This window comes from Schistocerca americana, chromosome 2 (assembly GCF_021461395.2).
Source record: "Schistocerca americana isolate TAMUIC-IGC-003095 chromosome 2, iqSchAmer2.1, whole genome shotgun sequence".
Taxonomy (NCBI): Eukaryota; Metazoa; Arthropoda; class Insecta; order Orthoptera; family Acrididae; genus Schistocerca; species Schistocerca americana.
This window is the reverse complement of record NC_060120.1, coordinates 111,246,666-111,455,004: the sequence shown is the minus strand read 5'-3', so window position 1 is coordinate 111,455,004 and position 208,339 is coordinate 111,246,666. Positions and strand designations below refer to the sequence as shown.

The window sequence follows — 208,339 nt, the reverse complement described above, 5'->3', positions numbered from 1 at the left end:
TGGATCACTGCTTCGGATTCACGACTACGTTGCAGCTTGTGAAACTAGAGAACACAGCCTAGAAAAGCCAGTGGCCAAATGCAAACCGACAAAATAATACAGTTGTTTATGAAATGATGTTATAAAACATAAGCAGAAACATGAAGAACCTAAGAAAATGAGGAAAACAGAATCAAGAAAGAATAAATGCAAGTGGTACAGATAAACTAAAGATAATGGGGTACAAACCAGGAAACTGATGGTCAGTAGATGGCAAAACTGAACTATACACAAAGAAAGAAGGAAAGGAAGAGAAAGAAGTGGTGATAATACATAAAACACTATGTGCATTAGCTGAAGTAAAACAGTATGTTACCTGGAGGCAGGAAATGATATTAAATCAAACGAGAAAAAGAATAATAAAACAAGAATGTCAGGAAAAATAATAAAAGTACTAAATTAAAATGAAAGGCAATCATCATATTTACTTAGTTGTTTCATTTTAGAAAGTGTTTCTTTCTAACAGTTACACTTTTGATTCAAAGGAACATTACCACTTAAAAGAACAAGTATTTAAAATGAATTTTCCACTATTTGCCAAAATGTTTTCCAAAAGAATACAAATCATTCAGGTTATGTATCGAGGAGAAAAAGGCAAATAAAAGTATCTTACTGTACAGCGATTATATTTTATCAAACATAACATTACTGTGGTGACCATTGTATGTGGCAAAGTAGAGTACATAAAACAGTTTCAATCAGTATAATTTTACAGATCAAAATGTGTGATCATAAATAGAAGACTGAAGTCATTAACACATATATTCAAGTAATGGACTTTAATATTTACAACATAAAAAATCTGAGTTTTTAAAATGAAAATTCATCTTCACTGTGAAACACAAGCATGTTTTACAAAACTTCCGTATCATCTGTTTTCCTCCTTTTCCTTTAGTATTGTGCCAATGTCAAACCATGTAAACTTTGCATGTAGTCAAATGAGTTAGAAAACAAGTGGGGATGGGGGTGGGGGGAGAGAAGAACACTGAACTGGACTTTTAGTTATTAACATTACAGCCAAAAAACACTTTTCCCTATACACAAATTTGGTACAAAGTTGATACAATTTCAAAACTGCTAACTGCACTATTTTTCCTCTGTCACTTTAGCACTTTTAGCAAGCAACACAGTATGCTGTCCACCAGCTGACACTTTCAACACCACTTGTGACAGTAACTGCTTTCCTTTGATTTGTCGTGGCTCATACACATCACTCTCATCGTCTCCATCACCACTTTTTCCAAGCTGTCCATTTGTTGCCATTCCCCAACCGTAAACTTCTCCTATAAAGAAAAATTAAGAGATGTTGACAACAGATGCACTGTACACATTAAATTAGTGTGGTTCAGTTTGAGATATTAATTTCAAGCAGGACAATACATTATCTACATAGTGTAAAAAACATTAAAGAAGTAGCACACAACACACATTTTGGTTGAAGTTTACGGAACTCATTCCCTATAAAAGTAAGACCAAGATGAAATTTTGCAAACCAACTGTAAAAAGTCATTTCTGGAGAGGACTGCTTATCAAAAATGGAATGAAGTGATTTGATACATGTACACATAAGACAAGTATGCACACAAATAGATTTATCAATAAAAAATTCCTGAGATTTCAGCTCTTGCTTAAACTTCCAATTGGGTTACCATAAAAGTTTGATATGCAATCAAATCATGTGGTGGGAAATTTTCCAAACTAATAGCCAATCTACATGATGCAGAATCAGTACGGATGATAGCAACAGTATGCCAAGCATAACCAGCTTTTGCATTTAACATGAGTAAATGCAAAATCAATGCACCTATTGAGAAACACAGGAGGACCATCTAAGACATGAATAATCTTGGCTGCATTCATATTACAATCAGTTTCCACATCTAAAACAGTCTTGTAAATAGTTGAACACCAACAAGATACATGACAGTGAGGCATCTCAGTGAATGAGTAACAGTACCAGAGCAATTACTTATATACCAAATCTGGCAGTCACGTCATTCACACACACGTTAGTAAAGGGGACTCTAGTTAGCTAAGTACATCAGTAGCCAGAGTCAGCCATCCACAACAGCGCTTTGGAATACATTGCGTAATTACTGAGAAGTGAACCCAGAGGACAGGATACTGAGATGAGGCCCAGAGAGACTACAAAGGAAAGAAGAAATTGCATCTTGGCTTTTGACAAGATCAATGTGGTTTATTAAACAAAACTGTTACATCTTGAACATCTACAGGTTCTCGATGTATCCTTGTCAGATTACTGGCTGATGATGTGCATCCAGCTCTTATGGTAATCTAATCTGAAGTTTCAAGAAGCTTTTTTTAAATTGATAAACCTATGTGTGTGTGTGTGTGTGTGTGTGTGTGTGTGTGTGTGTGTGTGTACGCACGCGCGCGCATTCACCATATGTGCAAATTATCTAAAGACAACAGTGTATAACAGTATTTAGATGGCTACTGATCTGTAGCATCAGCCAGTAACAGGACTAGGTTACATCAAGAACCTGTAGAGGTCACATTTGTATCAATTTTGTTTAATAAATTACATTAATTTTAACAATTACCACATGAAATTTCACAACAATGTTTCGTTAAACATTCACCATCAGCAAGCTACAGTTACTTTCTGAGCTTCGTTTTAACACGAATGGTCATATCTCAAAAGCACTACATAGTGGTTGCATGTAAGTACTTAAAGGTGACTCCCATCAGTTGTGGATATGAGACATCAGCATTATTTTCTTCCACTTTTACTTATAATTTTGTACTGCAGAATCACAGTGGAAGCAGCACCAATCATTTAAAAAAATATGCATACTTAGTGCATTTGGAGAGCAGTAAGAACTGACGCACTTTTACTTATAATTTTGTACTGCAGAATCACAGTGGAAGCAGCACCAATCATTTAAAAAAATATGCATACTTAGTGCATTTGGAGAGCAGTAAGAACTGACTTATCGTATATTGAACAGTCACTTTACATAAATTTTAAGAGGGTTATAGTTTAGTTTACCACAAGGCCAAGTATTTTCATGTGCAAAAATGTGACAAAAGAGGTGTGAAGTTTTAGGCACAAAGGTGCCAATTCCAAATGTGAAATTATGGATTTCATACACAAGTTATTAAATCAGAAACCTCCCCAAAAACTTCGCCAAGCCATGAAAAGTCTACTGATTATGTCACTAATCACACTTATTAATTCAGGAAACTGTTGAAACAAATCTTCATTCAATATTTCAATGCTGTTTTAAAGAAAACAGTACCTGTCATTACTCAGCAAATATTTGCAAACAGAAAAGGAATGTTGTACACCAAAAGACAAGATATGCATATCCTGTTTTTAAAATAATGGTAATCAATATTTTTGTTCACTGCCATGTCCTCCACATCAGAGACATTGAATAAACGTTCCTTGAACTTTTAATTTCCAGTGTGGTACACTGTGCTTCCTTCTCAAAACAGATCACATTCAGTTTTATTGTGGCTATCGTCAGCAAGAAGTGTCCATATATAGCAAAGTTCATCTCGCAGTTCTTGTTCACCTGATAGTTCCTTAGCCTTTCTTAAAAGTTGTGGGATCATCTGACAAAACATCCAAGCTTCTGCATAAAGCCAGAAAACTACTACACAAACTACAAAACTTTCTACAATGTTCCTACCTATAATGATGGGAGAAGGTGATTAAGCAGTTCTGCAATTTGAAAGCGCTTTTTTTTTCTTGCAGGACCTTTTTCAAGAATTTGTTACTGCAAGATACAAACTCATTCATGTTTGAGTATACATCTTTTAATGACTGACTAAATGAATAACCTGCACAGCGCAGATCTTAATTTTTTAAGATACATGTGTTGTGTGTCGAGCCTGGGAAGGCAAAAAGAATATAAGAAGCTAGAACTGTAAGAACTAGCCATACTCAATCATATTTTACTTCAGTCCACAGCACAAAGTATGATTTAATAACATTTTACATCATGATAGTGTTGACTATTCTCAAGCAGGAAATATAACGGAAGCACAAGTTTCACTTCTCCATTCAAGTGTCACTGTAACATTGAATATATCTGCTCTGGCATCAATTACTACTCATCTGCTTTGTGATACTTTTCCTTCCTAGTTACAACTTTCTTGAAGTACTGTCACTTGGACAAAATCTCTGACAGGCAAACATCCACAGGTGAGAAAAATATTAATAGAACAAAAATTCACTTCAATTGCATCTTATTTTATAACATTATCTGTTTTGAAGCCTAAAGCTCCATATTCAGGTGTCACCAAGAAAACAAATGTGTGTGGCAGTCAGGCCAGTCAGTCGTGAGGGATTACACCCACGCCAAACGAATGCATGGGAGTGTAGGACCAACAACCAGGGCACCCTCCTCAACAGCCAATAAGGAAGTTTTTTTTCCTTGCTGGTTGTTGAGATAGGCACCCTGGTAGTTGATCCTTTTCTGTCAGGTGTTTGGCATGAGCGTGATCCCTCATGATAGGCTGGACTGCCACTCATTTATGTTTTCTTAATATTATGCTGGCACCAGATGATGGAGCTATAGACTTTCAAACTGATCACGTAATAAAATAAGAAACTTACTGGCACCTGAACTGGATTTTTACTCTATTAACACTCTCAGTGGGGACAGACTTTAAATGCTTCTCTTGATACAACCTCATAACGGGATTGTAGGACTTGGGAAAGAGAACAGCACGTGTAAAATGCAACTTCTGTCACAAAAGCGTATCATCCAATAAACTGCTTCTTATGTACCAGTTCATTATTCTTGGCATGCTTTTCACTTTCCATATGCTGCTGAATACTATTTCATTGGTACTTTTTATCAACTGTGACAATATGTAAAAACTCCACACCTTAACACAAAATTTCGAAATCTATGTACATAAATAACAGACAGGTATACCATAACAATGAAAATTCATGGAAGATATGTAAAATAAAGGAAAGGCAATCACTCATTTATAGCTCACCAATGTGTAGCACATAGAAACATGAACAAAAAACAGTATTTTCCTCACTTTTGAGCTCCTTCTCTAGTAGGAGGGTACACACACACACACACACACACACACACACACACACACACACAAATGGACACACCCATGGCCACTGCAACACTGACAGTCAATTATTAATGCAGTTGTCTTGGCAGATGGAGGCAGGCAGGAGAGATGGGACACAAGCTTGGAATTGGCAAAGGTGTGGAAGCAAACTGGCTGTAAGCTATTTTGCAGAAACCGTGGAGAACCTTGTAACGATGGGGATTTGAACCTCAGTCCTGAATGTGAGCCTTGGAATTGTATTTTCCCCAGTGTTAGTTGTATGTTAATACAAAGCAGTATGGATAGGTTTACTGATGAAGACAAAAACAGGGCAAATACAGAAAAAGTGTCAGGAAGAGTAGGAAATCAAAGATAGTCTTTTACTAAGCGCTGTGCCAGCTTCAATTCACAAGGAAGAAAAACTGGTGAAGGGTTGATTGACACACACTAAATGTATTGGCGGCTTGAATGCAGTGAAAGAGAGTCCCAACAACACTAAGCTGAGCTGTTCCCACAGTGATGGTAACCACATCACACAATCTTTGCACCTGTAGATAGATGCTTAAAAGAAACATTGTGTTTTGTGTTGTTGATTCTGACAATTTTATATTACAGGCTTTTTCACTGTCAATCTGTTGCAACAACAACATATTTTCCTAGCTTCTTAGAATTAGAAACATGCACTCTTGCACTTTATCATTTCCCTAAAATACAAAGTGACAAGTTGCTGTATTGGGTCAAATCATTCACGAGAATGAAAAGGCTGACAACTGTTTCACAACACATGGGACAAAATGAGTTGTGACTGGCTTCCTTTGGGATTCCCAATGTCAAAAATCAACATTACAAAAATAAAAATTTGAAACTTACTCTCCAGCATTTGCAGCTGAGGGTTAGTAATGGAATGCTAAGCAAACATAGTAAATAAACTTGGCAAACTATTTCGTTGTAGTTCTACTATGTGTCAAAGGTAAATGTTGGAAGTGATACTGTTAAACTAATTGATAAAAATAATAGGCATTTATCTTTCTAAAAAACATGAACCAACCTTTATCATTTACAGCAAATGACACTGCTGCACCACATGCAATATCAGTGCATTTCATCCCAATAAGTTTTGGTATAGCAGTAGGTGTAGTGATGTCTTCACAGTCTTTGCCTAATCCAAGGCGCCCATAATCTTTACGACCAATGACATAAACACCACCTAAAACATACAACATTTATGCCTTAATTAATCATGTCAGTATTCGAAACAAATTTCATCAGGCCATGAAGTAAACTAAAAAAGGTGTCACCTGTGTACAGCTTACTCACTGAAGAAAACTGCAGGCACCTATACACAAGTAAATTCATGGCAAATGTGTGTTACCCGTCTAAGAAAAGAACTGGTTGGTTCTGAGCAGTACAGATGACACCAACACTTAATTACAACTTCACAAATGAAATGGTTGTCTCAAGCAAGTAACAAACATATTAAAAATATGTTGGCTGAAAACAGTTTCCTGTAAGAACTGGCCATGAAAATCGCCAAAGCCCCTAAGGTTTGTATTGGGATAGCCCTTCAGTGAGTCTCACTTATCTTCACAACTGAGCAGTCACTGGTGAATGCTGGAAGTATGAATAAATAATTGAATTAACGGATTCTACTTGAGCACAACACTTTCAAAATGTTAACTGAGTAATGATAACTTCACTGACAAATTTTTGTGTTTGTACTTGTTCAAGACATAAGGGACATTACAGACTTTCCATCTCCAATTATGTTCACCCATATGTGATCCTAAGAATATCAATCTCCTAATGCAATATTACGAAAAGGATTGTTGCATCTCACTATATAGTGGAGATGCTGAGTCACAGATAGGCACAACAGAAAGACTGTCAGAAAGTGAGCTTTAGGCCAACAATGCCTTTCTTAAAAATACACACACACACGCACGCAAGCACATGCACACAGGCATGTGCGCACGACCAGTCTCTGGCTGCTGGGGCCAGATTGCCTGGTCTTATCAGCCGGGTTGTGTGTGTGTGTGTGTGTGTGTGTGTGTGTGTGTGTGTGTGATTTGTCTATTTTCAACAAAAGCCTTGTTGGCCTAAAGCTAACTTTCTGACGGTCTTTTTGTTGTGCCTATCTGTGACTTAGCATCTCCACAACATAGGGAGTAGCAACTACTCTTTCCATAATACTGTTACATTCCATTCTGGATTTTCCACTGCTTGATTCACTCTCGTAATTCAGTATGACAACTATCAAAAAGAAAAAAACATATTTGAAGATTAAAAAATTTCCTGTGCAATTTTAGGTAGAACACATTTTGGCTTATTAACATATTTGCCGGTAGGTTTGTAATCGTAAAGTTGATAGTTCGAATCTCATTAGCAGCATATTTATTAATTTCCATATTTGATAACATACGGAAATGTTTCTTGACAAATATTAATTAAGCTTTTCAATAAAAAATATTTTTTTTTAGTTTTAACTGCTATATATGCGAATGTTCACAATAAATTCTAAAGTTTAGTGTAAAAAACGAAAAATGACATAGAAAATAAAATACCTTTTCACTTCTAGGTAACACTGAAGTACATAATATTTTTTAAAGGCATTTTGCATGTCTGCATCAAATTCTAATCTATTTCACAAGACAAGTAATTAAAAATATTAATCATTTGTTGTAATACTGGAGCTGCAAATACGTTGCACAGGAAAACATACTGAGGAAACACACACACACACACACACACACACACACACACACACACAAAATCATATTAGTTATGGATAGCCTGTCAAGAGTGTATGAAGCATTTGATTCAACAAAATAATTAAAGCTGGTGGGGTATTACACCAAGCAACAAAAGCTGATGATTTGTAATATATGCAACTACTTACTATTATTACATACATAAATACTGAAAATAAAGCAACACATGCTGTGCCGCTACACATTCAACACAAACTGTGTGTAAAGTTGCTTTATACTGGAATACTGAAAGGAGAAAGAAAGAGCACAAACAGATTATAATACATGCCTCCAGAATACAGTCATGTCAGTTAGCAAATCTTATATAAATATTCAGTGAACATCAGTGAGATATGCTTCAAGAACAATGAGGAGATTAAAGTTTTGTAGTTTAGTAATTAAATGAAATATTCTGTGGATGTTAACTTCTTCAATCCATTCAGGGCTTGTGACATTTCAAGAAGATCACATTCCTCCCATATTGTGTTGTGCTGAAATGCCATTGCTCATTTCCTAATAAAGGTACTGGTGCCAGTGGGAATTTAAATGTTGTAATAGATACTCTAAAATAATTTACTTACCACTTGGGCCAGAGAGTTTACACCCTCATCAAAACAAAGACTTATGAGCTGAAGTATGAAATTACTCTTGCCTTATGGCTTCCAAAGTTAGCTGCAGTTTCCACAACAATTATTGACTGACACTACTGGTCCACCCCCAACAACTTCACCACACAGATATGCAAAAAAGCTCACAAACTCCGCCAGTCTGCAACAATGCCTCCTTTCATACAACAGCTGATTAGCATCACTTTTGAACCTCTGACAGGTCACCCATGATGTGACGGCAGTGAACTAAAGTATACAAACAGCCTGTCAGGTTCCTAGCATTCCTACTTTGCTGATGCACATAATGTGACATACACATGCAATTCCAGACATTAAATGTCAAATCTAGGGTGTGGTCATAATATACTGTAATTTAACTCAACTGCATACTCAATTAATTGGAAAAATACAAGAGAGGATTCAATCAACTAAAAGTACTTGTATCTGCTTACAAAATAAAAAAAAATCATTTATGTTTTTATAATCACCAGATAACTAAACCTGTCCTATTATGAAGAAATAAAAGACACAAAACTTAGTGGGGATGCTGCTGGTTTGAAAACTGACAAGGCAAAACAAAAAATCTGAGAAGGGGCGGCCCCATGGGTGGGACCAACTTTTTGTAGCCATGAATATGGCAGTGTATGTTACAAGGATGATGTTTGGTTTGTGGGGCACTCAACTGTGTAGTTATCAGTGCCCGTACAAATTCCCAATCTTTGCTCAGTCCAATCTTGCCACTTTCATGAATGATGATGAAATGATGAGGACAACACAAACACCCAGTTATCTCGAGGCAGGTGAAAATCCCTGACCCCGCCAAGAATTGAACCTGGGATCCTGTGCTCAGGAAGAGAGAGCGCTACCACGATACCATGAGTTGCGAACAGTGTACGTTACGGTCTCCAGTATTACAATCTGCAACCATTCACCAAAGTGGGTGCTCAATTGCGAGTATTCGATGGAAATGAATTTAACTTGTTTCTCTAGAGTCTAGACCTTGTAGTGTTCAGCAGAATGGTGGCATAGCACAGTAGTTAAGATACATTCCTAATGTGCAGCAGGCTTTGGGTTTGAATCCCACAGGTACACTGAAACTGTTTTTAAATCTTCATAAAGATGACTGACTGTTGTTTTTATTCAACCACTTGGTTTAGATGTTATTTTTAAAAATATCTAATCCTTTGCTGTGTCATTATTTCACCACACTGACTTTATTTACTCTCATTTTTCCTTCCAAATTATTTTTTTTCCTTAGAAATCTTTGTGTATGTTATTTCTTTTTATGTATCAAGTCCAATTTCATTTCTTCTATTTTATCATTTTACACAGGTCTTCATTATATTGAATCCATTATTTCCATTCCTCATTTTGCTTGAATTTTGTGTTATTTATAATCCTTTCTTCCGATTAAATCTTCATCTGCATTACTGTGTCCATAGTGCAATGTTTGCATGGTGGTTACAACCCAAATAATGTACAGTCAATGTTAAATAGATTATTTTATCTGTAGTTTTTTTAAATCAATAGATCAGCATTTTCAAACATTTAAATATCATGATGATAAATAAAAATAATTAAAATCACATGCACAAAGATTCCAAATAAAAAAGGAGGGGGGGGGGGGAAGAAGAAAAGAAAAGAGCAAAATAGAAGCCAGAACGATGATGAAAGTAACACATCAAAAGATTAGAAATTAAAAGAGTTACATTAAAACCAATTAACTGAATAAAAATAATGATAAAAATAATTTCGATAAACATTCAAAAATAAAATATTTCAAAGCACTTGATGGAAACCAAAGATACAACCTTCTGCACATCAGAAGTGTACCTGCACTGTGCCACACCAGCATTCTGCGTAACACTATTATTTTAAGGCTCTATATGATCAAATGAAATTATTTTTTATCAATTACTTGCAAATGAGGACCCACTTTGATAACTCGCTGCAGGATGTGATACCTGGGACCCTAACTTACACCATCAGACAGATGGCTTCAAAAAGTCAATACAACTCCTGAGGATCTCCCCTTGAGCGTAAAAATAATTCTTGCCACCTGCTAACAAATTAAGAAAAAACAGCAACAACAACAGTAGTAGTAGTTGTAATAGATGTTTTATTTATCTGTGGATCACTTAGACAAGGATGTTTGACATGTCATGGTATTACACATTAAGAATGTATAAGAATAAGCACCGTATTTACTCGGATCTAAGCCACACTTTTTTTCCGGTTTTTGTAATCCAAAAAACCGTCTGTGGCTTAGAATCGAGTGCAAAGTAAGTGGAAGTTCTAAAAAATGTTGGTAGGTGCCGCCACAGCTAACTTCTGCCGTCGAATATATGTAGCGTTATACAGGCATGCTTTGCAGGCACAAAGATAAATACTGGCACCAAAACCTCTGCATCAGTAAATAAATTAAAAGAAAAGGTAAAAGAATGTAAACATTATGCCATGTATTCTTTCGTGTTGGCTGCTATCTCATTTAAATCCTGTGTGCCTAATAAACTACGAAACTAGAGTGAGACAACAGCAAATGCGGAAGAATATAAATATCATGTCATGTTTATATTTGTATTATTCTTATGCTGAAGAGTGATACAGTCAGAAATGAAGCACGGCAACTGACTAGATTTTTAAATCTAAGATCACTAATTTCTGTGCAGAATGTAATGTACTAAAGAGGCATCTGCAAAGATTTTCAAACGGAGAAAATTTTTCGCTAAACTCTCTTTAAGAACATCTTCTATCATACGCAGTCTATTATTTGGTTCTTGTTGATCATTGTCCAAGAAAGCAGCAGTGTAAGTAACAACAAATAGCAGTCTCTTGCCATTGTTTCACTAACTAGACAATTCCTCTCTTTTTTTATTGTAAGCTGCGGTAGCGTGCACAAATGCAAGCCATGCCGCGAGCGGCGACAGATTATAAACACTCATTATCAGAGTGTGACAAACAATGCATGACACAGTACAATAATGCATTTTCAGCTTAGAGTGGCGTAAACACCTATAAAAAAGAAAACGGCACTTATCAGATCAAAGCAAAATAAGCAATCGATTCAAACCAGACGAAGCACGTGCAAAAGGAAGGGTACCCGTATAAATATGGACGGAGCACCTGACACATAGCAATGGCTACTTGGTAAAGCTTAACTGTTAAGCTTACGACTCGAACAAAACTACTGTAGCTGTATCTTCACCCATTCGACCTAAATTGTGTCTCATGTTACAATGGACCAACTTTGTTTCAATTTGGAGGTGTGGTCTAAAACTTTTCTCTCCCCTTGAATTTCGAGTCTCAAATTTCAGGTGCGGCTTAGATTTGGTCGTGTTCTCCTCCCCCCCCCCCCCCCCCCCCCCTTCCTCTCTCTCCTTGATTTCGAGTCCCATTTTTCAGGTGCCGCTTAGATTTGAGTAAATACAGCAGTCCATACATAAAAGCATTTACATACTTCCTAGTTCAACAAGAATGGGACATGGCTTTACAGTACAAATCATTTTGGCATTTACTATCAAATCAAATAATGTAAATGAACATGAACTTATCTATGTTATATGAAATGTTTTCAGGATTCTGACTGTATTTTGAATTTAACAGAATAATTTATGCTGCTTCAGAACATTTTTTACTAATATTTAAGTAGCACAATGTGTTTTGGGGGCATGGTGCCATCATTAGGCGCATTCCAGTTACATGTACATTATATTATCTGAAGTGTGATTAGATTCATTTGCCATAGATGCCACTGCGGTTGTTTGTCTAAATACAATCGTGTACAGAAAGATACATACATTTTAGTGAGCATCTTTCTCTACAGGATTCTACTTTGAAACAACCTCAGTGGCACACACAACAAATGAACCTAACCACACTTCAGATTGATATAATATACATTTAACTGGAATGCAAATGATGATGGCAGCATGCTGCTAAAACACACGATGCTAATTCAATGTCATAAAAAAGTTACTTAAGCAGTAGAAATTATATGATAAATTTCAGAATATAAATAAGCTGCTCCTACATGTTTCATGAATTAAAATAAACTCTGATTTACGAGTAGAACAACAGTGGCAACAATTATAAAAATTGTATCCACAAAAAAAGTAAAGAAAAAACTGTGATGCCAAAAGAATGAATAATAAAGATAAATACAGTTGAAGCTTGCAAATGCAAGTTATTTACCATACACTGAATCTGCAGAAGACTAACAATGCTCTACATATGGCATTTAAATATATGTTGATGGAAGACCACCTGAATATTGGGATTATAAGAACAAAATTATGGTTAAAATGTGGCAAAACATTTGTCACAGAATAACGTGAAAGCATCAGATAATTGAAAAAGAAGGTGTAGCAAACTTCTGCTGTCTGTTATGTCCCACTGAAACTAACACTGCAGTTGTTCTGTAATGAACACTGAAATTGATAAGAACTTTTCTTACCTTCATTATCACGAGCCAATGTGTGGTGTTGCCCTCCGCATATCTGTGACCATAATTTTTCCGAAAATGAGGGTGATATCACTGGATGAAAGTGGCACACTTGATTCTCTACACCTGTTGAAGGAAAATTTGAATCAAAAATAAATGTCAACGAACACAGCACATTACATGCCTTGCAAGACAGCTACAAAGGAGCAGCGGCTGTCAGCTGTGGTTTGAGCTCGGATTGTATGACTATGAAGGACCATTTTGGTGAGGCTGAGGAACTTTATAGAGTTGGGCAAGATGAAGCGATGAGAACAATAATGTCAACATGTATTAAATCTTTCGGTAATAGCATTTTGTTTAACAAATGTAATAACCTGAGTACGATGTCAGGCAAAGACGTATGCTTATCTCTTAACTGATGTTTAGTCAACATGTAATAAAGTTGAATTTTGGCTCTAAGTTGCCTGGAGACGGATTGGCATCTAATCAAGATTTAAGAAGGTTTCATCTAGTTGGGATTCTGACAAATAGTACAGGGCAGATGGTAATACACACATCAACTGAATTCCCACACGTGGTGACCCTGGAGTGAAATGAACCTGGAAGAAAAGATTAAACTGAGGCTCAAAATCAAGAATACTTCACAAACTCTGGAAATATTTGCCACAAGAAGAAGACTGGTATGAAAATAGACCACTTCAATTAAGAAAGGCAATACAAACCACATTCAAAGATGAGTTACATGTATTATTGGGCTTTTATAATTAATTTCAAAGTTTAATGTAAAATAACTCTTGCTTCACAAAGTGGTTTAACCAAAGATAAAGATTATCCAATCATAACCAAGAAAAACTAGTGTTATGTTTGCAAAGACGGGTACAAATAAATCATTCATATCAACAAAGCTTTGAAGCAGCAGAACCAGCCAGAGCAACGCAGGTTGGCAGTCTCCTGTGGAGTTACAGTTTGCCACATCACCACAAGACTTCACTAGCAGTGGCAGCAGTAGCAGTAGTAGCAGCAGCAGCATCAGCAGATGACAACGAAGCAGTGTGTTACAACCAAGACAAATCAACCCGTGAATGCAATAGCAACAATTTCTTTTAAAGTGAAGTATTGTGATTTTTTGTTGATGCATATTTCAGGAATATAATACACACAATACAATAAAAGACTTACCAGTAGCTTTTGCTGGTAGGATGCTTACGCATCATGAATGGAATTTTAATATAACATAAAAAGAAACTTATCTCTTTAGTATGAGTGTTCAAGAAATTTAAATAGCTTTTAGCAGGAAATGAAACAGTAATACACACTAATCATACTGCATTAACATTTCGACATAAGAGAATTATAATACAGTAGACTTACAAGATGAGCTCTCTTTCTACAGGAGTTTAGATTTTCTATTACACACACAAGAGGACAACATAACGTAGTACCAGATGCACTTTCTAGACTACCTGCAGACCTTACGCAAATCAAGATGTAAACGAAAGAGGACACTTTGCAATTTATTTTTTAAAGGCTAATACATATGAAAAAGAGAGAACTTGCTGTTACAGTTTAGAAAAATAACAAAGACAATATGTACATTTAAAAATTCAAATTGCTAACTTACAACAGGACAATGTAAATACCAGTAACTAGTGGAAACTGCACAAGAGAATCTTATTCCATAGGAAGAATAATGCTGCAAAATGGTTACTATGCATACCACAAGATAGCATAAAATTACGAACTTAGTGCATACTGATAGGTTATGTACACTTTGATCCTAAGAAACCTATCATGCATATGAATAAGTACTATTATTTTAGAAATATGAGTCAGCAAGTAAAGATGATATTAAAATCTTGCAAGACTTGTCAAAACTTAAAGTGCATACTGCTGGAGCACACTTGATACTGTAGCGAATTTTTTTTGGGCAGGCTATGGAAGTTATTGGCAGTGAATGTTTATGGTCTATTACCTCGAGGCTGGGAGGAATATGACATTTCTTTGATGTGTTAGAATGCCGGTCCAAGTTGGTTAAACTATATCGACTTAAAAGAGCAAAACAACCAATAGTATGTTAACTAAAATAACAGATCATTGCTTTAAAAATGTTGGTAAAGCTAACGAGGGAAACCTTTGATCTTGGATACTCTGAGCTGCATGAAACCATGCTTAGAGTAAAGTTCGATCATAAAAACAACAGTGGTCTGTGTCATTTCCATGCAAAACTTTGCCCTTGTCTGCTAGCACCACAAGACAGTGGTATGTTGTATCACAGATATATAATATAACATAGTAAATCAAAAATATAATAGGAATGACACAGAAATAAATGACATTATACTGGATAGATATACTGATTTTGAAGGACAGGAAGAACCTGAACCGAAGGTGGCTGTTCAGGCAGTACATGACTCATCTCCATAGCAACAGGAATAGTTCAGTCAAGGTGAGTATGGGCTATCTCCAACCAATCAGTCGAGGCCAGTGTATTAGAAGATGTTTATGAGAGCGTACTAGGGAACACTTATGAAGACTATTACAATCATGGCTTCAATTCCTATAGTAAACTAATGAGGCACTATAAGAGCGTCAAAAGTAAATCAGATTACAGATTAATTCTAAATTATGTATCTAACAAAAGGCAAGCAGGATCTCATTTCAAAAGAGACAGACTGCCGCAATTACACATTATACTGATCTACAGTTCACTATTGGCATCTGCAAATGAGAGCACTACAAGTGTCTACAGTAGTTGGCTTGGGCGATTTCAAAGCTTCGATTCCTTTTATCAATAAACTTAAGGTTGAATAAGTCATTTCATACAGACATATTATCACACTTGTCACACATAAGGGCATAGAAGATGGTAGTAGTACACGTCAGAAGGAGTAACAGATTGTGGATGAAGTGAACATGTTTATGACAAAGCAGGGTGTGGAGAAAGGAAATGTTTGAAGCAGTGACCAGAGCTGCCAGTGTGAAATATCTTCATTATTAGCACTGTCTCACAGAGGAGAGGAAACTACAGCTATACCCAGGTCAGAATAACAAAGTTACTGAGAATGAAGTACAGTTGAGTGTGGAAGGAGGCAATTATGTCGGCTTGCCAGCGCATGCGCGCTTATTTTGGCTGTAGTAGCAACAGCTGTGTAGATCCTTACTGGACTATCTCCTCACACCGCCTTTTAATGTGCGGTGTTGAGTTTACTTTATAGGTTCATTATATCCTTGTGGCTTAACAAATACACTGCCATGTGTAAAATGATTGTTCCTACTATTCGTATACCTCAACAAAAGCAACAGGAACTGCACCGTTTTTACAATAATCAAAATGAATCACATTCATTTGTCGTATTCGATTCGTAACGAGTATTAAAATGGATCTGAACTGTTAATATAAATACAATAACTAACGACATTAAAATAATATAAACTGCTTGACAACTTAACTAATCACTGTAGTATGCATGTAGTTTTACGCTCATGCACATGAGTATTCCTTCATAATGATGTGAGATTTGTTGTGCAGCTGCAGTACATGCCTGTCAGTCAAAAACACGAAATACAAGCACAAAAATAAAGACAAATTAAGGCAAAGGGCAAATGTCACTTATTTTAGAATCACTTTCTCCCTTGACACTGTCACTATCTGAGCTCTGGTCCGTGGACGAGTCACTTGAATAGCACAAGGATATAATCATATTTTCAATATGACTCTACACTCACTTCACTTTTCCAAGTTTCTTTAACAACCATTTCTGTGTGGCGCACAGCATTTCTCTACTTATATGGAATTATTTGTGCCCCTGCTTCCTATAACAGCCTTTGAATTTCTACCAAAATGAAGCTTTTGTTATTTGTTGCCACATAATTTTTAATCTGTCAGGGTGTATACGCGGACAAGGCAAAAAAAATTCCCAGATTTCCCGGTTAAAAATACTCTTTCTCCCGGGTGAAAAAACACTTTTTCCGTGTTAAGTGACAGTATATTTTCCCTCAGAACTGCAAAACTTATCAATTCTTTGAATGGTTATGGTTTCATACACAAGTGTAGAATTTCCCGCCACTTTAGAAAATGAAACTCAGGGAAAAAGACACGTTTTGGAAATATCTTTGTTCTGCAGCAACATGTACGCTCCGAATTTTTGTATTACGAAAGTATACATCGGAATTCCACCAGACACTGCATGTTACTTTCCAAATCATTGAAATCGAGACTGCGATGTGTTTTTGTAAGCCAGTCATAGCTCATGTCACATGATCTGGCCAGCAGATATTCAGAGCATAGGACACGTGATGTAGTCAGCCAACAGCAACATCTCTGAACAGGGAAAGTTAATAGTTTAAATTAATATACAAAGTGTTGCCGCAAGGAAAGAAAAGCTTTCACATATAATGTTGGTCTCTAATGTTAATAAGCTGCAAGAGAAGCTAAGCTTTCGCACATAATGTTGATCTTTTTTGCGCATGTTACATTTTAAGATATAGCACACAAATATGCCAGTAAATTTTTTAATAATGACATAAATGTCTGATCTTCAGGGTTCAAAATACTTCTAAATGGCTCATTATCAAAGAGTTGATTTTTAAATGAGAGTCAAACACTGTGATTTAAGAAATTCATGGTACATTCCTGCACATAGTTCAACTTACATAAAAGGATATTTACTTTGCAAGTAACGCTTCTCAAACCACCATTCGCAATATTTTCCCACGACCTGTTAGAAATAGGTTCGTTTCAGAAGTTGCCAGAGAGTGTAGATAACAGGTGACACCGCACTGGCGCAGCTACCATGACGTAGGAAGCCCGTATGTACGTACATGTAAGACATTGAGAGATCATACATTATATCATAAAAGTAACAAGACATCAGTGGATACTCCAAGGACATCGGAATTTCATGAACCATACTAAAATGTGCACATTTAAAATGCATACGTTAAGTGCACATTCGTATGTCCAGAATCCCCATGAAGTAGACCTCGATCAGATATTAAGCTTTTCAATGTGGTTTTCAGGATGTAAATTTAATTGGAGCACAAGTACTGTATCATATCAGGTTTGGTTCTTTGTTATGGTATAATGCCATACGTGCTAGAAGATGAAAACGTGCACTTCAAATGCAGCGAACAGTTGAAACTAGGTACTGTGGAATTAAACATTTCATCTCAAATACATTGACTGCTTCTGCGGAAAAGGTTAATAAAAGTCAAATTTCTTTAGCAAACAGACAAAAATAACTTAATTGTTCTGCAAGGCGATTAATGCTTGGCTGTCAGAAAGGTGGAAATAAAATAAAATCTGAAACTAATAACATATTTTAACCTTCCGTGATCATGTGACAGTATTTTAATTCACTTGATAGTTCCCGGCCACAGATATCCGTCTTGTTTTCATTTGACGTCAGAGTAAACGAAGGGGAAACAGCAAAATCACTAAATGTAAACACAGGTCATGTGGAGACCACCCACTATAACAGACTGCTCTGCGCATCAGCCCCAGATCTACAATATTCGCTAAACAGGTCAATACTTTAAAAAAAAAAAAAAAAAAATCGAATTTTCCAAAATATGATTGTCTTGTAGTGCACATCTTTCTGAAAAGTCTGAAACAAAAAACATATGTGTTCGAGGAAATGTAAGACATGTTATTTGGTCTTAAGTGTGCCAAAGTGCAGTGCCACGCCTCTTCATACAGCATTCTTCTATCGCACGTCACTGTATTTCGCTCTGTGGAACTGAAAGGTGTATATTTTGTAAAGGACACCATCAAACTATATTCAGGACAGTGGAAATTGAAATGCCCTGTACTGCCCCTCCTGCTCCAAGTTGGCCAGTTTGACAGCCTGCCCATCTTTAAAAAAAAGTCTCACAATTAATAGCGGATGGGATTATTTCTAATCGGGAGAACAAGAACTCTTCAGGAAATTTGCACTCTTTATTGCCTATTACTTAATAACTTGCTGTTTTGTGTGACAAAATTAAATATAGGATACATAAAACCAATAAAGAAAGAGGCAAGCAAGGAAGTACACATTTCTTCAATCCTTAGATCATAGCATTTGTTTTTTCTCTCTCTAATCTTGCTACAGCTTTATATGGCGTGCTTTCCTTTCTGCAAAAGAATCTATTACCTCATCAAAGTTCGTCAAACGTTTTGCTACATGAAAAATCTAAATGTCGTTATCTAAGAGTGAAAAAGCTGTTAATGCAAATAATACCCAAGACTGGTGTGGTTTCTCGAACTGATTACGACTATTTTGTCACTATCTGCTAGATAAAACAAAATAGGCCTTTCTAATATTGTAGCAATTTTGTAACATACACCAAATAAACGAGACTATTTTGGCACGAATGGTCATTTTTATAACACGACAAAATATAATTCACGAAGTACCAATATCAAATGCCTGTTAGGCCTGCTACAAGCAAAAACGCTGTATGTTAGGAAATAGTTTCACATTTCATTCATATGCACCAGTTCCTCAAGCATGAGATCAAAAAGTAGTAGTACGACATTTTTGTATAAATTTTGAATCGTCTTATTCTCCCATAATTTGTGTGATGTCCCTGTTTCTTCTCCTCCCTTGTTCTAACAAACAATCACCACCAACTCTGCAGCTGTTCCTGCCATTGACAAAATTTGTTCGCCGATTAACTTCACTAACCCTGCCGGAATCACGGATTTAGCTATCCCGCTATTATTTTCCGGTTAGGCGTTATTGTGTGTTCGTACAAAACATATTCCATGTTACTTCCAGAATAGAACTTAAGTGGCTGATAGCCGGAGACTGTAATACTGGTCCTTACTAGTGTAGCGATCTGGCCAAAAGTTTTGTCAAAATTTCATTTTCTTGGGTACACCGAGAAGATAATACATAATCTTTCTTGCCTGTTATTCCTGTTAGTCATTTATTTCCATTCTGGAAGTCTGAATCTATGGATTTTGCTAGGAATTATAACAATGCTCATCATTCGCAAACCCAATCAACCCCATAATCAGACAGCGATTGGCATTCATCTGTTCGGCTTTACTCCGCTCAGCTCGTATAGCCCCGTCCCCTTCTGTCTGTGTAAAGTTTATTTCTAGATGCGATGAGTATTCTCCTGACAGAGACATCACGTACACCATGCACGCATTCAAAAATCAACTTATGATTCATTCAGAAATGAACTTAAAATGTGCTTAAAAATGTTCAAAAACCAACAGGGATATGTTTCAAAATCATACGAATAATCGATAGACCACTGTGCGCTGGATGCTAGGCGCTTTGTGAAACAAGGTTTTTCCCCACTCAAGAATATGAATTTGACGCCCCCTTTTCCCGGTAGCATCTAGTTGCTTGCTGCGACTGCTTGCACAGCTAACAGCCACACTCCTGTAACCAGAAGCGGGAAAATCTACAACTCAAATGCGACTCAACTGCACATGTGCATGAGCCTGCTCGTAAATGCTAAAATGAATCTAATGTAAACAGTTGTGACTTCACACTCATCGGAGGCAATTTGTTGTTATGAAGCACTGCTTAGCATTCCTAAATCATTTGACACATTTTGCTGTTGGCAGACGCTTGCATGAGCACTGTGTCGTTGCTGTATATGGCGCATTTCCTTTGTAATTTATGTTTTATGGTTTAATATTATTCTGCAGTAGCGGGATACAGTAATATAGAGTATCGGTTCTTACGTCAAAATTACAAAAAATTATCAGAAAACTAAAACTATGAAAACTTCCCAGAATTCTAAAAAATTCCTGGGATTTTCCCGGTTTTCTCCTGGATGAAAAAATTCCCGGGTTTTTCCCGGATTTCCCGGGTCGTATATACCCTGTCTGTGCCCAAATCACTTCGATGGTGTTAAAGTGGCAGTGGTATGGTGGGATCCTAAGAACTTAGTGGCCATGTTCTTTAGATGCCTCGTTCACAACATACTGTTGGAACTGCGGCTTATTTTTCTTCAATATTTTCATGAACTTAACCTTACATAAATTGTCCTGAATTTTCATGCTGTGGCGTTTCAACCACTCAACAATACTGGTGTTTTTTTTCCCATTGCAGCTCTATTTTTAATAACTGAATGGTATGGAGAACTATCCTTTACAATGACAGATGGCCTATCGTGTTTATCTCCTCGTGGTAGTCATTTGTGATCTTGATTTGTAAATGAGAAGATTTATGTACAAAACCAGATGCAGTTCCAGAATGCAAGACAATAATTTGTGCGCCCTTTCCCACTGGAACAGCTTCTCTGTATTCTATCATCTATCCTGTCTTTTCTTATGGGATGACAGGCATTTGTGTGCATTTTGTTGACCCACACAATGTCTTCAAATGGGACTTTAATGCTAGATCTTAAAAATCGACAACACCACACTATACTGTCTCCTCTCTCCACCACAATTTTCTGTCCATTAATTTTTTTATAACAAAAACTGGGAGCTCTGATACCTGTTAAAGAAATTTTGCTGCCACTGAATAACTCTGCCCCACAAAGAGTAAAGCACAGCTTTTTTGTAGTTGGATTTTGTTCTCTTGCATAATATCCATAGATGTTGAAAGAAATCCATGTTTGTTATGCATGGTTCTGTCCTCTTCTTTCCGGGTGTCCAGAGTTTGGGTGAACCAGGTTCTTCCCCTACTGTACAATATTTCTTCTTACAAATTTTGATGACAGTACCTTCAAGGTGTCTGCAGTTCTTTTGACTACCTTTGTTGGAGGCAGTAGAGTTGTACCACTGTCTCTCCTCAAAATATTCATGCACTGAACACACAAACTCATGTGTCCGACTATGCAAAATGTAAGTAGAATGCTGAACTTTCTGTTTAGCAGTCACACTTTTTTGTGCACTTCCACTACAAGCTTCAGGCATTGATGATGATGTCGGTTTGTTGGGCACTCAATATCGTGGTCATCAGCACCTGTGCTTCAGACATTCTGTAGGGCAAAACAAATTCACCACAAAGAGAAACAAAGCAAACAACAAAACAGACCACAACTGTTTATTTTACCAGCTGCGAGCGTCATCAGCAACTGGCTACAGCAGCTGTTACCTGTTCCTAGATGTCAAATCACTTTTTTTATTCTGATCCGGGTATAATGTGTTGCAGTCTGCCCATAGCTCTACTCCACAGCTACCCAATTTGTGTGGCTTTATCAATGGCAGGCAAAATAGCAAACAAGTTGTACATCTATTTTCAAGAGTCACAAGGCACTTTTGGCCCAAATATTTCAAAGGAATTTTAAACAACCTGCCCATCCACATGAAGCCAACCAAACGAAGAAAAATGAATAAAGAAAACAGGAAATGTCTTCTAACTTTAGCCCTTTGCTAACAAGTAACACGGGAAAGGACCCTATATGCTGTTACACTGAAGATATTGTCACTGAACACAACAAAACATTGCCAACACCTTAATGTTTACTTCTTTTGGCAATAAAAGCTCTATATCAGAAGGATTACCGATTTTGTAAGACTTCAATCTGCCAAACCACAAATGAAGATATATGACTTATTTCATCATCAAACTTCACTCTATGATTTACAGTCAATTTTCTACACCAAAGTATAGATGTATGTTGGAATATCCTTGGCAAAAGGCAGGTCATGACACTGGCATATCCTTATTTGAAAATGCAATTAGTGTGGATTTTTATATTGTACTGCTTGAATGTCAAAGTGATTTCAAATTTAAAGATGTGGCTTTAGTGAGGTGTGCACATTGTTCTCTTCCACTTTGTTTTAACCACACCATCGAAATCTTGTACCTGCACTATGATTAATAAATTACTTTAAGCAGATGGTTTATGGTATTGTTGATTGAAAATGTAATGATTCACTGACATCACTGAATTCCGTATAATGTTCCTCCCATGGTATTGATATCTTGTTGTTTTATTTCTCTCTATTAAAATATCACTTTTGGAAGAACATAATGTTTTGCATGGAAACTGTGTGTCCCTTCTAAGAATCTATTGTCTGACAACAGAACACAGTTCATAGCCAAAAAGTTCGAAGAATTTCTAGCATGGGAAGAAGTACATTATGTTTTTATTTCTAGGTACACTCAGCAAAGTAATTCCTCTGAAAGTATCAAGCAAGTGCTAGGCAGCTTATGCCAAACCTTCTGTGTGAAAAGACATTGAATGACCTACCACACACTACCACAAAAGTCTTCCCAGTAGAAGTACTAGGAGGTCGAAAAGAATGCAAACCAATTCTATGGTGGGTTGAAGGCTAGAAGAGAACACCCATATTAATCCAGTGTCATATAATAATATTAATGGCAGAGGAAAGGAAGAAAAGGTGGAAGATACATACTCCAATGCAATGCTACAAAGGAGACAGTTTTTGTCAAAAATCATACAAAAAGTATTAAAAGTGAGTAAACCATAAGCAAATTCTATGCATTGTACAAGGGACCATTTCTAGTTGTGACGTGTCTGCTCGTTCTAAGTTTTACATTTTGGCTACTGGCACAATCTGCCTCTCTAGTCACCGGGTGGCGTTATGGTCGCATGTTAGTGGAGTCTTTGGTTGTAGTTCCTTGGAGTAGCTTGCTGACCACAGGGGCAGGCAGTTGATTGCAGTTGTGGCAGGGGAGGTGGGGTGAGAGAGAGAGAGAGAGAGAGAGAGAGAGAGAGAGAGAGAGAGACGCACATGGGACGTACGGTGAGCTGTTCGCAGAGCTTAAAGGCACATGATTGTCTAACGGGGCCAGTCAGTGAATTATGTATAATTTTCCTCCCATGGTGTTGATATCTTGTTGCTTTGTTTCTCTCTATTAAAATATCACTTTTGGAAGAATGAAATGTTTTGCATGGAAATTGTGTGTACCTTCTAAGAACCTATCGTCTGACAACAGAACACAGTTCATGGCCAAAAAGTTCGAAGAATTTCTAGCATGGGAAGAAGTACATCATATTTTTATTTCTAGGTACACTCAGCAAAGCAATTCCTCTGGAAGTATCAAGCAAGTGCTAGGCAGCTTATGCCAAACCTTCTGTGTGAACAGACATTCAAGGTGGATGGAACTAATAGTACAATTTGGAAAGACATTGAATGACCTACCACAAAAGTCTTCCCAGTAGAAGTACTAGGAGGTCGAAAAGAACGCAATACTTGGGCCTAATACCGACAAAGTCGCTTATTTTTTAGGGAGGGTAGTTGTCCTTAGTTAAGTAGAAATCATTCCCATTCTACAGATTCTCCGCATCCTTTGGTTAATTGGGTGTACAATCTTAGAACCATAGTTCTTTTTTCTCCTGTTCCTCTCCAGAAATCAAGCTAGGTAAATGTACTAGGAGTGCAGTTTGGGGTGGGGGACTGAAAGGTACCAGTCTTTGGGGTCTGTCTTTCTTAGGTCCCTAAGCTTCTATAGTCTGATTAAAATTACTTTATAGTACATGTCTGTCACTTGTCACTACACTGTTGTCACATCTACTGCTGGCTACTGCTGGGTTATTGGCAACGCACTAACACAGCAGATTACTTCACAAACGCTGTTAATGTGTAATGAAGAGCAATGTTGGAAGCGGCCACTGAGAGGTATTATGGAAATGCTTGATGGTCTGTCAACAGCTGGATTTAAGTGACGAATGACTGAACTCTAGTAGACAACTTGTTTTGTAGCCCTGTATTTGAACTCGTGCCCTAACCTAACCACAACCTCATGATGTGCAATGCATGTATCTGAGAAAACGGTCAACAACCCTCGGCACAACTGCAATAACGATCGCTTTGTTCATGGCCATTATAGCTAACCTCTACGAGCAAGCTCAAGACAGAAATATTTTAATTCCAGCACTCAAAGCAAAGTGTATTTTCTCACCATCATTGGTTACCTGAAACTATGTTCATGCTGCTACACAAGCTGCCACGTTACCAACCATTCAGCAGTATTTCATCACACATGACAATGATGGTGCGTTCGACGAGATTCAAACATACAACTTTCTATACATCAGGTTTATGTGATAACCACTATGCAACTGTAGCAATCTGGGTTAAGTTCTTACATTCACAATGTCGTGTGGAGCTTATCTAATGTAAGCCATTCTCTGTGACTACAATAACTGTATATCCAACACTGCTGTGTATAAAATGTGTTAATTTCCTTAGTATTGTGTGTGTGTGTGTGTGTGTGTGGGGGGGGGGGGGGGGGGGGAGATACTTAATTTGGGTTGAAATATGAAATAAAAGGGTCATACCTAACATTCAGGATCCAAACATATTAAGAAACAAAGCCAGACAAGGAATTGGAAGTGAACTGATTAGTAGTTGTGGCAGTATGGCAATGACGAACAGTTCAGGAGTGACAAACAGTTCAGGAGTGACGAACACACTGACTGGAAGAAACCAGCTCCAACGCATGACATGTCAACTATCAAGTAATTTTAATTGGACTATGGTTCTTTCTTTTCCTTTATTTCTTCTGCCAGGTGCTATCCTTCCTCTATCCACACGCAATAATTCCAGGACATGAACCCTTCCTGTTATCTAGGGACCAGAAAGTGTATCAAATATTTTCTACAAAATTCGTAGGCTATCTATTTTTGTCAAATTTCACATCTATTTTTTTTGTTCGTAAATGATTAGACAAACAAAGCCTTAGTTCTTCAGAACTGACGGTTAAATAGCCGAGTGGAAATTTTTTGACTTGAAGGTTAGATTTTGCAAGAACTTCGACACCATTTTCTTCTGAAATGGCCATTGTTTGTCTGTATTTAAGCTTTCAAAGATGACTGTTCTATTGAAAGGCAGCAGCACTTTCCAGCCGGTGAAGTGAATGTGTTGCCAATTTAAGGGGTGTCTAGACATTATTTGTCTTTTGCTGCCCAATTCGCTGGTCACAAATTCTGCAGACTTTTGATTTTACCTTTCGTAGGAATTCATAATCATCCAACCCATGCTTGGTAACGCTACAGACAGATCTGACAAAGCACCTACCGTAGAAGTATAACCGAATGTACGGTACTGTATCATAATGTTAGGGAAGGAATTTTGGAGCAGCCGAAAAATGTTACAAATTTTGTTTTGCAATCACTATAGTGCAGAGTGCAGGCACTTTAGGCTATAGTAGCTGATGGTTACAAGTGTAAACAAACTATAACTTTGACTGCAAGTGGGGGAGAGGAGCAGTGTGGCAAAACAAGCCCGCCACCCCCCTCCCCCCTCTTTCGCAGGGCAGCGGCCTACAGCAGAACGGACACTGTCACGGGAATCAGTGTCCACATTATACAGGGTGGCCCAAAAAGGATGGTCACATTTTAAATAACTATAACTCCATCAGTTTTACAAATTAATTTTATTCAATTACGTAACTAAATGCTCCCAGGCACCCAATTACAAGAACTAACCACAAAAAATCATGTACGGAAAATGACTTCCGGAAGATGGTGTCCTTCCTCGGTGATGCATTCCACAAGTCTTTCCTCGAAATTTTCCATCACTTTCACTACTGTTTCTTCTTGAATTGCCATAATTTCCGCACTGATTGCCTCCTTCAGATCAATTAAGTTTCGGGGCTTCTGTACGTAGACTTTTGACTTTAGGTATCCCCAAAGAAAAAAAAATCACAGGCTGAGAGGTCAGGTGATCTCGCGGGCCAGTGGACATCTCCAAAACGCGAGATGATGTGGTGGGGGAACATCCGCCTTAAAACACACATGGAGTCATTGGCTGTGTGGGCCGTGGCCCCGTCCTGTTGAAACCAAATTCGATCTCGATTTACACGTAACTCTCGCAGTTTCGGCACCAAAAAGCTACGTAGCATGTTAACGTAACGTTTCGAGTTCACTGTGACTGTAGCGTTGTTCTCCTCAAAAAAATAAGGACCAACAATCCCCAATCTTGAAATTCCACACCAGACTGTTACCTTAGCACTATGAAGAGGCTTTTGGTGTAATTCTCTGGGATTATCTGCTGCCCAATACCTGCAGTTTTGTTTATTGACATAGCCGTCTAAATGGAAATGGGCTTCATCTGACATAAGAAGCACAACATCATTATTAGAGTACTAAACGTCAAGCATTGATTCACAAAATAGTCTTCGCTGCTCAAAATCACGATCATACAGCTTTTGCGTGATCATAATTTTGTATGGGTGAAACTGTAACTCACGGCTTAAAATACGCTGCAACGAACTACGGCTGAGGCCTAAAGTTTGAGCACGACGCCTAGTGGAACGACGCGGGCTTTGCAGCACTGACGCTCTAACATCATCAATGTTCTGTGGAGTAACTGCCGTACGTGTACGCCCTGTAGATTTACCACTTTTGACAGACCCTGTTGTCCGGAATGCAGTCACCCAACGTGATATGGATCTGCGATCTGGAATGGGTCCATCACGCGCTACACCAAAACGTTGTCGAAACAATCGTTGCACAGTAATAAACGATTATTCATTTCTGAAAAACTGTTCCACAGCAAAAACACGATGCTCGACCGTCCACTGCGCCATCTCGTGGCAAACTGGGTGTAATGGCCGACTTGCAGACGGCCGGCAGTGGTCCCCCCTCCTCACCTTTCAATGGTACTACGCAGTTCAAATCCGACCATCCTTTATGGGCCACCCAGTACCATCTTTTGCTAACAAACAAGTGTAGGCATTTCTTCGTTATAAAATGCTAGGTGGCATTTGTTTTAGATAGACAATTCAACTGCCTGCAACTGCATAGCCTCAGATTATTGAGTGCACTGATACAATTTTGCATTCATACACTTTTTATTTTGCAAACAGGCTCTTATGCACTATCTTTCCAAACTGGGTTTCATCAGATAATGTACAATACCAATATCTGAAAAGTGGTTACATTTTCCAGATTTATATAGAAAATAAAGCGATTCTGAACTCTATCATAAAATAGTTCATCTGGATACAATTTGCTATGAAATAGCGTCTATTAATTAACTTCACATTTTGAGGCAGAATTTGCATTTATTTTGCATTTTCTGCAAAATGTGAATTTTTTTGGTCCCTACTTATATCAACATCTTGCAAGTGCAGCAAAGAGCGAAGTGCCATGTGCGGCTCCAAGGAATACCAACGACTAATGTAACATATAGCAGTAATGTCAACATATACTGAATCTTTTTGTAATAGCATTTTGTTTAATTGGTTGAATGTCGTAAGCTCAAATGGATATCAAACAAAGAAGCATGATAATCTCTAGTCTGATGTACAGTCAATGTGTAATAAAATAATGAAAATGATTAATTTTTGACAGTAAAATAATTACATTACAATGTGTAATAATGTCTGATTGTTAAGTACAAATAGTCGAACAGTGGTTTAGAAGATGTTGGTGTCTAATCAACATTTAAGAAGATTTCATCTAGTCAGGATTTCCACAAATACTACAGGGACAATGTGTAGTTTGTTGTTAACATATACATTGACCAAACTCTCTCAGACGGAGTAAAAAACTTCCATTTGGACTGCAAGATTTCAACTGCATCACTTAAGTACCTGTATATAAATTTGAAATAATTACGCTGGCTGTACCATTAAATTTAAAAAGTAATTTGAATCGCGTATTGGATTGAAGGTGGATAGTATTAGCAAGCTACACGGTGACAGTGGGGAAGGCATTCACAAGCACATACAATGACCTGCTGTTGCCATCAAATTTATTGACAATGAGGAAGGGATATGAGTAACACTTCTTATAGAACATGCAGCAATATGTAAGATGGTGTGCAAATTTACAGCAGGAGAGATACAATACAAAACAGGCTGGGACTGAAGTAGTTACTGCAAAGTAGAACAAGTGAAGTGTATACAACAACAGTCCAAATCATAATATGGATAATGCGTTATTAGATGGAAATTTCTCTGATGCCATAAATAATACAAAGAAATACTGCCTACTTGACCAGTGTCAACATGGAAACTGTTAAAGGAAAATGTTGCATAGATTAATCAAACAATGTAGTAGAATATTTGCGTGCAACACAAAAACACAGGAAGTGTACTGTGAAGACACTGTAGTACACTAAAGGTTACAGTCTCGAACCGCCACAGGACAGAAACCGCCACAGGAAAGAAACTTTAACTGCAGATGATTTTATAATACATATCCACTCCGAACACTTCGTGTCCTTCCCATAAGTAGAACTGTTACAAAATCTGCAGTTAAAGTTTCTTTCCTGTGACAGTAACCTTTAGTGTACTGCAGTGTCTTCACAGTAAAGTCCAAGACACACACCCACATTTACTTTTATGTTAAACACTAACAACAATGTGAATGCTAGTGATAAAAATAGTCTACTTACTACATGTCAAACCAAGGACAAACAGAGCGAGTGCAACAAACTCAAACATAAAAAAAACTGTTGGACCATTAGCTTTATGGAATTTTCAATTTCTTCATTAAGCAACAGTGAAAAATGGAAAAACCTGTAATTAGTTTAGGTGTTGAAAAGAAGGGCTTTTCAGGCCTCAAATCAAGGGAGAAAGAGGGTAAAAATATGATCCCAATGCAACAAAGAGGAATCACGAATCAGGTCAAGCCAGGTCCAGCTTAACCCCAATGCACTGTTAATTCCTTCAATACTTTCTCCTCTATAGATAGACAAATGAAGTGTGTGATTCCACAAGCTACCACTGCCAATTTTTAATCTGTATGTCTCCCACTGTCTGGTTAGCAGCAGCACTTTTTAATCTTGATTTGACTGAAGTTTAATCTTGATTGCTTTCTTATAAACATTTGAGTATTTCCACACCAAAACCACAATCTCTTCGAATAATCGTAATTTTGATTAATGGCCTGCTCGTGATACTGACCACAGGTTAAAATATGTTTTTCCTTTGCATTCAATAAGAAATAACAAAACAGATTTAACCTTGCATTTAAAACTTTAAAATCTAGGGCTAAATGTTACCATATTCTCTCATTAAAAATACTATTTGCAATATTAAAATAATCCTACAAAATTCTGTTTATAATTAAACTAGAAGTCATTTATCAGCAAAAAACACGCACATTCCTATGAGTTGAAATGCAACAATAATAGCTACTAACCTAACTGGCTGTAGTTATTCAGTCCAAATACATAAATATGGTTCTGAGCTTTGGCATATGTACACCAAGTTCCAGCCCAGATATCCTCAAAGCCAAGTTTCGACCTGGGATTAATAGGCACTGGCGCAGGTACCAATAAATGCCCTAAAATGAGAGACACAACAATAATCATAACAATGATACAACTCTGTAAGTAACATTTCACACAGGAGGAAAATCTAATCCATTCTTAACTTGATACACAACACAAAATAGAACAAAAAATAGGTTTCTCTAATTTTTACCAGTAAGAGTTGGGATTCCTAATTTTGCTAGACCAGTAATAATTGTCACAAAAGTTTGATAACCAGTGATGTTTCACAAGAGAAAACAATGAATCATCTTGGACTGGGATTTTGCCTCAATTATAGAGGGTGATTTCAATTCTCAGCTTTGAGTCATGACGTCATGAGTTTACAATACAAAGGAAATGTAACCTGTGTTTGTCTTATAACTGGTGTAAACTATTCTGAATATCTCACATTTTACGAGGGTGAGGTTAGGCAGGAACCTAAGAGTGCTGCCTACATGGCTGCAAAGGAAATGAACAGCAATCATATTTATCTCCCCCCCCCCCTCCCACCCACTCACACACCCCACCTTTAGCTACATAGCTCAATTCAAGTTGTCTATTCCACTTTTAGTTATTTTTCATTAGGTGTGTAGTGCAATTTCTATTAATTTTTTTTTCGTTTTGTTTCACTCTGTTTACTTAACTGTACAGCTCAATTCTATTTGCCAACTCCCCATTTTGATATTTTTAGCTAGTTCTGTCGTCTCTCGCATTTCCTGTATTTTACTATAATTGTGTTTCTGGGGTTCTTACAGTACACGTTAGTTTCTCCCCAACCAGAACTAGTTTCGTACAGCTGTCTTGTTAGTTCATAATTTATTGTTAAGAATTTCCATGATTGTATAATTCATGGTTACATTTCAGTGTCATGTAAGCATTTGAGAGTGTTAATCGCCATTTTGATGTTTTGAGAGTGTTGATCGCCATTTTGATGTCTTGGGTGTGTTGAATCTTTGTGACCGTATGATGTTACTGCTCAAAGCCACCAGTGGAATCTTACACTAGAATTAATACAGAATTTCTCGAGAATCGATGCTCTTCTATTTGGTCATCTAGCTGCACTGATATTTACAATTTCAAATTCAATCTACACTCTGGAAAAAATGTATCGTTTATCCAAAATGTGACACCCATTTTTAATTTTTGAAAATGTGCAGAATGTATAAGAATTATTTTTTGCCTTACATGAAACACTTTCATTATATAAATTGATACAGAAAAAGGGGCCATGATAGTACGTCTCAAGTTAAATCTTTATTCTCCAAAACATATTATTCTCTATAACATGTAATCAATAGTAATATTAGTTATGATAATACTATGAAAAGGATACATTGCTACTCACCATGTAGCAGAGATGCTGAGATGCAGATAGGCTCAACAAAAAGACTACTGAACATGTAAGCTTTCAGCCAGAAGGCCTTTTTATGAAATAGACAACATACACACACAAATTCATGCAAAAACAGAGCGCACACACGCATACACATGGCCAATGGTCATGTGTGCATGTGCGTGCGTGCGTGCACACGCGCAGGTGTGTGTGTGTGTGTGTGTGTGTGTGTGTGTGTGTGTGTGTGTGATGCATTTGCATGAATGTATGTGTATAGGTTGTCTATTTCAGAAGAAGGCTTTCTGGCCGAAAGCTTATGTGTTTCGTAGTCTTTTTGCTATGCTTGTCTGTGACTCAACATCTCCGCTATATGGTGGGTAGTAGTCTGTCCTCCTCATAACATTGTCATTTTTCCATTCTGGATTTCCCATTGCTTGCATTATCAAACCATTAGGCTGTAGACACTCAACTCATCAAAACTGTCTTCCTCATTAGATCATTAGATAAAAAACAAACAGTATTTCATACGTATAATAATTGTTCAACACAACGCTTACCTAATCCTTGTCTGCAACTACGATTTGCAGCACGTTCTGATACTCGACCTAACTGTCCTTGTTCACCACATCCACATGTGTAAATATGCCCGTCATTAGCAAGCATGACTAGATGATCAGCTCCAGATGCGATTTTCACAGTCATCAATCCAGGGAGAATTTCAACTGGTTTCTGCTCAGCAACACCTGCTTTCATGAGCCCCATTGAACCACTGGAATCCTAAATTTTGAAAACATTGTTTCCTTTAGCAAATATTACATATCTTACAAATAAAATAATACAAAAAAATCCCAAAATCACCTACACTCTCAGCACTTGGCCAACCATACCACACTTCACACTTACTGTCCAACTTTATGACTGCAATAGACATTCATGAACTTCAGTATAGTTGCTAGCACATGACAAACAACAGAGAGGACTGGACTATTTTTCTGCTGGTATTCAGAGTTTGAAATAGTGTTTACAATCTATTAAACACTGAAAAATAACTGTTCATGGTGTTGTGGTATGTGCTGACATAACAGCATCTGAATGTGTGACTGGGTTGGTTGGCAAAAAAGTGTGCGTAATATGGAAACAACAACTCGGCTGAAAACCCAGGAGTGCACAATTAACCAATTACAATAAGAAAACCATAGATATCACAATTTACAATGAGAAAACCAAAGATATCACAACAGTTCAACCTCACCAATGAATATTAAGAGACAAACTAATGAAAGGCTATCACCTCATCACTAGTGATGTGCTGGGCAAATGTCCAGTGGCCAGGACATTTATAAATGGGCATTTGTCCAAAGCAGTTTTAAATGGACACAATTTGGGCATTTATAAAAAAAGTACTTTTTAAAGTTTTTACTGCTAGAATGTAGAAGATACCAATTAAAATAACGGATGAGAAGATACTCCCGATATTAGACTTTAGCAAATGTTTACATTTAAACATACATATGTCAATCATTGCCTTTATTAACAAGAACAAAAGTAAAGAAGAGAGAAGCATGTTTTTTAAGTAGCATTCCAACTTGCTGTATCACAGAAGTGAGAGGTGTGTGTGTTACTGACAGCTGCTTGTCATTTACAATGCCCTTTTTATTTTTACCAGTTCTACTCTCTCTCTCTCTCTCTCTCTCTCTCTCTCTCTCTCTCTCCACACACACACACACACACACACACACACGTATGTGTATGTTTAACAGCAGTGTAATGATAAGCTAGTATTAAAAAACATTGTCCTTAGGTCACTGCTTAGTAATGTAACAATTTGTGATCCATTTCAAATCTCTGAATATTACTGAAGAATGATTATTGATAACAAAATTATTACTGAATGTATTAAACAGCTGACATGTGTTTCCTGGTAATAAATGGTTTCTTAAATATTAAACTGTTTTCAGAGGAGGGGGAAAAAAGAAAGAAGGAGAAGAGCTAGCTTTATTGTTAGATGGAGTGACATTTTGAGACTGACTACTTTTGTATGACTGCACTGCTGTGAAGATAAAATGAGATACTTGCTAGCAAAGAATCGATGCTGAAATCATTAGATTTTATTTTTTTACTCTAATATTTTTGCAGTAGTACAGTATAATTAAAAATACTACCTACAGGCTACCTACTTAATATGAACTACACTTTATTTCAAGAATTACTTTTAAACTTGAGGTCTGCTGCCTTTTCTTCTTTTAGTATGTACTATTCCAAGAACTGATCTCATTAAAATGTATAGTTACATTTACAGTCCAATAACTCTTCCATGACACTCAAACAGCTTTTTCAGCTTGGTTACTCAACACCTTTTCCAATACAAATTATCAGTTTAAAACTGTAAGTGCTTCTTATCAATTAATCTTTAAACTGCATAAATGCCCTGGCATTTATGGATTTTGGGCATTTTCCCAGACATTTATCCTGTGCATTTGCCCCAACTTGTAAACGCCCAGGCATTTAAATCACAACTCATCAGGTGTACTGATTCCATACAATTAGTCATGTTTGAGAGTTTAATGTATGATTTGTTGCTTGGACTACAACAGACTGAGCACCTCGCTACAGAACACATTGCCTATATGTAATAAGAAAAATATGTAAACAGTCTGACTATAGCATACTCTCATGATTTGGTTTAGTGGCACATCAATGGGTTGCAAATTATTCTTGTGTATCTGATGTAACAACTGCCTTCATGGCACTTACTTTGGTTTATTTATGCTTAATGTTTTACTTGTCTGTGTGTACATTATTTATAAATAAATACTGTGAAACTTTAAATTTACAACCTTTTGCTTTCATATATGGAGCTTTGAAGATGACGAATAAATTGAAGAAATGTATGATGAGATAAAAGAAATTATTCAGATAGTGAAGGGAGACGAAAATTTAATAGTCATGGGTGACTGGAATTCGACAGTAGGAAAAGGGAGAGAAGGAAACATAGTAGGTGAATATGGATTGGGGCTAAGAAATGAAAGAGGAAGCCGCCTGGTAGAATTTTGTGCGGAGCATAACTTTATCATAGCTAACACTTGGTTCACGAATCATGAAAGAAGGTTGTATACATGGAAGAACCCTGGAGATACTAAAAGGTATCATATAGATTATATAATGGTAAGACAGAGATTTAGGAACCAGGTTTTAAATTGTAAGACATTTCCAGTGGCAGATGTGGACTCTGATCACTATCAATTGGTTATGAGCTGTAGATTAAAACTGAAGAAATTGCAAAAATGTGGTAATTTAAGGAGATGGGACCTGGATAAACTGACTAAACCAGAGGTTGTACAGAGTTTCAGGGAGAGCATAAGGGAACAATTGACAGGAATGGGGGAAAGAAATACAGTAGAAGAAGAATGGGTAGCTTTGAGGGATGCAATAGTGAAGGCAGCAGAGGATCAAGTAGGTAAAAAGATGAGGGCTAGCAGAAATCCTTGGGTAACAGAAGAAATATTGAATTTAATTGATGAAAGGAGAAAATATAAAAATGCAGTAAATGAAGCAGTCAAAAAGGAATACAAACGTCTCAAAAATGAGATTGACAGGAAGTGCAAAATGGCTAAGCAGGCATGGCTAGAGGACAAATGTAAGGATGTATAGGCTTATCTCACTAGGGGTAAGATAGATACAGCCTACAGGAAAATTAAAGAGGCCTTTGGAGAAAAGAGAGCCACTTGTATGAATATCAAGAGCTCAGATGGAAACCCAGTTCTAAGCAAAGAGGGGAAAGCAGGAGGGTGGAAGGAGTAGATAGAGGGTCTATACAAGGGTGATGTACTTGAGGACCATATTATGGAAATGGAAGAGGATGTAGATGAAGATGAAATGGGAGATACAATACTGCGTGAAGAGTTTGACAGAGCACTGAAAGACCTAAACCGAAACAAGGCCCCGGGAGTAGACAACATTCCATTAGAACTGCTGACGGCCTTGGGAGAGCCAGTCCTGACAAAACTCTACCATTTGGTGAGCAAGATGTACAAGACAGGCAAAATACCCTCAGACTTCAAGAAGAATATAATAATTCCAATCCCAAAGAAAGCATGTGTTGACAGATGTGAAAATTACCGAACTATCAGTTTAATAAGTCACAGCTGCAAAATACTAACACGAATTATTTACAGACTAGTGGAAAAACTGGTAGAAGCCAACCTCGGGGAAGATCAGTTTGGATTCCGTAGAAATGTTGGAACACGTGAGGCAATACTAACCTTACGACTTATCTTAGAAGAAAGATTAAGAAACGGCAAACCTACGTTTCTAGCATTTGTAGACTTAGAGAAAGCTTTTGACAATGTTGACTGGAATACTCTCTTTCAAATTCTAAAGGTGGCAGGGGTAAAATACAGGGAGCGAAAGGCTATTTACAATTTGTACAGAAACCAGATGGCAGTAATAAGAGTCGAGGGGCGTGAAAGGGATGCAGTGGTTGGGAAGGGAGTGAGACAGGGTTGTAGCCTCTCCCCGATGTTATTCAATCTGTATATTGAGCAAGCAGTAAAGGAAACAAAAGAAAAGTTTGGAGTAGGTACTAAAATCCAGGGAGAAGAAATAAAAACTTTGAGGTTCACCGATGACATTGTAATTCTGTCAGAGACAGCAAAGGACTTGGAAGAGCAGTTGAACGGAATGGACAGTGTCTTGAAAGGAGGATATAAGATGAACATCAACAAAAGCAAGCTGAGGGTAATGGAATGTAGTTGAATTAAATAGGGTGATGCTGAGGGAATTAGATTAGGAAATGAGACACTTAAAGTAGTAAAGGAGTTTTGCTATTTGGGGAGCAAAATAACTGATTACAGTTGAAGTAGAGAGGATATAAAATGTAGACTGGCAATGGCAAGGAAAGCATTTCTGAAGAAGAGAAATTTGTTAACATCGAATATTGATTTAAGTGTCAGGAAGTCATTTCTGAAAGTATTTGTGTGGAGTGTAGCCATGTATGGAAGTGAAACATGGACGATAACTAGTCTGGACAAGAAGATAATAGAAGCTTTCGAAACGTGATGCTACAGAAGAATGTTGAAGATTAGGTGGGTAGATCACGTAATTAATGAGGAGGTACTGAATAGATTGGGGAGAAGAGAATTTTGTGGCACAACTTGACTAGAAGAAGGGATTGGTTGGTAGGACATGTCCTGAGGCATCAAGGGATCACAAATTTAGCATTGGAGGGCAGCGTGGAGGGTAAAAATCGTAGAGGGAGACCAAGAGATGATTACACTAAGCAGATTCAGAAGGATGTAGGTTGCAGTAGGTACTGGGAGATGAAGGAGCTTGCACAGGATAGATTAGCATGGAGAGCTGCATCAAACCAGTCTCAGGACTGAAGACCACAACAACAACAACAACGACAACACGGAGGTTCACAAATTGTGTTAGCAAAGCAGCAAAGTCTGTGCGTAGGAATACCTTAAAAGTGAAGAGGTACATTTCTGTCACATAAGCCCGACATAATGTCCCTATACAACCTGTCACCATCCAAGCATTTAAATTATTTTTGTATGTGTACAAATTATTTTTGATAATTGTAAATGAAATAATATTTATAATTTTTAAACAATGGAAAGTCCAGGTTGGAATAACAACACTTTGAAAAGTCCAGGTAGGATTAGTAACAACGTAGGAGAAGATAGACTGCTAATTACCATTTAGATGATCCTGTAAGTCGCATACAGGCACAAGTGAAAGACACTGACACACAGCTTTCAGCCACAGCGTTTGTGTAAGTGGCTTTTAATTGTGCCTGTCTGCAACTTACCATGTGATCTTTATGGTAAGTAGCAATCTATCTTCTCCTACATTGTTGCTATTTCTACCTGGAGTTTCCATTATTTGATTTGGCCGAACGGCATTTCTTCCATACTACAACCATGTGATGTTTTCCTTTTCTACTCTTTTCAGCGTCCATTCTTTATCTGCTTGCCTGAGTTTATTCACTGCCTTCAAAATCAAGTCTACTTTCGAGCCACACTGGATCAATGATTGCCCATGCCCAATGCATGCTTCAAGACCACGCCTATCATTCATGCAGCGCCTGATGCCCCAAATTCTTTCCTCCAATAGTTACAATTATATTTATTCCTGCTGATCCCAATTCATTCCTCATCCTGACACACTTCAACGTTTTATTTCCCACACCTGCCCGTGCCACATGAACTTGCGATCCTTGACCTAATCCATCTCCCTTTATCACCACACACACACACACACACACACACACACACACACACACCTGTTCCTTTTCTCCCACTTCACTGTACATTTCTAACATAGCTGTGTGTATTGTTATATGGTTTCAAGCATTTTTTTCACATTTTTATGTATCTGTGTGTGTTTTAGCATTTCTGTGTGGGTATTTAAGTATTTTGTTACGCATCCTTTCTCTCATCCAATTCCTCTCACAACCATCAACATCTATTTTGTCCATTACTGTGCCTTTCCCATTTCCTTTACTCCATTCCTGCATAATGTAGCCCAGCTCCATCTTTCTGCACCAGTTCAGAAAAGTATACCTTTCCCTGGCTAAAACTCAGTCACACATCCTATTTCTCAAATGCTTCCTAAACCATGGAATACCCCTAGATGACCTAACCATAAAGATTCCTTTCTCTGGAACCCACCTCTCCTTTCCAAATGACCGTCATCTTTTCAGATTCTGCCCCCCCCCCCCCCCCCCAACCCATCACCCACTGGTTGCCTTCCAGGAATTCCTTACCTCCAACTTACCATCATCATCCTTCCCCAGATCCCTTCCACAGAACACCAACCTTTGAGTAAGAAAACAGCCATACGTGACCTCAAAACAAATCCTGACTTAATCATCCTACCTGTATTCAAAGATTCCACCACTGTTGTTACAAATCACAGTGAGTACCTGCCAGAAGACACTGCCAATTATCTGACTCATCCACCAATTAACTCTGCCAGAGTGACCCCATCCCAGAAGTCAAACACAAACATCAATCCCTGCTTAAAGCCCTAGGCTCTTCCCAGAACTACTTCTTTGAGTCAATTTCCCTTCTCACCCCACATACTCTCCTCCTACATGCTCCCCAAAATCCACAAACCCAACAATCCAAGATGCCCTATTGTGGCCTGTTATTGTGCCCCAACTGAAAGAATTTCAGCCCTTGTTTTTGTTTTGTTATGTTATGTTTTAGGGCACAAAAACAACTAGGGTCATATGTGTCTATGTCAAAACTGTAGAACACAAAGACAAAGAGGGCAGTCAAAAACGACTACATGTCAATCCCAATCAACAGAAAAGAAGACAGCTAAAAACAGGGACTTGGGAAAAGGTCTACAAAATAAGCCATAGGGAAATGGAGGTCCACAACTAAAAATTAAATGGCCTTCGCCATATTGCTACGAAGGATAAAAGGTAAAACGCCATCAACAGCTTGTGCGTTGTTCACTAAAATGGCACATAACTCACACGGTAAACATGAACGGGTATGTAAACAGTTAAAAAAAAAAAAAAAAAAAAAAAAAAGGTAGACAGTCAAAGTTACGTGCACAAAGTGGTGGGGGAGCAACACTTAACAAATGGTGATGGCTAAAAAGACATTGCCTAATATGCAACATAATTAAAATGATCTCCTTGCAGCATGAGGACTAAGAGGAGATCGTCCAAGCTGCTGGGAGAGGCTTAATAACACGGAGCTAGTTCCCATGAAGGGAGGACCAGTGGTGATGCCAAAGTCACACCATCTGCTGACAGACAGCAACACAGAGATCATAGGAGGGAATGTACGAACTAGCAGGCTGAGGTACGAGGACTGCAACATTGGCAGCAGCGTCAGTGGCCTTGTTTCCTGTCTGACCAATGTGATCAGGGACCCACATAAAAATCACAGTGGCTCCATAAAGAGTGAGGAAGTGACAGCTTTGCTGGACCCGTTGCACTAAGAGATGAACAGAATACAGCACACATAGGCTTTGAAGGGTGCTCAGATAGCCTGAGCAGACAATGCAACTGAAAAGCCTGTGTCGCCAGATGTACTGCATGGCCTGATACAGGGCGAACAGCTCTGCTGTAAATACTGAGCAGTGTTCCGGAAGCCGATACCGAAAAACGTCGGCACCAATGACGAAGTCACACCTGACACCACAGTCAGTCTGAGAGCCATCAGTGTACAAAAAGGTACTATCCCAAAGTTCCGTGTGAAGATCATTAGCCTGAAGGTGATAGAGTGAGGCTGGGGTAGTGACCTTAGCAACCAAATGAAGGCCAAGGTGAACATGGACCACCACACGAAGCCAAGGTGGTGAAGGGTTTACACCCACTGGAAAAGTTACTGGTAGCATGAAGTTAAGCTATCAGAACTAGAGCCAATACCAAACTCCAGGAGGTAACAGATATGAGGAGGGCACCATATACCGGCAATCAAAGGAGTCATTGAAGGAGGAGGCCACACATGGCAAACAAACAGCACATACTACATCTGGTGAGGAGAAAGTCACCACAGTAGGACAGCAGTAGTTCGGCAGCTTCTGTATTTATGCATACAGACTCAACTGGGATAGTGTAAAAGGTGCCAGTGCCCAAACGGATGCCACAATGGTGGATAGTATTGAGATGGCAAAAGAGGGACAGTTGTGCAGGTACTTAAACAGAATACCCTTAGTCTAGTTTCTAACGGACAAGGGACTGATACAAAGGGAGGAGAGTGGTTTGATCTGCACCCCATGAAGTACCATTGAGGACACTTAGGACATTGAGGGACCACATACAGTGGGCTGTCAGGTAAGACACGTGGGACGACCAAGGAAGTTTCCTACCAAGCACGAGGCCCAGGAATTTTGTAGTGTCAATGAACGGAAGAGCAACATCTGAATGTGGACAGCATCTGGCCCTGGGGTGAAGGATCGGGATGATGTTAGAACACGGTGCAGCTCCCTCATAGTAAAGGCGGCATTATAGCATTCACGATTCTGAAAAGAGAGCCTCCTCCGCTCATTTCCAATGAAGGAAGGCAGGGTGGTAGTGGATGGAACTCGAAATTGCCACAAAATGGTGGCCTAAAGGTGTTGGAGTCAGCAATGTAGTCCACCATGACATTGCCTGCTACTGTCAGGCCGAAAATTGTGGAATGGATCTCGGTCCCAGAGAGCCATTGGAGGTTGGTCTACAAGACAAGAGGGTGTGGAACTGTTAAAAGAACTAGTACAGGAAATCCAGCTAGCTTTTTTTGCTATCCCAAAGAACCTGATGACACTGTACACGCAACTGTTTGTAATGAACGCAGTCTGCCATCATAGGATGGCAGTTAGAAACGCGAAGAGCATATCTCCGTGCGCAAATCACGTTGTGGCACGCCTCAGTCCAACAAGGGACCGGGACACAGTGCGGTAAAGAGAGAGTGCTGCAAATGGAAAATTCTGTGGAGGTAAGGGTAATGTTTGTAAGATATTCCACCTGGTCTCACAACTGGGGAAATGTTGTTCATCGAAGGTCACCAGGGAGGAGTAAAGCCTCCAGCTGGCCTTAGCAGGCTGCCATCTGAGTGTGCACATAGCTGGGGTAGGAGTCAGCAAACAGATAGCACAAGTGAAATTGTTGCGGAACTATGTGTCAGAGAGAACAGACAACTTGAGAAATGGGGAAGCAGGGCAGTGCAGAAGGATAGGTCCAAATGGGAATAGGTGTGCGTGGAGTCTGAAAGGAACATGGGTGCTCCAGCGTAAGGCAGAAGAGGTTAAGTTGGTTAAGAAGGTCAGCCACAATTGCACATCTCAGGTAGGTTCTCTGAGAAACCCAAAGGGGATGGTGTGCATTAGTCACCGAGCAGCAGAAAGGGTGAGGTACTTGCCCAATAAGGTGGAGGAAGTCTGCCCTGGTGACATCAAATGACAGAGGGGTGTAAACAGTACAAAGGGAAAAGGTCATGTGAGGAAGGAAAAGGCAAACTGCAACAGCTTGAAGGCGGATAGTCGGGGAGATGGGTTGACAATGAATGTCATCCTGTATGAGCAGTATCATCCCCCAGGAGATGGAATGCCGACCTAGGGGGGAAGGTCAAAACGGACTGGGAAGAAATGCGAGAGCTCAATGTTGTTGTGAGCACTTCATGGGAGTATTCCCTCTGTCCTTTCCGGCCTGCAGGTTGTGTAGCTGGTGACTTCACCCCATGAGGAGGAAGTTTGGTGGCATGTTGCACAGCTGGAGGAGGCGGGAGGGACACTACCATGTTGCTAGATGTTTTCACAACTGCGGTGCTAAATTTGAGGTCGCATATCTGCATAGCCTGTCCTTCATGGAGCCTGATGTAGCAAGAACAGTACTGTATGTGCCAGATGGTAGAACTGCCAACCAGCCAACAACTTTCAAGTGACTGGGTAAGGCACTTTTTCCTTCATCTGGATCTCCTGGACAACCCGCTCATCCAGATATGCAGGACAATCGCAGGAGGTGGCGGCATGGCTGCCATTGCAGTTGATGCAGTGGGGAGGAGGTGGACAATCGCCCTTGTGAGCATTCCTACCACAAGTTACACATTTGGCTTGGTGTCGACAGGACTCTAGAGTGTGGTTGTAATGACGACACTGGTAGCAGCGCATCAGGTTTGAAATGTCTGTTGTAATGACGACACTGGTAGCAGCGCATCAGGTTTGAAATCTCTGGACGGACTGTGGTAACTTCATAGCCTGCTCTGAACTTTGACAGACGCACCACTCTATCAAAAGTGAGGAAAAAGAGTGTGTGTGGGCACTAAGGATGAACCTACATTTTGCATCACCCAATGGATGGCAATGAAACCCTGATCAGAGAGGTAAATTTGGATTTCCAGGACTATGATTACCTTTCATCAGGCCCTGAAATGAGGGACACCCTACCTGAGATCCTTCTCAGCCCTTCTGAAGTTGTGTTCCATCGCCTACCTTATCTCCACAACATCATAGTCCATCCCTATGCTGCTCCCAATCTCAACCACTTGCCACAAGGATCATACCCCTGTAGAAGACACAAGTTCAAAACCTGCCCAATCCACACAACCAGCACTTCCTATTCCAGTCCTGTCACAGTTTAATCCTACCCAATGAGGGGCTGGGCCACCTGTGAAAGCAGCCACTTAATTTATCAGCTCTGCTGCAATCATTGCACAACTTTTTATATTGGTATGACTATGACCAGCTGTCCACCAGAATGGACGACCACCACCAAACCGTGGCCACGAGCAAAGTAGGCCACCCTGTGGCAAAACATGCAGATGAACATAACACACACTATTTCAATGGCTGCTTCACTACCGGAGCCATCTGGTCCCCCCCCCCCCCCCCGCCCCCCCTCCAACACTAGCTTTTTTGAGCTACACTGATGGGAGTTATCCTTACAACAAATTCTCCACTCCCGTAATAATACCGGCCTCAACCTACAGTAACATACTGTCCACACCCCCTTCACTGAACAGTTTTCACCCCCTCTGTCCTATCAACTCCTCCCCAAGTCATCTCCCACCCTCTTTGTTGGCTGCCCTCAGTCAACCCCACTCGCCAATCTTTCCCCACTCTTCTCTTCTCCTTTTTTCCCTACTTCCTTGCCCCACAACCTGCTGACATTGTGCCTGTTGGCACTCTAGTACCTGCACACTCCACCAGACAACGTTCCTCTCCCCCCCAACCTCTATATTACTATCCCTTTCTCTTCCCATCCTCCTCCAGACTGCTGCTTACATCCTACATGACAGTTGCAATCTGGCCTGAGCTGCCAGAGTTAGATGTTTTGTGAGTGAGTTGTGCTTGCTCGTGTGTATGACTGGTGTGTATTCCTCTGTTTCTCTTTTGCTGATAAAGGCTGTGGCCGAAAGCTTTGTGTTAGTGTGCCTGTCTGCAAAATACTGTGTCATCTTTATGGTAAGTAGCAATCTGACCTTTTCCCAGATTGTCAATATTGCGAAAAGGATAGATTGCTGCTCATCACGAAGACAACACTTTGAGCTTAAGACAGACAGTGAAACGACAGTTACACACTGAGATTTTGGCCGAAGTCTCCTTCAGAAAAATGAATGCACGCACATGCATGCCTATGTGCAAATGTGTTTCTGGAAGAACAACAGAACACTGAGAATATTCGTTTTTTTTTTTTTTTTTTTTTTTTTTTTACTATTTCGTGACTGAAGTTTGTGGTGCCAGCCCATCCTGTAATATGGCCCGAGGTCCAAGTCTGGATGAAATGTGATAATTGGATTGAAATGATTCTATAAAACGCCATCACACTTTTTGTGCGTAGTGGTTTCAATACTTTCATGTATCACACTTGACAACAATAACGTTTGTGTGATGTCATATATCCTCTGCTGTAATTGGCTGATATAAGTGCTGTGTTGTTTTACATATTTGTCAAACTAAATGACCTTATTTGGTGATTTTCTTATTTATACTTGCCAAAAATGAAAATATGGAATTTAACAAATGCACCGCATTGAAGACCTCTCCAAATCGGGTCTTTTGCACACAATTTCTTGGGCAAAAATGTTATATTGTCAAATAACCAGGGTGGATTTAATTTGAACCTAAGGTATCTTTGCTCGATGTCACATACAGGGTATCAGATCTTTATGCTGAGAATGAACAGTTATTTTAAGGTTATAAGAAATCTCAGCCTTGAGAAAAAGTCAAGGTCCAATCCCAACATTAAATAACTGGGAGCCAACAATATTATTAAACTGCTGCCCTGAGGTTAATGACATTTATACAAGGAAATGAAGAAAATGGCAAATTCATAGCACTTTGTTAAACCCATTCATTTCATAAAACTTATGTCCCTATTCCTAGAATATATAGCTAAGAAATCAAAGTTCTCAGTTTTGTTTATGTGCCTTATGACTCAGCACCTTAGTTATTTGGTGAGATTATCTTAATTTCCCAAGTTATTCATCTACTGCAACTATCCATTATTCAGCAGGCAATCAATGTTTGACTGTAGGCACTCTTGAGTCACATTCACTATTTCCTCGGCTGTCTTAATGTTACATACAAACCAAATACATGAATATAAAAACACACACACTATACATAGATTGGTCTTCAAATCAGAAACTATACTACATAAAGATGGCTTGACTCCACTAACAGTTTATAGATATGGTTCTTGCACATGCTTAATACTTTTAGTGCCATGCATTTATAAGATTTCAGATGTATATTGCCATGTGATTATACCTTAGATATTAGGACATTCTAAAATTTATAATTAGATCCATGCCATTAATTATAGGAACTTTTTTCATTTACAAGTAATACAACCAAATACAATAATACATTAAATGCTCATTCAACACACATTGAGACGTGTTTAGTGTTCATATACTTAAGAATCTTACACGTAAAAGTTGCTTGCTATGCTGAATAAATCATCAGTTTCCATGTAATATTTTGCAAATTATTGTCACCGGAAGTAACATTAAAACAGGTGCAGTGCATAAGCAGCGTTTGTCATCGAACATCCTAAATCTCCAACAAACATTTGAAAACTTATTCATAAATGACATCCAATACACCTAGTGTACTATCTCTCTCTTAACCGAATTCCTAATTCACCAACGGTGTAGACAGTAAAAGTGCTATTTCATAGTTCATCTTCATCACATCTTTATAATTTGAAGAATAAAAGGTCCAGCTGTCATTGATATTAATACTCTTACCCATTCTTTTGTATTGTGACATATCACTATGGTACACTGATGTGTTAACCCTATGTCTACCTAATGAATAAATGATAGTCACGACAATTTAAACCAATTTTGTTACTCAAGTAACTTTGGTTAATAAATTCTGGAAGTTCTTGTTATTGTTTGCAAATATAAACATGAATGCAGCACATCTTCAAGAAGGGATGACAATGTCAGTTCTACTAAGTGTTGCGGCACTTGTTGGATTGGCAGTTCTTCTGTGCTGCAGCGTTCCATCTTGAAAAAGTGGAGTACACCATCAAGTAAATAGCACCATAACAATGAAGACGACGACCACATCAAAACAAGACAGATTCTCGGTATTAGTCAAATATATGTAACAGTAAAAAAAACCTTTTTTAACAAATATCTGGGTATTCAAATATATTTTTCTTTAAATGGAGGTTTGCAGAATACACAGAATGCACTCCAAGATCATAATTCAAGCATGTTTAGGTGATATAAGTGCATTTTATTAAAGAAAATATGGCAATTATTATACTTTTTTTTAAAATCAGGTCATCTTGTTTAATGATGAATGGGAGGAAGAATTAGACGGCATAGTGTATATGGAGGTTCAAGAAGATTTAATTAATGGTGAAGAAGATGATGGCAGTAGTATTTGTGAAGAATATGAGAACCAGACTATACCAATGGAAAGTGGGAAGGTATCATCAGATAAGGAACATGTGGACAGACATTACGATTTAGATGTGATGCTAAAAACTTTATGGGATACTTATAAGTGTTATAGTGACAGCGACAGAGTAGAAAGCGTCATCAAGATTATTTGTGAAGAATTGCATTCCAACTGGGAAGGTAGAACCAATCAACAAGGGACATGACATCAAGCAATCATCTGATGTAGCTCTAAGCAAAATTCACATAAGTAAGAGAAATTGTGCAGAAAAAAAGGCTATAAACAACTTAAACTTTAGAGAGATTGAGGGTGATTTGTTGCATGAAGATGAGGAAAGCAGGAAGGAAAAAGTTTTAGGTTGCCCGTATATACATATAAAAGTTGCAAAGTAAGAGGGAGTTTGCCTCTTAGACACAGGCAGTCCCGTCTGTGCCATTTCTGAAAAATTTGTAGAGACCAGATAAGACATAGTGCTGACTTTGAAGAAAATCCTGCTATTGGAATCAAAATTAAGGGAACAACTGGTAGGCACAGCAAAGTTGTAAACAGGCAAGCCTTAATATCTTTCACAATTAATGATGTAAAGTATAACTAAGGATGTTTAGTAGTACCTGACCTCAATGAAAACACTTTTTTCGGAACGAATTGGATACAAGCAGTAAATGCAGATTTTGACTGCAATAACAAAAAGTTAAAGCTCACCAACCCAAAGACAGATGTGTAACACTTGTGACTGAACTAATTATCCGAGATTGCCTAGAGAACAAAGATTAGAAGAGTGATTTGTACAAATGAGAAAATTGACATTAACGAGGAAGACAATGAAGGAGGATGCAGTGAAGACAAGTATGCTGAATTAGTCGCCACCAAACTAAAGGAAGCTGGGAGTCTAGACAAAGAACAGGCAGATCAATTAGGTAGTTTGTTGTGGGAATACAAAGATGTGTTTAGTGAGGAACCTGGAAAAGTGAAAAACTATGAATGTAGACTTAAACTAAAACCTCATGAACCATTTTTCATCAAACCCTATGGAGTACCCATATCAAAACGAAAAGCTGTGGAGAAAGAACTACAAAAGATGAGTGGGAAATAATTGAAAGGTGCAATAGTGCATACAATGACCCATTGGTGGTAGTTTCCAAACGTGATGGTGGAGTAAGACTTGTCCTTGATTCAAGACATTTAAACAAATATCTCGAGAGGGAAACTGATCATCCTGAGAACACAGACGAGTTATTACACAAGTTTCAACATATGAAGTACATGTCTAGTTTAGACTTAACAGCTGGTTTCCATCAGGTACCATTGGAGATTCAGTCTAGAAAATATACTGCATTTTTGTATGGAGGAAGATGTTATTGCTATTGTGTTGTACCATTTGGCCTTAATGAATCAGTTGCAGAATTTATCCAAACATTAGATTTTGTTCTAGGAAAAGAACTGTTAAGCAAACTAATCCTTTATGTTGATGACATACTTGTAACAGGAAAGAGTTGGGAAGAACATATCCGTTTGTCGGGTGAAGTGTGTTACAGATTGAGACAGGAAGGGATGTCATTAAACTAGAGAAGTGTAAATTCAGAGTTAAACAGCTCAAATTTTTAGGCCATACCATCTCAGAAGAAGGAATCTTGCCTGATGAAGAAAAACTTGAAGCCATTGCAAAATTTCCTGCACCCAAGACTAAGAAACAACTTAAACCATTCTATGAAATTTGTGGCTACTACCGGAAATTTGTCAGCAATCAAGCTTTAAATGCACCATGTTTGATCAACTTGTTGAAGAAGAACACCATTTGGGTATGGGACAAGGATTGTCAGGAAGCATTCGACTACATCAAGACACACATGTCCAATAGTAAAATGTTATACAGATCTGATCTTACAGAGAGCCACTTTGCATTATGACCGACAGCAGTGACTACGGACTGGGAGCTCATTTGTTCCAAGAAAAGATTATAGATGGTGTGATGGAGCATAGATAAATAGCTTTTGCAGCAGAACTTTGCAAAAACATGAGAAGTCATATACTGTCACCGAAAAAGAACTGTTTGCAGTCTATTGGGCTTTCGCCAAGTTCAAAAATTACTTATCAGGACATCAAGAAGTAGTATACACAGACCATAAGGCTTTGATCTATATACAAGAGTGTACTTTGCATCACAGCAGGATAAACAGGTGGGCACTATTCTTCCAGCAGTTCACTATACAGTAAAGCATATAAAAGGAGAAGAAAATCTAATTGCTGATGCTCTATCAAAACTGCCAGTAGGGGGAGAAGGTGAAAATTACAGTGATGAATGTGAAAGGGAATTTCAGATTATGCATCTAAAAGGGGTGAAAGATGAGAATGGATGAAATCAGGAAAATTTGTAATGACATCATATATCACAACCATGATACCAACTGGAAGTTAGTTAAAAGTTATCTGGGTAAGAGAGGATATGAGAAAGTAGAGCAGTATTATTAAGTGCACAAGGGTATACTTTTCAGAAGAAACAGTGCAGACAGTGATACTTGGAGATTGTGTTGGCCAGAGCAGTATATTGAAGTATTGATAAAGTATGTACATGATAGTTTCGGACATTGACAGGTGCCAGAGGGTAAAAGTTAGTAATCAAACCTGCAAAGGATATATGCAAAACATCTTGCCAAAAGATCAACTACAACTTGTAGCAGTTGATCTTTATGGATCATTGCCTAAGGCAAAAGGAGGATTTTGTTACATATTTGTCATGGTGGATCTTTTTTCAAATTTCATTAAACTATATCCATTGAAGAAAACAACAAGTAAGAAAATCATTTTGAAAATCAGAAGAGACTATTTTACAAAGGTAGGAAAACCGAAAGCAAACTTTCTGACAATGGAGCACAATTTACTTCTAAACTTTGGAAAACATTTGTTGAGGATGAGAACATTAACCATATTCTGACATCTGCTTATCACCCGTCAAGCAATCCGGCTGAGAGAAATAGGGAGATTATTTAGAACTTATTGCAACAAAAATCATGTAAATTGGTTAGAGTACATTGACAGGTTTGAAGATATACTGAACAGCTTACAACAATCGTCTACTGGGTCTGCCCATATGAAATTCCCAGCATGTAAGACTACGAGTCCACAGGAAAGAGGAGAAATAGCCAAGAAAGTAATGGAACAACAGGGGAAATTGAGGAAAAACAAAAATGATAAGAAATTGAAACATACAAATTTTAAAATCGATGATGCGGTCCTGGTGAAAACATGAAAAATCCAAGGCTATAAGCAATGGATTAAAGAAATTTTTTTGACATCTATATTGGTCCATTCAAAATTCAGTCTATGCCACACCCAAATGCACACAATTTAGTGTATCCAAAATCTGGAAGGTTATTTGGTTTACGTAACATAACTGAACTGAAACCCTATAAGCAAGTGTCAAATGCCAAGAAAAAATAAAATGATGTAAATCCCCTCAGGAGGACACATCTTTGTGTCAAGTGTGTGGTGAGCACTAGGTCTCAGAGCAATGTAGCATTCTATTTTCTTCTTTTCATTTTCGGATGCTACATCTTTCACTCATCTATAAACCTGTAATGAAGTTATCTCTAACTGAAAATACTCTCCATTCTCTGTAATATAAGTTTTCTGTAAGTAATATGACTATTAAGTGACATTATTTGAGGAACAATTTGAAAATTTAAACTATATACTAAATTTGACTTTCCTACAGTGGTGACTGACAAATTATTGTAGTTATACTCTGTAGAGCATGTATTTGATTTGTGGGTGCTTCTTTGAGAATTGCAGACATCGTCACAATTTTATGAATTTGCTAATGAGATATACAAATGGACATGTTCCACTGTGACAAATGACATTTTGTGAAAAAATTGTTATTACAAGATGGTGTGATGAACAGTCTGTGAGTTTGATATGATAAAGAGTTAAATGAGATCTGGGGGGGTCAAATATACTGTAGAGTGGAATATACTGAAATACGAGGGCCGTTCAGAAAGTAACCTCCGGTTGATTTAAAAAATACACCAAGTTAAAAAAAATATTTTAATATATACATCTTACAACTACATCTTTGCACTATTTTTCTACATAGTCTCCATAGCGATTGAGGCACTTATCGTATCTCTTCACAAGCTTTGAAATTCCTTCTGCATAAAAATCACCCGCTTGTGCCTGGAGCCAGCCTGTGACCGCATCTTTGAGCTCTTCGTCATCATCAAACCGCTGTGAACCGAGCCATTTCTTCAAATGCATGAAGAGGTGATAATCACTTGGCGCCAGGTCTGGGCTGTAAGGTGGATGGTTGATAACGTCCCACTTGAAGGACTCAAGAAGGGCCGTTGTTCTGCGAGCAGAGTGAGGACGGGCGTTATCGTGCAAAAAAACGATACCGGAAGTCAGCATACCACGGTGTTTGTTCTGTATAGCCCGTCGTAACTTTTTTATTGTTTCACAGTACACGTCTTTATTAATGGTCGTACCACGTTCCATGAATTCAACCAACAACATCCCTTTGGCATCCCAAAACACCGTTGCCATCAGTTTTCTGGCAGAAAAATCTAGCGAGGCTTTTCTTGGTTTGGTAGGCGAATTTGAATGTGGCCACATCTTTGATTGTTCTTTTGTCTCAGGGTTCACGTACTTAATCCAGGTTTCGTCACCAGTCACGATTCTGTTTAACAATGGTTCTCCTTCGTCCTCATAATGTGACAGAAAGTCTAATGCAGAGGCCATTCTTTGAGTTTTGTGGTGGTCGGTAAGAATTTTGGGCACCCATCGTGCACAGAACTTACGGTAACCCAATCTTGCTGTCACTATCTCGTACAAGAGTGTCTTATAAATCTGTGGAAAACCAGTAGACAACTCCGACATTGAGAAACGTCGATTTTCACGAACTTTTGCATCAACTGTCTGAACGAGTTCGTCAGTCACCAATGATGGTCTACCACTCCTCTCTTCATCATGAACGTTTTCTCGTCCACTTTTAAATAAACGTACCCATTCACGGACAACTCCTTCACTCATAACTCTTGGTCCGTACACGGCACAAAGCTCACGATGAATAGCTGCTGCAGAATATCCTTTGGCTGTATAAAACCTTATGACAGCACGCACTTCACATTTGGCGGGGTTTTCTATTGCAGCACACATTTCAAACTGCCACAAAAACTAAACTAGCGCAGGCACGACGTTCACTCGACCACGGCTTGATGCCGACTGACCTGTTGAGTGCGTGAACGCACAGATGGCGTCGCTACTCCCCCCACAACCCGCACTGTGACCAATCGGAGGTTACTTTCTGAACCGCCCTCGTATTAATCAAAATGAATGGATACATACATAATTTATCTTTGTTCTTTGACTTTAATCTGTATATAGCTAAATCTTTACAATTTAGAGATGCTTAATTTTGTGTGATTTTGTTTGTAAATATGCTAATAGTATAGGGTATTATGTGAATGAGTTTGACATATTATACCTGATGTGACCTTAATTTAACCTGCACGACTACCTTGAATAATGAGATCATCCCTGTTCCTACCTAGAGAACTGTATTCAAGAACCTTACCTGACCTGGAAGTGAAAATCAAAAGACTGTGAAACTGATAGTGGACTGTGCTATTGCAGTGTAGAGACTGCCAGAAAAAGAGGGGTTGCAGACTGATGATTGTGAGCTGCCAATTCCTTAAGATGTGCAATGTGAACCAATGACTGGATTGACAGCTAAGAAAAGAAAACTTTTTTGATTTTTTTCAAAGTTGTATTTATGTATTTAGCAGTTATTCATACAAGTAATACTTGTAAGAGTGGCTGGAGGGGATGGGGGGAGGGTGTATAAGTATAACAATACAGCCTTCCCCAAACTTCATTGAAATGTCTGATACCACCTTCTTTTTATATGCATCCGGATAGTTATCGGACAATTCAGTGATTTCTAAGGCCTTGTATATATAAGGTACAAATGCTGGATTGAATGTATAATAAAGAAATTGAAGGGATAAATATTTGGCAGAAAATATTAAAATGCTGTGGAAAAGTTGGCATAGGTGGCTGGCACCTCTAATTACCATAATTACAGACAAGTAACGAGTTAACACAAAGAACCTCGTTATCTTAAGAAACAGCTTGGAAAGTTATTAGCAAGTGATGTATTTTCATTTGTTATCTATACTTATGTCCAGTTCTGTAACTGATATTCTTTGTAATTACATTTGTAATTAATGCTCCAATTGTTTACCTCTCACAGTTTTCCAATTGCAGAAACTGAGGGCTTATTTGTATGTTCTATGTATTTAATCGAATAAAGCACGAGCTCTGTACTACCATTACATGTTAGGGACCAAATCCAAATTAATTAATTCGGTAACTAAAATAATATGAGAGATATTATTGTAATTAAAGTTCAGAATGATTTTCTTATGGAAAACTAAAGATATTACTAGAAAAGATTGTTATTCAAACATTGTATTTTATACCTTATTCGGCTGTAACATCAGTTTCTTTACGTTTTGTAAATTTTAATTGTAACATTGAAATTATGCAAAATTAATAATTAAATATTTTGTGAGCAATTCTTAATATTCTATATAAGGGGCCAGGCTGTGAGGGAGGCTGCTGGAGGGTCTGTTTGAAGTTACTTTTGGAAGTCAAAGAGATCAGTCTGTCCATGTTTTGTTTACGTGACAAGTGTGCAGTTCGGATGTCAATTAATGTAAATAAATCTTGTTAAACATGAAAATTTCGCATTCATTCATCAATGGACCAGGCAGAAGTAACTTAAGTTAAGCAACATTCAACATGAACCATTACAATATGCAGCAAAACTGTCTCCAAGGTGAAACAACTCCACAAGACTTGCACATTAAGTTTGTTGTTCTCCTTTTTTTGTTTTTGGAACATACATGGCAGTTCCTTCATTTTTGTTTATTTGGTTTGGAAATAAGCAATAGCTGGTGTTGCTTTATATGACCGGAAAGACTGTCAACCGGATCATGATGAGACATACGCAATGTAGTGGCAACTCCCAAGTTTTGCTCAGAAGCAGGTACATGGGCTTTTATCCACGAATCAGACACTTTCAATTAAAAAAAATCATGAAATCAGAGACTCTTGTGGTCTGTATTGAAATATTGCCATGTACGGAACGCATTAAATAATGCGCAATTAATGAGGTACATGCAAACCCTTTCTGACCATTTTATAGTTTTTCTGTATATAGGGTAATAACTCAAATATTGGTCTGCCTGATCCACTCCTTTCATGTATTTGTTGTAGTCTAATACACTTTCAGTTTTTTTTATAGTGTAACTGGTTTTTCTACATTTTCTTTGAGTGTCAGTCAAAGTGGCATTACGTATTGTAGAGATCATTTGTATCGTTTTAGTTTTCGAAGCTGTCCATACCTGTGCGAGTACTTCACCTTTCCACTGATGACAAGCTTCAAACACATTGAGTTTTGCGTGCTTTAATTTTTCCAGAAATCTTATATTTTGCTGTATCATTCCACAAACTCGAATTTGCTCTTCAGGTAACTTCTCTGCAAGTTCTACACTGTCAAAACAATTATCCATGTAGAGGTGATGCCACTTTCCGAAAGAAGGTGTCAATAATTCCATCACTGTTTTTGCTAAAGGCTGCCCTGCGCCGCTATATACCTTGAGTGAGGTAATGTATCCCGTACTCTAATCACACAGCATCCGAACGTATATGTCATATTTCGTAATTTTCGACGGACTGTATACTTTAAAATTTAACCGTCCACACCACAGTATCATTCCTTCATCGATTGAGATGCTTTGACTTGGATTAAAGGTTTCTTTACACTTTTTGGAAAAATGTAAAAATGACAACATTTGTCTGAATCGGTTGCAGGACATCGTTTTGTGAAATATCAGCGTGTCTATCAACGGATTCGTTGACCAATAATCATCGATCCTTGCCCTTTTTTTTCCCCATAAGGATAGCAAGCCCAAACCATTTTCTAAGTTTGGGTCCTGTAACGTCGTCAAATTTGGCATTTTTTATCCAGTTTCCTTCTATTGCAATTCTGACTGTAGTACTTGTTGGTTTTGTTGCTAATATATTCAAATAGATTGTTCAGAATATAATAGAGGGAAACATTCCACATGAGAAAAATATATCTAAAAACAAAGATGATGTAACTTACCAAACGAAAGCGCTGGCATGTTGATAGACACACAAACAAACACAGACATACACACAAAATTCAATCTTTCGCAACCAACGGTTGCTTCATTAGGAATGAGGAAAGGAGAGGGAAAGACAAAAGGATGTGAGTTTTAAGGGGGAGGGTAAGGAGTCATTCCAATCCCGGGAGCGGAAAGACTTACAACACACACATATACATCCGCACGTATACAGACACAAGCAGACATTTGTAAAGGCAAAGAGAGACCTTTACAAATGTCTGCTTGTGTCTGTATACGTGTGTGTGTGTGTGTGTGTGCGCGCGAGCGCGCACGCAAGTCTATACCTGTCCTTTTTTCCCCTTAAGATAAGTCTTTCCGCTCCCCGGGATTGGAATGACTCCTTACCTTCTCACTTAAAACCTACATCCTTTCGTCTTTCCCTCTTTCCTGATGAAGCAACCGTTGGTTGCTAAAGCTTGAATTTTGTGTGTATTTCTGTGTTTGTTTGTGTGTCTATCAACATGCCAGCGCTTTCGTTTGGTAAATTACATCATCTTTGTCTTTACAAATAGATTGTTCCCAATATACAATTCTATGATATCCTCGACGCTCTGTGTATCTTTGGGAAATATGTATGGACCGGGAGATCCTTCAAATTTATTATTGGTCCTCGGTAAATAGAAGTCTGACCACTGAGCACTACTGTCTTCTCCTGATTCATCCAAATCAGTTGGCAACCATAGCATTCGCTGAATTCTTCTTGGACGTATTTCACTATCTTCCGACGATTCTGTTTCACTTTCATTTTTTTTATATTCACTGTCTTCTTCCCACTCGGCCAAGTTGTCCGAAACGTCAGAGAAGACGTCCACGTATTCATCGTAAATAATCGTATTGTCTCTCTTTCGACTGCCATGATGAAAGGGCACGTACTTGTTGATGTGTGTAACTTATTGCTACCTAAACAAAACAACAACAGAATGCAAAAGATAGTAAAGTGCTGTCACCGGCCACTGCGCGATACTATGCTCATGACACCACTGTGTTGTTGCCAGCCACTGAGTGATACTACACACACAACACTACTGTGGTGTCGCCGGCCGTTGACCGCTACTTTGCGCACGACACCACTGTGGTGTCGCCAGACAGCATAGTGTTAAGAATGCTTCCTTATTTTTGAATATGCCACATCTGTAAACACCGCTAAATCTTATTTCTTCACTACACTGGAAGGGTTTATGTTATGATGTCATCAACATTACGAATGATGATCAGCTTTTATTGAACTGTAAGCTATCTATGTTTGCAGGCCATAATGCCATAACAGTAAAATTGATAACTTCAATACTTCAGTACACAAACAACTAAACTTTTCACACTTCATGGACCCCGTGATTGTGATGTCAGATCACATTATTTAAGTCATATGGAAATAGATTTCCATTTCTTTGAACACATCTGCTTTTATCTCTACAGGGGAAGTCAAGTTCCTGACTATGATCTACTTACATGTCAACCAACTGAATTGATTGATATGTACTGCATCACAACAAAAAAAGAGCTGTGTGAAACGAAAAGAAACCAGAAACTCACTTTACCATGATAGGAATTATGTGATAACTAGATTTCCATTTGCAAAATGTTTCTGTTTATTCCTTAAAAGTGTACTTTTTCTTAAAGTGGGGTTCGTTAAAAATGGGGAAAAACAACATTTTTCTTATGGAGGTTTCACTGGGACCGACAGTAATTTGCTAAAAGCAAATTTCCTTAAAAGTGTATTTATTAATTCTGAGTTTTACTGTACTTAACTTTCTGTTGTACCTCGAGCTGCCAGTTTTGACATTTACGTGGATGTTGAGGGATCACTGTGGCATTCCTTATAAAGAGTTGTTGATACAAAGAATCATTGTATTTGAGAGTAGGAATATGCATCATTTTAATCTGGAAAGTGTCATATTTATTATTTTAATTGGATATGTTTACGTAAAGGTAGGAAGATTAAGGTTTAACACCCCACCAACAATGAAGTCGTTAAAAGGCGGAGCACAAGTGCTGTTTTGTTAAAGATAGAGAAAGAAATCGGCTGTGCCCCTTCAAAGGAACCATCCTAAAATTTGCCTGGAGCGATTAGAGGAAATTGCAGAAAACCTAAACCTGGATGGCCACAGGCGGATTTGAACTGCAGTCCTCCTGAATGCGATTCCACTGTACTAACCACTGCAATATCTCACAATGTGATATGTTGCTATACTTTTGACATCCAGCAAACACTGCAAGAATTTGGTAACAAAGCCCAATATCTTCAACATTGGTGGTCATGGTGAAATATCAAGCTGGGCAAATTAATAGTCTTAAGTTATAGATCATGAGCAAAATAGTCATCTGCAACTAATGAGAACACTGCGCTTTGCAAAACCAAAACCCACATCCACAATGGAATAAGTCTTCAATAACAGTCAAAATTGTGTGGGTTTCAGCATTTTGTATGATGATTCCATAATTATTTCCATATGTATCAACTATCAAACACACACACTGAAGTGTTTCAGGTTGGCTTGGTCTGCACAGAGATTTGCTATACTTCACTTCACACACCAAACACTTAAATAAAATGCCACCTGAACATTCCTTTTATGTACAATGAACGTTGCTTAGGCCGGTATTACATTATCAAATATCTTTGTCAAAAATCTTTGTCAACGATATCTGATGGTGTAATAGGGCGTTGCTGTAGGTTTGATCGAAGAAGTCGCTTGTCTTCTGTTCACTGCAATGTGATATGTTACCACATGGAGCGCTAGCATTGCTGCAGCGTTCCGTCGTCTGTAGTGTTTTTATAAACATTGCCGGTAAATACAATTGGTGTGTGCCGACAACTACAAAATTAATAGAGATGTAGGCCTATGAAGCTGATGAGGCACTTTGCAACATGAGGCACCCTGAATACAAAAATAGTTTAAGAAGATTGGAGACCTGACCCGACCTGACAACTAACCTAACCTAACATAACCTAACCCAACCCAACCCTCTCCTGTAGCAAGGAATCGGAATGTTACAGTGAGCCTGTCTTCTGTGGATGTAGCAGTTCTTAAGTGAATATTATGCTTTGTGATATGAGAATAGACTTCACTGAGCACATACAGAAATGTATGCTCATCCATCCTTAAGTAATTGAAGTAATTGATGTACGACTTGACGTCCTCCACTATAAGCTCACGTAACAGGTTTTGTTGAATGCTTTTATCGTGTCGTCGTAAAACCCACGGCTTCACCCAGGTATGTTTCCTTTTTTTCCCCTGCTTCTCTTCCGCATGTGCAGACAGTGCAATTGTGGTACATGCAACATGCAACTGCTGCAGTTAATAACAAGTTGTTGTTAACTGCTGCAGTTAATAACAAGTTGTTGTTGTCAGCCATCTTTAACTTTGACGAAAAATATGATGACAGTGTAATACCCCTTCTAGCGCTACATCAAAGATCTTTGTCAAATATATTTGATGGAATATTTGATCACATCTTTGATCAAATCTTTGACAAAGAAATTTGATAGTGTAATACTGGCCTTACTGAATATTTGGTCACCATTAATTATTATTGAGTAGGGTCTAGATAGTCTGTGCCCTGAATCTGTATGCCTCATTCCAGGCTGCAGATAAAGCTGCTGAAAATTAACGTCTCATTTCATTCACTCCACCACATAAGAAGAGAGATTCAATTCACCTTCTTATATTATCATCAAAATTACAACTCAGTACATGATAAATGAGGACAGTTACCAACTCTTATACTGCCTCTGTACTATGTACGTAAAAGATCTGATATTTAACTTGATAAATAATAATTACAATACATTTATTATCTTTGACATTTCATGGTCTTAGATTTCATGGAGCTCTTTCTTACGCACCGCCCACTCTCTTCTCTGACATATTTATTTAAGGACATGGTACCTCTCATTCAAGGAGTGGGATGTATCACTACAACACACAATAATGAGCGCTGAGCTTCCTTTTCTGTTGACTACAAGGAGATACTGAAAACTGTACACTCATCTGAAGCGAAGGTCAAAAGAAAGATATTACTACAATTTTTCAGGGAGATTTTGTGTTACAATTATAACATATTTGGGATTAAATGGTTTAACCTGAAAGACATTAGTTAAACATAATCTTTACACATACTCTAAATGATCCCCAGGCAAAAACTTGCCCCTTCTCTGTCAGAGCAGCTGTGTGAGAATCTCCTGCTGTTATCTGAACAACAGTACCGTCAATCTCCACTTTTCCTGGTTCTGTTTCTGAGTTACCATTGCTCGTGTCCCTGCCTAATGCACCTTCATCATTACAACCAAATGTGATAACCTAAAAAAAGAAGAGTAAATTAGTTTAATCCACAAAGAGTTAAAGGAAAAGAAAATTAAAAATAACAAAAAATTCACAGGCGTACAGCTAGCTGTTGGTAATCAAAAGACATGACATTTCGGTAACTGATCCTATCACCACTACCTTATGATTGTGAAAGGATCTCTTACTGAAATATTGTTTTTTAGATCAACAATAATCAGCTGTACACACTTTGGATTTTCTGTCAGCAACTATACCAAGACAAGAATAACAAAACAAAGTGAAATTTCTTCCTCTTCGTGGATTCTAGGCTGGGAAAAATGAGTGAGTGCAGTAAGTTCTTTCTGGTCCTTACTTTAGACATAACTACTCATCAACACAATATTAGTTGATAATCACTTGAGTGGAAATAAAGTAATGTTAGATAATTTGGACTAATATTTGAGCTTTCTGAGAAGTGACTGGGGCTAAAATATATAACTGTACCATGAGATGGTAATAAAATGAGTCATGTTATTGCTAACAGGTCACAAAATTCAAGAGTTGTCAATCTTTAAGCGGATAAAGATATGCAGATAAAATACTAAAGACAGATAATTCACTTAAGAGCAGAAAATTACTTACAAGGGACAAGAAAACAAACTCTACTATTACTGCAGCAATAATTACGAGGTAAAGTCAAAAATATTAGAAATGGCTTCTTGTTGCAGCTTCCTATTACTTCTCAGTTACTTATCCACTTCTTCTCAGTTACTTATCCCTCGCCCTGGGAAATAACTCCACAATTTTAAAAGCTTGTACTGACCACTGCACCATTCCCACCCCTCTCTAACAAACCCCCCCTTTCCCCTCCGATCCACCATTAATTAACAATACAGTTGAAACAAATGGAATTACAGAAACTAAAGTAAGATATTTGAGGCCTGGGCACAGGAGAAAATACAGCAAACACCTTAAATCTCCAGAGCCACTGCACTGAGACAAACAAGAAAGATGTCCAGAACATAGGTTTTATCATTAATATCGAGACATTTTAAAATGTTTGGGGAAGAGAGGGAGGGGCAGAGCATGGGTGTGGCAGGAGGGGACAGGCAGGGGAGGAGTTAAGGTGGAGGGGATGTTGTGTGTGTGTGTGTGTGTGTGTGTGTGTGTGTGTGTGAGAGAGAGAGAGAGAGAGAGAGAGAGAGAGAGAGAGAGGGGGGGGGGGGCGAGGAAGGAGGGAGAGGTGATAGGGATTAAAATTTCAAGCTCCTCTGGAGTAATGAAAGTGCTAGAAATGTGATAAAATAATGGAAGTAAATATGAGTGGTAAAAGAGAGGCATTGAAGATAATATTGATGACAGAGCAGATGAGGCATCTCCCAGTGCTTATCTGTGGTAAGAGAAAAACCACAGTATCGAAACCTCTGACAACCCAATTAAGGACAACGGGTAAAGAATGTCTTCTATGTAAAGTGTCAGTGTCACCACCCAGTTTGTGAGTGAAGTAATAAGTCTCATGCGAAAATAGTATGACGTTGTGAGAAAGCCACCATAGAGCACTGCAGTACCAGCCAAGAGCTGGTAGCCATCAGTGTGGCTACATGTGGGTCACAATAACAGACATTGGACAGTAAAGTGAGGACAGCTGAGCACAACAGTAAACAGCATCATGCAGCAGTAACCACATAGCAAGGGTCAATGTCACCACACAGGGAAAGTCTCTTGCTATGGGTAACATGACTAGGTCCCGAATTTTAGTGAAACAAATGAATGCCAGAGACGTATAAATAAGTTTGAATTTCCAGCATGACTTCTCATCACAGAGACCACCACCCCTGCCATAAGGCAGCAAGTCATACCTCGCACAAAACCATGTCCACGTGCCACCACAGTGAAATGTGGGGAGCAAGGGACCGCCATGGCTCCACACCACTGAGGGAAGTAGCGTGCCACTGACAATGGATATGGCCACTACAGGAAACTGGTCTACCACGGGTTTGTTGTCAGCATCACAGGGCACCAGCTCAGCATCCAGGGTGGAAGCTACTGCCCAAACATCAGCATAGGCCAGGGGCAACAGAGAGAAGTGCGTGCCTCGCTGAGCCGTGACACATCATGTATTAGAATTAAATAAAGTCGTTCTGTAATGTCAACAGGACTTCCACTTGGCCCCTTGTTCCAGCAGGACCTCATTACTCACTCATAGGTTTTTTGTGATGATTAAAGTGGGAAAGCTATAAATGTAACAGGCATCTGCTGGCCCTTAATAATAAAATTAGGTGAGAGAAATAATCAAGACTGCATGTGAGTGGGGCCATATCACAACCACACGCCCTGCGGGTCAGCACGTGTTTAAAGAGAGGAACAGCACCCACTATTCAACAGAACCACAACTCTAAAGCAGAGACGAGGGCGTGGCAGAAAAGAGTAAACTGCTTCTAAAAGCAATTAAAACAGAGTAAAAGGAGGATGACAAAGACAGCTGGCAAATGATGTAAGGTCGGGTGTAGTCCCAACCACCTCAACCCTGCACCAAAGGTAGTTTATGGATTGCCGATTCCGGTCTAACCATTTGGTTGATTGTTGATTGTCCCTCCTGGAAACCAAAATGATTGGGGAACAAAAGGCACCAAGATTCGAGAGCCCAACACCATTTCAAGCAGTTTGTAAAGCACATTGGTGAGGATAACCGGACGGTAGATGTTTCCAGGCAATGGTTTTTGCCTGGTTTAAGAACATGGATGATGGTACTGTCTCACTATTGCTAAGAGAAGACCTTTTACAACCAAACACATTTAACACTCTCAGAAGAGGGAGCCTCTGAGTAACATTAAAACGTTGGATCATCTGAGTATGAATCGAATCACTGCATTGGCCACATCGCGTGACAAGACAAAACCCTCACGCAGTTCCTTGTCACTGAATCGTTAGTTATATAATTTGCCTGTGAGGGAAGGAGGGGGGGGGGGGTGACTGATAGGTAGGTTTCTTCAACTTGTGGATTGTGTGTTCAAAAGCTAGCCATATAAGAAGGGTACACCAACAATGTCAAACAACAAGAAACGACATCAGTACAAAGCCAACCCTGGGGGAAAGGACATGGGAAACTTACTGACCTTAAGTGGCCCACAAGGCCACCATGTTTGGTCCACATCTGGGACGAACCAGCATGCACCCCTTCTTACTGCATTTAATTATATAGCAGCTCAGTGGCACATGCTGCTTAGAACCCTGTCAACATTATCTGACAGAGTGGTGAAGATGACAGCAGAGGCAAACAGCTGCCAGCTGGCTATTCGAAAATGCGGAAACTGTTCCATTGGGCAGTGATAAGGAAGAGACAGTGTCTTAGAAAGTTGCCACTGTCACAAAGATCTTAACACACCAACCACTCGAGTGAAGTCATAAGACTGGGGGAAGATACCACAAGACCAGTACCCCGAAAGGTGCCATGGACGGGACTGAAGTGGGTAAGAGTATCATCACTGAGGAGAGACAGATCAACATCAGAAAGAAGCTTATCAATCAGAAGGCCCCTATCAGACGAAACGATACTTCCCTAGACAGAGTGACGCACACTGAAATCTCCAAATAGGAGGAAGGGATTCGAGATTCTTGTCAGGAGCTATCCACTGCAGATGTAGGAAGGGAGGAAGATCAGCAGTCCTGGGACCCACAGCTATTGGTTGGTGTTGAGCCTATGTTCTGTGGATTTCTGGGAACAGGGGTTCAGAGGGGACACAAAGTGCTACAGCCAGGTATTTGTATGCATTCGCCAATTAAAACAGTGACTCATTGATATTATAGTCATAGGATACTATGTTTTTTCATTTTGTGAAGTGCACAATTTTACTCTTATGAACATTTAAAGCAAGTTGCCAACCTTTGCGCCACTTTGAAATCTTATCAAGATCTGGCTGAATATTTATGCAGCTTCTTTCAGAAAGTACTTGATTGTAATAACTGCATCATCTGGAAAAAAGCCTGATTTCACTATTAATATTGTCTGCAAGATCATTAATATACAATATGAACAGCAAGTGAACCAACCACTTCCCTGGGGCACACACAGAGTTACTTCTACATCTGACGATGACTATCCACCCAAGATCACATGCTGTGCTCTCCCTACCAAAATGTCCTCAATCCCATCACAAATTTCACTTGAACCCTGTACGATCATCCTTTTGACAATAAGCGTAGGTGCGGTACTGGGTCAAATGCTTTTCAGAAATCAAGAAATACTGCATCTACCTGGTTGCCCTGATCAAAGCTTTCAGTATGTCATGTGATGAAAGTGGGTTTCACATGATCGATTTTTTTCTAAATCCATGCTGGTTGGCATTGAGATGGTCATTCTTTCAAGATACCTTATTATGTTTGAGCTCTGAATATGTTCTAAGATTCTACAAATCTCTGTCAGGGATATTAGATGGTATTTCTGTGGATCACTTCTGTTACCCTTCTTGTAGGCAGGTGTGACCCGCAATTCATTCCAACTACTGGGCTCAGCTTTTTGGTTGAGGCATATACAACAGGGGCTAATTCAGCCACAAAATCAGTATAGAATCTGATAGGGATTCCATCGGGCCCTGGACCTTTGTTCAGTTTAATGATTTCAGCTGTTTCTCTACACCACCGACACTAATACCTATTTCATTCACCTTTTCAGTGCTGCGAGGTTTAAATTGGGGCAATTCTCTTGGGTTTTCCTTTGCAAAGGAGCGTTTGAAAATGGAGTTAAGCATTTCAGCTTTTGCTTTGCTACACTCAATTTCATTTTCTAGGGACTGGACACTAACTTTCGTACCACTAACAGCATTTATGTATGAAGCAAATTTCTTTGGTTTTCTGGAAGATCATCCGACAATATTCTGCTATGGTAGTCACTGAACGCATCACGCATTGCCCTCTTGACAGCCAAATGTGTTTGTTATATTCCTATTACGCAGTAGTCTATTTCTTTAAAAGTTTCTTACAGTGACTGTATGCCATGGAGGTTCCCTCCCATTACGGACTGTTCTGCTGGGTATGTATCTATCCAGTGCTTCATCAACCATTCTTTTAAACTGAGCCTTAGTTCCTCCACATGCTCCTGCCCAGAGCTGAAAGTTTAATGTTCCTCACTGAGATAGGACGACACTACAGATTTTTTATCTAGTTTACTGAACATGTGTATCTTTCTGGTTTTTTAGTTGTCCTTTGTACTTTAGTAATCATTGTTGCCAAAACCGTGTTGTGGTCACTGACACCAGTTCGATGCGGACATCCTCAAAGAGGTTAGGTCTATTTGTTGCCATTAGATCCAATATATTTCCATCCTGGGTTGGGTTTTAAATATTTGTTCTAGGTAGTTTTCAGAGAAGACATTTAGTAAAGGTTCACAAGCTATCTTATTGTGCCCACCACTAACAAAACTGTAATTTTCCCAATTAATTGTTGGATATCCATTGAAAGTCTTAGGAGGAAATGAAAAGACAGAATAAAAGATGTACAGGCATGTGGAGTCTTAGACGTATAGAGGAAGACTGCAGGAAATAGACTAGACTAGACTCATGACATAGTGTAGTCTCCTGGGCTTGATCACACAGAAGGAAGATCGCTCTTTAGTGACAAAAACTAAGACTATCTAAAGAGTTTGGCATTCACCGGGGGGAAGAAAATGTAAGAGAGTTGACTTCTATGAAACCACTAACACAAGGAAAGAAAAAACGATTTAATAAAGATGCATTTTTAATATAATAACATGAGTGGTATTATTTGCTGTACTAAAAATAACTGTCGTAATTCACACACTGGTTTCTTCTTATTTTTGTAAAAACAGTAATCCACATTTGTCAATAAACAAATGATTATCTTACAGTGCAAGGTCATGTGTGTCTTACCTCTCCAGTCTTCGTGAGACAAACTGTGTGCATACCACCTGCACAAATATCCACTACATTTTCAAGATTTTTTACAATAGCTGGATTAGTTCGTTCAAGGACATCCTCCCCAAGGCCCAGTTGGCCAACATCACCCTGGCCAAATGTGAATACAAGGCCAGTCTCCTTATCATCAAGGGATTCTGGACTTGGAAGGAGTACTGCAACACATGATTTATCTTTTAAGAAAAGTTATTATTTCGTTTGTATGAAGATGGACAGTTACATCAGCTCTAATGGTTAGGTTTCAAATTAGGACTGTCTACTAAATTGAGTCATTGTATATGTCCCATATAACATGTAGCTTTCATAATTGAATGTCATCACAAAATCTTATAATACTATATAACAAATGTATTTAAACATAAATTAATCCATGTCACTGTTCAATATATAAATTGCTAAAAATATTACTATAAATTTCTATTTAATACTGTTTGGCTCTGAGCACTATGGGACTTAACATCGAAGGTCATCAGTCATTTAATACTGTTTAACTAGCTTATTTTCTGCTCAGTCTTTAAACAATGTTGTTACATATCAGTGCAATTTAATTTATTTTTTTAGCATCAAGTATAAATATTAACTACCTAAGATACTAACCATCAGTCTGCAAAACACTTTGATTGAAGAAAGTCATTGTAGTAGGATACTGTACAAATCTGAAATTAATTCTTAATTCAAACTTTTTTATGTGCAGAAGTTATTGGTGTGCTGTGTTATTTGGTAAGTGATTTGGCATTCACAGAATTACCTAAAATTACTGCACATAAACAGTAACAATATTATGATTACATTCTTTCAAACAAAAAATAAAGATTCTGAATTCCTGGAGGAGGCAGAGATGACAGGATAGTGGATTCTTTCCAGGAGGAACAGGAGCAGCAGCACTATGCAGCCATAATCTCCTTGATAGTGGAGAGTTTATTAGAGAATGCAGCAGTGGCCCACTAGAAGTTACATGTCCGAATGAGTAGAGGTTGTATCTACACCCAAAAATCTGTGCCTGGGACAGTCAAAGTGAATGTTGGGTGAGTAATGGCTTCTCTACTCAAATGACTGCTCAGTTCATTCTCTGGAATACCCACATGACTTGTGACACAGACAAAGACAGCTAAGCAGGTAGTATGACTGAGTTCAAAGAGAAGATCTTGAGTAGCAAATATCACAGTGTGACAAGAATAACATTGGTCAATAGCCTGGAGACTGTTCATTGACTCAGTACAAATTAAAATGCAGGTAAGGGAGGTCTGTTTAATAAAACATAGGGTTCTATTACCAGACACCAGGTCCGCAGTAAAAACAGTGTGTTCCAAGCACCCCTGAAATACAAGTTCAATGTCTGACTAATACACCTTATCACTGTTACTGCTGTAGGGGTAATTAAATATGGAAGTATGGAGGGTAAAAGTGTGTGGTTGGATGGTTAAATGGGGAGAGGGGAGAGAGTGAGGGACCAGACAGTGAGGTCATTGGGCGCCATGATCAAGGAAAGCAGAAATCAAGGAAGGAACAACGAACAGCACAGTCCAGTCAAGGGGAAGGGGTAGCGGCCAAACTAAGAGGGGAAAAGGAACATCAGGCCAGCAGAAAGAGGAAAGAACAGGAGGGAGGTGGGTGGAAATGGGGGGGGGAGAGGAGGGGTGCTCCAGAAACTCTACATGCGGTGGGGCACCACCACCACCACCACAGCAGAGGATGGTAGATTCCCATCAGAAGAGGCAAAGGGAAGAATACCACATGGTGGATGGTGGGAGCCTCCTTGTTTGTACGAAGTTTATTAGACCGGGACGGGGGGACGGGGGACACAGATCAAACCGCTACACCATGTTCAGCCAGGAGGTTGGCAGAGACCAAGGGACAGTTGGAAAAACTCCGAGCGACGATAGCCTGTAAGGCACTCACTGAGTCCATACATAACAAAACTTGGCCGACTGAGGACCATTTAATGAAGCAGAGGCCGGTAGATGGCCATCCATTCTGCAGTAAAAAGTCCACAAGTGGCAGGCAAGAGATGGCGTTCTGTGCCAACAGAAGACATATACCACATGGTTGGCAGATTTAGAGCTGTCAGTATCAGAAGCAAATGGCACCAAACTGTGTCATAGGCCTTATGGAGATCAAAGAAAACCGAGATGACGGTGGTACTCAGAAAAGACCTGCTGAACTGTGGTTTCAAATTGAAGCAGATGATTAATCAGTGAGCGTTCCTCCTGACAACTGCACTGGTAAGGAGATATATAGTCCCAACACTCAAGGACCTAGCTGAGCCAACGAGCCATCATCCATTCTAGTAACTTGCAGGGGACATTGGTCAGGCTGATTGGCCAGTAACTATCAAGGGATGACAGATCCTTGCCATGCTTCAGGACAGGGATCACAAAACTGTCTCTACACTGAGAGCGAAAAATGCCTTTGCGAATAAACACCTGGAGGACCTACTGTCGTTGTGGAAGAGTGAGTGTTGAACCATTGGTTATGGATGGAATCAATGCCAGGAACTGAATCATAGGAAGAAGAGAGGGCCAGAAGAAGCTCCCGTTCAGTGAAAGGTTCATTGTACAGTCTGTCTGACAAGGGGTAAAACATAAGTGGGAAGCTTCAGCCTGCTGTTTCCGGAGGAGGACAGGAGCTGGATAAGAAGCTGACGCTGACACCATCACAAAATGGTTCACTAGGTATCCTACAAGAACTGGTGGATCTGTACAAGGCCACCTGGGAGGGAAAGGACTGGAATGGAAGACTGCCACTGACAACCTCGGAGCGTGCTAGCCCACACCCATGACAAAGGGAGAGAAGAAACTAAATGACAATGGCCATGCTCTACCCTGGAATTGGCTGACTGCGAATGGGGCCTGTCAAATGGGGAAAGGCAATACTGACAGTGCGGATTATCTTATCGGGCAGATTATGGACGACTTCATCAATACGATCTGACAAAGATGGTGTATGTAAACACAACCTGGGAGGTGCACAGACGCCAATCAACATGATGCTACGGGAGAGAGGAAGAAACTGGAGAATCAGCAGGAAGTGGTCACTATCACAAAGGTTATTGCGTGGCGACCAGTTTAAGGAAGGAAGGAAAAAGGGGAGGCGAGGGGAGGGGAGGATGCGGGAGGGGGGGGGGGGGAAGATTACAGTTCCATTGAACAAGCCTGGAGCAGGTATCCAAATGGGAGGCAACAGAGCTTGAGCCAAGCACACTGCTGAGTTGTAAGGTACCCTTAATTTGCAGACAAGAGTGCATTATACTTTATTTCCAGTTTTGCTATTTCACATATAGACAGTGAATGTATCAGCACTGCAGTAAGTACAGAGTAAGGAGTGAACAGTACATTCCCACACTGGCTAGCTGAGGTGGTTTCAGAGCCAGTGGGATGTGCCGATACAGTAATCACTTGTGATGTTAGCAAAGAGGTATGTAGGGAACGTACATTTATTCTGGCACGGATCAAGTAATTCTTATCAATAAATATTTGCTAACAAAAGTTGCCTTTTTTCAATCGGATATTAGGAGAAGTCTACGGATCTTCAATACTATCTTCCAGTAATTTACAAAGAAAGGAAATGCTGATATTAATAAATAAATAACTTCGGCATAACCAAAGGTGTACGATCTTATACAAACTTTACCAAATGTACACTCAAGTTTCAGGCTGTGCACCATAATCAGCAGTCACCAATAGGATGCCTTTCGATACAGTCATGCGGTAGACCGTGCTCTCTTACTATTAATAGTTAGCTTATAATCAGTGTGAGCAAGTTCATTTTATGGTGTTTCTTAAATGCACGACAATGGTGCCCATATAAAAATTATTTGCACAAAAAAACCTCCTTTCCACTTCATTATGTAAAACATAGTAATAATGCACTTCCAGAATCTAAAAGTGCTGCTGCGGCTCTCCAGGGGAACATAAAGCTATGGCACATATCTATATAACAGGTAGGATGAAAGTTCAAGGACGGACTGACTTAATTATCACTATTGCAAAACTGGGAAGCATGGCCAGTTATACCATATGACCCTTATACTATCATTACGGACTTACTTGCTAAACTGATACGTTTCTGGAGGTTTAGTGTGAGTGGTGGGTTCTTGCAGGGTCACCATCGGTCACCAACGAGGATGGGGTGGCATCCCTAAATAAGAGGTCAGACTTAGGGTTGCAAGGTTGAAGGTGGCACTTCCGTGAGTACCAGGGGGGCTTCACCTGTGTCTTCTTCTTCCTCTTCTCTTTCATAGGTTGAGGAGGGCAGGACACAGGGAGAGCAGGCTTCTACAAGATTTGGAGATCTGGGCCCAAAAGAGAGCAGGTGACCTTGGGGCACACATATTGTGTGTCCTCTGGCCAAGTTGTGTAGTAGACCTCTGGGCTGAGAGAAGCCAGAGGGGATGGGAGGGGGGGGGGGGGGGGTTGACAACTCTTAAGGAAGCCCCGTCACCACCGAGCGTCAAAGAAGAGGGACATTTCTTCGGCCTGGGAGGTGGAGTGACATCTTGAGGGGAGGGCATGCGAACCACGGTGGAAAGGGTAGGGGGATGGGATTTGGGGTAAGGAAGAGAGAGAGAGAGAGAGAGAGGAGAGAGAAAGAGAGAGAGAGAGAGAGAGAGAGAGAGGAGGAGGAGGAGGAGGAAAGGATGCAACAGAATCAAAAGTAGAAGTTATTGACACAGGGTAAAGTTGGTCATATTTCTGATGAGCCTAAGTGTAAGACAAAGAATCAAGGAACTTATACTCCTGTATCTTCTTTTCTTTCTGATAAGTAGGGCAATCTGGCAAGTGCGGAGTGTGGCAGTTTTGACAATTAACACACATGGGTGGCAAAACACAGGGGCTCCCTTCAGGGAGTGGGTGTCCACATTCATGACACAAGAGGTTCTGCTGTACATCGGGAAAACGTGCCTAAAACGTAAACACCGAAAGCACCTCATTAGTGTTGGGATGTACAGCTTCATGTCACACCAATAACACATAACCTTGACCTTCTCTGGGAGGATGACTCCACACAGAGTTCCACATCAGTTTGAAAGATGAGGTCTTTATGAAAAATGACTCACTGAACCCTATTCAAAGAGTGGTGATGAGTAACCGACACCAGGACATCGCCAAGATGAAAACAGGCACAAACGGCAGCAGACTGTGCAGCAGAACTAGTTTTGCTCAAAAGCGAACCCAAGCACATCGTATTGGCACACTCCTCCCCAACGAAGTTGTCTGATATTTTCCACAAAAAATAACAGCTTTGAGCCAGTGAATGTGTACCCATCCATCCTAGTGCAGACCACGTAGGGGAAAAAGTGTTTCACTCCAAGCTGGCGAGCCTGGCCCTCCTCCCAATGTGTAGCCAGGGAAAGTACGGCTGCAAGGTCATAAAAAGCAGCATTCAATGATCCATTACCAACCAAAGAGATGGCTGTAGAACAATGGCCAGTTTTCTGGAGCTTGATACATTTCACATGCAAAGCATCCACCCCAATATCACCCACTCCAATCAGGGGCTCTCCCCACATGCATCACCCAGCCATAGCAAGAGCTGTCTGGGAAAGCGGCCATTGCTGGGAGTATGATGCTCCAGAACGACAAGCAATCACTCCTAGATGGGGATGCAGCAGCTCAGGTATCAGAAGTGTGATCCATTTGTCGTCAGGAGGGCTCAGCCAGATGGGTGTGTAACAGCCCCACCACACTGACTGGCTGTACATACTGGTGACCTAGCAGGGCACATGGCGGCTTCGGTGGAAGGAAGAGTGGAAGGGAGGGAGAGGAGGTATCCACACCACAGATGCTAGGGAGAGAGTTCTTCCCAAATGCCTCACACAATGGAGAGAAAATTTAGAAATGGGGGTCAAGCCCCAAATGGAGAACAAGAACTCCAAAAAGGATGGATGAAAAAGAAAAGGCAAGGGGAACAAAACTGCAAGCAATACAGGAAACCAGGTGGATAGACCATTCGATGTAAGTAAGGACACCAAGAGAGGGGAAGGAGGGTGCAGAGGGGGAGAAGTGAGGAAAAGGAGGGAGGGGCACGGGGAAGGGCATGCAGCCTAGGACAGATGAATGGGCTGCTACAGCTTGGGGCCCCCTGTGTGCCCCACACGCGAACTCACGAAAGAACCGCATGCCCCCTCCCTGGGACAGGGGGTGGGTAGTCTGACCCCTGAGAGAGGATGAGGTGTACTGTAAATATTTTCTAAAAATGAGGACATCCTCCCTGAAGTCCAGCCTCCTAAAGCAATACTCTTCTATCTGTTCAATCTAAAAAACGAATCAGTCAATTCTTAACACATTTCTGTCCTCAATACCTTGTCACGTAGGCAACAGTTGCACGAAACACCAAAGTGAAATACCTGTAATGCGCATCTACCGACTACAAGCTATTCTATTCGTGTCACTGGCATATTCTACTCCATTAGAGGCACTATAACCTGTAAAAACTGTCATGCCATGCATAGCTTTGCTGGAACCACTGCACTGCTTTTTATGAAGGAATGACCATCAACCATACATACACCAAAGTCAAATGATGAGATGACTTTCCAAATGGCAGAACACGAGGGCAAGTTGCACAATAAAACTTGGCAGAATGTAATGGGATTCTTCATAGTCCACCTGGCTCCCCTTTCATCACCTACATCAGCTCGTCTCACTTCATAGATGGTATCTCTTTATCCCATCATTCTCACCTCCGCCTCTACAAACAAATCACTGTCCTCCATCTACCTCTGTCCCTGCTTCCATCTGTATTTCCTTTGTCCCCTTCCACCAAATCTACATGTCTCAGCCTCTCACTCTATTTATGCTTATGGTTATTGAAGTATCATTTATCATGCTTTCTCATGCTCCTAAGACCTAGCTACAACAACGTGCAACTGGACCTTCCTGCACCTCGGGAATCTATACCTGCACATGTAATAGTATCCTCTTGCCCTACTCTTCCTGTTACAGTGAGAGAAACACCTAAAAAGGTAAAAAGCAAAAAAAGTGGAGACCTGGCTGCTCTAACTATTTAAGCAAGTCAAAGAGTTTGGAAAAGGGTGAGAAAGCAGTTGTAACATGATAGGCAAAAGAAAATAGAGAACTGAGGCATCTTGCACAAGAGGGTCTAAAGGTACAAAAGGGTGAAGGGGAAAGAAAGTAACTAGCAGTCGCATAAGGGAGTACCCACGGCAGGGGGAGGCTCTGCCCCCCTCCCCCACAACTACCTCGAACACTGAAAGCAGAGGAGTGTTTAGTGTAAAATTCGCTCTCCCTCAGGAAATGCATAAATGCAACACTTTGACAGTAGTTGTCTCATCATCCACAAGTATTTGAGATAGGCGAGCTGAGAGCGTGCTGCAGATCAGCCAGCAGGGTGCACTCAAGAAGAACATGTGTTGTTGTCAGTAGACTACAGTGAGGAGGATCCTCTCAATACAGAAGGAACTCATAGATGAGTCGCATGTGGCTGATGTGCAGTCAGCACAACACAATGGCATCTTTCCGAGAGGCCTGGAAAGTTGTATGCCACACCTTAGTGGACACTTTAATCACTCTCAGCTTATTTTGGGTTATAGCAGCCTGCCATCCCAATTCCCAGAGCCTCAAAATACTGTGTTGGGGTTGGCACTTAGTATTCCGATGTCAAGTTGATCTTCTGTAGTTGCATCTTTAGCTAGAGGGTCAGAGAGTTCATTTCCCGGAATGCCTATGTTGCTCAGTCACTGTCTTTCCAGAGCTGTAGAGGTCAACCAGTGGATCCTGGATGTTGGCAACCATAGATTTTTGGGATAGCACAGGGATATGCCTTTTATGCAACTCATGGAATTGCTAGAGATTAGGAAGTTCACCATGGTCAGGGATTGGACACACCACAAAGCCTGACATATGGCAACCAACTATGCTATGTATACACTACAGGCACTCAGCAGAGGTACTTCTCATGCCCCCTTGCATGTGCAAAAGTGAAACCAACCCAGTCATTGACTTTTGATCAGTCCATATACATGCATACCGAATTAGAATAATTGTGAAGGATCAGACAAAACAGGTGTTGGAAGGATAAGATCAGCATCCTTCTTGGGGGCACAAAAGAGCTCCATCCATGTCAAAGGGCAGGGTATAGATGTCAAGTCAGATCTTAACTGGTCTATCCAGTTTTTCACAATGCGCAAAGTATCTGACTCTTGCTGTGGAAGAGAGTTGAGTGACATGGGTGAGTAGCCACCTGACAGATTTTGACTGCTTAATTGGCCAGAAGCCGCTGTCATCTAACCCACAGTGGTGGGACACCAGTTTCTGCCAAGAGGTTGTCAATAGGATTCGCACAGAAGGCGACTGCTGCCAACTGCACGCCAGTGTGGTGAACAGGGTCCAGCAGGCTCAGTGGGAATGGTCTGCCAAGCCATTGGCAACACATCCATCGTCCAAGCAGCATAAAACTACCACTTTGTAGAATCTTAGAACTATGTGGTCTGGCCCAACAAGGAGTTGCTAAGAAAACAAAGAGCATTTAGCTTCTTCTGCAAGTTGCCTTGAGCTGGCAGGCATGGGGCGGCCAAGGTAGCTTGCTGACAAAATACCTAAGAATTGTAAAGTTCCAGTGACTTCAAGTAACTGGTCACCATGATAAATTTCTGGGTGCAGGTGCCAGTGCAGAGTTGGCAAAAATGCACAACTTATGATTTTCTGGGAAAAACTGATAGCCGTGATACAGGACCCGATCATGTACTATCCAAACATCCCCTTGCAGTAGGCACTCAGTGGTGCATACTGATGCAGAAGCACAGTACAGGCAAAGATCACCCACATACAGTGACAGACACTGTGGGGCCTAATGCATTTACAATACCATTGATGGTGGTAGAGAACTGCGTTATGCTCATAACCCATCTCTGAGGGACTCTAGTTTCCTTTATAAACTGATTGCTGAGAGTCAAACATATCCAGACCCCAAAAAATCGGAGAGAGAGAAAATTCTGGATAAAAATGCGTAAATTGTCCCAGAAACCCCACTCATGTAGAGTGGAAAGGATGTGATGTTGCCAGGTGGTATCGTATGCCTTCTGTACATCAAAGAACACAGCTATCAGATGTTGGGGATGTGAAAAATCATTGTGTTCTGCAGATTCCATATGAACCAGATGATCTGTGGTGGACCAGAAAGTGCGAAAGCTAATTTGGAATCGTCAAAATGTGCCCTCCAGCTTCAAGCTACTATTAAAGACAGTGGCTGAATATTTGTTCCTATAGTTTACACAGCTCATTCATCAGAGATTGGCCAGTAGTTAGTTAAAGTATGTGGGTCCTTTCCCAGTTCCAGGACAGGAATAATAATATCTTCTTACCACTGAGAGGGAAATTTCCCTTCCCGCAGCAATGGATCAGTGGGTGTGCGCGAGTTACAGTTAGGAGTGCTTGTGGGAGTGAGAGGCAAGCTGCATGCTAAAAAAAAAAGTGTGAATGTGTTTGCACATCAAAATTTTTGGAAATATTTTTAAGATGCCAAGCAAGGTAGAATGAGAGCACTGGTATCCCACTTCTCAGTCAGTCATTTAAACAGGAGCACATTCCCCTTTTTGTGCTCTGATCAGAGCTTTTTTCTGCTGGTTAAAAAATATTTCTTCTCTGCAAAATATGCATCCTTCTTACTAATTTCTGAATATCTCTGATAAAATTTAAAGTTAGAGAAAGGATTGTTTGAAGGGATAATTACTTTTTAAATGAAAGGATTTAGTACTGCACCAAACTGATTTTTCTGAAGATTCAAACATTGTGAGTAGCTCTCAGCAATCCATTTGTTGAATGGCGTTTGTTGCGAGTGAACTGCAAACATGAGCAGTAGCTCCAGTGATGACCAACTGTTACTTTTATTTACAATCTCTTGAGATTAATAAAATGTCCTATTAATAGTAAACTCTAAGGCTATGGTGAATTTCAGAACCTTCTGTAAAAACTGAGGTTTGGTGAAGACCATTTCTTCTGTTGCTTTTGTGTGTCTTGTCAACAAACTGAAATGTTAACCTTGGCCTCTGATAATTTTTTTAAACAATCCTCCAGAATGATATTATATTATTATTAGGAACATGTCTTATCTGCTTTGGGCTAGATATACAACTGCTCACTCTAAGTTAATCCAAAGATGATACTACAGTGGAATCTTGCTTAACAAGCACCTCCCATAAAGTGCAATTCACAAACAAACTGTAAAAAAATTGACTCATTTAACTAGCAATGTTTCGCATAATGAGTGACGACGATATAATCTGACGTCACCAGCTGTTTGCTTGCAGCAGGGGAAACTTTCCATAATATGAACACCTTTCATTGTTGGCAATGGTATCTGAACAATGTCTTTAGTATGTACTGCAGGCTGGGTTTAATATTCTTTCTGCTACCACAGTTTATGATCGCACATTTTTCTGAACTTGAATTCACACAGCGTTTTTTGTGTGGAAATTTTAATAACCTTCGTAGAAATGTCCCCAAAGGTAAAACCACATGCAGACAACCATAAGTGAGGGCAAGTGACCTTAGAAATGAAATGTAAAATCACTGAAAATCATGAATGTGGTGTGAGCACTGCTGATTTAGAATGCACATGCAATTGGTCTACATCAACTATTTGCACTATCCTCAAGAATAAAGACAGTATTATGGAGACAGATGCTTCAAACAGAGTGACAAGAGTATCTAAACAACAGTATCATATTCTGGATGATGTCAAAAGGTTGCTTCTTATATGGATAAATGAAAATAAATTGCAAGGTGACACTTAACGAGAACATCATTTGCGAGAAGGCAAGAACGATTTTTGCCAACCTCATTAAGACGACGCCAAGATCCTCATTGGCCGAAGAAGTGTTTAAGGGAAGCCTTGGGTGGTTCAAGAAGTTTAAGAGAAGAACTGGCATCCATAGTGTTGTGAGGCATGGCAGCCAGCTCCAACACAGAGGCAGCAGAGATCATCATCAGAAACTTCAAAATGCTCGTACTGACGAGACAGGTCTATTCTGGAAAAAGATGCTGAAGCGTACGTTTATAACAGCAGAGGAGAAAGCATTGCCCAGTCTCAAGCCAATGAAAGACTGTCTCACACTGCTATTCTGTACCAATACAAGTGGTGACTTGAAAACTAAACCGCTGCTTGTTTACCATTCAGAAACTCCATGAGCCTTTAAGAAGTGTAAAGATCAGAAGAGCATGTTAAATGTGATGTGGAGATCCAACAACAAGGCTTGGGTGACATGTGATCTTCTTTGTGACTGGATCAATGAAGTGTTTGGTCCTTTGGTGAAAAAATATAAGCTCAAGGTGGATCTGCCACTCCACGTCTCGCTTGTTGTGGACAAAGCTGCTGCCCATTCTCCAGGCCTTCAACAACATATCTTTGAAGAATTTCAGTTCATCAAGATCCAATTTCTGCCTCCCAACACCACTCAGTTACTCCAGCTTATGGGCCAGCAGATTACTTCTAACTTTAAGAAGCTATGCACCGAAGCCCTCTTCGAGCATTGTTTGAGTTGACTGAAGCTACCATCTCACTCTCATATAGTTTTGGAAATATCACTTCAACATTGTTGCCTGTGTCATGATGATCGAAAAGGCATGGGAAGGGGCTATCAAGAGAACTCTCTCTTCTGCTAGGAAGATGCTCTAGCCAGAGTGCATTGTCGAATGTGATTTTGAGGCATTTGAATCAGTACCTGTGGAGCCTATAGTCAACGAGATTGTGTCTTTTGACAAGAGTATTGGACTAGAAATGGATAACAATTATATTGATCTTGTGGAAGGTGACAGCCAAGAAATTACCACCGAAGAGCTTATGGGGTTGCAGTGTGTTTCACAGCAGAAGTTGTGGAGAGGAGTTCTTCATTCTTCACAGGAGGGCGGGGGAGAGGTAATAGCAAAGCAACAATTTTCTGGCACAATAAGAGAAATGCCGAAAGCATGGGAATTGGTTGCATCATACATTGAAAATCATCACCCCAATAAAGCAGCGGCTAGCCGCGCTGCAAATTCATTTGACAATAATGCTGTGTCGCACTTTTGCCAAGTGTTGAAGCATCAACAGAAATAAATGACTATAGATAGCTTCCTTGTAAAAAAGAATTAGTTATGTATTGTGAATAATAAAGTACATAAAACTGTATGTATAATTTTCTTTGAATAAATGGCATGAGTACGATAAATCTTTTAGTACCTTTTCTGGATGAAACACATTATCGTATTTTACAATAATTTATATGGGATGAATTGTTTTGCTTAACGAGTGTGTCACACAATGAGTACGATTCCGAAACAAATTATGCTCGCTATGCAAGATTCCACTGTACATCAATTACACTGTATTTTACACAAAAATATTTATGTGGTAGTATATATTATATAAACGTGCATTTACTTCAAATGATTCAGACTGGTGCCAATTTCCTTCTACAGTGCCAACTTTTTCAACACTTTTAATGCCATATGGTGCATATTGTACAAAAATACACATGCACACACCAAATCAATTAATCTTTTGATCTCTTCCAACATTTTTCACATCTGTCTGCTGCAGTGTCTGTAGAGAACCACAATATGACACATCCCCACTGCAGGAACGACTAATTTAATAGAGGTACCAGTCTTCTGTTGAACCAGGGCAATGCCAAAATATGCAGCAGACACCAGAAGGTGGAGGCCGCTGCCTGTGCAGGCTGTCTAGTCCCCACTTGAACAAGCCTTTAGTAGTTAATATGGCAAGGAATGATCAGTAACAACAGAATTGTTCTAGTAGCTCTTATTCTATTCTTAGAAGGCAATTTCTCAGTTGTGTTCTCATATATGTGGCATGTCCGAAAAGTAAGTGCCGTTTCGGATAAAAACTCAAGAACGTGTTCCAAACCAAAATTTATTTTTACAAGAAACAGCATTTCTTAAACTTTTTTTTTTTTTACATTTCTGCGAAGAGACATTTCCACCAGTGAAGACAACCACTGCTGGACACTGTTTTTCATGTCACCATTGCTGTCCTCCAAAATCAAGTTCAAGAACAAATGGAAGTCAGAAGGTGAGAAATTGGGGCTGTTACAGTGCGTAATTGAACTGTTCCCAACCGAATTGTTGAATAAGGTTTTGAGTGGCACCACCAGAATGGGGATGTGCACTGTCATGAAGCAACAATGCCACGACTGAATATGCCTTGCCATACTGCCCTGGTCTCGCAGCAATAAGTCACCACGGACTGGTTTTGAAAGTAATTGTTACAGCTTCTGTTGTTAGTTCATGGTTGGTGTACAGTTTTCTGTTTATACAAAATAATTCACAAGAACCAAAATTCTTATAACCTACATTTTCACTGAAAATTACGTACTGGTGCTTGCAGGTGAAGTTAAGTCCTACCACTAGACCACTAGCCACACCACATTCTTTTGTTGTGTATTAAAATGAAGAACTCTGGCCTCCCACATCTGAATTATGGCTTAATTTCTAATGACTCAGAATGCATTGTCATCTCATGATGGAGTTACACACTAATAAAACTCTCACTGAAGTTCAGGTAACATGGTTTAAGCAATTGCTTTTTGCAGTTTTTTTTTATCCTCTGAGCCAGGAAAGAAATAGTTTAAAACTTTTCTAATGAAAATGCAGTTTATGTTCATTAAAATCACTTTCATGCAGTTCTTTCCATTTCAGGTAACTTATTATTTTAATAATATATCTGGTATATAGCACAGAAATCAGAAACTCACCATTCAATTCTGCCATGAACTGAGGCACACCTAGCTAGCTCTCCCAACTTACACAATATCCAGGACCATTCCTGTGCCACTCACATTCCCAACTCCTTGCCACATGGATCACATCCTTGTGAAAGACTAGAGGTGGAAGGAAGACCCGAGGCACAAGATCCCTCTTATCTGCCCACTTAGCACAACCTACCTACAGGCTTATTCTGCCCTATCAGAAGGAGAGCCACCAGTGAAAGCAACCATTCCACATACCAGCTCTGCTGCAATTAATACTGAGTATTTTATGTGGGCATGACCACCAACCAACTACCCAAGTGAAAGAATGGCCACAGCTAAACTGTGGCTAAGAGCAGAGTTGACTACCCAGTGGCAGAGCACATTGCTGAGTAAAATAGGTCCAATTTCAATGGCTATATCCCCACCCCCAGCTTTTCTGAACCATGCAGATTTGAGTTATCCTTGTGACATATCCTTTGTTCACATATAATCCTACTGGTCTCTAACTCTGTTGATGCCCTACAGCTACACCTTCTTCACCAAGTCTCTCCTTCCCCCCCCATTGTTCTGTCCCCTTGCAACCTAATCACTGACAAACACCAGTTCTGGTACACGTCACTCCTGTCCCGTGCACCATTTTTCTCGCATGCCTACATTGTGTACCTGCTGCCTTCTGTCGAGGTGTCGTCCACTCTTCCCCATCCCTCCATTCTGCTCCTCACCCTTTTTCCCACTCTGCCCATTCCACCTGACAACCTGTCTCTCGCCCATATACCTGTCGAAATGCATTCATCCGGTGCAATGTAGATGTACAGCAGACAGAGAGGAAGAGAGAGAGAGAGAGAGAGAGAGAGAGAGAGAGAGAGAGATGTGGGGGGGGGGGGGGGGGCAACTTCTTTTTATAGCTGCCAAAAGAAAGATCTCATGTTTGATACTGGTTTTGTTGAAAAGAGGAAAAGAAACCACCTTATTATATACTTCCATGTGAAACCACTATGACTGTGCAGACTCAGAAGGAAATTCAGCTATAGTTATCCGTGCTAGAGCGAAGAACAGGAGGGGGCTTTTTATGACAAGCTAGATGAAGTATACAATGAATATTCAAGAAGAGACAGTAAGGTAAATTTTGGCGATGTAAACGCTAAAAACAGGAAAGGGTGCATTATCAGTCTTGCACTGGAAAATAGAGTCTACATGATAACTCAAATGACAATGGGATCAGACTTATACATTTTGCTTCCCCAAGAAATGGGTTAGCATTGTTAGCTGCAACAGGAAGAAGACTTGCTCTGGTGGTGCTGCACATTTTTGATATTTTTCGACACTGCAAGTGCAAAATTCGTGCGCCAAGTTGAAAGTGTAGATTCACATATTTTACTGTTTGCATCGCTTCTGCATAATCCTTTACTGACTGCATCAATACCCGTTTGTATTGTGATACATTGTGAAATTTCGAACATTTGAGAGTGCTGTGATAAATTCTTACTGTTATCATGAATTGTAGGCTTAAACATGTTTGTGCTCTCTTACGATTTTTGAGAACCGTAGGCCTATCCTGGTTCAAAATAATCACTCTCTAATTTCATTATATAATTACATGAGAAACAGGTTATTTCTGAGAATTTCTAGCTGCTTACAAAACTATATTTTCGTAAGTTACCATTATGAGTGTTTTGGATATGTAACTTATTTCATAGTAAATCAACATTTGAGAGTCATAGCTACCACCAAAGAATAGATCCATCCCTGAATTACATTGTACATCAGTGGAAATAAATGTGCACTTTTGAGAATTTTCGGAAATTACCATTGCCCTGTGCATAATCTAATTTGTCGCAAATCAACCTTTGTGATTTAGTAACTGTTGTGTATATTATAACCAACATGTTGTGTTACATTTAGCTTTCCCCTAAAGAGTAGTGGCCACATATATTATCAACATCCATCTAAATCAACTTTGTTTCCAAGTTTGCTAAGATCTAGAATTAACCTCAAAAAGTTTTAGGAAACCGTTTTTCTGTTGGCTTAATAGAAATCTCACTTTGTGTATATGAAAATTCTTATACGAAATTAGTAACTTTTAAGCTCAACATATTAAGAGATAATCAGCAAGCTTACTTAAAGTTATTTGTCCACTGTCCTGTAATACATTGTACCACCCAAAATGCTGTTATCTAATTTGGGATGAGTTGATTAATGTTCGTAAGCAGCTGGAAATTGCCCTGACTAATGTCAAATGATTGGCAGCTGCTGCAATTCGTTTTGTTGGAAGAGTTCCTGAGAATCATGTACCTGCAGCACCAGCACCAGAGGTATCTAAAGTACTATCCTCTCCTGTGGATCCTGTCTCTCTGTAGAAAGTACGGGATACATCATTACTTGTCCAACAGAATGCAAGTGGTGTTTAAATGGTAGGACTAGGCGTCTTGTACAGGATGGAAGGGAACCAGAGAGCACTCAGGGAGTTACACTGAGCCCCCTAATAAACAAGTTTGAGGGGCTGTCTTTCACTGAAATGAGCCCGTCGGACTCACTTCACATATTTTGGGGAATTTGCTTCATCCGGTATCAAGAGGTGGCAAACTTAGAAGAATAGAGGTCTATTAATCATTGGCAGTTCAAATATGTGGCACATAATTGCGTCCCACAGGTATATAGCAGCAAGGGACAGGAAAGGACACCAGATGTATTCAGCGTATATGCCTGTGGGCCTCAGTCAACATGTTGAAGAGGTTATTTTGGCAGCCTTTGGGAACAGGGTGCAACCAACTGCCTATCGTGATGCACGTTGGAACAAATGGTGCCTATCATCTGGGCTCCGAGGTCATACTTGAATCACTCCAGCAACCGGCAGAGAAGATTGAGAAGACCAGCCTTGCACAAGGAGTTTCAACGAAATTCACAATTTCCAGCACTGTTCCCATAATAGATCTCAGCCCCTTGGTTCCTAGTCAAATGGAAAGACTTCAAAGGTTCTGTGACAAACTAGGCAGCAACTTTGACGATTTGCTCCATAGGGTTTGAGAACCATAGGATCCAACCAATTGGGTCAGGTTCGCACTACACATTAAAGGCTGCTACTCAGGTAGCTGAATGTATGTGAGGGATTTTAGATAACGTGACTCTCCATCCAATCAAGATAATGATAGCTGTAGGAAACCCAGAAGTACCAGTGAGACATTGACAGAAATGCATCTCACAGGTGAGAGTACTAAAATCCTAATGGTTAAATATCCAAGCATTTGCAATGTAGTGCCAGAATTTGAAGTGCTCCTGAAAAGCAGTGAAGCGCACCTAAGACTAGAAACAGAAAGCTTGTTCAAACAATGAAATTGATAGCAGAGAGATTTTTCGGGAAAATTTAAGTGTATATCGAAAGGATGGACTAATAGGAAATGGAGGCGGCATGATTTTGCAGTAGACAACAAACTCAAATCCACTGACAGAAACTGAAGCTGTATGTGACACTGGGCAAGACTCATATCATGCGTGGGCAAACATGGTTCAAATGGCTCTGAGCACTATGGGACTTAACATCTGAGGTCATCAGTCCCCTAGAACTTAGAACTAATTAAACCTAACTAACCTAAGGACATCACACACATCCATGCCCAAGGCAGGATTCGAACCTGTGACTGTAGCGGTCGCGCAGTTCCAGATTTTAGTGCCTAGAACCGCTCAGACACTCCAGCCGGCCATACAATGGTAATAGAATTCTATCACCCATGTTTTTCTCCTGATGTAACCGAAAACTTCAGAGAAAACCTCATTTCACTTATACATAAATTCCCCAGTCATACTGTAATCATTGGTGGAGACTTTAATAACTTAAGTTTTGTTAGTGGTGGGCATGATAAGTCACCAATGCCTTGTCTGAAAGCTACCCAGAACAGATAGTTCGAAGCCCCACTTATGATGGAAATATCTTGGATCTAATGGCAACAAACAGACCTGACCTCTTTGAGGATGCCCACACAAACTGGTACCAGTGATCATGATGCAGTTGCGGCAACAATGATTACCAAAGTGCAAAGGACAACAAAAACAACCAGAAAGATACATATGTCCAGTAAAAATCAGTAGTGTCATCTTATCTCAATGAGGAACATTAAACTTTCAGCACCAGGCAGGAGCATGTGGAGGAACTACCACTCAAGTTTAACAGAATAGTTGACTGGATAGATAAGTATCCAAAACAATCCACAATAGGAGGTTTACAGTTGCTGTAAAGAAACTTCTAAAGAAACAGACTACTGCATAATGCAAATAAAAATCAACCATGTGGTTATAGATACGGAGATGCTAAATGAAACACATTTGGCTGTCAAGAGAGCAACACATGAAGGCTTCAGTGACTATCATAGCAGAATATTGTCAAATGATCTTCCAGAAAACCCAAAGAAATTTGTGTCATACACAAACGCTATTAGTGGCACCAAAGTTAGTGTCCAGTCCCTAGCAAACGAAATTGAGGGTAGCAAAGCAAAACCTGAAATGCTTAACTCCATTTTCAAATGCTCCTTTGCAAAGGGAAACCCAAGAGAATTGCCACAATTTAAACCTCATAGCACTGAAAAGGTGAATGAAATAAGTATTAGTGTCAGTGGTGTAGAGAAACAGCTGAAATCCTTAAAATTTAACGAAGTTCCAGGGCCCGATGGAATTCCTATCACATTCTATACTAAAATTATGGCTGAATTAGCCTCTCTTCTACCAATAGTCTGATGCAAATCCCTTGAACAAAAAACCATGCCTAGTTCTTGGAAGAAAGCACAGGTCACACCCGTCTGCAAGAAGGTTAGTAAAGTGATCCACAAAACTGCTGTCCAGTATACTTGACGTAGATTTGTTGTAGAGTCATAGAACATATTCAGAGCTCCAACATAATACATATTCAGAGCTCCAACTTAATAAAGTATCTTGAAAGAATGGCCATCTCAATGCCAACCAGCATGGATTTCGAAAACATCGATCATGTGAAACCCACTTCCACTTTTGTCACATGACATACTGAAAGCTTTGATCAAGGCAGCCAGGGAGATGCAATATTTCTTGATTTCTGAAAAGCATTTGACTCAGCACTGCACCTACGCTTATTGTCAAAAGGACAATCATACGGGGTTCGAGTGAAATTCGTGGCGAGATTGAGGATTTTTTGGTACGGAGGACACAGCATGTGATCTTGGATGGAGAGTCATCGTCAGATGTAGAAGTAACTTTGTGTGTGCTCCAGGGAAGTGGTTTAGGACCCCTGCCAGTCATAATGTATATTAATGATCTTGCAGATGACATTAACAGTAAAATCAGGCTTTTTCCAGATGACGCAGTTATTACAATCAAGTACTTTCTGAAAGAAGCTGCATAAATATTCAGTCAGTTCTTGATAAGATTTCAGAGTGGCGCAGAGATTGGCAACTTGCTTTAAATGTTCATAAGAGTAAGATTGTGCACTTCACAAAATGAAAAAAATGTAGTAACCTATGACTATAATACCAATGACTCACTGTTGGAATTGGCCAACTCATACGAATACCTGGGTGTAACACTTTGTAGGGATGTGAAATAAAATGATCACGGTAGAATACTGGGGCAGTGCAATCAGTCAACAAAGGAGATTGCTTCCAAATCACTCTTGTGAGCCATTCTAGAATAATGGTTAAATGTGTGGGATCCATACCAAATAAGACTAACAGAGGATACTGAATATATACAGAGAAGGCCAGAACAAATCGTCACAAGTTTGTTTGACTTGTGGGAAAGTGTTACAGAGACACTGAAGAAACTGAACTGGAAGACTTTTGAAGATAGATCGAAGCTATCCTAAGAATGTCTATTAACACAGTTTTAAGAATCTGCTTTAAATAATGACTCCAGGAATAGAGTAACCCCCTAAGTTTCACTCACCATGGGATCATGAGGACAAGATTAGAATAATTACAGCACACACAGAGGCATTTAAAAAATCATTCCTCCAACACTCCATATGTGAATGGAATGGAAAGAAATCCCAACAATTGGTACAATGGAACATACCCTCTGCCATGCACTTCATGGTGGTTTGCAGGGTACAGACACAAATGTAGATGTAGAAATATGGTAGGGGGTAGTGTAACTTTTAACCACAGACATATGAAAAAATGATGTGGAAATCTCCGGTTGGAAATACTTTTCATCAAATTGATGATCTCCTAATACATGCACGACGTGTGTCCAACCTAGTAAACGTTAGAAGCTATAGAGGTGTCAATGTTGACTTTGACCATTGCCTTGTAATAGCAATGATCAGAAGTTGAATGTTTGATGCAAGGAAGGTTCACAGATTTCACACAAGAAAATGCCAGACTGAAAAGGTCAAGGAGCTGAAACAGCTCAAAGATTTTGTGACCTATTCAAGAAAGGCCTGGCACATTTTCCTGACAATGAGAGTATTGAGAAAATATGGAGAAACCTGAAAGAAATCCTTACAGAAGCCACTACCAAAGGTTTAGGAAGAGTAAATCAGACTACACACAATGGCTGGTTTAGTGTAGTATACATTTAACAGCAATCAAAAATTAAGCCTGAAATAGAGAATGCAACTAGGTAAATCATACCCGAAGATCTGTAGACAATTACAGAACAGCAAGAAGAGAAAGAAGGAGGCACACAAAAACAAAGGCGGCAGGGAGTGGAGGGGGGGGTAGCATGAAATGAAAGAACTGGAGAAATGGAACAGCTGAAAGGATGAATAAGATGAGAGCTTTTTATCAACACTTAAAAGAACAGGCAAATGGATTTCCAGTCTACGACAAATTTATTTAGATATTGTTGTTGTGGTCTTCAGTCCTGAGACTGGTTTGATGCAGCTCTCCATGCTACTCTATCCTGTGCAAGCTTCTTCATCTCCCAGTACCTACTGCAACCTACATCCTTCTGAATCTGCTTAGTGTATTGATCTCTTGGTCTCCCTCTACGATTTTTACCCTCCACGCTGCCCTCCAATGCTAAATTTGTGATCCCTTGATGCCTCAAAACATGTCCTACCAACCGATCCCTTCTTCTAGTCAAGTTGTGCCACAAACTTCTCTTCTCCCCAATCCTATTCAATACCTCCTCATTAGTTACGTGATCTACCCACCTTATCTTCAGCATTCTTCTGTAGCACCACATTTCGAAAGCTTCTATTCTCTTCTTGTCCAAACTGGTTATCGTCCACGTTTCACTTCCATACATGGCTACACTCCATAAAAATACTTTCAGAAACGACTTCCTGACACTTAAATCTATACTCGATGTTAACAAATTTCTCTTCTTCAGAAATGCTTTCCTTGCCATTGCCAGTCTACATTTTATATCCTCTCTACTTCAACCGTAATCAGTTATTTTGCTCCCCAAATAGCAAAACTCCTTTACTACTTTAAGTGTCTCATTTCCTAATCTAATCCTCTCAGCATCACCCGATTTAATTTGACTACATTCCATTATCTTCGTTTTGCTTTTGTTGACGTTCATCTTATATCCTCCTTTCAAGACACTGTCCATTCCATTCAACTGCTCTTCCAAGTCCTTTGCTGTCTCTGACAGAATTACAATGTCGTCGGCGAACCTCAAAGTTTTTACTTCTTCTCCATGAATTTTAATACCTACTCCGAATTTTTCTTTTGTTTCCTTTACTGCTTGCTCAATATACAGATTGAATAACATCGGGGAGAGGCTACAACCCTGTCTCACTCCTTTCCGAACCACTGCTTCCCTTTCATGCCCCTCGACTCTTATAACTGCCATCTGGTTTCTGTACAAATTGTAAATAGCCTTTCGCTCCCCGTATTTTACCCCTCCCACCTTCAGAATTTGAAAGAGAGTATTCCAGTTAACGTTGTCAAAAGCTTTCTCTAAGTCTACAAATGCTAGAAACGTAGGTTTGCCTTTTCTTAATCTTTCTTCTAAGATAAGTCGTAAGGTTAGTATTGCCTCTCGTTTCCAACATATTTAGATATACAGATGGCTAAATTTTGAGTAGAGGTGAAGCAACATGTTAAGGTGGACTCAACACTTTGACGAATTGCTAAGTGATGATTTTGCTCAGAACCAAAGATGCCTTCTGTAAATACAGGGAACTCAGAAACAGAGGAACCAAAACTAACTGCTGAGGAAATGGAGGTAGCCATCAAGAAGCTGAAGAATAATAAGGCTCCAGGAATGGATCTAGTTCAAGAGAACTCAATCAAAATACAGAAAAGGAACTTAGCAAGCAGTTCCAAAAGCTTGTAATTACAACTTGGACAGATGGAGGTATCCTTGATGACTGGAGCACAGGTATCTTATGTCCAGTACACACATAAGGTGACATCATGGTGTGCTTTAACTATGAGAGAACTTGCCTATTACCTACAGCATATAAAGTATTCTCCAATATCCTCTTTAATAGGCTTGCACACTGTACTGAAAATTCTGTCAGTGACTATCAATGTGGATTTCGTCAAGGAAGATCTACTGATGATCAGATCTTCACGATGGAGCAAATAGTAGGAAAATGTAAGAAATTAGGATTGATACACCACCTCTTCATAGACTTCAGATCAACCTGCATCAGTACTGACAGAAGTGAACTGTATATAGCAATGGAAGAGTTACAGATATCTATTAAATTGAGAGCCTTACGCTAGTACGAAAAACACCTGCACTCAAGTTAAAACACAGACTATGCTATCAAGTGCTGTTACAACAAAAACTGAAGTAATGCAGGGAGATATTGTCTGTCCTATTTAACACAGACTTGGAAAAGATTATAAAAAATGTGGGCATCAATATAATGGGGACTATTCCATACAAATCATTTCAAGTACCGGCACATGCAGATGATACTGATGCTACTGCAAGAAGAAGGTTTGTCTTGAAAGGTCCACTAGAAAGATTAAGCTATATGTTAATGAATGGAAATCTAAGTATATGCCTGTAATTAAAAAAGATTATCTTAATGAGCCTCCATCCACAGAAATTGGTTTACACAAGTTTGGCTTCATGTGTAGTTTCACTTGCCTTGAATCAGAAGTAGACTGTAAGAACAAAGCCAGGTCTTAAAGCCAGTAAAATATATTGTCTGCTAACAAGTGCTAATATGGGCCCAAGAAACATCTGAAATCTAACTGCTGTTCAGTAAAACTAAAGTTATGATGTATAAATATCACTCAAATGCTTTGAAATGTCTTTACCACAATTTTATTGCTCCAATACACTTCACACATTTCGACATTAGGTCATTCTCAAAGGCAAATTCTTAATATCATTATTAAGAGTAAGTAAAAACTCGTTGAACTTAATACATCTTATCTGGTCAATATTTATCTATGATAGCAGGCGTAAACTGCTTATTGGAATCATAAAATTGTGGTCAAGATATTTCAGAGTGTTTTAAGTGCATCCAATGCCAACTTTGTCTCACGGTGCTTTTATGGAAATTATAACTATAAAGTTTTAGAGGGGCCAGTGCTAACAGAAGGTTTCAAGATATGGATATAAACAAAATTTGATTAAAAGCAACATGACATACTTGAAAGAAAGAGCCTCAGAGAAATTCTTGGTCTAGTGAAAGAAAATGGTATCTGGAGGAGGAGATTCAAATACAAATTATACAGGCTACATAATGGAATCAGACATTGTAAGCTACATTAATATTAACAGGCTGGACTGGACAGAACATATACTGAGAGCAAACAACAGAATAATTAAGAAAATATTCAGTGAGTGCCACAAGGAATGAGGAGGGAGGTGGGGGGAAGGTGTCAGAGAGGACATAAGGAAACTTGGCATTCAGAATCTGAGGACTTCAGCGCTAAACATAGACGAATGAAATCATCTTCCACGTAAGGCCAAGGCTCACAAGGGGCTGTTGAGTCAATAATGATGATTAATATGAGAAGAGTAGATTGCTAATCATCACAGAGGAGTCACAGAGCTGTACACAGGTACAATGAATAGGCTGCTAACCATTTGAGCTTTCCAAAATGTAAAAACCAGAGAGAGTGGCCATGTGTGTGCAAGCTGTGGCAGTGTGAATGAGTGTCCTTGTGTGTGTGTGTGTGTGTGTGTGTGTGTGTGTGTGTGTGTGTGTATTTCCAAAGAAGAATTTTATTGGAAAGCTTAAATGTTTTGCAGTTTTTTGATTGTTTCTGCCTGCAACTAAACCTTCCAACTTAACCTTGACTTTAGGCTACATGGCTGAGGCAGCTATCACTACAAGTTTCATTACCGAAAAATAGCGCTGACCTGTAACACTGCTAGAACAGCAGTACTGCCAATTTCACCACATCCTGAAAGTGCATGTCTACCGAAGTCAACACTAGCGTTAATTTATATGAAACTGATCATACTGCTAAAAACAGCAAACAAGGGCTCCAGTGTGATAGTGGTTCCCCTCAGAATCATTGTTATTGTGACAGACTAATCTACAGCTTAGCCTAAGGTCTCTTCACTCCGTATAGGACACATTTTTCACTACCACTAAAACTACAATGTAATTTTTGAAAAGAGAACAGATCTCTGATGTAAAAACAGATCTCTGATGTACATTTTAATATGTATGACGTTTATACATTGCACATTTACTACAACAAATGCAAGGGGCGGGGACACGATATAACTCTTTCAAAAATTACATACACAAATACTAACAATGTAAGAAAAGACAGATTGCTACTTACTGTAAAGAAGACACATCAAGTTGCTGACAGGAACAATTAAAAGACACTTGCATAAAGCTTTCGGCCACAGACTTCATCAGTAAAACAAACACACACACACACACACACACACACACACACACACAAACTCCAGCATCTTGTGCCAGAATACAACTATCACATGGGATGAAAGCAGCAATATGGAGGGGTGGGGAAGAGGAAGGGATAGTATAGTACAAGTGGGGAGAGAGAAGAATGCTGTCTGATGGAGTGTGCAGGCAGTAGACCACCAACAGGCACAGCGTCAAGAAGTTGTGGGGCAGGGAAGTGGGGAAAAAAAAGGAGAGGAGTAGGGAAAGATGGGCAAATGTGTTGGCAGAGGGCTGCAAATAAACAGGGTGGAGATGAATGAGAATGGGGAGGAGATGATAGAACGGAGCGGGGGGGGGGGGGGGGGGGGGGGGGGGGGGGGGGACTGTTGGGTGGAGGGTGTGCAGACAGTATGTTACTGTAGGTTGAGGCCACTATAATTACAGGAGCGGAGAATGTGTTGTAAGGCTGACTCTCATAATCACAGTTCAAAAAAGCTGGTGGTGGAGATCCAGATAGCTTGGGTAGTGAAGGAGCCACTGAAATCAAGTCTGTTATGCTCATCTGCACGTTGTACCACAGGGTGGTCTACTTTGCTCTTGGGTACAGTTGGCGGAGGCCATTCATCCTAATGGACAGCTGGTTGGTAGTCATACCAATATAAAAAGCTGTGCAATGATTGCAGCAGACCTGGTAAATGACATGGCTGCTTTCACAAGTGGCCCTGCTCCTGATAGAGTAAAATAAACCTGTAACTGGAATGGGAAGTGCTGGTTGTGTGGATTGGGCAGGTCTCTAATCTGGGTCTTCCACTGGTATATGATCTTTGTGTCAAGGGGTTGGGATTGGCATAGGGATGGACTAGGATGATGTGGCGGTTGGTTGGCTGACAGAACGCCATTTTAGGAGGGGTGGGAGGTATCTTGGGTAGGATGTTCCTCATTGCAGGGCATGATGATAGGTAATCAAAGCCCTAGTGAAGGATGTGGTTCAGTTGTTCCAGTCTGAGGTGGTACTGGGTGAAGATGGGGACACTCCTTTGTGGTTGGTTCTAGGGGATGGTGGGAGAATTGGGGGTGTGAGGGGAAATGGCACGGGAATCTGTTTGCGGACTAGGTTCAGGGGATAGTGTCTGTCTGTGAAGGTGTTGGTGAGACCCTCAGCATACTAAGCAAGGGAATTCTTGTCACTGCAGATACACTGTCCTTGGGTGGCCAGGCTGTATGGGAGGGATTTTTTGGTGTGAAAGGGGTGATAGCTGTCAAAATGCAGCTACTGTTGGTGGGTTTAATGTGGGCAGAGGTGCAGATAGAGCCATCAGAGGAGGCTGGTCAACATCTGGGAGGCTGGTCAACATCTGGGAGGCTGGTCAACATCTGGGAGGCTGGTCAACATCTGGGAGGCTGGTCAACATCTGGGAGGCTGGTCAACATCTGGGAGGCTGGTCAACATCTGGGAGGCTGGTCAACATCTGGGAGGCTGGTCAACATCTGGGAGGCTGGTCAACATCTGGGAGGCTGGTCAACATCTGGGAGGCTGGTCAACATCTGGGAGGGTGGCACACTGGGTTGAGGAGGACCATTTGAAGGAGATAGAAGAGAAGATGTTGAGGTTATGAAGGAATGAAGACAGGGTACCTTGGCTGTGAGTCCAGGTCATGATGATATCATCAATGAACCTGAACCAGACTAGGGTTTTGGTGTTATGGGAGGCTAGGAAGGTCTCTTCTAGATGGCCTATAAAAAGCTTGGCATAGCAGGATGCCATGCGAGTGCCCATGGCTGTGTCGCAAATTTGTTTATATACCTTCCCTTCAAATGAGAAGCAGTTGTGTGTTAGGATAAAGAGAGTAAGATGTATGAGGAACAAGGTATTGGGTTTGGAGTCTGACGGATGTTGAGAAAAGAAGTGTTCAACAGCAGTAAGACCATGGGCATGAGGGATGTTGGTGTATAGGGAGGTGGCATCAACTATGAAAAGTAGGGAACCAGGAGGTAAAAGAGGGGGGATGGTGAAGAGTTGGTGAAGGAAGTGACAGATGTCTTTGCTGTGGGAAGCTAAATTATGGGCAATTTATTGGAGAGGTTGGTCAATAAAGGCCGAAATTCTTTCAGTGGGGGCACAATAACCAGCTGCAATGGGGCATCCGGGATTGTCGGGTTTGTGCATTTTGGGGATCATGTAGGTGGGTATTTCCAGGGTTTGATGCACGAATACTATGTATTATATAAAGATATCTACATCCACATCCGAGGGAATTTTCAGTTCTATACAACTGGCTGGCTCTGGCAATGAGTGACTGGAGTTAAATGTTTGAGAGGGATCCAAAACTGGATGCATGGACTTATCCACATGATCTCAGGGAAAACTGCTTTAAAATTTTATCTTCAGTAAACAAAACTTTTCAACCAGACCCTTGCAATATAATTCCAAACAGATTTTTTTCTTTTTTTTTTCTTTTCTTTTTTTTTAAATATCTGACACTGTGGATCCTTGACCAACCTTTCTACTCTTGGTTTCTTTGTCCCATTTAAAAAGCTACAAATTTGAGAACTTTTCATCAATACTCATGGTATTTCGATTATGTTATAGAAAATAGTTTCTAGACTAACTCTAAAGACTTAGATTTCAGGTGGAGTAAATAAGATTAGGTGCTGTGTAGAAACCAGATTTTTAAAATATGCATTTTTTATATGCGAACAAAACCAACAAAACAACAACTTTACATTTATTTTCCATACAATAAAGGCAACTATGTATATTTAAACATAATCATATCACAGGAAGAAGAACAGATTTTAAAATAAACTTCTCTTTACAACATCACACTTTAACTTCAAAAGAAAAATGTTCATTTTACGCTGCTCCTTAATAGAGAGCTGTTTCAAAGGGGAGAGATTTGGGGGGGGGGGGGGGGGGGGTAGAAAGAAAAGATAAAAACTGGAAATAAGTTTCGCTACTTACAGCGTGACTTCCTTGAAGTTTTAGTGGGAAGGCCAGGAGTAATAATCCTGGCTGTGCTTTTCCGTTTTGTTGCAGTTTTTCTGACAGGCATGTTGGTCCCCTCCGTTTTAATGTAAGAGTGAAAAATAAAACCACCTGTAAAATTAAGAACAAAAGCAAATCAATTAATTTGTTTCAGTGATTAACAAACTTTTAATATTGTTTTGAATTTCAAGATTCAACTCTACTATAAACAAGCAGAAGTGTCATTTCTCAAACACAGTGGATCATTTTTAATATTTGATGACTTCTACTCAAGGATCTGCAATACCACAAACATGTCAAACTATACGGAGCTAGACAGTATCGAAAACATGAATGACAATGGACAGTGTCTTGAATAATTGTGCTTTACATGCACTCTGTGCTGCTAATACCTATTTCAAAACTGATCTGCATACAAAATGTATAAAAACTAACTTACTAGGGCATTAGCAACAGTTTATGCTACACTTTCCATCAGATGTGTTTTATGCACACATCATAGTGCAAAACTGTGACAGAAACCACTCCCTGGTCATGGCTAAAACTCATCGCTCAACAAACTAAGAATGCTGCAAGATTAGAAACACCACCTAAGTCATCATTGAAGGTATCTATTAGTGATAATTCTCTACAGAAGAGAAACAATGAAGAAACAGTGTAAACAAATCTCAGTCATTTTTGAAGAAATCTCTTAGTAATAATTCTCCATAGAACTAGAAGATGGAAGGAACAGTATTTCGGAATTTCATTCTATTTTGTGTGAATATAGTATATCCATTCCACACTGGGGACTTTGGGCACAAGTATACAGGCATGAGTTGTGTGACTGTATCATACATCAGAAGATGAGAAACAATTAAAGACCTGCGAATGAGGCCACCATTGATTGAAGAGGAACTCGACACAACCCACGAAGCACAGAGTGGCATACTAATCCCTCTACCAGTATCTGAACTAGACAATCCTCTTCTGATTAACTTTGCCTTGTTCTTAAAGCTGTCCTGAAGCTGGGACAATACACATGATGTGATAACCTACATACACAGACAATAGGAGTTTTGTGTGTCACTTTTTCTGTAAGAGATTTTAATGAATGCTTGGAGGGAGTCACAAAATATGAGAAATGCAGAAATGGTAATGGGGTACAAAGAAAAAGCAGACTAGTCAACTGATACTTTTGTAAAGAAGTATCACTGGAACTTTGTAAACAGGTATTTCATAAAACCAAAACGAATTATGGTTGTTTGTGAATGCTGTTCATGGCCTGTCACTCACAGATGAGGCAGGAACTGAAACGGAAGGCAGCGAATCAGATGTAGAGAGGCTTAATTTAACCTTCAAATGTCTTTCTACAAAGGAAAACAGAGAACTGTTCCCCAATTTAATACCTGTACCACTGAGTCAATCCAAATGAAGTGGTACAATAAAAAATTAAGTTGGTTGCTTGACCATTTTTAAATATTTTAATTTTTTTTTATATGTGATTACCCTATTTTAGAGAAGTTGAAAACAGTTTTTAAAATTTTTTTTTACCTTTCACCTTTAGTGAATGGCAGCCATTTTCCTTTGTAATCGCGCGACCATGTTTCAGTTTAGAGACGTAGCAAAAATCTGAATATCTTTGTACTGGGTTAAGTTACAACATTGCAATTGACAAGATTGTTTTTAGAAAAGTGTCCTCTACAACACTGTCTATTACACAAAACACCCTAAAATCAAAAATAACCAGTCAAAATGACCTCCAAAATTTGGTATCCAAATTTTCAAAATCCACTTTTTAGGCCCAAAAATAACAAACAAGGAGTGATTTATAACAGTCTATTTTTTTCCCCTGTGGTTAGATATCGTACATTACTGGCCTCACATAAATCAAGAACACTTACAAATGTTTCCTTAATTTTTTATGAATTTTTGAAATTTGAAAATTTTAATTTTTTTGTAAAGTTTGGGTTAGTTACCTCAGGTGAGACTGAATATAAGAATGTGATTTTTGCATAGTTTGTACACCTATATGATAACAATGTGCTGTAAAAATTTCAACACTGATATCTTACTGTGAACAAAGATATAAATTTTTGAAAATGAGAAGATAATTCACATTACTCTACAACTAATCTTATGGGTGTGTGTCTGTTTATGTGTGATATTGGAGTGATATAATCAATTATTATTGAAGTAAGGTACTGAATTATATACAAAAATTGGAAACATCACTGAAATTAACATTTATATTATTTTGACATACTTAAAATAAATATTTTCAATTAATATTCTTCGAGATGTGACTGTTCCTAAACCTGGTGATGAATGTTAAGAATGCTTATTTCTTCAGAAAGCTTCTGTGATATAGAATAAGACCTCCCAGTTGCTTTGGTAAGTTCAAGCACTGAAGTATCCTTAAAACATTTTTCAATGGTGTCCAAAATTTGTTAAGTTTTCTGCAATGCCAAAGAATTTGTGGAAATGCCTTGTTCCAGTTCTCAAATCTGGTTTGAAGTGTTGTTTTCATATGCAGAGCCACTTCTTTCTTGATCAGAAAATAGGTAATGCCTTCAACATTATCCTTGCAAAAGACATACATCCTGTGCCGTGAGAATTTGGTCTGTGGTTGGTCTCTGTAGGCTGGCTTTACTTACTTCACATTTTGTTGTACCTCCTGCTCCATCGCATGCATTTTGACCATGGCAAAGATGCAAAAAAGTGCCATTCAGCCTCCAACCCAAAGTCTACTTTGTGGCTGCACAGATTTGAAAAATTCTTTTTGTTCTTATACTGACCACCACTTCCATTTGAAAAATATCTCAGCTTCTCAACCTTGGGAAAACTTTCTTTTATGTAATTTATTATATACTTTTGAAACACACATACAGCCAAAGTGTTGTGCTCCAAGTAGTCACTTAGAATGCAAATTTAAGAACTGCAAACTTCATCTTTATCATTTTTAAAGTACAGAGTAAATGGATGCACTGTTGCCTGGTCACTGACCCAGTGGTACCCTCGTATTGCATCCTGAATCACAAATGTAAAATTTTCTGCAAAATCAGCTCGCACTAGGCATTCAGTTTCATAAAGTTGTGCTTTTTTGTCCTTCAAAAACTTACTTTGGATTTTAGAAACATAGTGGTGACTTAAGTTTTTGTAAGTTAACAATTAAAGATTCCAAGTATTCTTCCTGAGATTTAACCACTGTTATCATTTCTGCCCTGTCAGTTGTGACACACTGTTTGAAGGTAATACTGTCTGGCATTTCCTCCTGCATTCATGAAACAATTCAACAACGGTTTCCTTACCACAGCATTTACTACACAAACTCATCATGCAGCCATAACTGTTAGCGTCACAACCATTAAATCTAGTAACTCTTTGTAGTTAATGTCACCGAGTTTTGCACCCACAATCATCAGTTTGACATTTTGATGATACAAACAAACACACATGGAGGGTCCCCCTGAGGATCCAGCCAAAATATACCACGTAGGGGCAGAGGCCACAAAATTTTGACCTTCCAATTTTGCATTCAGGATGAGAATTTTTGAAAGCTACATAAAGTTGATTTAAATTTGGCAGCACTAGTCATTTCTGCTTTGTTACTTTAACTCATTTATAACAACTTTTTTGCTATCTTTGCAACCTGGGCACATTCTACTGTTTTCATCATCTTCAAAAACTGCTGGATGTTTTTAACTGCTTCTTCATTTATACCTACTCCTTTCTTATTTCCTAAAACTGGAAGAATGCCTTGCTCTTTCACTAATTTTCGGGTTAGTTTAACCAAACGATGAGAAACACTGAATTCATGAACTATTTATTCTCCTGAGCGCGATTCCGGAAGCAAACTTAAAATTTTAACTTTTTCCTCTTTAGATGTCACTGAACTTTTAATGTTTAATTTCTCAATTAAGCTCAAATATTCAGTGTCAGATGATGCTGGTGGTGGGTTTCGTTCTTCTTTAGAAATAATGTTGGTATCTGTATTATTAGAGCATGATTCCAAGTCTTTTCTAATTTTGTCTGAAATTTGTTGTACCTTATTTTTAATAGTTGCTTTTCTTTTTCTGCTACTTAATTTTATTATTTTTGAAGCAGAAGATAGGTTAACTTAGAACAAGCAAAATCCAATATGCTAACAGCTTCCTCATTAGCAATATAGATGTCATTATCAAGGTTACATTATTATGGTTCTGGATTCACAACAAATAGTTTTGAGTAACCATTTGGGCACAGGGAATTTCCAGGAATCACATTACGTTTCACTTGAGAAGCTGTTTCACTCACACATGACAAGGACAAATGTTCAAGTGTTATTTCACTCACACCTTTAGTAATAGGCTTCTTATGAACTTTAAGTGGATCACAGCACTTTCTTCCAAAAATTTGGTTGTACTTCAGAACATATTTCTTCTCATGATACTCACACACTGATGTTACAGAAAAACTTACTTGAAATTTAAACAAAGTTTGCCTAACTGCATCAAAGTCATTGACATTTTCCAAGTTTTTTGAAACTGAACTGTAAACTGTTTTGTGACACACTTCACTTGCTATCTGTCCAACAGAGCACTGTTCATCCATGTTATTGCATTCCGGTTAATCTCTCAAAATTAATTACAAATTACACACAGAACAAAGCATATAACACATTCTACACTCTCAATTAAGCATGTACATACACTCTAACAGAGGTTTCAGAACAGACTGACTACAATAATGCCACACCCAGCAATAATGTACTTCTACAATACCACACCCAGCAATAATGTACTTCTTTATTGACCATAAACCTAAACGTAAATGGACATTTTTATTACCATACAACAAAGGCGTAAGCTCTTATTGTTTAATATTGCATTATTAGAATAAAATAAACTAAATTAATATTGGGTGATAGTGTTAAATAAATATGTCACAATTAAATTTTATTACAATGAAACAATAAAGCATTTAAATAGGCAACAGCCATAAGATCAGTTGTAGAGTAATGTGAATTATTTTCTCATTTTCAAAAATTAATATCTCTGTTCACAGTCAGATATTAATGTTAGAATTTTTACAGTACATTGCTATCATGTAGGGTACAAACTGCGCAAAAATCATACTTACAAAATCATATTCACAAAAAATGAAAATTTTCAAATTTCAAAAATTCATAAAAAATTAAGGAAACATTTGTAAGTGTTCTTGCTCTATGTAAGGCTAGCAGCGTATGATATCTAACTATACGAAAAAAATACATTGTCATAAATCACTCCTTGTTTGTTATTTTTGGGCCTAAAACTTGGATTTTTGAAAATTTTGATACAAAACTTTGGAGGTCATTTTGACTGGTTATTTTTGAATTTAGGGTATTTTGTGTAATAGACAATGTTGTAGAGGACAATTTTCTAAAAACAATCACGTCAATTGCAATGTTGTAACTTAAACCAGTGCAGAGATATTCAAATTTTCGCTAATGTCTCCAGACTGAAAATTCATGGCGCACCTACAAACAAAAATGGCTACCATCCAATAAAGGTGCAAGATAAATTATTAAAAAAAATGTTTTGAACTTCTCTAATATAAGGCAATCACTTGTAAAAATAATTAAACTATTTAAAAATGGTCATGCAACCATCACTGGACCACTTTATATGGACTGACCCCACTGAAAAGGAGAGTGAAATAGCTCTCAGTGTTAGTGGTATTGAGAAACAGCTGAGGTAGTCAAACTTCAAAGAAGCCTCAGAGCCCAATGGAACACCTATCAGATTCTATACTGAATTCACAGCTGAGTTAGCCTACAATTGACCCCTCTCCAAACACCATGCCCTGAAAATGGAAGAAAGCAGAGGTCACACCTGTCTACAAGAAGGGTAGCAGAAATGATCCACAAAACTGACTCCAGTTCTGGCACAAAGTCTGCACTTGTTGTACCACGCACTATGAACCACATGATCACAGCAATATGCTGCACACATCTTATTTTTGACACTTGCAAAGAATGTAACAGTTACAACCTCCTGAAGAAGGGCAACTGGTTGCTGATTATTCCAATATATACAACTACAGTTGCTGAAGATGGATAAAATACTACAGCAACACAGGAGTAGTTCAGGTGTATCCCAGGAAAGTGTTTTTGTGATTTCCTGTTCATGTTGTATATTAATGACCTTTCAGACAACATTAATAGTAACTTCAAGTTTTTCTAATATGATGCAGTTGTCTATAATTAAGTGCTATCACAAAGAAGCTGTACAAATATTCAGTCAGATCTTGATAAGATTTCAAAGTAGTGCAACAACTGGCAACATGCTTCAAATGTTCAGAAATGTAAAACAGAGTGCTTCACGAAACAAACAAACGTAGTGTTAAGTAACTGTAATATTAATACATAGTATTGGCAAAAGGATAGATTGCTGCCCACCACAAAGACGAGACTCAGACAGGCACAACAAAAAGACACACACTACAGCTCTTGGCCCTTCTTCAGCAAACAAAACACACACACACACACACACACACACACACACACACACAAGCATGCCTTGTGCATACATTACCACTAACATTGGCAGCTCTGACTGAAATGTCGCCCAAAAGCCAAAACTTTTAACAGTCTTTTCATTGCGCCTGTCTGCAACTCAATGGACCATCTTAACGGTGTGTAGCAAACTATATTTTTCCTAATACTGTTGCTATTCCAATCTTGAGTTTCCACTGCATAATATTGAGTCACAGCTGAAGTGGATCAACTTATACAAATCCCAACGTGTAACAATTTGTAAAGATATGGAATGAAACAATAACATAGTCTCAGCCATAGGTAAATCAGGTGGTAGACTGTAGTTCATTGGTAGAATACCAGGGATACACCATCAGTTTGCTAATGAGACTGCATACAAAACATGCATGTGACCTATCCCAAATAAAGTGAGGTCACATGTGGGAGCCAAAGCAAATAAGACTAACAGGGTAAATTGAATGTATACAAAGGAAGACAGAATAAATGGTCAGAGGTTTGTTGATCAATGGACATTTCATGAGGATACTGAAAGAACTGAACTGGCAGACACTTAAAGATAGAAGGAAACTATCCCTGAAAACCTACATGGAAAATTTTTAGATCAATTTCAGGTCATGAATCCAAGAATATATTAGAACCAGTTCTGTATCGCTCCCAAAGGGGTTACCAAGACAAGCATGCACAGAGGCATTTAAGCAATTGTTCTTCCTGTGATCCATACACGAGTAGAATGGGAGAAATCCCTGATAAATGGTACAATGGGACATACCCTGTGCCATGTTCTTCAGTGTTTTCTGAGTATAGATGTCAGTATTTCCTGCAAAATTTTTGTCATGATAAACCAAGAAAGGTCGGAGATTTCATCCACATACATTTACTCTGAGGCAGTCACAGTTTTGTCCTGGCTATCCCAAGAACCCTATTGTTCCTTATTTTGTCACTTCATGATAATATGCAAAACACTTAAATTTGATGAGGGAATGTAAAAGGACTGAGTAAATCTGAGTCAAGACATGGTTGCAAGTAAGTGATCACTTCTGGCACTTCTGTATAGTGTAGCGGAATATTGCGCACCCGTCTGGACCCGCAGTAGGCATGTCAGATATATTGATGTGCAACTTAACGAGACAATGAGGCTCATAACAGGAACAGTAAGACCCACCCCGAAACCTTGGCTGCCCGTCCTTGCCAATATCGAACCACCCTCGATTAGACGTGAAAGAGCAATCCAGAGGTACAAAGAAAAGTTCAGGGACCTACCTCCTCCCCCTGACAGATTGATGTCAAGAAATCCCTTCTGGAAAGAACTCAAACAACAGATTGATATCGATAACCTGTGGAAACAGCAATGGCAGGAAAGCAAAGTGAATAACAGTTTCCTTATTGAGGATCCATCTCAACGAGTTCCAGGCTTCCAACTCCAATGTAGAGTGTGGGTAACTCTAAATCGTCTGCGGACAGGTGTTGGTCGGTGCGGATATTTGTTGAAAAAGTGGGGTTTCTCCCAGGACCCCAATTGTGAGTGCGGAGAGAGTCAAACCATGCAGCATATAGTTGAGTGCGACGTACACGGACTTAAGGGAGGAAATCTGATGGACATACATGTGATAAGTGACCAAGCACTTTTGTGGCTGGAAACCCTGAAAATTTTATTGTAAATCATTGTTAATGTTAATTTAAATTTTTATGTTGATGTTTGTAAGTGTATCACGCTTTGCCTGTAGCTGAACAAGAAATAAAATAAGTGATCACACTCTGCAGGAACTTCTATTCAACATTGATTTTTAATGTCCTGTAGGACTGGAATGCTTGAGTTTATTTGCTCAGCAGGAAAAATAGAGTTTTCTTTCAAATGACTAAATGCGCAGACATTCACTTGCAAACTAATATGTGCAGTTGATGCAACACTCACATATTCAGATTTTGGCATGTCTGTCAACTCTTCCAGATAAGCATCAACAAGAAAAGATTGTTACAGTTACATGTGCAGATCAACATACCAATATTACTGATAGCAGTGCTGCCTTCCAGTAGCTCATCCCTACAGTTACATAGGTTTCATTATCCTCTAACTTACACAACAACAAAGACAGGCAAGAAATGGCAAGGTTGCAACAATCTTCAAAGCTTCTTGTCACAGCATAGAGATAAAACAGCCAAGAGCAACAACATATTCCATGTGTAACACTGCAATCTATCATAGGAATTTCAAGGAAAAATATGATTAGCACTGAAAAAGTTGTGAAGATTTGATACAGTACTATTACAACAGTTCTAAAATAGAGACGACTCTGGTAGTGGGACTCTTTTGTGGACTGTGCCCAAATAGGTTACCAAAGGCAGTCAATCTCAGCCACATCACATACCTTTAGGACACCCCACACTTCCATTCTGAAATGCCTAGAAGCATGGCCTGGTGTATTTCAATATAAATCCATAGAAGGAGAAAAAGAGAAAAAAATCCACACACACACACACACACACACACACACACACACACACACACCTAGAATGGGATGAGAATAATCCCATAACTTAATTGCTTGTATGCAAGAACAGGAAAGCACAGGTACACAACACGATGTAGGAACAATGTAGAACCATCAAAAACTTATTTCGTTTGAAAAATATATGCAAGAAATGCAATGCTACCACCGGACTGTTCTGTCGTAAACACACATGTGGCAATCTGTGGCGATAAACAGTGCTCTTGTGCGTATTGGTAGCTTAGACAAAACAATTCTCCCTCTTAATCACAAGATAGTAATGTAAACTGCAATGACTACTTATGGGAATACAATATCAATAATCAAAAGTTGTTATTAAATGTGGACAAATACTAAATTCAGATAATATTAAAACATCAGTTCTCAATACAAAAGTGTTTCCAGCTTAAAATGAATCTAATGACAAGTAGTTTAACACAAGAGCCACAAATGTAATAATCGCTGCCTCACCCCCCCCCCCCCTTTTCCATCGGCATCTCCTTCTTCGTAAATGTGGGCAAAATGGGAATAGAATTCAGATCGTGTTGTAGCTATTGTATCAATCCCACAGCCCTGCAGGAAGAAACTGCAAATTTGAACGTCTTAGCTTATCTAATACCGTGAAACTTCGAGCTGCCGGCTGACACAAGCACGTTTCTCGATTTTGTTCAGACATTTATACTATCAAACAGATGTAAGCCGCCTTAATAAATTCAACCGTGTCATCCGAAAGACACCGCATGAACTGTTACTTTCGAAACGCTATACTACTTAGAAACTTCCTATGTCATTGCCACCTTTATTAAAGGAACGCTTCCGAAGGATTTGCAGTCGGCTTAAAATCATTATCCAGAATATGTTCTCTTTATTTCTATGGGGTATTTAAGTCAACTGAAGTACTCCGAATGCGAATATCAAACTCAAAACGTTAGTACATACAGTAACGACACAGCTGATATCTCCAATGTTATTTGTTTACTCAGTCCACACAACATGCAAGCTACGGCAGACTGAATCGAAGTAATATACAGTTTTAAATCCTGAAGCTTATTGTAAGTACTAATACCGAAGAAACAATCTAACTGAGCTAAAAAGTTAAGTTAACTGGCGCATGTGCTGGCACGAAAACGCCGAACAAAAATGCTCATAATGGATGTAACCATAGTGGATTAAAACAGTTTGAATGCAAAACTGCCGCTCAATTTAACAAACATTTTATATAAACTATAAACTCTTAAATATCACAATACACGTACAACATACATACACTAACCTCCAGCCTTCTGTTCTCAATTTCGAATGTAGAGGCAACAAGCAGGTTTGGAAACATACGCTGGTCGTCAAATTTCCCACTTTCGTAATACGTATTTCCCTTCGTGGAAATGCAAGAAAAAATGTTACGTGAAGTCTGAACATCGCATAAATTCCATAACCCGAAGTTTCGACTACAGCCGTAACAGAATAAGAGATTACAACACGTTTTCTTATTTTACAAATCATTGTTAAAACTGTTGCTCAACTTGTGACATGGGTACGGAGAGTATAAACCTCTTCGTGTTCCGGTTGCAGATACTAAGTTCCGACGAGGGACAGGTGGTGTTTGTTGCAGGGTTTGGGGGGGTTGACGTTTTGCATTGAGAATTATGGCTGTGCGCGTGCAGTTTGAAAATAATAATGAAGTTGGTGTATTTTCCAAGTTAACTAACTCATACTGTTTAGTTGCCATTGGCGGTTCAGAGAATTTTTACAGGTAATTATTACGCAGATAACTTAGATTAAGTGCTGTTGGTCACGTTCAATAGTTCGGTATAAAGTTCACTGATAAATTTTAATCTAAAGCTAAAATATTTGTAACACAGATGCATGAAAATGTGTGCTTTCTACATTTAAAAGCGGAACTGTTGCAATTAGTGTTATGTTGTAACATTGCATAATTATAAAGATATCGGAGCTACCATTCGCTTGTTCGCAACTTCGTTTGGAAAATTATGTGATAACATGTACATTTTACAGTAATGTCTTCATAACGTATAAATAAAATAGGCTCGATTTTTGTTACACAAAAGGACAGTCCTTTTGCATCGAACACAATGATCGTCTTGTATCTATCAAGTAACCCATTTATACAGTCATAGACGGCAAAATGCTAACTGAAGAGAGAAATAAGGCCATCAGATCAGTTCTTAATATCCTCTCTTTACATATGAAAGAATACAGGTCAGTCTCAGCAGTACAGGCAAAAACAGAAAAAAAACTATTATCAAAATGAATTGCATTTAAATTCTTAATGTACAATTAACTGAGACGTGGCATAAGTAAATCTGAAGTTGCACTATCCTGGAAGTAAAATGGATCCATTGCTGTCTTCATTTTTTGCAAATGACATTGTAGGTAATATAAAAAGCTCTCTTAAAATGTATTGTGTAACTTCTGATGCTCTTTAGGTGGTGATATTGAAGGGAAATGTTTGTAAAAGTTAGAAAAATCAGCATTTTGGAGTGACTAAATCTGACCCTAAGTACATGAATAGTTACTTGTAAGGAAAAGCAACTGTTGGGACAGGCACTTACAGCAAGTGTGTTGTTAGTGATGAAGCAAGTAGGCCTACCTTGTTTCCTGGGCTCGATTCCTGGCTGTGTTGGGTATTTCCTCTGCCCAGGGCTGACTGTTTGTGTTGTCCTCATCATTTGTGAAAGTTGCTACTTTGGACTGTGTAAAAATTGGGACTTAGTATGGGCACTGATGACTGCACAGTTGAGCAGTGTTGTCATCGTTTATGCCTTCAGGAAGCAAACTGATTTCCGCGCTTAGGCTTAAATTTTGTAAACGTGTTTGTTTCTTGTTTCAAGGTAATTTAACTAGTTTCTCGGTAACAAATAAGTAAACTACCGTAAATAGCGTATAACTTCATTGTTTTAATACAGATTTCAGAAAAACAGCGTAACTTTATATCAGAAACTTGCCTATATACATTTGTTTATAGGCCTAATTCTCGTAACGTTTTTGGAGAATCAAAGTTAAAGTATCTCGTTTAATTGTCCTTTTTTCATTCCATCGAGTGAAATATATTGCCTATATACATTTGTTTATAGGCCTAATTCTCGTAACGTTTTTGGAGAATCAAAGTTAAAGTATCTCGTTTAATTGTCCTTTTTTCATTCCATCGAGTGAAATATATAATAAATAGCGTATACCTTCGTTGTTTTAATACAGATCTCAGAAAACAGCGGAATTTTAAATCAGAAACTTGCTTATATACATTTGTGAATAGGCTTAATTCTTGTAACGTCTTTTTTGATTTTCGGTAATTTAATTGATTTATTCTAGCTAAAGTATTATTTTTGCCATGAGTGAGAAGTGCCTGACTTGCCGTAGAATTGTTAGTTCCGGGGTTTGGTGTGATGGATGCAGTAGTTTTTTTCACTGGGGGGACTGCAGTGGCGTGGGTGTTGGGAAAGTGGATCAGGCTCATCAGTGGTTATGTAGGATTTGCAGCAGAGATAGGAAGATAGTGGAACAGGAGGGGAAAATTGCTGCCCTTCAGGCTCAGCTAGATCAGGCTAGGGAAGATCTGGACAGGTTAAGGAGGGAGAAGGGCAAAGAGATGTGGGAAGTGGCAACAGGTAGCAGAAGGAACAGGCCTAGAACTAAGTCTGACAGTTTTGTGGTGAATGTCAAAAATAAGTTTGACCTGTTGCTTCAGTTAGAAACTGATGAGCCTCAAGCAGAGGTAGGTGTAGACAGGACACAACAAACTTTCAATAGGAAATTGAAAAAGAATGTAGGAAAGTCATCGAAAAGGAAGAAAGTTTTGTTGTTAGGCAGTTCTCATGCCAGAGGTGTAGGCCAACTTCTGCAGGAGGAATTAGGACCAGAATACCAGGTCACAATTTTTTTCAAACCAAGTGCTAGTCTGGATCAGGTGACAGAGGATTTAGGTTCACTCTGTAAAGGATTTACCAGGGAAGACACCGTGGTTATTGTGGGAGGGCCAGGGAACAGCATCGACAGAGATCCTGGGTATAGTATAGAGTGTGACCTGGTAAAGATTGCATCGGCATCGAGACACACCAATGTTGAATTTGTATCTGTCCTGAGACGCCATGACCGGCCTCATTTGAACTCTTCTGTTGGGAGAGTTAATTTGGAGTTGGAACGGCTGCTTGGGTCGGGTGCGGGGGCTCATATTGGTGTGGTTCCTGTTGATTGTCTCAGTAGGTGGGACTATACCAGGCACGGCCTACATCTCAACAGGAAAGGGAAGGGGAAACTGGCTGGGGTAATAGCAGGAAATTTAAGGGGGGGAGGCACTGCCATGAATGGTAAAATACCAGTGGTTACAGGTGTTGGAGCAGCACCTTTTTTAGGATAGGTAAGACAGAAAGATGTCAAGTTCTACGAGAGGTCAGGATCGAAACAAATCTTCAGTTTAGGAAAGAAATTAAACAGCACAATTCTAGCACATTGGATCACCAATCACAGCTATCAATTATAAATTTTCACCAATCACCAGAAATTTTATCTCCACCAAGTTGTATCTCAGTCCTAGGTAATTGCATTGATGAATTAAAGTCACCCAACCCAATTGACATAATCTGCCTCTCTGAACACCATGTGACCACTGGTATAGGAACTAGGCCTAAGCACAATGAGAAACTCAGACAGGAGAGTACTGCAAATGTTAGAATAAGGAAAGGTTCTCATAAAAGTATAATTAAAAATAATGTAAGTATATTTCATCAAAATATTGGGAGTTTAAAGAATAAAGTAGATGAGCTTCTGGTTTGTTTAGAAGATTTAGAAGCTGAGAATGAAATAGATATACTATGCCTGTCTGAGCATCACATTGTTACTGATATGGATAAGGTAAATGTAAGTGGTTATAAGCTCTCTGCACATGTAATGAGAGAAAATATGGAGAAAGGAGGAGTTGCCATATATGTCAAAAGTTATCATTGTGCAAAAAGTATAGAAACAAAAAAGTTTTGTGTAGAGAAACATATAGAAGCATGTGCCTGTGAGCTTAAATTAAATAAAGGCACATTTATAATTGTAACTGTATATAGGTCCCCATCAGGAAATTTTCATCTATTTCTGAAAAATTTGGACTCCTTGTTGTGCTATCTGTCAGACAGGGGGAAGCAAATTATTATTTGTGGGGACTTCAATGTAGATTCTCTGAAAGAGGGTAATAGGAAAAATGACCTTGAAGTATTACTCGGTTCTTTCAATTTGACACCCGTTATTGATTTTCCTACTCGGGTGGTAAAGGATAGCAGCTCACTGATAGATAACTTCTTTATAGACCAAGATAAGTTTAACCAGATAAATGCTCAGCCTATTGAGAATGGTCTTTCTGATCATGGTGCACAGCTAGTTTCAATATATGACATAGCTCCATTCAGCAATACTAAACAGTCCTCCAAAGTAGTACGTTCAGTCAACGATTTAACAATTGCAAATTTCAGGGAAAGCCTACAGCAGTTAGACTGGGATGAGGTGTACCGTGAACCTGATGCCAATTTAAAATATAATTTATTTCATGACATTTTTGTAAATGCATTTGAAAACTGCTTCCCCAAGAAAATAGTTAAATATACTCGTAAGAAACCTTGTAACAAACCATGGCTTACTAAGGGTATAAAAATATCTTGTAACCGGAAAAGGGAAATGTATCTGACAGCAAGAAAGAGTAGTGACCCAGAAACTATCAAAAATTATAAAAACTACTGTGTTATATTAAGAAAAGTTATTAAAAAATCCAGGAGTATGTGTATCATGTCTGAAATCAGCAACTCTGATAATAAAATTAAAACAATTTGGAATATTATTAAAAGAGAAACAGGTCAACCAAGAGAACAGGAAGACAGTATTACCATCAAATTGAATGAAAACTTTACGAACAAAAAGTCAGAAGTTGAAAATATTTTTAATAATCATTTTCTAAATGTTGTGGATATAGTAGGATTCAGGTGTTCATTAGAAGATGCTAGGCTGTTAATGGAAGAGGCCATACCTATGCAATTTGATACAATTGAAATCTCACCCACTTCTCCCTCTGAAATTAGGAAGATAATAAACTTGCTTAAAAGCAAAAACTCACATGGAATTGACGGCATTTCCAGCAAAATACTAAAAGCTTGTTCTCAACAGATAAGTAAGATTCTCAGCCACCTGTGTAATAGCTCTCTGGAACAGGGCATTTTCCCTGATAGACTGAAATATGCTATTGTTATACCTTTGCATAAAAAGGGGGATAGATCTGATGTCAACAATTACCGTCCAAAATTTTTGAGAAAGTAATGTATTCAAGAGTAGCTTCACATATCTGTAAAAATGAAGTACTAACAAAATGTCAGTTTGGTTTCCAGAAAGGTTTTTCAACAGAAAATGCCATATATGCTTTCACCAGTCAAATTTTGAATGATCTGAATAACCGAACACCACCCATTGGGATTTTTTGTGATCTCTCAAAGGCTTTTGATTGTGTAAATCATGAAATTCTGCTAGACAAGCTCAAGTATTGTGGCATGAGTGGGACAGTGCACAAATGGTTTAATTCGTACCTAACTGGAAGAGTGCAGAAAGTTGAAATAAGTAGGTCTCATAACATGCAAAGATCAGCACATTCCTCAAACTGGGGAACTATCAAGAATGGGGTTCCACAAGGGTCAGTCTTGGGTCCTTTGTTGTTCTTATTATATATTAATGACTTGCCATTCTATATTCATGAAGAGGCAAAGTTAGTTCATCTTCGCTGATGATACAAGTATAGTAATCACACCTGAGAAACAAGAATTAACTGATGAAATTGTCAATACTGTCTTTCAGAAAATTACTAAGTGGTTCCTTGTAAATGGACTCTCACTGAATTTTGATAAGACACAGTACATACAGTTCCGTACAGTGAATGGTATGACGCCATTAATAAATATAGACCTTAATCGGAAGCATATAGCTAAGGTAGAATATTCCAAATTTTTAGGTCTGTCCATTGATGAGAGATTAAATTGGAAGAAACACATTGATGATCTGCTGAAACGTTTGAGTTCAGCTACTTATGCAATAAGGGTCATTGCAAATTTTGGCGATAAACATCTTAGTAAATTAGCTTACTACGCCTATTTTCACTCATTGCTTGCATATGGCATCATATTTTGGGGTAATTCATCACTGAGGAATAAAGTATTTATTGCACAAAAGCGTGTAATCAGAATAATAGCTGGAGTCCACCCAAGATCATCCTGCAGACATTTATTTAAGGATCTAGGGATATTCACAGTAGCTTCTCAGTATATATACTCTCTTATGAAATTTGTTATTAACAACCAAACCCAATTCAAAAGTAATAGCAGTGTGCATAACTACAATACTAGGAGAAAGGACGATCTTCACTATTCAAGATTAAATCTAACTTTGGCACAGAAAGGGGTGAATTATACTGGCACTAAAGTCTTTGGTCACTTACCAAATAGTATCAAAAGTCTGACAGATAACCAAAAAGTATTTAAGAAGAAATTAAAAGAATTTCTGAATGACAACTCCTTCTACTCCATAGAGGAATTTTTAGATATAAATTAAGAAAAAAAAAGAAAAAAAATAAAAAAATAAATAAAATAAAAAATAAAGAAAAACAAAAAAACACAAAAAAATAAAGTTGTTATATTAACTTAAGTATGTTGTTAAATTATCCTAATTATGTCATGTATTGGAAAATTCGACTCGTTCCTCATCATTACGAAATATCGTATTCATGATCCATGGAACTAGTATTTAATCTAATCTAATCTAACCTCCCTCACTTCCACCCAGAGGGATCACAGCTCTTCTGTGAATATGTGCTTGACCAACCTGGGACCCCATCCCTTGCAGCACTACCTCCTTTTATGAGCTGCAAGCCCATGCTACTATTCTTATTACTCACTGCCTTTCCATTGAATAGTCTTCGTGGTGCTGACCATGCTTGGATTTGGTTTGTGACTTTGCACACTCATGTTTTTGTCTTTTCTTCCTGCACTTAATAGACTTATCACCCTTCCCTACGTGGACCCATTCTTAGGTTGGACCTACCATTCTTTTTCCAGAGTTTAATAGAAGTGCGGATTGTGCAGGGAAGGTCACACAACGTGATGTGTATTCCACTTTTGCACATTTCTATCTTTGCAGCCTTTCTATCTGGCAGTGGTAAAAGGTCCAGAACCCAACACTGTAGCCATTCTGTTGCCGTGTTTGCGGGGGGGGGGGGAGTAGCTGCTGAGTGATAGCCACCCCCCCCCCCCCCCCCCCCGCCCCCCTCCCCCGACCATGCAAGAATCGCCCATTTGGTGACAGAGCTGGAAACTCTATGCATGCCAAAGAGTATATGGCATTTGTGGCTGGGGCACTCCGGGGCAACAGATTACTGATCTGTTAGCTGTTAAAGCTGGCTGGCACCCTTTGGGAGAGCCTCCATTCACTCTGTGTGGCACCATGGTGGACTGTTTGCATTTGAAGCGTTTTACACTTTCTCCCACAGGTAGCCACATGGCACCAACAGTCTCTTCTGAAAGACAAGATTCTTACAGTGTGAAGAGAGATTGCCCCAGAATGTTTCCTTCTCTGGCTACACAGTGGGAGGAATGTATGGCTAAGAGACAAGGGGAGAAACACTCCCCCAGTACTTAGTTTGCTCTAGGACTGACAGGGACTACTGTTTGGCCACAACCCCTTATTCTTTGTTAAACACCTTGAAGGCAGTGTTGGAGAAGTAGCAGTGATCTTGGAAATGAAGAGTGGTTCAGTTCTCCTGCCCAGCCATAAGCGCTGCTCAACTTTGACAAGCTGAGTATCATTCATCTACATCATACTTCACAAGTCACCTACTGGTTTGTGGCGGAGCATACTTTCGGTACCACTATCTGATCCCTCCAACCCTGTTCCACTTGCGAATAGGGCATGGGAAGAGCGATTGTTGGTAAGCCTCTGTACTGGCTCTTAATTTCTCGAATTTTCATTTCGTGGTCAATACGTGAGATGTATGTGAGGGGGAAGTAATATGTTGTCTGACTCCTCGTGAAAAGTGCTGTCCTGGAATTTCAGTAGTAAATCTCTCCGTTATGCACAACGCCTCTCTGGTAATGTCTGCCAGTAGAGTTTGTTTAGCATATCTGTTAAGCTCTCTCGCCAGCTAAACGATCCCATGACAAAAAGTGCCGTTCTTCATTGGTTCCTCTCTGCCTCTTCTATCAGTCCTACCTGGTAAGGATCCCTGATAGATGAACAATACTCAAGAAGTGGGCAAAAAGGTGCCTTATGAGCTACTTCTTTTGTGGTTGGGATACATTTCCTTAAGATTCTTCTGATGAATCTGAGTCTGGTGTCTGCTTTTCCCATTATGTGTTTTATATGGCCATTCCACTTAAGGTCGCTCTGGATAGTTATGCCTAGATATTTATGGCAGACACTGTCTGCAGCTGTTTGTCATCAACAGTGTAGCTGTACAGTAGGGGATTCTTTTCCTATGTACGTGCAGTATGTTAAATTTATTTACTTTCAGGGTCTGTACCATTCAACAATTCTCTGCATGTCGTTCTGCAAATTCGTACTATCTTGTGGCGTTGGTACTTTGGTATAGACAACTACATCATCTGCAAATAGCCTTAAAGAGCTTCTGATGTTTTTTACTACATCATTTATACATGTTCTACACAGCAACGGTCCTATCACACTTCTCTGTGGTATTCCGGATATTACCTTTACATCTGTCGATTTAGTTCCATTAAGAGCGACTTGTTGTGTTCTATCTGTAAGAAAGTCTTGACTCCAGTCACAGGTCTGGTCCAATACTTCGCAAGCCCATATTTTTTTCATTAAATGGCATTGCGGGGCGGTGTCAAATACCTTACTGAAATCGAGGAATATGGGATCTGGATCTCATGGAGGAGAAGAGTGAGCTGAGTTTTGCAGGATCTCTGTTTGTGTTTTTTTTTTAAAAACAGGATGGCGCTCCTCCACGCCCACACCAACGTGGTGACTAAACCAGAAGTTATACTGTCACCTCCGTATAACATGTTAGTTTTTGAATCAGGAGTCACAGGATGCGGGCTGTGATGTTATCCATGCGTATGGGTAAGATTACTCATTTACATGGTCCATCAGGAGATAGAAAGTGGACGAAAGCAATTGAAGGGTAACGGTTGTAAGGGCAGAGGAAAAAAAGCGCCAAGGCAGGTGCCAAGGGGAAAAAACCTCTGTGACATTAGGACGGGTAGTAAGGGCAGTAGCGGCTTGCTAGCTGTGACAGTGGATGCAAGGTGAGGTAATGTTAGTGTGAGGTATCGTGCATTGTTACTTGTGTTGCTGTGTGCTCCCTATAGCTGGGTCAATCTGGGTACTTCAGCTGGGCCTGCTGCAGTGGCTTCATCCCTGTTACAAAGGAATTCAGTGCACCAACGAATGTGTCGCCATTATGCCCTCTACTGTGCCGTGTCGTCAGTGACTTAGCACAGCTTCATCAGGCTGGTGCTGATGGTGCTGAACAGTGGCAGCCGGCCACCGTTTGGTGTCCTCCACTACTGCATGGTGCAGCTCTGCCGCATCTGGGCCTCGAGCACCTCTGCTTGCTCGGTGAGCTGTGCCGCATCAGCATCGGAGAAATGCACACCGTTCGCTCGCGCTTGTGCAATGATGGCTGCCTTTTTGGCTTCTCAGTCCCTTGCGGGGGCCACCCCCATGGCGGTTGGCGTTGCCGCCGATACCGCTGAGGTGGCAGTTGTCATCTTTGCACCTTTCACCTGCAGTGCTGCTGGGGCGGCCGCTGGGGCAGGGACGTGAACGTCCTTCTGTGAGGTCGCAGGGGTTCGAACCCCTTCTGCTGCATGGAGGCCTCGGGCAAAGACTGCACGCAGTTGCCTCAAGGCCTCTTCCTTCTCTGCAGCTGTGGCAGCTGCGAAGGCAGCCCTCTCTGCCACCATGACGGCTTTGAGGGTTTCAGTGGCCCCCTTCACGGCGGTGCCGAGTTCAAGGCCACAGTTCTTCTCGGGGGCGTGAGCTGCATCTCGACCACCCGCCTCCAGGCGGTCGACCCCACTCCCGGCAGGTGGAGCTGCTTCTGTGCTGTCCCTCAGCTCGGCTGGGCTGGTCTGCATCCTATGTCATTGCTGTCGTTGTCTTCTCTTCTTCCTCTGCATTGGTGCGGCCTCGCCGCCTTCGGCACGCTTGCGGCTTGAGAAAGCCGGGCAGCCGTGCCAGGTGGCGACATGCGGGCCACCACACTGGACGTAAGTCGGCAGAACATTACTGCCGTGGTTGCAGGTGCGGCTGTTGTGCTTGCCGGCAATACTTCGTGACAGGGCCCTCGCCCTGGAACCTGAAGCACTGGGGCTGGGGTTCCATGGCGGTCGGGAGAACTTCTGTCATAGCCAGGAAGCCCAGCAACTTCCGCAAGCCGAAGATGTCATGCTCGCCGTCGGCCGTTTGCACGGTCACGGCATAGAACAGCGCCCTTTTCTTGTTGGTCAGGTTGTGCAACCTTGCGGTTGCATTACCAAACCTGGCTTGCAGCAGCCCTTCCTGGACCACTGCCTCATCACAGCACCAAGGTAACCCCCTTAGGAGTGTCTTGGTCATCTTGTTCCTTCCAGTGGAAGGTGCCTTCTCATGCGCTGACGGCGTGTCGACAATGTGGTCGGCCACTGCGACCTTGATCGCCCTGTGGTCAGCCACGTTTGCAGCCTGAAAGCAGATTAGTGAGTCTGTCGAGACACTCATAGACCACCTCATTCTTGGTGCAATTCATCATTATGTTGAACAGCACTGTCCACCTGCCTTTGGACTTGACGTACAAAGGGAGGACAGGCTGCGGCTCGTATTCTCGGGGCTTCCTTGCTTGGTCGGCAGACTCGGTGAGTTGAACAACCGAAGGACCCTTCGTACCAGCAGGTTCCTTCTGCGTGTACTTCCTTCCCATGCTGTGGGGTGCAGAACACGACAATCTGCGGACTATTTGCTTCCCGTGGTGCTCACAATGCAGAACTGCTTCACAAGCTCACAACAGCCAAGTAAGCATAGTGCGCAGTGGCAGCGATGTGCACACCTCGCTAGCTCGCCTCTGTTTGTGGAATCCATGTTGGTTTTTATAGAGGAGATGTTCATTTTCCAAAAAGTCATAATTTTTTAGCATAAAACGTGTTCCATAGTTCTACAACAAGATTGACGTCAACGATACAGGTCTATAATTGTGTGGAATTGTCTTACAGCCTTTCTTAAAAATGGGAATGACCTGCGCTTTTTCCAGTCTTTAGGTACCTTTCGTTGTTCAAGCGATCTATGATAAATTACTGCTAGAACGGGAGTAAGTTCTTTTCCATAATCTTTATAGAATCTTACAGATATCTCAGCTGATCCTGAAGCCTTTCCACTACTAAGCGATTGTAGCTGCTTTTCAGTTCCGTGATCGGTTATCTCGATACCTGCCATTTCGATGTTTGTACGATGACTGAAAGGAGGGACAATGCTACAACCTTCTGTGGGGAAACAATTGCAGAAGACTGAATTCAGTATTTAGGCCTTCTCTCTGTTATCTTCCATCTTGGTGCCGGTGGGGTTGCTGAGAGAATGAATAGACGATTTTGACCCACTTACTGATTTTATGTATGACCAAAATCTCTTAGGGTTTTTACTCAGGTTGGTTGACGCCGTCTTACTTTCAAAATCATCGAACGTTTCTCTCATTGCTCTCCTTATGCTCATTTTCACTTCATTCAGCTTTTGTCTGTCAACTATGTTTTTACTTCTCTTGAATCTGAGATGAAGTGCTCTTTGTTTACATAGCGCTTTTCTAACATGCCTATTAAACCATTGTGGATCTTTCCCATCCCTTAAAACCTTACTCAGAACATACTTGTTTAGGGCATATTGAACGATGCCCTTGAAATTTTTCCATTTGTTCTCCACATCTTCGTCCTCATCACTGGATATTTGATGCTGACTGCTGAGATATTCTGAAATTTACCCTGTCACCCTTGCTGAGCAAATATATCTTCCTACCTTTCTTAACATTCCATGTAGGACCCGTCGTCATAGATGCTGTCACAGCCTTATGATTACTGATACCTTCCTTTCTCTACATTAACTGATTTGGTAAGTTCTGGTCTGTTTCTTGCCAGGAGGTCTAAGACATTACCTTCTCAAGTTGGTTCTCTATCTGCTGAAGGTAATTTTTGGACAAGACATCCAGAATAGAGCCACACGATTCCCTGTGTCTGGCACCAGTTTTGATGGCAGAACACTCCCAACCTGTACCTGGCTAGTTGAAGTCACCCCGTTACAACGGCATGATCAGGAAAATTACTAATGATATTCCGCAAGTTCTGTTTGAAGTGCTCTACAACTACAGATCCTGACCCAGGTGATCTATAAAAGCATCTGATCACCATTTTTGACCATTCTTTGATACTCAACTTCACCCAGGTTAATTCACATGCAGAATCCGTGATAACCTCGCTAGATTTAATCAAATTTTTTACTGCAATAAACACGCCACCACCATTGGTGGCTAACGTATCCTTACAATAAACATTCCAATCTGAACTTAGGATTTTGTTGTCATTTACATCTGGTTTCAACCAGCTTTCTGTTCCCAATACTATCTGTTCATTATAACCTTCAGTAAACGATACTAATTCTGGGAACTTTCCTTGGATACGCCTGCAGTTTACTAAATCATATTAATCTTTTCTATCTCTGATCTGCGAGGATCAAGATTCTCTGAGGTCACTGTGGCTGATTTAACAGGCAAATTGTCTTGGCTCCCAAGGGAGGTGTTCTCTAACCTAAAAAAGCCCCATGTGCATGCCACACGTACTCCGCTACCCTAGTAGCGTAACTATCACCTCTATCAACCCTCGTAACAGTCTCATTATGGTATAGGGTATTATCTTACACCATGATCTTCTTTTACATCCGATGATGAGTTAGGTGCCAATTGAAGCAGTGGGGAGTGAATTTTGTTTGTAGTGTCCAGTGGAAACCAAAGGACAGTGGTATTGCTGTTGGGGTCTTCGTATTAGCCTTTAAGGCAACTCGTAGCCTGGAAAGGTCAAGATGATGGCGTATCAGTGTCTTGTGCCAGTGCATGTACCACTCTTCCGTGCAGTGCTTCAAATACATGAGATTCGGGCATGTCTTCATGATATAACAGTAGCCTCATCTGTAGGGATTGTGGACATCAGTTGCACACAAATGTTCCTTGTTCCTCCTCCCCTCCCCCCATCCTACCTATATCAGGTGAAGAGAACACCATTCTCCCTGCTCACTAGTTTGCACTGTCTTCCAGAGAGAAAAGAAAATCCAAGGATACAAGACCCTTGACCAACTGGTGGATCAAGAGACGAAGAAGAAATATGATTGTTTGCATCGTGCACGTTCAGCGATGATGTATGCTGTGACTATGACAATGCCGTCTTCTGTAGCAAGAACAAGAACATCCCCCCCCCCCCCCCCCCCCCTCTTTGTGCCTTGTGCATTGGGCCCTGGGGACTGCTTGACTACGTGTGCTAGCCTGGTTGCGGTCCCTCCTCCTCCTCCTCCTCCATGCTCAACACCCACTTTGGAAGTATTGACTCTCCACCATTTGAGAACGTCGATTTCCAACCCCCCGTCGGGGGAGGACCACCTTCCTTTGGGATCTCTCACCAGGAAGGGGTCCCTCAGGAAGCTCCCCCACCCAGGTTTCTGCTGATCTACGACTGGGTACAAGTCAGTGGCTGAAGGAGCCACGGACACTGCTCACATGACTTCACATTCCACCTCTGTCCCTGAAACTAAGGCAGACAAGTACTCACAGATATCAAAATCATCTGAGGAGGAGGAGGAGGAGGACAAGAAGTAGCTCTCTGAGGAGGAGGAGACCCCCAGTTGCCCCATGCCACAGACCCCTCATGTTCTGCCTTTGTATCTGTGCTAGAGTTCCTGGCGGCCCCTATGGAATCAGATCCACCCACACAACCTGATTCAGAACCAATGTATTTGATGCTATTTCCTTAATCCCTTCATAACTCCACAGAATAGTGGTAGCATGATTCTCTAGTGGAGCTCTTGTGGTTTTTTCCACAACCTAACTGAGCTTTGACTTCTCCTGCACCTTTGCTCTGCTTTCTGCTTTGCCCTCCAGGATATTGGGCTCCCACCATGCAGATCCCTACCTTCCGTGGCTGTCGGGGCTATTTTAAAAATTGTGCTGACTATGAAAGAGTGTCTGGTGTAATTTGCACATATGTTTTGAACTCTGTCAACAATGAACATGATCCTCTTGAAACATCTTTGGAGACTATGGCTGTTAGAGTGATGACGCCTCAGGATTTTACTATCTGTAATGTGTATCCCCCCTCCTATGGTAAAGTTTCTCAGAACGCAATGTCTGCACTGATTTCAGAGCTTTCTCTGACCTTCCTACTTCAGGGTGACTTAAATGCCCATAACCCTGTGTGAGGTGGAACCACCACCACTGGTGTGGCAAAGCTTTTGAAAAATCGCTCACAGAGCTTGATCTTTGTCTCTGCAGTGTAGCACTCCTGTGTGGCATATGACTCTCATTCAGCCATTGATCTTTCTGTATCCAGGCCTTGTCCTCTCCCCTCCATCCATTGGAGAGCCCCTGATGACCTGTGTGACTGTGATCACTTCCTGATCGTCACTTAGGCGACCACCTGTATGGGCTCTCAAGAGTGCTGACTGGGATATCTTTACCATTGCCATTGCTCTTGAAACCTTGCCACATGAAAATGTTGATGTGACTGTCCAAAGCACAACTATAGGCATTCTACACCAGCTGACCTTGCAGTGCCATATTCCTCGGGATTCCCCTCTTGGAAGGCAGTACCTTGGTGGCCACTAGAGATCACAGATAGGCTCTCCAGTGCCATAATTGATATTCATCTACACCTACATCTGCATCTATACTCTGAAAACCACCTTGAGGTACACGTCCCAGTGTACCTGTTATTAGGGTTTCTTCTTGTTCCATTCACATGTGGAGAATGATTGTTTGAATGCCTCTGTACATTCACTAATTATTCTAGTCGTGTCCTCAAGATCTCTGTGTGAATGATACATAGAGGGTTGTGGTACTTCTTTATAGATAACTACATCTGCAAAAAGCCTGATTTTACTATTGATATTGTCTTCAAGGTCAATAATATACAACATGAACAGCAAGGGCCCCAACATACTTCTCTGGGGCACACCCAAAGTTACTACTACATCTGACAATGACTCTCAGAGATAACATGCTGTGTCCTCCCTACCAAAAAGTCCTCAATCCAGTCACAAATTTCACTTGATACCCCATATGATTATACTTTTGATAATAAGCAAAGGTGTGGTACTGAGTCAAATGCTTTTTGGGAAACAAGAAACACTGCATCTACTATGTTGCCTTGATGCAAAGCTTTCAGTATGTCATCTGAGCAAGGTGCGAGTTGCGTTTCTTATGATCGTTGTTTTCAAAATCCATGCTGGTTCACATTGAGGTGGTCATTCTTTCAAGATACCTTACTATATTTGAGCTCAGAATATGTTCTGAGAATCTACAACAAATCGATGTCAGGGGCATTGGACGGAAGTTTTGTGCATAACCTCTGTTACCTTTCTTGCACATGGGTGTGACCTGTGCCTTTTTCCAAGAACGGGACATGGTATTTTGTTCAGTGGATTTCCGATAGATTATAGTGAGAAGAGGGTCTAACGGAGCCGCAGATTCAGTATAGAATCTGAGAGGGATTCCATCAGGGCCTGGAGCTTTGTTCAATTTTAACGATTTCAGCACCACTGACACTAATACTTATTTAAGGTTTTCCTTTGCTATCTGCAGTTTCAGTTCATGTCCCATTCACTAGGGGCTGGACACTAACTTTGATGCCACAAATAGCCTTTACATATGACCCGAATTTTTTTTGGAGATTGTAAAATGTCATTTTACAATATTGTACTTCGGTAGCCATTGAACAGTATAACAACGAAGTTTTTAGAGCTCACACTGGACAGGAAACTTTGTTGGTCTCTGCGTGTTTCTTATTTGGCTGCCCGTTGTACACGTTCCCTTAATGTCTTTCATGTTCTTAGTGGTTCGTCTTGGGAAGCGGATCGCACTGTCCTGCTTCGCTTATATCAGTCCATAGTCCGATCAAAGCTGGATTATGAAAGCCTCGTCTGCTCAACCATCTTTCTTACGCCATCTCAACTCCATCCATCATCGGGGGTTATGTCTTGCGACCGGAGCATTCTATACTAGTCCCGTTGAGTCTTTATGCTGAAGCTGCCGAATTACCATTGACCACCTTCAGAAAGGGTGAGAGCCCGACACCACCTTGGCTCCAGGCTCCGGTTCACATTCATCTTGACCTCAGCTTGCTCTCGAAGGAGGGTACTCCGAATGCAGTGTATTGCTCACGGTTTGTCGACCTTCGTGCACGACTCGCCAGTAACACCTTTATTTACACTGATGGCCCGAAAACTGACGATGGTGTCGGCTGTGTCTTTGTCGTCGGGGACGTCACCTTTAAATACCGGCTACTCGACCAGTGTTCCAGCTTTACGGCCGAGCTTTTTGCTCTCAATCAGGCCGTTCAGTATGTCCGCTGCCACCGCCATTCTCCGTATGTACTCTGCTCTGATTCACTCAGTGCTCTTCAGAGCCTTGGAGCTCCGTATCCAGTCCATCCCTTGGTGCAACGGATCCAGCAATCCCTCCATTCTTTTGCTGATGATGGCTCTCCTGTTAGCTTTATGTGGGTTCTAGGCCATGTGGGAGTGCCTGGGAATGAGGCTGCTGATGCTGCAGCCAAGGCTGCAGTCCTCCTGCCTCGACCAGCCTCCCTTTGTGTCCCAACGTCTGACATTAGTGGGGTTGTTTGTAAGAGGCTCGTCATTGTGGTGGGATACTTGGTTGTCACTTCAAGTAAATAAGCTCCGGGCCATAAAACCGTTCCCAACAGTGTTGTCCTGTCTCTGCCATCTACCTTACAGGAAATTTTAGCTGCTCGTCTTCTTCGTTTTATTACTTTGACGGACTTGTCCAAAGACATCTAACTCTATTACTTGTTTTATCTGCGTCTTTGTAAGAACTTTCTGGTGCCCCCCCCCCCCCCCCCCCCCACTTGAGTTTTACCAGATTATATGTGCACCAGACATTGGTGTGAAGCCACTGTCGTACCCATAATCTAAGCCCAGCCATTTATTGCAGTTCTCCATGGACTTGTCTCCTTGAGTGGCATCTTCAGTGTTGTCTCGATCGTCTTTACCCACTGACAAAATCATTTGTATGAATTTCTGACAGCACAAGTGGTTTCTTTCACTGTCTTTATATTTTGGGCCTGTTGCTGTCAGTGTCCTATGTGTCCTCAGCTGTACTTTCTGCGGGGCAGATCGGACCACCCTCCTCCATTTGTACCAGTCCCTTGTCCATTTGAAACTTTACTATGGGTGTTTCGTTTGTGCGTCTGCAAATCACTCCCTCTTATGCTATCTCAATACAATCCACCATCGTGGCATCCGTTTGGCCACTGACACCTTTTAAACTAGCCTGGTTGAATCTGTTTGCAGAAGCTGTTGAACTACAGCTGTCATACTGCAGTGAGTTTCTCCTCAGTACGTACGCATGCCTTATGTGTGCCATGCCTGGCCACCCATCCTATGCCTCCTCCTTCAATGACTCCTTTGGTTGCTAGTACGGGACATGTCCCTCTTCTCTGTTACCTCTTGGATTTCGCTTTCAGCTGTTGCTCCAGCAGCCTAACTTCTCACTACCTGCCACTTTCCCAATGGATGTGAATCCTTCACCACCTTGGCTTTGTGCAGCTGCCTTAGTTCACCTGGAACTTCACTCACTTCCTGAAGATACTAATCTCCTGACTTGCTCTATCACCATAAGTTTCTCAACCTTCGCTCAGAACTTTGCAATAGTATCTTTGTGTGTACACTTGCAGCTCTTGGATGACCGTGATGTTAGGTATGCCTTTGTCATTGGTACTGACGATTTTCAGTATCGGCTTCTGGAACACTGCTCGGTATTTACAGCGGAGCTGTTCGCCCTGTCTCAAGCCATACAGTACATCTGGCGACACAGGGTGTTTATTTGTGTCATCTGCTCTGACTCTCTCAGTACCCTTCAGAGTTTCTGTGTGCTGTACATCATCCATCCCTTAGTGCAATGGGTCCAGGAAAGCTTTCACTTGCTCACTCTTGATGGAGCCACTGCAATGTTTATGTGGGTTCCTGGTCACATCGGGCTGACAGGAAGCGAGGCCGCTGCAGTGCTCGTATCTCGGCCCGCCAGTTCTTATAGTCCCTCTGATGATCTCTTTGTTGCCATCTGTCAGAAGGTGGTGTCACATTGGCATTACCGCTGGTCCTCCCTTCGTGGGAACAAGTTCTGGGTCGTTAAGCCTCTCTCAGTGGCTTGGATGACCACCTCTTGACCGTCTCGCTGTGAGGAGATCACTTTAACTAGGTTGCGTATCAGACACTGTCTTTTTAGCCATCACCATTTATTATGTGGTGCTGTTTTTTAACGACTTATGTTCTTATTTATGTTTTCTGTCTGAGTTATCTGCCATTTTAGCGAATGATGCATGGGCTGTCAACCGCATTTTACATTTTATCCACCATATCAATATGACGAAGGACATCCATTGTCTCTGTGGCATATTTTATAGACTTTTCTCCAAGTCCCTGTGATTAGCTGTCTTTCCTTCCATCTGTTGGGCTTAACATGTAGTCGTTTTTAACCCCTTTCTCGTCTTTGTGTTCTGCGTTTCTGACATGAGAGTGTATGACCCTAGTTGTTTTTGCGCCCTAAAACAAAAGAAAACAAACTCTGCCCATCTTACTCTGTCTTGCCCCTCTTTTCTGCTTGTTACTTCCTTTTATCAATTGGTTTTATAGATCCTTGGTTGCAGTTGGGTTCATTGGGATTTGTCTTCTGTGTCTTTCCTCCCTCAGGACTATTCTCAGCTTAATGCATATAGGGTGAGGGGGCTGGTGACCTCACAATGTGGTTCCTTTAACGCCATTAATCCAATTCAGTCCAGGCCTTCCTCACTTCCGAGGTTAATTACAGTTTTTCCGCCAACTGTAATTATGTTTATGTTGCCAGAGAGAATAAGTGTGCCACAATGTGTCACAACCCCAATCAAATCCAAACCTGAAAACAAACATGTCAGCAAAGCAGAACTCTTAGCACTAAAAGCTGTTTATTACAGACAAAACAAAACTGCCTCTTGGATGGACAATGCTGCTATTTATACGAACATCAAAAATCCCAAAATGTGCAAACATTAGAAACATGAGAAATTTCAAGAATTTTCTAGAAAAGGTAGATACTTAATAACAAATATTTGTTGGTGAATGGACTTCAATGGCAATCCACAGCATGTCCGCCACCATTGGCTACCTGCTGTGCACATGGCGTGCAGTGCAGCTCACCATGTTGCTGCCTCTCCTGGAGGACCAGCGACACACTGTTTCAGAAGTTCTTATTGGAGCCAACTACAAATGTGTAGATCTAGATCTTGTCAGCAGTCCCTCGTATGGCAGTGCTGGAGGAGCCTCGCATTCAGGCTGTGTTGTCACACCCTCTTCACTATGATGAATGTCAAAGGTGGCTCCTCCCATCAAAGAACCACTATCATTGAGTGGACCATCACTCCTTAAACAAAAATCCCCATCATCAATCTGCACCTCAAGATTGTAATAGAGCTTCATACAGAGGACATGAATGATGGCGCCCTCAGGGGCTCAACATTGATTTGCTGGGTACGGGCTTGGAGACCCCAAAGTTCAACCTGAGCTCCCCCCAGGGGGTCCACAACTCTTTCGTGGATACGTGCGTGGCGAGCACGGGGCCCCGAGCCATTGCAGCCTTCTTTCTCTCCCGGGCTGCATTTCCTTTCCCTTCCCCTCCTTTCCCCTCCATACCCCTTTCCCCTCGCCCTCTCCTCTCCCTCTATTGGTGTCCTTGCTTATGTTGGCCCCCGCTATCCTCCTGGTTCTGTTGGTTTTACACTCTGGCTTTGTTGCGTAATCATCTCCTCCTTTTGGCATTCCTTGGTCCCCCTCTGGGGTTTGACCTCCATTCCAAAATTTCTCTTTCCGTAGTGTGAGCCATTTGGGGAAGAGCACCTTACCTAGTGTCTCCGACGTGTGCCCTCCTAGTATATTCCACCTTTCTTCTACGTCGTTGTCTGATGCTAGGGTGCATAGCCAGCACGGTAGCCAGCCCGTGTGGTGGGGTCGCTATGTACCCTTTTGGTTGAGCCCCCTGAACACACAGGGATCACACTTCTGATACCTGAGCTGTGACCTCCTCATGCATGCCTTGGAGTGGTTGCTCGTCATCCTGGAGCATCGGAACTCCCGGCAATGGCCGCCGTGCCAGACGGCCCTTGCTGTGGCTGGGTGGCGCCCGTGAGGAGAGCCCCTGATCGGAGTGGGTGGTATCAGGGCGGACGCTATGCAGATGAAACGCATAAGGGTCCAAACCTCTGGCCGCTCTTCTGCGGCCGTCTCTCTGCGTGGTACTGATTCCTCAAGTGCTGCTTCTCTTGCCCCTTCGGCCTTCCCTTCCGTGGCTACCCCCTGGGAGGAGGGTCAGGCCCGTCGTCTAGGGGCAAAACCTTTCCCCCGTTATCTAGTTTGCACCAGGACTGATGGAGATACTTTCACCGGTGTCAAACCTTTATTCTTTGTGGAACACATTGAAGACAAGTTCGGCGAAGTGGACTCCCTGAGCAAGATGCGGTCGGGTTCATTACTGATAAAAACTGCTTCGGCTGCCCAATCTGCGGCCCTTCGTGCCTGTACCCATCTTGGCACAATTCCCGTGTCCATTACCCCTCACCAGTCTCTAAATATGGTACAAGGTGTGATTTTTCACAGAGACCTCATCCTTCAAACTGATGAGGAACTTCGGGACAATCTCGGACGGCGGGGTGTTCACTTTGTTCGGCGTGTTCAGAAGGGTCCTAAAGATAATCGTATTGATACTGGTGCCTTTATCCTGGCCTTTGAAGGGGATACCCTTCCTGAGAAAGTTAAGATTATGGTCTATCGCTGTGATGTGAAGCCGTACATCCCACCTCCTATGCGGTGTTTTAAGTGCTTGCGTTTTGGCCACATGTCTTCTCGCTGTACCCAGGACCCTCTCTGTGGTGACTGTGGACGTCCACGCCATGAGGGGAGTCCCTGTGTTCCCCCTCCTGTATGTGTAAATTGTCATGGTAGTCATTCTCCACGTTCAGCAGATTGCCCAGTCTATAAGAAAGAAAAAAAGATACAGGAGTATAAGTCTCTTGATCGTTTAAGCTACACAGAGGCCCGTAAGAAATATGCACGATTGCACCCTGTGTCCATGACATCTAGTTACGCCTTGGTTACATCTTCATCCCTTCCTCCCCCTTCCTTACCCCCGTCCCGGACCCCTCTCCTTCCCCCCTCCCCTGCGGCTCCCACACCTTCTCCTCTGGGCGCCGCTCCCCCTCCCCAGCCGGAGAAGTGTCCCACTCCTTCGGCGTCTGCCGGTCAAGGGCGCCTCTCCCGGGATGCCCCTTCCCGGCACCTTCCAGGTCAAAGGTCTGCTGCAGCGCGGCGACCGCGAGAGCCGCGGTCTATCGGCCCCCAGGTCGCCCGGTCTCTTTCTGTTCCTGATCTTGCTGCAGCTGGCTCCATTATGCCACACAGCCCTCCTCGAACTCAGCCTGAAAAGAAGAAGAAACATAAGTCCCGGGACAAAGAGCCTCTGGTGTCACCGGAGGTCCCTTCCCCGGCTTCACAACCGGATTCTGACCTGTCGTTTATGGATGTCGCCCGCTCCTTGTCGGTGACGGGTGGGGACCCGGCGGTATGACTGGATTTAGCGTGTTCAGCCCTCATTTAAACCATCGTTCTGTGGTTCTCCAATGGAATTGTAATGGCTACTATCGTCACCTTCCGGAATTGAAATCCCTTCTTTCGTCCTACTCAGCAGCTTGTGTGGTTCTCCAGGAATCTCATTTTACTGATGCTCACTCACCGACCCTCCGTGGGTTCCGTGTTTTCTGTCGAAATCGGGTCGGACCCTTGCGGGCTTCTGGTGGCGTTTGTACGTTGGTCCGTACAGACATTGCTAGCACGTGGATTCCTCTCCAAACTACATTGGAAGCAGTTGCTGTTAGGGTCCACTTAGACTCTGCAGTCACAGTATGCAATCTTTATCTCCCTCCTGACAGGACTCTTACACCTGCTGCCTTAACCACCCTTCTTCAGCAACTTCCTCCTCCCTTCCTCCTCCTTGGGGATTTTAATGCTCATCATCCTTTGTGGGGCAGTGCCTTTCCATCTAGACGAGGTCTTCTTATCGACCAATTTATTGCAGACCACGACCTGTGCCTTCTTAATGATGGCTCCCCTACTCATTTCAGTGCTGGTCATGGTACCTTTTCTGCCATTGATCTTTCTCTTTCTTCTCCCTCTCTCCTCCCTTCATTACACTGGTCGCCACACGACGACCTTTGTGATAGTGACCATTTCCCGTTGATTATCACGCTCCCTTCCCGCTCCCCGATGGAGAGGTTACCTCGTTGGTCTTTCCACCGCGCCGATTGGCCCCTCTATACTGCACAGGTAGAGTTTTCTCCCTCTTTGTCGGGTTGTATTGATGACGTCCTACGTGACGTGTCTGACGCGATTGTTAGCGCTGCTAACCTTGCTGTCCCGCGCTCATCTGGACAATTTCGTCGTCGGCAAGTCCCGTGGTGGAGTACGGCCATTGCCATTGCCATCCGTGATCGCCGTCGAGCTTTGCAACAGTTTAAGAGGCACCCATCTGTAGCCAGCCTTTCTACCTTTAAGCGCCTTCGCGCTAAAGCCCGTTATTTAATCAAACAGAGCAAGCGGATATGTTGGGAACGATTCGTTTCTTCCCTTGGTTCCACTGTCCCTCTGTCACGGGTATGGGCTACACTTCGCTCTCTCCAAGGTTGCCATCGGCAGTCCACCCTCCCAGGCCTTCACCTCCCAGATGGCATTTGTACGGACCCATTAGTTCTCGCAGAACATCTTGCGACCCATTTTGCAGTGGCATCAGCGTCGGCCTCCTATCCAGCTGCTTTCCTTCATCACAAACAGCAGGCTGAAGCTGTCACCTTATGTTTCACCACTTGTGAGTCAGAATCTTACAACGAACCTTTCACTGAATGGGAATTTCTTTCTGCTCTATCTGCTTCTCATGATACGGCTCCTGGCCCAGATTCCATTCATAACCAGCTGCTTCAACATCTCAGTGCTCCACAACGGCACCATCTTCTTCGGGTGTTTAACCGTATCTGGCTCCAGGGTGACTTCCCTTCTCAGTGGAGGGATAGCATTGTGGTTCCTGTCCTTAAGCCTGGTCAGAACCCCCTATCTGTTGACAGCTATCGGCCAATTAGTTTGACCAATGTTGGTTGTAAGTTACTTGAACGGCTGGTAGCCCGTCGGCTCACTTGGGTCCTCGAATCTCGGGATCTATTGTCCCCTTACCAGTGTGGCTTTCGAGAGGGACGATCTCCAATCGATCATTTGCTTCGCTTGGAATCCACAGTTCGGCAGGCTTTTTCCCAGCGCCGCCATTTGGTTGCAGTGTTTTTTGACCTTCGCAAGGCCTATGACACGGCCTGGCGCCATCACATCTTACTAACCCTTCATCAGTGGGGTCTTCGGGGCCCACTCCCGATTTTTATCCGCCAGTTCCTGATCCATCGGTCATTCAGAGTTCGAGTTGGTACTGCTTTTAGTTCTCCACGGACCCAGGAGACGGGCATCCCACAGGGTTCTGTCTTGAGTGTCCTTCTTTTCCTCATTGCTATCGATGGACTTGTGGCCTCTGTCGGTCCCTTGGTCGCCCCTGCCCTGTATGTGGATGATTTCTGCATTTGGGTTAGTTCCTCCTCGATGGCATCTGCAGAACGGCAGCTCCAGGTGGCTATACGGCGTGCCTCTGCATGGACCCTCTCCCACGGGTTTCAATTCTCTCCTTCAAAATCGCGGGTGGTCCATTTCTGTCGCCGTACTACGGTCCACCCTGATCCAGAGCTCTATCTCGCTGCACAAAGATTGCCTGTGGTTCCACAGTTTCGTTTCCTAGGTCTTCTTTTCGACAACAAGCTCACTTGGCTGCCCCATATCAGACTCCTGAAGGTAGGATGTTTCCGTAAACTCAATGTCCTTCGCTTCCTTGCCCACTCCTCCTGGGGTGCGGACCGTTCCCTCCTCCTCCGTCTTTATCGTGCTCTAGTTCTGTCACGTTTGGACTATGGTTGTCAAGTTTATGGTTCAGCTGCTCCTTCCACGCTGCACGTGCTGGATCCAGTCCACCATCGTGGTATCCGTTTGGCCACCGGTGCCTTCCCTACTAGCCCTGTTGATAGTCTCCTGGTTGAAGCTGGGATCCCCCCCCTTTCTGTTCGGCGGTCCCAGCTTCTGGTGTCTTATGCCCTTACTATCCGTTCTTCTCCCGCTCATCCTTCCTATTCTATCCTATTCCCAGACCATGGACGTCGCCCGCCTGACTCCCGCCCTCGGGCGGGTTTACCGGTTGGGCTGCGCCTTGCGTCTCTTACCCGTGATTTTCGGCTTCCTTCTTTGTCCTGTCTTCCTCGCTCCTTCCCCTCCACCCCTCCTTGGTTAGTTCCTCGGCCTCGAATTCGGATGGATCTCCGCCGCGGTCCGAAAGATTCCATCCCCCCGGTGGTGTTCCATTCCTTTTTCCGCCAAATTTTATGGGAGTTTCGGGATGCTGTTGTTTTTTACACTGATGGCTCTAAATCTGCTGATCATGTTGGGTATGCCTTCACGTCCTTTGTTGGAACGGAAAATCATCTACTGCCACCCTCATGTGGGGTGTTTACTGCAGAATTGATGGCAATTTCCCGGGCCCTTACCTTTATTAAACAATCCCAACACAACCGCGTTTTGTTATGTACGGACTCGATGAGTGGCCTTCTTGCTATTGACCGGTGTTTTTCGCGCCATCCCTTGGTCTCTGCCATCCATGACCATCTCGCTGATCTTCACCGTGCTGCATGTTCCATTGACTTCCTATGGGTCCCGGGCCATGTGGGTATCCCGGGTAATGAGCTCGCTGATCGTTTGGCTGGGGGAGCAGTTACTTACCCCCCGTTTTCTGTAACCCCTCCTGCAGCGGATTTACGGCTTCACATCAAATCCCACTTTGCACAGTCATGGGCCAATTCTTGGGAGGCTACTCCACTGTCTAATAAACTTCGTGCCATTAAGGTGAATACAGGCCCATGGCGTTCTTCCTTTAGCCTCTCCCGCAAGGACTCGACCACACTGTGTCGTCTCCGCATTGGCCATACCAGGCTGACCCATGGTTTCCTTTTGCGTGATGAGCCACCCCCGCTATGTGGTTGTGGAGCCTTCCAGTCAGTGGCCCACATTTTGGTTGAATGCCCCCTTCTTTTGGCTCTGCGTGCTAAGTACAGACTACCCCACACTTTACCTTTGATGTTGGCTGACGATTCCCGGATGGTCTCTCTGGTTCTAGGTTTCCTCCGGGAGAGTGGTTTTTATTCTCAGTTTTAAAGTTTTTAATCTCCCTCTGGTGTTGGGGCAGGGCGGTGAGTGTTTGGGTGTCTCCCACTGTAGGCAGTGTTCAGAGATTCCCGATTCACCTCCCTGACCGGAATCCTCTTTTCTTTCCCTTTTACTCTGTTTTTACCCCTTCTTTTTAAGGCTTGGTTAGTTTTTCTATTCCCATACGTACTTTCTGCATTATAGCAGTTGTACCTTTTAAGTCACAGGTGGTCTTGCCTATGCTGTTTCAGCATAGTGTTGGGTTCGTTCTCTTGCCAACTTCCCTCATTTGTTTTTACTAATGACAACGTGACTGCCCTTTTACGTTTCCCCTTTATCCGTTTTATTTTTCTGACTATACTGAGATGTCCCGTTAGCAGAATGGAGTCTATTTGAAACAAGGGACTGATGACCTTGCTGTTTGGTCCCTTTAACTTCAAACAACCAACCAACCATCAACCTGAGCTGGCGACTGGTAAGCGCTGCCAGTCCCCTGTCAGTGTAAGCTCTGGGCATGCTTCAGCGACCACCATACGGCATGGCGGTGGAATGTTGTGTGCCTCAGGGAACGGGGATCTTGGCTTGACCACTCAGATCGCGAGGACGGGATAAACCTCTATAAAAAAAAAACCTCAGTCTCAAGGTGTTCTGCGTGTTCATGTGATGCATGGCTGTTGAAGTGGAACAGTCGTTAGAAGGCAACCTCTGGGGAACCTGCTGGTGTATAAGGCTTACTCGGGCAAGCAGGGCTCTGTCTGAATTGACCCTTTTTTCCCTAGCTGCTTGTAGGACCAATATGGAACCCTCGAAATCATATTCTCCTCCTCCCAGTGTGAAGTATGTATCACCTGGGAGTATTCACACCCAATCATCTGAAAGAATGAGAGAGACTAGTCCTGATAATAAGAATACTTTGGACTGCAGTAATAGGGCACATGGAGTGATTAATAACAATGTGTTTCTGGTGATAAAGAGGAAGGAGGGGACATTTGAAAAAAAGTTCCCCATTTCTATCCATAAGGGTCTGGAAAGCCTTGCCGGAACATTAAAATCTATAAAACGATTGCATAATGGCTCGTTGTTGGTCGAAACTAAGAGGCCAAAGCAGGTAGACCTTCATAAGAAATCGCAGAAACTGGGTGACTATTATATCATTATTGAGATCCACACCTTTCTCAAATCCAGTAAGGGCATTGTCACATGCTGAAATATCGTGGACATGGACATAGCAGAACTGAAGCAAGAATGGCATCCCAGGAAAAAGTAAATGTGGAGCAACGAACACACAGGAATAATGGAGCAACTGAAAAGACTGCCACTTTCATTGTCACATTCAATTCTCTGACACTGCTTGAACATCTTTTGGCGGGGTTCCTTCGACTTAATGTTCAGACTTACATTCCAAACCCTCTGTGGTGCTATAAATGCCAGTGTTTTGCCCATATAACCATGAGTTGTGGAGGTGAAGCGATATGCGGGAACTGTGGAAAAGCCGCTCATGACGCTAGGGCTGACTGTCCATCTCAGTTGACCTGCATCAACTGCTCTGGGAACCACCCAGTCTGGAGCCAAAGACTGCCCTGTTTTTGCTGAAGAACGCAAAATACAGGAGATGAAAGTGACCAGGCAGATCCCCTATGCCGAAGCCAAAAAAGAATATAAGGTGATGAAACCCCATCTTTGCCACCTCATATTCTTCCACGATACAGAAACCTATTCCCAAGGCAGATGCTTCGACACAGACATAACTAGTGTGCCTGCATCCACCACAAGCACCTGTACTTGCACATGTACATGTCAAAGGAAAAAGAGTACGGACAAAGTAATCCAGGCAGCTGCACCAGGAAAGCCCAGCAACAGTTCCGCAGCGAGCACCCAGAAGGTACAAGAAAAGCAGAGTGCCTCTCAACGTCCCCTTTCCCCCTCATCCTCGAAGGGACAGTGTTTAGGAAAAGGCTCACGACGTTTAGGTCTAAAGCTGCCCCGAGTGCTGTCAGATGTCATTCTTTCCCGTCTGACTGATGAGGAGGATATCAAGGAGTTAGATGCCTTGGATCCAGGCAGCCTCTTCACTCCCCCTCGCTCTTAAAGTGGTTCACCTTCCCGGTGCAAAGATAGGGGTAAATTAAAACCGTATTGATGACATGGCTTCCATACTACAGTGGAACATGAGTGGGTTCAGGACTCGTGGAGAATGGAAACACCCAGCACAGGCACGTCCCTTGTGCTTTCGTTTACAAGAAACACTTTTTAAAGTTACAGATGTCCCTGTGCTACAGGGATACATGCTATACCACAAGGAGACCTTAGTGCTGGAAAGGGCCAAGGGAGGTGTTGCCGTGTTCGTCAATAATGCACACCACTCCTCTCCTCTCCCCTTGGCTACTGACCTGCAAGCAGTTGCAGTTCAAATTCTTGTGTGCCAAACAATTGCTGTTTGCTCACTATATTTACCTCTGCAAGATGCACTAGACTCTGAGGCTCTCGCAGATCTTATCGCACAACTCCCGCGACCATTCCTCCCCCTGGGAGACTTCAGTGCCCATCATGTCATGTGAGGCTCGACCAATACTTACCCTTGGGGTCGGGTTTTGAAGGACCTCATGACGTCTCATAAGCTGTGCATCCTCAGCATTGGTACTCACACACATTTCTATACTCCCCCCAGGGGGTCCACAACTCTTTTGTGGACACGTGTGTAGCGAGCACGGGACCCCGAGCTAATGTGGCCCTCCTTCTTTTCCGGGCTGCATACCTTCCCTTTCCTTCCCGCATCCCTCCCCGTCTCCCATCTTCGCCCCCCCCCCCCCCCCCCCCCCCCCCCTCACCTCTGGCTCTTTCCTTCCCTTTCTCCCCCTCTGGGAGTATGGTTTGTGCCTACGTCCGGAGACGGACGCTCGAAACTTTTCCAACTTACTTGCTTTCTACACTTAAAAGTCCTCGTCCTTCCTCTGTCCTTCTCTTTTCCTTCCCTCTTCTCCTTGCCCTTTTCTCCGCTGCGGCGTTTGAGACCCCCTCTTCTTTCCTTTCCCTTTCTCTTTTTTCCTCCCTGTGCGTGTCTGAAGGCCGACCCACGCACTTCCATGCGTAGCCGGTGACGGGGTAACGCGTAATTCCCCACCCCGGGTAGACAGGTAGGACACGTACGTACCCCCTGGTAACGGCCAGGCCCAGGGAGGGGTGATTACCCGAGCTGATACCTTCCGCAAGTGCCGATTGGTCCCTCCGTCCGTTTGTCGGGAGGTGTGACCTGAGGTGTGAACAATCACCTAAGGCGGGTGTGCCCTCGGTGAGGGCCCCCACAAGGGAGGAGCGCGCCATCGGAGACGCCGGTAATCATGGGGGATTCTTCCGGGATTCTTCCGCAATGGTTTCCTCACCTTCCACTATGTCTGCTCACAAACGTAAGTTCACTGAGTCTCAGCCACAGACGGTTCTTCCATCGTTGCCACTTCTCGGTCTGACGACGGTCACGACTTTTCCACGGTCAACCCTTTCATTATTCAGAAAGGTGTCGACGCAATTGCGGGTCCTGTAAAGTCTTGTTCCAGATTACGGAATGGCACCCTGTTGTTGGAAACACACAGTGCCCTCCAGGCTCAAAAATTGCTGCGTACTTCTCTGCTCCACACCTTCCCTGTCCGGGTGGAACCGCAACGTACCTTAAATTCCTCGCGTGGAGTCGTTTATACACGCTCCCTCGATGGATTGTCTGACGAAGAAATTCAGCACTACCTGTCTGACCAGGGCGTCACAGCTGTTCATCGGGTTATGAAAAGGGTTGACTCGAACATCATTCCAACCCGCACTGTCTTCTTGACATTTGACAAAGTTCAACTCCCATCCAAAATCAAAGCAGGCTATGAGATAATTTCCGTTCGCTCTTACGTCCCAAACCCTACGCGTTGCTATCGGTGTCAGCGGTTCAATCACACCAGCCAGTCCTGTTCCAATCCGGCCAAATGTGTTACGTGTGGCAAGGATGCCCATGAGGGTGCTTGTCCACCTCCATCCCCTCGCTGCATCAACTGTATGGGTGACCACGCTGCTTCCTCTCGAGATTGCCCCGTTTTTAAGGACGAAAAACTCATCCAGGAAATAAGAGTGAAGGAAAAGGTGTCGACCTTTGCTGCTCGAAAGTTACTCGCCAGTCGACAGCCCACTGTGCCTCAGAAAGGAAAATACAGCACTGTCCTTGCTTCTCCTCGGCCAACAAAGGAGGCGGCCACGCAGACTTGCGACCTCACCTTTAGTACCACGGTCGTCATATCGGCCAGTGCAAAGATCGCCCGTTCAACCTCGCCACTTTCGCCTGCCCACTCTATGGCTCACCCTTCGTCGGGTTCTGCTAAATCTCGAGCCCAAAAGTCAGACGCCAAGTCTTCGAAAAAAGAGCATTCTCGTGAAGAGTTTTTACGTACTGCAACTTCACAACCATCGGTTCCTCCTTCATCTAAACATCATACCTCCAAGAAGGCTACGAAGAAACACAGTTCCTCTCCTTCTCCGCCAAGGCGTGTCCCAACTACAGCACCACCAGGCGGAAATCGCCCTCGGCCGTCTTCTGTGTCGCCAAGGCGCACTGCTGGTGGCCGGTCAACTGGCCGATCGTTGGTGGCTGGAGCTGCTCCTGACCAACCTATGGATCAGGATCTTCTGCCTTCGACTGAATGCCATTCCATGCTGTCGGTCGCAAGCTCTGAGCAGTCGTTGAGTTGACAGCACCCTTGGTCACGTTCCTCCATTTTCTGTTCACCCTATGTCCATTATCCACTGGAATATCCGCGGCATTCGAGCCAATCGGGATGAATTGTCGATCCTCTTACGATCCTACTCGCCGGTCATCTTCTGTCTTCAGGAAACAAAGCTGCGTCCCCATGACCGCTTTGAGCTCCCTCATTTTCAGTCCGTCCGATATGACCTCCCCTCTGTTGAAGGCACTCCAGCCCATGGAGGACTCATGATTCTGCTCCACGATACTCTCCATTATCACCAAATCCCCTTAAACAGTTCCTTCCAAGCTGTCGCCGTCCGTCTTTCCCTTTCTGGATACACGTTCTCTCTTTGTACGGTATACATTCCATCGTCCACACCAATGGCACGAGCTGATCTCCTTCATCTCCTTGGTCAGCTTCCACCCCCCTATTTGCTGGTTGGGGACTTCAATGCCCACCACCCGCTTTGGGGATCTCCACATCCTTGTCCACGTGGCTCACTATTGCTAGACGTCTTCCACCAAGCGGATCTAGTCTGCCTCAACACTGGGGTCCCCACATTTTTGTCCGCCTCCACGACAAATTTATCTCATTTGGACCTTGCGATCGGTACTGTTCCGCTAGCTCGGCGCTTCGAATGGTTCGCCCTTGATGATACACACTCGAGTGACCACTTTCCATGTGTTCTTAGACTGCAGCCTCAACTGCCATATATGCGCTCGCGACGCTGGAAGTTTGCCCAAACTGATTGGACACTTTTTTCGTCTCTAGCGACATTCGATGACCGTCGCTTTCCCAGCGTCGACGATGAGGTCACACATATTACCGACGTTATTCTCACAGCTGCGGAACGTTCAATACCACGCACCTCCGAATTGCCCCGGCGCCCCCCAGTTCCTTGGTGGAACGAGGCATGCCGTGACGCAATACGTGAGCGGCGACATGCTCTTCGCATTTTCCGTCACCATCCAACTTTGGCAAACTGTATCCGATATAAGCAGCTCCGTGCGCGATGCCGTCGCGTCATCCGCGATAGCAAGAAGGCAAGCTGGAAATTCTTTATTAGCTCATTTAACACCTTCACTCCCTCCTCGGAAGTTTGGAGTCGGCTTCGACGGTTCTCAGGCGCGCCTAGTTTCTCCCCGGTCTCTGGGCTCACTGTCGCGCATGATACCTTAGTGGACCCCGTCGCAATTTCTAACTCATTGGGTCAGCACTTTGTGCTGAGATTTCGAGCTCTTCAAATTACCCGCCAGCGTTTCTCCCGAAGAAACGTGCAGCGGAAGTGCGACATCTTGCTTTCTCCTCTCAAAATCACGAAAGCTACAATACTGTTTTCTCCATGCGGGAACTCCAACATGCCCTCTCTTCTTCTCGCTCCTCCGCCCCAGGACCGGATGGTATCCATGTCCAAATGTTGCTGCATTTATCAACCCATAGCCTGCGTTACCTCCTTCGCCTTTACAATCGAATTTGGACCGACAGTACCTTTCCCAGGCGATGGCGGGAAGCTATTGTCGTTCCCGTTCCGAAACCTGGAAAGGACAAACATCTCCCCTCTAGCTATCGCCCCATTTCTCTCACGAGTAGTGTCTGTAAGGTTTTGGAGCGTATGGTGAATTACCGTTTAGCTTGGTGGCTGGAATCCCGCAGTCTTTTAACACCAGCCCAATGCGGATTCCGAAAGCATCGTTCTGCCGTTGACCATCTTGTTGCTCTCTCCACTTATATCATGAACAATTTTCTCCGGAAACGCCAAACGGTAGCAATATTTTTTGATCTGGAGAGAGCATACGATACCTGTTGGAGGACAGGCATCCTCCGCACACTGTTCTCTTGGGGCTTTCGAGGCCGGCTGCCCCTTTTTCTTCGCGAATTTATGGCAGAGCGCACATTTAGGGTGCGGGTGAACACTACTCTGTCCCGTACTTTCTCCCAAGCAAACGGGGTACCCCAGGGCTCCGTGCTGAGTGTTGTACTGTTTGCCATCGCCATTAATCCAATTATGGATTGTCTCCTTCCTGATGTCTCGGGCTCCCTCTTTGTGGACGATTTTGCGATCTACTACAGCTCTCAACGGACCAGCCTGCTTGAAAGACGTCTTCAAGGATGTCTGGATCGCCTCCACTCGTGGAGCATCGAAACCGGCTTCCGTTTCTCACCCAGTAAGACCGTTTGTGTTAATTTTTGGCGACGTAAGGAGTTTCTTCCGCCCTCCTTACATCTAGGTCCTGTCAACCTTCCGTTTTCCGACGTCGCTAAATTCTTGGGTCTTACGTTTGACAGAAAACTGTGGTGGTCCTCCCACGTTTCCTATCTTTCGGCTCGCTGTCTGCGTTCCCTTAACACCCTCCGTGTCCTGAATGGTACCTCCTGGGGAGTGGACCGAGTGGTCCTTCTCCGCCTCTATCGCGCCTTACTGCGCTCGAAATTGGATTATGGAAGCATAGTCTACTCCTCTGCTCGGCCGTCTATTCTTCGGCGTCTCGACTCTATCCACCACCGTGGATTACGTTTAGTGTCTGGAGCTTTTTACACCAGCCCTGTGGAAAGCCTTTATGCTGAGACTGCTGAACCTCCGCTGTCCAATCGGCGGGCAGTCCTTCTGAGTCGTTATGCTAGCCATCTGTCTTCCATGCCTGCTAATCCAGCCCATGACCTTTTTTTCGACACCTCCTTTGATGTCGGGTATGCAGGCCGCTCCTCCTCCCTACTACCCCCGGGAGTCCGCTTCCGTCAACTGCTCCATTCTCTCTCCTTCCGCTTTCCTAAAACCTTCTTGACAACTTGTGGTACAGCACCGCCTTGGCTCCGTCCCCGGATCGACTTGCTCAGAGACCTATGTCAATTTCCCAAGGATGGTATCCCTACACTTGTCTACCGTCGGGCATTTGCTGCTCTATGTGCACAAATGACGGAAGCCACATTTATTTACACCGACGGCTCGAAAACATCGTTAGGTGTAGGGAGTGCCTATATTGTTGGCGACACCCCAAATCACTTTCGGCTTCCCGACCAGTGTTCGGTTTATACTGCGGAGCTTTACGCTGTTCTCCAGGCTGTCCACTACATCCGCCGCCATCAGCGGATACAGTACGTAATCTGCTCAGATTCTCTCAGCTCTCTCCTAAGTCTCCAAGCTCTTTACCCTGTGCACCCTCTGGTCCACCGGATTCAGGACTGTCTGCGCTTGCTCCACCTGGGGGGCGTCTCAGTGGCGTTCCTCTGGCTCCCGGGACACGCTGGTATCTGTGGGAATGAGGCGGCCGATATAGCGGCCAAGGCTGCAGTCTCTCTTCCTCGGCCAGCTATTCAGTCTCTTCCGTTTACCGATCTACGGAGCGGTTTATGTCGCCAAGTTGCTCATTTATGGCATGCGCATTGGTCAACACTTCCCCATAATAAATTGCGGGAAGTGAAAGCCCTTCCTTGCGCTTGGACCTCTTCCTCCCGAACGCGTCGTCGGGAGGAGGTAATTTTAGCTAGACTCCGGATAGGGCACTGTCTTTTTAGCCATCGACATCTTTTAAGCGGTGATCCTCCCCCACTCTGTCCCCACTGCTCTCAGCTGTGGACGGTCAGACACCTTTTAATTGAATGCCCTTATTTTAATCCGTTACGCTCCCATCTACAGCTATCGCCTGATCTATCGTTGATTTTAGCAGATGACACGCGCTCAGCTGACCGCGTTCTACAGTTTATTAGTGACAGTGAAATGACGTCAGTCATTTGATTTTTTTTTTTTGTGGGGCAACCAACCCCTTTCTATAGTGGATTTTTAAGCATTCCTTCTGCTTTTAGTTTCTCAAATTTTATGACTTTGTTCCCCTTGCTGCTGATTTTAAATTTCGTTTTTTTCCTGTTTCCTACGTCACAGGCTGGGCGCTAATGACCATAGAAGTTTTGCGCCCAAAAAAAAAAAAAAAAAAAAAAAAAAAATTTCTATACTGCTACTGGGTCATTCTCAGCCATTGACCTCTCTTTCTGTTCTCCCATCCTCGCTGACTCTGTTCATTGGGAGGTCATTGATGACCTTCATTCCAGTGACCATTTCCCAATCCGCCTTCACCTACTAAATGGCTCACCACTTGAAGTTCAGCCGCAAAATGGATGGTCAGCTAACTGGATGCGTTTCAGCCAGCTGGCTGTGTTCGAATACTGCAACAGTGTCAGAGAATGGGTTGACCACATCACACGAGTGATCCATCGTGCTGCAGACTGCTCCATCCCACAGTCCTCAGGTCATCTTAGGAGGCGACCAGTACCTTGGTGGACAGATGAGTGCCATTCCGTGATCCAGGAAAGGCGTGCGGCTCTTCAACATTTTAAATGCTGACCGACAGCAGACAACCTTAGGGCCTTTCGAGTCACAAGGGCCAAGGCTCGACTCGTCATTAGGGAGAGTAAGAAAAGCTCATGGCAAGCATTCCAGGACTCCATTGATCATTCCACTTCTTCTATAAAAGTATGGGAAGCCCTCTGGAGGATTTCTGTTAAACGCAGCCATTTACCGATAGCAGCAGTGCTGAAATAGGGGTGCCTCCAGACAACATCCAGAGACATTGCTCAGTCGCAGGCCGAACATTTTGCACAAACTGTTGCCAAAGCAAGCGAGGATCCGGCGTTCTGTTGCTATCGTGTGACTGTAGAGAGGGAAAAGTTGGACTTCGGATCCAACAGTTCTGAGACCTACAACCCCCTTTCTCCAAGTGGGAGCTCAAATCAGCACTGACTGAGATGCGGGACACTGCACCTGGTCACGACCAAATTCAGTACTGCATGCTTAAACATTTGCTAGCCGCATCAAAGGAAATTCCCCTCAAATGTTTTAATCTAATACAGCAGACAGGCCACTTCCCCAACTCGTGGAGGGAGGCAATTTTGATCCCTTTCCTCAAACCAGGAAAGGACTGCTTATGTCCCAGTAGTTATCAGAGTATCGCCGTAATGAATTGTGTAGGAAAGACCCTTGGGCGAATTGTTAACCATCACCTGGTCTGGTTGTTTGAGACAAGGCAGCTCCTTGGCCACTCTCTGTGTGGATTCTGAAGATTTCGGTCCTCTGTCGACAATCTGACCTTTCTAGAGGTAGCTATTCAGCAGGCCTCCCTCCGTAAGCATCATTGTATCTGCATATTATTCAACATAAGTAAGGCATACGATACTACTTGGAGACACTGTGTTCTCGCACAACTGCATCAGTGGGGCTTCCATGGCCACCTCCCCATCTTCAGTATGGTCTTTCCTGTGTTACCGGTTTTTTAGGATGTGAGTTGGTGACACACTGTCTGATCGATTTGAGCAGGAGAATGGTGTTCCTCAGGGCAGTGTCTTAAGTGTTACCCTCTTTGCTGCAGCGGTAAACAATATCACATCTATGGTAAGGAGTCCTGTACTGTGCTCCTTATTTGTAGACGATTTTGCTGTTTTCTGTTCCTCCTCCAATGTTGCAACGGCAAGCCATCATTTGCAACTTACAGTGTGAAGGTTAGAGGAATGGGCTCCAAAGATGGGTTTCCACTTTGCTACAGATAAATGTGTGTGTATTCATTTTAATTATTCTCATTGCCTTTTTAAATTGCCTGCCTTAGAATATGGGCGTCACCATCCTACATTTTAGAGACACAGTGCAGTTTCTGCGCTTCATTTCTTACTCCCGATTGTTGTCGTTACCACAACTGCAAGACTGAAAGCCAGAACCCTGGAGGCACTGAACATCATCAAGTGCCTTAGCCACAGGTCTTGGGAAGTGCACAGGGCACATCTCCTTCAGTTTTATCGAACTTCTGTGAATTCACTGCTGGACTACGGTTGCACAGTGTCTGGGTCAGCAAGGCCCTCTTACTAGGGGATCATTGACGCTGTCCATCATGACCATGGATGCTTATTGGACCAGTCCTATACCTTGCACCTGTGCTGAGGCGGGGAAACTGCCACTTTCCATCCGGTGCCGGCTCCTCATGGTACAACAGGCATGTAAGTTCCTGCAGTTCCAACTTCACCTGCACACCATACTGTTGCTCGTCCACATCTGGAATGCCTTTTTTCCAACTGTCCATGAGCCGTAATGCCATTTGGGATCCGTATGCAGTGTCTGCTGGAATCGCTCGACGTGGAGTCAGCACAACCCACAATTCCAGGGTGTTAACTGTCTGCCAACCTGGTTACTGGAGAGGCCCAGAATGATTTTAGATTTGGTGAGGTACAGGAGAGATAGCACTTCTGCTTCTGTCTTTAACGCGATATTATCTGATATTTTATCTGATTACCACGCCCGTGTAGTTGTTTTTACAGATGGATCTAAGCAGGGGGGCTCTGTTGGTTGCTCTGTCATTTTTCCCGGATCATATCCTCAACGTCAGACTTCTTCCAGAATTTACCGTCTTCGACGCAGAATTATATGCGATCTTGCGAGCACTGGAGCAGATGAGACATTCTCCCAGTATTAGATTTATTGTCTGCCCAGATTCTCTGAGTGCCCTTTGCTCTCTCCAACGTTTGTACCCAGCAGATACAATAGCCCAGAATATCCAGAATGCCCTCCAACAACAGAGACGACTGGGGAAGGAGGTGTTTTTCTGCTGGGTACCTGGGTGCGTTTGTATCATTACGTGAGTATGTCCAATATAGTCGGATCTACTTTGCGTCACGTGAGTGGAGGCGAGTCGAAACAAGTAGTGACTATGATGTCATATCAACTTGAGATCTTTTTATACATGTAATTCATTTCTAAATTTTATTGATTATTTGCAGAGCAAAGAATTCAGTTATGTACAACTTTTAATAGGTAATGAGTTTTAATGAGATAGATATAAATATGATTTGTTGTAGCAAATCACCTTGTTGCATTATGCATAATATGTTTTCTCTTTGTAAGAACAAAAACTTCCTTGTTGCTTGAGTGCACAATCAGAGTGGTTGAGTGTGGATCTTCTGTAACTTTCATGAATGGGCATAGAATTGTTAATTTACAACCCGGAGTTGATTTAAAAATTATTCTAGGGAACCATGGCCTGACTTTGGTGCAAACAAACTGTGCACGAATTCTCAAATATCGGCGCGGAGTTTAAGATACGCGGCTGGATATCGAGCGTTATCATCGCGTGTAGGATTCTGTAACATTAACTGCAATTCACAGGCATTAGCTTGATAAGAACTATCAAAGACTTATATGAGCAGCATAGTAACCGTATTGATGCTCAAAGCAAGCGAGAAGCGATTTACTGTCGGGATACAGAAGTGATTTACTGTCGGGATACGACAAAATTTAATCATTGCGTAGTCATCTTGTTGATACGTTGCTTATCAGCTCATAAATGGACAGTCATAGAATTACTGAAATGATCTTTTAAGTATCAATGACCACTACACACATATCAGAAACTAATTACTCTGTGAGTGACTTCTGGATTGGATGAGGGTTTTTTTTTTTTTAAGCTAATTAATAAACTTCTTTCTAGGTTGAAACTTCATCAATGGTGTCGCACTCATTCAGTTTAGTAGAACGATAAATAGTACTGGCTGTGCTTCTATTTATAGTTTTAAAAGAAAAGAGAGCACATACTTATTTTTCTTTTGAGAAATGTTCATACTTCAGTCATCAGTCTTCTCAAACCGGAGGCAAGAGTGTTGCTCTCTCACAACACTAAGATATCGTGAACCACCACACACATGTGCCCCCTTCTTACTACATTTCTGCATTGAAAACCCTGAGATGTAGTCGCGGTACGAAGAAGGAAGAAAGAAGAGGAAAGATCAGCGAAAGAAACGAAGCAAAGAGACAGGGGGAGGTCACACATTGGAATTGCAGGGAATGAAAGGGCAGATTGAGCAGCCAAGGAGTCGTGTTGTGATCCTCTGGTATTTCGGTTCACTATCCCTCTGCATGCTATCACCTCGCTGTTGAGATACAAAGTCATGTGACGATGGGAAGACTAGTGGCTGGCAGTGACTGATAACAAGCTCCATGTCATTAAGCCCACAACTCGGCCGTGGAGTACTTCCTTCCAGCCGTGTTGATGGGGTGAGGTCCTTCTTACTTGTTTTTGCATAGGCTGCAGCCCTATTCTTACACATCACGGTGTGCCACATTTTATTGGACTGCATTTTATTTGCCAACCAGTGGCTGCGGCAGATTAGTGTGAGCCAACTGGGGAAGATCACCTTACTTTGCATCTTTGGTGTGTTGCCTTATTGCCTTTTCCTCGATGCCACTGTCCTTTAATGCTATGTAGCCAGCATGGCAGCCAATCCAGTTCCACACCATTTTCCCTCATGAGGACAACCTCCAATGGCTGTCTGAGACCAAAATCCATTCCCCAGTTTCTGGCCTGACGGTAGCTGATGATGTCGTAGTGGACCCTACTGCTATCCCCAACCCTTGGGCCACTATTTTGGGAGATTTTGAGCTCCACCCACTATCTCCCTCCCTTCCTCCATCGGAAACGATTGGAGGAGGCTCAGGTGATACCCTTCTCTTCCCAGAATTGTGTTACAATGCCACCATTTCTATGAGAGAACTAGATCATGCTCTCACTTCAGTCTGATCCTCCACCCCAGGGCTGGATGATGTTAACATGTTGCATGACCTTTTCTTTGCAGGCAAGTGCTTTCTCCTTTGTACATACAACCGCGTCTTTGAAGAGGGCACGTTTCCCAAACACTGATGTGAAGCCACTGTCATACCCATTCCTAAGCCTGGGAAAGACTAACACCTTCCATCCAGCTATCACCCCACTTCCCTCACCAGCTGTGTTTGCAAGGTGATGGGATGTATGAATCGTGCCTGGCTGGTATGGTGGCACAATCTTTGCAATTCACTAACCACTGCACAGTGTGGATTTAGAGTGCGCCATTCTGCAGTTGACCATCTCATCATTTTGTCAACCCATGTCATGAACAGTGTTTGCTGCAGAAACATCAGACTGTGGCCATGTTTTTCAATTTGGGGAAAGCCTAAGACACTTGGTGAAGGATAGGTATCCTCTGTACACTCTACACGTATCCTCTGTACACTACACGTGGGGCTTCCATGGCCGCATGCCCAGTTTCCTTCAGGAATTCTTAAAAGACTGTGCAGGTTCTGTCCTGTCGGACACCTTTATCCAGGAAAAAGGTGTGGCATAGGGTTCCACCCTGAGTGTCATCCTCTTTGCAATCACCATTAACCCTATTATGGCCTGTCTCCTGCTGGGCATCTATGGCTCTCTTTTTGTTGACGATTTTGCCAACTATTGCAGTTCTTCACGGACTTGTCTCCTTGAGCAGCGTCTTCAGCGATGTCTGGGTCACTCATGGAGTATCGACAATTGGTTTTGCTTTTCCACTGACAAAACCATTTGTATGAACTACTGGCGGCATAATTTTTTTGTTTCACTGTCATTATATCTTGGGCCTGTGGCTCTTCTGTTCATTGTAACTCTGAATATCCTGGGGCTCATGCTTGATAGCAAACTGTTTTGGTCCTCCCACGTGTCTTACTTGGCTGCCCACTGTACATGATCCCTCAATGTCATATGTGCCCTTAGCGGTACGTCCTGGAGAGTGGATCAAACCATGCTCCTCTGTTTGTATTAGTCCCTTGTCCATTCGAAATTAGACTGAGGGTGTTTCGTTTATGCATCTGCACATCTGTCCCTCTTAACACCGTCTCAATACTCTCCACCATCGTGGCACCCATTCGGCCACTGGCACCCTTTACACTAACCTGATTGAGAGTCTGTAAGCCGAAGCAGCCGTACTACAGCTGTCATACGGTCCTGACTTCCTCCTCAGCAGATACGCATGCCGTTTGTCTGCCATGCCTGGCCGTCCATCCTACACTTCCTTCTTTGATGACTCCTTTGATCAGCTAAGGTGTGTCCCTCTTTCCTGTTACCTACTGGAGTTCACTTTTCACTGTTGCTCCAGCAGCCTAACTTCACACTACCTGCCACTTTTACAGTGGGTGTAAACTTTTCACCACCTTGGCTTCGTGAAGTGGCCTGTGTTTACTTTCGCCTTCATTTGCTTCCCAAAGACACTACTCCAGTATCACTCTATTGCTATAATTTTTCCGACATTTACACAGAACTTCATGATAGCACCTTTGTGTAAACTGATGGCTCTCGGACTGACCGTGGTGTCGAGTGTACCTTTGTCATTGACACTGATGATTTTCTGTTTCGGCCTCAGGAACACCGCTCAGTATTTACAACAGAGCTCTTTGCCCTGTATCGGACCACGCAGTACATCTGGCATCACGGGCTTTCCAATTATGTCTGTTCAGAGCCTCAGTGTGCTGTACACTGTTCATCCCATAGTGCAATGGGTACAGGAAGGCTGTCACTTGCTCACTCTTGATGGAGCCACTATGATGTTTATGTGGATTCCTGGTCACGTTGGTCTGATGGGAAATAAGGCCACTGAGGCTGCTGCCAAGGCTGCAGTCCTTGTTTGTCAGCCCAGTAGTTCTTCCAATCCCTCCAATGATCTCTGTGTTGCCGTCTGTCAGCAGGTGGTGTCACTTTGGCATCTCCACTGGTCCTACCTTCATGGGAACAAGATCCGGGGAATTTAGTCTCTCCCATCGGCTTGGACGAACTCCTTTCAGCCCTCTCGCCATGAGGAGATTATTTTAGCTAGTTGCGTATCAGGCAGTCTTTTTTAGCCATCACCATTTGTTAAGTGATGCTCCCCCACCACAATGTGTTCATTGTCCTCAGCCTCTGATGGTTTGCCATTTTCTGACAGAATACGCTTTTTTTAACCACTTACATTCTTATTTGTGTTTGCTGTCTGAGTTATTGGCTGATTTAGAGAACGATGCACTTGCTGACAACCGCGTTTTGCGTTTTATCCATTGCAGCAATATGGCGAAGGACATTTAATCTTTAGTTCAGGACCTCCGTGTGACTATCGCGTATTTTATGGACCTTTCTCCAAGTCCCTGTTTTTAGTTACCTTTCCTTCTGTCACTTGGGCTTAACGTGTAGTCGTTTTTAACTCCTCTTCTTGTACTTAATGTTCTACGGTTCTGACATGGGTGCGTACGACCTTAGTGGTTTTTGCACCCTAAAACAAAACAAAAAAAAGAAGAAATACAGTGGTGACTAGTCCACGTGTTGTGGGGGGTGTCATTATGTACCCTTTTGGTTGAACCCCCTGGCAGTACAGGGATCAGACTTCTGATAACTGAGCTGCTACCTCCCCATGTATGCCTAGAAAAGGTTGTTTGTAATTTCTTGAGCCTCGGAACTTCTGGCAACGGCCACCTTGCCAGATGGCTCTTGCTGCGGCTTGGCAGCACTCGTGGGGAGAGCCCCTAAGTATCTGAAATGCATTGAACTCCAAAAACTGGCCATCCTGCTATGGCTGTCTCGTTATTAGGGAATGGGTCTTTTAATGCTGCTTCTTATGACCCTGTGGCCTTTCCTTCCTTGGCTACCCCTAAGAGGAGGGCCTAGCATGCCAGCTTCGGGTGAAACACCTTCCCCTCTACCTGGTCTGCACCAGGGCTGAAGGGGTCACTTTCATCACACCAAGGTGTTGTTTTTCATCAAAATTATTGAAGACAAGTTTGGCAAAGTGGTTTCTCTGAGTAAGATGCAGTTGGGTTCACTATTGATCGAAACTACTTCTGCCGTACTGTTTGTGGCACTTCGTGCCTGTGACCATCTTGGCAACATCCTGATGTCCATTACTCCTCACCAGTCTTTGAATATGGTCCAGTGAGTCATTTTTCACAGGGACCTCATTCTTCAAACTGATGAATTCTGGGCCAGTGTGGAATGATAGGGCATTTATTTTGTTTGGCATGTAATGACAAAGTTGTTTGTGCACTGTTATACAGTTATTAAATTTAACAGTTTTCAATGGTGTTTCGTGCTGTTTTTGTCAAAATAACGATTTAATAAACTTTTGGAAACATTTTCTCACTGTGTTTTTTTAGTTTTCTGTGCATTGAAGTCGTTTAATAAATTTCGTGCGGAAGTTTCCAGCTGACATTTCTTATTGTTTCTAATGATATATTTCAGTACAATTTTCACTCACTGTTTTAACTTCGTTGAATGTTGTAGTGGCCGCTTGAATTTTTGGTTTTTAACTGAGAAATTTTGTGAATTTTTGTTGGTATTGGTATTAGTTGTGGTGTAGTAGTATTAATAAAAGTTGTCGCTTTCTTGGTAGAGAGAGAATTTCAAGACTGCTGTTGTTAGTTCTATAAATATTTCTACCGGGGTAGCTGAACTGATGTAACATAGACGTTGAGGTGTCGTCCCCCCTCCCCCACCCCCCACCCCCCGTTCCCCGTAACTGTAAAATTTTACCATGAGTGAGAAGAGCGGGCTCTGTCATAGGTTTGTGAGTGGTGGGTTACAGTGTGGGTTTGCTCAAAGTATTTTCGTTGGGAGAGGGGGGGGGGGATGCAGTGTTGGGAGCTAGTTGGCATTCTAGTGAGCTCCTCTCCTGGGAATGCAAAATCTGTAGTAGAAATAAGTTGATAGAGGAGCAGGAGCATAAGATCTGTGCCCTTAAAGTGCATTTACAATATGCAAAGGAGGAAGTAGATAGGTTGTGGGGGTTGAAGAAAACACACACTGGCCTGTACCTGCATGCAGACAGCTGCCACCACCCTTCTCAGAGGAATGGAATACTAAAAACACTAGTACACAGGGCGCGCAGCATCTCAGACGCAGAGAATCTGCCTCAGGAATTGGAACACTTCAAAACCGTGTTCCGAAAAAATGGGTACTCGGAATGGCAGATTAGATGCGCTCTCCGTCCCACCACCACAGCACAACCTGTGGAGACAGATGAAGTCACGGAAGAAGAGGTAACCACTGCCTTTATTCCATACAATGCCGCACTATCGGGAAAATCGGCCGTATATTAAAGAAACACCGATTTAAAACCGTTTTTTGCCCGCCCAATAAAACACGGGCATTACTGGGAAGCGTGAAAGATGACCTCGGTTTGAGGAAGGCCGGCATGTACCAAATTCCTTGTGAGTGTGGGAAGACTTATATCAGACAAACAGTACGCACCATCGAAAATCATTGCCGAGAACATCAAAGGCACGCTCGACTGAAATATCCAAATAAGTCGGCGGTAGCAGAGCACTGTTGGTCCAAGAAACACGAGACGGATTATGAGCATACCAAGATCCTGGCTCAGACCTCTAAATATTGGGACAGTGTTATAAGGGAGGCTGTCGAAATTTGCACCAGGGAAGATCTTATCAACCAAGATTGCGGCTACAATCTCAGCAAGGCTTGGGACCCGGCATTGAATGTAATTAAGACGACTCTCAGCAAGAAGTACGAACTGGCAACCAGGGCAGATGTAGCAAGCACATTGACACTACGACAGATTCCGACGCCCACGTCTTCGCGACGGCTGGCGCACGGGTGCGGACGGCGAAGAGAGCGGCCCGCGGGGGAGGGGATTTAAATCTAAATCGGCCGCCCACCCTCAGGAGCTCAGTTAGTCAGCGCATCTGACGATGGCGACATGTCTGATCGCCGAAATATTGTGCCCGTTGGACACTATGAACCAGCAGTATACCTGTGGACTGTTCAAGCAGAAAGGAGGTGGTTCTACTGTTAGGTAGTTCACACAGAGGTGTGGGCCAGCAGTTGCAGGTAGTGTTGGGGGGGGGGGGGGGGGGTGAGTACCAGGTCACCAACATTGTGAAGCCTAGTGCAGGCTTGGCTCAGGTGACTGACAGAATAGGGGAGTTACGTAGGAATTTTACAAAGGAGGATCAGTTAATGATAGTGGGCGGAGCAGAGAATAGTCTTGATAGGGACGGAATATGATGTAGGTGGTGACCTGGTAAAGATAGCTACTCATACTGGTGAAACTAGTGTGCATTTCATGCAACTGTTTCAGTGTCATGATCGGCCTCATCTTAATGCGGCTGTTAGGCATATTAACATGGGGCTGGAGAAGATGCTGATGACAGAGGGCATGGGCCAGTTGAGTCTATCAATAGATCAGGTTTTACTAGGCATGGTCTGCACCTCAATAGGTATGGGAAGGGAAGGCTGGCAAAGCTTATAGGTGACAGTGTAGTGGGTGGTGGTGGTGGTGGTGGTGGGGGATCACTTGTGGAAAAATTCCTGTAGTAGTTGGTGTCAGAGTTGGACCTTTTTAAGATTGAAGTCAGCTGATCGGTATACCTGCTTAAAGCAAGTTCCTCTAAGGAATCACCTTCAGAGGACATCATGCTTCCAAGTAGATAAAGAATTAGCATATTTCATCAAAATATAAGAGGTATTAGAGATAAAGTTAGTGAATTGGTTATAGATGTTGACTCTGAAATTATTGGTATATTGGAGCGCCACTCTAATAGTTCGACAATTCAGAGGCTTTCTTTACCAGGTTACAGATTAGCTGGCTGTTTTCAAGAAGTTCCTTGCAGAGTGGGGGAGTGGCCATGTATGTAAAAAAACAGTATTCCATTTACAATTGTGCAAGTAAAATTTTTTTCCCCCCAACTAGAGTGCAGGGGAGCAGTAGCACAGCCATAGACAATATTTTTATTCAGTTTTAATTACTATATGGATATTCTGTTAGTAAAAGGGTAAATGGCCTTCAGACCATGATTCACAAATTTTAACACTAAAAGGTTTTTGTACTCAAACAAATGTTACATATAATTACAAACTATGTAGGAAACCTAACCCAATGGCAATAGAGAGTTTTTTAAACATCATTAAGGAGCAAGAGTGGCAGAATGTTTCTAGTGCTGATAACATAGATGACAAATATAATGCTTTCCTTAATATATTTCTCATGGTCTTTGAGAGTTGCTTTCCATTAGAATGTTCTAAAAGAGTTACTAGCAGTAAAAGGCAGCCTGGGTGGCAGACTAGATAAAAGGACACCATGTAGAACAAAGAGGGAATTATATCAAAATGTTAGAAGTAGTTACAATCAAGCTACAGTAGCCCATTACAAACAGTATTGTAAGGTGTTTAAAAACATTATTAGGAAGGCAAAGAGTATGTGGGATGCAAGCAGAATAGCTAATTCGCAGGATAAAATTAAAACCATATGGTTAGTTGTGAAGGAAGTGTCTGGTCAGCAGCAGAAAGTCGACAATATCCAGCCAGTTCATTGTAAAAATATTTCTGTTACTGATAAATCAGATACATTTACAGTATTTAACAATCATTTTCTGAACATTGCTGGGGAATTAAATAAAAATTTAGTTTCTACTCTGACGCTCATGTCTGAAATACTCCTCTGATATTGACAAGGGGGAGATTGAGTCAATAATTAAATCACTGAAGACTAAGGACTCTCGTGGATATAATGGAGTACCTAGCAGAATATGGAAGTACTATGCTGCACGTGTTAGCTCTGCATTTAGCCATATTTGTAATTTTTCCTTTAGGGATGGGCAGTTTCCTGAACGATTAATGTACTCAGTAGTGAAGCCACTTTATAAAAAGGGTGAAACATATAATGTAGATAATTTTCAACCTATTTCTATGCTATCAGTGTTTGCTAAAGCTATTAAAAAGGCTGTGTAAATAAGGATAATTTATCATTTTATATCACATAATTTTCTATCACATGTGAGGTTCAGCCTTAGAAGTCACTTAACAACTGAAAATGCTATATTCTCTTTTCTCTGTGAGGTACTTGATGGGTTAAACAAAAGGTTTCAAACACTAGACGTATTTTTTGATTTAACTGTGTTGATCACAAAATATTGCTCCAGAAGTTGAACCATTACGGAATACAGGGAGTAGCTCACAATTGGTTCACCTCTTACTTTAAGAATAGACAGCAAAAAGTCATTATTCACAGTGTTGAGAATGGCTGTGATGTGTGGGATCTGAGAGGGGTATGCTCAAATGGGAGGGGGGGGGGGGGGGTGGCCCAGGGATCAGTTTTGGGGCCACTCCTGTTCCTTATTTATATAAATGATATGCCCTCTAGTGTTACAAGTAATTCTAAAATATTTCTGTTTCCTGATGACACTAGCGTGGTAGTAAGGGATGTTGGTGCAACATAGGCTTGGTTTCAAGTAGTACAGTTAAACACGTGTTCATGGGTTGCATCAACATCGAGTCATACCAGTGTTGGGTTTGTGTCGGTTGTGGAACGCCACGACCGACCTCATTTGAGCTCTTCTGTCAGGAGAGTTAATTTGGAGTTGGAACGGCTACTTCTATCTGGTGCGGGGTCACACATTGGTGTGGTTCCTGTTGATTCACTCTGTAGGTGGGACTATACTACACATGGCGTACACCTCAACAAGAAAGGGAAGGGTAAACTGGCTGGGCTGATAGCAGGAAATTTAAAGGGGGGAGGAACTACATCTCATGGCGGAAACTCTTTTTTTAGTGTAAGATCAGTGTCCAGTGGGAAACTCAGCCAGGCAAGTACTAAAGATGTTAAAAAAGTTCAAAGTTAAGGACATAAATGCTTATCCTGTTGAGAATGGTCTTTCAGATCATGGTGCACAGCTAGTTACAGTACATGACATAGCTCCATGCAGTATATCAAATCAGACTTTCAAAGCAGTGTGTTCAATTAACGATATAAATATTGCAAACTTTAGGGAAAGCCTACAGCAGCTAGACTGGGATGAAGTGTATAAGGAACCCGATGCAAACTTGAAATATAACTTATTTCACGATACATTTTTAAGGGTATTTGAAAATTGTTTTCCCAAGAAAATAGTTAAACATAATTCCAAGAAAACATATAAAAAACCTTGGCTAACTAAAGGAATAAGAATATCTTGCAACCGTAAAAGAGAACTGTATCTAACAGCAAGAGGGAGTACTGACCCCGAAATTGTTCAATATTATAAAAACTATTGTGCGGTACTAAGAAAAGTTATTAAGAAGTCCAGAAGCATGTGTATCATGTCTGAGATCAGTAACTCTGATAATAAAATTAAAGCAATTTGGAATATTATTGAAAGGGAAACAGGGCAACCAAGAGCACAGGAAGACTTTAGTGCCATAAAACTGAATGACAAGCGTACTAACAAACAATCAGAAATTGAAAATATTTTCAGTAATCATTTTCTAAATGTTGTGGAGAAAATAGGATCTAGATCTTCACTAGAAGAGGCAAGGCTACTAATAGAAGAGGCCATACCTGTGCAGTTTGAAACAACTGTAATTCCACCAACCTCTCCCTCTGAAATCAGTGAAATAATAAACTCGCTGAAAAGTAAGAGCTCTTACGGAATTGATGGCATTTCCAGCAAGGTACTTAAAGCTTGTTCCCCACAGATAAGTAGGATTCTCAGCCATGTATGTAATAGCTCTTTGGAGCAGGGTGTTTTCCCCGATAGACTGAAATATGCCATTGTAAAACCATTGCATAAAAAGGAGGGGATACGTCGGATGTCAACAACTACCGCCCAATCTTTCTTCTGACAGCTCTATCAATAATTTTTGAGAAAGTAATGTGTTCAAGAGTAGCCTCCCATATTTGTAAAAATAAAGTACTAACAAAATGTCAGTTTGGTTTTCAGAAAGGCTTCTCATCAGAAAATGCTTTATACGCTTTGACTGATCAAATATTAAATGCTCTGAATAACCGGAATCACCCATTGGTATTTTTTGTGATCTCTCAAAGGCCTTTGACTGTGTAAATCATGGAATTCTTTTAGATAAGCTAAATCATTATGGTTTGAGGGGGGGGGGGGGGGGGGGGGGGGGGGCAGTGCACAAATGGTTTAATTCATACTTAATTGGAAGAATGCAGAAAGTTGAAATAAGTGGTTCATGTAATGTTAAAACAATAGCTGATTCCTCAAATTGGGGGGCTATCGAGTACGGGGTCCCACAGGGTTCGGTCTTAGGTCCTTTACTGTTCTTGATATACATTAATGACTTAGCATTCCACATTGATGAAGATGCAAAGTTAGTTCTTTTTGCTGACGATACAAGTATGGTAATAACATCCAAAAACAAAGAACTAAGTGATGTAATTGTAAATGATGTATTTCACAAAATTATAAGTGGTTCTCAGCAAACAGACTCTCTTTAAATTTTGATAAAACACAGTATATACAGTTCCGTACAGTAAATGGCACAACTCCAGTAATAAATATAGACTTTGAACAGAAGTCTGTTGCTAAGGTAGAATTTTCAAAATTTTTAGGTGTGTCCATTGATGAGAGGCTAAACTGGAAACAACACATTGATGGTCTGAGTTCAGCTACGTATGCTATTAGGGTTATTGCAGATTTTGGTGATAAGAATCTCAGTAAATTAGCTTACTATGCCTACTTTCATTCACTGCTTTCGTATGGCATCATATTTTGGGGTAATTCATCATTGAGTAGAAAAGTATTCATTGCTCAAAAACGTGTAATCAGAATAATTGCTGGAGCCCACCCACCCACGGTCATCCTGCAGACATCTATTTAAGGTTCTAGGGATCCTCACAGTAACCTCACAGTATATATATTCACTTATGAAATTTGTTGTTAATAATCCAACCCAGTTCAAAAGTAATAGCAGTGTGCATAGCTATAACACCAGAAGAAAGGATGATCTTCACTATGCAGGGTTAAATCTGACTTTGGCACAGAAAGGGGTAAATTATGCTGCCACAAAAGTCTTTGGTCACCTACCAAACAGCATCAAAAGCCTGACAGATAGCCAACTAACATTTAAAAATAAATTAAAAGAATTTCTAGATGACAACTCTTTCTACTCATTGGCTGAATTTTTAGATATAAATTAAGGGAAAAAAAACTCAAACATTAGTGTCATGCAATATTTTGTGTAATGTAATATCTTGTACAGACATCTTTTATTAACCTGACACGTTCCACATCATTACGAAGTGTCGTATTCATGATCTATGGAACAAGTATTAATCTAATCTAATCTAATGCTAAATAACAGTAAGACTTAGTTTTAACAGTTTCTAACCCACAACTCAACAAAACCTGGCGTTTTAATTGCACAGAATGGGCGTATGAGTAGTGAAACTGAGCAGTTTAAATTTCTAGGTGTTCAGATAGGTAGTAAACTGTCATGGAAAGCCCACGTTCAGGATATTGTTCAAAGACTTAATGGTGCCATTTTTACTATTCGAACAGTATCTGGAGTAAGTGATCATTTGACATGAAAATTAGTCTACTTTGCTTATTTTCATTTGCTTATGTCGTATGGTATTATATTTTGGGGTAACTCTTCCCATTCTAAAAGGATATTTTTGGGTCAGAACAGGCGGTTCAGGCAATAAGTGGTGAAAGTTCACAAACCCCTTGTCGACCACTGTTCACTAGTCTGGGTATTTTGACATTGGCCCCTCTATTGTTAACAATATCAGCTTATTCCCAAGAATAAGCAGCTTTGACCCGGTTAATACTCGACAGAAATCCAACCTGTATTTGGATCGGACTTCCTTAACTCTTATGCAAAAAGGTGTGCAGTATACTGCTGCATCAATTTTCAATAAGCTACCACAAGAATTCAAAAATCTTAGCAGTAATCCAGGCACTTTCAAATTGAAATTGAAGAGTTTCATGAAGGGTCACTCCTATTCTGTTGAAACGTCCCATGAAAAATTAAGCTGATTCTTGTGTTGTGTTGTTGACTGTGTTTACTTAAAATTATGGCTTGACTTTTTGTGGGTTCATAGACATTTTATTTTAATCTGTTACTACTTTTATGTTGTAATTTCATGTAATGACACATTCCATGACCTTGGAGATTTGCTCCTCAGTTTGTTCCTACGGAACTCGACGTGTAAATAAAATAAAAATAAAATGTTGAGAACGTCCGTAATGACAATTGCATCAATACCATCACCTTTATTCTTGCATTGCATTTGGGGGAGATACCCTCCTGGAGAAGGTTACCAGTGGGACAAGAAACCACACACACACACACACACACACACACACACACACACACACACACACACACCAATGAGGTGTTTTCGGACTTTGTGTCTCACCCACATATCTTCCTGCTGCACAGTGTACCTTTACTTGCACTGAATGTGGATACCCACTCCATGAGGGGAGCCCCTGTGTTCTGTTGTCTGCCACCCTTGTGAGTTAATTGTGAGAGTGTCACTCTCCACACTTGTGAGACTGTGTGGTTTATAAGAAAGAAAAAAAGGTACAGGTCTAGAAGTCCCTTGGCCATTTATCCTACACTGAATCTCATCACAAATGTAGTCATAAATATTTTCAGCACAGAAATGAACGTAATCCAACGTGGGAAGTTGCTCGACTGTAAGCAGAAAACCCACGGACAGGTTCTCAATGCATTGAAATGAATTGTGACTGAAATCGGCTTGTATATGTAACTAAACTAAATATATATATATATATATATATCTCTCTCTCTCTCTCTCTCTCTCTCTCTCTCTCTCTCTCTCTCTGTGTGTGTGTGTGTGTGTGTGTGTGTGTGTGTGTGTGTGTGTGTGTGGGCGCGCACGTAAAAATAAATAAATCTCAATAAGATATTTGCATTTGTGGCTTTCAGTGTGTTTGAAGCTGAGTTGGCTGACACAATTCCTGTGATACATGCTTCCCTCGCTGGATGTCGAATTATTGGTCGCATGTGTGTGGGTGAGTGACAGTAAACTAAATTTTGGACATAGTTAAATGTTTATATATGATTTCTACAGCAATCATTTGCCCTTTCTGATGTTTATTAATTTTTACAGGAAATCGGAATGGTTTGCTAGTTCCAAATTCAACAACTGACACTGAACTTCAGCATCTAAGGAATTCTCTACCTGACACAGTTCGTGTACAGCGTGTTGAAGAAAGGTTGTCGGCCTTAGGAAATGTCATTGCTTGTAATGATTACGTAGCTCTTGTCCATCCAGATCTTGACAGGGTAACTGTTCTTTCATTTTAAATTCAATGGATCTGTAGCTGGTTGCAATAGACTCCATGATTTTTTTTTTATTTTTTTCCCCTCCCCAATTTATAAAATTAGATTCTAGCTGCCTACCTACTCTCAATAAAATATATCTCGTATGTAATAATCTTTGAAATGGCTTACATAGAACATGTATGTCTCAGAATGTGTTTCTGTTTCATTGGAAGTACGTATGTAATATTGGCTTTATAAAGTCTTAACAATAGCACATTATTTACCTGTAGAAATTGTTATTTGTTTCAGCTTCTGGGTACTATATCCATTTTTAACTAAATGTTTGTCATAGTGAAATAATATTCATTAGAGATTTATCATAAGTAAACTGTGGATGATGGTACCCATCTCTGCCTTGCCCTCTCCGCCACACTCATACTCGCAGGCATCTTTTGGAGACTGCTTTTGATTCTCAAGCACAACTACTGCTTGCTGCCTCACTTCTCCATGGCTACCCTGTTCGTGTCATGGCCCATAGGACTTTGAATTCTTCCTGTGGTGTAATTTACACCAGGCTGCTCGACAGTCTAACCAAGGCTGAAATCCAGTCTTACCTCTCTGAACAGGGTGTCATTGCCGTCCATCGTGTAATGAAAAGGTAGATTCCTCCTCAGTGCCTACCCGCACTATTTTCCTCACCTTTGATAGAGTGGTGCTGCCATCCAGTATCAAAGCAAGCTATGAAATTATTACAGTCCAGCTGTACATTCCGAACCTGATGTGCTGCTACCAGTGTCATGGTGTCAATTGTACTAGAATGTCTTGTCGACACCCAGCCAAATGTGTAACCTGTGGTAGGGATGCACACAAGGGCAATTGTCCACCTCCTTCTCCCCACTATATCAACTGCAGTGGTGGCCATGCCACCTCCTCTCGTGATTGTCCCATGTATCTTGATGAGCGGCTGTCCAAGATATCCGGATAAAGGAAAAAGTGCCTTCCCAATAGCTTGTAAGCTACTGGCTACTCGCAGATCCTGTGTTCTCCCGTCTGGCACCTGTAGTGCTGTTATTGTTACCCCTCACTCCATGAAGGACATGGCCACGCAGATGTCTGATCTCTGATTCAGCTGTGAGATTGTGAAATCACCCAGTGTCAAGGTAGCATCGCCATCCCCCCATGCAACAAACTGTCAAACTCTCGCCTCAAGGAGCGAAGCCACAATCTACACAACTGGTGGGCCGGATAAGACAGGAGTAGTACTCCTGTGTTGACTCCCTCCGTTTCTCCATCTAAACAACACCCGAGTCTTCCTCTAACCCAAAAAGCATGAAGAAGTCCACCAAAGGCAAACGGTCTTCTCTTTTGCCAACTCAAAGATCCTCTTCAACAATGTCTTTCCATGATACCTTAGCCCGGCTGACCTCCGTATCGCCAGTGCGCACAACCAATCATTTTTCAGCATTGGACTCCACGGACCAGCCGCATGAGCAAGCCGATGCTTCTGTGGACACCTTGGAGCAGGATCCTCCTGCTTTTGTGCCCTGTAATAGTGACTTTACTCCGGCTGTCACCCAGCAGCCGCCAAGTTGACACCCCGACATCTCTTCCTCATTATGACTGTCCTCCAATGGAACGTTCGTGGCCTTCGTTCTCACAAAGAGGATTTACGGCTGCTTTTAGCACCACAGCATACCCTTGTACTCTGCCTTCAGGAAACGAAATTGCTCTCTCACGACTGCTTTGAGCTTTCACATTACTTACTGATTCGTTTTTTACCATCCCCCTGAGGTCAGCATTCCTTCTCATGTAGGTGTAATGCTGCTCATACGGGATGACATTCATAGTCAGCCCATCTCCCTGACTACCCATCTTCAAGCTGTTGCAGTTTGCCTTTTCCTTCCCCACCTTACTTTTTCCTCTATACCATTTATGTCCCTCTGTCATTCATTGTCACCAGGGCAGACTTCCTTCAGCTTATTGGGCAGCTATCTCCCCCATTTTTGCTACTCGGTGACTTTAATGCACATCATCCCCTTTGGGGCTCTCCCAGGACCTGTTGGAGAGGTGCCCTCTTGGCTGACCTTCTTAACCAACTTAACCTCTTCTGCCTTAACACTGGAGCACCCACATCCTTTCCAACTCCTCGCACACCTATCCTTTTGCACTGCCCAACTTGCCCATCATCTTGAGTGGTCCGTTCTTTCTGACACCTACTCGAGCGACCGTTTCCCGTGTGCTATCCGTTTGCTGACTCCTACCCTACCCAATCTACGTGCATGCCCAAATGGCAGTTCACTAAGGCTGACTGGCAGCTTTATTCCTCCATGGTGGCCTTCGCAAAACAAGATTTCCCCAGTTGTGATGCCCAGGTGGAATATCACACAAATGTTACCCTTACTGCAGTACGTTCCATTCCTCACATTTCCTCTTTAGCATGTCATGCCCCAGTCCCTTGGTGGACTGAGGCGTGCCACTATGCAATTCATACACGGAAATGCGCACTCCGCATTTTTAACTGTCATCCTACAATAGCAAACTGCATTCATTATAAACAGATGCGTGCAAAGTGTCATTGCATTCTTCGGGATAGCAAAAGAGCTAGCTGGATTTCATTCACTAGTTCTTTTAACAGTTTCACCCCTTCCTCTGTTGTGTGGGACAACCTCCAACAGTTCTCTGGGACCAAGATCCATTCTCAAATTTTCAGTCTGACAGTATCAGACAATGTTATTGTGGATCCTATTGCTATCTCCAACACCTTGGGCAACCATTTTACGGAAGTTTTGAGCTCTCCCCACTATCACCCTGCCTTCCTCCACCGGAAGTGAGCAGAGGAGGCTAAGGTGATACCCTTCTCTCCTTCAAATCTTGAGTGTTGACAGTGCTGCCTATACTATGAGGGAGCTAGATGATGCTCTCCGTTCATCCCGATCCTCCGCCCCAGGGCCAGACGCCACGCACATTCAGATGTTACAGCACCTTTCTCTTGCAGACAAGCATTTTCTGCTTAACACTTACAACTGCATCTGGGCAGAGGGCACATTTGCCGGGTGCTGGTGTGATGCCATCGTCATACCCACACCTAAGCCCGGTAAGGACATAAACCTTCTTTCTAGCTACTGCCCCATCTCTCTTACTAGCTGCATTTGCACGGTGATGGAACGTGTGATTCATGCCTGACTGGTATGGTGGCTCAAGTCTCGCAATTTACTGACAAATGCACAGTGTGGATTTAGAGTGCGGCGTTCAGCAGTTGACCATCTAATTACTTTGTCAGCCCATGGCATGAATGGTTTTCTGCGGGAATCCCAAACTGTGGCCGTGTTTTTCGACTTGGAGAAGACCTACGACACCTGCTGGAGAACTGGTATCCTTCGTACTCTTTACACATGGGGCTTCTGTGGCCGCCTGCCCTGTTTCCTTCAGGCATTTTTAAAAGATCGAGTTTTCAAGGTGCGTGTGGTCTCAGCCCTGCCGGACACCTTTATCCAGGAAAACGCTGTGCCTCAGGGTTCCGTCCTGAGTGTTGCCCTCTTTGCTATCGCCATTAACCCTATAATGGCCTGTCTCCCGCTTGGCATCTCCAGCTCCCTTTTTGTTGACGATTTTGCAATCCATACAGTTTTTGACAGACCCTTCTCACTGAGCGGCACCTTCAGCGATGCCCTGATCGTCTTTACACCTGGAGCATTGACAATGGCTTTCACTTTTCCACTGACAAAACCTTCTGTATGAATTTCTGGCGATGCAAGTGGTTTCTCCCACCAACTTTACATCTTGGGCCTGTTGCCTTTTCCATTCGTTGAAACTACAGTGAAACCCTGCTTTTACACTTTTCAAGGGACTTCAAAAAATTGTGTAAAATGTGAGAAAATGTAAAATTGGGAAATAATGTTTTAAGCTGTAAAAGCTATGTATTGGATTCCCCCTTGCACTTTATGTATGATATATGTACGTAACAGGCATCAAAAGATTTGGCAGGGACTTCTTTTACTATCTAATGGAGGTTTATTATCTAATAAAAACTGCTGATGTAACTGGAAATAACTGTCTGGGAAGTATGAAAGTTTGACTCAATTTCATGTCATTAACAATGTTTTTGAAAGCCTGCAGCTGTCATTGATTATTTAGATAATAAAATACTGAAAGAGTTACATATTTTTTCGTGCTTAGTATCACTCTTTTTCAAGAATTTTTTTCTCGTTGTCAAGTGCAAATATGTAAATAAGTATTTTGTATGGTGTTTGAATATGTATTATTCTGCTTCTCTTGCACTGTAGTCGTCTTTTTGAGGTTGTGAGGTACTGTGCTTCATCAGTTGTGTAGAAAACCCCACACACTCAAACTATCACCCACTTTGTTTGTTTGTGTAACATCACAAAAAATACATACGTAAATACTGCACTTGACAACGAGAATAAATTCTCGAAACGCGTTTTGCTCAGCATGAATACAATAAAATACATAACCAATCCTGTGTTTACACCAAAAAATATGAGCAACAAAAAGTTAATGACGTTGTCGACTAATGCTCCACATGGCCATACACTGAAGCATGCTAAATAGGGTTCGACAAAGGTGTCACGATGATGACAAGCACGAAACTGCATTTGCACAGTAGAGACAGTTTGGAAATGGTTGTGATTGGCCACGGTATCTTCATTCTAGTTACTCCCATCAGCCACTACGCCAAGCAGCTGCAGGAGATATGGCACGAATTGCTACAACTTTTACTAGTTTACCGATTCAAATCCGCTGAATAGAGTGCCCTGGTGTCAAGAAACTTAACCACTTAATATTTGTAAACACTACTGGACGACCAACATCATGCCAGCATCATATTTTCTCCACAAACATTTTTTCGTAACGTGTAAATCGCGGGAAAATTATAAATATGTTGACACAAAATCAGGTGCAAATTAACATTTTGGGCATAGGAAATTTGATGGGACCAATAAAAAAAATGTCGTAAATGGCGGGAAAAAGTTAATTCCAGGAATGTAAAAGTGGGGTTATACTGTACGAAATTCCTGGGGCTCATGCTCGATAGGAAATACTCTTGGTCCCTCCCTGTGTCTTGCATGTCAGCCCGCTGTACACGGTTCCTTAAAGTCCTACGTGTCCTCAATGGTACTTCCTGAGGTGCTGATCGAACCACCCACCTCCATTTGTACAAGACCCTTGCCCATTCGAAACTCGACTACGGGCGCTTTGTTCATGCATCTGCATGCCCATCCCTCTTATGCCGTCTCAACACTATCCACCATCATGCCATCCGTTTGGCCACGGGCGTCTTTTACACTAGCCCAGTTGAGAGCCTGTATGCTGAAGCTGCTGAACTACCACTGTCCTACCACGATGACTTTCTCCTCAGTAGGTATTTATGCCGTTTGTCTGCCATGTGTGGCCACCCGTCCTATGCCTCCTTCTTTGACGAATCCTTTGATCATCAGTATGGGGCATGTCCCTCTCCTCTGTTACCTCCTGGAGTCCGCTTTCGGCACTTAATACGGTGGCTTAACTTCACGCTACCTGCAACTTTCCCGGTGGGTGTGAACTCTCCACCACCTTGACTTCATGAAGCGGCTAATGTTAACCTTGGTCTTCATTCGCTTCCTAAGGACACGACCTTCGAATGGAACTTCGTAATAATGCCTTTGTATACACTGATGGCTCTCGGACTGACCGTGGGTTGAGGTGTGCCTTCGTCATTGTCACCCATGTCTTTCAATATCGGCTTCCAGCACACTGCTCAGTCGTTACAACCGAGCTCTTTGCCTTGAATCAGGCCACAGAGTACATCCGGCAACACAGATTTTCAATTGTGTCCTCCACTCAGACTCACTCAGTGCTCTTCAAAGTCTGTGTGCGCTGTACACTGCCCATTCCTTAGTGCAGCAGGTCCAGTAAAACTGTCATTTGCTCACTCTTGGTGGAGCCAGTGTGATGTTTCTGTGGGTTCCTGGTCATGTTGATCTGCTAGGAAACGAGGCTGTTGACACTGCTGCCAAGTCTGCAGTCCTTGTACCTGAGCCTGCTAGTACCTATATTCCCTCCAATGATCTCTGTGTCGCTGTCTGCCAGGAGATGGTGTCCCTTTGGCATTGCTAATGGTCCTCCCTTCAAGGAAATAAGCTCCAGCTTATTAAGCCTCTCCCAGTGGCTTGGATGACCTCTCGGCCCTCCCGCCGGGAGGTTGTCATTTTAACTAGGCTGCGTATTGGGCACAGCCTTTTTAGCCATCGTCATTTGCTAAGTGGCGTTAACCCCACGACTTTGTACACATTGTGCCCATGTTTTAACTGACCACCACTTCCTGATGGAATGTCCAGTTTTTAACTGTTTACGTTCCCGCTTGGGTTTGCCATCTGATTTATCGGCCATTTTAGCAAATGTCACGCGGGCTGTCAACCGCGTTTCACTTTTTATGGCGAAGGCCACTTAATTTTTAGTTTTGTACCTCCGTTTCTGTATGGTGTCTTTTTTAGCCCTTTTTCCATGTGCCTGTTCTTAACTGTCTTCTATTATGTCAATTGGGACTGAAATATAGTCGTTTTTTTTAACTACCCTTTGTCTTTGTGTTCTCTAGTTTTGACTTGGGTGTGTATGATCCCAGTTGTTTTTTGTGCTCTGACGCAAAACAAAACCAAACACATGTACTGGGGCCATCTGGATGATCAGTGATTTTTGTGTTTTACCCAGTGGTGATTCACCACCTTAATGTCTGCTGAAATTGCTGTTGTATGCAGGGAGATATGCTCTGCCATTTCAGCCAACCACATATATGCTTGCATATCCACATCCATACCATCTTCTTGCTGCCATGCTACCCATGTGACATAAAACTCACTAGTTTCCTAGATATTCTTCATTCTTTTTAAGCAGTTCATCCCTAGACACCCTGTATTCCAGTGGCTAATTTGTGGCACAGTTTGGCATAGCTTTATTTTGGTCTTTGAGACGTCAATAGCATTTCCATGAAATCTAACATTAAATTATTAAATCTGCTCCATGAAATGAGGCTCTCAGTAAGCACCATTTCAACAGTATCAACCATGCATTTGCACAGTTTTCTTGTTTAACGTATTTTTGAACTGCATCTTGTTCAGTGGACTGAACTGACTACCAAAGACTTCTGTAGAAATGGGTTTCAGATTCCTATATCATCTGTTCCCCTAAATCCTTTCAAATAGCTGTCTTCTCCATAAATGGGCCAACAGTGTAAGTACTCAGTCACATATAACATTAATGGACATTTAACGTAACATTTATTCTTGTTGAAGGGAGTTTGGAAGACATAGTAGAGATCTACTGTAATTCTTTATTAATTTATTGCAGTGATTTGTTTTCAGGAAACAGAAGAAATTTTAGCAGATGTTTTGAAAGTAGAGGTTTTCAGGCAAACAGTTGCCTCTAATGTGTTGGTTGGATCATACTGTATCCTTTCTAATCAAGGTGGTTTAGTTCATCCACATACATCAGTGCAAGATCAGGATGAATTATCTTCATTGCTGCAGGTTCCGTTAGTGGTGAGTGTAATTCTATTCTTTACATCCAGTATTTTGTTTCTGTGGACCCTACATTGTATATCACTCAGAAGAAAATACATAAAACTGTAGTCAACTGTATCCCCAGAAATATCTGTGCTGTATGTTTCAGTAATTAAGCATATTGAGAAGCTATTGTTAAAATATATTGCAAGTCCTTTTGCAAATGTATGGCGAAGGTTAATTTGTAATGACAATCCCCTGGTCCTCTTATAAACTGATCTGCCAGAATGTTATAACCACCTACCTAACAGCCAGGATGTCCACCTTTGGCATGGATAACAGTGGTAACACTTCATGGCGTGGAAGCAATGGTGCCTTGGTAGGTTGCTGGATGGAATTGGCTCCACATATGCACAGACAGAAGGCACCTAATTCCCATAAATTCCAGGGATTGGGCAGTGAGCTCTGACATGTTCAGCCACATCCCAGATGCATTTGATCAATATTCAGAGTTCAGATCTGGCAAGTTGGGGGGCCAGCACGTCTATTAGAACTTGCCACTATGTCCACTGTGTTCCTCGAACCACTCCATTGCACTACTGGCCTTGTGACACATTACAGGGTTATTACAAGTGATTGAAGCGATTTCGCAGCTCTACAATAACTTTATTATTTGAGATATTTTCACAATGCTTTGCACACACATACAAAAACTCAAAAAGTTCTTTTAGGCATTCAGAAATGTTCGATATGTGCTCCTTTAGTGATTCGGCACACATCAAGCCGATAATCAAGTTCCTCCCACACTCGGCACAGCATGTCCTCATCAATGAGTTCAAAAGCATCGTTGATGCAAGCTCGCAGTTCTGGCACGTTTCTTGGTAGAAGAGGTTTAAACACTGAATCTTTCACATAACCCCACAGAAAGAAATCGCATGGAGTTAAGTCGGGAGAGCGTGGAGGCCACGACATGAATTGCTGATCATGATCTCCATCACGACTGACCCATCGGTTTTCCAATCTCCTGTTTAAGAAATGCCGAACATCACGATGGAAGTGCGGTGGAGCACCATCCTGTTGAAAGATGAAGTCGGCGCTGTCGGTCTCCAGTTGTGGCATGAGCCAATTTTCCAGCATGTCCAGATACACGTGTCCTGTAACGTTTTTTTCGCAGAAGGAAAAGGGGCTGTAAACTTTAAACCGTGAGATTGCACAAAACACGTTAACTTTTGGTGAATTGCGAATTTGCTGCACGAATGCATGAGGATTCTCTACCGCCCAGATTCGCACATTGTGTCTGTTACTTCACCATTAAGAAAAAATGTTGCTTAGTCACTGAAAACAAGTTTCGCACTGAACGCATCCTCTTCCATGAGCTGTTGCAACCGCGCCAAAAATTCAAAGCATTTGACTTTGTCATCGGGTGTCAGGGCTTGTAGCAATTGTAAACGATAAGGCTTCTGCTTTAGCCTTTTCCGTAAGATTTTCCAAACCGTCGGCTGTGGTACGTTTAGCTCCCTGCTTGCTTTATTCGTCGACTTCCTCGGGCTACGCGTGAAACTTGCCCGCACGCGTTCAACCATTTCTTCGCTCACTGCAGGCCAACCCGTTGATTTCTCCTTACAGAGGCACCCAGAAGCTTTAAACTGCGCATACCATCGCCGAATGGAGTTAGCAGTTGGTGGATCTTTGTTGAACTTCGTCCTGAAGTGTCGTTGCACTGTTATGACTGACTGATGTGAGTGCATTTCAAGCACGACATACGCTTTCTCAGCTCCTGTCGCCATTTTGTCTCACTGCGCTCTCAAGCGCTCTGGCGGCAGAAACCTGAAATGCGGCTTCAGCCGAACTTTGAGTTTTTCTACGTATCTGTAGTGTGTTGTGACCATATGTCAATGAATGGAGCTACAGTGAATTTATGAAATTGCTTCAATCATTTGTAATAGCCCTGTATATTATCTTGTTGAAAAATGCCACTGCTGCCAGGAAACAAGATTGTCGTGAAGGGATATATGTGGTCTGCAACCAGTGTATGATATTTTTTGGCCATCATGGTATCTTGCATGAGCTTCACAGGACCGATGGATGCACACATAAAAGTTCTCCAGAGCATAATGGAGCTGCCACCAGCTTGTCTCTATCTCACGGTACAGGTGTCAAGCTCTTCCCCTGGAAGATGACGGATTTGCACCTTCCCATCGGCATGACAAACGACGTATCGGGATTCATGAGGCCATACAACACTGCCACTGCGGCAACATCCAGTGCCAGTGGTCATGTGCCCATTTCATTTGCAGTTGCCAATGTCGTGGTCTTAGCATTGGCTCATGCATGGGGCATCGGCTGCAGAGGCTCATTGTTAGGAGTGTTTGGTGCACTGTGTGTTGTTCAGACACACTTGCACTCTGCCCAACATTAAAGTAAAGTTCCGCAACAGTTTGTTGCCTGTGATATTTTACCAATCTGCCCAGCCTAAGACGTCAGACATAAGGGATGGCTGCCCAACCCCATGATGTCTGTACAAGTTTCACCTTGATTTTGTCGTGTGTTGAAAACACTCACCACAGCACTCCTTAAACATCCGACAAGTTGTGCAGTTTCTGAAATGCTCATGCTGAGCCTCTTGGCCACACAAGTTGCCCTCTGTCAGACTCTGATAGATCATGAGCCATTCCCCTTGTACACGTGGACAGCACTCACTGATACTACATGCACCTTGCATGTGTATGACTAGCAGTCATTTCTCGCCATTTGACACTGCTATCGCCTGGTCAGCTTTATATCGATAGGAGGTCGGTGGTCATAATGTTCTGGGTGATGAGTGTATATTTCATACATCTATGAAATTTGCAAAGTGGGATGAAGCAGAATATCACAGTGAAGTGAAAGTAGCAGAGATATTTTAATTTATTTATTTGATAGGTTTGGTTGTACACTGTTGACTAATCATTGTTTATAAGTAAGAGCCAGTTGCATATCATTCAAATACACTGAGTATAATTTGTTACAGGCCGGAACAGTCAACAGAGGATCGGAAGTTATAGCTGCAGGAATGGTTGTTAACGATTGGTGTGCTTTTTGTGGAATGGACACCACTTCCACAGAGTTATCAGTAATTGAAAGCATCTTTAAATTAAATGATGCACAGCCATCATCAATAGCAACATCAATGCGAGCATCCTTAATTGAAAGGTATTTTCTATGAGTTGATTAGCTGTTTGTTATTTGATAATTACTACAACTTGCAGGCTGCCACTGATGTGAAGTAAAACAGTGGCTTTTTGAATCACTTGTTTGGTGTGTAGATTAGTGTGAATATATCATTTATCTTATTTCTGAATGTTGTGTTCATCAGTTACTTGGTTCCAGCAAGTATTTTAGTTGCTGTATTTATACAATTTTGACATTAATTTTATTGTAGCTTGCATTTTTCCTGTTACTTTACATGAAGTCGTCACAGTTCTGTTGATCCATTGGGGTTTTTCATCAGTGAGCAATGGCTTTCCTTTTATATGTGGATTAGCACCTTTCAACACTTCCAAGTAACATTTTATGAAAGGTGCTAATTTACCAGAATATTGGCCAGCATAGAAGTGGAACATCATGCTAACCTTGCTAAACATAAAAAAATAGAGCAGTATGAGGAAGAATGTGTTGTCGTCCAACCTTGTTGTTCACTTCTGCCATGCAATAATGTTACAACATAGGCATAAATAAGTGTATAAAAAGGTTGCAGCATGCTTCTTTTGTATAGTGTTATAATAAATAGTTCAGTTTGTGAATAATGGGCACCATGGGAGAGCCACACAAGAAAGGCAGTGATAACAAGGGTTGGGTTGAGGTGAATATGTAGGAGAAAAGAGTTTATTACTGTATCTCCAATCCCTCTTGGACTGCGATATCTGCACATTGTTTGGAATTACACTATAAAGGAGCTGCATTTACTGAGATAATCAAACTGTTTTAATTAGATATCAGCCAACAGTAATCATCCAGGCAGATTTGATCAATATCTGGCTGACATTTGATAATCTGATGTGCTCAATTAATATCATGCATTTCATTAAAGTTCTTCAAATGGGCAATTATCTATTGTGCTGCTGACATATAGCACTGATACTGTTGCATGCCAGTATTCTGCTACAAAATTTTGGTATCCTTCCTACTTTTCACTCTTTCCTGCCCTGAGCCCTGCTCAAAATAAAGTAAATATTTCATTCAATGAAAGTAATTTTCTTTGCAATTCATATTTAATATGCTATATTTGTCTTCCAGTATGTCGTGACAAGAGACTTGCCATCAATAAAGAGAAATCTTCATGGAAAAAAATTGCAGTATCGCTTCAGAAATACGCTGCATGGTGTCATCTGGTAAACAACTCTTCAGAAGTGTAATATTGAGGACAGTTCGTGTAATTATTGAGCTCAATTATTGTTGAAGTATATTTTTTACATAATACATGAAATAATGCACACTTTTATTATTTTGTTTACTTCAGAAATTAATAAAAGTATCCCTTATGTTTTATCCTCAACCTTTTTAATGCCAAATATGATGTAATTGTGATAGAAGATTACTGTTGAAAATTGACCAGCTTATGTTGTGATGCAGTGAAAGAAATCTTGGTGGTAATAAAAGTTCCCAGTTCACATTTTTATTCATTGTGAACAGCGCAGCTCCAAGTATGTGGCTTCATTAACTGGAGGTTGGTGGAATTACTTAAGTTTTATGCCAACGAAACCAATTTGTAAGCCCAAATATTACAGGAGGTTAGGGACATAACATGATCAGATTAATTAATTATCCCTGCGAATACACATTTGTTTGTTTCTTTCTTTAAATGCTTCTATTAACAGTCACTTGAGGTTTGCTTACTGAAGTACGTGAATTTTACAGTTCAATCAACTGAATCGTCCTTTTGATTGCAGTAAGACACACGGCCACCCTTGAGTTCAGTACACACTATTCCTTGTTGAAATTTGCAAAATATTTAAAGAACTTTATGCATACAAACAAATCTATGAAGAAATACTATTTATTGTTTACAAACATAGGAAAGTTCAGGTTGGAATATTAACAATAATATGGAAAGGATAGATTGATACTCACCATAAAGATGACACACTGAGTTGCAGACAGGCGCAACGAAAAGACTGTTACACAGACCTTTTGACCAAAGCCTTCCTCAGAAAGGAAAACACGTGCACACACATTCACACAAGCAAGCACATCTCATACACAAATGACTGCTTTTAACTGTAAATAGCAGTCATGTGTGCGAGGTGTGAGTGCATGTGTATTTTCATTTCTGAAGAAGGCTCTGACCAAAAGCCCAGTGCCTAACAGTCTTTTAATTATTCCTATCTGCAACTCAGCATGGTGAGTAGCAATCCATCCTTTTCTTAATACTACTCGTATTTGTATCTGACAGTATGTAAACTTGCTGTAAAGAAATTTTGCAGTAAAGAAGTTTTTCTGGTACGTTGTGGAAGCTTATTTTTCAACCGTTGTTGCGAGGTGAAAAATGGTAAGCGAGAGAGTGATTTTACCATTTGTGTATTCTGTGAAATTTGAAATACGTATTGTTGATGTCTTGCCATTTTATTCTCAGTGACACTTGAAAATCAATAAGTGAAGGTGGTGTAAGAAATGTTATTTAAAGTAGTAATATATTTGGTGAATTGGGCATCATTTACGTACCTCAAAATGTTTAATGTTGAGAAAAACTTGGAGTATTTCAGCAAATTAATTCCATTGACAGTTTCCAAAATACAACAGATATTAGTTGTGTAATTACTGATCTGCAGTTTTTAAATGTATTAACATCATATGTCCAATATATACTGAAGACCGCTTTTATTTGGAAACTCTGTTCTTCATTTTTTTTATGAAAGCCTGCATAAATTTATCCAAAAAAGGGGAGGGAGAAAGCAATATTCCTAAATTGACAGAGATGAGTGTGAAGTTGTCATGCCCAAAGAAGTAAGACACACAATCCCTTGATAGATAACAGTATCTTTTTTTTTTTTTTTTTGTAAGTAGATTACTTTGATAACTAAACAGTAGGCATTAGTTTAATTATTGTGTGCAATAAGTACTTAGTTTCATATTATTTACCAGTAATCAATTTGTGCATGACAGGTTTTTAAACTTAATAAACCAAAATTGTATTATTCAACCAATTACACATTTAGCGAAATAATCACATTACAAAATAAGTGTAGAAAATATTTTCAAAATATATTACCAGGTGTACTGGTATGAAATGAGCGTTAAGAGACAAATGTGTCGATAGGGAACATTTGTTTTGAACGAGCCTTAATTTTGTTTGTTTGTTGGGTTGGTATGACATCTGTCAAAGATTTTTAGTACACATCAAGTAATGGAACAAACATCATCATATGTTTTCATCGTGTTAGCAATGTCGAATTTTATACCAGAAAGTGATGATTTGCGGAAAACATGGATTTTTTGTTTTGTTTTCATTTGAAAAAAAGGGCTGCAGAGTCGCATCAAATGCTTGTTGAGGCCTGTGGTGATCATGCTCTATTGGAAGCAACATGCAAAAGATGGTTTCAACGGTTCAGAAATAATGATTTTGATGTAAGAAATGAAGAACATGGAAGACCACCAAAAAAATTTGAAGACGCCGAATTGCAAGCAATATTGGATGAAGATGATACTTTGAGTCAGAAGCAAGTGGCAGCAACGTTAAATGTTGCTCAACAAACAATTTGTGACTGTGAAAGCTATAGGAAAGATGCAAAAGTGTGGAAAATGGGTGCCACATGAATTGAATGAAAGACAGATGGAAAACCGAAAAACTATTTGTCAAATTTTGCTTCAAAGACATGAAAGAAAATCAGTTTCGCATCGAATTGTTACTGGTGATGAAAAATGGATTTATTTTAAGAATCCTAAACGGGAAAAATCGTGGGTTAATCTGGGACAACCATCAACATCGACTGCAAAACCAGATTGATTCGGCAAGAAGACAATGCTCTGTGTTTGGTGGGATCAGGAAGGTGTGGTGTATCATGAGCTTCTAAAACCCGGTGAAACTATGAATACTAATCGCTACAGACAACAAATGAACAATTTGAACTATGCATTGATCGAAAAAAGACCAGAATGGGCCAGAAAACATGGCAAAGTAACTTTTTTACACGACAGTGCACCTGCACACAAAGCAAAACTGGGTCAGGATACAATCAGAACACTTGGCTGGGAGCTGCTACCCCACCCACCATATTCACCAGACTTGGCCCCTTTCAACTACCATTTGTTTTCATGAATGGGACACACATTGGCTGAGGAACACTTCGATTCCTATGAAGAAGTCGAAAATTGGGTGTCTGATTAGTTTGCTTCAAAAGATGAACATTTCTATTGGCGTGGTGTCCACAAATTGCCAGAAAGGTGGTCAAAATGTATAGAAAGCAATGGTCAGTACTTTGAATAAAATGTTTTTAATTTTCAATTCAAAATTAGTGTTCCATTTTCACAAAAAAAAAAAAAAAAAAAAAACCGCTCATTTCATACCCGTACACCTGGTATTGTTCATATATCATTAATGTTTGGTTGACAGTGAAGATTCAAAACACAAACCGAGGAAATACTGTTTATTACAGACAGAAAGAACCAGCTAAAGTAGCATTGACTAATACTGCTTGGCAGTTAATGAACAAGAAAACAACTTTAAGAAATTATTATTAAATTTTGATACTATCTGTAGCACATGTGTAACAATAAATAATAGGAAAAAGGTGGTGTTGAGTTGTCGACAAGATTCAGAGTGTTAGTAAGCTTTCAGACGAATCCTTTATACCGTATGTACGCGAATCTAATGCGCACCCCAATTTTAAAAATTAAATTCATTAAAAAAAAAGGAATTTTGGCAACACTAGTAGGGTATTTTTGTACTGCTGAAAATTATTTCACAATGCTAACTTTATTTCAAACAATAGTTAATGTATATATGAACTATAAAAAAAAATAATAATTTATTTTTAAGTTACTCATTATGGTAATAAGTGACATTTTCATTATTAAAAAGAATGCCTAACTTGATTGCATACATAACGTACGAAGAAATATACTGTAAATTACAGGCATTACTAGTCATTATTCACTGATGTCATCATTACTGGAATCCTTGGAAGAGTCTACGTAAGAAATAAATTCATTTCTTCCTTCCCTGCCATCCTTGGTGTTGTTCCTGAGCACATCATCTTCACTGCCATCCAGAGCATTTGAAATACGGCATTTCTTGAATGATTTTACAATCATTGGTGCTTCGATGTGTTTCCAGGTAGCCAAAACCCAGTGCACAATAATGTAGGGTGCAGCACGTGTAATTTTTCCTGTCTGATTCAGTTCACGGTTTGGTTCACAAAAGCATTTTTGGTACCGTTTCTGAACGTAACCTCTGAAAGTTTTATTTATACTAACATCCAGGGGTTTTAATACAGAAGTCATTCCTCCAAGAATATAATGAGGTCACTGGGCAGGCTGTGGACCTTCTTTTCTACATTGTCAGTGAGATGACCACAAAATGCCTCAAGACAAATCATTGATGGTTGTTTGAAAAGCCCACCAGGACCAGAGTTCTCACATGTTTTGGAGCCAGTCATCCAGCCCTTCTCTCGATTCCAAACACAGATGTCATCAGGGAATAGCTTTTCATATTTATTTATTTTTTTTCTTTTTTTTGGGGGGGGGGGGGGGGGGAGGCGGCTTGTTTTTTTGCTTGAAGATTAAAAAAGGAGAAGGTTGTTCCCATCTGCTGTGATTGCCAGCATTACTGTTATGTGCTGTTTTTCACACCTGACGTTTTGATGGTAACTTCTTTGGTGCCTTTCTCGTCAATCATGTAATTACATGTTGTATCAAACCAAACTGGAGTCTCATCAGCATTGCCTATGTGGCCCATCGAAAAATTCTTCTCTTTCCAAAGTGTGATATCATACCACTGAAATTCTTGAAGTTTCTTCTCAAAATCCTGTGGAAGCTTTTGGCATATTGTTGTATGGCATTGCAAAGATAAGCCTGCTCGTTTCATAAAGCAATCAACCCATTCCCGGCTAGCCTTAAACTCTTGTTTCAGTATATTAAGAACTGTGGCCACCTCTTTTGCTTTTTTTATTATGATGTCACTGGTCACTGGTTGTCCATTCTTCCTCCTTTCCTGGACGAATTCCAAAACATTTACTTCAACATCAGGATGTCTTCTTTTGCAAGGTCCGGCGAATGTCTTTCTAGTAGTGGTAGTTGCAGATGATGTCAATTTCTGTATCTTCCATAAGTGAACGTTACACTCAGTTACATTGAACTTTCTTCCTTCCCTTCTGTTACTATATTTTTCAGCATGAAGAATTACTTTATGCTTGAAAGTAGCTTCATACAATATTCTCTGCTTGCCTACCTAATGCAAACACAATGTGAAGGCCAGCAATAAAGAAGTGAGGTTGAGAAGTACAACAATGTGTTGTGGTGTAAGGGACAGTACCTAAATTTCAATGAGCAAATAAAAAACAAACAAAAAAAGCCACATTTTATTAACCGATGACTAAAGAAAATTTCCTCTCATGGTAGTAATGGATTTTGTTCTGACGCCTGTGAACAGAATTCAGAACTGGAAATATATACCAACTCTTTTAAACTCGATAACCTCTTACCAGATTTATGTCTTTCTTTCTTTAATTCACAGATACTGTACCTATATTTTCTTGCCAGAGTTTAATAAATGTTTTGCTATTTCAGATCACATAGGGTAAGAAATACCAGTGAACAATTCAAGTTTGTACTCGAATCTGATGTGTCATTAAATCGTATGCACACCCCAGTTTTGCGTACTTCGTATGGTAAAAAAAAAAGTTCGTGAATTTTCAAGGGTTCAGAAACCTCTTGAACTTGAAGGTGAACCTCGTCCCAGTCGGCCAGCATTGACGGTGACCCAAGAAAACATTGATACTGTGATGAAAATGTTTGAAGATGTTCCTCAGTTCACACTTCATGACATTGAAGGGACCCTAAATATTGGATTGACTGTAGTGTAGACCATCATTCAGGTAGGCCCCATTCTCTGACAGAAACCCAAATCACACAATAATAGATTAATGTTGCTTTATGCTCACAAAATTTGACAAAGGATGGTCCAAAGTCACAATATCATCACAGGTGATGAAACTCATGTAACATATAACCCTGAAACAGAGGCAGTCTTTAGTACAGCTGGTGAGGGACCATCTGCAGAAGTTCGGAGAAATGGCTCAGAAAAGACAATAGTGGTTACTTTCTCCACTAAGAGAGTTCATCTCCTGTGTGACCTAGGTCACATGTCGCACAGTCAGTGCTGAGGGGTATGTGACTGAATGTCTGCCGAAAGTCATTGCCACATGGAGGTCACAGAAGTCAAAGAGTGATCACTTTCTTCTGCATCATGACAATGAATCACCATACATTGCTTCCAGAACTGTGGATTTCTTGGAGAGTGAGAGAGCGTGAGTGTTACCACATCCACCCTGTTTATCTGACCTGGCTCTGTGTAACTTCTCCCCATTCTCAAAGGTTAAGGAAACATTTATGGGCAGTGGTTCTCATCTAATGGAAATGCTGTCGCAGCATACAACAGTGGTGTGTGCTGGATGTCAATGGGACAGGACTTGCCAGATGGGTGTTCAGGTAGATTTTAAATGAAAACAGGAAATTTGTCAAAAAAAAAAAAGCCTACATTTCAGTATGCGGGGTACATAGTGCTCCCCTAGGGAAGGGCAGTCAGACAGCAGCTTGAAAGAACTATTATGACAACACTATGGAGGACCGAGAAGAGGATATTTGTTACCATGTTGGAGGTGGTGAGCAGAGAGAGAGCTGTTATTTCCACTGTCTGCCTGCAACCAACTGCAAATCACATGTCGTCGTCCCATGCTGCGTCTTGGTGACTATTACGTAGGTGAGTTTTGCAGGCTTACTTCACCAGCTGTGCCGACCCCAGCACTCTAGGAACAGCCTTACATTTAAAGGAAATTGCAATAAATTTTTCCGGCGTTGTCCAGAGGAGTGGCCGCCTGAACATCCCCCCACCCCCTATAGAAGCGGCTCACATTGTTTACAGAAGGGTGTCATCCCCTCCCCTGAAAGACAGTTTGCCCTGGTAGGTGTGCGGTGACACTGTGTGACTGGCAAAGTTCTGCTCACCTGGTGGTGAATTTCTTTTTACACATGCATGCCTCCTTCAAGATACTGGCATGCATTTCTCAGCTGTAAAAAGCTACAGAAAAAACAGCTGTACACACAGTAATCTCAAGTCGTACTGAAATTGTTTTGGCGGTGGAAGGAAATAAAGTATTTGTGTGCGTACTAGTTCATTCTGCCGTGATAAGCTTGAATACACCAGTCACTACCAAGTTTTACTCTAAACTGTTCATAATCTGAAAAATTCACATGTACACCTCATTTATAACTGTAGCCAATTTATGGTAATCCTTCACTGAAAGTTTACAAACAGATTGTTTCTTTTAGAATTGCTCACTCAAATGTTGCTAGTATCAGTCTCACGGAACAAGCAACACGCCACATGGTAGTTAATTATTTAAAGACACTGAAAGTTCTGAATTTCATGCTGTGCGTTAACTCTAACTCTCTTCTACACTTTACAGCACTCCTCAAACATTCTGGTACCGAAATATCACAATACTGATAATTTTCAGTGGAGCCCATATCAATAAATCTGATAACTATGCTTTCTCTACACAAAAGAAGTTTCTAGTTCCCCAAAATACAGGCGAATATGCTAATTTCTGATTGGCAGAGAAAGCAGCACAAGCCTGCTCAGTCCCACTCATATATACAGAACCAATCAAAACTTGTCACTGAATCAGAACAGTAAGTTGTCCTAAATAAATTTTGAAGACCCACAAATATAAAATTAATTCCCTCTCAACAAAACTGTTTTAGTGAAATCATAATCTCGTTTCCCCAGTTCCATAAAGTGACGGAATAGTTTATAAAAAATTCCCCAGTACAAATGATTCTCATACATCATTCTTGAATACTCCTCACATGACCTATTACTAAAATATATAGTCTAAAAACTTTACATGATACGGTATTTCACATTCATACCTTCTTTCAGTCTCGCAACGAAACAGAACAGTAGTAATTCATGAGCAATCACAAAAGTAAACAAACAAATCCGGAAATAAAATTAGGAGTATTTTGATTGCATTTCCAACAGTGTTCGTCAGCTAGTAGCCTCTATCATATCACATAGAAACTACATACAGTCTAGCCCTCTGACACGTGTGACTCAAACTGCATGCCTGTTCACAGGCGGCGCAGTGGTTAGCACACTGGACTCGCATTCGAGAGGACAAAGGCTCAGATCCATCTCCGGCCATCCTGATTTAGGTTTTCCGAGATTTCCGTAAATTGTTTCAGGCAAATGCCGGGATGGTTTCTTTGAAAGGGCACGTCCGATTTCCTTCCCAATCCTTCCCTAATCTGAGCTTGTGCTCTGTCTCTAAAGACCTCATTGTCGACGGGACGTTAAACACGATAATTTCCTTCTCAATAGGGATGATGTAGAGGCACTATGCCTCAGGTGCCGTGTATACTAAGGGAAGGAGCATCATATAGGGCACTCTGAAACTGTTCATTCAGATTGATACAAGAGTTAGAGAACTTCGAAACAAATATATTTTGAAAAGGGACATGAGGTCTCTGATGTCAACTTGTTATGTTAGGAAACATTTTGTAGTGATGCTAACATAAGCTGTCGTGCTGGCGTCTCCAACTGTGAATATGTACCTCAGGTGCTGACTCTGTGGTGCTCTAGCTCCCCCAAAAATTCGTTTGGGGGGGGGGGGGCCGAGGAGCCCCGCCCCCCCCCCCCAATAATTTAACAAAATTGTTAGCTATATTATGGTTTGTAAAATCACAAAATTATGTTGGAATTCTTTATTTTCCTTATTTGATGACAGTTACCTTTTAAAATACATTCAGTAATGAGTTAAAACAAATAATTATTATGGTAGTAAGCAGGTTAACTGAAAATGAGTGGTGTGAATCACGATAGTGTTATGGTGCTGCGGGCACACTTAGAATTTGTCCTGGTGCACGAACCTTCGGGTTAAGGCTGGCGCTGGCGGGCCAGCACTGCGACCGCAGCGACATAAAAATGGCTGGAGCAGAAGCACCTGGAACCCTCTACTTCGCGTCGCCTTGATGCTTTGAGACATTACGACGCCGCGGCTATATAAAGCCCACCCTGTCATTCAGTGTGGATAATTTTGTTCAGCGCATGCTGCAGACGTGTTTAGTGTTCCGACTTTAGTGGCTAGTGGACTATTTTATATGGCTATATTTTATTCATTTACTTTAGTCTCTTAGCGTATTGTGAATTAAGTTTGCAATGGATAAATTTGTTACCAGAAAAGGCGAGCTTGGAAGTTGTTGATACTGCAGGTCAACCTTCAACAATTATTGTGTTAAGTATTTTAAAAGACGTTTTTGCTCATCCTGATTTGTCAATGGATAACTTAAGAGGGCAGTGGTATGATGGTGCTTCGAATATGAGAGACAAGTTAAAAGGACTAAAAAAGTTAGTTTTGGATATACAACCAAAAGCGCATTATGTGCACTGCACTGCTAACAGTTTAAACTTGGCAGTTGTAGACAGTCTCAACTATCTTACGTCTGTGAGAGATATTATGGCTTTAGCCAAGGACTTAATAAACACCGTAAGGGCATCCAACAAAAAATGGGACTTTTCAGAAGCATACGCTGTGAGAGCGCCAACGACCAAGCTGGTCTACGACCCTTTTGCCTTTCTTGATGGATTACGCGAGCTTCCAGTATCTTGAGAATATTGAAAAACTTTGAAGAACTTCTAGAGTTTTTTGAAACATTTTCTGCAGAGGACAAAACAGAGGCAGGTTACAAATGTGCAGGCTACCTTGAGTCAATGTTATAATTCAAGACTTATTTCTTTTTATGTCTTTATTGCCATGCAATGAACCCAGTAGAGGATGCAATGAAAAAACTCGATGCTCTCATCCAAGTGTTGCTGATCTGAAATAAATATATGAGAGCTTGATTTATATATTGAATGGAAGACATGATAGTTTTGAACACTTATGGTAATTGTGTTTAAAAGATAAACCGTCACAAGTTGATGATCCTTTGCTTCCTCAGAATCCAAGTATACCAAAGAAGTATGAAAACGACGAAGCCAGCTCACTGCACACTTTCTAAACCCCAAAGGACTACTACAAAGCTATTTACATAAAAGTGTGTGAAACATTGCAATCTTGCATTACTGAACGGTTTGCTTCAACTGGACTCACACAGGACATTGCAGTTGAACAAAAGTGCTTGCTTTTAGTAAACTCAATGACTTCATATTCAGTAGCCCAGTCAGACGGTCGACATTTGCACCTTTCTAAAGACACTCTAGCCCTAATAATGAAAAACTTTGAAGAACTTCTAGAGTTTTTTGAAACATTTTCTGCAGAGGACAAAACAGAGGCAGGTTACAAATGTGCAGGCTACCTTGAGTCAAACAGATATCAAAAATCTTTATAAAATAGGGGATTAAATACATATGTATGTTAAATTTTCAGTGTCGAAATATTAGTACTAGTTTAGTACTGTATTACTACAGTATTGTATTAGTTATTTTCTAATACTTAAATATTTTTAGGGTGTAAGACCCAATTAAAACCCACTATTTACATACTTTGACTGAAAGTATTATGCATACTGTATTAACTTTGTTAATTGTATTAAAGCATTGACTTTGAGATATTGTTTTTATTTAATGAACCCGGAGCCTAATTCAAAGTAAGCTTAAATTGGCTATTTCACTTATTAATCAAAGTGCTATTACTGTGTGACAGCAATATTTTATGTTTTATTCTGTTAATGATAGTTTAGGACTTATTTAAATATAATTTCAGTCTTTTCGGAGCTATATACTCACTGCTTTGTAAAGTCTATAAGCATGACTATTACTGTAAATTAAATTAGCTTTTTATGAAAATACCTGCTTGTTTATGTTCTGTATCTTTTTTCAAAGCCAAAAAATGTCAGGCTTGTCAAGTTTTGCGGAATGTTGAGTTATGAAGAGTCCTATTTTCAGGGTTCTAATGATGATCATAGACTCTAAAATGCTTAAAAGAAACTTAAAAGCTCACTATTTTTCATCTAAAATTTAGAAAATTTCCCGGGGCATATGGGCCTCCCCAATATTTTTTGTAAGTCGGTGCCCCTGATATGTACTCGCATTCAAAACTGCTCTGTATACAGATGGTTGGCTCTGAGGTCTGCTTGGAAATGCATGGATTCATTGACAAGCATCACCTTGTGACAACAATGGTGATAGGTTGATTAGACCATACATTCATCCATTCTGCCTCAGCAGATGGAGATTCATATTTTGGTGGAACATGTATTGCCAGAACTGCTGGAGAATTTACTTCTAACACCCTGGAATACCAGCCCATGTCAGCATTGCAATGAGGAATCAATGAAGAGCCACCTTCGGGAATCGCTGGATTCTCCGAGGTGGCCCTGTAGCCTGGTCGGCCAGGTCACCTGACCTCATGTGTCTGGGTTTCTTCCGCTAAGGAATATGAAGCAATTGGTTTATGAAACTGTTATGGAAACAGAAGAAGACATCATCACCAGAATTGCTGGCACCATTGTGGACATGCCTGGAATCCTCGAACAGACCCGGCAGTCAATGGTCTGGCAATGTACTGCATGCATACAGGCCAGTGGTCGTGCATTCAAGCAGTTCCTGTGAATGCCGCTGCTCTAATTAGCATGCTAAGCTAACTTCTGTGTGAATTGTCCCTAGCATCAGAAATTGCTGTCGGTGATCATGTGTACCATAAAGAAATATATTTGTTTTGATGTTCTCTACATCCTGTATTTGAACTAATAGTTTTGGAACACAAGGTATATTGAAATTCTGTTGCAAAAGAAATATTTTGTGACTTTTGTCATGAAGATCAGACAGCCATCTGTGTGTTTTAGAGTTTCATAGAGTAAAGCTGCACTTGTCAAAGAATTTTACATAAATTGTATGCAAATCATGGAACTTAAAAAGATTTTATTCACCTTAATTGTATGTAAACATGACTTTGAGGGAATGTTTGGCTGTATTTGACTATATTATTTCGCTTTAATGGATACTGGTAATTGATATTATTGTGCCCACTGACATCTTATTCTTCTATATAATGTAGCTTTCAGATCTGATTACAGTAATAAGTATTTGATGTAAGTGTGTCTATTGAGCCACATAAAATAAATCTTCTTTTGTGAAATATTCATTTTCCTTAGTAGCTTTCATTATGTCCAGTACTAGTGGATTAGTTTTCTTGAGAATGGCAGATGACTCATATCGTGGAGTAAGTTTCTGAATTCTGTTGAAATCAAAATATTTCTGATTGGAAGCTTCTGCCGAAAAACTTAGAAGTTTCACAGGGAAGCGAAATCAGTTCTTTGTACTCTTTTGCCCTGACATGTCCTTTCATTAGGAAGCAGAAGGCATCACCTACTGAAATTATTCTGTTGTACTGTTAGTCTGAATCACGACACGTTGGTGTTCTTCAGAGGGTAGCTAAAATTACCTTTAAATCTATGGAGCTTGTATTTAATTCTGTTTTTTGGCCGATATTTATTCTGTCTAAGTCATATCATCTTGATACAGTCTGTCGAGTTTCTTTATCAGTGGGTGCTCAATTGCAGAAAGTCTTTGTAGCAGGAAGATACCCATCATCAATTTCCATCGTAAGGCATTGGGTTTTCTGCGCTTCTGCTAACAATACATTTGTTTGCATGGAATGCTTAGCTCCTAGGCAAGTCCTGATGCAGCTATACTGGAGTTTCTGTAGTCTCTCTAAAACAACATGCTTCCATAGTTGCTTTTAGGTCATAGTAAATCCCGGTACATTAATAGCAGAATATTATGATCTGCATCTCTTCATTCTCTTGTAACCTAGTGCAGCATGTTGAGATAAGGCTGAATCTTCTTTTCAGTTCTTGCTTAGCTCCTTACGATCCACTTTGCGGCAGCAGCAGTGTCCCCTTCTAATCTGCCTACCCATCTACTGCAGAAACGACAAGTTGAGACTTGAAGAATGTCCACCAATGTTTACCATCACCCTCACCACCCAGGGCCGAATCATATAATGAACCTTTAACTGACTGGTATCTGCTTCAGGCCCTTGCCTCGTCTCATGATATGGTCCCAGGTCCTGATTCAATTCATAATGAAATGATCCAACATCTAAATGTTGCTCAGAGACTACATCTACCCAGGTTCTTTAACCATATTTGGATCAAATGTGTCTTCCCTTCACAATGGCAAGATAGTATCATTGTCCCAATCCTTAAGTGAGCAAAAACCTGACATATCCCTTAAGCTACCAACCGATTAGCCTCAACAGACTGCTCAAAAGTACGGTTGCCCACAAATTGTGCTGGGATCTTGAGTCTCGGGGCATCCTTCCCCCACTACCACTGTTGTTTTCAGGAGGGATGATCCACAACAAACCATCTTGTCTAGTTGGAAACAGCAATCTGACAGGAATTTTCTGAATGCCAACATAACATTGCAGTCTTCTTTGACCTACATAAGGCATACAGCACCTCTTGGCACCATCACATTTCTCACTTCCATGACTGAGGCTTTCTTGGATTCCTATCAGTTTTTTGTCAGTTTTTATCCCACCAGTTTATCTGGGTTTGGGTTGGTCCTTCACTCACCTCTCCAAGAGATTGATGTCCCCCAGGGCTCTGTCCTGAGTGTCGCACACTTCCTTATCGCCACCAGTGGGCTAGCCACCTCTGTCAGGCCACTGATCACTTCTGCACTATAAGTCGACAATTTTTGCATTTGGTACAGCTCTCACTCAGCAGACATACAGTATATGTGTGGATGGATGTGTGTGTGTGTGTGTGTGTGTGTGTGTGTGTGTGCGCGAGTGTATACACGTCCTTTTTTCCCCCTAAGGTAAGTCTTTCCGCTCCCGGGATTGGAATGACTCCTTACCCTCTCCCTTAAAACCCACATCCTTTCGTCTTTCCCTCTCCTTCCCTCTTTCCTGATGAGGCAACAGTTTGTTGCGAAAGCTTGAATTTTGTGTGTATGTTTGTGTTTCTGTCGACCTGCCAGCACTTTCATTTGGTGAGTCACATCATCTTTGTTTTTTTATATATATATATATATATATACCTTATTACAAAATCTTTGATTTGTATATTATGAGACAAATAAACTACATTCTAAAATATGTAATGCATCACTAACTCAAGGCATTTTACCAGAGAGATTGAAAATACCATTGCTAAACCCCTCTTTAAGAAAAGTGATGACAGAGATGTCAGTAACAACTAACCTGTTTCACTACTGACATTTTCCAAATTTTTTTTGAAAAAGGTTATGTATTCTAGAACAGTATTTCATCCAAGCAACAATAATATCCTCAGCAAATCATCATATGGATTTTCGAACAGTTGCTGTACTGAGAATGCCATGTATGTGTTCATTCACCAAATTTTATAAGCATTAAATAACAGTACTGCTGGTTGGTATTTTCTGTTACATATCTAAGGCGTTTGACTGTGTGAATCACAATATTCTCCTACATAAACTGAAGTTCTATATGAATTGATGGTGTAGCCAACCAATGGAGAATGCCATATATAAACAAAAAAAAAGCAGGAAGTTACACATAGTAATTCAACCAATGTAGTCGGAGGACATTATTCTGACTGGTGAAAAAAATCATATGCGGGGTTCCCCAACGCTTGATTTTAGGTCTGCTATTGTTCGTAATATACGTGAGAAATCTTCCATCTAATATGCAACAAGCACAATTTGATTTTTTGCATATGACACCAGTATTGTATTCAATCCAAGTATACATACAGCAACAGAATAAATTGTGACCCAGGTTCTTAAAAGTACCATGAACTGGTTTTCTGTGAATAGTCTCACAATCAGTTTCAAGAATACACTACATACGGTATTCAGTTCAGCAAATCTAGTGGTACTATACCAATGATAAGTGAACACATGGTGAGGAAATAATTAGTAGGGTGGAAACTTCACAATTCTTAGATGTCCATATTGATCAGAATTTAAACTGGAAGAACACAGTTTGGAACTCCTAAAACAACTTAGTTCAGCCACGTTTGCACCTAGAATTGTAGGAAACATTGGGCTGGAGAGACTTACCAAACAATATAAGAAGTAAAGACTGATTGTTAGGCACTGCACTGGGCAAAATTTAAGAAACTGAGAGCTTATAGCTGGAAATAGAATACCCAAGGATGAGATTACTGAAAAAACATTGTGCAGAAGTTAATAAGAGTGGAAAGCTAAGTTCCTCATATGTATAGAGGTGGGGGAGGGGGAACAAGACATGTCAGAAAATGAAAGAGAGAGAAAAATACAGTTGGAGTCATGAACGATGGTGGTCGAGTTTAGGCTTGTTTCGCGCATCTACGTCACACACACGCAGACAACCAACGAGTGTTCAGTAGAGTTCTGATTGCTCTGCTCTGAATCTAGTAGCTAATGGGAGCATTAAACGTTATCATAGTGAGTTGTTTAGTGAATTTACATTTCATTTGTTGTGAGTTGTCATTGCTGATGGTAGCGGTAAGTGATAAATTCTGCATAAGCAAGCGAGAGGTATAATTTGCAGAATATATGCTTCCTTCAAGCAGAAAGTACGCGCACGCTTGTACTGCAACTGTCACTTGAAATAATCAACAATGGTATGCTCGTCTGTGCCTCAACATGCGCGAACTGCTGTCATTCGTAGATCAGACTATAAAAGGGAATGAAAAAAGAAATAGTTACTTGGAAGAATGGTCTCGGCATTTGTTTCTCTCTGAATTCTAGTCACTCATTATTGGACTGCTGGTGGTTCCACCTGCCTTCAAGTTGAACCTGTTAGTCACCTGTATTGTTGGATTTGTAGCGAAGAGGTGTTGACAATAGTTGCAGCTTATTTTTGTCTGCACTCTGGTGTACAGAGTCAACTAGGCAACCAATGAAGTAAGTTAATTCTTTTTTATTAACTATTTATACCATTGTTTTACCTTTAGAAGGAAATATTGAAGAAGAGAAAATACAATGTCATGAAAAAGGAGATGGTTTTTGGTGATGAAATTTTTGGTTTTATTTGTGGGTATTCTGATGGTAAAAATACTAAAACTAAGTGGTCCAAGGAAAGTATAATAGCCAAAAATATAATAATAATAATAATAATAATAATAATAATCCTTCCTGATCCCGAGTGGTCCAATACGGCTATTACAGAAGAAATGACACTGTTCAACAAGATTATTAGTGAGGCCAGATGCTCGTCTGTTCAGTATATATCAAATAAACCAGCCAAGTATGGCTAGAAATTCTTTGCTATTTGCGATAGCAAAATGTTATACACAGCATCAGTTTAGTTACATTGTGGAACACAACAAATGGCCTATACGAAGTGTCAAATAAACTATATGATATTGTGCATCAACTGACAGAAACTGAATGGATCCAGTTGGAATCCCACTTTTGGTAGCAGGTATACCAGCTATCCACTGCCAATCTCACTTTTACAGAAACACTTCTCTTGACTGGAACTTTGAGGAAAAATGGAACTGAAATCCCTCTGGAATTCCTGCCACGAAATCCAAGAATATTGGGTCTTCACTGTATGGATACCAGAAAGACATCACAATGGTGTCATATGCACCCAAAACAAATAAATGTGTTGTTCTGCTTAGCACTTCGCACAGTGAAGGCACTATTGATGAAGGAACTAATAAACAACACATTATCATGGATTACAATATGACAAAGTGAGGAGCTGTCAAAGTTGACCAGACATGCAATGGCTCATGTAACAAGAAGATGAACAATGGCTGTATGGTTTGCTTTACTAATATTGCTGGCATCAATGCCCAAATAGTTTCAGCCCAGTGCAGAAATCTAAGGAGAATAGTTTCAAAGCACTTATATCAACAACTTTTGAAAGCTCATTTACTTACATGATCCCAGATCTGATGCTTCCAAATGGTCTCAAAATATTTTTGGTTCCTTATAAATTGGGAGAACTTTGAGGACTGGAAGAGCCTCCAAACAAAAAGAAGATCACTGGCATTGTGTGTGGCTGTGAAAAACATGTTGTTACCACAATCCATTGTGGTCAGTGTAAGATGTTTGCATGCGAAATGCATTGTTCCATTGTTTGTGAAAAGCATGCATATAACACTGTAGATGAGTTACATGCAGAAACTACATCTGTTTGTACATAATATTATCACGTATAATAAATAACACATTAAGAGCTGTGCAAGCAACATGTAATGAGAAATAAATGCAGGCCAAGTGTGATGTAATATTGTTGTGTGTGTTAGGAATTAAGTGTTAAATAAAAGAGTAGGATACTTTATTAGATTTTGTAACTATCTATTTAGAAGAAATAAAGTTGAAGCATTAAAACATATGGAAATGTATATAAAAAGCAAAATGAAGTTAATTTTTTTCAATATTAAGCACATGAAGGCAATACCTCTAAAGAATATGGTATCTGCTTGATAGGCAACAACCTGACCACTGATGTTACAAAAATTGGTGCAATTGCTTGAGGATTAATCTGATCCAGGCACATTCTTCTGGGCCGTCCTATTCATCTTTTCCCCTGCGCACTTCTATCCAAATATTGTTCTGACAGGCAGTTATCCTTTGTCCTCGTCATTTCTCTTCCAAATCATCTGAGCCATGCAGTACTCAGTCTCGGTCCTATGTTCCCTCAGAATTCGTTGCGCCAGTCTAACCCATAGTTTTATCTCATATAACGAGCCACCCCCACATTGTAGTTGTGGAGCATTACAGACCATTGCTCATATCCTGATGGAATGTCCCCTTCTTCTCACCATCCATGCTAAGCATGCCCTTCTGAATTCTTTGCCTCTGTTGAATAGGGGAACTCTTTAACCGTTTGACTACATTGGAGCAGAGGTGGGGTGGTGGTAGGTGGAATGACTTGCTTGCAGAATCCCAGCAGAACCCACCTGTTTCCTTACCTGCCTCTCCTGTTGTTTTTATTATTGATGGTTCAACTGATTTTCATCGTGTTTTTAGCCATCACACTTTTATTGTTCTGAATCTGCCAACTAGAAGGCATTGTTTGTCGGTTGGAAGTGATGGGGATTTTCTCACCATTGGGAGGCACCTCATCTGCTCTGATTTACATACTGACCTGATCCACACACTTCTCTGTAAACTCTTTCTCAGCTCGCATCAATTACATCATCAGTACCTTGGTCTTACTGCACCTACATACTCCCCATCATCAGAACATGTATAAACACACACACACACACACACACACACACACACACACACACACACACACACACACACACACACGCGCAAGGGTGATTCAAATGGAAACCTTAAAAGTGCTATAATACTTTTCATTGTAACATGCACAAAAAACCTTAACTGTCATTTCTAACATAGTCTCTCTGACATTGGAGGCTCATGTTTCACCACTTCAGAAGTGCATAGTTACCACAGAGAAAGAATTGTTTTGGTCGTATGTGTAGCCACTGTGGTTTTCACCTCTTCGTCACTTCAAAATTCTTGCCTCCCATTGCTTCTTTGAGTGCACTGAACAGGTGAAAATCACTAGGAGTAAGTTCTGGTGAATAAGTAGGATATACCAGACACTCACTATCTTACGGGCTGTATGCGGTCGGGAGTTGTCATGCTGCAGCAGTACTCCTGAAGTCAGAAGTCCTCGTTGTTTACTCCTGACTTCAGGGCAAAGTTGATTTTTCAGCATGTCTGAATAAGAGGTACTGGTTACTGTCGCTCCTCTATCCATGTAATGCTCCAAAATTGCACCATTTGCAACCCAGAAGAGAATGAGCATGACTTTTCCAGCACATCTTGAGTGTGAAATTTTTTTGGTTTCAGCGATGAGTTGTGGTGCCATTCCATGCTTGGCCTTTTCGTTTTTGGTTGGTGATAGTGGACCCAAGTCTCACCCCTGCTTCATCTTTGACTTGGAAATGATGCAAAAGTTCTCCACAGGCACTGATGTGACACTTTCAATTCGGCAGTCAACTGACATGGCATTTATTCTGCAGATACCTTAGTGAAATGCAGTACATTGTGAACAGTGTTCTGTGCTGAAGCGATACTAATCTTCAAACTTCTAGCTGTTTTGTTCAGAGGTATGCGTCTATTCTCCTTTACAAGCTCTTCCAGTAATGTAATGTTCTCATCTCTCACTACGCAATGAGCCTGCCCTGGTCTTGGGACATTCTCCACAGAAGTTACAGCACTTTTAAACTTCTTACACCACTCATACATTTGACGCAAAGGCAAACACACATCACCATCTCACTGTCGTTTTGCAAAGAATTTTGACTGATTTGACACCTTTGCTACATAAAAAAAAAAGAATCACTGAAGAAGTTGTGGTGCATCTGACATCGGGGCACCCATTTTGTGGACATTGCTGTCTTCTCTACACCTACATCTATACTATGCATGGCAGAGGGTATGTTCTGTTGCACCAATTATTAGGGTTTCTTCCTGCTCCATTCACATTTGGAGCACGGGAAGAATGATTGTTTGAATGCCTCTGTGCACGGAGTAATTATTCTAATCTTATCCTCACAATCACTATATGAGCAATATGCAGGGAATTGTAGTATACTCCTAGAATCGTCATTTAAAGCCATTAATAGGCTTTCTCAATTTAGTTTACATCTGTCTTCAAGAGTCTTCCAGTTCAGTTGCTTCAGTATCTCTGCGACTCTCTCTCATAGATCAAACAAACCTGTGACCATTCATGCTGCTCTTCTCTGTATATGCTCAATATCCCCCATCAGTCCTTTTTGGTACGAGTCCCACACACTTAAGAAGTATTCTAGACCTGGTCAAACAAGAGTTTAGTAGGCAATCTCTTTTGTAGACTGACTGCACTTCTCCAATATTCTACCAATAAACTGAAGTCTACCATCTGCTTTACCCACAACTGAGCCTATATGATCATTCCATTTTATATCCCTACAAAGTGTTACACCCAAGTATTTGTATGAGTTGACCAATTACAACAGTGACTCATTGGTAATGTAATCATAGGCTAATACATTTTTGTTTTGTTTTTTTAAGTACACAATTTTACATTTCTGAACATTTAAAGCAAGTTGCCAATCTCTGCACCACTTTGAAATCTTATCGGGATCTAACTGAATATTTATGTAGCTTCTTTCAGATAATACTTTATTACAAATAATTTTGTCACCTGCAAAAAGTCTATGGTTACTATTAATGTTGTCTGGAAGGCCATTAATATACAACACGAACACCAAGGCTCCCAACACACTCCCTGGGGAACAACTGAAGTTACTTCTACATCTGATGATGACTCTCCATCCAAAATAACAAGCTGCTTCACGCCTACAAAAAGGTCCCCAATCCAATCACAAATTTCACTAGATACCTATATGATTGTACTTTTGACAATAAGACAGTGTGGTACTGATTCAAATGATTTTTGGAAATCAGAAAATACTGATTACCTGACTGCTTTGATCCAAAGATTTCAGTGTGTCATGTCACAAAAGTGAGAGTTGGGTTTCACATGATTGATGTTTTCAGAATCCATGCTGGTTGGCATGGAGGAAATTATTCTGTTCAAGATACCTCAGTATGTTTGAGCTCAATCTATGCTCTAAGATTCTACAACAAATCGATGTCAAGGATAGTGTACAGCAGTTTTCTGGATCACTTCTACTAACCTCCTTGTAGACGGGTGTGATCTGTGCTTTCTTCCTAGGACTAGGCACTTTTTTTGTTCAAGGGGTTTGCAACATACTATTGGTAGAAGAGGTTGTAGGGAAGCAGCCTACTCACGCCATAGTAAATTCACATCAGTCTTTCCATTGTGTGCCAGCCAGTCCGCTGTAACTAGCTGTGACGTCATAAATGTTGCGCAATACTTTAAAAATCAAGCAAATAACCTAAAACATTTCTAGCATGTCAGGAGTACTAAAACAACATGTGTTGAATATCAGTTCGATAACTTTAGCCATTTTCGAAATTTTGACGTTTTTCTGTAAAAATCATTGGCGCAACAGAAAAGAGCTAGAAAGTTAAAATTTTATATTTAGATTCATCTTTCATAATAATTTAATAAAAACAGTACTCTGGATCTCACAAATTAAGATTTTAGTGGAAATTCATGATTTTCTGGTTTTCGTCTTAAAACTTAAGGAAGCAAGATAGATTAAGTAGGCTAATAAATAAGGCTAGGATGTTTATATTTGAGTAGGTTGGAGATCCGCTATAACTATGAAGATGTGAGAAGTTTCATTTGAATACCTATAAAACTATAGCGATAGCGTATCTCCAAAGGGCCAGTTCAGAGCTCGTCTACTGCAGTGTAATTAAATTATTTCTCTCGCCCAAAATATTTAACTTAGCCACGGCAAAATTTTATTATCAATACTTACCTGCATGCTGAATGCACATTTAAATTAAGAGCTTCATCGGCCATCAGCAAGAGAAGCTATGATTTATTAGGTAACTTAAAGTGGTGCATTACTAGCCCAGCGGCTAGTCGGGAGAGCCGATTTGATCAGGCGTTCCCTTAGCCGTCCGCACCGTGGCTTTATATATAAGAACGCTGCGCGAGCAAGCAAGGCCCCAGTTCTCTCCAGACGCTGAATAGCACGTCATCTGTGTCGGGAATCGCGTCGCGTCGGTATCATTGCTACAAACAGCCTCGGATGCCGTATTAAGTTATTCGAGATACGCGTAACCATGAAATCATTTTCAAGTGAAGTGTTAATTCTGGGATGATTTTCTTTATCTAGCTTCAGTTTGCGTATTGTCGTATTTTCACGTGCCGCCGCGGGACAAACATTCTACCATTATTTAGCGTGGTGTTTGATGAACCTAATCATCAAATTTTGGCGAGCATTCATTTAAACATTTAATTTGGACATTATAGTTGCATCAGCGCATTAGACTCTGAACTGCTCTGTTAGTTAGGTTGTGTGGATTCTTTTGTTTTTCATCTGTGACTTTTAGAATATACTCAACTATTTTAGAAAATCGTTTTTGATTATAAATCCCGGACAATCTCCTAATTCCTCAGAGCTATGAGCTGTAACTATAAGTGTATTCTCAGATGAAGTGGGCACTAGGAATTCTAATTACAGGCTTCACGTTTTGCTAATCACTTTCTGGTTGCCAATATTGTAGTTGGAGAGCCAGTGTTGAGAACGGCAAACAACAGCAAAAATAATAGGAACATTTTTAAGAACAATAATTCCACCCGTCGCCGCCGCACATATGGTTAATCGGCCGGGAAATGAAGTGTTTCAACATTCAAACGTTTATACAACAGTAAATTTCCTCACCAGCCGCCCCACAAGGTGCTAACTCAGCCATAAATTTAGTATATAATCTTATGGGCATTCCATTGGGCCCTGGAGCTAAATTCAATTTTAACAATTTCAGCTGTTTCTCAACAACACTGACACTTATTTCATTCATCATTTCAGCGGTACGATTGTTAAATTGTTGCAATACTCCTGGGTTTTCCTTTGTAAAGGAACGTTTGAAAATAGAGTTTAGTGTTTCAGCTTTTGCTTTGCTACCTTCAATTTCAGTTCTTGTGTCATTAACTAGAGTCTAAACACTGACTTTCTCTTGACAGTCCAACACATTTCATTCAGCATCTCTCAATATCTAGCACTACGCTTTGTTTTACACATATTATGTAGTAATATCTGTTTCTTTAAAAGTTTCTTTACAATGACTGTTTGCCATGGAGGTTCTCTCCCATTATAAGTGATTCTACTTGGTATACTTCTATTGAGTGCGTGGTCACCTATTCTTTTAAACATGAGCCGTAGTACCTCCACATACTCCTGTCTGTGCTGAAAGTGAGTTCCTCACTGAGATACAACACTACTGATTTTTTTCTAGTTTACTGAACATATACAGCTTTCTGCTTGTTTTAGTTGTCCTTTGTACTCTGGTAATCATTGTTGCCACAACTGCATCGTTGTCACTAATATCATTTTCAGTGTGGACATCCTCAAAGAGGTCAGGTCTGTTTGTTGCCATTAGATCCAATATATTCCTGTAATGAGAGGGGTTTCGAACTATCTGTTCTAGGTAGTTTTCAGAGAAGGCACTGATGGCTTATCACGCCCTCCACTTAGAAAACTGTAATTTTCCCAATTAATTGTTGGTTGATTAAAGTCTCCACCAACAATTACAGTATGACTGGGGAATTTACATAGAAGTGAACTGAGTTTTTCTCTAAAGTTTTTCACTACATCAGGAAATGAGTGCATTGTAGCATCACCTTGCCACCTGTCAGTCAGTTTCTGAATCTCAAAGATCACTACTCCCAACTCTATCACACAACTTTTAGATTTTCATTTATATCACCCTTAATTTCAAACACACACAGTTTGAAACTTCTAACAGACACACACTGTATATAGTTGCATATAACTTCAGACACACACATTGACTACCCAAGCAAATATGGTTTGCCTTTTATCACATGTGAAGAGTAAGTGTACCCTCCTTCAGGGCAGGGGAAACAAAGAAACTAAGTTTGCATTCTCAAAAGCAATAACTTATGATGACAAAAAGATACTGAAACATATTTGGGCATTAACAATATAAATAAAGTTAAATTCACAGAGGAAATATAAGTGTATAATGGGAATTGTTTATGGAAATGAATAAACTCATTTATTTGTCATCTGTGAATAAAAAAGATAACCAAAGAAGATACATTTCAAATACAAACACATTTATCATGCCAGTTCTTTTCATTTATAAAATAAATGTAGGTTTATTGCTTTTAGATTTGTAGGCACAATATCCCCTCCTCCTCCTCCCCCGATGTGCCATCTGAGTGTTTATTTGATTTAGGAAGATTTTCTAGAGTTTCTTATGACAAATGTTTAACAGATGCTTAAGAGGGTATTATTGTATTTTATTTCCTGACAGTCGCCTATATTTCAGAATAATATAATGTAACCTTCAATTCATGATACGCTTCAGCGAAAAACTGAGACTTCACCAATTCTGTTCTGGTTTCCAGTGTCACTTTGCTGCAGTACCATACCAGATTCACTTCCCAAATCAGTTTCAAAGTAAAAAAACTGTTTTCTTTTTGTGTTACTATTTAAGTTTCAGAGTTGACGTGAAATGGCTTTGACTTTCCTTTAGCTATGTCTGGAGTTTATTGTAAGCCTGCCTTGACTATGGAGAGAGAAATACAAGTGAACCATTTATTTTTAAATCATGGTAAGCCATTGTTGCAATAGCTTCTCTCAATAGGAAGCTGGCAGTGTGGTGTGATATTTAAGAGCACTGTTATCCATTGTTTACAACCTTATCCACAAAGCCATCAAACAATGAATTAAAAATTGATATTGTTACCTTCTAGCCATTGGGCCAAAACATTGTCTAGATTCTATTGTATATTCAATTCACTGTCCCTTATGACAGTCAGTTTTTTTCTTTTTCTATTTTTTTTTTTAACCTTTTTGAAATTGCCTGCACATATCTCCAGTTGAATAAATTTGTTTCACTGATTCATACAAACTATTCCAACATTTAACACTAGGCTTACACTGAGTGTTCTCTAAAAATAACTTTTTTTTTCAGATGACTTTGAACTTTATTGGCTAAAGCAAGTAAGCCTTGGTGGTTGAGAAATGTGTGCAGACAAGTTAGCACAAATCATAAATTGTAAAAGGTGATGAGTGTTCTTTATATTCCATGTCAGGAAGTTTATACATTGACCATTTTTTAATGATTGACTGTGAACTTGTAATTACTTTTGTGGCGTAGAGCGCCATAAAAATCGATATTTGTTCTGTGCGTAAGTGTGCTATCTTTGAGGAGAGGGCTTTGGAGAGCATGTTGGACGCTAACGGCAGTTAGCCTCCGGATTTGTATCTATGTAGACGCTAAGTGTGAATAAATCTGTATATGAGAGAATTCTAGTTGTTTACCTACAACTATACCATATTCCCTCACTTTCATGAACTGTGTTAATCTTCAATAATGCTTATGGTTACAGTAGGATCAGACTGTGAGCTGTTATTTCCAAATGATATTTACTGTGCACATCATTTTCATTTTGATATGATTATTTCCTTGGAAGGTTAGTGTGTAACTATTTGCTACTCATTAACTTATGAGTCACTTCATTGGGGAGTCCGGCCCCAGTAGCGGAGTGGTCAGCATGACGGAATGTCAATCCTAAGGTCCCGGGTTCGATTCCCGGCTGGGTCGGAGATTTTCTCCGCTCAGGGACTGGGTGTTGTGTTGTCCTAATCATCATCATTTCATCCCCATCAACGCGCAGGTCGCCAAAGTGGCGTCAACTCGAAAGACCTGCACCAGGCGAACGGTCTACCCGACGGGAGGCCCTAGCCACACGACATTTCATTTCATTTCGTTAAATTACTGCAAAAATTAATTGACTCCATTGTGGCAGGGTGCTTGTCAGCAACCAGTTTCAAATTATTCCAGAATAAAAACAGGTTCGGTTGCAAAATTATTTGATAATCAGTGACATGTTTCACCTATTTGGGGCATCATTATATTGTGTAAAAGTAGCTAGAATGTAACCCATCCATCATGAAATCATATAAAATGGACACAACAGTTACTGAATATGTAATCCATCTACCATAAAACACACAGACTGCAAGGTGAACCTTGAGCACACCAGATGACACTGCCACAGCAGTATAAAATAGGGCCTTGTGTACTAAATATACGTGGTATGAACCACAGATGGCACACTGTCCTTTTACCACGCACACGAATATTTCTGTGGCCAGACAGACACTGTGGGCTGTGTTCAAGCACCCTGCTACAATGGAGTGGAATAATTTCGCAAGCAAGACTGTTTTTATGTTAATTAAATAATCACATGTTCCACAGATCATTTTGCATGGTAGATCGCAATGATGTGGAACGAGTCATTTTACATTCACATTGCAAATTAATTTGTACATACAGTTACATTCTGAACGTTTCTCAAAGAAAAAGGATGAGCAGATGTGAGTTAGTAATTCCTGTCCACCACCTTTTATACATTACAGTAATAGAAGAAGAAGAGATGAAGAAGCTTGCACAGGATAGAGTAGCATGGAGAGCTGCATCAAACCAGTCCCAGGACTGAAGACAACAACAACAGTAATAGAAATTCTTCTACAGAGTAGAAGTTGTCAAGAAGAAACTTTCTCAGTTTGTTGTCAAGTTTTACTTTGCTGTTTGTCGGAAATTTTATATCACTGGGTAAGTGATCAAAAATTTTTGTTGCAGCATTGTACACCCCTTTTTATGCTAAAGACAACCTTAATGCAGAGTAAGGAATGTTATTTCTCCTTCTGGCATTGTAATTAAGGACCTCAACGTTCCTTTTGAACTGTAGTGGATTATTTACAACAAACTTCATGACCAAATAAATATACTGTGAAGTAGTAGTTAGAATGCCCAACATCTTAAACAGATGTCTCCAAGATGATCATGGGTGAACACGAAGTATTATTCTTACAGCATGTTTTTGAGCAATGAATATTTTCTTTCCTAAAGATGAGTTCCCCCACAACATATTCCATATGACATACTGGATGAAAATATGCAAAATATATCAAGTTACTGATTTGTCTCTCCCCAAGATCTGCAATGATTCTAAGTGCAAAGGAGGCTGAACAAACTCGTTTTAGAAGTTCCAAAATGTGTTTTCCAACTTAAATTCTCATCAATATGGACACCTAAGAATTTTGAAGTTTCCACCCTATTTATTATTTCCTCACCATGTGTTGCACTTATCATTGGTGTAGTACCTCCAGAAGTGCAGAAATGAATACGGTATGTTGCGTGTCTTTAAAATTGAGGATGAGACCATTCGCAGAAAACCAGTCAAGGATACTTTTAAGAACTTTACTGTTTCTGTAAACATGCTTGGACTGATTACAGTATTAGTGTCATCTCCTAAAAGAAATAATTCTGCTTTTTGTATATTGGATGGAAGATCGCTTATGTATATGAGGAACAATAGCGGACCTAAGACGAGCCTTGGGTAACCCCACACGTGATTTCTCCCCGGTCCGAATTAAGTCACTGGGCTATATTGCTTGAATTACTAAGTACAATTTTCTGCATTCTTTTGGTTGGATATGACATTGTCCATTGATTTTCTATACCATCAATCCCTTGCAATGTCAACTTATCTATGAGAATATATCTAAAAACAAAGATGATGAGACTTACCAAACAAAAGCACTGGCAGGTCGATAGACACACAAACAAACACAAGCATACACACAAAATTCTAACTTTCGCAACCAATGGTTGCTTCGTCAGGAAAGAGGGAAGGAGAGGGAAAGACGAAAGGATGTGGGTTTTAAGGGAGAGGGTAAGGAGTCATTCCAATCCCGGGAGCGGAAAGATTTACCTTAGGGGGAATGGATATGTATGTGTGTGTGTGTGTGTGTGTGTGTGTGTGTGTGTGTGTGTGTGTGTGTGTGTGTGTGTGTGTGTGTGTGCGCGGGCGCGCGCGAGTGTATACCTGTCCTTTTTTTCCCCCTAAGGTAAGTCTTTCCACTCCCGAGATTGGAAGGACTCCTTACCCTCTCCCTTAAAACCCACATCCTTTCGTCTTTCCCTCTCCTTCCCTCTTTCCTGACGAAGCAACCATTGGTTGCGAAAGCTAGAATTTTGTGTGTATGTTTGTGTTTGTGTGTCTATCGACCTGCCAGCGCTTTTGTTTGGTAAGTCTCATCATCTTTGTTTTTAGATATATTTTTCCCACGTGGAATGTTTCCCTCTATTATATTTATATCTATGAGAATACTGTGATTTACACAGTCAAATGCCTTACAGTGTTTGCAGAAAATACCAACCAGCACTATTTTATTATTTAATGCTTGTAAAATCTGGTGAGTGAATGTAAAAATGGCATTCTCAGTAGAACAACCCTTTGAAAGCATAACTGTGAGTTGCTAATGATACTATTGTAACTAAGGTGAGATACTATTCTAGAATACATCACCTTCTCAAAAACTTTGGAAAGTGATGTCAGCAGTGAAGCAGGTCAGTAGTTATTAACATCTGTCTTATAACCTTTCTTAAAGAGGTGTTTAACAATGACACATTTCGTCTCTCTGGAAAATGGTTGGTTGGTTGGTTGGTTAAAAGGCGAGAGAAGGGACCAAACTATGAGGTTATCTGTCCCTTATTCCTAATAAAACAATGCCACAAGTGTGAGAATAAAATGGATGAAACATATAACACAATGCGGAAAGAAAGGAAAAGCCACAAGAACGAAGGAAAGGCAGCGAACACTAAAAGGAACAAACGAGGACAAGAAAACAACAGAGTTGCTAGAAAAAGAAGAGAGTAAAACATGAAAGCAGATTACAAAGTATGAAACCCACTCCCAAGGATAAAACGTAAAACGAAAGCTGCTGTGGAGCGTTGTCACCCAACACCACGGGCAGGGTGCTGGGAAAGTTGAAAGTCTGCCACAGAGCGGCTTAAAGGGGGCAGTCCAACAAGAGGTGGACGACTGTCATTTAGGAGCCACAGCAACACTAAGGTGGGTCCTCGTGACGGAGTAGGTAACCATGCATTAGCCGTGTATGGCCAATTAGGAGCCAGCAGAGGACAACTCTACCCCCATGAACCATGGACCTTACCGTTGGTGGGGAGGCTTGCGTGCCTCAGCGATACAGATGGCAGTACCGTAGGTGCAACCACAATGGAGGGGTATCTGTTGAGAGGCCAGACAAACGTGTGGTTCCTGAAGAGGGGCAGCAGCCTTTTCAGTAGTTGCAGGGGCAACAGTCTGGATGATTGACTGATCTGGCCTTGTAACACTAACCAAAACGGCCTTGCTGTGCTGGTACTGCGAACGGCTGAAAGCAAGGGGAAACTACAGCTGCAATTTTTCCCGAGCGCATGCAGCTTTACTGTATGGTTAAATGATGATGGTGTCCTCTTGGGTAAAATATTCTGGAGGTAAAATAGTCCCACATTCGGATCTCCAGGTGGGGACTACTCAAGAGGACGTCGTTATCAGGAGAAACAAAACTGGTGTTGTGCGGATCGGGGCATGGAATGTCAGATCCCTTAATCGGGCAGATAGGTTAGAAAATTTAAAAAGAGAAATGCATAGGTTGAAGTTAGATATAGTGGGAATTAGTGAAGTTCGCTGGCAGGAGGAACAAGACTTTTGATCAGGTGAATACAGGGTTATAAACACAAAATCAAATAGGGGTAATGCAGGAGTAGGTTTAATAATGAGTAAAAAAATAGGAGTGCGGGTAAGCTACTACAAACAGCATAGTGAACGCATTATTGTTGCCAAGATAGACACGAAGCCCATGCCTACTACAGTAGTACAAGTTTATATGCCAACTAGCTCTGCAGATGATGAAGAAATTGATGAAATGTATGATGAGATAAAAGAAATTATTCAGGTAGTGAAGGGAGACGAAAATTTAATAGTCATGGGTGACTGGAATTCGAGAGTAGGAAAAGGGAGAGAAAGAAACATAGTGGGTGAATATGGATTGGGGGAAAGAAATGAAGGAGGAAGCCATATGGTAGAATTTTGCATAGAGCATAACTTAATCATAGTTAACACTTGGTTCAAGAATCATAAAAGAAGGTTGTATACATGGAAGAATCCTGGAGATACTAGAAGGTATCAGCTAGATTATATAATGTTAAGACAGAGATTTAGGAACCAGGTATTAAATTGTAAGACATTTCCAGGGGCAGATGTGAACTCTGACCACAATCTATTGGTTATGAACTGAGGATTAAAACTGAAGAAACTGCAAAAAAGTGGCTATTTAAGGAGATGGGACCTGGATAAACTGATTAAACCAGAGGTTGTACAGAGTTTCAGGGAGAGCATAAGGGAACAGTTGTCACAAATGGGGGAAAGAAATACAGTAGAAGAAGAATGGGTAGCTCTGAGGGATGAAGTAGTGAAGGCAGCAGAGGATCAAGTAGGTAAAAACACGAGGACTAGTAGAAATCCTTGGGTAACAGAAGAAATATTGAATTTAATTGATGAAAGGAGAAAATATAAAAACACAGTAAATGAAGCAGGCAAAAAGGAATACAAACATCTCAAAAATGAGATCGACAGGAAGTGCAAAATGGCTAAGCAGGGATGGCTAGAGGACAAATGTAATGATGTAGAGGCTTATCTCACTAGGGGTAATATAGATACTGCCTACAGGAAAGTTAGAGAGACCTTTGGAGAAAAGAGAGCCACTTGTATGAATATCAAGAGCTCAGATGGAAACCCAGTTCTAAGCAAAGAAGGGAAAGCAGAAAGGTGGAAGGAGTATATACAGGGTCTATACAAGGGCAATGTACTTAAGGACAATTTTATGGAAATGGAAGAGGATGTAGATGAAGATGAAATGGGAGATATGATACTGTGTGAGAAGTTTAACAGAACACTGAAAGACCTGAGTCAAAACAAGGCCCCGGGAGTAGACAACATTCCATTGGAACTACTGACGGCCTTGGGAGAGCCAGTCCTGACAAAACTCTACCATCTGGTGACCAAGATATATAAGGCAGGTAAAATACCCTCAGACTTCAAGAAGAATATAATAATTCCAATCCCAAAGAAAGCAGGCGTTGACAGATGTGAAAATTACCGAACTATCAGTTTAATAAGCCACAGCTGCAAACACTAACGCGAATTCTTTACAGGCGAATGGAAAAACTGGTAGAAGCCAACCTCGGCGAAGATCAGTTTGGATTCTGCAGAAATGTTGGAACACGTGAGGCAATACTGACCTTACGACTTATCTTAGAAAATAGATTAAGGAAAGGCAAACCTACATTTCTAGCATTTGTAGACTTAGAGAAAGCTTTTGACAATGTTGACTGGAATACTCTCTTTCAAATTCTGAAGGTGGCAGGGGTAAAATACAGGGAGCGAAAGGTTATTTACAATTTGTACAGAAACCAGATGGCAGTTATAAGAGTCGAGGGGCATGAATGGGAAGCAGTGGTTGGGAAGGGAGTGAGACAGGGTTGTAGCCTGTCCCCGATGTTATTCAATCTGTATATTGAGCAAGCAGTAAAGGAAACAAAAGTAAAATTCGGAGTAGGTATTAAAGTCCTTGGAGAAGAAATAAAAACATTGAGGCTCACTGATGACATTGTAATTCTGTCAGAGACAGCAAAGGACTTGGAAGAGCAGTTGAACGGAATGGACAGTGTCTTGAAAGGAGGATAGAAGATGAACATCAACAAAAGCTAAACAAGGATAATGGAATGTAGTCAAATTAAGTCGGGTGATGCTGAGGGAATTAGATTAGGAAATGAGACGCTTAAAGTAGTAAAGGAGTTTTGCTATTTGGGGAGCAAAATAACTGATGATGGGCAAAGTAGAGAGGATATAAAATGTAGACTGGCAATGGCAAGGAAAGCGTTTCTGAAGAAGAGAAATTTGTTAACATCGAGTATAGATTTAAGCGTCAGGAAGTCGTTTCTGAAAGTATTTGTATGGAGTGTAGCCATGTATGGAAGTGAAACATGGACGATAAATAGTTTAGACAAGAAGAGAATAGAAGCTTTCAAATGTGGTGCTACAGAAGAATGCTGAAGACTAGATGGGTAGATCACATAACTAATAAGGAGGTATTGAATACAATTGGGGAGAAGAGGAGTTTGTGGCACAACTTGACAAGAAGAATGGACCGGTTGGTAGGACATGTTCTGAGGCATCAAGGGATCACAAATTTAGCATTGGAGGGCAGCGTGGAGGGTAAAAATCGTAGAGGGAGACCAAGAGATGAATACACTAAGCAGATTCAGAAGGATGTAGGCTGCAGTAAGTACTGGGAGATGAAGAAGCTTGCACAGGATAGAGTAGCATGGAGAGCTGCATCAAACAAATCTCAGGACTGAAGACAACAACAACAACAACAACAGAATACAACTGATTACCTGTGAGAGGCCTGCATGGAAGACTTCCACACATCCATAGTCTCCTTAATGGCAGGCAGTTTGTTTTGCGTGCTGTTATGCCATTCCGTCTCCCAAAGCCGGAAAACCCTGTGGTGTAAGACAGAATGCAGGTCAGCTTCGGAGATGCCTATCTCCAGAAGCGGTTCCGCATCACCTGTTTGGCCAGCCTGTCATTCCAACGTGTCCTGGGGTCCACACAAACACCACAGAACGGCGGGACTGTTCCAGGACGTAGATGGACTCCTGAAAGGACGCTATCAGAGGGTGGCAAGGGTAGCACTGGTCGATAGTTTGTAGGCTGCTCAATGAGTCAGTACATAGGAGAAATGACTCGCCAGGGTATGAGCGGATGTACTCAAGAGCATGAGATATGGCCACCAGCTCTGCAGTGAAAACACTGCAGCCAACTGGCAAGGAGTGCTGCTCAGTATGTCCTCCATGAACATATGCGAAGCGTACGTGACCATCAGCCATTGAGCAGTCGTCGTAAACTGTTTCAGAGCCCCAGAACATGTCAAGAATCGAGAGGAAGAGACAGCGGAGAGTGGTGGGGTTAACGGAGTCCTTAGGGCCATGCAAAAGGTCCATATGAAGCTGCGGCCGAGGCATAAACCATGGAGGCGTATGTGAATGGACCACAAGTAGAGGTGGTAAAGGGAAGGACTCCAGTTCAGAGAGAAGGGATCACACGCGAACCGCAATCGTTAGCCCCGATCTGTGCTGCCGATGTGGGAGATAGACTGCCATGAGCGGGAAAAGGAGATGGTAATTCGAATGCTCAAGGGAACTATGAATGTGTGTCGCATAACTGGCGAGCAGTTGCGCATGTCTGATCTGCAGTGGAGGGACACCAGCCTCCACCAGGACGCTGGTCACCGGACTCGTCCTAAAAGTTCCTGTCGCAAATCGAACCCCACAATGGTGCACAGGGTCAAGTAAAAGCAATGCTGAAGGTGCTACCAAACCATAAACCACAGTCCCATAGTCAATTCGGGGCTGGACAAGGGCTCTGTAGAGGTGCAGCAGAATAGAGCGATCTGCACCCCAATTGGTGTTGCTCAGGCAATGGAGGGCATTGAGGTGCTGTCAGCACTTCTGCTTAAGCTGACGAAGAGGAGGGAGCCAAGTCAATCAAGTGTCGAAAACCAGTCCTAGGAATTGATATGTCTCCACTACAGTGAGTGGATCATCATCAAGGTAAAGTGCGGGTTCCGGATGAACGGTACGATGCCGACAGAAGTGCATGACACACGACTTTGCAGCTGAAAACTGAAAGCCGTGGGCTAGAGCCCATGACTACGCCTTCTGGAAAATGCCTTGAGTTGGTGATGCATTACATATTTCAGATAAGACTGAACTTATTACACAGGAACAAATTTTTAGCGCTCTATTGGAAACCCTGTCAAAAACAGACGAGCTGTATTTTATGAGAGTATGTATAATTTTCTTAATTTCAGAAGGAGAATTAAATTACTAAACTCACACACAAATACAATATAATAGAGCACCAACAAAACGAAGTATGTGACTTACCCTTAATTAGTGCTTAAATTATAGTAAATGAGACCCAATCTGGTCATAAACAGTACATTATTTAATATCAAAGTGCAATTACAGAGTTTTGGACTGTAAACCTAGTGTGGACATCATCACTTGAAATAGCCAACTTTTACCAGTTACTTTTCAGTCAGGTTCAGTGAAGGCACAGCTACCGGAGGGATAGTAGTGCAGTAATCCAGGTAAGCTGTCAGCAATGAGGACTCAAAATCATAGAGTTGCATGTAAGACACCAGCATCTTCAAAACCCAGACCGATATAGTGAAGTTTGTGTCATACGGGAGAAGATCTGAGACCAGAGCGAAGAATTAACTTACAACGTCAGGTCTGACAATTTGCGAAGATCTCAACTGCGAAAGACTGAAAATTTTGAACAATGTGATCTTGAGATTTGGCTACAAAATGTGTGGACAACTGTGAAAAGGATAATGGTAAAGACCGAGAATGGGAAAAGATCAGCCTGCAATGCAGATGACCTCCAAAGCCTGTGCTTTAGAAGTTAAAAACATGTCAACTCTTGCTGTCTCTAGTTTGGGTGTTTATTTTTCTATCTTAATTTCTGTAAAGTAACAGTTTGTCTTGTAATACCTTCCTTAAAACTGCTTCCTGTTATTATCATCTGTTTGTTTAGGTTTATTTTTAGTATTAGTTATAAGTTTTCTGTGCAGTTTTAATACTTCCAATACTAACAGAGTTCATTATTTCACAATTACTTCACTACACTCACAAGGCTTTGATTCAGGTGATTCATTTACTGTCGAATTATCATTTTAGCCTCAGATATATGGCTTCCCTGTTGCTCTTACTGTTTCCTTTTACATCATTATTTAATTTCTGTTTCAGTATAATTCATTGTTCTCACTGTTTCCTGCCCTGCAGCTCACTGACACAAATGAGCAGTCCTTACCAGCCCATCTGACTGAGTTCCACTATACATTTCAGGATCTCAGTTTTCATGTCATACTCCTCCATCTGAGTCATGGCTGAAGCTGAGTATCTGTTCTAGATTTGTAAGCCTTGACAGTTACATTTTTCTGAGCCATGACAGGTGTTACAGAAGAGAGGGCAGTGTCGAAGCATATATGCTCACAAATTTGTTCCCCATAGGCAGGCTCCAGTTTAAAAACAAAGAGAAACAGCCCAAATATATTGTCATTGTAATTAAACCTCTCAACAGAAAGTATCACATCTGAATAATATACAATCCAACTAAAATCCGACAGCTCTCTAGCTTTGAATCTACACTCTTAAATCTTGAATCTACATATGAAAACACAGTTGCAGCTGGAGATATGAACATAATTTTTTTTTTAACAATAGTCCTTCTGTAGCAATATTCATTTGCGTACTTTCCTGTTCAAACCTTAACACTGGTCCCACTTGGGCCTATTCACCATACAACTGAGTCTCATTCGTTTATTGATTTTTTGCAACCAAATCTCCAAATACAGTAATTTGCAAAGATCAGATGTCTGCATCTGCATTGTCCACTCATGATGTAATATTTGTGACCTCCTCACTGCAATGTCCAAAGAACAAACCACAAGTGGCAACTTTTAGAGATTTTAAGTGCATGAATGTGTCTAACTTACAGCTGGTGCCTTGATGGAAAATGGCAATAACTTCCATCTAAATAATGAAGTATCTAATTTCACCAAGAGCCTTAATAATTTATATGATAAACACACTCCTCTAGAAGCAGTAAGTATAAGGATAAAACCTGCATCATGGCTTACAGAACATCTTGAACATCTTATGAGTGTCATAGACACAACACTCAGGCACCCGGCCTCTGGTAACCATCTCACCTACAAGCTACTACACAATCTAATTAGACAGCCTGTGAGAAATGCAAAACTCAGGTATGACCACTTGCCAGATGAGTACTATAACAGACCTGCCATCCTGTGAAAAAATCTACGAGGTCTACAAATAGGCAAACCTAAATCTGCAGCCGAACTACTAGTTCATATTGAGTATCTAAATTGCTATTTTGCATGTTGAAATCTTTACTTGACAAATGGATAAGAGAGCAAACCATTCACTCCCTTAAAGCACCAGTGGTTGGTATAAACGAAAAAAAATTTTCATGCAATAAGTGAGCCTTAAAATTGTCAGGAAGTCCATTGTTCCCATTCATTCAGCAGCCACAAAATATGAAAATATAACAGTGCAAATGATCAATTTTCTCATCAGTCTTCTACTGCCAATAATAATGGACATTTTCAACCATTCTAACCTCCAGCATATTCCCAACACCCTGGAAGCAGGGTCTCATAAAAGGCATTACCCAAGGAGGAATCTGCCAAACAACTTCCGACTAGGGGCTCATTTGCGTTCTATCAACATCATTCAAAGCTTTACAATGCATAGTCCACATCACCTTACTGATTATTTAACATCAAATGACCTCTTAGGTGAATATCAGTCAAATTTCTGGCAAAATCGCAGCATGTCACTGAACTGAAACAAGCTATGGACAAACAGCAGGTGACTATTAAATGCTTTTTGGATTTCAGCAAAGCTTCCAATTCTGATGACTTCGACATTTTACTTGCTAAACTCACAAGTCAAAATCTTTCTTAATGTGCTTTACAGTGGTTCCATTCATACCTTCCATCTTGCCAACAGTGAGTAATGATTTAAACTAAAAGGTTGCAGTAAAGGGACATATTACCAAGAGTCCTACAAGGATACATTGGAACCGTTACTTTTCTCATGGAGGTTAATGATGCTTCAACTATCCTCTCTCACTGCAGGTATCATGTATACACTGACAACCTTTAATTATATCTGAGTGCAAGTCCAACAAACTTGTGCACAGCCATCCAACATGTAAATACTGATTGAACTGTTTTATCTGAGTGGGTGCAGAGCATAGGTTTGAAACATAACCTATCTAAAATACAAGTAATCTTAGTCACTCATAAAAGACTCATTACTGTGCAGTTCATAGAATCTCTTCCACATTCAATCCTAAACAGCGCAGAAATCATTTCCTCTTCTACAAAGATCTTGGGGGTTAATTCTGTATCATCACTTAAGAGAGCACTGAAACACACCTGCAATCTGTAAGGAGGCATCATTGTCACTTCATTCACTGCAAAAATATAAAGAAGTATTTCCTTTCAAGCTTAAAAAGAAGCTCATAGTCACTAATACTCCCCATATTTGATTGAAGTGATGCTATTCTCCAATGACATTCGTACAAAAACTCATGCAGGCTAGAACTGGCAATGAATGCTTGTGTGCGATACATTTGAGACATGTTATTTCAACTGTATCATGGTTGCGTGCTCGGAAACACAGAGACTACCATACTCTACGTCTGTTCTATCATGTTCTCCATAATTGCACTTCCTTTCATTTATCTACAACTCTAACGCTACTCTGAACAGCACAGCAGAAGTACTTGTTCTCACTAAAGTAAAATCCTCTCTGTGCCATCATATAACACTACCGTGTTCTGGCGGTCATCTGTATAAGTACGCAACTTTCCAATACTCCTCAAAAACCAGGGAAATTAAATTCCTTCCAAACTTCTATCACAAAAGCCATCTCTCCCATACACTAACATGCAGATCACTCTTTGTCAATCCCCTCAACAATTTTTGAGTCTTCTCTTTGTCCCTTCTGCTTCTATAGTACCAAACATATATTCAAATGTGCTACATGAATCTTCATCATTCTACATGCAATTTATTATTATTATTATTATTATTATTATTATTATTATTCCTGTGAATATTTTTGTATTTTAGATAGGTTATGTTTCAAACCTATGCTCTGCACCCACTCAGATAAAACAGTTCAATCAGTATGTGTTGTTCCTGGCCAGACATAAGAGAGGGCCTAATGGCCCTAATCTCATCAGGATAAATAAGCCATAAATAAATAAATAAATAAATATCAGTGCTACTTGATCCTCGATTCAAGAACATACACACTGCCAAGATATGTATCATGTTTGAAGGCCATCAGATCCCTCAAGGATTTACTTGCAGCTGTTGATACATCTGTCAATGAATATGGACAATACATTGACACCACATACAGGATAACAGAGAAACCAAATTTGATTTATGGAGTGAACATTATAAAACAGCAAAACTATAAAAAGCTGCACTCAATTACCTGAGCTGTATACCCAAAATGCCAGCTTATCAAAATCAAGATATGATCTTTGTCAACATGCAAAAATGTTATTGTTGCAGTCTGTAGTAGATGTCATGTTAATTATTGCTGTATTTATTGGTTAGTAAAAGTCATATTTTTATATCAGTATGTGCACTATTCTATAAATTATTTAAAATCAAAACACTTAGGTTTGGAGGTCTAATATTATCAGCTGTCGTTGTTCAGACATTGATAATGAAACTGAAATCAGTACTGATGATTTGCCAACATCACAATCTCTACCTCTGTGCACTTAGATTACAGACTGTGCTTCAGGTCGACTCGCTTCCAAGTGATACTAAAATGCTGTTTAGTGAGCTTATCGTGTAGGTGATAATAGTGGACTTTGTATTATAGGGATTTACCTTGAAATGATTTTCTACCAAATATACACTGAAGTGTTCTACGATGTCTATTAATCACAATTCATCCTCTCAGAGAGGTTCTATTTTGGGCAGTTAATCCTGCATTGTCAGCATAGATGAACCAACATATTCCTAGATCTGAGGTGTCACATGCATAGATATTGTAAAACATGGGCAACAGAACACTTCCTATTCGTTTAGTTTCTGCAGCGACTCCTCTTTCCCTGTAATGTAAAATAGAACCTTCTGTTCAGCTGGGTCACCTTCACAAAGCTGGCGACAGAGAAATCCTTGGCCAGGCTATAGATTTTCCTCAGTGTTGTCTGATGTTTCACAATGAGCAGGCTGATAACAACCCCAGTGACTTTTGTCCCCCCCCCCTTCCCTCGAACCCACCTTAGATGTGACTGCTCAAGTTTATTATTTGGCTACCAACCCTGAAACTTGCTTTCATCAGTATTAGCTGAATCATACTGTAAACATCCTCTGTGCAGTTTTACACAGGTGACCTAGAAGACTGCAGGGGGAAAATATGCTAAAGAAAAGACAGACTTAAAACCATCTGTCCACCACTGATATCTGACATTTAAGTGCTCAAAATATAACATTGCACCTGCACCATTCACAAAACCAGGGGTAGGTGTAGCAGACGTAGTTGTGTGTGTGTGTGTGTGTGTGTGTGTGTGTGTGTGTGTGTGTGTGTGTGTGTATGTGTGTGTATGTGCACGCGCGCGCTTGATTTTTACAGCAATGAAAGAAAGCTGATGTTTACAAAATGAACATTGGTTCTCTTAGTAGCAAGCAATATTGTTTAATCACACTAGTTAGACTCTACAGAATCTGGAAATGTCTTCTCTATACATACAAAAATTGCCTTCTTTTTAAATTTTAAGTAGTTGGTCTGATATAGGAAGTAATACAACTTGCATGGATTCCCTTTGGGCTCACCACCTCTCCTCCAAAAACCTTGTGGTACCCCTTAATCAGTCTCTCCTCGCCCTTTCCTCTAACCCCTGATCACTTTTGTCACAATCACTTCTTTCCTTATTCTTTAAACAGTGGAAACAGCAGAGACTTTTCTGCCTGGCAGAGTGTGTAGGGCCTAGATGGGAATCAGACAAGGTTGCCAGATGCAGTGTAAGGTGGTTGTGGAGGACGAATTGGGGGGGTGGGGGTGTGATGGAGATCAGAAAAGGAGAGAGGCAGAGAAGGGGCAAAAGACCAGTGGACACATTGGAAAAGAGCAGTGCACAACGAGGATGAGGGGATGTGAATTGGGAGGAGGTGTAGGACAGAGGGGATGGAAACTGTTGTGTGGAGGATGTGGAGACAATAGATTACTGCAGGTTGAGGCCAGGATAATTTTGGGAGTGGAGATTCTGTTGTTAAGATAACGCCCATCTGCTCAGTTCAGAAAAGGTGGTGGTGGAGGGGAGGATCGAGATAGTCCAGTTTGTGAAGCAGCCATTGAAATCAAGCATGTTATGTTCAGTCGCATGTTGTTCCACAGCACAGGCATCCATACTCGAGAGCAAGAGGGGGCCGTGGCTGCCACCTAGCTCTCGGGGAAAGGAAAAAATATGGAGTTATCAGATGTTTTCGTTCAAGAAAAGACTTAAAAGTTGGTATTATGCAGGTTTTTAACATGGTTGGAACAGAAATTTTTTATGGCTACTTACAAGTTGCCACTCATCTTCCAAAGTACTAAAAGTACTCCACACCACTGGGTCTAACCCCTCTCACCCCCCTCCCCCACACGTACACACAAACTATCATATGGGCATCCCTGTGCCACAGTGTTTTCCACTTTGCTCTTGGCCACAGTTTGAAGGGGGCCAGCCATTCATCTTGATGGACAGCTTGTTGGTAGTTATACCAATATATATACATGCAGTCTCCCATCCTTCATCAAAGACACCAACCACTTCCTTGAACGCCTGGATCCTTACCCAATCTGTTACCCCCGGAAACCATCCTTGTAACCATTGATGCCACGTCCTTATACACAAACATTCCGCACGTCCAGGGCCTCGCTGCAATGGAGCATTTCCTTTCACGCCGATCACCTGCCACCCTACCTAAAACCTCTTTCCTCATTACCTTAGCCAGCTTCATCCTGACCCACAACTTCTTCACTTTTGAAGGCCAGACATACCAACAATTAAAGGGAACAGCCATGGGTACCAGGATGGCCCCCTCGTACGCCAACCTATTCATGGGTCGCTTAGAGGAAGCCTTCTTGGTTACCCAAGTCTGCCAACCCAAAGTTTGGTACAGATTCATTGATGACATCTTCATGATCTGGACTCACAGTGAAGAAGAACTCCAGAATTTCCTCTCCAACCTCAACTCCTTTGGTTCCATCAGATTCACCTGGTCCTACTCCAAATCCCATGCCACTTTCCTTGACGTTGACCTCCACCTGTCCAATGGCCAACTTCACACGTCCGTCCACATCAAACCCACCAACAAGCAACAGTACCTCCATTATGACAGCTGCCACCCATTCCACATCAAACGGTCCCTTCCCTACAGCCTAGGTCTTCGTGGCAAACGAATCTGCTCCAGTCCGGAATCCCTGAATCATTACACCAACAACCTGAAAACAGCTTTCGCATCCCGCAACTACCCTCCCGACCTGGTACAGAAGCAAATAACCAGAGCCACTTCCTCGCCCCCTCGAACCCAGAATCCCCCACAGAAGAACCACAAAAGTGCCCCACTTGTGACAGGATACTTTCCGGGACTGGACCAGACTCTGAATGTGGCTCTCCAGCAGGGATACGACTTCCTCAAATCCTGCCCTGAAATGAGATCCATCCTTCATGAAATCCTCCCCACTCCACCAAGAGTGTCTTTCCGCCGTCCACCTAACCTTCGTAACCTGTTAGTCCATCCCTATGAAATCCCCAAACCACCTTCCCTACCCTCTGCCTCCTATGCTTGTCACCGCCCCCGATGCAAAACCTGTCCCATGCACCCTCCCACCAGTCCTGTAACCCGGAATGTGTACGCGATCAAAGGCAGAGCCACATGTGAAAGCACCCACGTGATTTACCAACTGACCTGCCTACACTGTGATGCATTCTATGTGGGAATGACCAGCAACAAACTGTCCATTCGCATGAATGGACACAGGCAGACAGTGTTTGTTGGTAATGAGGATCACCCTGTGGCTAAACATGCCTTGGTGCACAGCCAGCACATCTTGGCACAGTGTTACACCGTCCGGGTTATCTGGATACTTCCCACCAACACCAACCTATCCGAACTCCGGAGATGGGAACTTGCCCTTCAGTATATCCTCTCTTCTCGTCATCCGCCAGGCCTCAATCTCCGCTAATTTCAAGTTGCCGCCACTCATACCTCACCTGTCTTTCAACAACTTCTTTGCCTCTACACTTCTGCCTCGACTGACATCCCTGCCCAAACTGTTTGTCTTTAAATATGTCTGCTTGTGTCTGTATGTGAGGATGGATATGTGCGTGTGTGCGAGTGTATACCTGTCCTTTTTTCCCCCCAAAGGTAAGTCTTTCCGCTCCCGGGATTGGAATGACTCCTTACCCTCTCCCTTAAAACCCACTTCCTTTCGTCTTCCCCTCTCCTTCCCTCTTTCCTGATGAGGCAACAGTTTGTTGCGAAAGCTTGAATTTTGTGTGTATGTTTGTTTGTGTGTCTATCGACCTGCCAGCGCTTTCGTTCGGTAAGTCACCTCATCTTTGTTTTTATATATAATTTTTCCCACGTGGAATGTTTCCTTCTATATATATATATATATATATATATATAAAAAACAAAGATGAGGTGACTTACCGAACAAAAGCGCTGGCAGGTCGATAGACACACAAACACACACACAAAATTCAAGCTTTCGCAACAAACTGTTGCCTCATCAGGAAAGAGGGAAGGAGAGGGGAAGACGAAAGGAAGTGGGTTTTAAGGGAGAGGGTAAGGAGTCATTCCAATCCCGGGAGCGGAAAGACTTACCTTAGGGGGAAAAAAGGACAGGTATACACTCGCACACACGCACATATCCATCCACACATACAGACACAAGCAGACATATTTAAAGACAAAGAGTTTGGGCAGAGATGTCAGTCGAGGCAGAAGTGTAGAGGCAAAGAAGTTGTTGAAAGACAGGTGAGGTATGAGTGGCGGCAACTTGAAATTAGCGGAGATTGAGGCCTGGCGGATGACGAGAAGAGAGGATATACTGAAGGGCAAGTTCCCATCTCCGGAGTTCGGATAGGTTGGTGTTGGTGGGAAGTATCCAGATAACCCGGACGGTGTAACACTGTGCCAAGATGTGCTGGCTGTGCACCAAGGCATGTTTAGCCACAGGGTGATCCTCATTACCAACAAACACTGTCTGCCTGTGTCCATTCATGCGAATGGACAGTTTGTTGCTGGTCATTCCCACATAGAATGCATCACAGTGTAGGCAGGTCAGTTGGTAAATCACGTGGGTGCTTTCACACGTGGCTCTGCCTCTGATCGTGTACACCTTCCGGGTTACAGGACTGGAGTAGGTGGTGGTGGGAGGGTGCATGGGACAGGTTTTGCATCGGGGGCGGTTACAAGGATAGGAGCCAGAGGGTAGGGAAGGTGGTTTGGGGATTTCATAGGGATGAACTAACAGGTTACGAAGGTTAGGTGGACGGCGGAAAGACACTCTTGGCGGAGTGGGGAGGATTTCATGAAGGATGGATCTCATTTCAGGGCAGGATTTGAGGAAGTCGTATCCCTGCTGGAGAGCCACATTCAGAGTCTGGTCCAGTCCCGGAAAGTATCCTGTCACAAGTGGGGCACTTTTGTGGTTCTTCTGTGGGGGATTCTGGGTTTGAGGGGACGAGGAAGTGGCTCTGGTTATTTGCTTCTGTACCAGGTCGGGAGGGTAGTTGCGGGATGCGAAAGCTGTTTTCAGGTTGTTGGTGTAATGATTCAGGGATTCCGGACTGGAGCAGATTCGTTTGCCACGAAGACCTAGGCTGTATGGAAGGGACCGTTTGATGTGGAATGGGTGGCAGCTGTCATAATGGAGGTACTGTTGCTTGTTGGTGGGTTTGATGTGGACGGACGTGTGAAGTTGGCCATTGGACAGGTGGAGGTCAACGTCAAGGAAAGTGGCATGGGATTTGGAGTAGGACCAGGTGAAACTGATGGAACCAAAGGAGTTGAGGTTGGAGAGGAAGTTCTGGAGTTGTTCTTCACTGTGAGTCCAGATCATGAAGATGTCATCAATAAATCTGTACCAAACTTTGGGTTGGCAGACTTGGGTAACCAAGAAGGCTTCCTCTAAGCGACCCATGAATAGGTTGGCGTACGAGGGGGCCATCCTGGTGCCCATGGCTGTTCCCTTTAATTGTTGGTATGTCTGGCCCTCAAAAGTGAAGAAGTTGTGGGTCAGGATGAAGCTGGCTAAGGTGATGAGGAAAGAGGTTTTAGGTAGGGTGGCAGGTGATCGGCGTGAAAGGAAATGCTCCATCGCAGCGAGGCCCTGGACGTGCGGAATATTTGTGTATAAGGACGTGGCATCAATGGTTACAAGGATGGTTTCCGGGGGTAATATATATATAAAAAACAATGCAATGATTGTAGGAGAACTGGTGTATGACATGGCTGCTTTCACAGATAGCCTGACCTCTGATGGGGTAGGATTGGCCTGTAACAGGACTAGAACAGGACGTGCTGGGTAGGTGGAATGGGTAAGTCTTGCACCTGGGCCTTCATTGGGATATGATCCCAAGGGCTTGGTATTGGGAGTAGCATAGGGATGGACTAGGGTGCTCTGGAGACGGGCAACAGAATACAATTTTAGAAGTGTTTGGAGGGGTCTTGGGTAAAATGTCCCTCACTTCAGGGCATGACGATAGATAATCCTGGTGAAGGATATGGTTCAGTTGTTCCAGTTCGGGGTGGCATTGGTAACGAAAAAGGGAGCACCTTTGTATCAGGTTCTTTGGGCTGGTGGGAGGATTGGGGGAGGGGGGG

At 41.1% G+C, this 208,339-nt stretch overlaps 2 protein-coding genes across 4 annotated transcripts; one reads left to right on the top strand and one right to left on the bottom strand.

The window, feature by feature from the left end:
• Positions 1-648: 648 nt before the first annotated feature.
• Positions 649-101,916, bottom strand: LOC124594937 (regulator of chromosome condensation). 3 transcript variants are annotated; one of them, XM_047133437.1, is made up of 9 exons: positions 101,826-101,916; positions 91,544-91,678; positions 64,079-64,278; positions 58,050-58,229; positions 31,912-32,131; positions 29,910-30,053; positions 12,900-13,013; positions 6,140-6,298; positions 649-1,322 (listed from the first exon to the last, which is right to left on the bottom strand). In XM_047133437.1, exons 2-9 carry the CDS (start codon positions 91,632-91,634, stop codon positions 1,126-1,128), a joined length of 1,305 nt encoding a protein of 434 aa, XP_046989393.1. In that variant the 5' UTR covers positions 91,635-91,678; positions 101,826-101,916; the 3' UTR covers positions 649-1,125. The 3 variants fall into 3 exon arrangements, with proteins under 3 accessions (XP_046989393.1, XP_046989394.1, XP_046989395.1); XM_047133438.1 differs by having other exon boundaries at positions 101,820-101,844; XM_047133439.1 differs by having other exon boundaries at positions 101,809-101,838.
• Positions 101,917-102,104: 188 nt separating this feature from the next.
• On the top strand, positions 102,105-164,630 carry LOC124594938 (eukaryotic translation initiation factor 6). Its single transcript, XM_047133440.1, has 6 exons — positions 102,105-102,302; positions 152,319-152,404; positions 152,503-152,678; positions 160,013-160,189; positions 163,161-163,342; positions 164,426-164,630. Exons 1-6 carry the CDS (start codon positions 102,196-102,198, stop codon positions 164,433-164,435), a joined length of 738 nt encoding a protein of 245 aa, XP_046989396.1. The 5' UTR covers positions 102,105-102,195; the 3' UTR covers positions 164,436-164,630.
• The last annotated feature ends 43,709 nt before the right edge of the window (positions 164,631-208,339 follow it).

Coding starts and splice junctions, on each gene's coding strand:
- LOC124594938 (XM_047133440.1), top strand. CDS start 102,196: ATGGCTGTGCGCGTGCAGTTTGAAAATAATAATGAAGTTGGTGTATTT. Junction 152,405..152,502: donor TATTGGTCGCATGTGTGTGG/GTGAGTGACAGT, acceptor TAATTTTTACAG/GAAATCGGAATGGTTTGCTA. Junction 152,679..160,012: donor TCCATCCAGATCTTGACAGG/GTAACTGTTCTT, acceptor ATTTGTTTTCAG/GAAACAGAAGAAATTTTAGC.
- LOC124594937 (XM_047133437.1), bottom strand. CDS start 91,634: ATGCCTGTCAGAAAAACTGCAACAAAACGGAAAAGCACAGCCAGGATT. Junction 32,132..58,049: donor TTGCCTGGGGATCATTTAGA/GTATGTGTAAAG, acceptor TTCAAAATTTAG/GATTCCAGTGGTTCAATGGG. Junction 1,323..6,139: donor ATTTGCTGTAAATGATAAAG/GTTGGTTCATGT, acceptor TTTTCTTTATAG/GAGAAGTTTACGGTTGGGGA.